Source organism: Rhinatrema bivittatum, chromosome 8, assembly GCF_901001135.1.
Source record: "Rhinatrema bivittatum chromosome 8, aRhiBiv1.1, whole genome shotgun sequence".
Lineage (NCBI taxonomy): Eukaryota > Metazoa > Chordata > Amphibia > Gymnophiona > Rhinatrematidae > Rhinatrema > Rhinatrema bivittatum.
This window is the reverse complement of record NC_042622.1, coordinates 61,282,038-61,530,080: the sequence shown is the minus strand read 5'-3', so window position 1 is coordinate 61,530,080 and position 248,043 is coordinate 61,282,038. Positions and strand designations below refer to the sequence as shown.

General features: G+C 43.8%; 1 protein-coding gene across 3 annotated transcripts; it reads left to right on the top strand.

Moving 5' to 3' along the window:
- Nucleotides 1-39,469: 39,469 nt before the first annotated feature.
- Nucleotides 39,470-211,815, top strand: SOGA1 (suppressor of glucose, autophagy associated 1). 3 transcript variants are annotated; one of them, XM_029611714.1, is made up of 15 exons: nucleotides 39,472-40,088; nucleotides 46,242-46,466; nucleotides 81,381-81,539; nucleotides 105,271-105,333; nucleotides 110,237-111,496; nucleotides 126,993-127,145; nucleotides 136,678-136,803; nucleotides 142,957-143,187; nucleotides 148,569-148,673; nucleotides 152,302-152,469; nucleotides 166,604-166,849; nucleotides 182,221-182,295; nucleotides 189,194-189,264; nucleotides 193,079-194,504; nucleotides 205,497-211,815. In XM_029611714.1, exons 1-15 carry the CDS (start codon nucleotides 39,699-39,701, stop codon nucleotides 205,641-205,643), a joined length of 4,845 nt encoding a protein of 1,614 aa, XP_029467574.1. In that variant the 5' UTR covers nucleotides 39,472-39,698; the 3' UTR covers nucleotides 205,644-211,815. The 3 variants fall into 3 exon arrangements, with proteins under 3 accessions (XP_029467576.1, XP_029467575.1, XP_029467574.1); XM_029611716.1 differs by lacking the exon at nucleotides 126,993-127,145 and having other exon boundaries at nucleotides 39,470-40,088; XM_029611715.1 differs by lacking the exon at nucleotides 182,221-182,295 and having other exon boundaries at nucleotides 39,471-40,088.
- The last annotated feature ends 36,228 nt before the right edge of the window (nucleotides 211,816-248,043 follow it).

The following is a 248,043-nucleotide window of genomic DNA, read 5'->3' as shown; positions in this document are numbered from 1 at the left end:
CCCATATATTTATTTCCAAGTTATTTTTTTCCTGTTCCTTGTAAGACATTTACTTGTCACTGTTGTTATTGTTCAAAATGTAAACCGAATTGATCAGTAATTCTGTTACTGGAAAGTCGGTATAGAAAAGATCTAAATAAATAAATAAAAATAAATAAATAAATTTCTATCCCCTTTAATCCCAAATTACAGTGATATCCACATCTAAACAAACAGGAGCAATACCAAACTTCCAAACAATTGTCCCATTAAGTCCAAACAAACAAGGCTATGGAAGAGCTGATATCTCCACTTGCCAGAGGGTCAATCAGACCGAATGTCTGCCAAGTAGTTTCCACCGGGTCCCCACTTTCAGCTGTCACCTCAGTCAATGGGCTCCTGGGGCTACGCACGACGGGACCAGCAGCGTCCGCCCCACTAAGAAGTTGTTAGTAGCAGGTCCAAAGAGTATGCATGGCTCCCAGTAAAAAGAATAGGAAGAAGGTAAAGAAGAAAAAAGGAGAAAAGAGAGAAAAAACCTCAACACGAGATCCCAAACACAGAAGAAAACTGGAAGTCAGCATTTGGAAATGGCAGTAAGATGCAAGCCGCTGCTTATATCAGGAACCAACAACTAGGTCATTACAAAAGAGCACAGGCCAAAATAAGGCCTAAAGTCCAGCGTTCCCCGCAGCAATCCCTTAGGGCTTGAGAGCATCCAAGAACGTTGTCGCTGATTCAGTTGTATCAAAGGTATGTACTCAGTCAGCGTGCCAAATCTTCAGGTGAGCTGGGAATTGTAAGGCAAACTTAATGCCCCTGTTATGTAGAGTAGAGCAAATTGCAGAAAAGCCCAGGCGCGCCGCAGACACTGACGCGGAAAAATCCTGAAAAATGTGAATTTGGTGAGAGTGATATACCAGCTCCAGTTTTGAACGCGAAGCTCTCCAAATCTCTGCCTTGTGTGCCGAGTTTAAAATTTTAGCTATAACAAGCCTCGGGCATCCCGATGCCGGGACCTTCACCCCCAGGCGATGCGCTCTCTCCACCACCAGTTTCCCTTGAAGATGAGGCAGGGCTAGTACTTTGGGAAGTCAGGCCTCTAAGATCGAGCATATTGAGCGCTCCTCCAGACTCTCGGGAAACCCCAGGAACCTTAAGTTATCCCTTCGTGCCTCATTTTCCAGTTCATCAACCTTGTCCTGCAAAGCCTTTAAAGTCGCGGTATGAGCAGCCATCTTGGTGCTGGAAACGGTTGCCGCGTCCTCGAGGTCAGAGATTCGGGCTTCAGCAGTATCTAATTGCGGGGCAATCGCAGCCAAGCTGTCCCGAACCTCCCCCAGCTGATCTGAGAGTAAGGACCACTTTTCATCTAAAGCGTCGCAGATCGCGTCTTTTATATCCGCAATCGTAGGCAGCAGCGGGGAGGGGGAGGGAGACTCACGATCAGCCATTGCCATCTTAAGATCTGGAGCCCTCAGTTTTTCTTTATCTCTTTTGTTGCTCTTGGATGTCATCGGGAGCACTGCCTGACCTCGAACGAACTGTGGACATAAGGACAAATTTATAACGGGTCCTGTGTATAAATTTAGGTCACCGTGCGATAGGATTATTCGCGGTTGGCAGGTTGGGCCTGGAGCCAGGAAGAAACACGTCCTCCCAGGCTACCATATCACATGACCTTCTCTCGCCTGCGAAGCTTTGAACTGTTTGCTTCATCAGCGTGCGTCCAAATCCCTTAGATATTATCGCTATCAGTTATATAAACATGGTAACTGTGCGAGTCGTTTTATGACTCATTTAATTCGACCTCGGGGACAGTGGACAACCATAGTGGGGATTAAAGATAAGGGTACGCATCAGACTGCCCCCCCATGCTATTGCAGTTCGGTTTTTAAGCTACTACAAGTCGCTATACGGTTCAAAACCCATGGATGTGGAGATGGCAACCTCTCTTTTTCATGGAGTTCAGTGGCCCCGTTTAACGATCGACCATGTCACCACGCTCAATCACCCTATCACTAACCAGGAAATTTATTCCGTGATCCAACAGCTGCAATTGGGTAAAGCTGCGGACTAGGACGGCCTGGGATTGGAATATTACAAAATTTTGAAGTATAGCTTTTTATCTCATTTGCGAAACTATTATACTGATGTGCTAAGCACTACTAATATCTCAGCAGCTTCCAATCAGTCTGTTATTGTGGAATTTCCTAAACCCGGGAAGGATCCTCTTGAGCTGTTATTGATATGATTCTCAGTTCAGGATCTGATGCTAGGAGTTAGCAATCTGTTATTGATCTGATGCCTGATGGGAGGAGCAATCAGATAGTAGTTAGCACTCTGTTCGAGATCTGTAGTTATATATGAGAGTTGAGGGTGGATCCTTGGACCAGTGGCAGATGACCACGCCCACGGGGGATGATTCTGAGAGGGACCACCGGTCAGGCTCAAAGTTAGGAGACAAACACACACTAGTTCTTTTATTAGACAGTATACTGAACCACCAGAGATGGCAGTAGTGAGCTGGCAAGCCAGGCTGGGCTGTAGTCCCTCAGATACTGGAACAGCGATCCCTGGAGGCTGAGCTGAAGAGAGACTGAGATATAGTGAGTAGGCAGGGTATGCAGATGGTAACTCTCACACAATGTCCCAATGAAGCCCAGGAGCTGGAAAGTATAGGTCCTCGAGGAGCGAGTACCTGGTTCCAGGGAAAGCTCAGAGAGAATGATGGTAACTCACTGATGTAGCTGATATAGTTGGTAGTGAAGACTTCCAGGCAGAGGAGTATACGAAACAAGTCTGGGATCAGGGCCTTCAAGGAGCGAGTACCGGTTCCAGACTGTCACCTAAAAAAAACAAGGAGAGAGCGAGGCCCCCGAGGAGCGGGTACCTCTGGTAAGTCCGAGGAGGCAGAGTAACTTAGGTAACGAAACCTTTGCTAACTCAATGTGTTAGCAAATTCTGAGACCTTAAATATCCATCGCGAGTGACGTCATCTTCGGGGGACACCCCCGAGGTTCGCGCCAATGCCGGTACTTCAATCAGGGCTGCACCGTGCACACGCGCCTAGGCCTCCAGGAAACATGGCGGTTGCAGCGTTGAGCCGGTCCGGGAATAAGTGGCAGGAGAACGCCGTGGCAGCCAATCTTCCCGCGGATGGAGAGGGAGGCGCCAGAAAGAAAGCCCCTCCCCCTTAAAAAACAAATTCAGAGGAGAGACAACCAATCTGGTCATTCAAACCAGAACCGGAGGGAACAATATTGGATTTTCAAATTAAAAACTGAAGCGCCCATTGGTTTGAACGACCAAATTGATTGGTTGTCTCTCCTCTGAATTTGTTTTTTAAGAGGGAGGGGCTTTCTTTTGCAGCCATGTCGGAAGTCTCGTGATGGAGTCCCTTTAAACCGGGATGCGGAACAGGGGAGAGTGGGTCCGCCATTTTTCGGAAGAGGAGTGTGGAGCGAGCAGCGTTAAGACGAGCTCTCAAAGTTTGAAAGAACAGATGATACTGTACCACAGTGTGCAGCGCTAGAGTGGCTTCCCCTGATGAAGAGTAATCGAAACCTGGCCTCGTTGGGGCAAGTGCCGCCGAAAGACTACCTTTTGAGGATCTCATACGTTAAGATAAGTGCCATCTGGGATCTTGTGCTCCAGTTTTGAATTGTTGGCGATCTGACATCCTCTGTTCGAATTTTCAGTGTTTTTCACACTTATTTTTACACAAAAACAAGATAAAACAAGAAAAACAAGATAAAAACAAGAAAAGGTTTTTTCAAAAAAATGTTTACAAAAATAAAAGCATTTTGAGTAATTAATAAAAGAATTAAAGGGTGGACGGTGGTGCTTATGATTAAACAAAAAAATTGAGCAAGGCACTAATGGTTAGTGCTCCTTGAGTTTTATGAAGCATCACTACACACCTATTAAATATTTTTAAGAAGAAGTATAGATGAAAATTAAAATAAAAAAATAACATTTATTCATTTAAGAGTTGGGGTTACACATGTAAGTGTGAATCACACAGGTGAACTGAGCATTTAAAATGGAATAAAAACAGAATTTACATTGAAAAAGATAAAAGGAAAAATTTGGGGTTTTCAACTGCGGGTTTTTGGATGGTTTGAAAGAATGGCATCTTTTTTTACAATTGGAGCGCATGGACTTTTTAAATGGCAAGCGCAAACCAGGTAAATTTTACTGTGACTGTTGGAATTTATGTTTTGATGCCTTTCCCGGGGCTATACAGGAATGGAATAAAGGGTGGGGGGAAGGGTAGAGTATGAATGCAGTGCGAGTGAGGTGTTAATGCGTGGGCCTTGCTGCCATCTGTACTAACGGGTTGCCGATGTACGGATTGGGCGGGGGGAGGGGTGCGAGAGAGGGATGTTTAAATACATTATAAATGCCAGGGAATAGCACCAACTGACTGGTGCTCTGCCTGCTGTCAGCTTGCTTTGTAGTACAAGTCCTGTTACAGTTCTTCTGTTATGAGGTTAGGAATTGTTACATGTACCTATGTGATGCTTTTCCCTGTTAATAAAAAATATTTTGAAAAAAAAAAGATTTTATCTGCATATTTAAAGAAAATACTAAAAACATTTTCATTTGTCAGTTGGATATCATTGAGACCAAATGATTATAATGTTATGCAATAGTAATAAACATAAGTCACATAAAAAATGAGTGCCGTCTGTGGCAAAATTATGATGGTCTTTATTTAATTCGAATTGGTCACCGACTGATTTTTATGCTTGAACCAGTTGAGTGATTTTTTGTACTTTGTGGATATTCTGTAATGCAACCTTCAGCTTGGGACTCCACTCGCATTTTGGCTAACTGATGCCTGCTTATCAAAGTGTTCTCTTTAGACAGCAGCATAAATTTGCCATACTTTTAGGCTGATGCAGCATGGACACGCTAAAAGCATGCATACAAACTGGGCGCATGGTTTTTTAATGCCTGCACAATCACCTCTCCTGAGCGCCCAATTAATAAGCAAACGAGTTGCCATGCTAAAATGGACACACTAGTGATAAATCGTGCATACCTAGTATGTCCAGGGCATCCGGCACTCAGGAAACATGGCTGTGCATGGGTTAAGAAAATAGACACTCAATTTACGAGTGTCCGTTATATCCTGGGCAGCTAATTTACCGGCACAATATGCACACACAATATACACAGCCCGGAGTGTATATATTGTGGGTGTATATTGTATGCTTCGAAATTTTTTTTTATGTCCGACTAAGTAGGAAGAACCACAGAAAGCAGCACCATGCAAAAAAAAAAAAATAAAAATTTCGGGGCACACAATATACATGCTCTGGGCTGTGTTTATTGTGTGTGCATATTGTGCTGGTAAATTAGCTGCTGCGGGATAAAACGGATGCTTGAAAATGGATTGTCCATTTTCCTAAGCCACATACAGCCATGACCCCTGGGCACCGGATGCCATGGACATGCTAGGGATGTACAATTTATCCCTAGCGTGTCCTTTTTAGCAGGGCAGCTCATTTGCTTATTGCATCGAGTGCCCAGGAGAGGTGATTGTGCTCGCATTAAAAAAACTGTGCACCCGGTTTGGACGCATGTTTTTAGTATGTCCATATTGCATCAGCCTGAAAGTATTGCTGCGATACTAAGTAGGAGGAGTTGCAGAAAAGCAGGGATTTTTTTTTAAGCTGAGCCCTTGACGCGCAGGAAGACTTTACGCCTGCTCTGAGGCAGTCGTAAAATTTTATGGGTTAAAAAGTGCTCCTCGGGTGCGTGGCGATTTTTTTTTTTAATTGTGGGGTAATAGCTAATAGCCTCATCTACATGGAATTTACATGTGATGAGTGCTATTAGTTACGTGCCAGTTTGGACTCACTTGGATACGCTGATCCCCTTATTACATTGGGGGTTATGGATGCAGATACAAAAATGTGCATACAAATGCTTGTTAACATGTGTGCTGGGCATACTATATTGCATCAGCCCCTTTATAGCCACTCACCTCTCTGAAGAGTCAACTAAAGCTTAATAGAAGAGACTGAAGGGCTCACAAAGCAGTGAGCACAAGTGGGAACTCCCATGCATGTACAGTAAAGTCTTTACTGAGTTCTGAAAGCTGGATCAGTCAGTGCCATTGGATGATGTCACCTTTGTATTATGGCTAATTCATCCCGCTTACACCACATCTCTGAGATCCCTATTATGTTCTTGTATAATGCAATACATTCTAAGTTTCCAATGTTACTATTCAGACTTCTTCAGAAGGATAGTCGTATTAGTCTGGTGTAGGAAAAATGGCAAGAGTCGGGTGGCCCTTATAGAGCTTCCCAGGACAGATCCTACTTCGGCTGCATGAAGTGTAGTGGAGGAGGTGGGTAAAATATATTGAATAGGGGAGAGGAGGATACAGAACAAAGAGAAGGCACTGAATTAGGCAGGACAGGATGTGGAAAGAGTGTGTTAATAGCATTATAGGCCAGTCTATTGACAGCTGAAGTAAGTGTGAAAAGATAGAATGATCTGAGAACAGTTTTTCATAGTTGTAGTGTGGTATGAAGCCATTGTCTCTGTTCAGCTAGGATGATGAGAGAGATCATGTGTATGGAATGAATTACCAGAAAAGTTAAGACTCCAACAAAATAAATGAGATTTTAAAAAAGAGCTTAAAACATGGCTCTTTCACAAAGCACAACAAAAACGCCCTATTACCCAACGTATTCCAGAGACCCTCACAACTGTAACACACACATGTTGCAAACCTGAAAACTCAGGGCATTTAATCTCCAGAGGAAGCCAAACACCAAATCAATTTCCTGGTGCTTCGTGCAATCAGTTATGCTCTCAGTACTTTTCAGGATCACCTTTCCAACCAGGTCATCCTGATTCAAACTGACAACCAGGTGGCCATGTGGTACATCAACAAGCAAGGGGGAACGGGCTCCTACCTCCTGTGTCAGGAAGCTGCACAGATATGGGCGGAAGCCCTTTCCCACTCGATGTACCTCAGGGCTACCTGCTTGCCGGGAGTGGCAATGTGTTGGCAGACAAGCTGAGTCGCACTTTTCAACCGTACGAGTGGTCCCTCAACCCCACTGTAGCAGACTCAATTTTCCAACGTTGGGGTTACTCTCACATAGACCTCTTTGCATCAATTCACAACCGCAAAGTAGGGAACTTCTGCTCTCTCACTCGCAGCCAACACCTTCAGCCAAGAGATGCTTTCTCTCTCTCGTGGGCCAGCGGTCCCACTCAAACCCAGGAGAACGGGCTCTGCATACCCTTGACTGTAAACGTACTCTAGCATTTTATCCTTCGATACTATCAAATTGGGCAAACCTGTGGGTAAGCAGACTCTCTTCTCCCGGTTAGTGGACTGTATTTCCTTTTGTTACCAACAGGCAGGCATTCTGCTTTAAGACCATGTTAAAACACTCTGTCAGGGCCATGGGAACATCAGTAGCGCACCTACGCTCGGTGCCGCTTGCTGACATCTGTAAGGCTGCTACCTGGAGCTCTCTCCACACCTTCGCAGCCCATTATTGTTTAGACAAGGCTGGCAGACAAGATTCCATCTTCGGCCAGTCTGTGCTACACAACTTATTTGCGAACTGAGGTACCAACATCCTTCCGCCAACCTGGTAGGGTTCAGGATGCCCTCTACCAAATTCCACCCCAGTTCTTGTGCCTGTTGCACGTCTTTGGGTACATTTGCTGCATTGCTCGGGCATCCTCAGCTCGGTACTCACCCATATGTGAGGGCTACCATCTTGCTTGTCTGTGAGAAAGCAGAGTTGCTTACCTGTAACAGGTGTTCTCATAGGACAGCAGGATGGTAGTCCTCACGAAACCCGCCCGCCACCCTGCGGAGTTGGGTTCGTTTACGTTTTCTTATTTTATTTTTCGCATGTATTTTTTTTACTATAAGACGAGACTGAAGGGGGACCCCTGCTGGCTGCAGGGTTGGTGCTATGCTGGGCATGCACAGTAGGTGCCAGTCAAAGTTCTAGAAACTTTGACAAAAGTGTTCCATGATTGGGCTCCATCCTGATGATGTCACGCATATGTGAGGACTAACATCCTGCTGTCCTGTGAGAACACCTGTTACAGGTAAGCAACTCTGCTTTATTCTTTTCTAAAATTATTTTATGAAGTAATACTGTTAAAATGTATTTATTATATCTTTTCTCTTTTATAACTACTTTTATTGATTTTTTAACTTTGTGTAAACCGCTATGATGGATTTTATCTTAATGACGGTATATAAAATCTGGAAAATAAATAAATTAAGAACTTGTGTGTATAAGAAAGAGAGAGAGCATGTGTGTCTGTGTGTGAGTGAGAGCTGGTTTAGGTGAGGGAGCATGTGAGTATGGGATTGAGAGCCTGTGTGTAAATGAGAGAAAGAAAGAGAGTATGTTGGTAAGCATGTGCATGAGAGTTTGTGTATGAGAGAAAAAGACAGCATGTATGTGTGTGACTGAAAGCTTGTGTGTGTAAGCATGAAAAGGATTCAAATCACTTCCTGCCATCCTTCCTGCAATTCTAACTGAGGCGGAGCGGGTACATCTACTGGCTGGAGTGGCGCAGGAGCTGCTCCTGGCAGAGATGCTACAGCTGGCAAGGAAGCCACAGGAGCTACAGCTGAGATATTACGAAAGTACCTACTACTGGAGTATCCCTAAAAGGTACTGGAGTCAAAGGAGGAGGGTCTAACTGTAATGGTATATAGCCTGGAGCTACATCTTTTGGATCTACAGTCCTAACTCGGAAGGGGCAGAATGTAGTGGAAATTGACCTAACCGGCTACAGTCATATTGTAGAGACAATTGCAATTCCGGCAAAGCTGGATACAAGCCTGAAGGGCTAGAGTCAGGGGGCATGGAATAATTCAGAGAAGCTGTATCAGGGGCATATGGTGGGGGCATCTTACTCCCTTCAGTGTCCTTATGGACAGGATCCCTCTGCCTATACTTGCAAATGTTTATCTAAAGACAGTCCTTTCTTTGTGTTCCTTATATCATTAAGCAACTTCAACAACACAGAAAGCTGTAAAGAGCCTTCTTTTGGTCAAACAAGATCAGAATGTCCTTTAGACTGTTGTCCTGACTTTTTGCACCACTTATCATGAAAATGTCTAATCTGTTTAACATTGAGGGTTTGCTTCTAAAACCAAATCTAAAGGAGTTTTCATGCTGTCCACTAGATGGCTCCCTTGCACCAAAATAGATAATCACACAAAACTTAAACACAGAGAACTGAATGAACACAAAAGAGTAATGAAATCTTCCTTGTCCCTCACTCTTTTTTTTTTTTCTGAGATAAAGAGAACTATCAGGATACAAAAGAATAGATGGAATCCCAAGATGTTAAACTCAAAAGAATTGAATTTGCATTAGTCCATCTCTGGGAACCAATTAGAATGCAAAGAGATATAGCTCAGCCAAAGGGACAGACAGTAAAAAAATAAAATAAAATAAGGGCAGATGAAGAAGCCCTAACTGATACACAATAATTGATATACAATATTTACCCACTGTATAATGCAAATATGCAATATGATCAATAAAACAATGATAAAATATAAAAAAGATATACTCCCAAGTTATTTATTTATTTATTTTATTTATTAGCTTTTATATACCGACATTCGTGGGTACATCATGCTGGTTTACAATATAACTGAAGGACAAAAATACAAAAAACCAGGGTGGGGAGGGGAGCAGCTAGGAAGAGAGAATAGGAACTACCTGATGGAAGAACAACCAAAGAACATAATACATTATACCTTTTTGAGTGTATAATTGCAAATTATACACTCAGAAAGGGCCTGTGTATATCCTTATACACTGTGGATAACCTTATACACTATATATAAATTATACACTCCAAAAAGCACTATATACAACAATATACATTATATTTAACTAGTACACACAGAAGACACTATATATGACATTATAAATTATACGTTCAGAAAGGCAACTATATATAGTCTAGCAGGGGTTGCTACTGGGAAGGAAGGGTTTAAGGACAGGGGAAAGGGGTATTAATGGTGAGGGTTTTGTATCTGATGCAGGAGGAGATGGGAAGCCAATGGAGTTCCTTAAGAATAGGGGTGATGTGGTCGGCTTTACATGTATTTGTATGGATTCTTGCCATAGCATTCTGTAATATTTGCAGGGGTCTAATAGTAGAGTAGGGGAGGCCTAGAAGTAAGGAATTGCAGTAATCCATTTTTGATAGCATTGTCGCTTGCAGGACTGTGCGGAAGTTTTGCAAGTGGAGCAGGGGTTTAAGTTTTTTGACGATGTGGAACTTGAAAAATCCTCCCTTTATGATTGTGTTAATGTAGTTTTTGAAGTTTAGTTGGTGGTCTAGAGAGACACCGAGATCTCGCATGAAGAAGGGAAGAGCATTTGAGGGGAGGGTGATGTCACAAGCAGAGGGTGGTGTCCGGTCAGGGTGATTTGAAATGATGAGGAGTTCAGTTTTGGAGGAGTTTAAAGCAAGGTGGAGGTTAGAGAGTAGGGTGTTAATGGAGGCGAGGCATGTTTCCCAAAACTTAAGAGATTTGGTGAGGGATTCTTGAATAGGGATGAGGATTTGGACATCGTCTGCATATAAGAAAAACTTAAGACCAAGGTTGGAGAGGAGAGGTGGCAGAGCGGTAACAGGTATATATTAAAGAGCGTGGAGGATAGTGAAAAGCCCTGTGGGACACCTTGGGTAAGGGGGATGTGTGAGGATTCGGAATTTGCAATCCTTACAGCATAGCCTCTATTATTGAAATAGGAGGAGAACCAGTGGATGGCTGTGCCTGAGATGCCAATCTCAGGCGGGTAAGGAGGGTTTTGTGACTGATAGTGTCGAAGGCAGATGATATATCAAGAAGGGCCAGGATAAAGGATTGTCCGTGGTCCATGCCCTTGAGGAGAGTGTCAGTCAGTGAAAGTAAGAGGCTTTCCGTGTTGCGAGACTAACAGAAGCCGAATTGAGAGGGGTGGAGAATATTATGGTCTCCAGATAGAGAGCTGTGAATTGACTATCTTTTCAATAATTTTAGATATGAAGGGAAGGTTAGAGATAGGATGGTAGTTTGAAGGGTTGGTGGGGTCAAGGGTAGGGTTTTTGAGAAGAGGCTTGACAACAGCAAGTTTGAGGGGGTCTGGGACTTTGCCATGGGAGAGGGAGCAGTTGATTATGTCGGAAAGGGGTTTTGTGATGATGGAGGGAATGGAAAGGAGTGCTTTAGTGGGGATAGTGTCAGAGGTGTGTGTAGCGGGTTTGATTTTTTAAAAATGGATTTGATTTCCTTGGCGGAGGTTAAATCGAGAATCGAGAAACTCGAAGTTGAGGTTGGGATTTTTGGGGAGCGGATTGACTAGAGAGGGGTTGGAAGGGAAGCGTAGGAGGAGGTTTGATATTTTATTTTTGAAATGGAGGGCGAGTTCTTCGCATTTACTATTGTCTTGTTCATCTGAGGCGGGGGGGGGGGGGGGTAGATTTAGTGAGTTCTGCCACATATGAGAATAAAGCATTTGCACTGAATTGGTAATTATGGATTTTTGCAGAGTAATAGTCGCGCTTAATTTGGAGGGTAGAGAGTCTGTAGGCGTGTAGTGTAGATTTGGAAATGGCTGCATGCCTAGGGGTAGGGTTTTTGCGCCAGGTTCTTTCTTTACTTCTGAGGTCGTTTTTTAGATTTTTTAAATCGGTGGTGTACCAGGGTTTTTTAGCTGACTGAGAATGGTGTATTTATTGACGATAGGGCAAATTTCATTTTTGGTTTGGTTAAATACTTACATACAGATCTGTCTTTTGCTTACCACTGGTGTGAGTATGTCTTCAAATCTCTACTCTCTTTCTCTTTCTTAATCTGTCTCCAGGTATAACTTCTCAATAGTCAGACATCCAGAACACTTTATCTGGGTGACTTCCTTCAGACAAGAAGCCAATTGAAGTCCGAGTACCAGTGTTGGGTCTGAGCATATCCAGCAGATTCAGATGCAAGACTGCGCAGTATGTGGTGGCCTCAGCCGCCGCTGGGTCCTACCACAGTCACCAAGTGTTACGTGCCAAACACACTTAAGGCGCTTCTCCACGAACACAAGGATACCACACCAAACTTTTGAAGAAACAAATCTCAATTTTTTATTGTATATCAGTAAGCAATACAGGAATCCCTGGGAGAATGGCAGCTGTTTTCTGGCAAGAAGCTCTTGAGAAGCATTAACTTCTGTCTCTCCTTGTACATCAGCTAATTCTTTTATAGATAAAACAGACAGCCTCAAGTAAGTCCCTAAATAGCATGAACATATGGAAGCATCACATACACAGTTTGTCATGCAAAAAGAAGATAAATTAGACCTATGTTACCCTGATCCTTTTCCCAAATTGGGGCCTACTTGCCTGGTATTCACATTAGTCTTCTATTAGTCCTTTGTCCTGTCATCTTCACCTGCTCAGGGAGATCGTCATGGCTTAGGCTATTTTTTTTACAGGTGCCACTGTAGTTGGAATTCTGGACTAAGAGTCTAACCTTTTCCTTCTGCTTATTGTGACCCTATGAGCATCCATTACAGGTCTTAGACAACTCCAGCTGTTGTCCAGATGTCTCTTAAAATTTTTTCCAAATCAGGCTCAATAGAGCATTTAGAGTTCACATGGCCAGAACTGCAAGCAGGCCAAGGCTGAGGAGCATTCTGGGTCAATCACAATCTCCATGTTAGTCTCAGACTCAGGCACACATATCAGGCTGTAAGAAAACATTGCTGGGATGTGGCATGTTTTCCCTTCCTCACTGAGTATGTGGCTATTTGGGGGATTGGAACTGTTGTGGATTAAATTGGAGGAGACTGGAGCTGTGTGACAGTTTTCTTTAAGTGCAGGCAGTGACAGGCTGTATAGAACAAAGCTGTAGCATGCCTATGGCCAATATAGTCATGGCCATAGGCGCTGATATCAAAAGGCACTAATGAGAGCAGTGCAGCCAGCCACCAGCGGGTTCTCAGCAAAAGAAATGCAGCGCTGCCCTGTCGAAATTGATACTGTTTCAAAACGAGATCCTCCCCAAATGTATGTATAATATACCGCACAAAACCCCTCCACCTGGTACTTATATTTTATATAGGGTATTCTCTGCCAACCTACTCAAAATATGCACTTAAATTAAATTAAATTTAATTTAATAGGAGAGCAGGGGATGGTTTCATATTAATGGGTTACCTCCTTGGTGCCATTGTTGTTCTAATCATAAATGCACCCTCCAGCCTCTGTTGTTTTTATTAAAAAATGTATTTTTCATAAAAATCTCATGAGATGGGCTGCAGAGAAACCCCTCTTTTTGTTTTTTGTTTTTTATTTTGTAAACTTCAATTTAAACTATCGAACCACCTTGAAAATAACAACATACTATATCCAGCACAACATGGATTCCGCAAACACTACAGTACAGAAACATTGCTATTAGTTCTATCAGATAATATCTTAAGAGGATTCGACACAGGAACACACTACATTCTGGTTCTATTAGATCTCTCTGCAGCATTTGACACTGTAAATCACAGAATACTAATCAATAGACTGAAAGAAATAGGACTCACTAACAAAACACTAAAATGGTTCGAGTCATACTTAAACAATAGATGTTTTCAGGTACAAATCAAAAATGCACTTTCAGACAAAGTCAAACTGCTAACTGGTGTCCCACAGGGATCAGCCCTATCTGCAACACTCTTTAACATCTGCCTCCTCCCAGTATGTCACTTACTAGCAGGACTGGGAATCATACATTACATTTATGCAGATGATATACAATTACTGTTACCCATTCCAAACACCATTGAAGAAACAATGAAACTAGCCAATATGTACCTAGAAATAATCAAACAGCTCCTAAACCAGATGGAATTGGTAATAAACATTGACAAAACTGAATTCTTACATCTTGAACGTAAAAACACTCACCACACACAACCAACATTCACAATCAAAAATATTCAAACCACCGAGTTAGCAACAAAAGTTAGGGATCTAGGAGTAATAATTGACCCTGAGCTAAACATGAAACAACACATCTCACAGAAAATAAAAGAAGGTTATGCAAAACTAATGATCCTAAGAAGACTAAAACCTCTATTAATGATTAACAATTTTCGCACAGTTCTACAAGCAATGATATTCGCTAGCACAGATTATTGTAACTCCCTGCTTTAAGACTACCTCAATCTACAATTCGAATATTGCAAAATTCCGCTGCCAGAGTTTTGACAGGCAAAAAAAAGAGTGACCATATTACAGGTACACTTGCTGAACTCCACTGACTTCCAATTGAATAAAGAATACAATATAAAGCACTTTGTATAATCCATAAACTAATCCACGATGATAAAGCCGACTGGCTTAACACGGCACTGCGCGTGCACGTACCACAAAGAAACCTGAGATCTGCAAATAAAGCTCTACTAACTGTCCCCTCTGTCAAATCAGCACATCTCACGCAAGTAAGGGAAAGAGCACTATCACTGGCTGGTCCTGTACTCTGGAATACCATGCCACTCGAAATAAGACTACAGACAAATCTGAAATTATTCAAAACTAATCTGAAAACCTGGCTTTTTAAACAAGCATTTTATAAAGATAAAGAAAAGGAGAAAAATAGTTGAGCGATAAGGATGCACCAAGCTAGAAGTTTTTAGTAACCTACATAAGCACATTAATGTTAAAATCAAACTGCCTAATTTGTTCCTAACAATCAGGTTTAACTTACACATCTAGTTTATTATTTTAAATTGTTACCGTACTATGATGGCACACAAGTAATTTGTAATCTATACCACCCATATTTCTCTTTATCGTGCCCTTCTGTAAACCGTTGTGATGGTATTTAACTTAACAACGGTATAGAAAATTTTTTAAATAAATAAATAAACAATATCAATTTATTTTTCTTCGTGTGAAACACACTTAAACTATTCATTCAGCCGTAGGAAATATAACTATTGTATTTAGCTTTGAAATGTCTTGAATAATCCCGACTTGTGCAAGTTTCAACAAATACTGTCTTCCTCAGGGTCTACTCATCCTCATTTCATCCTTTTTCAAAAAGTTATTTCCTCAATTCTCCGGTGTTCTAACAAGCCTCCGTGTTTGCACTAATCCTGATAGCGTTCTAAGTTCTCCAACTTCCTGTTTGATTTTTAAATGCACATCCTGGATACAAGTTGAACCTATCAACAGGCTTTAAATCAGAGAAAGCCAATCCAATTGGTCATTGAGCCCTGCCGGCTGTTTAGTACGGAGTTTAAAGATCCATGCCTGCTCACGATGATTAAGAACAGACTGACCCCCCTGTTTGTCCGCAATGCTATCAATCACAGTCCATTGTAATTGTTCATATGTATGATTACTCTCCATGCAATGCTGTACAATGGGAGCTGAAATTGTGGCAGTGTTTATGCGAGAACGATGTTCCGCCATCCTGGTTTTAATAGCCCTACTGGTGCGTCCAACATACACCTTCGGGCATGGGCATATGATCACATATACTACTGCTTTTGTGGTACAATCCGTTATTGATTTTCTGTGTACTTTATATCCCGTCACCAGGTCAGTCCATGTGTCTCCCTCAATTGTAGTATCACAGACTGTTCACTTGCCACATTTACTATGAAAACCCTTTTCGTTCATTTTTACATTATTTTTTTGCTGAACATGAATGACTTGGTCCCTGATGTTTCTCCCTCTTTTAGTTGTTATGAGGGGTTCTTCCTAAAAAATATTATGAAGCGCCAATGTTTTCTAATTGACGTCCTGATAGCTGTGGTGGACGTACTTTGAGGTAAAATGCATACTAGTCTGTTCTGTTCCTTAACGGGTTGATACTGTAACAGAGATTCTCTGTCACTGTATTTAGCCCTTTTTTAGGCTTTTCATACCACGCTTCTAGGGTATCCTCTCTCCAGAAACTTTTGACTAAGAATCTCCGCCTGTTTTTTAAACTCCTCTAGTGTAGCACAAATACGGCGTATCCGGAAAAACTGGGAGACTGGTAGCCCCCATTTAAACCCCACTGTGTGAAAACTTTCATAACGGAGTAAATTGTTCCTGTCCGTCAATTTTCTATTAACCGTGGTGTGGATCATATCGCCCCTAATTTCTATCAGTACATCCAAATATGCAATACTTTTTGTGCTACTGGTATAGGTGAATTTTAGATTTTCATCCTGTGCATTGATCCATGTAATAAACAAACCAAGTTGTTGCTCAGTTCCTCGCCATACAAAACATATGTCATCAATAAACCTATACCAATAGTTAATGTAGCCCCACCACTCTGATGGATATACAATATTAGCCTCAAAATTCACCACATACAAATTGGCTACCGTCGGTGCCAATGATGATCCCATTGGGATGCCATGTTCTTGATGATATATTTTATCCTTAAATGTAAAGTAATTGTTAAACAGCACCAATTCGGTTAAGATGATAAGAAAATGTTTTGGTATTCTATTGAACCCATCATGCTGTGTTATCTCCTGCCTTACAACCTCCAATGCCGATTGCTGTGGAATTTGAGTATACAAAGACTGAATGTCCATTGTCACCAAAAGTGTAGAATTATGTGTCACCTCCACTTCTTTCAAAACATTTAAAAAATGTATGGTATCCTTAAGGTAAGATGGCTTTCTTTGTACTATTTGCTGGAGATGTTTATCAACGAACACTGCTGGGGGTTCCAACACTGACTCATTGAGTGAGACAATCGGTCTAAATGGTGGATTGACTGCATCCTTATGAATCTTAGGGACCGCGTAAATTACAGGTGTTTTGGGCTCTAACTGTACCAAGAATGATTTCTCTTTGGTAGTTAAATATGGAGCTTTCTCTATTATGTCGAAATTGATAGCATGGTTGGCGCAGCCTTAGTAAGTGGAAAAGCAGCGTGGTCCTACTAGTTACACTGCTGATTTCGTCGGGGTCATGCTGCTTTTCTATTTACTAAGAGAAAACTTACCATGCTGTCAATTTTGGCTGGGTTGCGCTGCTTCGGAGGAGGAGGAGTGCCCCTGCCGGAGGAGGTCCAGTGTTAGAGCTGGCTCAGCCCCATGGCAGGAAGTCATTCCCTGGGCCACTGGGACTGAAGAAGTAGATTGCTGCTGCCTGCTACGTTAAGGAGGAAGTGAGTGAAAGAGAGCATGTGTGGGAAAAGTGAGAGAGAGAACATGTGTGTGGCAAAGTGAGAAGAGAGCATGTGTCATTTGTGTGGGAGAGTGAGAGGGAGCATGTGTGTGGGAGAGTGAGAGCATGTGTGCTGTGTGGGAGAAAGAGAGCATATATGTGGGAGAGTGAAAGCATGTGTGCATACGTATGGGAAAGTGAGGGTGCATGTGCATACGTATGGGAAAGTGAGGGTGCATGTAGAGTGTGCCTTTGTATGCTCCTCTGATGGGTCTGGATGATGTATGGGGACGCAGCTGGGAGCTTAGGTAGAGCGGGGAGATGTTGTGCGTGGCTTTATGGATAGTTGTGAGAACTTTAAAGAGGATCCTGGATTTAATGGGCAGCCAGTGGAGGTTCTTAAGAATGGGGGTGATGTGTTCTCTTTTGTTAGTGTTGGTAAGAATTCTGGCGGCGGAGTTCTGAACCATCTGGAGGGGTTTGATGGTGTTGGCTGGGAGTCCAAGTAGGAGGGAGTTGCAATAGTCAATTTTAGATAGGATGATGGATTGTAGCACCATACGGAAATCATTGAAGTGAAGTAGTGGTTTCAGCTTTCTAAGGACTTGCAGTTTGTAAAAACATTCCTTTGTAGTGGTGTTTACAAATTTTTTCAAGTTTAGCTGGTTGTCAAGAATGACACCTAGATCTCTCACATAAGGAGATTGAATTAATTTCGGGTTGGTTGATAGAGGGGTGCCAGATAGGTTGAGAAGCCCGTTGTTGTCATCTTGTGAGATGATTAGGATCTCCGTCTTGTTGTTGAGGACTAGGTTAAGGCTGGAGAGCAGGTGATTAATTGATTGAAGGCAATTGTTCCAGTGTGTCATAGTTTTGTATAAGGATTCTGTGATCGGGATGAGAATTTGTACGTCGTCCACATAGAGGTAATGATTTAGCTTTAGATTGGTGAGTAAGTGGCAGAGTGGGAGAAGGTAAATGTTGAAAAGGGTTGGTGAGAGGGAGGAACCTTGGGGGACTCCATGGTTGGAGTGGACAGGATGTGATACTTTGTTGTTTATCCTGACCTTGAAGTATCTGTTAGACAGGAAGGAATTGAACCAACTGAGAGCAGTTCTCTTGATGCCTATGTCTGCGAGACGATCTAATAGAGTTGAATGGTTTACCGTGTCAAAAGCCGCGGAGAGATCTAGGAGAACCAGGAGATAGGGTTGTTTTTTTTCCAGGTTTGTTAGGATGGTGTCCGTGAGAGATATAAGGTGGGATTCTGTGCTTAATGATTTGCGAAAGCCGAACTAAGAAGGTGTGAGTATGTTATTTTCTTCCAGGTATTCAGATAGTTGCTTGTTGACTATCTTTTCCATAAGTTTGGCAATCAGAGGCAGGTTAGCTATTGGGCGAAAGTTAGCTGGGTCTATTGGCAACAAATTTGTTTTTTTTAGTAAGGGTTTTAGAATTGCCAGCTTAAGCTGGACAGGAACTAGACCTTGGGTTAGAGAGCAATTTATGATGTCAGCAATTGGCTTTGAAATAGTATTCCTTATGGAAATGAGAAGTTTAGTCGGAATTGTGTCAAGGATGAGAGGAAGGTTTCAGTTTCTTGAGAATATTTTCTATCTCAAGAGATGATGTAGACTCGAAGGATTCAAAACTTGTGTTTTGTTGAGGTAGGGTTGAGAGAGGGGGAGGGGGCAATGGATTGGATGTCGTGAAGGGGTTGGTCAGGTTGGTGATTTTTTTCTTGAAATAGTCTGCTAATTCCATGGCTTTGTTAAGTGCTTGGTCGTCCAGAATAGTGGGAGGGGATGGTTTAGTGAGTGCTGAGACAAAGGAAAATAGTGCTTTTGAATCAAAGATGAAATGGTGGATTTTTTTTTAGAAAAAATCTTTCTTTATTTTAAGGATGGTGTTCCTCTAGGCATTGAGGAGGGATTTGTAGGCAGATAGCGTCGTGGTGGATGGGTTTTTTCTCCAACTATGTTCTTTACTTCTTAGCTCTTGTTTGAGAGACTTCAGTTCTGGGGAAAACCAAGGTTTCCTGTTGTCTGGTGAGGGTTGTAGAACTTTTGTGGTGGACAGGCAGGTTAGGTCCGCAATTTTTTAGTAATATTGATCCAGGAGGAGGTGGCTGCGCTTGCATCAGAAAGATCGAGTTGCGTTAATTCTTTGGACAGCTGACTGCTGAGGAGGTCTGTGGAGCACGGTTTCCTGAATTGGATTGTGGTTTTAGGGAAGGATTGAGGAGGGTGCTCTTTGATCTCGAGTGTCATGTTGATGATCCGGTGATCCGTCCAAGGGACTGGCGAGCAAGTGGGCGTGGTGGAGAGAGAGATGCATTCATTGATGAAAATAAGATCCAGGGTGTGGCCTGCTTTATGAGTTGGGCTGTTAATAATTTGTGTGAATCCCATGTAACTGAGCGAAGAAAGTAATGTAACGCAGTTAGGGATTGAGGGGAAGCGTCAATGTGCATGTTAAAGTCTCCCATTATTATGGCTGGTTTGTCGCGGTTGATATATTTAGCTATGAACTCAATGATGGGTGAAGGGTCCGATTCTAGGGTTCTTGGAGGGGCGTAGATTAGGCCAATTTGTAGGTTCTCGGATTTGAAGAAGGAAAGTTCGAGGTTGGTTGTTTATTTATTTAACACTTTTCTATACCGACCTTCATGGTAATAACCATATTAGATCGGTTTACATCGAACAGGGGTAAAAAACTGAGACAGAAAATAAACATATGAACAGAGGCGGCAAAAGTTACATTCAACAAGGAGGGTGAACTTGGAGGCTTAATCAGCTGGAAAGAGAGGCCTAGGATGGCAGAAAACTAGTAATATAATACAATAGGGTGAGCGGGCTGGCGCTTAATGAACTTAGAGGTGTAAGGTTCCATCGCTCATGAAGGGAATTAGATCATCTAGTGTGTATCCGGGGGATCTGAGAAGGCTTGGCGGAAAAGCCATGTCTTAAGTTTTTTTCTAAATGTTGGGAGGCATGGTTCCAGCCTGAGGTCTGAAGGGATGTTATTCCAGACAGTTGGTCCTGCTGTCGAGAAAGCTCAGTCTTTGGTCGAGGTGAGGCGTGTGGCTTTAATTGGGGGAGCTTGCAGAGTTCCTTTGTGGATTTCTCTAATCGGTCTATTAGAGGTATGGAATTTGAGGGGGATTTCGAGGTCGAGTTGAAGTTGATTGTGGATGGCTTTGTGGATTAAGGTGAGTGATTTATATAGGATTCTGAAGTTAACTGGTAACCAGTGTAGGTTTCTGAGGATCGGTGAAATGTGTTCTCCACGGTTGGTGTTAGTCAAAATTCTGGCTGCGGCATTCTGAATCATCTGTAGTGGCTTGGTGGTAGAGATGGGTAGGCCTAAGAGGAGAGCGCTGCAGTAGTCTATTTTGGTAAATATCAAGGATTGGAGAACAGTCCTGAAGTCATGGAAGAATAGGAGGGGTTTAAGTCTTTTTAGAACCTGGAGTCTGTAGAAGCAATCTTTAGTTGTGATGTTGATCATTTTCTTTAGGTTTAGGCGATTGTCAAGAATTATGCCTAGATCTCTTACCTGTGTATGAGTGAGATGGGTGTTGTGGAGGGGTTGTGGAAGGGGGTTATCCTGGTTGGAGGAGATGAGGAGGAGTTCTGTCTTTGTAGAATTAAGGACCAGGTTTAGACTGTTGAGAAGGCTAGTGATGGATTGTAGGCAGTTGTTCCAGTGAGTGAGAGCTTTTGAGATGGATTCTGTTATAGGGATCAGAATCTGCACATCATCTGCGTAGAGGTAGTGTATTAGTTTAAGATCTGTTAGCAGTTGGCAGAGGGGGGAGGAGGTAGATGTTGAAGATGGTGGGAGATAAGGAGGATCCTTGCGGTACACCAAGTGAGGAATTTGTAGAAGGTGATTCTTTATTATTAATTTTGACTTTAAAGCTTCTGTTGCTGAGGAAAGACTTGAACCAACTGTGGACTGATCCGGATATACCTATGTCTGATAGGCGATTCAGGAGGATGGAGTGGCTGACGGTGTCGAATGCCGCCGAGATGTCTAGCAGGACTAGTAGAAAGGAGTGGCCTTTGTCTAATCCCATAATAATGTGGTCTGTTAGTGAGATGAGGAGGGATTCCGTGTTGCGTGATTTGCGGAAGCCATATTGCGATGGATATAGGATGTTGTGGTCTTCTAAATAATCTGAGAGCTGGGTGTTTACCACTTTCTCCGTTAGTTTAGCTAAGAAAGGGAGATTAGAGATGGGGCGGAAATTGGCTAATTCTCTAGGGTCTAAATTGTGTTTCTTAAGGAGGGGTTTAAGGGAAGCAGTTTTACGTCTGTCTGGATAAATCCCTTGAGATAGCAGGCAGTTTATAATGTTGGTCAGTGGTCCAGAGATCGTGTTTGGGATAAGAAGCAGGAGTTTGGAAGGGATATTGTCTGCTGGGTGGCTGGAAGGTTTCAGTTTCTTAAGGAGGGATTCGATTTCCCTGGGGGAAGTTAATTCGAAGTTGTCAAGTTTGGCTCCTGCGGTGGGGTGGAAATTGATGCATGCAGCGAGTGAGGTAGTATTGGTAGGGAGTAGTGCAAGAGTATTCGAAATCTTCTGTTGGAAGAATGATGCGAGCTCGTTAGCCTTGGATAGTGCCTGTTCGTCTGGTATCGTTGGAGGGGCTGGCTTTGTGATTTGTGATACATAAGAGAAAAGAGATTTGACATCAAATTGGAGATTGTGGATTTTATTGGCATAGTATTCTCTTTTTGTCTTTAGAATGGAGGTCCTGTAATGATGTAAGGTTCCTTTGTATGCTGAGAGTGTAGATGAGTTGGGGGTTTTGCACCATCTGTTTTCTTTGTGTCGTAGGTCTTGTTTCATCCGTTTCAGTTCGGAGGTGAACCAGGGTTGATTTCCTTTTTTTGCTGGATTAATTGTTTTGGAGGCTGCGGGGCATAGTTTGTTTGCTACTGTTTCAGTGATATTATGCCAGGAGAGTACGGCTGAGTCAGGATTAGATAGATCTAAGTTTGTGAATTCCATTGAAAGCTGATCACTAAGTATATCGGAAGCGCATGGTTTCCTGAAGTGTATGGTGGAGAGGTGATGTGGTGAGTATGTCTGTTTATTTGTGGAGAAGGAGGAGTTTATCAGGAAGTGGTCTGACCAGGGGATTGGGGTACACAAGGGTTCCATTGTGCAGGAGAAGTTAGAGTTTATGAAAATAAGATCCAGAGTGTGTCCAGCTTTGTGTGTAGGGTTGTTGATGATCTGATTGAATCCCATTGCACTGAGGGAGGCGAGGAGGGCTTCGCAATTGGCGGAACGGGGTGAGGCATCGATATGGAGGTTGAAATCTCCCATGATAATGGTTGGAAGGTCTGTGTTGATGTGCTTCACTATAGATTCTATAAGAGGTGAGGGATCAGATTCTAGTACTCCTGGTGGTGCATAGACTAGCAGTAATTGAAGTTGTTTTGATTTGAATAAACCCAGTTCCAGTTTGGACTCAGACTTGATAGTGTGTGATGTAAGTCTGAGTTCTTTCTTGGTAGCTAGTAGAAGACCCCCCCTCGTTTTTTGTGTCTGTGGAATGCAAAGATGTCATATATGTGCGTGGGTAGTTGGTTGATTAGTGCGATGTCTGAGTTTTTTAGCCAGGTTTCTGTGATGGCACAGATGTCTGGGTTAGAGTCCAGGGGATAGTCGTTAAGGATGTGTCTTTTTAGTCAGAGATTGTGCATTGACTAGGGTTACCGAGAGAAGAGCGAGCCCTAGGAACTGGGTCAGAGGGGTGATCATGATTGGGATGAGAGATCTGGAAGCTCTTGATGGTGTTTCTTGAGCAGGAAGAATGTGAGTGGTAGCGGTGGTATCTGATAGGGATTTGATGGGTTAGCATTTTTTCTAGGAGTTCCGTTGGCGGGATTGGGCGTGAGGAATTGAGACTTAGATGCTGGAGAAGTGTTATATTTGATTGTTTTAAGGTTAGGCCTAGTCCTTTTTTTGCGGCTAATAGAAGCCCTCCTCCCCTTTTTTTGAGTCTGGGGATTGAGAAAAGGTCATAAAGTTGGGTGGGAAGTTGATTCGTTAGTACTGTATCAGAAGGTTTCAGCCATGTTTCTGTGATTGCACAAATATCAGGATTGATTTCAATGAGATAGCAAGTTATACCTAGTGACTCTGGATGTAATGACTCCACATCCAGAGTCACTAGGTATAACTTGCTGGTGTCACAATGGATCTCCTCCAAAAAACGGATCATTTGCTGAGAATCTTTAATGTAAGATGGTAATTCTGGCACAAACGGGGCTAAAAAATAATCAACAAATTTAGACAGTGGTTCTAACAATGAACCTCTGCTTGAGACGATGGGTTTGCCTGGTGGATTAATCAAGCTTTTATGTATTTTTGGTAACAAATAAAAAACGGGAACCACTGGATGTTTTTTGATCAAGAATTGCACCTCCTTTGTAGTGAGAAACCCATGTTTCTCTCCTTCTTGAACCAGGATTTCAATCTCTTTAGATAAAGACACCGTTGGATCACTTTGAAGGGGTTGATAAAAAATGGAATTTTGTAATTGATGTTGTACTTCTTTTGTATATTGTATCTTATCCAAAAGCACAATTTTCCCACCTTTGTCCGCAGGCTTGATGATCAATTCATAATTCTCCCGTAATTCCTGAATGGCTGTAAATTCTGCGGTGGTCAAGTTACAAAATCTTTGTTGACTTGTGAATTGTCGACGAAATTGATGCAATGCCTTTTGATGAAAAGTGAAAATAATAGGGTCTGGCGGACCCGTGGAACCCAAGTTGACGGGTTCCTGAACAAAGACATATCCATACCCTCTGGTTGGTCCATGAAAAAATGTTTGATATATAATTTGCGTACAAATTTAACTAGAGATACTTCCAAATCAAATAATTATGCCCTGGGGGTAGGGATGAAGGTTAACCCTTTATTTAACACTTGTTGTTGTGTGACTGATAACTCCACTCTAGAAAGATTTAACACTAGACCTTCCGATTCGTTTGTGAGCAGGTCTGTCTGGGATTGTATATTGTCTGGAATTTGTTGCCAGAGGATGAGGTTAGTGCAGTTAGTGTAGCTGGGTTCAAAAAAGGTTTGGATAAGTTCTTGGAGGAGAAGTCCATTAATGGCTATTAATCAATTTTACTTAGGGAATAGCCACTGCTATTAATTGCATCAGTAGCATGGGATCTTCTTAGTGTTTGGGTAATTGCCAGGTTCTTGTGGCCTGGTTTTGGCCTCTGTTGGAAACAGGATGCTGGGCTTGATGGACCCTTGGTCTGACCCAGCATGGCAATTTCTTATGTTCTTATGTCTCTTCTGTCCAGGTTTTGCCTCTGCCTCGTGTACTGTATGGTCACCGGTTTGACTGGCCTCATGAGCCTAAAAAACATTGGTCTTGTGCTCCTGTATCATATCGAGTTATGGACTGTTGTGATTCATCTCCTGAGGAATCATTATATCTCGGTCATTGTCTGTGCCTGAATGAAGTGTCATCTCCGGAAGAGTCATCACTATTTGAATCGAATGTCACTTTTCAATTGTCATTCTTGGTGGTAGTTTTTTCATCAATCATCCAAGGGTACACAAACCCCTTTGTGTAATCCCTTTCATCTCTATTAAATTTTTGTATTTTATTCTTCTTGATCTCTATCCGCAATTTTTCAACTGAATCTTTGATTGTTTCCAGTTGTCCGTTGAATTTAGTGCTTTCAATGGATCCCGCCAGCTCTTCTTTAATCTGATTGATCTCTTGTTGTAACAGATTGTCACTTTGTTGTGACAATCTGTTACAACATGCGCTCCGCAGCATGTAAAGAGAAGGAACGAATTAAAACGAACCAGAAAAAAGAGAAGGATCCAAGCACCATAAAGGAGAGAGAGATGTAAGAGACTCACAACTATAGCTGCCCCATGACCACTATAGCCTAGACTATAGCTGCCACTGCCAGAAGGGCATCCCAGAGGGAGGAAGGAAGAGGCTGCATTAGGGAGCAGAGGAGTTAGTCTTTGGTATGTTACGAGGAGAGATTGAAGAATCTAAATATGTACACCCTGGAGGAAAGGAGGAGCAGAGGTGATATGATACAGACTTTCAGATACTTGAAAGGTTTTAATGATCCAAAGGCAACAACAAACCTTTACCATAAGAAAAAAATCAGCAGAACCAGGGGTCACGATTTGAAGCTCCAGGGAGGAAGATTCAGAACCAATGTCAGGAAGTATTTCTTCACGGAGAGGGTGGTGGATGCCTGGAATGCCCTTCCGGGGGAAGTGGTGAAGACCAGAACTGTGAAGGACTTCAAAGGGGCGTGGGATAAACACTGTGGATCCATAAAGTCAAGAGGCCGCCAATGAAGAGTGGGTGACTCGCCAGAATGATGGCTACTGCCTGGAGACAATACCCTTATTCAATAAACATACACATGGTTACTGTGACTCCAACATCACTCTAAGCTTCAACAGCAAGAGGAAATGTGGAAAAAAAAAAAAAAGGATTTGCACTCACAAAGACGGGAGTAGCTGGCTTGTTACGGCGGTTACTACCCCAAACCAAATATCCAAATTACTACCTCCACCTTCCTCTATTCCTGATGCCTTTCAACTAGCTTGATCACTCCATTCTTATACTTCACTTTCAATGCATATCCAGCATAGTTCTCTGCTTCAACAGCAGGGGAAAAGAAAAACTGTTACTTCACACATCCAGCAGAGCTCTCTGCTTAAACGGCAGGGGAGAAGAAAAAAGGGTTCACACTCACAAAGCGGGGAGTAGCTGGCTTGTTACGGCGGTTACTACCCCAAACCAAATGTACCTGATACTTCACTCTCGACGCATATCCAGCATAGCTCTCTGCTTCAAAGGCATGGGAGAAAGACTGATACATCACGAATTTCCAGCATAGCTCTCTGCTTCAACGGCAGGGGAAAAGAAAAACTGATACTTCACGCATATCCAGCATAACTTCAACGGCAGGGGAGAAGAAAAAAGGATTCACACTCACAAAGCGGGGAGTAGCTGGCTTGTTACGGCGGTTACTACCCCAAACCAAATGTGCCTGATACTTCACTTTCGATGCATATCCAGCATAGCTCTCTGCTTCAACGGCAGGGGAGAAGAAAAAAACTGATACCTCACGCATATCCAGCATAGCTCCCTGCTTCAACGGCAGGGGAGAAGATAAACAACCAATAAGGGCTGTATAACATAATCTGGGTAAAAACAAATAAGCATGGGTGTAGCTTGCTTATTGCGGCGGTTACTACCCCTACTACCTCTAACTAATCAAGCTAGATATTTCACTTGGATGCAGCTCCATCACCGCTCTCTACATTAATGGCGGGGGTGGAAGGGAAATTAGAACCAAGAGCTAAGAGAAACAGATAAGTATGGGAGAAGAAATGAGGGAAGCTTGCTGGGCAGACTGGATGGGCCATTTGGTCTTCTTCTGCTGTCATTTCTATGTTTCTATGTTTCTATATGTTTTAATGATTAAGATCATCAGATCTAAACTGCATTTGTTTAATATCGCATTCCAGTTTTCCACAAATTCATCATCTTCCCTATAGAGGTGGGATTCTTTTCTTACCCTCAAACCCCTAGGGATGCGTTGACATCTGCAATATTCCAAAAGTGTATCCGCATGTAAAATGGTGCGTACCGATCTCTTCATCAATTTTTGTAACAGATCCCATTTATCATCATCAGTTTTAGGTTGCTGATTATCAAAAATCGAAGGTCTAATTAATAATCCTTGTAAGTCTGCTTCAGAGAAGCTCAGCGTTTTCAATGGTTCCGTTCCTGCCATTGCTCATAATAATGACACAGAAAACAAAGGGGAGCTTAATGTTTTTTCATTAACTTACGCATGTAGTCCAAAAAAGAAAAAGCCACAAAAAAAAATTACTCTCGCTCAACACCACTCAAAATTATATCAAGGCATGTATGTTACCGCATCAGCAAGCCTGATGACATGCTTACCCCTGGTTTGTAAAGGGAAGCCATCCGGTCTTCTAATCATCTGTAGTGTAAGTCTATTTCAATGTGTGTATTGTTTTTTTTTCAAATTCGAATTTTTTCAGTTTTCCATTTTTATATATTTTTCATATATTTTTTCAACTCTCTGTGGTCCCAATCTTTCCAACAGGAAGGTATCAGCTCGAGACCCAGCCGATGTTTCGCTATATAGCTTCTTCAGGAGCTCTTGATGTTAAACCTTTCCCACCAATTTTTTTAAAGGGAACACTACTTCAACAATAGTTCTCGCTTTCATTCTGTGTTCCTTTCTCAAAATCCTATATAAACAAAATACCTTAATCAGTTTGTATATACACAGTATCATCACATATCTGATGTTGGTGGAGCGCACGATAACCTTCTCACAGGACGACTCTCATCTCGACTAACTTGAATCCCATGGGAACAGAAACCATCTTGACGCTAGCTGTCAACTTAAAAAGAGCAGAGCAACCAATCAGCAGAGACGTCAACAATATGACATCAGCTATTCCAAAATGTCTCACAAAAAAACATTTAATTCCTGTTCTGTATTCAATCCCTTAGGATGTAATGTATCTAAGTAATATATCCATTTTTGTTCGGCTTGCATAAGCTTTCTGTTGATGTCTCCTCCCGGCCAATGCGGTAAAAATCGTTGAATGGCACAAACTTTTAAATCCTTTAATGAATGTTCATTCTCCAAACAATGTACAATGATCGGAGCGTTTAGACGTTTGGTGGCTAGGTTAGACCGATGTTCGATCATTCTAACCCTCAGCTGGCGTGTAGTTTTCCCTACATAGATCAAATTGCAGGGGCAAATAATCACATATATTACTCCTGTAGATTTGCACGTAGTATGCTGTTTTGAAACAATTGTCACCAAAGGATTCACCAAAGTCACGTGTAAAATATCACACATTACATCACATACGGAACATGATCCACAAACCTTATGTGAACCCGGCTCTTGACTTATTTGTGGAAGCGTGGAAACTGAATGGACTCCACTGAGTTTTCTTCAGACTTAAACCCCATCAAGAGCAGAAGTAAATAAGCAGGGCTAACGACACAAAATTGCTGCTTTACGCGCCCCTGATGCTCCCTAATTCTGTCCCTTTTTTCATGCGTTGGTTTGCATGTGCATATGTGTATATAATTGGGCCATTTTAAAATAGAAAAGAGAGGGAAGATATAGAATCATAGTTAATTAATAATGAAGGGTTGAGTGAAGGTTCTGTTTGAGTGGTCTTACAGAAGCTTATTTTAATAATGCAGGCATTGTACCCATCAGAGAACAATAGATTAACAATCTGAAATAACTATAAATGAATGTCATCATGAAGATGCTTCAACAAGATGGTAGGGCTTGGGGTCAGTGGGCAAAAAGCTAAGTTTATCTTACTGAGAAACTGGAGTGGAGGAGTAGCCCAATGGTAAGAGCAGTGGGCTGTGAACCAGGGAAAACAAGAATCAAATTCTGCTGCTCCTTCTGACTTTGGGTAAGTCACTTCACCATTCATTGCCTTGGGTACAAATTTAGGCCTAGATTCATCATTCCTGCGGAATGATGAGCTGCCAAAGGGGGCAGGGGTGAAAAAAGGGGCAGGGGGTGCTAGTGTGCATCCAGCCACATCACAGCGGTGCGGTTTCGCCTGCCATGGTGCAACCGTGCAGCACACTATTGCCCCCAAAGTGCCATGCTAAAAGGTGATGCTATTTCCTGTTCTACTGCCAGCGACAATGTCCAAAACATTATCACTGGCAGTGGTGCTGCCACCTGATTTCCTTAAACCCCTCCCCAACTCCTCCCCTTCCCCTAATTTTAATTTTACCGCAGCAATAATGGGCTATTGCACTTTGGAAAATGACCCTATTAGATTGTTAAGCGCTCTGGAGGATAGGGAAATATCTATAGTCCCTGAATGTAATCTGCTTTGAAATGCCTGAAAAAGCTGAATATAAGTAAAAAATAAAATAAATGAAGAATCTCCATGGATGAAACATAAGAAAACTGAGTCCAGTTCCTGTATTGATGGAACTGGGACATTCTAATGATCTTTGATAATTATTGGAAGATTGACTACTGTATTTTCTTAGAGAAGAAATCAGCAGCTACTTCACAATGAGTCTTATCTACGAATAAGACAGAGTTAGGTGAAGAGACAGTTGGATGCCTGGTTAAATAGCTTACTATAGAGAACAGAGCACAGGGATTGTTACCAGCTCCTTTTATTCGATTCATGAAGAATTCCTCCTTTGCAGTCGCTGTAGACTAAACGTCATTAAAAGGGTCTTATAAAAATCATGATCAGATTGTGTCTGAAACTTTCTCCATTTATGTTCATCTTTTACAGCTTTAGAAAACCAGGGAGCAAAGAACCCTTGTCACACTTGTCTTGGCTTCAATAGGGCAAGTTTATCTGTAACATGCTGAAGCATCTGAAAGCATGATTAAACAGCAGTATCTGCATTTTCTAAATTCATGGTTGTCACATTACCCCTTAGGTGTTCGTGTAGTGCATCAGAATCAATGTGAGAACAAATCAAAACTGTAGTATGGTTGGAGTTAATCTTATGGGATTGAGTGAATGAAAAACCAAGAGTTATGAGAAAATGGCTAACATAACACTTGCTCAATAAGTATTGTTGGTACTGAAAGAGAAAAGAGAGTAAGATTTAAAAATTTGAATCTAGGTTATAGCCGTATCTATGCATGGGCTGGTTAACTAATTGAGACCAGTCTAAAGCCATCAGTATATCTATAAACACCTCACAAGTAGAGTTTTAAAGTACGTGATGACGTGGTGATTAAAATCTCCTAGCACAATTGTAGTATTTAAATTAATCTTTAAACCTACCAAGAATTCAATAAAGGTGATGAATTATAGGATATAAACAAACAGGAGGACAGTACATTAGGCAAATGTTAAGGTTGAAAGAAGTCAGTAACAAAGCCTCATAGGGTGGCACAGTATCCACATGATGAGAAAAAGCTAACGGACGTTTTGAAAATAAGTACCCCTCCACCACGACCAGTAGCACAGGGTTGTGAAACTATGCCATATTTAGCAGGACAAAGTTGATTTAATAGGACATTGTTCGTAGCGAGTAACCAAGATTCTCATGTAATAAGTCATTAATTATAGGGCCTTTTTTAGTAGCTGATTGCACATTAATAAGAAAAATGGTTAGGCTACATAAAACTGAACTCAGAGCAAACAATTTAAATGGCAATAGATGTAAACATAGCTGTCTATACTTCAATCCTTGGCATTTCTGAAGAGAAAGAAGGTATCCATAATATCCTTGGCCAATAGTCACTGGAATTGATGCAGAAGCCATTGTAGCAAAAGGAATGAGTTCCCAGACAGGTCACAAACTCTGCTGCATAAAATGCATGAAAACATGCGCCTCTCCAGCATCCTCCTGGGCAGAAATAACATGCCCTCAATAACGTCACCACAGGGTGTTGGAAATGTGGACCCTTGAGCCGAAATGAGATTGATGCTACCACCAGGAGTGGACCCGTTGGTCCTCATCATCGGCAGGTGGTTCAGGCAGAGAAGACCCAACTGGAGCTTCACCTATACCAGCCCTTCTTCCCACAGGTTGAGCCCTTGGGTACCGGGGCCAGCAGGACTTAGGCGGGGGTCTCAAGGCATGGAACCAAGGGGGGAAGTGAAGCGGCGTCGGACAAGAAGAAGTCGAGGCAGGCGGCAGACAAGCGAAACCAGGAACAGGCCAGAGGTCAAGACAGGCAGCGACAAGCAGAAACAGTGAAACAGGCTGGAGGTCAGGGCAGGTGGAGGTCAAGCTGAGTCAGGTAGGCAGGGTCAGAACCAAAAGATCAATCCGAAGGGACGAGGAGCAGGAACACAAGAAGCAAGACAGGAACACTGGATCAGGAACAGGAAGCAAGGCAGGAACGCTGGATCAACGCAGGAATCAGGAACACAGAACTCACACTCAAGACTGAGCTTGACCTGTTGCTGAGGCAAAGTGCTAGTGGCAGGGCAGGGTATATATACCCGCCCTGCCTGACGTCATCATTGCAGGCCGCAGGGAACTTTCCTGCCCCAGACCCTTTAAATTTACAGCAGTGGCGCACGCGACTAGGGGGCCAGACACGGAGCTCGGCATGGCGGCGTGCAGGAGCGCCGCGAGAGCAGGTCGCTGTAGTGGTACTCAGTGTTGGCCGGGAGAGGTGGCGATGGAGGGGAGCTGGAGTGTGTTGCCTGCTTCCTGAGGTAAGGGAACCTGGCCGTGGTTTTACGCGGCCGGGGATCCTACCACGGGGGTGGAAGATTTATTTATTTATTTAAAATTTTATATATCGACATTCTGGCTTCAATCATGACAGTTAACAAAGTTAGCAGAGGAGTCTATAAAACACAATGAATTTCCCAATAAAAACAGAGAAATTTCTTCAACCAAAAATGTCAGAAGAGGCAGGCAGTGGCACCTCAAGTCATAACAAATTTGAAATTTGAAGAGGACGTGCCACCATCACCTGTGTCTCTTCCCGTCCCTATTTTGTCTTAGAGGAGGGGAAAGGGCAGGCAGTAGCACCAGCAGCGGGGCACCAGCTGCACCACCAGTGCCATTGAAGGTAGCCGTGCAAGTCCTGAAAGCACCAGCTGCGCAATCCTTTAGTATTGAAGAGGCAGCCATAGCAGTCTTGTCAGAAGGTGCTTCTGACTCTCCATTTACAGGATTTCCAGAAGTGGAGCTGAGAGAGCTGTTAGTTGAAGACCTTAGTTTTGGGAGATTGGTTAGCAGTATCTTAGCTTTCATTTCAAGAATGGAGGAGACAAGAGGCTGGAGTCGATTTTGGTGAGGGAGAACAGGCCTACAGTGCAGGAACAGATGAGTGATGCTCCTGTCACTGTTTTTCAGGGTCCACCTGCCTCCACCTCTACTACAGTGCCAGCATCATCCACCCCCAAAGATGCAGAGAAGGGATCACGAAAGAAATCAGTAATCTGGAGGCACTTCCAAGTTTGGTGTAAGCAACTGGGCCATTTAAGCAATTTTGGGATGAATCATCACCTGAAAAAGCAGCATTCTCTTCATTAATCAGATGGGGATGCTAGTAGCAGTAGACAGGGGACCCAGAGGACACTATTAAAATAGGGCATCCAGGGGACAATGTTAAGAAAGGGGACAAGTGCTGGAGGGCAGGCCGCTGGATCAGAGAACCAGAAATCTAAATGCAGGGTTCTTTGTCACTGATAATAATTCTAATATGGTAAAGGCAGTATCTGAGGGGGGATATCAGGCTGTACGATGCTTTGCTCACACCCTGCACTTAGCAGTGAAGGAGGCCCTGGGACTGGAGTCTATGGACCCACAGAATGTCTGCCTACAAGGTTTAATAGAAAGGTGTAGGAAAATAGCTGGGCACTTCCACCAAAGTGTGAAGATGGGGGAGCTTCTCCATGAAAAGCAGGAGGAATTAGAGATGACTCGAAGTGTCTCATTCAAGTTGTGGGTACCCACTGCAATTCTACCTACATGATGCTGCAGAGGCTACTGGAGCAGCAGACACCCCCTGCATGATCTGTCTCTGAAAATGGAGATGATTGTGCAGGCTCCCCTAGGGCATCATGATTGGTCAGTCATGAGGCAGCTTGTGAAAATCCTGAAGACCTTTAAGAATACCACAGAGGAGCTGTGTGCTAGAAGCGCCACTTTGGGAGATATCATCCCCATAGTAAACATCCTGTTAGAAAATTTGGAGGGCTTTCAAAAGGAAGAGGAAATGAGAGCTGAGGTGCTATGCTGTCTGGAGCCCTTGGAAAAGCAGATTTATTTTATTTATTTGTTTATTTTTATATACCGTCATTCAATTAGTATGTCATGAACGGTTTACAATCAATTAGAACAATAAATCATATAAGCAATTCATAAAATACAATATAGATAAAAATGTAACAGAAACATAAGAAAATTAATAAAATAAGTGCGAAATGAATACATCTAAATAACTTTAAATAAGGACCTCTGACCAGAAACCCCACATACATGATAGCTACATTATGTGATCTAGGTGTGAAAGGGAGAGTTGCACTGCAGGCCCACAATCTGACACATATGAAGAGCTATTGACAGAGAAGGTCTGTCAACTAGGGGACCAGAGGCTGAGGCAGAGGAGGGATTAGCAGAGGAAGAAACACCATTATTGGGCAGGTCAGTACAAGTCAGAGCAGCCCCCTGTGATCACCACCTAGCACTCCCTCCTCCACTATAAAATGGAAACAATCCTCACTTCTGTCCCAGGCGATCGTGAAAGCAGCTGGGAAGAAAGACACACGTCCGACACAGGCAGCTCAAATCTCAGTGACATGCTATCTCACAGAGACCATTGAGGACATGGACAAGTGCAGCATCTGGCCAGACCTAGCAAGAGTGGCTCAGTGCTATCTCTCTCACCCACCGAGTGTGCCCAGCAATAGAGTATTTTCAGTGACGTGGGACATTGTAAGCCCTCATCACTCCAGGATGACACCATACTTGATGCAGCAGTCAAAAAAGCAAACAATGTTAGGAATTATTAGGAAAGGAATGGTTAATAAAATGGAAAATGTCATAATGCCTCTGTATCGCTCCATGGTGAGACCACACCCTGAATACTGTGTACAGTTCTGGTCCCCGCATCTCAAAAAAGATATAGTTGTGATGGAGAAGGTACAGAGAAGGGCAACCAAAATGATAAAGGGAATGGAACAGCTCCATTATGAGGAAAGGCTGAAGAGGTTAGGGCTGTTCAGCTTGGAGAAGAGACGGCTGAGGGGGGTTATGATAGAGGTGTTTAAGATCATGAGAGGTCTTGAACGAGTAGATGTGAATTGGTTATTTACACTTTTGGATAATAGAAGGACCAGGGGGTATTCCATGAAGTTAGCAAGTAGCACATTTAAGACTAAGCGGAGACAATTCTTTTTCACTCAATGCACAATTAAGCTCTGGAATTTGTTGCCAGAGGATGTGGTTAGTGCAGTTAGTGTAGCTGGGTTCAAGAAAGGTTTGGATACGTTCTTGGAGGAGAAGTCCATTAACTGCTATTAATCAAGTTTACTTAGGTAATAGCCACTGCTATTAATTGCATCAGTAACATGGGATCTTCTTAGTGTTTGGGTACTTGCTAGGTTCTTATGGCCTGGTTTGGCCTCTGTTGGAAACAGGATGCTGGGTTTGATGGACCCTTGGTCTGACCCAGCATGGCAATTTCTTATGTTCTTAAATGCTAGTGTTCCTGAAAATGAATCTGCCTTTGCTTGGGTTTCCAGATTTGCTAGGTGTGTGGCAAGATGAATGAAAGGAATTTGAAGGTCTTACAGCTGCTCTGTCTGCCTGCCTGCCATGCCTCAAATACTAGCAATGGGGCCTATATTCAGCATCCAGCAACATTCAGTGACTGACTGTTCAGCCTGCTGTGTCCCCAACACCATCAATTGGGCCACACTTCCGCAAATATACTGCTGCAGCCTCCCAGGCCTGAGAAGCCATTCCGAGGGTAACAACACGCCAATGCTGAGTCCTGCCGTGTCCCCAACACAGTCAGCTGGGCCGCACTTCCACAAACGTACTGCTGCTGCCTCCCAGGTCTGAGATGCCAGAACACACCAATTCTGGTTCCTGCTGTGCCCCAGCCCTAGCAGTTGATCCACACTTCTGCAAACACACTGCTGCTGCCTCTCAGGCTTGAGATGCCAGTCTGAGGGGCAGAACACGATGAATGCTGATTCCTGCTGTGACCCGAACACCATCTGTTCAGCCACACTTCTTCACTACTGCTGCCACCAAGACCCGAGATGCTAGTTAGAGCTAGAACACCATGAATGCTGATTCCTGCTGTGTCCACAACATCGTCAGTTGGGCCACACTGCTGCTACCTCCCAGGCCTAAGATGCCAGTCTGAGGGCCACAACAGACCAATGCTGAGTCCTGCTGTCTCTCACCATTGTCAGTTGGGCTACACTTCCGCAAACACACTGTTACTGCCTTCCAGACATGAGATGCCATTCCATAGTAACATAGTAATGATGGTAGAAAAAGACTAAAATGGTCGATCTAATCTGCCCAGCAAGCTTCCCAAGGTAGTAACTGACGCTCCTTGCAGGTTACCCCCTCTGTTTCTCTTAAGGGTAGTAACTGCCGCTCTATGCTGGTTAAGCTTTTTTATTTATTCCCATCCTCTAGCCTTTTAGGGATTCACAATGTTTATCCCATGCCCCTTTGAAATCCTTCACAGTTTTAGTCTTCACCACTTCCTCCGGAAGGGCATTCCAGGCATCCACCAACCTCTCAGTGAAGAAATATTTCCTGACATTGGTTCTAAGTCGTCCTCCCTGGAGATTCAAATCGTGACCCCTAGTTCTACTAAATTGTTTCCAATAGAAAAGGTTTGTTGATGACCATGGATCGTTAAAACATTTCAAGTATCTGATGGTCTGTATAATATCACCCCTGCTCCTCCTCTCCTCCAGGGTATACATATTCAGGTTCTTTAACCTCTCCTCATAAGTCATTCAATGGAGACCACCTACCATTTTGATCGCCCTTCTCTGGACCGCCTCCATCCTGTCCCTGTCTCCTTTGAGATACGGTCTCCAGAACTGAATACAGTACTCCAGGCGAGGCCTCACCAAGGACCTGTACAAGGGGATTATCACTTCCCTTTTCTTACTAGATATTCCTCTCTATGCAGCCCAGCATTCTTCTGGCTTTGGCTATCGCTGTGTCACACTGCTTCATCGACTTCAGGTCGTTAAACACTATCACCCCAAGATCTCTCTCCTGCTCCATGCACTCTTCCAGCTTCCTTAAATTCCGTCTCATTCTCTGTACTCCTTCCGGCGTGTCCACTCTGTTGTAGATCTTAGTATAATCCGCAAATAGACAAACTTTACCTTCTGTCCCTTCTGCAATGTCTCTCACGAAGATGTTGAACAGAACCGGTCCCAACACCAATCCCTGTAGGTTCCATTTACCATCACTCATTGTCTTCTAACCATTAACCATTTTGTAATCCACGCCAACACCTTGGAGCTGACTCTCAAGCTTCTCATTTTGTTGATGGAATAGACTTAGTTTTTGGGTACTTGCCAGATTCTTATGGCCTGGATTGGCCACTGTTGGAAACAGGATGCTGGGCTTGATGGACACTTGGTCTGACCCAGCATGTCATATTCTTATGTTCGGTTTACAGAAGAGAATCTATGGGAAGAGCTAGGAAAATTGAAAGTGGACAAGGCGATGGGGCCTGATGAGATACATCCCAGGATACTGAGGGAGCTCTGAGATGTGCTGGCAGGTTGCCTAAAAGACCTGTTTAATACATCCCTGGAAATGGGAGTGGTGCCATGAGATTGGAGAAGAGTGGTGGTGGTCCCACTTCACAAGAGTGGGAGCATAGAGGAGCTGGAAAGTACAGGCCGGTTAGCCTTACTTTGGTGGTGGGAAAATTAATGGAGAAGTATTGAAGGAAAGAATAGTGAACTATCTACAATCCGGTGGGTTACTGGACCTGAGGCAGCATGGATTCACTAGGGAAGGTCCTGTCAGACAAATATAATTGATTTTTTTTTTGATTGGGTGACTAAAGAATTGGATCAGGGAAGAGCACTCAATCTGATTTACTTGGATTTTAGTAAAGCTTTTGATATGGTCCCGCATAGGAGACTCGTGAACAAAATGAGAAGCTTAGGAGTGGATACCAAGGTAGTAGTGTGGATTGCAAACTAGTTGACTGATGTAGACAGCATGTAATGGTAAATGGACCCTACTCTGAAGAGAGAGCCATGTTAAGTGGAGTGCCACAGGGATCGGTATTGGGACCGGTTCTGTTCAATATCCTTGTGAGAGACATTGCAGAAGAGATAGAAGGTAAAGTTTGTCTATTTGCAGATTATACTAAGATCTGCAACAGCATGGACATGCCTAAAGGAGTAGAGAAAATGAAAAGTGATTTAAGAAAGCTTAAAGAGTGGTTGAGGATTTGGCAGCTGGGATTTAATGCCAAGAAGTGCAGAATTGTGCATCTGGGGTGTGGTAATCCAAAAGAACTGTAAGTGATGGGGGGGGGGGGGGGGGGGGGGGTGAAAGACTAATGTGCACGGACTGGGAGAGGGAATGTGGGGTGATAGTGCCTGGCAATCTGAAGGCAGCAAAGCAATGTGACAAGAAGATAGCTAAAGCTAGAAGAATACTGGGCTGCACAGAGGAATACCCAGTAAGAAAATGGAGGTGGTGATGCTCTTGTAGAGGTCCTTGGTGAGGCATCCCCTGGAGTACTGCACTCAGTACTGGAGCTCGTATCTCAAAAAGGATAGAGACAAGATTGAGGGGGTCCAAAGAAGAGCAACCAAAACGGTATGGGGTCTGTATCAGCAGGGCTGTTGCTAGCTTTTCTGTTGCCCTGTGTGAACAATTACTGTGCCACCCCCCGCGCCCTCCTCGTCGCTGGAGGGAACGCAGTGCCAGTGCTCTCTCTTCGGCACTATGGTGGTGCCAGTGCTCTCTCTGTCTTCAGTCACCAGCTGGTTAGGCTCCGCCAGCAGCCTCTCCTGCCACCTCCACAGATGTGCCTCTCCGTGCAAATGCATGGTTTGCAGCTGTGGTCACACCGGACCTGTGTTTTGGAAGACATGAGGAGAGGCTGAATGATCCTGGAAGAGAAGAGGTGCAGGGGAAATATGATACAGAATTTCAGATACCTGAATGCACATACTTTGAACATTTTCCGTTGGAAAGGAAACAGTAGCAGTAGGGGGTCACAAAATGAAACTCCAAGGGGGATGACTCAGAACCAATATCTGGAAATATTTCTTCAAGGAAAGGGTTGTGGATGCCTGGAATGCCCTTCTGGAGGAAGTGGTAAACACAAAAACAGTCCAAGGGGCATGGGATAAACACTATGGATCCCTAAAGGCTGAAGGATGGAAATGAAGAAAAGGGTGCATGGGGGTTACCTGCACTTAACGGCAGTTGCTACACTAGGAGACTTGCTGAGCAGACTAGATGGACCGTTTGGTCTTTTCTGCTGTAAATACTATGTTACTATCCTAGCTTTCTTTCACCCCCTCAGACAGTCTATGTTTACAATTTGGATTTCAGAGAGATGGGGAAGAGGCTGCATTCACCACCACCCCTCCTTGTTTCCTGCCCCCCAGCATGCACTTCCCCCAACATTCACACCTCCCCCTTTGTGCCCTCCCCAAGAATTCACCCCTTCCTCCCTTCTCCCATTCACCTCCTCCAACATTAAATGCAAGCTGGCATGACATTAGTCTCGACTAGGCAGTCGCCTAGGGTGGTGTCAGTGGGCGGGGTGCCACAGGGTACACAAATGGCGCCATTTTCAAAATGTGAAAGGAGGAGGGGGGGGGGGATGACAATCATGGAGCACTACTAGATTTGTACAACATGGTGTATACAATGAGAGAGAGAGAGAGAAAGACAAGATAACTATATATATCTACCACTGCCAGAGGCTATATTCCACTCAGGGTGGGTTCGGTTGGGGGGGGGGGGGGCAGTGTTACATTGGTTTGCCAAGGGCGCTACAGACCCATTTAATGCCCTCTAGCAGTACCTCTCACCCCCACCCTAGAGCATTCCCTCCCTCATCTCCTTCACCATTCATCTTGTCTCACTCCATCCAGTGGTACTTTTCTTCCAAGTCATGCCAGGTTGCTCACCTGGAACCTTTTTAAACTTGTTTCCTTTTCCACATAGGGAAAAAATAGGTGTCGGCCTTTGCTGATCCCGATTCCACTCCCCTGAAGAATTCACCTCACATCCCATTCATCATTTGTCTGTTCTCCCTCTCCCTCCCTGACTTGTGCTCGAGGATGGCTGCTTCCTCTCATCCCTCAGCTTAGTTGAGGCCTGGAATCTCAGAGAGGCTACAGCTCTGTCTCCTCCAGCTCCTTCTCTTCCCACTGCTGCCTGATGACAGGGGAATAAGAGAGGAAGGGCTGAGGATGTAATGGGCATAGAAATAATTCTTCTGTTCCCTTCTCTAGCCTTCTGCTCGTGTAGTCTGCTTGGAGGGCAATGGCTGGAGCAGTAAGCAGCAGAACAATTATTTTCTGGTATTTGAGCTCTGAGGTCCCATGAACGCCTGTAGGGTCTGCTGCACGCCATCCCAGTTTCTAAGCGGGAGCTCCGTCGTGTACGTGTGGCTAGGGGATGAAAGGGGCGCTGGGTCTATGCTCTGCTAGTTGGGGGTCGCTGTTGCCTTAAAGAATGGAAGCGCCCCACGCCGCCCTCTTCTGGCTTTTGTTTCACAGCCCGATCGCGTCACTGGCAGCCAGAGCTGGAGAGACAGAGAGAGTCTGCGGCTCCTATCGGTCCCATCCGCACAGACAGCGCCGGCGGGGGGGAGAGAGACTGCGGTTCCCATCCACACAGCCAGAGCGGGGGAGTCGCCGCTGAGCCGCACCCCGGAGGCAGGGGCCGGCCGATTCCCCCCCCCCCCCGCCGGGCAGGACGACAAGCGCCTGATCTGGGTGGGGGGAGATGGAGGCGGCCGAGCCCAGCCGAAAGAAGCTCCGCGCCCCCTCCCCGGCCCGGCCCAAGGAGCTGCCGGGCTGCGCCCTGACTAAGGCGCGGCCGAGCGGCCCCCGCAGCCCGGCTAACCCCGCCGCCGCCGCCGGCCCCAGTGGCCACAAGCAGCCGCCCGGTGCCATGCGGGGCGGGAGCCGGGGGCCGGCGCCCACGGACAGCGGCTCGGAGGCGTCGGACGCTGCGTCCGATGAGAGGCAGCCGAGCAGTCACAGCAGCAGCAGCCGGAGCCCGGCCGAGGACAGCCTCCTGCCGCTCAGCACCTCGCTCGCCTTCTCCGAGCTGAGCGAGGACCTGCTGGAGCGGGAGCTGCAGGAGCTGCGCTCCGACAACGAGTATCTGAAGGTGAGGACGGCGCTGGCTGCAGATCGGGCCCCGGGTTTGGTGCTCGCTCTGAGGAGGGAGGTAGCTAACGGTCCTCCGCTTGTTACTGATGTACTGGGGTCCCTCCTTCAAAAACATTATTTGTAATTTTATTTTGTAAGAACCAAGCCCTTATCTGCTTAATTTGCTGCTGAAAATACAGGGTTTTCTTAGCAATGGTCCAGATTTGTTGTGTCTGTGTGGAAAAAAAAAAGCTGTAGTGTGTCTGGCCCAGTGTGATTTACAGAGAGAATTGAAATCTGAAGCAGATGCCCTAGATAAACCACAGCCTGTTTTTCTATTCCACTTACCACTCACATTTCTATCAAAATAATCCCAGTGTAGTAGCATAGGTTTGTCTAAACCAGTGTTTCTGAAGCAGGTCCTTGAGTACAGTCTGCTTTTCAGGATGGCCAAAATGAATATGTATGAGAGGAGAGATTTGTAGGCACTGCCTCCATTGCATGCAAATCCTATCTCCTGCATATTCGTTATGAATATCCCGAAAACCAGACGGGCTAGGCTAGGGGGTACTCCAGGACAGACTTGAGAAACACTGGCCTAAAGCCCCTGAATAGCAGTGATTTTGGTCTTTGTAATTTAGTAGCACTGTAAGTTTAAGGAAAGGAAGAATATCTGCATTAATAAATATCCGTATATATATATATATATATATATATTTATTTATATATATATATATATATATATTTATTTAATTTCTGTGCTGTCACTCTATATTCAGTCGTAACGGTTTACAAGTTTACAAAAACATAAAAACAATCATAAAATTATAAAATAAAATAAAAAGAATTAAAAGGGGGCAAAGGGTAGTAAGATTTTACTTTAAAGACTGAGACCGCATGTAAACTATCAGGTCCAGTTCTTGCTGTGCAGAATTACAGAATTGTACACAGCGAGAAAGCCTTGTGCTGTATCAACCTGTTGATCTTTTTGTAGCATTCGGGTTAAAAACAGACCTATATCCAGAGACCTTTTTTCCTCTGGGTGTGGTTGCCCTGGTAACAGCAGATGTTCTCTCTTGGAAATAGACGTTTGTTTTATAGTTGTGTTGTGTGGTCCAGGGGCAGAGGAGAGCGGGCCCTGCGGTAATGGAGGTCCCGGTAGAAGAGCTGGCTCCTATGTGAGGCCCCCCGGCGGAAAAGAAGATCAGTCAAAGAGAGAGATGACATCAGGGTCAGACTGTCAGGCAGCCACTCTGGCCACCTCTCTCTCGTCTTTTCTGGCTAAGGTCTGTAGTGTGAAGCTCAGAAGAAACCTGCTGTGCTGCCGCCCCATCTCTCACAGCTGATTGCTTTATTCTTCTGAGAAAATGTGCTTCAGTTTGAGCATCTAACACTTTGGTGTTTAAATTTAGACCTGCGATTTATTAGCCCAGGAGGAGGCTCCTAAGTTAGGTTCCTGGTTCTGAAAATGAGTGCAAGGTGCTTAACGTTTTCCCTGCCCTCGTAGATGTCTGTTTTTTAGTCACATAAATTAGGAACTCAGCCCTAATCAGTTTTCAGAGGGGCCAATTTAGGGGGTCTTAATTTCTGAGGAACCTATTTATAGTAATGCAGCAACTTGTGCTAAACACCTAATTCGGGGTGTTTAATCAGCATTAAAATGGTTATCATTCAATATTTCTTTGTATTTTGTTCATTTACAGTGCTTTTATTCCACATATTACAAAAAAGATTGTAGTGCTTTACAATAAAACATTCACCATTTACCCCCCAAAAAAATAGGCCCAATGTGAGGAAGATATTAATGAACTGCCTCACATGCATGCAAAGCAGCTCGTTAATATTAAAATGCAGTAACATGGATTGCAATACACTTGGTGATCTGTGTAAATCCTTTAAAGTTACCTCACTGTGAGGTGTGGTTAGCCTGCCAATGCTTTCAGGGCCCTCTGTCCCCCCCCCCCCACACACTATAATCCTTAATGGGGCAAGAAGCCTGAGGTTCAAACGCCCCCTCCCTGCGCTGAAAAGCTCCTTTCTGCAGATTCCCCTCTTCCTGGCACTGCCCTCTCCCCAACAAATGTATAATATTTAGCCATGCCCCTAGCAGAAATCTCACCCCGCCCACCTCATACACCAAAAATGCCCCCCCCCCCCATATTTTGAAACCTCTTCATTCCTATGGGGTAGGAGCAAGTCCCAGTTCAAAATGGTACTGATTGACCCAAAACTTCCCTTTGCTCCCTGTGGAGTGAGGGGTGGGTGCAAACCAAGAGGCTTCAAGATAGGGGCTAAACATATGTTGGTTGAGGGGCTGTGCTGGGGTTGGGGGGGGGGGGCCTTTCAGTGTGGGTGGGGAGATGGTATTAGTACTCCTTTAAGATTCATGGCAGGGACGCTGGGGACACGCGTTTCCGGGCCTGGGACCGTGCCTGATCCCAGCTTTGGCAACGTGTGTTCCTGTGCCACTGTAGGATTTATTAAACCCTGGTACGCAGATACTGTAGTTTAGTAAAAACCCAAGGGAAATTACTCATAATAAAACAACGCATTCATGTGCCATTTTAATGCAGCTCAGTAAATAAGCCCTTAAATTAGTTGTCCAAATCTTTTGAATATTGACCCCCTATGAACTTAAAGCTAAGAAAAGTCAACCTTCCCAACTAACTAAAGGATTTTGTGGAAAAATCTTTATATTAGTGCAACAGAATGTATTTAATCTAGGAAGCCTTGTTTGCTGTAGTAAATCTGTATAGGGCCAGATGTACTAAAAGCTTTTCTTATGGGAAAAATGCTTGAGACCTAGGCCCCGAAAGCCCCTTCTTGGGGAAGTTGTTACAGTGTGCTGGCTTCTGATGCAGGTAGGGAGGTGAGCTGAAGGACTAGAAGTAGCTGTTACAGATGATCAGGGCTCGAAAAATGCATTTATTTTAATTAATAATTTTTATTTTCTCATCTATTTTCTCAAATAAGCTCCAAACAGACCACAGTTTAAAAAGATTAAATAATTCACCACAATAAACAAAACACATAGGCTAACACAAGAGACCACAAAATAAAAACGCGACCCAGCAGACCTGCAAAGATTCTTCAAACATCCCAGGCCATCCGGTCCCAGTTTCTATTATATTGTCCCCTGCCTAATTATACATGTGCCATAAAGCAGCCATGTCTTCAGTCCTCACCTACATTCCATTAGATTCTTAGGTAACTTCTTGGGAGTTAAGACTAAGACTGGGGCAAGTAGATTTTGTTCAGCGGGCAAGATGGCGGTGTTTTCAGCCTCATGGGGCCTGAGAGGAAGAAGCAGAGGCATCTGGAAGGAGTGGGTAGCATCTATGGCAGCAATCAGGTCCAGAGAAGGCTACAGCAGGCGGTGGTGGAATAGAGGAGGAGAATGAGAGGGCTGGGAGAGGAAAGAGAGCAGTGCAAAATAGTGGGAGGTGGAGGAGAGGATGGGCCCCTGAGGGCAATAGGGTGGGAGTGAACAATTGCCAGGGAAGAAATGCTTACTGTGTGCTTCAGCCACCCACTCCCTCCCTCTAAGCAAATTATCAGGTGGGGAAAGGAAAGCAGTGGGAAATACATGGCAAATGCATTTTGTCCCTGACGAGCAAGTCCTGGAAGAATGTTTTTCAAATCCTGCAGCTGATCTTGCCATAGTCTGTTCCCATTTAGACCTCTGATTGATGAATCCTAAATCCTAGCTGTATCTGGGATAACTGGCCTTGAAAGATGAAGGGTACAGCAAATAAACTGGTACAAGGTCCCCGTCTGGACACCTGAGAGGGGTATTGATGCTTATCAGATGCATGGCTTTATTTAGATCAGATTGTGAAAGAGTCAAAATCTTCTTACCTCTGCACCGAAGAACCTCTCTTAAATGCTCCTCTGGCACAAGGCTGGATATGGGCTCTTGGGCCACTCTCACTTGCCATTGCAACTCTAAGTAAAAATGCCAGCAGCTGTCTGAGCTCTGCATAACCCCGCTGGCTTGCTTTCTGATAACAGGGTGCGGAGAGCCTGCGAGAGACCTCGGAGCACACAGGCTCCCTTTACAAGGCCAGACAAGAAAAGGAAATGGAAGCAAAGGGGATAATTTACCCCTGGTCTTTGTGGGCTACGGAGGGTAGATATCTGAGGAATTGTCGGTTTTGTAAAAGGAAGTATTGGGTAGAGGTATGGGCTGCTCACACATATTTAGCACGCCTCCAAAAAAAATGTGGGGTATGCAGAAGGCAAAGACATGCCAGATGCTTCATACCCCCGATCCATCCACAAAAGGTTATTCATCCAGACATGTACATCTTTTTTTTTAATTTGCTGAACTTATCCAAAAAGCCTGTCTTACTCTTGCCTAGGGCTAGAATATCTCCGTTCCCATTATAAGCAATTATGTCACTTTTATCATCTCTTATGGTCAAATCAGCAAACTGAGCTTGCTTGAACAAGCCTTGCTGCTTTACTGGATTAGTACAAGCAGTTTTCTTATGCTAAAAGTCACTTTAAGAGAGAAAGAACAGTTTTCTCTGCAGGAGATTGTAGCATTCATCTCTTTTGTTTTAATAACTATATACCGGTATTAGTGAAAACTTTTCAAAATATTTACAAATGGTGAATCTTCCTAAACATTGCTCCTTTTTGGACATAGCAAAGTCACAAGACGTAAAGTGAAGCGTAAGGAAGGTGACGCTTTTCCTTGAGATACCAGTATGAACCCTCCCTCCCACCCAAACCCCAAAAGTAACAACGAAATCAAACACAGGTTTTCATGGCATTCCTGCCTCTATTCCAGATCCCTTTAAGTTAGCAGCATCACCATTTTTCCCCATCTGAAACGAGCCCTGTCCACTCACACAGTAAGGAGAAGAATCTCTCCACCTAGCTCGTATTAAACACCGACCAGCACATAATATGTTTTCTATAAACCAAGCAGCTTGATCCCCACCTAACATCAGACAGAGTCAGCCCTGACATACAACGGCAGGCTTCAACTGGAGTGAGCTGTGCTATTTCATGGACTGCGTGACCGACCGCCTCCTGATTATATGGCAGTTAAATTAAATAAGGTATAAGAGTCCAAAATGTTTGCAGTGATAGAGCAGTGAATGGTATGCTGCATTCTTTAAATGTTTTCCCCAGTCCTCTGATAACATATGAGTGTTTAGCTTAGTATGCCAATGCTTAACCATGATCAGGATTAAAATATTATTTCTCATCAATTGGTATTTATAATTTTTCCTCTTAAGCTCCAACATGGTCAAACTTTGAAAAATGATCTTCTCTAATTGTAATGCTGGCCTGGATACCCGAGGGTGCACAGAAGAAGATATAGTCATATGCCTCGATTGTAAGCAAAAAAAAAAAAAGGAAACTTTCCATTTCAGACTTTTTTTCGGAAATGTCAATGACCAAAAGTTCCACGGAACATTTCAAGGGAGAGCGTGCTCCTGTGAGACCCAGCCCCTCAGCCAAAGATTAAAGACATCTGGTGGGTCTAAGGCTGGAGAATAGGGGGGAAGCTCCTCCTTTGGATGCACTAACAGGCCGATACAGTAAAAGTCATGGGCGAGCACACTAGCGCGTCCCTAGTGCCTCCTTTTTGACAGGAGAGGCGATTGTCAGGGAGTTTGACAGCCGACGCTCAATTTTGCCGGCGTCGGTTCTCAAACCCGCTGACAGCCACGGGTTCGGAAACTGGACGCCGGCAAAATTGAGCATCCGGTTTTCGACTCGTGAGCTGCGGGCTGATTTTAAATTTGTATTTTTTTTTATTTTTAATTATTTTTTACTTTTGGGACCTCCGACTTAATATCGCCATGATATTAAGTCAGAGGGTGTACAGAAAAGCAGGTACACTTTCCCGGTGCCGGCAGAAATTAACGCCTACCTTTGGGTAGGCACTAATTTCTGAAAGCAAAATGTGCGGCTTTTCCACTGAGAGAGAGCTCCTGGGGACTGGCCTAAAACTACCACCCACAGACCCGTGAATGAATGGCCTTTACACCTAGGAACACAAGGCTCTGCAGCCCCATGCCAGTCCTCTTAGCAAGCTGGCCTAGAGGTGAAAGGCACTGCATTCCTGTGCCAGTCTGCTGAAGGTGAAAGGTTCTATAAATCCCATCTCCTGCCTTGGTTTGCAGTTCTGAACGCTTTTGTCTCTTTCTTGCAGGATGAGATCGATGAGCTGCGATCAGAAATGCTGGAGATGAGGGATGTGTACATGGAGGAAGATTTGTACCAACTGCAGGACCTCCGGCAGCAGCTCGACCAGGTGAACAAAACTTGCCGCATCTTGCAGTACCGTCTGCGCAAAGCTGAGAGACGGAACCTGCGGGTGGCCCAGACCGGTCAGGTGGATGGAGAGCTCATCCACAGCCTAGAGCAAGATGTGAAGGTAAGAACCACACTAATTTCACTTACTAATTTATTTATACACTGGTTTTCCAAGTAAAACTGCTCAAAGTGGTGTACAAGCAAAGGGCAAGGGGAACAGGGAAGAGCATGGGCATCTTCTTTGAGACATTAGCAGCATCTTTGAATAACAATCCATGTGTGTTATGCGATACTTTAGAGATTTCCATCATACGGCAACTCGCCCTACCGATCCTGAATCCAGTCAGAATGAACCTTCTAAGTTATTTTTTTAAATTCTTATGCTTCCGCTTGGCAACTAAACAACTTTCCTGGCAGATATCCTTCTGGAAGGAAGGTCTAAAATTCTCTCTCTCTCGGTGCAGTGTATAATGTCATTTGCTGGTCATGGTCTCTTTGTTTAATATTTGTTGGTCCATTAAAAAGCATCTCAGCTTTTAAAGAAAGCAGTTTTTTTCAAAAAAGTACTCCCATTTTCTTCAGGTGATTCAAAGTTCAGCTCTCCATATTATTTCAGGTTCATCTTATAAGGATAAAACGACTACAGTATAATAAAAACATCACTGGTTACCCGTCATCTTTCATGTTTCACTTTTAAGACCCCACCAGGGGTTGGCGGCAGGGGGGGGGGGGGGGGGGGGGGGGGGACAGGGATCGAGAAGGAGCATTTGCAGGGCCATATCTCCTTATATTGTCCTAAAGCGTTTGAGATCATCTCCAGATGCTTTACTAGCTATCCCATTACTGCCACCAGCATGACTCGCCTCCACTCAGGACCATTCCTTTAGCTGTGCTGGGCTCTATCCGGTGAAACCAGTTAAGCCTCGGAGATCCCAGAAACACCGGATTCTTTAGCATATCAGAAAATGCTGAAAACGAGGTTTTTCAAGTTATCTTTAAATATGGAATGTAATTTACTCTGCTCAGTTATTAGCCATAATTGGTATTGATTTTGATTTTTCAGATTTATGTTTAGTTTTTGGATAGGACACTATCCATATGGGGCTGCTAATGTTCTTTAAGGTATTAATTTGAGATTGGATAGGCCAAAAGCATGCCCTGAAGGCAATTTATTAAAGATCTATGTAAAGTTAAATCTTTTTAGATTACTAGGTAGGTTTTTTTCTATATGGCACTATTATTAGTAGGGAGTTGTGGGGATAGGTTCTTATTTGTATGGAATCATAAACTAATTTATGTACTATTATACAACAGGTTATTTTAATTGTAGTATTTTTCTTGTGAGTCAGGTATATTTAAGTATGTCACTGTTTTTATCTTCTGTTATATTTCATTTGTTATATTGACTATATTATTTTTTACATTATTGCTCCCCACTTGGAGCTTCTATCGAGAAACAAGCAGGTTGAAAATGCAGAGGTCCATATTCAAAAGCCATTTAGACTCAATGGCAGGTATGACAAGCCGTTTGCTTGTCATACCTGCCATTGAGTAGAAGGCGAGTGAAGAGAGAGGGCAAGGCCTGCAGATTAAAATGATGAATCAGAGTTCCTTCCCGTGAAGGACAGATTTGCTGACTCAGCGGTAGTCATTGCCAAGCAGTTCTAACGTAGACACTCACCCTCCCCATGCTCTTCACTCTTTTGATGCCTCTTTTGTTACTGGCAGATATCTTTTGCCTACTGCAAGCTTTTTTGCGCTGATCTTATAATGTCTCTGTAGCTTCCAACTCCCTTCAACGCCTGACCTGCAGCAATGTGCAGTATTTATAACCAGGGTCACGTGAGCGTGACATTACATAGTGCCGATGAGATAGCATTTGTCTGAAGGGCTCTAACATAAAATTGTATTGAAAGAGAAGAGCAGGTACAGACATGCAGAATATGTATTGGCCCTGCGAATGAGCTGTGCATCCAGCGTTTGCTCAAATCTGATAGCACTTGGGCTCTAGGGAAACATTTGGTTCTTTACCCACTGATCAGCACAAACAAGTCTCAAAAGCAGCCAGACTCCCCCAGAATTCAAAAGCAAAATGAGAGGAAATTAGTTAAAAGATCAGGGCCAGTGGAGGGGTGAGCCTGAGTAGTGGGCCTAGAACTCATCTATCCAAGCAATCTCCTTACTCACAGTACTGCTGCTTTCGTTTTGCTCACAGGCTCCTGTCTTCATGCGTTTTGCTTTGCTGTGTATGCTTTTGACTGTATGCTCATAGATATAGTTAAGTTCCAGGCTAGTGCTTTCATATTGTCCTCCTATGCTTTTTGTACAGGCTAGCACTGCATACGTAAAAATGGCAGAATATCAAATGTTTAAAAAAAATAAAATAAATAAAATGGAGCAGATTAGTTATTAGAAATTGATTTCTTTTTTGGCCTGGTAGTTTCCTCTTCCTCCTCCTGAATTTCCAGCTGAATTGGAATTGGCATCCATGAGCGTTTATTAGCAACTACCTCGGCTCTTCCCCCTATTTGTATATGCAACCTCCCATCTCAGCCCAGCCACTGCAGCGACATCCAGATTGCAGGGAGCAGGTGTGGTCATTCTCCGTGTTCAAGCCACATGGTATGAGACTGTCAAATTCATGTCACCAGTTCAGTCCTCAGCCAGGAAACCCTATGGAGAGTGGGGTGGGGCTGCCAAGGGGGTCTGTGAACACACACCTGCTCACAGTCTCATACACAATATAATGTTCTTCCTGCCTCTTCTCAGGAGCACTGGCACACCTCTCCAAGGAGAAGAGAGGGGCTGAGAGGATGGGTGTTCAAGTAGAAGTTTTGATTATGGAATTTCTTTTGACTCATTCTCATAGATATTTAATCTGCCTTTGACACCGTTGATCATTGTATCTTTCTCTTTAGGATGTCCTCTCTCGGAATTGTTGGTTCTTTGATTTAATGGTTTACTTCATACTTAACATGTCGTTCTCACAAGTAAAAATTGGGTTGGAAATTTCAACGAGTCCCTCTGACCTCTGGTGTGCTCCAAGGTTCAGCATTATCAGCACCCCTTTTCAACATCTATCTGACTCCTTTATGTCGGCTGCTTACTGGCCTTGAAGTACACTAGAAATTGTGTGCAGATGACATACAATTTTTTCCACCCTCAAGGATACTTGACATCTCACCATGTTGTGCAACCATTCATGATTGGCTTTTTCAAAACAAACTTGCCTTAAATGTCCTGAAAACTGAAATTATGATCCTGTCTCGGTTCCCTCTTTCTTATGTCCCTGAACAAATTGTCTTCAAAAAATCAAAATATACCTATATCCAGAACAGTTCATAATTTCGGCATTCTCATCAGTCTGTCTCTCTCTTTGCATGCTCACAACAAGGCCCTTATACAAACTTTGTTTTTCAAGCTGCGACTCTTAAGCCATCTAAAAACAATTTCTGAATCCTCCTGATTTTAGAACTGTTCTTTAATCCCTTATTTTCTCTGGTTTGGATTATTGTAATGAACTTTTGACCGAATTGCCTGCTTATTCAATTCTTCTGTTACAGATTATCCAAAATTCTGCTGCCAGGTTATTAACAGGAACACACATACATGAACACATCACCCCAGTTTTGCAAATGTTACATTGGCTTCCATTTTCATTTTGGATACAATATAAGCTCTCAGTTACTATTCATACCCTCATTCATAATAGTCCTCCTCTGTGGATTGCAGCAACACAAAAAATTCATACTCAGTCCAGAACTTTACCCTCCTCCAGCCAGTGCCTTCTAGATACTCCCTCTCCTTGGACAGTCCATCTTGAAGAGACTAGGGAACGTGCTTTCTCCATTGCCGGCTCTTTTTTATGGAACTCCCTCCCAAAAGAGATAAAAACAATAGCAGAACCAAAGTTTTTCTAGAAAGCTCTTAAAACCCATTTATTTCCAAAGGCATTTTCCATCTGACCACTATAAAGTCACCTATATTGATAATAGTTGGGTCTATCCGTACTGTCAATGTCTGTGATTGTTTGATTTTTGTCATTGCTGATTGATTCTTATGTAATTTTTTAATATGTGTTTTCTTATACCCCGCCCTGAACATAGGAGAGGCAGGTAATAAATATTTTAAAATAAATAAATAAATGTGTGGTACAAGTCTGGTTTGACAGGATTTTTTAAGAGTTTATCCAGTATTACCTCCCTTTGATTACTGCTTCTAAGATAATGGAGGCAGTATTTGCAATAACTAATTCAGAAGAATAATTGTGTCTTGGATTTCCTGAATCACATGATATTAAACAGCTAGTAGCATCTTAGCCTCCAGTGAAGAACAGCTCCAAGCCCTAACAGCCAGCACCTTTACCTAATGATGCCATATGGAAATGACATCAAGCCTCCTCCAGGGATTTCTTCTGGTTTCTTCCTGCCTATGGCTTTCTATCAGTTTGGTTGGTGTTCTTTGCCTCTCGTTTGGAGCCTTGGGATGTTCTTGCCACTCTGATTGGCTGTTTTGCACCTCTTGTGTTTTTTTGGGTCTTCATGACACTCTTTCACTTGCTTTGATCCTTGGGGGGGTTGGGGGTTAGGCCTCTTTTGGTGCTTTGTTGCGCTTCATGGTGCCTTGAGCTCTTCATGCCACACTTGGTCCTGCTTTGCCCTTCTCATACATTCTTGGGGGCTCATGCCACTGTTGTTGGTGCTCTTTGCTCCACTTTTGCAGCCTTGGGTTAATCTGGCCACTCTTGCTAATGTTTTGATCCTTTGATGGTGTCTTGGAGAACTCCTGCTACTGCTGCTACCATTTTTCCTCACTGCAAGTCCTTGAGCTCTTCATGCCACTTTTGGTGCCAGGTTGACATAGTCTTGATGGGTTGGCATGCCTTCACCCTTTTGATGATGTCTACCCACCAATTTCATTAGAAATGTTTAGAAAACCCCAATTTGGAAGCCCAAATTAGCCTGCATTGCTTCCTTCATTAACTATAATGGTAAATGAATGAACAAACAAAACATATTTTTGCTTGAAACAAACCTGGCATATGACTGTGAGCTGTGAAATGAATGAATGAAATAAAATTAATTTTTTTGACTCTTCACACATACTAATTAATATCACTATCTTATGTGACTAAGTCAAAAAACGAGTATGCAGTATCATTTTTTTGGACTAACGTAACACCTACGAAGTTAAAATATGTATAATCGTATTAGTTGTTCTGAAAAACTTATTTTTGCATTTTCAAATGGACTAAAATGGCCGCCAACTTCATAACTTGCTCAGGAAATATTTCTGTTCGCTAGCTCACTGCAATTTAAAAACTCCTAATAAAGATTTTGATTACTTAAGCTTAAAAAAAAGTAAATATAAATGAATTATACAAGCAAGGTTCCTTTTGTATATCTGTAGATATACTGTAATGACATGTTTGGAATGTGACTGAGAGAGGGCCAGGATGGATCCTACAAACGTTGGTTGATAGGGGAGTTCCAGCTGAGCTCTGCAACGGCGAAATATTACAGCCTGGAGCTGAACCAAAAGAGAAAGAGACTGTCTGTGTAAACTGTTAGAAACGAGAAATTAATTCTGTGTGCCAGAGCAGCTGCGTTGCTTTCACTTCTCCAACTTGTAAAAGGTTATTTGTGTGCAGAGATTTCAGAGGCAGAACTTGGGTGAATGTGGAATTGTATCGCTGGCAGTCAGTCAGTGTGTGGCTCTGAGAACGGACTGGCTCCATTATTACGTCTTTCATGGATGGATTTCTTTATTTCTGGTTGCACAGAAATACTAGCAGAAAAATATTACAAAATGATGCCGTTTCGAGAGCTAACACCCCCTTCCTCATGTCTGACCAGAATGAGTGGAAGATGTTGATGTCAGTGAATCATAAAATACAAGTGTGAAGGGGAAGTGAGAAAGCAGTGGGGTGGAGGGAGGGTTTGATGTGTTAGAGTGATCAGAAGGTGACAGAGAGGCAGGACACTGATTTCCGGTAGTGAGCTAAAAACCCAAGACTCTTGAGTCCTTTTATGTGAGTTCCAAAATGTCTGTTCATTTTATCTTCAAATATCTTACATTCCTGGATTGTTCTGAATTTACCTTCTTAGTATCCCAATCATAAGATCATTGATGTGGCGGTCTTGTTCCAAAAAAATGTTTTCTTGTTCTTTGTGATAAGTACTTTTTTTTTTTTTCTTTTTCTTTACTTTCTGGCTTGTCTCACCAATGCAGCATACCTCGTTGCATTTTTTTTAAAATTAATTTTATATATAAAATGTAAACTTTGCTTATTTGGACTTTCTTGATATACTTGGCTTTGACAAGAAACTTTCCTGCCTGAGAGAAGAGGATCACCTTGCTGTTGGCTGAAAGGAATCAGTAAGTTTTTGCTTGGGAAATTTTCTTTTTTAAAAGTATTGGGGCGAAGTTAACTATTTGGGAATATTATTTAGTGTGTTTATTTAGTAAGGCAGCGAATAATCAGTAGTTAGTGTGTTTATTTTTAATAGTCTGTAAGGCAGCTAATAATCAGAAGTTATAGTGTTTGTATATTAAAAACAAAACAAAAAAAAGGTAGCCAGAAGCTAGAAATAAGCTAGGAGCAGTGGATACCTCAGTAAAAAGGTTGAAAAGTTCAGTTCAGTTACTCACCTTGGCAAGGTGTTAAGGTAGTGTGATTTGGTTTGATTAGGTACCAACATTTGTTAAATCAAGAGAGCAGTGAGTCACTCTGGCTGACTAACTGAAGTTACTGTTTGTAGGTAGAAAGCTTAAATCCAGAACCTCCAGGGTAGCATTCTCTGAAATGCCCCCTGTTCCACGTGTAGGTCCCCAGAGGCAGGCAGAGCTCCGGAATCTCAATACATGGATGAGAAGATGGAAGAGGGATTCAGTTTTGTAAGGAACTGGGGAAACATTTGGGGAAGGGGGAGTCTCTTCCGAAGGGAAGGGCTCCTCCTTAACCAGGGTGGAACCAGACTGCTGGCGGTAACCTTTAAAAAGGAGATAGAGCAGCTTTTAAACTAGAACAAAGGGGAAAGCTGACAGTTGCTCAGCAGCGCATGGTTCGGAGGGAGGTATCTTCAAAGGATACTAATGATGCATTAGAATTAGGGCATCCTGACAGTGAGGTTCCAATAATAAGAAAAGTAGTCCAAGTGCCTGTAACTAAAAACTCACCTGAGCTAAAAAGGTTCTAACTTATCCCTATCAATGAAAAAGCAGAATGAAAATATAAACAAAAAACAAACTTTGAAATGTTTGTATGCTAATGCCAGAAGTCTAAGAAGAAAGATGGGAGAATTAGAATGTATAGCAGTGAATGATGACATAGACTTAATTGGCATCTTAGAGACATGGTGGAAGGAGGATAACCAATGGGACAGTGCTATACCGGGGTACAAATTATATTGCAATGACAGAGAGGAGCACCCAGGAGGCGGTGTGGCGCTTTATGTCCGGGATGGCATAGAGTCCAACAGGATAAACATCTTGCATGAGACTAAATGCACAATCAAATCTTTATGGGTAGTGATAGGAGTATACTACCGTCCACCTGGTCAAGAAGGTGAGACGGACAGTGAAATGCTAAGAGAAATTAGGGAAGCTAACCAAATTGGTAGTGCGGTAATAATGGGAGATTTCAATTACCCCAATATTGACTGGGTAAATGTATCATCGGGACATGCTAGAGAGATAAAGTTCCTGGAAGGAATAAATGACAGTTTTATGGAGTAATTGGTTCAGGAACCGACAAGAGAGGGAGCAATTTTAAATCTAATTCTCAGTGGAGCTCAGGATTTAGTGAGAGAGGTAACTGTGGTCGGGCCGCTTGGCAATAGTGATCATAATATGATAAATTTGAATTAATGACTGGAAGGGGGACAGTAAACAAATCCACAGCTCTTGTGCTAAACTTTTAAAAGGGAAACTTTGATAAAATGAGAAAAATAGTTAGAAAAAACCTGAAAGGAGCAGCTACAAAGGTAAAAAGTGTGCAAGAGGTGTGGTCATTGTTAAAAAAAATACCACCTAGAAGCACAGTCCAGATGTATTCCACACATTAAGAAAGGTGGAAAGAAGGCAAAACGATTACCGGCATGGTTAAAAGGTGAGATGAAAGAAGCTATTTTAGCCAAAAGATCTTCATTCAAAAATTGGAAGAAGGATCCAACAGAAGAAAATAGGATAATGCATAAGCATTGGCAAGTTAAATGGAAGACATTGATAAGACAGGTTAAGAAAGAATTTGAAAAGAAGTTGGACATAGAGGCAAAAACTCAGTAAAAACTTTAAAAAATATATCCGAAGCAGAAAGCCTGTGAGGGAGTCAGTTGGACCGTTAGATGATCGAGGGGTTAAAGAGGCACTTAGAGAAGATAAGGCTATCGCGGAAAGATTAAATGATTTTCTTTGCTTCGGTGTTTACTGAAGAGGATGTTGGGGAGATACCCATACCGGAGAAGATTTTCATGAGTGATGATTCAGATGGACCGAACCAAATCACAGTGAACTAGAAGATGTGGTAGGCCTGATTGACAAACTGAAGAGTAGTAAATCACCTGGACCGGATGGTATATACCCCAGGGTTCTGAAGGAACGCACAATAAAACTCTGGAATTTGTTGCCAGAGGATGTGGTTAGTGCAGTTAGTGTAGCTGGGTTCAAAAAAGGTTTGGAGAAGTTCTTGGAGGAGAAGTCCATTAACGGCTTTAATCAAGTTTACTTAGGGAATACCCACTGCTATTAATTGCATCAGTAGCATGGGATCTTCTTAGTGTTTGGGTAATTGCCAGGTTCTTATGGCCTGGTTTGGCCTCTGTTGGAAACAGGATGCTGGGCTTGATGGACCCTTGGTCTGACCCAGCATGGAAATTTCTTATGTTCTTAAAAATGAAATGTCAGACCTATTAGTAAAAATGTGTAACCTATCATTAAAATCATCCATTGTACCTGAACATTGGAGGGTGGCTAATGTAACCCCAATATTTAAAAAGGGCTCCAGGGGCGATCTGGGAAACTACAGACCAGTTAGCCTGACGTCAGTGCCAGGAAAAATAGCGGAAAGTGTTCTAAATATCAAAATCACAGAACATATAGAAAGACATGGTTTAATGGCATAAAGTCAGCATGGCTTTACCCAAGGCAAGTCTTGCCTCACAGATCTGCTTCACTTTTTTGAAGGAGTTAATAAACATTTGATAAAGGTGAATCGGTAGATAAAGTGTATTTGGATTTTCAGAAGGTGTTTGAGAAAGTTCCTCATGAGAGGATGTCCTTCCATGGATTACAAACTGGCTAAAAAACAGGAAACAGAGAGTAGGATTAAATGGACAATTTTCTCAGTGGAAGGGAGTGGGCAGTGGAGTGCCTCAGGGATCTGTTTTGGGACCCGTACTTTTCAATATATTTATAAATGATCTGGAAAGAATTACGACAAGTGAGGTAATCAAATTTGCAGATAATACAAAATTTCCTAGCATGTAGCAGATGGATTCAGGACCAATGGGTATAGTGTGCTCCTGATAGCAGTTGGAGACGGAGTCAATCTGACATCAGCACTACATATACCCGTGCAGGAAGCTCTGCTCTTCAGTATTTCTCCGTCTCCTTAGCAGTTCGGGACTATACACATGCTTGCACAGCGTTAGAAAATCCAAACCAAAGAAGAAAATCCCAAACAAGAAATAATCTTACTTTTACAGATGAGCCCCGCTCTCCTGCGGTGATACCTAAGGGTCCCTCCCCCAGTCGAGAATTCCTGAGGTGATTTCCATGATCCCTCAGAAGTAAGCCTCGGTCCAGTAGCCGGTTCGCAGCATGGACTTAGCGCCCAGGAACAGGAGTGGCTGAGAGGCAGTGGGTGCAATACCGAGCACGGCGGTGAAGGTAATTTTTCCCTCCTCCCCCGCAGCCGGAGACTGCCCGGCACAAGACCGGGAAACGCCGAGACAAGGTAAGGCAGAAAACTTTTCTTAAAGTCTCCGGTCTCAGAGGCTCGGATAGTTGCACAGATTGCCTGCCGGCGTCTGTCCTGTTGGGTTGATCAGCCCCGTCCGGGCTAGACCCGATCCGGCACAAGGGTCCTCCCATGTGGAAACCCTCTGAGGGCGGTCGCCATCTTGCCAGTGTGGTTGTCGGCGCCATTTCCCCCCTTTGATCACCCTACTGTCTGCTTAACTGAGCAGTGCGCACAGCAGCGACCCGTGCGCATAACCTACTTGTGCGCATAGCGGCGCGCGCATCTGTGCCGTGCGCACAGCGACGGGCACGAGGTGCCGGGCGCACAAGTTAAGCCTGTGCGCACAGTGGAGCGCGCATCTCCGTAAATGCACACAGCGGCCTGCACACATATCTCGCAGCTTGCACACACAACTTCGACTCACCCGGAGCGCATATCTAAGCTGCCCAGGGGGCACATATAAACGCACAGACCAGTTTTGAACGACCCTACGTGCCCAAACCATGGCCAAGGCACAAGCCCTCTGCCCAGCTTGCCACCTAAGAGCTGCGCAACACGAAGAGGATACTTCCCTGTGCCTACAGTGCGAGGCAGCCCTGGGGGAACCAGGACAAGCCCCTCCACCCCCGCCAGTACTGGGATCCGGTTCCACTGATAGTTGCTAGTGTTTGAGGTAGTTGTGGGTGGATCCTTGGGCTGATGGCAGATGACCACGCCCCCGGGGAAAGATCCCGAGAGGGACCACCGGTCAGGCTCAGAGTATGGAGACAGACACACACTAGTTCTTTTATCACTCCTCAAGACCCACCAGAGAAGCATACAGAGGATCCCTCCAGGTACCTCATACCAAATCCACTCGTCATATAACTTTAAGAGAACAGGCCTTCTTGACAGCTGGACCAGCACTCTGGAATTCCATCCCACCGAATCTCCGACAGGAGCCTTGCCTCCCAACATTCCGAAAAAGACTTAAGACTTGGTTATTCAAACAAGCTTTTCCGGACCCCTCCTAATTGCTTCCTCATCAACTTCCACAAATCAGTCACAGCTGCTCTTTGTAAATAACTCTACAAGATGTTAATTTACTACTGTATTTCTCTATTCTCCCAGTTCGATCTCCCTTGTTATTTGTAACTGCAATTTCCTTGCACTTGTTCCGGTTTTAATGTATTTTGCACCCCTTGTTCAACTGTAAACCAGCATGATGTGATTGTATCATGAATGCCGGTATATAAAAATCTTAAATAAATAAATAAAATTAAAAAATTAAACAGTATATTGAACCACCAGAGGTGGCAGTAGTGAGCTGGAAGTGCCCAGCTGGGCTGTAGTCCCTCAGATACTGGAACAGCGATCCTGGATAACTGAGCTGTAGAGAAACTGAATATAGTGAGTAGGCAGGATATTTATTTATTTGAACATTTTTATATACCGACATCCGTTTGCACATCGTATCGGTTTACAGATAACTTGAAACTTGGACAGAGGAACTGTCAACTAGGCATAGCCTTTACAAAGAACCAGGATATACAGAGTTCAGGAACAGAACCTTGATGGTAACACTGACACAATAGTCTCTTAGAAGCAGTCCAGGAGCTGGAATGAAGTAGACCCTCGAGGAGCGAGTACCTGGTTCCAGGGAACGCTCTGAGAGAGAGATGGTAACTCACTGGTGTTGTAGGCAGCGATGACTTCCTGGCAGAAGTGGTATTCAGTAGCAAGTCAGGGAACGTAGGCCCTCGAGGAGCAAGTACTGGTTTCAGACTGCGATCTGAAAAGCAAAAGAGAGAGCGAGGCCCCCGAGGAGCGGATACTCCTGGTAAGTCCGAGGAGGCAGAGTAGCAAGGTATGCGGAGAGAGAATCCCATCCGCCGATACCTGGAGGAAAGCCCTTGCTAACTCGATTCGTTAGCAATTTCAGAGACCTTAAATATCTGGTGAAGATGACATCACTTCAGGGGGACGCCCCTGAGGTTCGCGCCACTGCTGGTACTTGAGTTGGGGCCGCGCCGTGCGCGCGCCCTTAGGCTGCTGGGAAACATGGCAGAGTGCAGCGTCTAGCTGGTCCGAGGACGCCGGAGAACGGCAAGATGACGCTGCGGCAGCCAACCTTCCAACAGGCAAAGAGGGAGTTGCCAAAGAGGTAAGGTAGACGTAGTGGAGATGTCGGGATGCGAAGTTCGCAACAATAGTAATCTGGACCTCTCTATCCCCAGCTTGGCCCCTCCTCAGATGGGGTCCTCGGGGAATGCCACTGGGTTCAAAATGGACCCAGGAACCTTTTCCTGGGTGGAATTCTTTAAAGGTCTGCAAACCTTCGTCCAGGCGCAATTGGCACCACCGGTGACACAGCCACAGCCTTCACCAGAGGACCCAAACCTACCAGGCTCCTCTCGGCCTCCCAGAGATGGGCCTCCCCCAGACAAAAGCCTAACCTTAGGGGACACGGAGACTTCTGAGGAAGATCAAGACTCCCTGGAGGAGAGGGAAATCCCTCCAGGGACGGAACCATACTGAACCATGATGCGTTTCTTCTCCAAAGACGAGCTACCAGACCTCGTGTCTCTGAGCCTGAAGGAGCTGGCCATCCCAGGCACAAGCGCCACAGTGGCGCCAAAGACAAACCCTCTTCTGGTCGGGCTCCATCAGGCTTCACGCCATTTCCCATTGCTGCAAGCTGTACAACAACTGATCGACCTGGAATGGAATGCTCCGGAGGCCAGTTTCAAAGGAGGACGGGCCCTAGAAGCCCTTTACCCACTGGAACCCTCAACTAAAGAACTCCTGGCGTTTCCCAAAGTGGACGCCATGGTCTGCGCTGTCACAAAGTGCACTACCATTCCAGTCAAAGGAGGAGCGGCACTCAAGGATGCCCAGGACAGACGTCAGGAATCCATCCTTAAACAGTCATTTGATGTAGCAGCTATGTCACTGCAGATCGCTGCCTGCTGTGCCGTGGTGACATGTGCCTGCTTGTCACTTACCAGGAACGCCTCCACGTCTATCGAAACATTAGAACCAGCGATATCCTTCCTCACGGATGCATCTTCCGACCTGGTGTGCACCTCAGCCAGGGGCATCTCATCCATTGTGGCAGCCAGAAGGCAACTCTGGCTCTGAAGCTGATCAGCCGATGCGACTTCCAAGACGAAACTCACAAGAATGCCCTTTAAAAGAGCCCTCCTGTTCGGAAGCGAACTGGAGAAGTTAGCCGACAAATGGGGCGAATCCCCAGTACCTCGGCTACCGGAGGACAAGAACAAGAGAAGCCAACACCCCTCTCCCCGAACATCAAAGGGCAGAGGATCACAGCGTTTTAGACCATACAAGAATACATATCAAGCACCTCGCCCCGCAGGCAGGGGCCAGTCCTTTCGGAACAAACACAACAAAAGGGGAGCCGGCTCAGGTCCAGGCTCCAGCTGCATCCCGCAATGAGAATCAACAGACCCATCCACAGGAAGAAGCCATAGGGGGCAGGCTTGCCCTATTCTACCAAAGATGGGTTGAGATAACGTCGGACAAGTGGGTCCTAACCATCCTTCGAGAGGGATACTATCTGGACTTCCTCAGCATCCCCCCAGACAAATTTGTGATATCCCCTTGCCACTCCCCCTCCAAGAGGATGGCAGTGGAAACCACACTGACCAAACTGCTCACCCTAAAGGCTATAACACCAGTGCCCATGCACCAAAAAATACTGGGCACTATTCCATCTATTTTATCGTCCCCAAGAAAGAGGGAACATGCTGGCCCATCCTGGATCTCAAGTCTGTCAACCACTACCTGAGGGTACCACACTTCTGCATGGAAACCCTACGCTCGGTCCTAAGGGCGGTACAGCCAGGAGAATTTCAGACCTCCCTGGATCTGTCAGAAGCCTGTCTGCACATCCTGGTTCATCATGACCCCCAGCGCTTTCTACTCTTCGCAATCATGGACCACCACTACCAGTTCCGGGAGCTACCAAAATCTTGGTGGTAGTGGCAGCGACACTGAGGAAAGAAGGAAACCTCGAACACCCGTACTTGGACGATTGGCTGATCAGAGCAAAGCCTCCAGAAGAAAGTCATCAGGTGACCTCCAGAGTGAAGAACCTACTGCAGAACCTCGGGTGGATCGCCAACACAACCAAGAGCTGCCTGCAGCCCTCACAATCACTAGAATACCTGGGAGTCCGGTTCAACACCCAACAGGACAAGGTCGTCCTTCCCCTGGCAAGGAGAAGGAAATTGATGAACCAGTTGAGCAAACTGTTGAACGGCGCTCGCCCCACGGTATGGGACTACTTCCAAGTCCTCAGACTCATGACATCAACCCTAGATGTCATACCATGGGCAAGGGCCCACATGCGACCACTACAACGTTCCCTACTGTCATGATGGAACCCGATGTCCCAGGACTACACCGTTCGCTTCCAGCTGCTGGCGGAGGTACGGATCCAGCTCCTATGGTGGCTACAAGAAGGCCATCTGAGCAAGGGAGTAAGGCTATCCTCACCAACCTGTGTCTTGCTCACCACGGATGCGAGCCTACGAGGGTGGGGAGCCCCCTGCCAGGAACTGATGGCCCAGGGCCAATGGGACAAGGAAGAGTCGGGATGGAACATCAACCGACTGGAAGCCCGGGCAGTCAGACTAGCCTGCCTACGATTCAGTCACAGACTCTGAGGAGAATCCGTCAGAGTCATGTCGGACAACACCACAACAGTGGCCTACATCAACCACCAGGGAGGAACCAGAAGCCAACAGGTGTCCCTGGAAATAGACCCTCTAATGGCATGGGCAGAAGTAAACCTGCAAGGGATCTCGGCCGCCCACATCGCGGGAAAACACAACGTCACTGCGGATTACCTCAGCAAAGAAAGTCTAGACCTGGGGGAATGGAGGCTATCAACCTCAGCCTTCCAGTTGATAATAGACCGCTGGGGAACCCCAGCCATGGATCTTCTGGCAACCGGTCCAATGCCAAGTTCCCAACTTCTTCAGCTGCAGACGAGACCCTCAATCCCAGGGGATCGACGTCCTCGTCCAAACCTGGCCACAGGAAGACCTGCTGTACGCCTTTCCTCCATGGCCACTACTGGGCGGGATCATCCGCAAGATAGAACACCACACGGAGCTAGTACTTCTAGTGGCCCTGGACTGGCCAAGAAGGCCATGGTACGCAGACATGCGAAGACTTCTGGCGGGGAACCCCCTGAATCTACCTCCACACAGGGACCTGCTCCAGCAAGGCCCGATCCTCCACGAAGACCCAACTCAATTCTCTCTTACGGTGTGGCCATTGAGAGGACTCGCCTGAAGAAGAGCGGATACTCGAGGGCAGTGATTGACACCTTGCTCCGAGCACGCATGTTTTCCACATCTTTAACTTCCATAAGAATATGGAGAATATTCGAAGCTTGGTGTGAAGACCGCGATATCCCATGATCCTAGAATTTCTGCAGGATGGCTTGAAGAAGGGGTTGTTCCTCAATTCCATCAAGGTTCAACTGGCCATGCTGGCCTGCTTCAGAGCCAAAGTGGACGGCATCAATCTATCTTCCCATCCAGATGTCTCCCACTTCCTGAGAGAGGTCAAGCAAATCTGACCACCACTAAAGTGGCCGGCACTCCTATGGAATCTTAACCTAGTACTCGACTTCCTAGCGGGAGCCTCTTTCAGACCTACACGCGGTCTGTCCCTACAGCTCCTGACCTTGAAGATTGCATTCCTAGTGGCAATATGCTTAGCCCGTCGCATCTCTGAACTTCAAGCACTATCCTGTTGGGAACCGTTCCTCAGATTCACACCGGGATCCATACAGCTACACACTGTCCCCTCCTTCCAAAGGTGGTTTCTCATTTCCATCTAAACCAAACCATCTCGCTGCCATCTCCAGATGAGCATAAGGACGCGGAAGACTCACAACTTCCTCGCCATCTTAACGTCGGCAGACACCTAGTCCGATACCTGGAAAGATTGGATTCCGTATGAAAGACGGACCACCTATTTGTACTTCACAGCAGGAAGAAACAAGGAGAAGCAGCCTTGCAGGCAACCATAGCCCGCTGGATCAAAGAAGTAATCAAGGCGGCCTATGTAGAGGCAGGCAAGCATCCACCTCTACAAGTCAAGGCCCATTGCACAAGGGCCCAGGCAGTGTCCTGGGCAGAAAACATGATGCTGTCACCTGCCGAGATCTGTCAGGCAGCGACATGGTCCTCCATTCACACCTTCTCGAGGTTCTATCGCCTGGATGTTCAGGCTCAGGAGGGCACAACATTTGCAAGGGCAGTACTAAGTGGGCCACGGGCAACCTCCCGCCTGGCTCAGGAGTAGCTTTTGTACATCCCATTTGTCCTGAGTCCATCTGCTACATGCTAGGAAATGGAGAAATTACTTACCTGATAATTTCGTTTTCCTTAGTGTAAACAGATGGACTCAGTATCCCACCCACGGCTGCCTCAAAATACGGAAACCTCGGGTGACAATCCCTGCGAGCAAGACAAGCACGGGTAAGCCAGACTTTACCCCTAGTTAAGACACCCATAGTTACCGGGTGTCGACATTTCTTGGTTGACGACACTGGCGGTCTCCAGCTACAATTCACGTCAACTAGTTCAAGTTAATCAAGTTATCCAAACATACACATATCCACTATTGCTTTTCGAGAAGAATACTGAAGAGCAGAGCTTCCTGCACGGGTATATGTAGTGCTGACATCAGATTGAAATATGATTCCATCTCCAACTGCTGTCAGGAGCACACTATACCCATTGGTCCTGAGTCCATCTGTCTACACTAAGGAAAACAAAATTATCAGGTAAGTAATTTCTCCATTGTTCAGAGTAGTTAAATCACAAGCAGATTGTGATAAATTGCGAAGAAGTCGTGAGTCTTCCGGTGTTTACTGAAGAGGATGTTCGGGAGGTACCTGTACTGGAGAAGGTTTTCATGGGCAATGATTCAGATGGACAGAATCAAATCACAGTGAACCTAGAAGATGTGGTAGACCTGATTGACAAACTGAAGAGTAGTAAATTACCTTGACCGGATGGTATACACCCCAGAGTTCTGAAAGAACTAAAAAATGAAATTTCAGACCTATTAGTAAAAATTTGTAACCTATCATTAAAATCATCCATTGTACCTGAAGACTGGAGGATAGCTAATGTAATCCCAATATTTAAAAAGGGCTCTAGGGGCGATCTGGGAAACTACAGACCAGTTAGCCTGACTTCAGTGCCAGGAAAAATAGTGGAAAGTGTTCTAAACATCAAAATCACAGAACATATAGAAAGACATGGTTTAATGGAACAAAGTCAGCATGGCTTTACCCAAGGCAAGTCTTGCCTCACAAATCTGCTTCACTTTTTTGAAGGAGTTAATAAACATGTGGATAAAGGTGAATCAGAAGATGTAGTACACTTGGATTTTCAGAAGGCGTTTGACCAGGTTCCTCATGAGAGGCTTCTAGGAAAAGTAAAAAGTCATGGGATAGGTGGTGATGTCCTTTCGTGGATTGCAAACTGGTTAAAAGACAGGAAACAGAGAGTAGGATTAAATGGACAATTTTCTCAGTGGAAGGGAGTGGGCAGTGGAGTGCCTCAGGGATCTGTATTGGGACCCTTACTTTTCAATATATTTATAAATGATCTGGAAAGAAATACGACGAGTGAGATAATCAAATTTGCAGATGATACAAAATTGTTCAGAGTAGTTAAATCACAAGCAGATTGTGATAAATTGCAGGAAGACCTTATAAGACTGGAAAATTGGGCATCGAAATGGCAGATGAAATTTAATGTGGATAAGTGCAAGGTGATGCATATAGGGAAAAATAACCCATGCTATAGTTACACAATGTTAGGTTCCATATTAGGTGCTACAACCCAAGAAAGAGATCTAGGCATCATAGTGGATAACACATTGAAATCGTTGGTTCAGTGTGCTGCGGCAGTCAAAAAAGCAAACATAATGTTGGGAATTATTAGAAAGGGAATGGTGAATAAAACGGAAAATGTCATAATGTCTATGTATCGCTCCATGGTGAGACCGCACCTTGAATACTGTGTAGAATTCTGGTCACCGCATCTCAAAAAAGATATAATTGCGATGGAGAAGGTACAGAGAAGGGCTACCAAAATGATAAGGGGAATGGAACAGCTCCCCTATGAGGAAAGACTAAAGAGGTTAGGAATTTTCAGCTTGGTGAAGAGACGGCTGAGGGGGGATATGATAGAGGTGTTTAAAATCATGAGAGGTCTAGAACGGGTAAATGTGAATCGGTTACTTACTCTTTCGGATAGTAGAAAGACTAGGGGGCACTCCATGAAGTTAGCATGTGGCACATTTAAAACTAATCGGAGAAAGTTCTTTTTCACTCATTTAAACTCTGGAATTTGTTGCCAGAGGATGTGGTTAGTGCAGTTACTGTAGCTGTATTTAAATAAGGATTGGATAAGTTCTTGGAGGAGAAGTCCATTACCTGCTATTAATTAAGTTGACTTAGAAAACAGCCACTGCTATTACTAGCAACAGTAACATGGAACAGACTTAGTTTTTGGTACTTTCCAGGTTCTTATGGCCTGGCTTGGCCACTGTTGGAAACAGGATGCTGGGCTTGATGGACCCTTGGTCTGACCCAGTTTGGAATGTTCTTATGTTCCTGTAGCTGTGCGATCCAATATTGAGCCTATGTGAAAATGTACACTCGGCTGGCCCCTCCCACCTGTGATGTGCATTCAGTGCCCCTCCCCCCGAGGTCATCGGGAGACCCTTCATGTAGCAGAGACCCCTGTGCATATTATTTGTACTTATACAGAGGGGGTTCCTGTGACCCTCGTTGAGGGTGGGGGAGATATGGTATGGCACAAAAAAAAAGAAAAAGAAAATCTCGAAGGGTGGCAAATCCACCGTGCATGCTCACTTTAGCAGCAAAGTCCTGGGGCGAGGAGATGGAGGTGATATCTGTTCAGCAATTCTCAGGTTTTCTGTAAAACCTGGTCGGTATGAAATAAGACGGTTTTTGTTTTGGATTTAATGGTAGAAGTCGGTCCAGATGTGTGCATTATCACAGAGGCTTGGCTGCCCCTCTCTTGGTTACGGTATTTACTTTCGTTTCCGGAGAGGGGGTAGGGTGGCACTTATTTTTAACTCAAATCTGCCTTTTTCTAAGCGGATGATTGGTTGTCTGATAGGATATGACTGTTTGCTGTTGCAATTAAATCACCGGTGTGGCTTAGCTTTGTTAATAGTATATTGCCCATCTATTATTGATTTGGTAAATTGGAGACACTAGTTGGCTTATTTCTTCATTATCAGTACAATTCACCATCTGCTGATTGCAGGGAAATTTAATCCACATGTAGACGAGGTTTCAGGAGTTGGTCTCTTTGTTAGATTTAGATTTACACCAAATAGTAAACTGTCCCACCCATTAGAAGAGGCATTTGTTAGATTTCATTTTTAGTACAAATAAATTTAATAAATAACTTTGGACTGAGGATGGTCCAGATTCAAGAAGTCCCTTGGTTGGATCATGATATTGTAACATTAGGCCTGTGCTTAGATGTTATTAACAGTGAGAGGGAGTTTGCAGCCCAGTGGCAAAATTGTGTCAGAGGAAAACCGATCCGGAGCACTTTAATCAGTGGATTAGCACTAATGAGAGCAGTTTGCTAAATAATCTGACAGCTGATTGGAATTTGAATCTTGTCAGGGCATTAGATGCTGTGGCTCCTTTGCAGAAGGTGGTTAAACTCAAGCACTGTGAAGGTTAGGTTGGTATTCTGAAGAACTTCCTGACTAGTGAAGGATTATAAGACAATTTCAGAGATCATAGTTAGCGAATAGAAATTTGAATAAAATGTTAGAGAGCACGGCAGTGAATAGCGATTATGCTACACATTAAAAGCTAAGAAAAATGTTTACAACAATCAGATTAAGGCTGCTAATAATAACTCGCCAACAGCTCTCACAGAAAAGCTTAGTTGTTGGAAGATTATTTGGTAAAGGCGTCTTACTAGAGGAGAGTCATTCAAAGAAGCCCGTTAAGAGAGCTATCTATGGTCCAGTTTAGCAGTCTAGGAATTGGAAACTCCCTCAGGGGATAGACAATGAGGGGAGGGAGGATATCTAAAATATAGACATATGGGCAGATGTTAGTGTATTATGATGTCATCTTTTTGACAGAACTTAAAGCCAATTTATGTACACCATATGATAGTGGTTTTATATAATGTTAAACAGTGCTTTGGGCAACATTGTTAGGCTGGCGAGGCAGCTTATAAATGAGTTAAATAAATATACTACATTATAGGAGGAGCATGTGGGTAACTACGGGATCCCGTGCTATGTACTGGCATGGTTTGCAGCATGGTATATTGCAGGGATTTGTGCCTTTTTCTTTTTTCTGTTAAAAGTTTGCTTTTTTACTAGAGATGTTTCATTCATTTTGGTAGGTTATGCAGGTAAATGCCATTTTGCATGCAAAAAATTTCGTGTGCATAAATTGTACTAGCACACACAGGGCTGAATTTTCAAAAGCATTTACGCACATAAAACACGGTTTTATGTGCATAAGTGGGCTTTTGAAAATTGCCTGGCGGTCGCACTTGTAAACTTTTGCATAGAAGCAATTCTGTGCATACTTCTATGTGCACTGGAAAGAGGTGCTCTGGGGAATGGAGTTGGGAGTGGCGATAGCATTTACGCTTATATTTTTGAAAGAATGCACATACTGTAAATCTACTCGCGCACATTTGCACCTGCTCATAAGTAGGTATGTGCATGTGCTGTGCTGCATTTGACACATTCCCACTAATTATCAAAGTGGACTTATTCATGCAAGTCTGCTTTGAAAATTTGGGATAAAGTATGGGGCTACTTTGTATACGCAAACTTTAGCCCACTATGGACTGCTGAAAATTCTTCTCCCTACGTCAGATTTTATGTGTATAAAACTTTTCTGCACATAATCTGTTGAAATGAATTGAAACAAATACATATCTCAGCTTACTAGTTTTGTATTAGTGATTAGATGGATGCTGGAAGGCCAGTACTGGAGAAGCAGGGAATGTTTCTGTCAGCGACTCATCCTCCAGCACGAGTGGCTGCAGGTCTTTTATGATTTTTCTTAATTTTTCCAGCTCTGGGTTGTATGTTACTACAAGGGGGACTTACTCTGTGATTTTCCTTTTTCTATATTGCAGTAGGTTTGCACTGGATGTATTAAATGAAGATGCAGTCTTCTGGAGATGATTTTAGGATTGCAGTCTTTTTGTTTGAAAGAGTCAGTCAGGACTTGAGGTGTTTGTCCCTGTTTTTTGGGTCAGAGAATATGCAGTGATACTGTGTATACTGCACCTTTTTGTATGTGAGAGGTGGAAGCTGGAAAAGTAAAGGTAGCTGCATCTGTCAGTCGGTTTTCTATATACAAAAGTTTGCCACTGTTGACTGAGTTGGTGGTATCCAAAAACTTAACACTTTCTGTGGAATAGTCTACTTTGAATGTGATTGAAGGATAGAGTTGTGAAATTGTTTGAGAATTTCTTCTCCCACAGTCCAAATCATAAAAATGTCATCAACATATTGCTAATGTTTGAAAGGTAGTCTTTGTGGTTGAATTGGTTTCCTGTCTTCCCCTCTCTTTCCTGCTATGTACTGCACTTGCAGTGAGATGACAGACGTGGGCTCTGAGCTGTGATGTCTCTACAAACCAGAAGGTAGTGTTGTGAGCGCGGAGGTGCGGTCACTTGCTCAGAGAGATTGTGAGCCCTTGGGCCACGGTGCAGCTCAGGGAGAGCCCCAAGACATACACCGTGGAAGGTGAGAGTGTTCAGGCATGGGCTGGAGCTGGGACAAGGCTGGACTGGGATCAAGGCGTGGAACATCAAGGAACTGAAGCAAGGCAGGCTCAAGCCTCCACTGGACCTGCATGCATTGGTGAGACCTAGCAATGCAATGCTGGTCTCAAGAGTAGCCCTACGGCCACTCGGTAGCCCTTCTGGACCCACCGCTTGAGAACGACGAGTATGTGAGGCCAGACGGAGGCTGAGGGCAGGAACAAGACGAGACATAGAACTCAGGAATTTGAAAGACTCAGATGAGGACTCAGGATACTTGGAAGACTCTGACAAGGATCCAGGATACTTGGAAGACTCGGACAAGGTTTCAGGATACTTGGAAGACTCGGACAAGGTTTCGTGGAACTTGGAAGACTCGGACAAGGATCCAGGATACTCGGAAATCTCGGACAAGGATCCAGGATACTTGGCAGACTCAGACAAGGTTTTGTGGAACTTGGAAGATTTGGACAAGGATCCAGGATACTTGGAAGACTCAGGCGAGGATTCAGGTTTCAGGCACTAGTACAGGGTGAGTACTGCACCGCAGCGCGCCCTACACAGCCGCCCATGGCTAGTCGTGGACCACACCGAAAGCGAAGCAGACTCCAAGCGAGAAAGTGAAGACTTGGAACCGGAAACATGTCGAAGATTCAGGAGAGGCCTGCACCGAGGCACGCCCTACACAGCCGCCCGTGGCTGGTCGCGGACCAGGTTCTGGCTTGAGTCTAGGGCATGGACGGAAGCAGGAATAAGGTACTCCGAAGACTGGGAACAGGATTCAAGACTCGGAACTTGGATTCAGGAACAGACCTCAGCATTAAAAACAAGGGCCTTCTGGAGACTTGCGCTGCAGACGTGAAGACAGGTCTTGTGCCATGAAGCGCCCTACACAGCCCCCCATGGGCTGGTCACGGATCACGACGGTGGCAAGCCAGGAAAGGTGGACAAGCAGGAAACCTGGAAGCAGGATGAAGAGCCGGAGATGAGGACATTAGGACCAGGATTGGAACATCAAGACATGAAACAGGCGACAAAGGAGCTCCGACGAGGAACAAGACCAGGAAGATCAGACGAAGGAGATCAGGAATATCTGGAACATCAAACGAAGAACCATCCAGACAAGCGAAGACCACGGAGGACCTTGACTGGAAAAGAGGCCACAGGCAACTGTGAATCCCGGTTTGAAATCCCTAAGGAGTGAAAGCTGAGCCCTTTTATAGAGCTGGATGAGGCGATGACTGATGATGTCATCCACTGGGGCTGCGGGCTTTTCCCGCCGCTGGCCCTTTAAATATTGTGATGAGGCGCGTACGCACCTAGAGGCCCGGGAGGTGGAGGAAGTCTGCAGCGGCACCAGGGCTGTGAAGAGACGCAGTCAGCGGCGGCTTCCTGCCGCATGGAGAGAGACCACAGTGTCAGGGCATCCAGGCCGCACAGGAGATGAAGACGATGGCAGCACTCCGCCGCGAAGAGGCGTCCAGGCAGCGGCGATCCGGGGCAGCCTAGGCTGCAAGAAGCAATCCTGCAGCATTGGGCTGGGGCAGGTGAGAGGCTGCTCGCGGGATAGGCTCCATGAGTAGGATCGTAACAGGTAGGCCTGAAGTAATGCTGCTGCCCAGATCCTCCGAAGCCTGTAGAGAAGCAGGTCTGGGGAAGAGACCTCCTTTGATCAATAACTATTTTTCTAATCCCATCTGTAGCATTCTTGAAATGTTGGAACTTAAGTATTTTGTGGTACTTTTTCTAAGCTAATGTAACATTTTCTTTGTTTTGTGTAGCATTAAGAGGATGTACAGTGCTAGATAAGAATGAATTATAGTACTGTGTAGGTATAGTGTAAACAGGAGTTCCCTTTCCCAAAGAGGTTATTATTTAAGAAATGGTTATTTACCCTTTCGACTAGGACTAGGGGCCACACCATGAAGCTAAGAGGCAGTGTATTTAAAAGAAATCTGGGAAAGTCTTTTTTCACTCAGCACACAATTAAACTGTGGAATTTGTTGCTGGAGGATGTAGTGAAAGCAGTCAGATAGCATAGCTGGGTTCAAAAAGGATTTGGACAGGTTCCTGAAGGAAAAGTCCATAAACTACTATTAGCCATGTAGACTTGGGAAAGCCAGTTTATCCCTGCTTATGAGCAGGAGGGATTTGATCTTTTCTTTGAGATCCTACCGAGTACGTTTCACTTGCATTGGCCCTGTGGGACTCAGGAAGCTGGTATGACCCAGGATGGCATTTCTTATGTTCTTATATCATGAGTCTGGATATTGCTGTTTACCAGTGTTACCTCTCTGGCAATGAATAGAGTGCAGTTTTATTTCACAGGAAGCAAACCTTTTTCAGAAGATTGAATCTGGATTGTAGAACAACAGGCCATGGTATGAAACTCCAGGGTGGTAGAGCAACAGCGGAAAATATTTATTAACGGAAAGGGAGACAGATGGAATAGCCTGTCAGTGAAGGTAGTGGAGAGAGAAACAATAAAATAATTCTACACACCCTTCTAGGCATAGCCTATAGTAAAGTGTTTTTTTTTAATCTAGTAAGGGATTGGAGTGGGGTGATGAGTAAAATCAGACCTGAGGTAGGAAAAAGAAGCTGCAGAGGTGGGGCGGAAAGGAGCAAACATTTCACAGAGGAAGCAATGTATTATGCAGCCTTTTCTGATACATGATACAGTAGGTACCTGAATTCACCAGGGTGCCTTATTTGCAGGAATGGTCCCTTCCTGTTTCTTTCATCTTGGCTTGGTAGTACTCCATGCAGGTAAAGTGCACAGTTTCTGGCACTAGCACCGAGAGATTTTCCTTCCCCCACTCTCTAATCTGCTCCTCTCTGTTTGTGTGACTAAGACACCCAGCATTTCCTTGATTTTACATATTTAAGTCTTGCAAGTAAACAGTTTTATTGAGTAGTGGAGACAGACCTGCAGTGTCATGCCCCATCGCTGTATCTGCCATTAGGGTCTTTTTATACGAATTTCCTAATTGCTTAGATTGCTTTCGGATCAGGAAAATTTTCTTAGTGCTTTTGGACTCTCAAATCCACTGTGCCATGCTGGTGTTGCTCTGAGCTACGGCGACAGAAATGCCCCAGAAATGCCTATGGGCGCCAACTTTTGTCTCCTGGATAAACTCTGAATTTCCTTGTATTATTATTATTAATAAAGCTGTACGTTTTGTAAGCCCCATTACCCTATGGCAGTGTGTCTCTGTGCCAGCCTATCTTGTATATTTAAGGTTCCTCTGGTTTCCAACAAATATTAGCATTGTTTTCAAAATAAAACAAAAACATAAGAAACGGAACCCCCCCACCCCCCCTAAAGTCTTGGCATCCCCTGTGAGTTGGATCGATCACGCATGCATGGAGAGAGGAGGAAGGATGTGGGGACTGGGTGCAGCTTACTTGCTGCGGTCAGCCCTTTGCTTTGCAGGCTGCCGCTTTGTTCCTTAGACAGGGAATGGCTCGCGCAGTGCCCTGCTGGCAGGCGTCGTTGCACGCAGTTTCATCATCCTCGCGCTGGGCTCCCGAGAGGCCCGGCTGTAGATGATGTCACCTGCCTTGGAATGCAGGCGAGGAGCCCGGAGAGCCGCCTGCGCCCCAGTTGTCCGTTAGGGAGGCGGGGCCGCCCGCCACTGTGTACTGAAATAGACGGAGGTGGTTAGACCTAAAGGGGCTTTTTGTTTGAGAGCTGAGCCGTTCTGCATTTTTTGAAAGTTGTTTTTTTTTTTTTTAAATTCTGCTGCAGATTCAGGAAACTTTTATTAGCACGACAGTTTTGCACACGTGTCACCAGAGCCGTACGCAAAATGGTAAAAATAAAAGAGGGGGGAGGGGGGGAAGACATAATAGCGATGATGGTAAAATATAATTACAGGGCAACAGAAAGGTCAGTGACAAAGGCAATTCCCAGGTTTTGGTGCTCGTCCTAAAGTTCCAGCTTCCCTGCGCTGTGGTAGGAATAGTTCCAGCACCAGCATGCTCTTACCGCTGCTGCCATGGTGCCCTTCATTTGCTCTCTATAGTTTAGTCTTACTCTTCCTGACGATCACCTCTCTTCCAGTGCATCTTTAGTCTTCTCCCCCCACCCCAGGAAGATAGAATTTCTGTTTGCTTTGATTTCTCGTGTGCACCAGTATTTCTCAACCATACACCTCTCATGACACACTTACATAAAAAAAAATAAAATACAATTGAGGCACATTGCCACCTTCCCCCTCTCCCATACACATCCCAGTGGTTAATATTATTATTATAAACAAAATGACTTTCGGTGTGAAATTTGATTTTACCTTGAGGTGCACAGTTGCTTTATCCTGGCAGGAAGTTGCGACAGTGAAATTCGGAGCTCAGACGTTCTCCGTGTTTGACTTTTATACAGAAAAATACACGGGCATATATTGGACACGAGTAACAGACACAAAGAGGGGTTCAATTAGCACAAGTGTGAAATGTGAGAAGTAGCACCACTTGTGTTTTTTAATGTAAATCAGACTTGAAAAGCTTAACTACACAAACCAGGCGAAAATGGCAACAAAATTGAGATTGCATTGTCTGAGATAATCAGATATTAATATGCAATAGTCGACCAGCATTGTCCAATGGCATGCCACCAAATTTAATTTTAAAACTGCAGTCCATTCATAATTTGGTAGTTGCTCTTGAGTAGATATTGATATTTTTTCCATTAAAGATGAATTTGAAGAATTATGGACCAGCCAAAATAGTCAATGTAAACTTTAGAGGAATAAAAATGAAATTTGTCTTCAAAATTCTTCAGATGCTTATGTGTCCTCTGTTTGGCCACTAGAGGTGTGTTAGTATGAGTCTGTATCTTAAAATGGAGGCTCTTCCAGCAGTGGAGGGTTTGCTAAGAGGTGTTATGAAGTGTTTTCTATCTGTTAATGATGGAGAACTTCAAGCATAAGAAGGTCAGAAAAAGTTCAGAGGGTATATGTACTTTGATAGAATGATTGGGTGGCCTTCCCCTAAAGAGAATGGGACAACTTTAGAGAGTATAAAACTACCTCCAGCATGAGGTACAGGGAGGAGATTGTGGGGAGATTTTGGAACTGCTGTTCCCACCAGTACCAGAGGTGGAGTTAGTCTGAAGATTTGGTCCAGTAAAGATCAGTGAAGTGTTGTGTAGTGGAGAACTGGAAGGAAGGGAGGACAACAAGGAAAGGTTGCCCTTACCTGAATTGTCAGCTCTGGGATGCTCTTTTGAAGGACAAAGAACCCTTCTTTGCATAGTGTTGCGTCGGAGGTGGACCTTTGGGCCGAGGTGGGGTTGACGCTACCCGTAGATAGGGACCTACGGATCCCCACTGTCAGCAGGTGGAGTGGGCTGAAGGTAGAGGCTGCTGGAGCTTCACCTATACCAGCCCTCGTTCCCCATTGGTTGAGCCTTTGGGTGCCGGGGCCGGCAAGACTTAGGTGGGCCTCGAGGTTGGTTTGTGAAGAAAGGTGGTTCAGCCCAGAGACAGCAGTCGATAGGTGGCGTAGTCCTACCCTGGACTGGGTTTGGTACAGGAACTCAGGCGCCAATGGAACGGAGAGTAACTGGAGGCGCTCAAGCAAAGAAAGGCCGGAGCCTTGTAAGTCCATGTCCAGGCAATAGGCTAGAGGAGGTATCACTGACAGGCTTGGATCGGGGCCGATGGCAAGCGGAGGTCGTGGCAAGCAATGTAGAATTCTGGACATGGAGAAGTCTGTAGCGTAGTCAATCAAGGCAATGGTCAGGGCACGGAGAAGGCAGGCGTGGTCAAGCATAGCAGAGGTCCGGGGCTGGAGATAGGCTGAAGAGTAGTCAAAGCAGAGTCGAAATCCAGAGAGTCAGTCCAACACATAGACAGGGCAGGAACGAGGAAGACAGGAACCGGGAACCACGGGAGTCAGGAACACGAAGTAGAGAGGATTCTCTATCAGCAATGAGAACTCGGAGTAAGAGGAGACCTGTTGCAAAGGAAACGCTATGGAGCGAGGCCTGAACTTATATACACTGAAGAGTCTGACGTCAACATCCAGGGCTATGGCCAGGTTCCTGCCGCGGGCCCTTTAAAAGGATTAGCGATGCAAGCGCGCCTAGGGAGGGGTGCGGCGCCGATGGCGGCATCTCTCCATGGGCCACGTGGAGAGGCCCGATGAGCAAGGGCATCTTGGCTGGCAACCCTGGGGACCATGGCAGAGCTGGAGGCACTAGAGGTGACCCGAGGTCGGAGCTGGCGGCCTACCGCTGCCAGTGAAGAGGAACCAGGAGCTGCAGTCCGAGTAAGAAGGTGAGAGGACCACGTCGCGGATCTGCCGCGGGCGGCACGCGTAAGACATAGTCCAGAATCTGGTCCTGGGAAGTCTGCCACTGGGAGAAAGTGGGAAAATTTGTATGTGTTCATCTGCTGAAGTGTGAGTACTGGGAAAAAGACCAAAAGAAACTGTAATTTTTACTGCGACCAAGGATCACCTGGAGGAAGAAGGACCAGAGAGCTAACCTTGGGAGTGACTTACAGTGTATGAGATCTGCCTATCTGAAGAATATGGCACTATGTTATTTGTATGTGGATTTGCTTGCTATTTCCTCTGTGGACTTTGTTGATTTGCTGAAACCTTTTTTTTTTTTTCAATTTGGAGTACCCACTTAGTCTGGACTGTGAATTCATTTTTAAGGTACCCTCTGCCTAGTTTGGCCTTGCAGGAGAACTTGCCTTCTTTCCATAGGACCCAGAGAACATTTCCCTCCACTCTGGCTGGGTGAAGCCAGCACTCCCCAGCCTGGGGATGGTGACCCTGCATGAAGAGGGGGTTACACTTTAAAATGACACTGGCCAAAACACGGCTAGTTGGACCTGCTGAATTTGGCAGGGGAAACATATTTATTGCCTATTAAAGCATTTTCACATCAGAGAGCTAGCTTAGATCTAAACTCATGCATTTTATCTCTGCCCGAGAGAAGGGCTTTGCTTCCTGCTTACATTTTCCTGTTCAGATGATTGAGCTGCCAGAAAATATGTGCAAGGCAAGCAAACTTTGTGCACCCTTCTCAGTGACAGATTTTGTCTTCTGCTGCTTCTAGGTACTGTCGGTACAGATGCCATACCAACCCTACTCCTGGACCTCTGAAACCTTCCACCCCCCCAGCAGACCTGTGACTTCCTCCTCTCCTTCTGACTCCCGTTCCCAAGTAATTAAGCTCCCAACCACTTCCTCCAGCTTGGCCTCCAATTATTTCCGTCCCTCCTGGCCCCCAGGCGACTTTGGGGGCTCTGTCTCTGGTGCTGTCCCTGCAGGGTCTGAGTCAGCCTGCAGCCATGCCTGTGCCCTGCACTGCCGTGTTCTTGCTCCTTCCAGGCTTCTGTGCTGGAGAGGCGGGGCCTGTGAATTTGGGGTCGTGGGCTGACTCAGTCCCCGCATATGCTGCCTTGTGAGAACAGCAGTGCTGGCATTGAGGGTAGATGGGGGAGGGAGGCCAGAATCGGAGAACCAGCTGGAGAGAAGGGGGTGGGAATCAAACTGGATGAGGCCTGCAAGGTGCAGGAACTTTGCTACGCTAGGCACAGGCATAAATCCAGACCTGACATTCTTTATCAGCAAACAAGTCAACGTACGCCAGCTCCTCAGTTATTAAGATTTTCAATTCCTACTTGTTCATGCCAACATAGTTTTTCCACTGGAAAGCCTGTGCAATAGCACATGCAGATGCTCTGCTTTCATCTCCACGCACAAGGAGAAAAGGTGACTTTTCACAGGCTATGCTTTTATGTTGTCAATCTTTAATGCTCCTTCTAGTAGTAAAGAGAGTTCTTCAGATAATGTTTTAGCCACAAGGGCTAGAAACAGAGGGTCGCCAGCACAGCGGGCATTTGATCTTTGATCTTGCTTACAAATCCTTTCAGCTTCCCTGTCCTTGAAGCAGCTCTGTCTCTGCAAACACTCAGGCGTTTTTTGGTTTTTTTTCCCAGTGTAGCTCTCTGTTTAAGATACTCCATTGTCACCCTGAAAATTCTTCTCTGGTTGTTTTACCTGGCAGCTGTTTGCAAAATAAAGCATTTTGTTTTTATGCAGTCTCCACCAATGAAGCTGACATTAGCCAAGAGCTGAGCATTGACTCGTCAAGCCACAATACAAATTTTCCATCTGATTGCATTTTTTTCCTGAAACGACAGTTTCACTGTCAGCAGACATGTCATCAGTGTGCAGACTTATATTGTCTGAGAGGGGCACCTTTGCACATTCTTTGACTGCATCTAAACCTTACATTACTCTCCCAATGTCCTTGCATGCTGGCAGAATTAAAGACTCCATGATTAGATGTGGCTTTTTTTTGTCTTTACAACCAGTTCAGTGACCAGGTAGCTTGCACCCTTACACTTCCTTTAATCATCTGCATCTGGTTTTCACTTTTATTCCTTTTTATATTTGTTAGTAAGAGGTGGGTACTTGGTTGCAAGATGTCATTTCTTTGACTATAAACCACAAGCAACCGAGCTATGGCCAGCATTCAAACTGGTTATATAGAAATCCAACACAAATGCTGGTATTGAGTAATACAGTCCCAACACTTCACTCAGGTGTATAAATATATAGTTTCATTTATTCAAAAATTGGCAACTCCATTGTTATAATGCATAGTCTTTCACGGTGTTTCAATGGAGTTGCCAATTTTTGAATAAATGAAACTATATATTTATACACCTGAGTGAAGTGTTGGGACTGTATTACTCAATACCAGCATTTGTGTTGGATTTCTATATTTCTTTGACTATGACATGATTTGAAAGGTTATCCTTGTACACAGGGCAAAATGAATGATAGGGCAAAATGAATGAAGGGTCACTGGTAAAACGACTACAAAAAAAATCCATAATGCAAATTACTCTCTCCCAGTGTTGACGGCTCACCATATTTACTTTCTTCTGCTCGCATTCAGCTTCGTTGCTGCAAGTGAATGTGGAAACATCAGAATCTTTCCTTTTCAAATATTTATCCATTTTCCATTCCACTATTCAGTGTCAATAAATATGAAAGATCACATTTGTAGTGAATCATATTACCTGCATTGTATGTAACTATATTTTAATTCTAAGTTTTATGTGAATGTGCAGGTATTGTGATCAGACTTTCAATTTCTGATAGGTTGACATTTGAAAAAATAGAATTCTATCTTCCTTAAAGGTTTTTGCTCATCAGGTTCTTTGTTTTAGTTTATATGAAATGTATAAACCCAGTTTTGGCTCATAGCTCCAAACGTAACTCAGATTCTCAGAAGCTGTTTTTCAGGTTTATTTCTTTATGCTATCCATTTCTTAACCACTCTTCCAAAAACATTGCTCAGAGTGATGCACAGAAACATCAAATCTGCAAACACCTTTTTAACAGTAAAATGCACAAACATTAAAATGGTAACAAAAAATACATGCTTCACCCACAGAAGAAAACAAGAGCCCAAAGATAAAAAGACTCCTACAATCCCTTATAAAATCCACTTCCTCACAGGATATTATAAAATTAAACTCTGCTTCGTACTTCATAAACCAAACTAAACAGTAACAATCGTGCCCTTCTCCATAAACTCAGCTGAACTTCATAAGTGGTGGAAGTCCATCTGCCCCGGTCTGTCCACTCCCTTATTTTGTTTGGGCTGCATCTTTGCAAAATCAGCATGGGAAGTGCTGCTGGCTAGCATTGGAAATTAGTATTGGATCAGCGAGAGCTGGGATGGACTCCAGCTTCTGTGATGAGCCCCTGCACACGACGTTACAGTAACCCAGGCTTCCAGTTACCAATGGCTGGATTACAGTGGCAAGATTTGTAGTCTCCACCAAAAGCTTTATTTGTCGTATTGATCTCAATTGTCCCAACGCAGCCTGCAAAACTGCAGTGATTTGCAGTTCCATTGTTAACTTTGGGTCCAAATGAACCCTCAAATTCGTGATGCCCTGTTTTGACTGGCAATACTAGTATCTTCAGTGCAAATTCTCAAATTATGATCTGGTTCTCGGGATTTTCCCACCCGCTGTACTCTGGTTTGGGTTCAGTTTTAATTTGTCTCTTACTCACTTTACTTTTGCAACAATACGTCGAGTAAACTCTGTCCAGAGTACTAAAATCGTTCTTTCTCCAATGCAGAGCTGAATATCATCCATGTAAAGGGAGTAGAGTATCCCAGACTTCTTAATAAAACTGCAGCGTAGCCTGATAGTTATTAAACAGGACCAGAGACAGCCCTGACCCCTGCGGCGCCCTGACTTACATGGACCCAAAACCACCCTGGGCGTTCTTTCACGCAGGAAGGAAGTGAAACATTTCCTCCTATCCGTACTTCTGTCAGTTGTTTTAGCAAAGTCTGATGGTTTGCCATGTCAGAGGCAGTGGATAAGTTCTAAAAAAAAAAAAAAAAGACTCCCATGGTAAAGCCTCGGTCCAGGTCTCAGTGGGGCTTGTCTAAAAATGTCAATCAGACCATCTCCACACTATGCCTACATCCCAAACTGGAAATGATAAATATCTAAAAAGTACGTCTCATCTAGACATTCCTGTTCTTGTTGTAGCTGCCGTTTCTAGAACGTTCCTCCGAGCATGGAAGATTGAACACTAGGTCTGATCTAACGAGGGCTTTTTCAGCCAGGGCTTTTACTAACTGGTATGGAGCCCTCCTGACCGATAAAGCATTCACCACCCGGTGGATCCATTCCCCTCACCCTCTCTCAGTGTCCCAACCAGCCACGAGGGACGTGGATCCAATTCACACGTCATCGGTTTTCCAGTATTCAGAATATGTATAGTGCCACCCCACTATTCTTGGTAGACTTTAATGATTTTTCTCTCTAAAATGATCTGCAAACCGATTGTACTGTGGTAATCGATAACCTGTAATTAAAATCTGCCATTTCACCAGAGGAATGGCGGGTAGCTAGTGTAATACCAATTTTTAAAAAGGGCTCCAGGATGATCCTGGAAACTACTGCTGGACAAAATGACGGTAATGATTGCTAATAGCATTGCTGGGTTTGATGGGCTAGAGCCAGCATACATTTAGCAGAGGGACCTTGTGTGTCACTGATGCATTGGAATTCTTTGTAACTTTAAATATGCATGCGTATCAGTCGATACAGTGTGTCTGGATTTTCAGAAATCATTGCATGAAATCCCTCGTACAAGTCTCTCGTGTGCTTACGTTTGCCTTGGAAAGGGTGAGCGTAGAAATAGCTGCTAATTCATGCACTCTTCTTTTCCATGTGGCAGCCGCAGTCACTGGAAATGGAAATATTTAATAAACTGTAGTGCTTCTCCTATTAAGTTTCTCCTTTCTGCTTTAATAACGCCCACTGTGTTTTCTTTTGCTCTACTCCCTAACTATGGCAACACATTAGAGGCTTCCCAGGAGATGCATTACAGTAGCCTTGTAAAAGAACCACATTGCCTGTTTTTAGAAGCAGTCGGGCTTGTCGCTGCTGTGAACACTGGCAGCTCTGGAGGGAAGGCTTGAAAGAGAGAGGGACATGGAGTGGAGGGGGGGAGGGAAGGAAACCGCAAAGAAATAAGGGAAGGAGTGACACAAGGAGAGGGGCCAGAAGGAGGGGAAATGGATAAGGGAATCACAAGGGAGAGAGTGTGGCAGAGGAGGGTAGGGAGAGGGGCAGAGGAGCCACAGGGCAGGGAGATGCGGATGGGAGGGTGGCAGATGACGGTCACACAAAAAGGAGGGGAGAGAAACGGAGGGCGAACCGAGAAGGAAGGGGAGAGGGACAGAGGGGGGATGAGAAAAGAGCTGGGGGAAAAGGGATAGGGGAAGCCACAGTGGAGGGAGTGGAGAGGTAGAACGAAGAGAAGGTTTTAAGAAGCAATGGGAGTGAAGAGGGACTAACAGATTGAGCACAAAGGGAAAGGGACAGAGAAGGTAGGAAGAAGGAAGACTTAGAGCCAAAGAGGACACGAAGGAGAGCTTGGGAGGGGGTAAAGAAAAGAAGAAGACAACTGTCTTTGTGGGAGGGACTGAGAGAGAGATGGCTGCATGGGAGCTCGATTCCCTGTAAGGTGCACGGCCATTCATGCTGCAGCTCACCCAGCGCAGGACCAGGCGCAGCTTACAGAGCAGTAGGAGCCTGCGCTGCTGCTGCTGCTTCTCTCCGTCTGTGCCAGCCCCGCGAGCAGGTCCAAAATTCACAGGCTGGCACAATTGGATGGGGCAGTGGCAGTGATGGCACAGGCTCCCGCTGCCCCACCAGCTCTGCTGAGTCCTGCACGGGATGAGAGAAGGGGGGTGAAAGAACTGGCGGGGAGAGGCGGAGAAGGGAGACAACACAGAGGGATTCAGAGGGTTATGAGCAGAGGGGTTAGAGTACTGGGATGGGAAAGGGGAGAGGGATGAGTGTATGGTGGGGTGAGTGGGAGATCATTGGAGAGAGAGAAAGGGGTGGAAACTGTGTAGGAGGGAGAGAGAGGGAGAGTGATCTGAGTACTAAGTGGGAAATGCATGGAGCTGGTGGTGGTGGGTGTTTTGGGAGGCTCATAATGAAAACCTGCACTAGGCCCCAATGATTGCTCTGCCACTGGGATCAGGCAGGGAGGGGCATCACCAGCAGTGGGATGGGCAGATGTGGGGAGGCAGGGGAATCATGCGGGGGCAGATGTGATAATGACAGCACAACAACAATATGGTAGGAAGGAACAGAGAGGCAAGAGGAAGATGCTGGGGATGGGGAGTGATAAGTGGTAGGCATATGGAGGGGGGGGCAGGGGGAAGAGGGACCTCCCGCAGCCACCAGCTTACAAAATGTATGTGTCCAACAGTAGGGCAGACCTGCACCCAGTCTGGAAAAAATTAGAAGGAGCATTGAATGAGAGTGAAAAACCAAAGTGGAAAGTCTGGGATGCTGCGATAAAGGAATACGATGGGGATAGAGATCTGAGAAGTAAAAAATAGAGGAGATACAAAAAAAAATGAGGTGCATGAAGTAATGGATGAAAGAAGCAGCAAAGAGATGGGGAGAAGTGACATGGAAGGTAAGAGGGGGAGCAACATGGAAAGAATATCAGGGAAAGGAATCAGGAGAAGCCAGATTCTGAAAGCAGAGGAGGGCGAAAACTAGGCAAAAGGTAATCATGTTTCTTTTTAATTTAAATATCTGGTCATGTGATTGTGGAAAGATTGGAATTACCTTATGCATTTTTCTGAACACTAACCGTAATACCCGACATCGGTAGTGTCGTTCAGTTGTAATAGTGCACCGGTGGTTGTTTGCAGGTGGCTAAAGATGTCTCTGTTCGCCTCCACAATGAGTTGGAGGTTGTGGAGAAGAAGAGGATTAAACTGGAAGAGGAGAACGAAGAGCTGCGACAGAGGCTCATCGAACTGGAGCTGGGGAAGCAGGTGATGCAGAACGAGATGGACAAATGGAAAGAGGTGAGCGGATATGCCTTTGAGCAGTGTGTCCCTTCCTTTGGGGGGGGGGGGGTTTGCTGAGGTGGAGAGGGGTGGTCCTTCCTCTGGGGAGAACAGCTGAAGAGCGGAGGGCAGCCCGATGAGGAGAAGAGCTGTCAGTAAAATTGTGTTCCCCCCCCCCAGGTGTTCATGAAACCTGGGGTTAAACACCAAAACAAGACAAGCTGTTTGGGGAAATGTCATTGCTTTCCACTGCTCCACTATGTCCAGAGCCCTTGGTTTCCAGCAGCAGATTTTTCAAGATTCTGCGGCAAGAATTAGTCTATAAAATCATGAGAGGTCTAGAACGGGTAAATGTGAATCACTCCATGAAGTTAGCAAGCAGCACATTTAAAACTACTCGGAGAAAATTCTTTTTTACTCGGCGCACAATTAAGCTCTGGAATTCATTGCCAGAGGATGTGGTTAGTGTAGCTAGGTTTAAAAAAGGTTTGGATAAATTCCTGGAGGAAAAGTCCATAAACTGTTATTAATCAAGTTGACTTGGGGAATAGCCACGGCTATTAATTGCATCAGTAGCATGGGATCTTCTTAGTTTTTGGGTAATTGCCAGGTTCTTATGGCCTGGATTGGCCTCTGTTGGAAACAGGATGCTGGGCTTGATGGACCCTTGGTCTGACCCAGTATGGCATGTTCTTATGTTCAAAACAATTTTATATTGAAAATCACTGGGCAACAAATTTTCACAAAAGTCATGTTACTGAAATGAAATTAGTCAATTCTTATAAATTTCCATGTGCTAAACACGAATGTGACTGTGAAAATGCAAAATTGGCTCTAGTATTTTTGTAATATGCAATAATATAATTACATCTTGAACTGTATGCCAATAGTAGGAGACCTATGGTTAATACCGTTTGAAAAATGAAGTCATAGACTACGTCTTAGATTTCTTTGCTTGTCTCTTGTACACCTGTTCGGGAGCATCTCTGCGGAGTGTCCAGCAGTAGTCAGCCAGCATGGTAGTGGACCATTTTCCCTGGTATCTTCTTTCCATTGTTGCGATATCCTGATGAAAACGTTCGCTGTGTTCATCACTAACCATACCACAATTGTCAGGAAAGAAATTCAGATGAGAATGCATGAAATGGATCTTTAGAGACATATTACAGCCAAATTTATGATACTGCATCAGCATGCATTCTACAAGTTCCTTGTAGTTTTCTGCCCTAACATTCCCGAGGAAGTTTGTAGACACTAGGCGAAAAGCATTCCATGTTTCTTTCGCATCACCCTGCAGCAAGTTGTCGAACCGGTCATCTTTGAAGAGCTCTCTAATCTGAGGACCCACAAAAACTCCCTCTTTAATCTTTGCCTCGCTGAGTCAAGGGAAGTTTTCATGCAGGTATCAGAAAGCTGGCGAAGTCCGGTCCATGGCTTTCACGAAGTTCTTCATCAACCCTAGTTTGATGTGAAGGGGTGGTAGCAGGATTTTGTGAGCCTCGACAAGAGCTGGATGCTGGATATTCTTCTGTCCAACTGCTAAATTTTGTCTGCGAGGCCATTCCTTCCGCAAGTAGTGCAGTTCCCTTGATCGACTATCCCATTCAGATATGAAACACATGTATTTTGTATATCCCTGCTGCATTCCCGTTAAAAGGGCAACTACCTTCAAATCACAACAGATGTGCCAGCAGCTGTACTTGTTATATTGAATGCAATTCAGTAGCTGCTGTAAGTTATGGTACGTCTTTTTCGTGTAGACAGCGTGCGCTACTGGAATAGATGGAAGATGGTTTCCATTGTGCAAAAGCACAGCCTTAAGACTCAGTTTTGATGAGTCTATAAATAGTCTCCATTCTTGTGGGTCATGAGTGATTTCTAAGGCATTCATGAGGCCCTCAATATCGGAACAGAACACCAGATTACCTTCCTTTCTGAAGAAAGGCTCCAACTGCTCGTGGCGCTTTCAATATGAAGTAATTGTGACATCTTCTTCTAGAAGATTCCATTGTTGGAGTCTTGAACCTAGCAATTCTGCCTTGTTCTTTGATAAGTCCAAATCACGAACCAGGTCATTTAGTTCTTCCTGTGTTATTCTGTGTGGGGTTGATGATGTACCACAATGAAAATCTGGATCACTGGATGCTAACTGAGCAGGAGAAGAACAGGTCGGCTCATGCTCGTCCTCATCAGCTGAATCAAGAGAGTAATCTGCTGGAGGTGCCGGAATAGGAAGTCCCTCACCATGTAGAACTGGTCTCAATGCGGATGGAATGTTCGGGTAGAATATTAGCGACTTCTTTTTCTTCGTTATTCCGACGGAAACAGGAGGAACCAAGCAGAAGTAACAGTCACTTATGTGATTCTGCGGCTCTCTCCACACCATGGGGACTGCAAACGGCATTGACGGTCTTGTGCCATTCAACCACTGTGAAAGCTGTGTTGCACATGTAGCACAGCATATATGCGGCGCCCAAGGCTTGTCTTGGTCGCCAATCTTGCATCCGAAATAAAGATGATATGCCTTCTTCACTTGAGAAGTTATACTTTTCTTCTGCTTCGCAAATGTCACTTCCCCACAAATATAACAGAAATTGTCCACGGTATTAACACAGTTTCGAGGCATTAGTATTCTGTAATTAATTTACCTAAATGGATAAAATAGAAACAGTTTTATGCAACAGTAGTTTCAGCTGTATCCCACGAAGTCTGGAATATTTCAAATGCTCACCCTTTCTGACTGGGCTTCATATAGTACACTGCTGACGTCAGCTTACTCAGCAGCAGCATGGCAGTAGAACAGCATTGCATCAGAAAATGATGTAATAAACTCTGGATGATGTGTGCATGATGGTATTATGCAATATGATGCAATATTACATCATTCCAGGCTTATTTAGGATGTTGTTACAGTCCTACTGGATAAATTTACACTACTAAACATAGAAAGTGAACTATATTAAATATCTTCAAAACGAGAGCCAATAAAAACTTTTCATGGTTATATTCGTGTTCAGCACATCAAGATACTACAGAGTAGGACCTTTTTAGGTCAGTAACACTTTCATTGTTGCCCAGTGAAACCTTTCACATTATTGAAGAATATTTAAACTACATACAAATCAGAATGTGCCAGGTACAAAAATCAGCTATTTATCAAGCAGCCATATAATTACCAACTTTTAACTGTGACATGTCACTCTTGTTTTGACTTGAAATACAATGCAGCCATCCTTTTCTTGAGAAAGTCCTTGATGCCTTTCCAAATATATGAGCTTCTGTATGTTAAAACTGCCCCCAACATCAAGAGTTTGTCACATTGTTAATTGCACAGAAAGATAAGTGCACGTATATTGGACACGTTATAACAGATAAAAAAGGGTTGAATTATTTCAGGTTTGAAACTTGTCAGCAGTAGTGCCAGTTCATTGATTTATATTCTGCCTTTCAGCCACTGCAAAGTGAATTACATACCTGGGTGGCTGTAGGTTGTCGAGGTTTCTATGAATTGACATCGGTGCCCTCTCTGCCAGCTGTTGGGCACCAGCAGTCGCAGACTTCCAAAAAGACAGCCAGGTCGTTGCAGCTGGCATGTGGCTGGCCACAAATGGAGGTGCAAGAACCTTTGTGTAAAGATGAAATTCTTCTAAATTCACTCCATCCAGGAATTATATCAAAATCATGTTTGGTTTCATTTAAGATTTCTTTGAGGGTTCAAGCAACCTGACCAGTTTCTCTGTCTACTTCAACTTCACACCTCCCCCTACCGTTCTCTTTGGGATGGGAGGGAGGGGGAGGGGAAGACAGCAGGAGAGGAGGAGGGGAAAACAGCAGGAGAGGAGGACTGCATTAGGAAGCAGAGTGCCTCTTCTCTCCTCTGATCTGTGTGCTCCAGACTCAGACTTGGCCTCACCTCATTCCCCTCCTGCTTGCCTGGAGTGGGGCCAGAGAAGGAGGAGAGAGCTGGGACTGAAGGCAGGACCCTATGGCGTTCTTCAGGTGATTGAATTAGGAAATGGAGACACTTCAGATTTGTTGATTGTGGGAAAGGTTGGAGCACACTGTTAACCGGCATTTGGACGTCGAAAATGCGCGTCCAACCCCCCCCCCCCCCGAGACTAATAGCGCCCGCAACATGCAAATGCATGTTGATGGCCCTATTAGTCATTCCCGCGCAATACAGTAAGTAAAATGTGCAGCCAAGCTGTATATTTTACTTTAAGAAATGAGCACCTACCCAAAGGTAGGCGTTAATTTCTGCTGGCGCCGGGGAAGTGCACAGAAAAGCAGTAAAAACTGCTTTTCTGTGCACCCTCCGACTTAATATCATGGCGACATTAAGTTGGAGGTCCCAAAAGTTAAAAATAGAAAAAATAAAAAAAATTTAAAAGCGGCCCACGGCTCACGGGTTGAAAACCAGATGCTCAATTTTGCTGGTGTCCGGTTTCCAAACCTGTGGCTGTCAGCGGGCTCAAGAACCGAAGCCAGCAAAATTGAGCGTTGGCTGTCAAACCCGCTGACAGCCGCCGCTCCTGTCCAAAAAGAGGCGCTAGGGACGCGCTAGTGTCCCCAGCGCCTCTTTTTACCGTGGGCCCTAATTAAAATATTTTGGTTTACTGAATCACGCACACAGGACACTGGCCTGTGCGCGGGCTGGGAGAGCGGGCACTCACCCGCTCTCCCGCAAACTTTACTGTATCGGCCTGCATATCTCATTCCTGGCCTCTTGTTTTGTCCATGATTTCATTTAGAACTTTTTTTTTTTTTTTTTTACTAATACTTATTTGAATTGAATTCTTTATCATCTTTACTCCTGTTTTCTGCCCTTGTCTGTCTGTGCTGGCTGCCCTACCCACCTCCCGCCCAGAGAACATCCCTGGGTTGCTGAGATTACGCTGCAGGGTTGCCTGTGCCTCTTGTTGGCTTGCAGGAATGTCGCAGTAGTGGCAGCCACCTTCCCCCTCATCCTTGGGCTTGAATGCACAACCTCTGCAGCGCTTCTAGACTCAACCAGCTCCAAACCCAGATTCCCTGCACCACAGCTCTACAACCTGGGCCTCTTTATTTGCATTTCTCGTTCATGACCATTATTAGGATTCTTAAAATGAAAGATATGTATTAGGACATCATAGCTTGGAAGAATAGAATAAAAGGCTCATGCAATGTTGAATATTCCTGTTGCCAGTCAGCAGAATCGGGAGCCATCACAAAGAGCCTTCTTTGTCTCCCTTACTTGACCCGTGCTGCAGCACCCCTCCCTTCATGCTGCTCTTTGGTTGGTCTCTATGTCCTTGGGGCTGTGAGTACCGTTTTAGCAGCATTCAGAGTCCTGTTTGTCCTAAAGAACAGGAACTGCCACCCAGGTCTCCTGCTTTTCATTACAAAGCAATGCAGTGTCTTCCCTGACTTCCCAGTGTCTTTCTACAATGGAACCTAGCACGGGGAGCATTTCTCAAGATGTTACTTGGACTTCTCAACTTGTTCCCTGTGACTAGCCAGGATTCCCTCTTTTACATGTGCTTATTTTATTGGTATCAATGTGCACTCTGATAGCCAGATACTGTCTTTCCCCATTCAGTAAAGCGAAGTTGCTTAGCTGTAACAGGTATTCTTGGAAGACAGCAGTTCACTAGCCATGTAAGTGGGTCTTGTTACTGTTGCCGAATGGATGATCTTCCAGAGCTTTCTGGAAAGGTCTAAAGGCCTTTATTGCTCATATGTGGGAGCTCCTGCATTTCTGTGGTTTTTACCTGATAAGAGAACAATGCCAGAGGGGAGATGGGAGGCATTGTGACTGGTGAACTGCTGTCTTCAGAGAACATCTGTTACAGGTAAGCAATTTTCTCTGAAGACAATATAAAAAATGTATTTTTATTACATGTCTCACCACCAAAAGGCTTTCAAAGCATGTTACAATCATTAAAATACCAAATCAATACAATTCAAACATATCAAGGGAAAAAAAAGTAAAAACCTAGCCCTTGACATATATGTATCTTTTATTATAGGCCTCACATTCACTACCCCTGCTTAGGGCTGGATTTTCAAAAGGTTACGTGCGCCAGGCCTGTTTTAAAAAAGCCTGCCGATGTGCGTAAAGCCCGGGACGTATGTAAGGGGCGGGGTGGGGGCAGGGGCTGGGGCAGGGCCAGAGGCCTCTGATATGGCGACCATTGCTGCTGTGTTGAAGGATTGCGTGCCGGCAGGTTGCCGGTGCGCGCAACTTGCGCCTGCCCAGAGGCAGGCGTAAAAGGTAAGACTAAAATTTGGGGGGGGGGGGGGTTTAGAGTAGGGCTGGGGGGGGAAAGATTAGGGGAAGGGGTGGAAAGGTCAGGTTAGGGGGAAGGGAAAGGGTGAAGGCAGTGCACCCCCTTGCGCGCGCTGACCCCTGATTTTATAACTTGCGCGCGCTCCTTTTAAAATCTCCCCCTTATTGTTTAACAAGCCAACCCTAGCCCATAATAAAACAAAATGCTGAGAAAAGTACTGTAAAGCAACCGTACCAACTAGCCCCCAACCCCTTACTCTAATACAAAATTGAAATCAGGTGAAGGTGTGCGAAAAGAGCCGTATCTTTAGGTCACAGCAGAAAATAACGGGGTCGGTCTGAAGACTTAAGTGATTTGGGCATAGAATTCCAAATACAAGGAACGCCTGTGTCCTGGTTGATTCCCACCTTGTGTCCCTTAGAGAAGGGGCCACCAATCATGCATTTTGGGTAGATCTAAGGGCCCAGCAGGGAAATACCTGAACAGCCCTTCTCTCAGATAGCGAGGATCTTGTCATGCAGGGCTGTAAAGATCAACCAAAGAGACTTACAAACTATTGTAAACTCAGTTGATAACCATTGCAGTTTGCTTAAAACTGGACAAGTATGATCATGTCGCCTGCTATCGGGCAGCAGTATTCTTTATTTATTACAGTTTGCATAGGATCTTTTTTTCGGAAGCTCAAAGTATAAAGCTGTTAGCATTGCCTAGCCTAGACATAATACATGCCCGAATCAATGTAGCCAGACTGTGTCCGTCCAAGAAAGTACTTAACTGGCAGATCAAACGAGAATGTAAACAAGATGAACGAGTCATTGCTGAAATGTGAGTGCTTGTTGTGGTAAGATCTGTATCCAGAATGATTTTAAGACTTTTTCTACAGATCTTCCACAGTCACAGGCACCCCATCCAAAACCAGACTAAGGTCAGCAGTTGAGGGGAAGATTTCACCACTAACACCTTGGTCCTCTTGGGTTTAACATCAGTGTATTTCAAAGCATCCAAGTCAAGCAAGTTCACCTAACCACACAAGTGGGATTTCCTAGCTAAGGGTTGTTTTCAGTAAAATATGGAAACAAACCAGATCCGAAAATGGATGGGAAACGTGTTTTTTTATTGTGAAAAAATTTTATAACATGAACACAGTCTGACATAATAAAATGGATCCTAGAGGGATAAAGTTTAGCTCTATGTCTCAAAGAATGGACAGTCCAAAGCTACTTAGAAAATAGCCACTGCTATTATTGGCATCAGTAGCGTGGGATCTTCTTAGCGTTTGGGTACTTGCCAGGTTCTCATGGCCTGGATTGGCCTCTGTTGGAAACAGGATGCTGGGCTTGATGGACCCTTGGTCTGACCCAGTATGGCAACTTCTTATGTTCTTATGATCTTACTATCCACTAAGAGGCCATATCCATAGCAATGAAGTGAATGTCTGGACTGAACTCCCATGGCATAGCCTTGCAAATCTTTTCAATGGAGATAAACCCTAGATGTGCCATGACCCTAACATTGGGGCCGATTCAGTAAAATCGCGGGAGAGCGGACGAACGCCTGCTCTCCCGGTGCGCGTGATTCAGTATGTAAATTAGGTGGTGCGGTAGAAACGGGCAAAAGTAGGTGCTAGGGACACTAGCATGTCCCTAGCGCCTCCTTTTGACCCGGAGCGGCGGCTATCAGCGGGTTTGACAGCCGAGGCTCAATTTTGCCGGCGTCGGTTCTCGAGCCCGCTGACTGCCACAGGCTCGGAAACCAGACACCAGCAAAATTGAGCGTCCGGTTTTCGGCCCGACAGTCGCCGGCCCATTTAAAAAAAAATTTTCTTTTTTTTTTTTACTTTTTTTACTCTTTGGTTTTTACTGCTTTTCTGTGCACTTTCCGGGTGCCGGCAGAAACTAGCGCCTACCATTGGGTAGGCGCTAATTTCTTAAAGTAAAATGTGCGGCTTGGCTGCACATTTTACTTACTGTATCACGTGGGCATACCTAATAGGGCCATCAACATGCATTTGCATGTTGAGGGCACTATTAGGTGCTGCAGGTTGGACGCGCGTTTTCCGCCCCTTACTGAATAAGGGATAAGGGAAAACGCACATCCAAGGGCAGGTTAATAGTGTGCTCTGTCAGCGCGCATTGTACTGTATCGGCCTGAAGGTAAGTAGGAACCTTTGTTTTCAGTTTAAACCAATTTTCACCCATAAATTCCCAGATTTTTCCAAAGGTGACAATCAGTTTAAATCGATATTCACCCTAATTTTGGGCTGATTAAAAAGCTGCTCCAGAGCTGTAGATGCATCGTTTCAAAACCCTCAATCACTGCTGGAAGCCACTGTGTGCCAAAGCGCATGCTGTGTTTGTTTCACCCTTCACTAGTGAAAGCTCTCACCCTTCAGTGCCGCCCATGCCATGTTTCAAGTCCCACCTCCTCACCCACCAAGCATTCAAAGTGCCTGCTGACGGGTACCGTGAATGCAAGCAGGCCATGTCCACCAGTAGCACTTCCTGGCAGGCTCCCTGGCAGTGCAGTGCAGTGCTGCGCAGTGCTGCAGAGCAGGAGGATGGGTGGGTGGGTGGGTGGGGGGAGGGAGTATAGAGAGAGGGGCATGTAAGGCAGGGGATGGGGAGGCAGCTGAGTGAGTGGGTGGGGGAATCTGTTGTTGTTATTTTATTGTCCTGGCTTCCATCCACCAAAATAAACTCCGATATTTACCCAGAAAAATGAAGAGTCCTTTTTTTCCAACTGATTTTCTCCTGTTTTTTGTTCTTGTCATAATAAATCCTGAATTAATTCCTGGGAAAAATAAAGAACAATAAAAACCGAAAATGAAAGTCCCTAATTATAAGCCATATGACATGCCCCTCTAAGGTTAGACCTTCCTAGGCAGAAGAAAAGAGATGCAATCTGCTGTCTAGTTAGAAATCCAAAGCCTGTTAGGGGAGACAAAAACATAACATTGAGTGGACTATCTAGGTTTTACTTCATGCTAGGTAGAAGGTGACAGCTTTCTTGCAATAATGAGAATGGACGTTTCCCCTTTGCAGAAATGTTGCCATCAAACCAGTCCCGATGGTGAGAAGTGAGGCCAATAGGTTGCTCACTCACTGCATGGATAGATCATTTTAAAGCTTCCCAGTCATCTTCCACAGATAGTATTTTGTCAGTTTGTTGCTGAGATGTGCTAAGATATTTTATTGGTGCAGTGCCGATTGAAGCCTTGGAATATTGGGTTCCACAGCTGTAAAATCCACTCCTTCCCAAGGAATCACAGGGGGCAAAGCCACGTTGGGCAGGCAGCAGCTTGTTTTGGCTCTCTTCCCCCAGGCACTGATCGGGCTCTCCTCTTCCTGCACTGATCAGGAAGAGGAGAGCAGCTCCGTGTGCTGGGCTGCATTTTCTTCATCTGCCACTGGGACCTGGACTGCTTAGAGCCGTGTGGGGCCCGGCAGGCAGAGAGAGAGGAAATGGTCTGACGCACGCCACTCTTCTGATCTGCCTGAGAGGGGGGAAGTGGGTTTGGTGGCGGTGGTGTGACATGGGGGGAGGGTGTGAAGGAGAGGGGCTTGGGAATGAGGGGATTGTGTGAAAAGGGATGGGTTATTGTCTGGCTAGAGGGTTTGGGGGTTGGGAATATTTGAAAGGGACTTTGAGATAAGGAGGTTATGTGACTGGAGGGTCTGGGGGAAAGAGGGATTGGTGGAACAGGGGATGTGGGATCAGTTGGGATGACACAGAGTGCATGAGGGAGGGGATGGGGGAGAGAGAGGCGGTGAGCATTGGAAGATGGAGATACAAAGAGGAGCCAGGGGAGGGACACCTCCCTCCCAAAATCCCAGAACTACCTCTTTCCCCCGTACTTTCCCCCTGCCCTTCCTCAAGATCCCAGAACTGCCTCCTCTCCCCCCATCTTTGGAGTCTCCTCTCTCCTTCTCCCCATCTCAATTTTCCCTTTTTTTGCCTTCCACTCCTCAAGCCTCCTCCTCTTCCTTGATCGTCCCTCTTTCCACCTCTTTATCCTGATGCTTCCTCCTCATCTCTTCATCTCCAAGCCTCCCACCCTCTCCTCTTCTCCCCCCCCTCCCCACAGCAATACCTGAGATTCCCCATCCATAAAACTCCGAAAAGAAAACATTAAAAATATTCAGACAAAAAGCTAGGTTGGAAAACAGCTTTATTTTTATTATGCAAAATTAGCATTATTTAATATGCAGAATCATTAATAAGAACATAAGATGCCATACTGGGTCAGACCAAGGGTCCATCAGACAAGTATCCTGTTTCCAACAGAGGCCAAACCAAGGCACAAGTACCTGGCAATTACCCAAACATTAAATAAATCTCAAGCTACTGTTGCTTATTAATTAATAGCAGTTTATGGATTTTTCCTCTAGGAACTTATCCAAACCCAGTTTAATATTCATGTAAGTGTGCCACATAATTGCCACAGAATTTCAGTAACTGTGCGGCAGAATTTTCTAGCTCTTACCTCAGAATCTACCCCTGAGCTGCTGCAGGAAACTCAGGGCTATGCTTATGAGCATGACAGTTTTGCTAGATGATGATCAGTCCACTAGTTGTCGGCTCCTCTCATGACACCGGTAATTTGGACCTCCCTTGTTGTTGCAATCACATAATCCAAAAGGTGCCACTGCCTTGAGCGAGGGTGTTGCATGTTGTTTTATAATTCCAAGGTTATGTCCTGCTCAGATGCTAAGCAGAAGACGATCCAGTTAGTCTGTTATACTCCCTGAGCCCGAATGGTCCTGACTGTTCTTCAAAGATAGTATCAGGAAAATTTACAAAAAAGAAAATTTTTCTTCTCCATCTTAGTACATTTTTATATTGTTTACCCCACCCGGTGCTGGCTTTGCTGGTAGTTTATTTAAAGCAGCTTTAAAGCTAACACCCCTAATATGCTACTGTTAGGGAAATGATTGTCAACCTGGGAGGGCACTGGCACATTGCATGGGGGAGTAGTGCAAGACAGCTGCCGCCAATCAGCCTGGGATTCCTGTCCGTGTACCCTGGCTGAACCCCCATCGTAGGGGAGCTTCAGAAAGGATCCGATTATAACATGGGAAGGGTAACCTTTACCATTGGCACAGTATGTGTGCCAATGGTAAAGGTTGTGTGAGTATTAGTGCTTGTTGTATGCATATATATCCATTGGAGAAGAGAGATGCATTAGAAGATATCGGGGTTCCGTTGGAACAATGAAATTTAATGAGAAGAGTTAAAGGTTTGGTGTGGGACGTTTATTTCCTGTAAAGAGTCGCCTCAATAAAGGGAATTAAGCAGTGAGGAGTAACAGCACTTACCAATGGAGAAGTGATAGATTATCAACAAATGCATTATTTTGGAGACTCAATACCAATATGGAAGAATGGTTTTAGGGTATGTCTGGTTAGAATGATTGGAATGATTATAAGTGATAATTATGTGTTTGAATGTGAGCGGTTGGGATTTTTTTTAGAGTGCTGTATTAGGTATTATCTACCTGTATAATTTAGATGTAATTTTGACATATTTTGATATATGTAGTACACGGGTATATGATATATGTTATTTTTTATATTTGTGGATTATTTGTATTAAACTTTATTGAAATCGATTTGTGAAAAAAGATGTTGTATTTATGAGTAAACCTTCTCTCTCCTCACATAAGTAACATTGACATGAATATTGAGAGGGGTGAAAGATGCCTTTGTTATATATCTTCCTTTTTATTGACATTAGTCAGATAAGAAGGGGATCACAGGGCTGCAGGGGAGGGGGTTCATTTTCTGACATTGGGGTGGGTGAGAGGGATGATCATGGGGCTTTGGATGGCACTTCTTTGTTTCCTGATTGGGAAGGACTGCCAGGTCCTGTTGTGCACGGATAGAGCCTGGTCAACTATCCCTGTGCCTAATTTTGGCCATGGTGTCAATGCTGAAAATCTCCGCTAGGCTCCCCGACTAACCCGCTTGCGCCTTTCACTCTGAAATCAGCCATATATATAGCTTTGTACCCCGCAGATAGTACCGAACTCTGTATATAGTTCTGTCCTCGATTCCTGATGTTCGACTTTCGTTATTATTTGCTGTCTCACATATGGTTAACTCGTTACTGACATTTCTTGTTACAGGCAGATGTAAATGCCCTGTTCTTATTTATTGCCATCTTGGCTGTTTCTCTCTTCTGTCCCTACCCTTACCCTGTTTTATGTACTTTCCATCTTTTTGTTGAATGTGAACCGGCATGATGTACCCACTAATGCCGGTATAGAAAAGTTCCTAAATAAATAAATAACTGTTCCTCCCTAATCTAACTCCACCTACTGGTCCCACATTTAGGTACTCTGGGAGAAAGGTGTATTTTAGCTCAGTAGAATCTAGGTGCCTAATGTGGTTGTGACATGGTTGTGGATCCTTGGTTGCTTTGTCAATGACTCCTCCCACGGGGAGGGGCCCCATGGGGAAACACAGCAATAGGCTGACTCTACAGTAAGCAACACAAGGAGGAATGGAAGCTTTTATTATACAGCAATAGAGCAATGCCCATGGAGCGAGCAACTCTCCTCAGCCACTGAGTAGTCTCCGATGACAGTGTTCAGTCCAGGCACTGCTGATATAAGTGCAGAGTAGGTCTCACCCAATGCTGGGAAGTGATTTGCGGTAGTGGTTTGCGGAGCGGGGTAGGCCAAGAACCCAATCACAGGAGGTGTAGACAGCGATGACAGATCCGGTAGTGGTCCGCGGAGCGGAGTACGCCGAGAATCTGGTCTGTGGTGAGACAAGGTAGAGAGACTGAAGAATGAGGTACTCACAAGGCTAGTAATGCTGCCGAGGATATAGCTTCTGCAGTAGTGAAGATAGAGAGGCAGACTGGGACGCCGGTGCCGTGGTCCTTGAGGAGCAGGTAACCCAGGAAGAAGTAAGGAGCAGGCAAGGCCCTCATGGAACGAGTACCTTGGCGTCCTTCAGTGAAGGGTAACCTGGAGAGGAGAGATAGAAGTGAAGCAAGGTCCCCGAGGAGCGGGTGCCTTGAGCGTCTTTGCTGAGCAAGAAACCCCAGAGGGTAGGTAGGAGCGGCGGGACCCCCGAAGAGCGGATACCCAGAGCATCCTTAGGATCAGCATAACCCCGGAGGGTTGTAAGAGTAGGTACTCTGAGCGAGCGTCTCAAAAGCGATAGAAATTAGCTGGACCAGAATCCTTGCTAACTCCTAGCAATGTTGGAGATCAGAGGCTAAGTACCCGGAGGTAGTGACGTTATGCGGTGGGGACACCCCTGAGGTTCCCGCCATGATGTATACAAAAGAGAGGGCGGCGCACTGGTGCCCTAGGAATTCTCAGCGCAAACATGGAGAACGCAATCGCCCATGATGGTCCGGTGACGCCGGAGAGGTCGGCAGCCATCTTGTGGAGGCAGCCATCTTGCCCAGAGGAGAGGAGAGAAAAAAGAGGTGAGGCAGAGAGGGCGCAGCTGTCTGCAACCAGACGCAACACCTAATTCCATTCTTTGTTGCCTAGATTCCGCTGATAATTGATTGATAAGTGGAAGGACTCTTTATTGGGAAACATGCATTGCTTTTTCCTAAGGTGTCTTCTGTCTTCTTCAAGAGAGTCCACTGTTACAACTGGAGATCCAGCTAGGACTGGGGAACCCCAACAGGGGCAGCACAGGATATCTAGGCAGGACAGAGAAAGTTATTCTGCCTGGACCAGCCATCTCCCCCACAGGTTGAGCCCTTGGGTTCTGGTGGTTGGCAGGACTTAGCTGAATACAGGCAGGTCTGGAGACACGGGCTGGAACCAAGGACCAGGCTAGGACTGGAGACAAGGCTGGACAGGTCAAGGCAAGGCCTGGGCTAGATACAGGGACAAGACAAGACCAGGCCTGGAGACATGGACTGGATTGGACTGGACATGACAAGGACAGGACAGGACAAGACTAGACTAGGACTGGGAAAGGACAGGACTAGAACAAGAAACAAGAAGGCCCAAAGAAGGCACAAGGCAGGGCTTAGCGAACCTAGGATGCCTGAAGGCCACAAGGCAGGACGGGAAGGCCCAGGAGACCAATAGGCAAAGCAGGAAGGCCTGGAAGACTGCAGAGCAGGGCAGGGAGGCCTGGAAGGCCACAAGGTAGGGTAGGGAGGCCAAGGTAGGCCACAAGGCAAGGCCGAAGGCTGAGAAGGCCACAAGGCAGGAAAGCAAGGCAAGGATGGCTAGGTCAAGGAGCCAAGGTGACTCGATGAAGAGGCAAGAAGAGAATGGACAGGCTGGGTTAAGTAGGGCTGGAGTTGCCACCTCATGGGATTAGCAAGAGGGCAGTTAATGCGATTGCAAGTGAGGCTCACTAATGACCTCTGCTGGTGAGGGGGCTGCATAGCAGGCAGGCTCATGACATCCACCAGAATGTCGCATGGCCTCAAATGGAGGAGGTTTGCCATCTGGTATGAAGCCAAAGTCTTAGATACATTTTCTTGCTCCACACAAAAATTACTTGAATACTTTACTTTTAATTAGATAATTCCTTTATAATCTGACCTGCAGCAGGACTTTGTGAGCAGGTTCAGTTATTCATCTGGGGGTAGTAGAGGGCATGGTAAATTACAGGAAAATCGCATTTTATTAACATGGTAATTGATACAGTCTCTCAAGCCCCCAGCTTTCTCTCTCTTCCTCTCCCCAGGTTTGAGCCCTACGTCCTCCCGGCTCTATGTCTTCATTACTAGCCCAGCTTAACCACCACCATTCCCATGAGGTACAGTGCAACAGCACCCCACCTTACAGTCCCTGCAGACTGACAGTTTGCCTCTTTCCCTCATTTTCTGGTTCACACAGGCTGATGCCACCTTCTGGTCTCTGTGCCAAATTCTGTGGGATAAATATAAAGTTCTTCATAGGACACAAATTCTGCACTGCACAGTTGGACAGACTTCCTCTAGGAGTAGCTGTCAGTGCTTGTGACATCACACTTCCACTTCCTGTTTCCTTTGATACCGATAGGCTAAGTGGGGGAGAGTGCAGGAAGCAGATGTGTGACTCAACAAACTGGGCAGGTCAGCATGGCTGATTGAGGCCCATGGTCTCTTTGGTTTGGTTTGGGAATTTAACAACCGAGTGAAAATGGTGTAACGATGCGGATTCCTGAAAAAAGAGCAGCCGCAAATAAGAACAATATTGAGGTGTACAGCGGTATCTATCAGTTCAGTTTAGCACTGCAATAATCCATGCCTGATAAAACCAAGGCATGAACAACTGCCTTCAAATTAGAGGAGTCTAAAAAAGGATGAATCTGATGGACCCGATGGAATTTCATAAAAGTGGGCCCTGAAATCAAAATCTGAGTCAAGATGAGTCTTAAAATGAATAAAAGTCCTATCCACAATAACTTTAACATCTTCATCAACAGCTGCACCCCTGCTTACCCACAAAGCTGCCAGTGCAGGATCCAGGATCAGAATGTTTCCTGAGGTCTCCTGCTGCCTTGTACTCTGCTTTGGACTTACATATTGGAAAGGTGGGCTGAAAATCATACAAATATAAGTATGTACAAATAAAAGATTTGACCCTATTTTTAAGCAAATGGAACAGGTTGCTTTGTTATTGGAGACCAACCTATAGGTAAGTCTGGTTACAGAAATTTTCAGATCTTCAGGAAGGTCCCGTCGTCAGACCACATTTTATTCTTTTAGTTGGGCCTGAAAACTTTGGAGGTAATAATGAGATGTGTTTACACGAGCAAATGCATGGCCTGATTTATTGGCCTCCCTCCAATGTGGGTAAAAGCATGTGCGCTGTGGGAAAGTGGGTTTGAAATCGCCGCACATACTTACTGACTGGGGCATACTCTGCACCTGCATTGTGTGCATTGGTACCCATGGACTGCAGGCTCTGAGTGGATTGTCATTGTTGCTTTCCCTGTGCTCTGCTCAGACAGGAGATATCCAACAACCTGATCAGTTTCTTCACTGCTGCAGATGCCGTTTTATGTTTTATGCTAGAAATGAGAAGTCTGCGCATTTCAGAGACGGCGATGACACATGCATTGCAAGTTCATTAGCAGTTGAAAAGCTGGAGGATAAAGCTGAAGGTCAGTGCCTTGTAAAAGTCTTCACACCCTTGTAGATTTTTCACTTTCTGCTGTCTAAAATAAACAAATTAAAATGCATTTAAGTAGGAGCTTATTCCACTGATTAATATAGTAATAATAATAATACTCAACACACTATACTTTCATCATGAAAGAACAATTACAGAAATATTCCAATGTTAAGAATTAAAACACAAGAAGTCTTGCTTGCATAACCTTCACACCCTTTCTCATAAGAAACCCAAATTAGCTCCGCTTTAAAAAAAACTTCCCATTACAAGACTCATAATAAACTGAATAGAGCCCTCGTGTCCAATCACAGCAGTTGAGCTGATTTGAATACTCATGGATGAAGACTCGAGCTGTTTCTGTTGCGTGAAATGAATTTGTAGCAAAGGTCAAAACGTGCTGAACAAGGAGCTTCTGAAAGACCTGTGGAATAACATTATCAAAAGGTACAGCTTGGGGAAACGCTAAGAGAAAATCTCTTGTGTTTGAATACACTGGGCAACAATGAAAGTGTTACTGACCTAAAAAGGTCCTACTCTGTAGTATCTTGATGTGCTGAACACGAATATGACCATGAAAAGTTTTTATTGGCTCTCGTTTTGAAGATATTTAATATAGTTCACTTTCTATGTTTAGTCATGTACATTTATCCAGTAGGACTGTAAATAAGCCTAGAATGATGTAATATTGCATCATATTGCACAATACCATCATGCACACATCATCCAGAGTTTATTGCATCATTTTCTGATGCAATGCAGTTCTACTGCCATGCTGCTGCTGAGTAAGCTGACGTCAGCAGTGTACTATATGAAGCCCAGTCAGAAAGGGTGAGCATTTGATATATTCATGCTTGCTGACTACTGCTGGACACTCCGCAGAGATGCTCCCGAACAGGTGTACAAGAGACAAGCAAAGAAATCTAAGACGTATTCTATGACTTCATTTTTCAAACGGTATTAACCGTAGGTCTCCTACTATTGGCATACAATTCAAGACGTAATTATATTATTGCATATTACAAAAAAACTAGAGCCAATTTTGCATTTTCACAGTCACATTCATGTTTAGCACATGGAAATTTATAAGAATTGACTAATTTCATTTCAGTAACATGACTTTTGTGAAAATTTGTTGCCCAGTGAGCTATTGGCATACAGTTCAAGATGTAATTATATTATTGCATATTACAAAAAAACTAGAGCCAATTTAACATTTTCACAGTCACATTCGTGTTTAGCACATGGAAATTTATAAGAATTGACTAATTTCATTTCCGTAACATGACTTTTGTGAAAATGTGTTGCCCAGTGATCTCCTTTGGAGCTCTGGCAGCACTACCCAGACACTGCCACAATCAAGCCATCCCTCCAAAGTCAGTAGCTGTGGATTAAGAAAATGTCACACTGAGACCTAAAATTACTTTTAAAGAACCACAGAGGTTTCTGGCTGAGGCCGAGGAAAATGATGACTATTCCACAATTTCAAGATTACTCCACAAATGTGGCCTGTCTGGGAGGGTGGCAGGAAGGAAGCTACTGCTGGGGAAAAGCCATATGATGTGCCACATAGCATTTGTAAAGAAACCCTCGGGGGACGCTGCGCACATGTAGCAGAAGGTTTTGTGGTCTGATGAAACCAAAGTGGAATTCTTTGGTCTCGGTGTAGCAAAAAACAAACACAGCCCATCAGCCGGCCTACGCTGTCCCTGCAGTAAAGCAGTGTGACAGTAGCATTACGATGTGAGGATGCGTTGCAGCAGCGAGGAGAGGAAGGCTTGTGAAGTCGGTGCAAAGTACAGGCAGATCCAGGAGGAAAATCTATTCTGCCGGCTGTAGATCTGAGACTGGGGAGAAGATTCACCTTTCAGCAGGACCAGCGGTCCTAAGCATTAATCAGAAGTTACAATGGAGTAGTTCCGCAGGAAGAAAGTGAATGTCCTTGAGTGGCCCCCGGTCACAGCCCAGAAAATCTGTGGCAAGACTTGAAGACTGCAGCCCCCCAGCCAACTTGAAAGGGCTTGAGCTCTTCTGCCAAGACGAATGGGCAAAAACCGCACCATCCTTCAGTGCAAAGCTGGTAGACCCTTCCCCTACATGACACATGGCTGTTATTGCTGCAAATGGAGCTTCCACCAAGTATTGAGTCAAGGGGAGCCTTATGCGATTGAGACTTTGTTTTTTATTCTTAATTAGTTTTGGAATATTTCTGTAATTGCTCTTTCACAGTAAAAGTGCAGCGTATGTAGTATAGATCAGCGAAACAAACTCCTTTTTTTAATGTATTTTGATTTGTATTTTTTAGACAGCATGTGAAAAATGTACAAGGGCATGGAGACGTCTACAAGGGTACTGTATTATGAGGAATGTGCCTTTTCAGATCTGTGTACCTTTAAGCACTATAACTGCTGCTTTCTTCTGCTCACTGAGTTATCATGAGATGGAGTCTGAGTTGCATGAAACTGACAGCAGTGGAGTTCTTTGTCCATGCCGTTCTGTGCAGGCGAGGCCTTAGGGGGTGGGAAGTGGAGTGACCATCTCTGGCATTGCTCAAAGGGGCCCCACGCTTCATTCTCATCATTCCTACCCCCCAGCCCTCACCCGCTAATGCCCTTGCCCTAGTCCAGAAACCCGAGGGTCTGCGCTGATTCTTGGTAACTCAGATATGCTGTTAACTCACTGGAATTCTCTGTGAATGCTGAATGTGATGAAGCTGTGCATTGTCAGTAGCCTGCTAAAGGAAGAGATCTGCGATAAACTCGTCACTCAGATGGTGTCTGCAGATCCAGCAGTAACCAGGGAAGGGTGAAGACCAAGCTCCAGCCTGTGGTATGAGGGAGAGTGACACACTCTGCCCGAGCTCCTGTATTCTGAGGGGAGCTGAAAAGGCAAGGCAGGTTGCAGAATCTGCAGATGACAAGCCACTCCCTGCGGGGAAGGAAACGTGAGACCAGAACTCAGGTTTCACATAGAAACCTGAAACTACATTCATCATCTCAGGCGGTAGGTGAACTGCATATGAATACAGAATTACTGGGAAGGCTGTCTGTAGCGGAATACGTATGTTAGGGATCTGCATTTGTTGAAACAAAATGGGAAAATGTTAATACTTTTTTTTTCTCTTCTGTTTCAATTCATTTTTAAAATCAAACAAAAGAAAAACTAAACTAAATTGTGTTCATTTTAATTTTATTTCATTGTAAAAAAAATAAAAATGCAGCTACTAGACCCTACCTCCCGCTGTAAAAACCCAGCGCTTTTGAAATGTACAAACCAATGCCCCCACTCCCCCACTATCTGCAGATCCATCTTACCCCATGCTTAGGGGTCACATGAAGACCAGATGGGGCAGGAGTGATCCCCAGCTGTTCCTGCCTCGCCAGGTGTCTAATTTCAAAGGCTGGTGGGTACCATTTTGTGATACAGCTGTGCAACATATGACTGCACAACAAAATGGTGCTGGTGCCATTTTAAAAAGTAAATGCATTTTTCCTTCTGTGGATCTCACACTAATGAAACCTAACCTTAGTTGCTTGCTGTAAGAAAACTGTGACTGAGAAAGTATCTTTCTATGCTTTATGGAGGCTATTTTCAAACTGACCATTTTTGGGCAAAGTTCATGTGTACATTTTACCCACAGGCTTTGCCCCAAGTTTCAAAGTGACAGTACCTGCATATTTTGGCTTTGAAGCTTGCTGTGGGTACAGAGTTTCCATGGACACTCGCATCATTTTTTTGTGGGGGTAGAATTTTATTGGAAAAGTAGCTTTGGCAGTGCAGCCCGCTCGCTTGCTTTTCCTCCCCACCCTAAGCATGCCCTCGAGAATTGCCTCCTGTCAGTGCAGCTAAGTGTCTGCATGTGGTGGAACCAGGCATGAATTTTGAGTCACGCTGGGAGACGGAAATTTTCAACAGCCGGTTTGTGTGGTTCAGTTTTACCAGCATAAACGTCTTCGTGTTTTGTTTATTGAGTTCCACTCCCAGTGAGAAGCAGTGGATGCCCGCAGTACGTATCCGAGGATCATTTTTCATCCTCCCTTGTTCATTCCTCTATCATCATTTTCTCTCCTCAGCTCGATGCTCAATCCTTCCTCTCTCTTTCTGCCCTTCTCTCCCTCCAGCCCAATCCCCAGTCATCTCTTCTTTCCTTTCCTCTCTTCCATCTCCACGCTAGTAGTGTGCACCACTTAACCACAGTGTGCCTGAGGCAGATGAGGCAGCCAGCGAGAGTCCAAGAAGACCAGACTGGATCGTCTCAGGAGCCAGCAGATGAAAGGAAGGCGGGAACAGGGAACTGTTGGCGGTCAATCAGCCTCCCTACTGCTCCTGACCTACCTGTCCATGGTAGCTTAGCAGTGGTGGCTGCTGCAAGGTTTTTGAAATGCAGAACTGAGCAGGCAGCATGGGGAAAGAGGCAGGAGCAGTAGGCAAGGCCACAGGACCAGTGTGACTTGTTTGCCTGATGCAGCCAGACAATCTCTCCAGCAGTTTGGCCGCACAGCTCAGGAGTGCAGGGGGCCACGTTTTATTTTTTGGTTTAAAACAATGTTAATGATTTTCTAATAGGGAGAAGGGACTGAACTGAAACCAAGAATACTGCAGTCCATGCACCAAAGTAGCCGTCCTTTAAATATTGCTTCCATCTTATCAATGTCGTTTTGTAGATGTGGTCTCCAGAACTGTACGCAGAAATTTGAATGGGGTCTCACCAGAGACCTGTACAGAGACTACATAGCGGATTTCAGCAGAAAAAGCCCAGTCAGCCCATCCAGTGTTCCTGTCCACACTGCTAAGGATAGATGGCAGCTGCCAGCCTCAGTATGAGCACCTGCTAGATCCCTCCCCTTATCCAGGGCAGTCTTTTTTGTCTTCCTTCTTTGTATGCCTCCATTTTGGATAGAAGAGCATACTAGATTCCCTCTTAATAATATTACTTCACTTCCCCCTCCATTGCCTCAGGTATAACTTAGGATCTGATTTAGTAAGGCTTTTCTGCCACTCTGTGTCTATGGGAAAAAGTTTTAGTAAATGAGACTCCTTAGATTGTAAATTCTCTGGAGACAGGGAAATACCCACAGTACCTGAATGTAACCCCCATTTGAAGTGCCAAAAGGCAGAATGTAAAATAAATAAATAAATGCCGCTGATGGTATTTGAGAAGAGATCTTGTTGCGCCATCGTAAATATCTGGCAAAACCCCGGAAACAAATGATCTGCTCACACTTGATGAATCCTGGTATCAGTGAATTCAAATTGCCAGCAGTGGAATCCTGTGCCACCAGGCCAGCACGCTGTACACTGCAACTTAATGTTAAGGGCCTGCTTGCAGCCAGGAGACATTTAATCATTATCCTTGCCCCACGATATGCAACAATTGTGGTCTGCACTCTAGAAATGCATGTTCCATGTGATGAAGCTGGAAGATACAAGATCATTGGTATTGATCTGCTATGCCACATTGCACATCCAAAGCACGGTGTTTATCCATGGTTCTGTGCCTCCCAACCTTGTGTAACTACTGATCGTCTCATTGCACCATTTACTCTGTCCCTTGCTGAGCAGGCTTCTTCCCAGTTCCAGGCCTTCTCTGTTCTTGTCCTTCAACTATGGAACAAACTCCCTCCCCCGACCCCCATCTAGGCATCACCCTCACTTGACTATCTTCCAGTGCAAGCTCGAAACCCATTGTTTCAGATATGCCTTCAATTAAAAGCAGTAACCTCTTCATGTTGGGTATTCCTTTCTGCTTCCTGTGTGTACCACTTTTCTTGTAAGGTGCGCTGGTTAATGGACAAGATAAATAGCAAGCATAAATAAAATAAATCCATATCTTATGAGTGACGCTGTCCTATCTATGATCACTGGATGAGGGTAAGCAGGGTGACTGAACGTCGGGCTCCCTCTACGAGGCTCAAAGTACATGCATTATGGAACAGTGTGCATGCTTCTGCCCATGTAGAGCGGAAGCGTTCCTGAGGGTATGTTTAGGAAAACATCATGCTTAGGTCTCATGTTCATTATTTTCTACGGCAAAAGCACTGGTGCAAAGCTCTGTGGGTACCTTTTTCCTAGGGCAGTTTTCAGAGGGGAAGCAGACACATATTTTCCCTTTGTGAACTGGTGCAAAGTCTGCAGGTGGAAGGTACCCGTGAGTATAAAGTAACCTTGAACTTGGATTTTGAAAATTGCAACACCCCCCCCCCCCCCCCCATATCATATAAATGGTGGGGTCCATTTAAGCTGCTTTGTGGCTCGGCTAGTTAGCCGGATAAACATATCCGGCTAACTAGCAGGGTATGTTAGCGGCGCAGTGGTATCACTGAATATACGCAGCTATCTTAAAGTTAACTGGTTCCTACCAGACATCAGTGGTCCACTCTCATGACTGAATTATACCAACTGGAATATGGATCTTTGTTCAAACGCTATCCTCCTGGAAAAAAGAGACACTTTCGAGACATTTGGAGGGCATACTATGACAATCTTCCATCATCCATCCAAAACATTTCACCGCTTAAGATAGAGTAGTAACTGAAGTCTACTTTGTTGGTCAGGCTGGACCTATAGTATCTTACCTACAAAATTCTTCAGTCTCTATTTCTACCTTTGAGGAAGGACATAGGCTTGCAAGTTCTGCTGGGAGATTACCTGAATCCAATGTACAGTAACCTAGTTGGGTTATAGTAATCTAATTAACGTCTTCTATATTATGTCCTTCCATATTATGTACCTCTTTATCACATAACATGTACTTCTTTTGCAGATCTCCTTTCTAATAGTCATACTGGCTTGATAATCTGAGAATCTCTGTATGAGGGTGGGAGGGTGGGGGGGATAGGGAATAGGGATTGGGGTTGGAGGGGGGGGTAAGGCATCAAGGGTATAATGTAAACAAGTTGAGGAGTGGTTATGTTCACATTCTTCCATGGTATGTGTTGTGCTGATTTGATATGCTTCCTCAATAAAAAATTACATTACAAAAAAAAAATAAATAAAAAGTTAACTGGTTATGTCTAACCGGCTACCTTAAGGATAGCCCTCTGGCCCAACCAGGTTATGCAACTAATTCTGCTTTACCCGGAAACGCTTCCCACCTGCCCCAGGAATGCTCCCAACTTATGCGGCTGAATTCTAACCACATAATGAGTTATGTGGTTAGAATTTAGCCATTTATGGTAATGAATATCTCTGGGTAGCCATTTAGATGGATACATTTCAATTATCTGTCTAAATATCTTTTGAATACCAACCTCATAGTGTATAATAGTAGCCTGTGCCATAGGAATGAAGATATGCGATCTATTAATAATATGCGTATCTGTGTGTGACACAGTATCTGTAGAGGTAATTTCATGTCATGTGAGGTGTAACACGATGTCGTCTTCTCCCATAGAATTCTCTGAAGAAACGCGGGACTCGTTCTTTGGGAAAGGCTGAGAAGAAGCTGGCCGCTCAGGTAAGGTCCGCGGGTTACGTTAAAGAAAGTGATTTAAGCTGCAGCGTGAGAATCTCCCTACTGTCCCCTCACTGTTCCTGGCAACAGACTCACCCCTTGGTCTGGATGCATGAGAAGCTGAGGTGGCAGAGGCGGGCCATGGTTAGAGAAAGTGTGTGTTGCAAGGCATCGGGTTTGGCAAACGAGCCCTGGGAGCAGAGTTTCTCAGGCAGCGTGCCAGTGCGTCGACTGAGTAGCCCGTTTCTACAGACAGGACAGCGCAGCAGTCTAAAACCTTTTGTGGCAAATCGCATTTATAAGCAGCTTTTAATTTCCCCTCAGAGTAATTTGTTCATACCTTGCAAAGCCTTTCAAAGTTTCTCCCTGCTTTACTATACAGTATGTGTGATCTCGTCTTGCTTTTCAAAATGAAATCTGGGATTTCCAGGAAAGACGATTTTAAAAGGTGATGGTGCCTGCTGAAGATCTCTCGCTTGTGCCCATCACTAACCTGCCCAGCTTGCTATGTCAGCTTGGTTCTCTTTCTACTTCCCCCTTTGCTCAGATTTTCCTGTGACATCGTTAGACATTTTAGGCTATGGTTGTGACTGCTAGGCAAGTTCCACCCTTCTGTGGAGGCCTGCGTGACACATGACTGAATAAAGCTGCCTGTGGGTCCGCATGGAAAGTTGGAGCTTTTTCCTCATCTGTGCTTCCCTGAGAGGAGCCTCGTTAGCAGGAGAATCACAAAGTATCTCACACTCGCTGAATCCGATTGGTTTATGTCTCATGTACACTCACATAAACATACACGGACACAGTACATGAAATCAGAACTTATTTCCACATATTTTTTAAAGCAGGAGAATGTCCCGTGGACCAGGCAGTTTAGTGGTCAGATTTATAAATGTTGGGATCAAGAAGATAAGACAGGCTTACTAAAGTCTCCTTCCCTTCTCCGCTTCTTTTTCCATGCCTCTCCTTTTCTCTCTCCCCCCTCTTTGTGCCACATCAGATCTCTCCCTTTCTGGGCTATAAATGCATCAACGGGAAATATATGGCACTAGATATCATTCTTACCATTATGCTCTCCCCTCTAGTAATTCTTTAATTACTGTCTGTGAACGTTCAGCCCTTGCCAGTGTGCTAATGGTTCCCTGAATCACACAGAATGTCAGTCAGAATGGAGAATTCCTCTTTCAGTGTTCCAACACATTGCTATAAGGTGCATCATATCTTAATTTATATGGAGGCCGGAGGCTATATATTGAGGTTGGGTTGTGTGTGCCTTATTTTATTTTACTGACCACCTTTCTAAAATGAGATTTAGGGTGACATTTCAGGGCTGATTGAAAACAGTGCGCTCAGCTCCAACCCTTTGTGAAACGAATAGTGCTCATCACATGCAAATGCACATTGATGAGGGTATTAGTTATTTTCCTCAGATCTAAAAAAAAAAAAAAAATGTGCACCTGACCTGCACATTTTTACGCTCAGAAACTGACGCCTACCCAGAGCAGGCGTTAATTTCTGAGCAGCCCAAAAAAGAGTACAGAAAAGTAGAAAATACTGCTTTTCTGTACATCCTCTGACTTAATATCGTGTGTGATATTAAGTTGGAGCAACCAAAAGGTTTAAAAAAAAAAAGAAAGTGCCGGCAGTCAGGTTAGGGAAACGGACGCTCATAAAACTGAGCGTCCGTTTTCCTAACTCACTGGCAGCCACCTGTCCTGGGTGCCTGCTGCCAAGGAGGCACTAGAGGTGCACATTTGTCTTTGGCAGCACAACCCCTCATTTAAATCTTGAATCGCGCACCCAGGAGAGGTGCCTGGGCGCGTGTTAGGAAAGCGGGGGCTCAACACCGAGCGCCCGTTTTCCGCGCTCATCTATTGCATCGGCCCCTTCAACTTTAAGTCTGTGAAACTGGAATGGTCTCTGAGGGCAGAGCTCTAATCTAAGCTGTAGGTACCTTAAATGGAATGGGGTAGGATTGCAGAGCAGAGCAGAGAGGCTGCGTTCTCCACGTTCAAGAAGGATGGCCGTCCTCACACATCCATGCAGAGTGCCATAATGGCATGCATGAGGACTACCATCCAGTCTTTCCTTTTCTGCATAGCCCTCAAGTTGCAGCTTTGGTGCCATACTTGGTTCTGTGGCAGTGCTCTGTTGGTGCCCCCTGGCCTTTGAGTCACTCACCACCATCAAGTTTGTTTTTGTTTCGCCGGAGCATGTCTAGTGGTTTTCAGCGATGCTTCCCGAGCACAAGGACCTTGTCTATCAGGGAACCCCATGATAGATGTATCCTGTGTCATGATATCCAGAGGTGTCGCAGATGTGCGACCATGACCCCGAAAGAATGCCAATCGCAACTGTAACTAATGGAAAAGTATTTCAGGGAGCAATGTGGATCGTAGGGGAAAGCCTGGTTGAAAAGCCATGCTTTAGCTTTTTCCGGGTGCAGGGTTAGTGGTACTTTGTACCAAATTTTTGGTGTGTAATAGCTGAAAGCACAGAGTCTCATGGAGGACAATCTGGCAGCAATCAGGGGGAAGAGAGGAAAGAGTCATTCTGGTGGGCCGGAGTTCCCTTGAGGACGTGAAGGGGACAGAAGCTGAGAGAGGTATTCAGGGCATGGTTTTTTCAAGCATTTGGAGACAAAGCAGAGAGTTTTAAATGTAATCCTGCTTTCTCCTGGGAGCCAGTGAAGATGATGTAGAATAGGTTTGATATGATCAATTGCTATTGCCCCTACAAAATTCTTGCAGCAGTATTTTGTAGGAGCTGGAGGCACTTCAAACTGTATTGTAAGATGGTATCGTATAAGGATTTGCAATAATCAATTTGGCTGGTAATTAACGCATGGATTACAGTAGCATTATAACTGTTATCAAGGAAATTACGTAGTCGACGGATCTGACACAGATATATGAAGGAGGACTTTAGAAATTTTGGGTTCCGTTGTGAGATTTTGGTTGAATTGAAGCCCTAGATTTTGTACCAACTCCTTAGGATATAATGTGGTACCTGCTAGTGAAGAAAGCGATTTTAGGAGACAGCCTTGGCAGTTGAGCCAAAGGAGTTCAGATTTAGATGGGTTTAGTCTTGAGTGTCTGTTTACTAAGCCTTTGGGTTAGAGTACAGTTTAATGTGCAATTGGACGCACGTTTTGGACATGCGTCCATAACCCCCCATTGCAATACGGGGATTAGCATGTCCAAAATGCACGTCCAAATTATTGCATAGCTTATAGCGCTCATCACATGTACATTCCATGTAGATGAGGATATTAGCGAATCCCCCCGATGCCAAAAATTTCCTGCATGGCCAATGTGTCCATTGCAATGTGGCAAATTTTCATGCCGGTCCAAATAAAGCAGATTTAATTAAAAAAAAAATTCTGGATGCCCAATAGACACGCACAAGATTCATGGTCCAGGCTGTGTATCTTGTGCGTGTCTATGCTGGTAGTGGGAGAAAATGGACGCTCATAGATTGAGCGGCCCTTTTCCCAACATGCTTGACAGCCACCTCTCCTGTGCATCCGATGCCGAGGAGGTACTAGGGATGCACAGGAGAGGTGGCTGTCCTAGTGCCTCCTTTTTTGCGCGAACCCTAATTTAAATATTGCATTGTATGCCCAGGAGAGGTGGCTGGGCGCGCATTAGGAAAATGGACACTCAACGCTGAGTGCCCGTTTTTTGCACACAAATATTGCATCGGCCCCTTATTGAGATTGGCAATGGATGAAGTTTGGTCAGATCCCATGTTGATGCAGAGTTGGATGCCCTCCACAAATAGGTGGCACTCAATATTGAAGGGCTGGCTGAGGTCGCGGATAGGATGCATGTAGATGCTGAAAAGGATCGGGAAGAGGACCGAGCCCTGCTCTAAGGCAGAGTGGTTTATCAGCCCATGAAACTAATTGTGTTCTGTTGGCAAGGAATTATTCATAGCACTTTAGGGCGGTGCCATCAATGCCCATGTCAGGAGTTGGTGATCAACTGTATCGAAGGCAGCTGAGAGATCAAGTAGGACAATGAGGGAGATACCACCTCGATCAGCTGGACATTTGCCCTACATTGTTACAAGGTTTTCCTTCCTTTTATCTGTCCCTTTTTTCTCTCTTAATCACTTTGTTGGACAGTACTCGGTCACCACCAGCCTGTCGGCATTGAGCCTGTTGGTACTAGCCTGGCTACTCCATAGCCTATGGTGTTGGTAGGTTGTGCTGCTTTTATCTACCCCTTCTTTTCTTTTTTTTTAAATTGTGAGTGCACAGAGCTTTTAACAGCTCTGGGCACAGACTGATATCCACTGCGCTATTAATATTTTTTCCCATGCCTTCATATAGGCAAACACAACATCAAATTTGGGTCCAACAAGAATTTTAAAAAATAGATGAAACTAACCCAGAGTAACGAAGCGCCATGGAAGCATCTCTCAAATGGTGTCAGTGGGCGAGTAGCACTCACTTTCTCAGATATCACAAAGTGTTTACATGTATAAAAATGAAAAAAATGAAACAAATCTGAAGTTGGTAGCCCGAATTCACTTCAGTGCAGTAAGAAGGTGAGATGGTGAACAATTCTCTCCCCATAGTTTCTGTCAACTCCCCATCCAGCTGTACACTTCATGTGGTTGTGTACTTGTGCGCACACGTTCCTTCCTTCCACCCTGTGAAAAAGAACCTCTTATCCCGTGATAAGAACCTCCTTTTCTATTGCACTTCTGTTATGAAATACACTTTTGTTTGTACCATATGATCTAACCAGAATTGATTTCACTTTATTACATGCAATATAGAAAATGTATAAACATTGTTAGTCAACCTGGACTGACTTGTAGGTTTAAGTATTTATATTAAGAGCCATCTTTCATGTACTTGAGCTGTTTTTGTTAACCTCTCTATCATTTTGGATTTCAGGAAGACAGTGCAGACCTGAAATGTCAGCTGCATTTTGCTAAAGAAGAATCTGCTCTCATGTGTAAAAAACTGACCAAGCTGGCAAAGGAGAATGATAGTATGAAAGAGGAGCTCCTGAAATATGGCTCTTTATATGGAGACCTGGACAGCTCCTTATCCGTTGCAGAGCTGGCCGATTCCCCCCATTCCCGAGAAGCAGAACTGAAAGTCCACCTGAAACTTGTGGAAGAGGAAGCAAATATCTTGAGCCGGAAGATTGTTGAACTGGAGGTTGAAAACCGGGGGCTGAGGGCAGAGATGGATGAGATGAAAGTACAAAGTGACAAAGATCTCATTGGCCAAGGCATTCGAATTGCCCTTCCTTCTGCCAGTTGTGGGGAGTCTGGAGATAACTTTATGGAACTGAGGAGGCATCTCCAGTTTGTTGAGGAAGAAGCAGAGCTCCTACGGCGATCGCTGATGGAACTGGAGGACCAAAATAAGCTGCTAATGAATGAGCTGAATAAATATAAGTCTGAGCATGACCTGGACATAACAATGTCTGAAGACAGCTGCTCTGTGATAAGCGAGCCTTCACAAGAAGAGCTTGCAACTGCCAAGCTCCAAATTAGCGAGCTGAGTGGGAAAGTGAAGAAGCTGCAATATGAGAACCGAGTGCTTCTCTCCAACCTCCAACGCTATGATCTGGCATCCTGCCAGACAACCCGACCCATGATGGAGACAGATGCTGAGGCTGGAGATTCCGCACAGTGCGTTCCTACCTCTTTCTGGAGAGAGATGCCAGTTGGAGGTGGAATTGACTCTAAAGATGACCAAGAGCGGTCACTGAGCAACAGGAACCAGAGGTCTCCAACTATGTGGAACTCCAGCCCAACCCAGGCACTGAAAACAAAAGACTTTGAGAATCTGCTGCGCATCAGGGACCAGACAGGACTCCTCAGCAAAGCTATTGAGATCTTACTTTCTGACATGAATAGATTTACCTCGGGTGTTAAGCTGTGTCTGGATAATGATTGCACCAACCTTATGTTGACTGAAGGAGTTGATAACAAGGAAATTACCATGGACTCCAAGCTGATCAGTGTTGTTTTTCTGAGGCTGGGAGTCTTACAGCAGGAACTGACTGCCTTTATGAGACAGGTGGACACCCTAGGGGACTGGTTGAAGGAACAAATGGAGAATCTGTCATTACTTCCAGCCTCAGGGTCCCAGGACTCCTTCAAGGACTCTTCCAGGAAAGAACATAATGCAGACTTCCAGGTATATTTAAAAAAAAAAACAAAAAACAAAACCTGTTTCTGTATCTTCCTTCACACTGATTATTATTTTATTTATTATATTTACCATGGGCTAGATTTTCAAAGAGCTGCTGAGCGGCAGAGAATCCAGTTAAGTTGAACAGGTTAACTTTGTTCAGATATTCAGCTGCAGGTAACTAGGTAAAGTTGCAACTGTGTATCTGGTTAAATCTAACTACCCCAAATTAGTATGGTTATATGTAAGGCAGCTATTTGTGTGGCTACAGTTAGGGAGACAAATAGAGGAAGTTAGAACTAAAATATCCCGCTAACTGGTTATTTTGAAAATCCTGTCTTGGGCTTGCTCCAACCCAACCCTGGCGATTTTCTATGAACGGATTTTAGTCGGACAAAGGGGAGAGTTGGAGATCTTTAACTAACATAAATTGTTTGCATATTGACCCCATGGCGAGCCCCTCAGGGTGTTATCCTACTTTAACGCAAGCAGCTCCTGACTTTCAATCTAATTCAGTGCATTTGTATCCTGCTAGAATAAGCTCTAGGTTAAAGTCGCGCTGCATGTGATAAAGCAGAAGGATCACTAGGACTCTGTTCTAGTGATCCTTCTGCACTGTAGTTGTCTTGTTTTGCCCGCTATCCTTTGCTGTAATGTTAGCATGCCCCTAAAGCAGAATTTTATATCCCACCCAGATACTGGCTGTGTTAAAATGGCTTCCTATGGCCTGCGCAGGTTTGATTTTATAGCTTAATACACCATTACGAGGTAAAAATAAACTTAAAATGATATTTACTTCTTTGGGAATTGAGGGGTAATGCGTGCCAGGAACTCGTGGATTCGTCCCTGCTGGGCCTGTCTAGAAAATTCACTACCACGGTTCCACAGTTGAGAGAGATGCATTGAGTTGGAAAGCATTTTGCTGCCTGAGGGTGTACGGCATCAGGAACTGCTCCTGCTGTGATTGATGCTCTTGGGGGAGAGCGAGATGGAATCCTCATTAATTTCATTTGAACTCAGCATTTTAGAAGAACAGTGCAATTGATTTCTCCTTCCAGTCTTTTCAACGTGTCCTTTTTCAAGAAGATCTCCTCTGTTTTTCCCATGTGAAGGTCATGCTGTTTAAAGTTGAACCAGATATATACCATAAGAATAGGGGCAAAGTAAAGCACAAGACTTTCTGTCTGCAATGTGTTGACATTTTCTAAGCTTGAAGCAGTTTGCCAGTTCTAACTGTGGCATCTTTGAAAAATTTGGGGAACATTCTGGTATAAAGATTCTTACCACTTGTGACCCAGAGGCGATTGCCAGCCATGACCCAGAGACACTCACACCTTGCGATTCAGAAATTGTCGCCGATTGTGAACTTGGATGGATGCGATTTTGTTGACACTTTCAAAGCACACCTCCTCCAGATGCTCCGCTTTTGCCTACTGTGGCTGCTGTCTCACATTTCTAAAGCGCTCCTAGACATATGCAGCACTGCACAGATGCACATAAGAGAGGGTCCCTGATCCTTACTGTCCAGTCAGACAGGCGAGTCTGTGGGAAGTGTATTTATTGTACAGAAATGGTTAGGATTTGAAAGCTGCTACAAAAAGGTGAGATTTTGGACCGGATTTAAATATGGGCAGAGATACGCCGACTCAGGAAGTTTATTCCAGGCATACAGCGCAGCAAGGTGGAAAGTGCAGCACCAGGAGTTGGCGGTGGAGAAGGGCACAGATAAGAGTGACTTGCTTAATGAACAGAGTTCACGAGGAAGGGTGTAGGGGGAGAGAAAAGAAGATAGATAACCAGGAGCTGCAGAGTGAATACATTTGTAGGCAAGTACAAGAAGCTTGAACTATATACAGAAGTGGACGGGAGCCAGTGTAGCGACTTGAGAAGAGGGATTACAAGGACATAGGGACGTTGAAAGAAAATAAGTCATGCAGCTTAATTTTGAATAGATTGCAGTTGAGAACAACAGTTCAGTGGGAGGCCCAGGATGAGCAGTTTGCAATAGTCTCAGTGAGAGGTGATAAAAGGGTGGTGAAGCATTTTGATAGTATGCTCAGAAAGGAAAGGACGGATTTTAGCGACTTTAGAGAGGAAAAAATGATATACTTTAGCAGTGTTGAATGCGTGCGGAGAAGGAGGAAATGGCATTAAAGGTGACCCCCAAGGCTACAGGCCAAGGGAATCGGAAGGATGAGAACGCCGTCCATAGAGACAGAAAAAGAGGGGAGAGAATGGAAGGCATTTTCTTTTATGTGATCTTTACCAGTGCCTTTGGGTTTTCGATAAAACATAAGAAATACTTGCTGATCCATCAAACCCTATTTCAAAAAGAGATCTCCACCAAGTGTATATCTTATACCAAACAAAACCCCTTCACCTGGCACTTATATTTATTTAGGGTATTCTCTGCTGCCTTACTCAAGGTTTATACTTCAGTTGAATTTAAATTTAAATTTAATAAAGGAGTGCAGGGGATGGTTCATATATTAATGGGCTACCCCTTCGGTGCCATTGTTGTTCTAATCATAAACACACCCTCCAGTCTCCATTCTTTTTATTCAAAATATGTTTTTCTTAAAAATCTCATGAGATGGGCTACAGAGAAACCCCTCTTTTTTTATTTTTACTTTATATTATTTAAACTTCAATTTTGTGTCCATATATTTTTCTTCGTGTGAAACACACTTTAACCATTCATTCAACCGTCGGATATATGACTAATATACTTAGCTTTGAAATGTCTCGAACAATCCCGACTTGCGCAAGTTTCGACAGACGCTGTCTTCCTCAGGGTTTAGACACCAAAAGTAGTCCAAAAAAACTTCTTTATTTGAGTGGAGACATACATGTAAGAATACATGTCTCCACTCAAATAAAGAGGTTTTTTTGGACTACTTTTTGTGTCTAATCTGTATTGTTGCCCAAACGGCATTTTTAGACAACCTACCCTCCTTTTCATCAGTTCCTCAGGGTTTATTCATCCTCATATCATCCTTTTTCATAAAGTTATTTCTTCTATGACTCTTCGGTGCTCAAACAAACCTCCGTGTTATACTGATCCTGAATTTAAATTCAATTGAAGTATAAGCCTTGAGCAAGGCAGCAGAGAATACCCTAAATAAATATAAGTACCAGGTGAAGGGGTTTTGTTTGATCCATCAAACCCAGCATCCTGTCTCTGATGGTGGCCAATGCAGATTACTTGGAAGCACCTGACAGATCCTAATAGGAAAGTCCGTTCCAGATGGAGACACCCAACTCTATCTGACTTATTAATGGACCCGTCCTCCAAAAACTTGTCTGATCCTTTTTTAAACCCTGCTACCAGCCTTGACCAACATTCTCAGGTCACAAATTCCATAGTTTAATTGTGCATTGACTGAAAAACTGCTTTCTTAAATTTGTTTTAAATTGGCTCGAGTTTGTTTTATGGAAAGTCCCCCTAGGGTAAATAACCGTTCCCTATTAACTTGTTCCTCATGATGCATAGTTGTGTAAACCTCTGTAATAAGCCCTCTCAGTTCTCTTTTATTCAAGCTGTAGAGCCCTAATTTGTTTAGCCTTTCTTCATAAGGAAGCTGTTCATCCAGGTCCTAATATGGAAGCCAGCATAGAGAGGGTAATTTTATAACATTGTGGGTAACTTATCCAAAAGTCATGCACATGTTTACCTTGAAAATTCTGCCAAAGTATGCGCACACTTACATTTGCTCTTTGCAACTGGTAATCTGTGCTTGTGAATTTACATTCATGCCTTTAAAAATCAAAAGTAAATACTAATGCCACCCCCAACTCCTCCCGTCCCCCTCAAAACCTTTTCTTTTTTTTCTGCGTGTCAAAGTATATGCGGAATCGGGATATGTGTGTGCTTTAACGTACACAGATCGTGGGCAGTTTTGTAACAAAGCCATTTACGTGCTTAAACCTGGTTTTGTTCATGTAAATGGCTTTAAAAAGGTCACCCCCATAGTTGTTTTTCCCTAGGTTCATTACTATGCACCTGTCCACTTTAAATTTCATCTGCCTCTTAGATACCCAGTTCACCAATCTTGCCAGGTCCTCCTGCAGTTCCTCACAATCCGCTTGTACTTTCATTGCTTTTCTCTGAAAATTGTGTTCACCTCGCTCTTTGCTGCCTTTTCCAGATCGTTTATGAATGTCTTCAATACTGCTGGTCCCTGTACAGATCCCTGGGGCACTCCACTATTTGTTTCTCTCCATTGGGGAAACTGACCATTTAGATCTACTCTTTCCTATCTTTTGAGCAGTTACCAATCCACAATAGGACGCTGCCTCCTAGCCCCTTGACATTTTAGTTTCCTGAGGAGCCTCTCATGTGGGATTTTCCCGAGTGCCTTTTGAAAATCTAGATGCACCGTATAATAAACCAGCTCGCCCTTATCAAAAGGCTTGTTACACTTTCACAAAGGTCTAATAGATCGGTAAGGCACGGCTTCCCTTTGCTAAAAGCCTGTCTGCTCTTTCCCATTAAGCCATGCATCCAGTAAGTTTGTTCTTAACTCTGTCATTTACCATTTTGCTGCTGATTTCAAGGTACCAAAGCGATGTGATTAGGTAGTGGCCAGAGCCAGGGAGATGCTAGGGTGCAGAAGAAGATATATCACCAGTAGAGAAAAGGATTATTATATCCAGTTCTGGAGATCATACCTCTGAAAGGATAGTTGCTAGCTTTCGGTTGCCTTAGGGGTTTTTTTTTGGGCGGGGGTGGGGTGAAATGACTGGGGCCGGGAGGGTTAGGATTGACTTAATGGGAGGAGAGGGCAGGGGATGGGTGGATGGGACCAGAGTTAAGTAATTTTTAACAATCGGGGGGGCCATTGGCCCAGTAGGCCTTCATGCTTTTCACTCTTTGTGTGTGTGTGTGTGTGTGTGTGTGTATGGTCATTTAGACTATATTCTTTGAATAGAGCCAGTTCATTTTAAATTATCTGGTAATAGGTACCTGGATAACTTTGAAACCTTACAGGTGATATTCAAGCATGGCCAGTTAGGTTTCAAAGTTATCCCGGTAGGTTTTCCCAGATAACATCATTTGGTGATGAATATCCCGGCTCATTTTTCCGGGTTTTTGAAAATTCACCTCTTAGAAAGTCCACCAAACAAATATATAGGGAGGGTAATTTCACAACAGCCTGCACAGTGGTAAAAGACAGGCAGGCTTTACTAAGGATTTTGGAAGTGAACTTACGCGCATAGGTTCGCTCTGAAAGTGCTCGAAAATTGACTGAATATGCATACAGTTAACACCCACTCCAAGCAAGGTGTAACTTGCGTGGGGTAATATAGGCGTACTCTTTCTAAAGTTGAAAAGTATGGGCGTGAGTGTCAACTTCAGCCCAACTCTGCCCCCCCAGAATGCCTCTGCTTAGTTGGCATAAATGTACATGCAAAACCGGGTTACATGCGCAACTTCACATGCTCTGATCGATTCTCAGAAGCCAATTTATGCACGTAAACCCTTTTGACAGTTACCCCCATAAAGCTATAAATATAACCAAATAGCCAATAAAATTCCAGTTATAAACAAAAATTCAAAATACTGAATAAATTAAAACTGAATCAATACAGTAGCATAACCATTACTTACAGGAGAAGAAAAGGGGAATAAAAATGAATCAAGGCTAAAAAATCAAAAGAAAACTGGCAAATGAAAGTGCAAATGTACCCTTAAAAAGTCACAGCTTTAATTGCCTTCTAAGATCCAGGTAAAGAGAGAGCCAATTCCAGTACAAGGAAGGCTCGCTCCCAGGTACCTGTCGAACGACATTCCTTCAGAGCAGGAATGCTGAGATGGACTTCTTGGGCAGACTTCAGTACCCTCCCAGGTGTATTCAGGAAAGGTGGCCCAGCCTCGTAAAGGGTCTTAAAGGTCAAAAGAAGACATTTAAAGTGAATAGAGGTAGCCAGTGGAGATCCTGAAGACCTAGGGGTAACATGATCCCTCAGACCACCCTGTCACTACCCATGCTGCTGCATTTTGGACAGCATTGCAACAATCAGCTTGTGAATCGATAGCATGCATTGTTCTTTTAAAATCAGGCAGGCCTTAAATAGGGGCTGAAAGCTATTTTCAAAGAAAGAGTTGCTGTGCCCCCAGTCTCTGTAGATTGGAGCTGCCCAGGCGCTTTCTAATCGACTCCCCTGCTGAGTCTGCTCCTGCCACAGCTCTATATAGTGAATGTTGGAGCACTGTGGAGGTGGGAACAAGAGTTACCAAACCATGGGAAAAATAACCTTTTATGAACAACTTTTCAGTTAAAATCTTTTTTTTTTTTTTTTGGGAGTGTTCAATGCTCTATTTTTGTGCCAAAAACCTGGAGGGCCATTTCAACATGACTGATGTTTTTATGAGAAAGTTTCATCCTTCTTTATTGTGCCCCTTTGCTTTAAAAAAAATAAGCCAGCATGTGAAAAGGATACTGCCTGTGCAAGTGTTCTGCATGTTCAGGATACGATCTGCTCTAATTACGAGTTTAAATCGCCTTTTATACATGTTTTACTGTAAAGGAAAAATGGAATACAAATATTGTGATATGTACTTTCTCACAGGACAAGCAGGATGGTTGTCCTCACAAATGGGTGACATCGAGGATGGAGCCCACCACGGAAAACTTCTGTCAAAGTTTAAACAGAACTTTGACTGGCCCCTACTGGGCATGCCCAGCAAGGCACTGACCCTGCAGCCAGCAGGGGTCTCCCTTCAGTCTTCTTTTTTCCGCGCAGCAGCTGCCACGCGGTGAAAGGAGCTCTCTTACCACGTTCCTGACAGGAATTCGGTTTTTTCTTTCCGAAGAAAATTTGCCCCTCAGGGGTCTCCCTTCGACAAATTTTTGTCACCTCCGCGAAAGCCGGTAAGTTTTTTGCCGATTTTCATCGACTGCCGTCGATTTTGGCCCTAGAGGCCTGTTGGCACTTACCAATCCCGCGGCTAAATTTGGCCCTAGGCCATGGCGACGGGGTTCCGTCGTTGTCCGGATTGCACCCGGACTATGTCAATCACAGATCCCCATCGGGTCTGTGTTCTATGTTTGGGAAGTGAGCATGATGTCCTGACTTGCACTAAATGTGCCCTAATGACACCTAAGGGTCGTAAAGCCAGGATGGAGAAGATGGGGCTCCTCTTCCATGCACCCACCCCAACGCCATCGATAGCATCGACGTCATCGGAACTGGCACCGTCGAAGTTGCACCACCATCGTCAACCCTCCGGTGACCGTCCTCCACCGATGACTTCTCGGCCGTCGACTCCTGTCCCCTCCCCGGATGGGCGAGGAGATCGGAAGGATAAGCATCGCCATCGACGGCACAAGTCTCGGCCCGTCGAGGATCCACAACCATCGACCTCTGAACAGGCCGAGCCACCGACGAAAAAGCCTCGGTCAGACCTGGCACCGTCCACGTCTCGTTCGCAGGCACCGAGGAAACCCTCACCCTCCCGGGGTGCGGGGGCCGTGATCCCACCGGTTACGGTGGTACTTCCGGCCCTGCCTCAGCCTCCCTCTCCCGTCGAGCCGGGTATGGTTACCCCTGGTCTCCGGGCAGAACTGGACCGGCTGGTCCAGGAGGCCATCGAGAATGCGATGCGAAGATTCCAGCCTCCACCGGCACCGCCTCCGGCACCGATTCCGGCACCGCCTCAGGCACCGACCTCAGCACCGACTCTGCCACCGAGGAGGGAACCGACCACCGAGCCTCTAGTGGAAGCGTTGGCACCGATACTAAATCGTATGGAGGCACTCATGCGAGCCCTTCCATCGGTGATTCCAGTAGCACCGACTACACCATCATCTCCGGAAGGACATTCATCGACAGGAGAAACACCGTTCCGGATTCCCCCGTCCGGTGTCGTTCCATCGGTGCCTTCACATACCTTTCCACCGATTTATCCTTCGGCTCCATCGATTCCAAGATCGGCACCGATTCCATCGGTAGCCCCGAAGCCCTCGATGCCGTTCACAGTTCCGCTTGCAGCACCGATTCCATCGATGCCTTTGGATCCTCTACCAGGTCCTTCAGGACTGCAAGCCCTACATGATCCTTATGATACCTGGGGTGATGATACATCTTCAGATACAGATTTACCATCCCCACCATCTCCTACAGAGAGTAGAAAACGATCTCCTCCTGAAGATCTCTCCTTTATAAATTTTGTAAAGGAGATGTCAGAAATTGTGCCTTTTCAGCTGCAATCTGAGACCGATGACAGGCACCAAATGATGGAGCTGCTCCAATTTCTGGATGCCCCAAAAATTATCGCTTCCATCCCCATTCACCAGGTATTTCTGGATCTTTTAAAGAAAAACTGGGAATCACCTTCATCTGTGTCGCCAGTTAATAAAAAAGCTGACTCAACATACCTCGTTCAGTCAGCACCAGGATTTCAGAAGTCTCAACTGGATCATCGCTCTGTTGTAGTTGAGTCTGCGCAAAAGAAGGCCAAGCGCCTAAAACCACACTCTTCCACTCCCCCTATCAAGGACAACAAATTCCTTGATAGTGTGGGAAGGAAAGTGTATCATGGGGCTATGTTGATATCTCGCATAGTTTCATACCAACTTTATATGACTCAATACAACAGAGCTATCCTTAAACAGATGCAGGACTACGCTGACACATTACCGGACCAATACCAGCCACAGCTTCAAGCCCTCCTTCACAAAGGATTTGAAGCTGGGAAGCACGAGATCAGAACGGCCTACGATATCTTCGATGCTTCCACGAAAGTCTCAGCTACTGCCATCTCAGCCAGACGTTGGGCTTGGTTAAAATCATCCAACCTTCGCCCAGAGGTCCAGGATCGTCTAGCCGATTTACCCTGCTTGGGGGACAATCTGTTCGGAGAACAGATTCAACAGATTGTGGCGGAATTGAAGGATCACCACGAGACGTTGAAACAACTTTCGTCTGTTCCATCTGAGGTATCCTCCAAACCACCACCTAAGAAGGACTCTAAAAAGTCATTCTTTCGGCCACGTCGTTATTACCCTCCGTCGACTAGGCCTCGTCCGGCTCGATCCTCCACCAGACCTCAGCTACGCCAACCTCGGAAACAAAGACCTGCTGTAGCCCCACCTCCCGGGCCTGCGGCAGGCCTTTGACTTCCCGACACGGAGCACATGCCATATCCCACTCCCCCACATCCCTGTGGGGGGTCGTCTGTGCCACTTTTTACAGCATTGGATACGGATTACCTCAGACCAGTGGGTGCTGGCAATTATCGCACAGGGTTACCACCTCAATTTCATAACTCTTCCGACAGACTCCCCGCCTCTTCAAGCGTGGAGTCTATCCAGCCACTTCACTCAATTACAACAGGAAGTATCCCTCCTTTTGCAATCAAATGCTATAGAACCTGTCCCTCCCTCTCAACGAGGCAAGGGATTTTACTCCAGGTACTTCCTAATTCCAAAGAAGTCAGGAGGGCTACGTCCAATTTTGGACCTTCGGGCCCTCAACAAGTACCTTCAAAAAGAAAAGTTCAAGATGGTAACCCTGGGCACGTTACTCCCTCTGCTGCAAAAAGGGGATTGGCTATGCTCCCTCGACCTCAAGGAAGCTTATACCCATATTGCGATAACACAATCCCATCGCAAATATCTGCGGTTTCTAGCAGGCCGCGACCATTATCAATACCGAGTACTGCCTTTCGGTCTGGCATCTGCTCCACGAGTCTTCACCAAATGCCTCGTAGTTGTAGCAGCATTCCTCAGGAAGGAAGGTGTCCACGTATACCCCTATCTGGACGATTGGCTAATCAGGGCCTCCACCCCTCAGATTGCCCGGTCCTCCCTACAATTGACAATCAACACACTCCTTTCCTTAGGGTTTCTTGTCAATTATGAGAAATCTTGCTTCGTCCCATCTCAAACCTTATCTTTCATTGGGGCAGACTTGGACACCTTACAGGCAAAGGCCTACCTTCCGCTTCAACGGGTCCAAACTCTCATGTCCCTAGCTCACCAGCTCCAGTCTCAAGACACGGCCACGGCTCGCCAGTTCCTCATTCTCCTAGGACACATGGCATCCTCGGTTCAAGTCACTCCCATGACCCGACTAGCCATGAGAGTAACACAATGGACTCTACGACACCAATGGATTCAAGCTTTTCAGCCTCTGTCCTCCATAGTCACAGTCACACAAGCGCTGCGCCTATCCTTAACCTGGTGGACGACTCAGGTCAACCTCCTTCAGGGCTTACCCTTTCTTCCACCGGATCCGCAAGTAATCCTAACCACCGACGCTTCTCACATCGGTTGGGGAGCCCATGTGGACAACTTTCAAACCCAAGGGTTATGGTCCAACGAGGAAGCCGAACACCAGATCAATTTCCTGGAACTTCGAGCAATCCGCTATGCGCTCCGCACTTTCAAAGATCATCTCTTTCATCAGATAATCTTAATCCAGACGGACAACCAAGTGGCCATGTGGTACATAAACAAGCAGGGAGGCACAGGCTCCTTCCTTCTGTGTCAGGAAGCTGCGCAGATCTGGGCGGAAGCCCTCTCCCACTCCATGTACCTCAGGGCCACTTACCTGCCGGGAGTAGACAATGTATTGGCAGACCGGCTGAGCCGTGTCTTCCGACCGCACGAGTGGTCACTCGATCCTCTGATAGCGACCTCTCTGTTTCACAAGTGGGGTTCTCCCCGCATAGACCTCTTTGCGTCCCCTCAGAACCACAAAGTGGACGATTACTGCTCTCTCATTCGGAGCCAGAACTCTCGGCCGAGGGATGCATTCTCCCTCAAGTGGACAACCGGTCTGCTCTACGCATTCCCCCCACTTCCTCTTGTGTCAAAGACTCTCGTGAAGCTACGCCAGGACGGAGGAACCATGATCCTGATAGCACCTTACTGGCCACGCCAAGTATGGTTTCCAATACTCCAGGATCTCTCCATCCGCAGGCACATTCCTCTGGGAAAGGACCCGCATCTGCTCACTCAAAACGACGGATGCCTCCTCCATCCCAACCTCCAAGCCTTGTCCCTGACGGCATGGATGTTGAAAGGTTAGTCCTTCAGCCTTTCAACCTTTCAGATTCCGTTTCTCGAGTCCTGATAGCTTCACGAAAGCCTTCCACAAGAAAGTCTTACTCATACAAATGGAAAAGGTACACATCATGGTGCACTTCTCAGTCCCTTGATCCCCTTTCCTGTCCAATTTCCAAATTCTTGGACTATTTATGGCATCTCTCTGAATCAGGTCTTAAAACCTCTTCCATTAGGATGCATGTCAGTGCGGTAGCCGCCTTCCATAAAGGTGTACAGGGTGTCCCTATTTCAGTACAACCCCTAGTAACACGTTTTCTTAAAGGCTTGCTCCATCTGAAGCCACCCTTACGGCCTCCGGCCCCATCCTGGGACCTTAATCTGGTTCTTGGTCGTCTAATGAAACCTCCTTTCGAACCTCTGCACTCCTGTGAGTTAAAGTATCTCACATGGAAAGTGTTATTCCTTTTGGCTATCACTTCAGCTCGCAGGGTTAGTGAATTACAGGCCCTAGTTACCTATCCGCCTTACACTAAACTCCTGCAGGACCGGGCGGTACTCCGCACTCACCCTAAATTTTAACTAAGGTAGTTTCTGAGTTTCATATCAATCAATCCATAATACTACCTATCTTTTTTCCCAGGCCCCACTCCAACTCCGGGGAACAAACTCTGCATACCCTAGACTGTAAACGAGCTCTAGCTTTTTATCTAGACCGTACAGTTGCTCACAGGAAGAGCACTCAATTATTTGTCTCTTTCCATCCTAACAAGTTAGGACAACCTGTGGGTAAGCAGGCTCTTTCCTCCTGGTTGGCGGACTCCATTGCTTTCTGCTATGAGCAAGCGGGCATTCCTTTTCAAGACCGTGTCAAAGCACACTCTGTGAGGGCCATGGCTACGTCAGTGGCACACCTTCGATCGGTGCCGCTTCCTGACATCTGCAGGGCTGCAACCTGGAGTTCTCTCCATACCTTTGCAGCCCACTATTGTTTGGACAAAGCTGGAAGACAGGACTCCATCTTCGGCCAATCTGTCTTGCGTAACCTTTTTCCAACGTGATGTACCAACACCCTTCCACCTTCCCGGTAGGGTGCGGATGCCCTTTACCAAATTCCACCCCAGTTGTAGTGCCTGTTGCACGTCGTTGGGTGCATTTGGTGCAAGTCAGGACATCCTCAGCTCGGTACTCACCCATTTGTGAGGACAACCATCCTGCTTGTCCTGTGAGAAAGCAAATGTTGCTTACCTGATGTAACAGGTGTTCTCACAGGACAGCAGGATGTTAGTCCTCACGAAACCCGCCCGCCACCCCGCGGTGTTGGGTTTGTTTTGTTTTTACTTTCTAGGCACTGCCTGTAGCTTTGAACATCAGACTGAAGGGAGACCCCTGCTGGCTGCAGGGTCAGTGCCTTGCTGGGCATGCCCAGTAGGGGCCAGTCAAAGTTCTGTTTAAACTTTGACAGAAGTTTTCCGTGGTGGGCTCCATCCTCGATGTCACCCATTTGTGAGGACTAACATCCTGCTGTCCTGTGAGAACACCTGTTACATCAGGTAAGCAACATTTGCTTTTTCAGCTAACATTTTCTGATAGTGACTTGATAGAACTTGGTAGCATAACATGCATGCAGCTGTAGATTTTAATCTTGATATACAGTTGTGTGCAAAAGTTTAGGTGTCCGTGGTCAAAATTTTGTTTCAATGAATCTCTAAGTGAACAGAAGATGACACAGCCTCTACATGTGTTTTTTCATGCTCTTGTTCTTTGTGAATTTACAAAGTTAAATATGACATTTTTCTGCAATTTTTAATGCATAATTATTTATTTGCTGATTTTAAAATATTGCATAAAAGCGGGATACATATTTAGTCACTGGATAGCAAAGTTTGCTGGATAAACATATCTGGCTAATTTTGGAGGTATATTCATTTATGCAGCCGCAATATTGAATATAGCTGGCTATTTTAAAGTTAGCTGCCTAAGTTTAGAACTGCTGTTTGGCATGACCAGACTTTGCCGGATAAGATATCCAGCTAAAATTTATCCAGATAAGTGCCCATATATTCATTTAGCCAGGAAACTAGTGACTTATCTTATTAAATGCCTGTGAATATGGACCTCACGGTGAATATGGCATGTGCAAAGTTTGAACACCCTTGCAGTTAGTACTTTGTTACACCCCTTTGGCAGAAAGAACAGCTTTCAGATATTATCCGTAGTAGCTAAGAGTCTTTCTCTTCTTGATTTTTTAACTTTTTTCTTCACTCTTCCTTGCAGAACCCTTCTAGCTCAGGCATAATCTCAGGTCTCTGTGAATGCACTCCCCACAGATTTTCAATAATAGTCAAATCTGGGGACTGTGAAGGCCATTCCAAAACCTTCATTTTTCTTTTCTGCAAGTACTTAATGATTAATTTTCAGGTATGTTTCAGATCATTGTCTTGCTGACATAACAAATGTCTTTTCTTCAATTTCTTCACAGTCTGTGGGACATTAGTTTCTAGAATATGTTGCTATTTACTTTAATCCATTTCTCCTTTCATCTGTACAATATTTCCTGTTCCACTGGCTTCCACACAACCCCAAAGCATAATAGATCCACCTGCATGCTTAACAGTTGGCAAGGTGCTTTTTTCTCCAAATATATCTTGTGTGGTTGTAGCTGAATAGTTCAGTTTTCATTTCATCAGTCCAAAGCAAATGTTTCAGGCTTTGTTTTACACATCTTAGATGATGCCTTTTGTGATGAGTTCATAGAAAATGTTTCTTTCTGATAAATGTAGATCATTGTTGTGTATGCAACACTGTTCTGTAGACAACTATGACCAATGTCAGCAGGTCATTTGCAGATCTAACCAGTTTTCAGGCAGTTCTATCAGAGATATTTCTTAAGTCTTCCAGATCTTGCCTTGACTTCAACAGTTTTATGTAACTTCCATTTTTTAACAGTTGAAATTACTAGCTGGAAGCCTTCAGAAATGTTTATTATAGCTTTCCCCTGCTTTGGAAGAGTAAATTATCTTTATTTTCAGTTCTCAGAGAACTGCTGCTTCGAGGAACTCATGGTTGTTAAAGCAGATAGAACAACAATCACAAGGTGAGAGATTAGAAGGGTCAGAGAATTTGTTCAACCATGGAATTGTTTTCACCTTTTAATTGAATGCCTAACAAGCCAATCAACTTTTTGGGCTTTATTAACAACTTTTTAAAAAAAAAGTAGTAATGATTCAACTGGAAGGATGTTCAGACATTTGCACACGCTATTTTCACTGTTTATTATTTTCAATCTGTTAAAATCAGCAAATAAATAGTAATTTTGCATTAAACATTGCAGAAAGATGTTGGGTTTAACTCTGTATCAATACTCAAAATAATAAATCCAGATAATGCCAGACACTTATATGATCAATACTAAATTATAAAAAAGTCTAGCTAGAGAATGAGAAGATTGTATGTGTTAGAACTGGGGAAACCTCATAAAGTGCCAATAATGGGCTATATGAAAATGCCTCTATGGCTACTTAATCCAACTCCAACTTAGTGGTTGTTAGAGAAAGGTTATAATCATTGGTAAACCCCAGAAATGCAAGATGCTCAATGTATAATTGTGATGGCTATCTTGACAGTCCAGTGCAACTATAGTGGTATACAAAACACTGATGTTATACCACTCAAGACTCACAGTTCTGACGCAAAGATGCTGTATTCAAAGCTTCATGCAATAAGTCTTTTGATCCCAACACTGCAATGTTTCGAGTAGATTCTCTTCATCTGGGAGTAACTTTTAAGAATGGATTGTATATATATATGTCTTAGCTGTGAAAATATACTCAAAGAATGATGGCAAATCTGCTCCTTCATTCAGATGTTGTGCTTACGCTGAAAATGTAGCGATGCTGTTTTCTAGGTCAAAGTGCTTCTTCCTCTCTCGGAATGCGCGATTGTGATCAGTTCATATCGCTGCTATGGCATCATGAAGAGGATGTATCAGCTTCTGTTCACGTAGAGATTCATTGAAACATACAATTTGACTAGGAATGCCTAAACTTTTGCATATAACTATATATATTTTTTTTAATAGAAGAGAGAAGTTTCTGAAACTTGGTTATGAAATGACAAAAGTCGAAAAGTCCCAAAAGCACACCCTGATTTGTTTCAAGTTCTATTTTCCTGCATGCCGTCCATTCCTATAGCCCTTCCCCGATCCCCAATCACTGCATGGGCACCATAACTGGTGTTTGCACATTTTTTCCCTTCTTTCTCTCTCATCTTCTCTGAAACAATCCAGCCCCTGTGTCTCCTCATTGTGTGTTTTCTTTTGTTTACCTTTCTCTCTTATGCCATGGTGACAAAGCTCTTCTTTGTCTACATTCTTTTCTTTGTCTTGTAGTTTGTTGCTGTTCGAGAGACCCATTGTTTTGTTCTTTCTGTTTTTTCTTTTCCTCCCCTTCTCTTTTGTTCTGTTCTCATTCACTTGCCCGTGCATGCAGCTGCCTGACTTTAGGGATCTTCACGAGTGGGACGTGCAAGTGAACCAAACCTCAGAACAGCACAGAAGCAACAACACCATGGACCAAAATGAGGAACTCACCCAAAGCTACAAGACACACAGACCCAATGATGACGACTCCTATGCTGCTGAAGTAAGTTAGAGCTCCACTCATGGCTCTATATGTGGCTTTCCTATAACAAGACTCCTCTGTGACCTCCCCTGAAATTAGTGATTACAGAATGAAGCGGGAGGGGGAGGCTGTAAAATACATGCCCAGAGTTGCATTGACAAATGGCTGATGACCTTCCTCATGGGAGCTGTGACATCTGCCTAGCTACCTGTACTTGTGACCCGGATTGGCCACTGTTGGAAACAGGATACTAGTTTGATGGACCTTTGGTCTGACCCAGTATGGCAAGTCTTATGCTTTTACCTACACCACTGAAACAAGTGTCAATGGTTGGCAAAACCTGATACCATGCTGGGCACTGTTCATAGAGAGGCCAAGGGTGGCATGTACATGGCGACTGAGTTCTCTTCTCACTGCTGGAGATCATCTTTCTAGAACAGGCTTGAAATATGCTGGCACTGGGCAGAGAGGGAAAAAGTCTAATTTTGAATATGCAGAAAAAGAGGGCTCTGTGAATAACACTCATCACAAAAATTCCAATTAGAACGTTGTGAGGGTAGCTTTATAATCGTGCACATAGGGATAAAGGCTGCACAGAATGTTTACATGCAGACTTTAGACCAGATTTTCAAAGCAAAGTTACACCAAAGGCTAAGTGCGCCCAACTTGGACCTATCTCTAAGCAGCACAATTACAGGAGAATTCTCCAAAGGCCTTGGCACTACCAACATATCCAATGAACCTTTCCAGGCAGTCTGCATCGCAGAGCCAAACTGAGCTGCGCTTCTCCCCATCATCACTTTTGACTGTAAATAGTTCTTCTTTTGGCTATCGCTGCCATAAGCATCAACAAACTGCTTCCCTCCAACACAAACATCTAATTCCTCGTCGGAGGCCGATGCCTCCAGCTTCTGTCTCCCAGCCAAACTCTGAAAAGGAGTGGAAACTCGAACCGCTACAACAGGGATATCGCTCTTCATAGGTGAAGCTGGAGGTAGTTGTCTTGAACATTTGGAGGACTTTGTAGCTTCAGGACTGGGAGGCAGAGGACATAAATTAAAAAGAAAAAAAAACCTTTGGACTTCTGTCTTGCTCTCAGTCAAAGCCTTCTTTTCAACAAGGAAGGGAAGAATAGCTAGTTGGTGCTGTTCTGTCGCAGAAACATAAAAACGAGACGGCAGAAAAACACCGTATGGCCCATCTGTCCAGTTAATTTAGCATTATAGTTCTCATGACTTCCTTAGAGATCCCCTGTATTTATCCCTTGTTTTCTTGAATTCAGATACTGTTTTTGTCGTCACCACTCCCACTGGGAGGCCGTTCCACACAAAGAAGGGGAAACGTTCCCTTTCCTGAGCAGGAGGTCAGGCTGACTTGTCAAATCAGCCATCGGGGGGGGGGGGGGGGGTTGCACACCTTCTTTTCTTGCTTGTTTCCAGCTTTCCTTTTTCTTTTTCTGTCTGTATGTTTTCAGGGAACCACGATCCACGTAGTCTTCAGCATATTCCCTTACATCTCTTCCTGTAAGTGTTGTGGTGATCCCGCCCTGTGTCTGAGCAGTTCTTACTCCTTCCGCTTTCTGAAGGCCATAAATGATCTGCAGCACTGCAGGCTCTGACCGGCAAGGTTTGAGAACGATTTTGGTTTGTGTATGTGTGAGGAGATGCACACTCTGCTGGCCACCAAAGAAGTCCTGTGTTAAGGTTTTGACATAAGTCGTGGGCCCCTGGTTGCAACAAGAGATGGCTCCGCCCTGTGGGGACTTGTAGCTTTAGGCTGGCTCTAGTAGTAACGGACACAGAGGAAATAGAGTCTTTATTATACAGCAACGATGAAAGTGACCCGAAGAGCGGGCAGTGATCCTTAGCCAGAAGAGGAGGGTTTCAGATGGCGTAGTTCAGTCTGTACATGGTAGCGTAGAAAACGCAGTGGTGGAATCTCACCAGGTCCTGAGAAGGTGATGGTTCCGATAGTGGTCCGCAGAGCGGGGTAGGCCGAGAACCCAGTCACAGATGGAATGCCAGAGAGGGTATATCTGGTAGTGGTCCGCGAAGCAGGGTAGGCCAAGAATGTACTCCGTGGGTGGTGAGACAGAAGCAGAGACAGACTGAAGAGCAGGAGTGCTCACTCAGAGGCTTGAGGGCTGTTATAGAAAGGAACCCCTGTGGAGCAGAGGTCTGGGACGAGACAAGGCCCCCGAGGAGTGGGTACCTTAGGCGTCCTTGCTGGAAACAGGTGAACCCCGAAGGGTAGAGAGGAGCGAGGCAAGGCCCCCGAGGAGTGGATACCTAAGTCATCCTGGAGCGAGAAGTCAGAGCAGCGAGCGTCTGAGAACAAGGTGAAATCAGCAGGAAGGGAATCCTTGCTAACTCGTAGCTGGTATAGCGAAGGAAGTTTAAATATCCGTAGCCAGTGACGTCATGCGGAGGGGACGGCCCCGAGGTTCCTGCCATGACGCATGTAAAAGGAGGGTCAGCACGTGCTCGCGTGCCCTAGGAGATCCCAGGAGGAAAATGAAGAACGCAATCGCCCATGCCAGTCAGGGGACGCCGGAGAGGTCAGCGTGTGGAAGTGGAGGCAGGCAACTTACCCACCGGAGCTGAATTAGGCAGGAGAAAGGTGAGCAATAGAGGGCGCAGCTGTCTGCGACCGACGGGCGCAACATCCTGCAGCTAGGGTACAGCCGGAGGAGTCCACTACGGATGAAGTGCCCTACTTTCCCCCAGTCAGCTCACCTCCCTCCCGTTGGAGTGCAGGAGCCCATCTCCATGTTTGCCTAAGCTCACTTCCCTCCCTCTAATCAGAGTAATGGAAGCTTAACCTTGCTGTACTTCAGCTCTCTTTCCCGCCGACTGGGCCTCACTCTGTCCCCCTTCCATTCCCGTTCTCAGTAAACCCTCTGGGGTCTCGAGAGTCCCCTTGTCCCTGACCCGCTGCCCCTTGAGAGAGCCTTAAGTGGAAAAACAAATATTTTCAAAGTTTAAGTGCCCATGCTTGGGACCCACTCCATCCCCCATGTGTCCAAAATTAACCCCTGAAGGTGAACTACCCCTCATCCCATTAAGTACCTGAAGAATCTCTATTGGGGCCTGGATTTCCCATTAGAGCGCCGGGCCTGTCGCTCCCATGTCCAAAATGGCACAGGCTGGCTGCAAAAGGCCTTTTGCCCCATCACTTGATAGGGTAAAAATACCTATATGGCCAGCTGGTGCCATTTTGGACATGGCAATGGGCCCGGAGCCCTGGGGTGCTCTGGACCCCAGTAGAGCACCAGGGATTCTTCAGGTCCTTCACAGGGAGGTGAGTGGAAGGACTGGAGGGGGGGTGACCTCCAAGGGGTACTTTTGGCTACTTGGGGTAGAGTTTTGTAGTATGAGGTGGGGCCAGAGCTTGAGCACAGGCACTTAAACTTGAAAAACGTTTGGTTTTTCATTTAGGCCACCTCCAGAGGCATCAGAGTGTATGGGATGGGGATTTTGAAAGCAGGAGGAGGGACATAGTAAGGGCCTATCAGTACCTTTAAAACAAGGTGGCTGTGGGGTTGCCATTGCGCAAAATTTGTTGGGGCATCTAAGCTACATTATTTTTTACCATGGTGTTTTACTGCCGCTCCAGGGAAAACACTGCAGATACTCAGCGTTGTCTGGCTGACTTTAAGATAGGCAGGTATATTCAGTGGCACACCCGCACCACTGAATATCCGATATAAATTAGCTGGATTCTGCGCGGCTGAATATGGACCTCAAAGAGCTTAGGAAATCGTTAATAAATGCTGTATCAAAAAGATGGGGTTTGCTCATTTTCTGGAATGACAGATGGTCCTGCAAAAGCCTCATATCTCTGGTAAGAATGTTCCAGGAAAAGGTCTCACATTTGAGAGCATCTGGTTTCTGATGTCTACATATTTAATTTCAGAAAGAGGTGGGATAGCCAACAGCATATTTTCCTTGAAAAGCGCCTGGTGTCCTGACAGGAATATATTGATTGTCTATCTTTTAGATAAGCAGGGCTTAGCCTGTACAAGGAGGGCACCTTAAAAGTAATTCTAAAAGCCACTGGAAACGAGTTAAGTTATTTGAGAGCTGGAGAAATGATCACAAAGTCTCGAGCTTTTAAGAATTTGTGCTGCAGTATTCAGAATATACTGCAGTTTCCTAAAGTTTTAGTAGTCCTGCTAAGAAGGCATTATATTATTCTGTGTGCCCCATTACAAATATGTGAGGTACTGTGGCATGATCATTCTGTAAAAGAGGAGGCAGCGAAGCTGACAGAAGTTGTCAATATGGATCTGTAATTTTCATGCCTAAAATTATATCTAAAATTTTTACTTAACATTTTATTACAACTTGTCTGGCTCCTGGAGTCACAGTTTGGGGGCCGAAGTTGAAGGGCAGTTTTCTCACCCAAAGTACATCAGTCTTCTGTGAATTTAGGACCCAATTTTATTTTCAGCCATCCAGTTGTGTATTACTAATAAGCAGGCTGAAAGTTGTGCTAATATCTGCTCCTGGGCAGTCCAGTAACTTTGCACATCAAATGCGTGCGTAAAGCATACCTTACACCCCCGTGCTGTTAATTAAATAAACCTATAGTTGTACCTACATTTTAAAAAGCAATGGAGAAAATGCAGAACCCTGCAGAACACCGCAGGTGAAAACCCTGGGCTCAGAAAACTCATCGTCCAATAAGATAGAAAGGAACAGAGTCAGCCATGCGTTGCGCCTCCAGTACAGAATGCTGACAGGTGCTCAAATGAAATAATCGTGATCCACGGCATCGAAGGCAGATGAGAGATCCTGGAAAATTACCGCTGAACCTTCCCTGCACCTAAGTTCCTCCTGAGATCATCGGTCAAGGCTACTAAAGCGCTTTTCGTCCTGTACCCTGGATTAGAAGCCAGATTGGCAAGAATGGAAAAATGTGCTTTCTTCTAGGCATTCACCTAGTTGTGTGGCTACTGCCTGCTCTGTTAGATTGCCAAAAAAAATAGCAAATTGAAAATGGGTCTAAAGTTGTTTAATACTATAAGATCCATATTTCCTTTTCTCAGGACTGGGGCTATTACTGCTTCCTTTGATTTATTAGGAAAAGTTCCTGAACGGAAGGATGAATTGTCATCATATTTTCAAAGACGAAATTCAGCCTGATCTGCATAAGAGGCCAAGCTGGACAAGGATCCAGGGAGTTTCCTAGAGGCTGAGAGCTTTTCAGCATCCTCTGAAAGGCTCAAACTCTGTCATAAGCAGGTCCGGCGTCTCTTCTGAATACTTCCCTGTGGCTCTCAAGTCATCATATCTTTAGCTCCCTAATAAATCAGTTCAGAATTTGAAGAACAATATAAAATCAAATACTGAAAAATGGATGCGTAATAACATCGGTGGTATTAGAGCATCTGCCATCTGAATGAAAACTTGAAAAAGAGCTCTAGAGCATTATCCACCTGAGAGATTTTATTTGAAAATAGGGACTTTTAGATTCCTTAATTCTAAGATTATATAACCTAATGGGCCTGATAATCAGCCGTATCTGGCTAAATTACAAGGGGTGTTCAGTGGCACGGCTATGCCGCTGAATATGAGCACACAAATCACTGCTTAGACGGATAAATTATATCCAGCTAAGTTAGATTTGCTCTATGGCTGGTCTAACTTATCCGATTAACTTAACTGGATAAGAGCAAATATGGCTACTTATCCAGTTAAGTTAACCAGATAAGTAGCACCGCACTGATCCACCCACTGCCTTCCCGCTTTTTATGTATATACCGTATATGGCAGTGCCCAAAGTTCTTTGCTCTCTGACTCCACCTGCTGGTAGGGATACATAACCCACTTCTCTGGACTGATCTGGGTATGTTCAGGAACTGGCTATAGAGCACTGAACACACTTTGATTATCATCTACATTTTTTTTTTTTTGCCTACCCTGTGTCTTAAGGGTCCTCAATTCAGGTGTATATCATGGGGCAACTTCCTTATTAGGAATAAGCAGATGGTCTTTAAGTGGGGAATTTCATCAGCTGCTTGAAAACTAATGGTATACTAGCTCCGATACAGGGAGTTTCTGATTGATCTAAAACTTTTAAAGCCTTAAAGATATTAGCTTCCTTTTTTCAAGACAATTTACAAAGCTTTCAGACTGATATTTTCATTCTGAGATCAAACAAGAAATCATAAAATGATCAGACCAGGCCACTTCATTAACATTAAGCCCTCCAATATGCCAACCAAGGAGATCCTCATCATGAATAAATGCCAGGTCTAATTTGTGACCTTTCACATGCATTACTTCCTGAATTAATTGAGAAGAACCTTTTAAAATTCTGCAGCCAGAGCTGGTTATCGACATATACATTAAGCTATCCAGGAATCAGAAGATAAGATCTGTCCAGCTGATTAATCCAGATATCTGTACGCTTGTCTGAGACGGGGCACACTATATTAAAAGAATGTTCAGTCTGAGTCCTTTGTTTCAGACCAAAGGCAATGCTGTACCTTTCACCTGAAATAGTGAAATACTGTTTGCAGCAATAGGGTTTCTGATAATGTCCACTACCCCGCCTCCTTCGAATACATGTCGCAATGTCCACATCTAAATCAGCGAGTGATCCCAGATTGTTACAGCTAATTCTAAATAGCCAAGTTTTTGTGTCTTCTAACGTGGTCCATAAACTATATATAACGCAACTTAAACTCTGTATTCCTAGAAAAACTTCCTGATTGCTATCTTAAAGCCTGCAGTTTCAACTTTATTTTATAAGTTAATCATATAATAGTTTGTTAATGCTAATGCCAAATAAAGTGGCAATTTCTCAGAAAAAGAAACAAAAAACACTTATTCATAGCTACAAGATTTAGACTCAGAAATTTAGAGAATTAAATCACAAGACAATACTGCCATTACTCTAAATGGAAACCTCCTACACGCTAACCTAAGCTTTCTTATTTAAAAAAAAATTACTTTTTAAGAAAATGCCATACTGGGTCAGACCAAGGGTCCATCAAGCCCAGCATCCTGTTTCCAACAGTGGCCAATCCAGGCCATAAGAACCTGGCAAGTACCCAAAAACTAAGTCTATTCCATGTTACCATTGCTAATGGCAGTGGCTATTCTCTGAGTGAACTTAATAGCAGGTAATGGACTTCTCCTCCAAGAACTTATCCAATCCTTTTTTAAACACCGCTATACTAACTGCACTAACCACATCCTCTGGCAACAAATTCCAGAGTTTAATTGTACATTGAGTAAAAAATAATTTTCTCTGATTAGTTTTAAATGTGCCACATGCTAACTTCATGGAGTGCCCCCTAGTCTTTCTACTATCCGAAAGAGTAAATAACCGATTCACATTTACCCATTCTAGACCTCTCATAATTTTAAACATCTCTATCATATCCCCCCTCAGCCATCTCTTCTCCAAGCTGAAAAGTCCTAACCTCTTTAGTCTTTCCTCATAGGGGAGCAGTTCCATTCCCCTTATCATTTTGGTAGCCCTTCTCTGTACCTTCTCTGTACCTTCTCCATCGCAATTACATCTTTTTTGAGATGCGGCGAACAGTGACGTAGTGAGATTGCCATGTTAGCCCACATGAATGCCTGGAAATAAAGATTATCAAATAAACAGCAATAATAGAAGGTGAGGCCTTTTTATTGGATTAACTTAATACATTTCTTGACTAGCTTTTGGGAGAACACTCCCTCCCTCAGGTTCAGACCGAAGCAGCAGAAAATGATAAAACCAGAAAGTACAGGTGAATCACAAAGTACATTACAATGGTAGAGGGAAATAGGAAGGCAGTGTAATGTATTAGAGTAATCAGAGAGTGATAGAGAGGCAGTAGATAAGAGTTAAAAACTCAAGTCTTTATGTCCTTTTATGTGAAATCTGAAATGTATGATCTTTTAAATTCAAATGTCTTCCATGCCTGGATTTCTCTGAATGCACCTTTAAGTATCCTGATCGTAAGGTCATTGATACAATGATCTGATTCTGGGAACAGTTCCCCCATGGATGTCTTACCTTGCTGTTGTCTGTGATGGGTTATCTTGCATCTGGTCTGTGAAAGTCCTTGTATTTAACTTCTGGCCTGTTTTGCCAATGTAGCATCCCTCGACTGTAGTATCTACTGTTCAACAAAGAAAATGTGACGCGGGATGCTACAGTGGCAAAATGTAACAGAATGAAATGACAATCATTGTCCTCTTGTGCGGAATCTCTTTCCCATGTGGTGGCCTCCTGTGATAAGGGCTGCTTTAGTTTGCAGTGTGGTGATTTGCAGGGATTTGCGCTGTTTTCTTCTTTCTGAGTTTGTTAGAAGCTTGCTTAATTTGACAAACCATCCACGGTGCAATCCGCTTTCAAATGGCTGACCAGCTACGAAAGGCAAAATTAAAGTACAAAATTAAATTTAATAAGTTTTTGCTTCCGATTACGTGGGTTGTGGAAGGCCAGAGCTGGAGCAGCAAGGAATATTTCTTTCAGACACTCATCCTCCAAGAGTAGTGGCTGTAGATATTTTACGATTTTTCTCACTTTTCCCAGCTCCAGCTTGTATGTTACTGCAAGGGGTTCCCACTCTTTGGTTTTCCTTTCTCTGTATTGCAGTAGGTTTGTCCTGGCCATGTTAAGTGAAGATGCAGTCTTCTTGGAGATGATGTTAGGATTGTAGCCTTTTTGAAAGCTTCATTTGGACTTTGTTCCCTGCCTTTTGGGTCAGAGCATATACGGTGACACTGAGTGGCTTTGCTGTGTATAATGGATTTTGTTGATGTGAAAAGTGGGTGCTGGAACTGTGAAGGTAGCTTCACATGTCTGTCTGTTCCCTGTATGCAGTTGTTTGTAGTTAGCCATTGGTGGCTGAGATTGTGGTATCCAAAATATTAACTCTTTGTGGCGCAGTCCATTTTGAATCTGATTGAAGGAAAGAATGCATTAAAGGACGTGTGAAATGATTTGAGAATCTCTTCTTTAGCCCAAATCATAAAAATGTCATCAATATGGCTGTCAGACTCTAGACCTTTGAAATATTACTGGTCCCCTGGAAAATTGACTAGCACCGAGGATCTAAATTTTGGCACCTAATGTCACTAGGCATGTAAATTTAGGTGCCTGAAAAATGGACGGGTGCAGTAGTGGAGAAGAAATGTTAGAGACAAGGCACTGATTTTTTTAGAACCAGGCTCTTAAATCTTAAATCTAGACAAATCATACAGGCCTGTGTTTAAAAGCATAGGTTTTAGATGCCTAAATTTAGGTTAATTTCCAGCTGAAAACTTAGGTGCCTAAATTTATGGAGCTAAATTATAGGAAGCTAATTTAGGGATGGGGATTTTTTTTTAATTGACCTATTTGCTATAGGCTATAGGTTTAATTGAAGGTTAAATGAAATTCTGTGCATAATATGTCAAATAAACATTTGTTTACATCTGATTGTGCCATGTACTGAATATATATAGTTAAGAAATGCAAGTAATTTAGGGAATAAAACATAAAACGAGTTTCAGATTTAGATATGCTAATGCAGAGGCTTTCTTTCCTCTGATTGCCTATCAAGATAAAGGAACTTCAGCTAGTATTGTCTGAAGCCAACCAGAGTATCCGAGGTCTGCAGGAACAGCTTTCGCAGGAGAGGCAGCTGAGGAGAGAGGAGGCCGAGAGCATCAATCAAAGAGTCTCCCAGGTATGTCAGAGTCACACCATGGGTGGGCATTGAGACAGCTGAAGAAAGAAGAGGTTGAGAGTCTGGCAGAGGGGGGTCTCAGGTACATGGGACGATATTGAGATGGCTGAGGTGAGAGCTGGCTAAGTGCTTCAGTCAGAGGGTCTCCCAGATATGTACTGACAGAACTGAAGTCATCAATCCGAGGATCTACCAACCATGTCTGTGACTCACTAAGGGCAAACATTAAAACAGCTTGAGAGAGAGAGGACACTGGGAGCTTAAGCCAACAATTCAGATTCAAGAAGCTTTATTAGCATGACAATTTGTACATATGTTGCTAACATAATCTAGAAAGGCAGAGAAATAAAGTAATATTACATTTTTAGACCGATGGGAAGATAAACATCTCAAGGTTCATATTCAGCTGCTTTGAGGCTCAGTTAGTAGCCATATATTCGGCAGTGCACCTGTGCCACTGAACATATCCGGCTATCTTAAAGTTAGCTGAATAAGTTTATCTGTCTAACTTTAGGACAGCTCTATGGGCCAGTCAGAGTTAACAAGATAAGACAGAGCTGGATAATATTGGAGTTAGCCAAATAACTTATCCGACTAACTCAACTCCTCCTAGTTACACCCCTGGAATGTCCCAAACCGATCCAGCTAAATTCTAGCCAGCTAACTTAATATTTGGCCAGAATTTAGCAGGATAAGTGCCCAAATCTTCATTTAGCCAGATAACTTCTGAGTTATCCATCTAAATGCTTTTGAATATGGACTTCTTGCTGTTCTAACTGCTGTTCCTCCTGTTTACCTGAAGATTATATGGTTTTTTTTTCTTGCTCATTCTGTTATGGGAAGTCATTTGTTTTATATCAGGTTTTGAAAATGTGTGTAAGGACATAGAGCGGGATTATATTATTTTTAGGAGGGCATAGGTTGTACTGGACTGAATCTTATGCTAAGCATATGTGACTTTAAGGGTAGTAGCTGGAGTGTCAGGATGGTCACTGAGTGATGGGGTAGGCACTGTGGTATGCCGCTGCGCACATTCATTAATCACCAACAAACCTCTTTCCCTTCTCACACAATTCTCCAACTTCTGCTGATTTCAAGGGAAAACCTTGCTCGGTGGTTTTTGTACGGTGGCTTAATGTAATGGTAACCGATTTGCAGTTATTCTTTTTGTTCGCCCCATCTATTATTCTTTATTATTTTTCAAAATGTCTCTTTTCTTTTTTTTTTCTTTTTCTAATTTTTACTCATAAAATCCCAACCCATGAGAAGTAACAAGGGCGGCGGCCTTGATAAGTATATAACAACAAGAATGCACAGTGGGTCGGATAAGTAGCCGGGGAGAAGGGATTTTATGAGTAAAAATTAGAAAAAGAAAAAAAAAAGAGACATTTTGAAAAATAATTAAGAATAATAGACGGGGCGAACAAAAAGGATAACTGCAAATCGGTTACCCTTACATTAAGCCACCGTACAAAAACCACCGAGCAAGGTTTTCCCTTGAAATCAGCAGAAGTTGGAGAGCTGCGCACATTCATAGCAGAAAGACTCTTACATTTTCCCTGGAGAAGGGGAATTTCCAGAGCAGTCACTCCACAAGGTGCAGTAGCAATCTCCACCATCTTCCTGTATTGTCTGTTTTCACCTTTAAATCATACCAGCATGTCCAGACAGCCAGCCCGTGAGCTGGCACAACGGCTGCTTGATGAGAGCAAAAAAACTCATAGGCCTCAATCACAAACTTGTCAGCATTGCGCCAGACTCGCTCGAAGGAGGTGAAGAGCAAGACAGCTAACTCGTAAGCAAGGCAAGATGACACTGAGGTGCTGGAAACTTCTTTCAAGAATGAATTGTGCCATGTGTTCTTCAGAGTTTGAGTCGTGACAGCATCCTTGATTCCTTGATCCATCGAATGAATACAAAAGGTACAGTTTGGTGGCAAAAGCAGCAGCTAGATGATCTGCTGAATGGATGACGCATGCATCTTCATTTTCATGCCTGGAATTTTCTCTGGAGTAAGCAGATTCTTGGATCACAGACTCCCTCTTGTTCTTGATTTCCCCGATTTCATGCTGAAGAGTCCCAGGACCCCCTTTCTGCTAGGCTCACCGCTGCGAGAAATGCCTGGGTATCTGGAGATGAGCAATGCCGCCGACCTGCCTTGACTGGAAAGGCTGCAAACAACTCATGAGCAAGACAGGAAGGAAGTGCTGGCTGATGACGTGACGTGACCCACAATGTTTGGATAATAAAAGCTTTTCCAGACAATATAGCATAGCCCTGGAAACATAATTTTTTCTGGATAAAGGATCTTTGGGTAAAAATACTGTATTTCTTCATTTGTGCAGATGAAGCATTGCATTTTTTTGTATTAATTGTAGGAAGCAATATTATTTTTTCCTTCTTTCTCATACTACATGATATCACTATTACTTCAGTAAAGAGATTACATCACATCACATCCTGGAATTTATTATTTATTTAGCATTTTTCTATACCGACTTTCCAATAACAGAATTATTGATCAATTCGGTTTACATTTCAAACAATAACAATGACAGGTAAATGTCTTACAATGAACAGGTCGAATTAACTTGGATTAAGATATATGGGGTAAATAACATAATTAAAAGGTACGGTGCCTAATGTAGGCTAGTTACACAGGTGGTAGGTATAAAGTTAGGTTATGATATTAGACTGCCAAAGATCATGTGATTTCTAGAGAAGATCTATAAAGTTCTCTAGCGTGTTACCACTGAGGGGATCATTGGCAGGGATATTCTGCATGTTGATGTTATGGGAAAGCTTGGTTGAATATTGGTTGAATATTGTGACTGTGACTCTGTGGCATTCCTAAGCCCATCTTTTGCTGCTTGTGCTGGCTGGAGATGCTTCAGAGGCAGCGTTCATAGCCCTTAGTGGGGAAGCCATCATGCAATCTCTAGGGGCCTATGAAATAAAGCGTGAGCTAAAACGTTTTTTAGCATGTGAGTCAATAAAACTTAGAGGATAACTTTAAAACAAGCACGCAGGCGCAAATATATGCAAATATATGGACTCGCGCATGCACATACATGTATTTTATATCATGCATGCAAATACGAGCGCATGATATAAAACATGGAAATCTACCCAACATATAGATACGCAGCATGTATTGTTAAATATAGCTGGATTAGTAGCGTTTTAATACTTATCTGCCCGTCTTACTTAGCCAGATAAGTAGTGGTTTTTTAAACTTAGCCGGCTGAATGGCAGCAAAGCCACCATTTATCCGGCAAAGTCAAAATTTATATACAGAAATGGCGCAAATCTGCTGTACGCGTGTATCTGTGCTCCTAATTTTCATCATTTACTCATGTATTTTCTTAGTAATTGTCGCTTTTATATGCGTAAATCCTCTAATTTTGTAATATGCGTGCAATAAGGAAATTAACAGTTTTGCCAGTTAGTCTACCAGTTTGCCCAGTCTATCCGCAGCTCATGCAGACCTTCTTGGCTCTTCTGAAGTGCCCCCATCTTACCCAGTCATTTTTGCACTTTTAAGATTTTTACGATCACTTACACTGGACAGTGAGCAGAAGTAAATATCCGCCAGTAAAAGATGGGTGCGCGTCACTTTGGCTCATGTTGGCCCCCTCCCTGGAATGCCTTCTGGCCCGCCCTGTTTTTAGATACACAAATGTATGCGCAGTCCCTGTTTTACGCGTGCATGTAACGGGTTTTAAAACAGCGCCTACTGGCACACGTGCTATTTTTTTTTACATGTGCATCATTTGAAAAGTCACCTTTTAAAGTGCTTGGTAAAGCACCATTTAATGTGGTATGCAATGGGTATTGCTGATTGTGTATTTGTCTTTGCCACATCAGCTTGGCCGCGGTAGCTGTCTGCTGAAATCCCCCATACTATCCTGCCCAAAGTGAAAGTGCTAATAAGCCCTGGAGTGGGGAGGCTTCCTCTCTTCCTGAACCCAAAGTGCTTCCCCGCACAATATCTTCCATGCCCCGAGAGGTAAATGTGATGAAATACCTCTTAGCAGTGTCATTTGGCTGTGATGCAAGCAGTAGGTCGCCAACATCCCCCTTGCACATTGATAAGAACCTGGTTCTGATGGGAGGAGCAGGAGCTTTCAGGTGGCTGCCTCTAGGGAAAGCCTCTCGGGGGGAGGGGGTTGCTGCTCTGTGCTGGGGTAGCAGTTCCTCTTTCAGGGATGGGGCTTCAGGAGGAGGCTACGCTGATTTGGAGAGTTTGGGGGAGGAAAGGGAAGTTCCCCGTGCTAAACTGACCAAAGCTGAAGGGCGAGTTAGCACAGGGGATTTCAGGCCACAGCAGGCCCAGTAAAAATGTAAGACCTTCAAGGCTGATGTTAAATTTTTGTGCTGTACTGAGCTTACGGAAAATAGTGGGAGTGGAGAGCATACTACACAATTCCAATGGGCCCAGTAAGCCTCATTTCCATGTGGCACGCCTTTATTTACATGCATCGGTGCAATAATTTTAGCAACTTAGAAGTCCATATTCATAAGCTATTTAGACAGATGACTCAAAACTTATCCATCTAAATGGCTCAATTCACATCAATCAGCCACTTATCTGGCTAAATTATAGCCAGATAACCACTTATCCAGCTAAATTTTAGCTGGATTAAAAGGAAGCGTCACTGGGGCGTTCCAGGGAAGAGTCGAGTTATCCAGCTAAAGTAGCCGAATATTGCACATAAGTTAGACGGATAACTATAGATCTGCTCAGAAGCAGGTTTAAAGTTTTCCAGCCTTGTGTGATTGCATAACTTACTGCTTATCCAGATATCTTCGAAAGACATCCAGCTAAGCACTTTTGCTCAAGAAAAAAAACAAACAAGAATTAAAGGGTCCTATGGCCTGTTTTTTTTTCTATCCCCCACTTAATATAAAAGTTGTCCTATTGGACCTTGCATCCCCCACCCCACATCTCTAAATCAGCTGTTGTGTCCACCCCTGGGACAATCCCCTTATTCATAGAGCAAGCGGTCACCGAGGCCAGGCCCCTCCTCCCTCCTCCCTCCTCCCCCTCAGCAATCTAACAACACCCGGCTGCACCCCATCCCCCCCCCCCCCCCCCCCCCCCTCAGTTCCTGAGGCTAAAAATTCCCCACCGGGAGTGGGGTCAGCACTTACTCCTGGCAAGGTCCAGCGCAGCTTCTGTCAATGCTGCCAGCGCTAGAGAGGTACTTATTTCTAATGCTGCAAGTATAAACCTGGTGTGTTTTCTGCTGCCAGCGCAGCTTTGACAGAAGCTGCACTGGACCTCGTCCGGAGTGAGTCCAGGTTTAGGTTTTTAAGTTATCCAGCTACATGTAGCCGAATAACTTCAAGCAAGTATATTCAGCAAGACGTTTATCCTGCTGAATATATGGGACAAGTTATCCGGCTAACCCTATCCAGATAACCTGTCCATGGCCTACTGAATATTGGCCTCTTAATGTTAAGGTCTGGCTGCACATAATGCTGTTTTTAGGACTGCTCACAAGCATCTTTTATCCTCAGACTTTACAAGTGAAATGTATCCCAGGAAAACTGCCCACTCACTTTTACACCTCCTAATTCACGCAGGTAGATTGTCGAAGAAAAATTCCATGCATACTTTGTAAAATTCAAAAGTAAGTATATAAGTGCAACCCCTTCCCCCCAAACCTGCCCCATGAATGCTGGGTCTCACTGCAGGTAAAGTTACATGTGTAGGGTTTACTCCGTACGTAAGTTTACCTGCACACAGGGAGGCAATCTTCTAAAAGCCCGTTCCTCCAGGTAAAGCACTGTTTTACCTACGGAAATGCTTTTATAATTCTCCTCCCTGTTTGCACATTAAACTTTATTCCGTAGGCCCCCTAGTGGCCAGAACTGGTCTGGCTTCTTATGGAGGACAGGAGCAGTGATAGCTGGCCGAGATATGGAAGGAGGATGGTAAAAAAAAAAGAAAAACAATAGATGGGTTGGGGAGGAGCAGACAAAGGTTTTGGGTGCCACAGCTCTAATAGAGGCTGGGTCTGATTAGGCTGGAAGCGCAAAAGAGCTGCAGGAAACTGCTGGGCCCCTAAATATGAAATTACTAAAATCAATAAGCTGTGTAGGAATGAGACTCCTTTGTTTAACGCTAGAGTTTCTGTTTCTCACCAGCTGAAAGAAGATCAGCAGAAGATGCTCCAGAGGAGAGAGTTTGAGCTGCAGAGCCTTAACCTACAGAGGAGGCTGGAGCAGAAGTTCTGGAGCCAGGAGAAGAACCTGTTATTACAGGAGTCCCAGCAGTTCAAGCAGAACTTCATATTGCTTTTCTTGAAGCTTAAGTGGTTCCTCAAGCACTGGAGACAAGGCAAGATTCTTCACAGCGACGGAGGAGACTTCCTGGAGGTACGCCTTCTAGTGTTGCCCCAGAGTGGAGGTATGCTGTTCAGAGCTTGGTGGCTGCAGAGGTTACTTGCAGGATTACGCCTCGACAGGGTGTGCCATGCAGCGATGCCACATGTAGAGGGATGTCGTGCAGACTTAACCAACCATAGAGAGATGGTATGCTGTGCAGAGTTTCCCCATCATAGAGGCATGCTGCACTATCATAGCCAGCCCTTGATGTACATTTCTGCATAACTCTGCACAAAACAGGGGCAGGGAAAGGTATAAAATACATAGAGCACACAGTCCAACTTTTTACCTTATAATTTTACTACAAAATTTGAAACCCTAAGACTGACGTAACTAAGGAGGGAAAGACCTCAGACCGAGTGTATGCAGATGACTATGCACATTTTCAACCTGCTGGTGTGTGCAATCATTAGTCAGAACCTCCACCTCCAACAGTTTTTAATAAAAAAAAAGATGCTTTTATTTAATCTATATTTTTATATCAATTTCACGTATATAATAAAATCCCATAATCTTGTTGTTGATTAATGTCCCAATAGAACAATGGCCAGATTACAATATTATCACTTCTTCCAAAGGTATGAGAATTTAGTAAAAATCCACTTTTCTTGAGCAATGAACCCGTGTCCAGGCTAAAACATTTGCTCTCCTTATGTTCCACTGGTGTAGGATTGTGTTGAAATTCTACTCATCTTGAACATGATGAATAGGAAATCTTCATGGAGTGTATATCAGCAATGAGAATTCTGGAGTGAATAAGCCAATGAGAAAACCAAGGTTATTGGAAAAAATTACCAGTGCCCGGTCCACGATTGTAGGGAAATTCACCATGGCCAGTTTAGAACTCTGTTGAAAGTAGCTGCTGAGGCTCAGTTTAAATTAGCCGACTTTGGCCAGAATTTCGCATCTAGGCTGCATCAGGGCTAAAAATAAAAAAATATTCATTGTGAAAAAACAGTAAGAAATTAGTCCTGCAAATTTATAAAACTTGACATGCATACTCACAAATTTTGGTAAAATCAACAATTTGAAAAATGGCGCATCCGCTTTCAGTTCAGCTTCATGAAAAGCACCCACACATGGCAGAACATAAGACTTCTTTTATAATTTTTTAAAGTGCTAAATAAATTGTCCTTATCAACTCTTTACATAGGAACAAATACCATCAGTATTAGTGCAAATGGAATTTAATCCATCGCCTCTCGCCACGCAATGGGCCTCAGGCAAATTCAGCGTTTATTCAAGCACTTGGTATATAATCATTTGGTATTGTTCCTTTATTTATTCAAACACATTTTTTAATTCTTATCCACTAAAAAATTTTTTTTAGATTATTTTCAAAATTCATTTTATCCCAAAACCCAAAAAACTCATTTATTTGTGTGTTTCTAAAATCTCATATGCTTATTATTATCCTTGCATAAATTAAATGTCCACCGTCATTTAGTTTGTTTTAATCATTGAAATCCTAGAATAAAAATCCTAGGATAAATTATACTTAGCCCCACTGTAGATGTATTGTTTCTCAAATTGTCCCATTCAGTAGCCATTTTTCAGGCTTGCTTCCCCAGAAGTAGATAATCAATCAATCACCAGAAGCTAGAAATCCTGACCTACTAATTCACTCAATACAAAAAAGGAGGATGTAATATGTTCTCTTTTATAATTTTTTAAAGTGCTAAATAAATTGTCCTTATCAACTCTTTACATAGGAACAAATACCATTGAGTGAATTAGTAGGTCAGGATTTCTAGCTTCTGGTGATTGATTGATTATCTACTTCTGGGGAAGCAAGCCTGAAAAATGGCTACTGAATGGGACAACTTTAAGTCTCTGTTCACCCAGGGTTTATTGGGGTTAAGAACATAAGAACATGCCATACTGGGTCAGACCAAGGTCCATCAAGTCCAGCATCCTGTTTCCAACAGTGGCCAATCCAGGCCACAAGAACGTGGCAAGTACCCAAAAACTAAGTCTATTCCATGTTACTGTTGCTAGTAATAGCAGTGACTATTTTCCAAGTCAACTTAATTAATAGCAGGTAATGGAGTTCTCCTTCAAGAACTTATCCAATCCTTTTTTAAACACAGCTACACCAACAGCACTAACCACATCCTCTGGCAACAAATTCCAGAGTTTAATTGTGCATTGAATGAAAAAGAACTTTCTCCGATTAGTTTTAAATGTGCCACATGCTAACTTCATAGAGTGCCCCCTAGTCTTTCTATTATCTGAAAGAATAAATAACTGATTCACATCTACCTGTTCTAGATCTCTCATGATTTTAAACACCTCTATCATATCCCCCCTCAGCCGTCTCTTTTCCAAGCTGAAAAGTCTTAACCTCTTTAGTCTTTCCTCATAGGGGAGCTGTTCCATTCCCCTTATCATTTTGGTCACCCTTCTCTGTACCTTCTCCATCGCAACTATATCTTTTTTGAGATGCGGCGACCAGAATTGTACACATTATTCAAGGTGCGGTCTCACCATGGAGTGATACAGAGGCATTATGACATTTTCCATTTTATTCACCATTCCCTTTCTAATAACTCCCAACATTCTGTTTGCTTTTTTGACTGCCGCAGCACACTGAACCGACGATTTCAATGTGTTATCCACTATGACGCCAAGATCTCTTTCTTAATATGGAACCTAACATTGTGTAACTATAGCATGGGTTATTTTTCCCTATATGCATCACCTTGCACTTATCCACATTACATTTCATCTGCCATTTCGAGGCCCAATTTTCCAGTCTTTTTCACTTTTATATACCGACATTCGTGTTGACTTCATGTCGGTTTACAAGACATAAAACAGAGTCATGGGAACATTAAACTAGACATCTTGGCTTGGGTACAAGTCAATACTGAGGGACTGCAGGTGGCACACTCGGTTATGTAGCAGTGCCTCAAAGTTTTGTTCTCTGCCTCCATCTGCTGGTAGGGATGCATAAACCCAACTTGTCTGGACTGATCCGTGCTACTTCAGGAATGAAAATTAGCAGGTAAGACCCAATTTTCCTATCACATTCAGATCTTCAATGTTTTTCTGAAAAACTAGATGTTCAGTCATAAATGTACAAAAAGAGAAAAAGAACAGCATTTGCATGTATATATACACTGTTAGCCAAAGAATGAAGACCATTCAGTCTCTGTGTTTAATCCATAAGGTTGAACAGTGTTTAAAGAAACATCCATCTTTGTTCACATTGTGTCTGTCCCTCTGCCCTTCCTTTCTATTCATGTCCCCTTCTGCCTCCCTTCCCCCCCTCCAATCCCCTCTTTCCTGCATCCTTCTAACCTCCTTCCGGGGTTGACAGTGTTTTTCAACAGCAACAAGCTCTACTGGCCCTGAAAACAAGCAACATAATTTTTATAATAGTCTCCTCCCCTCAAAATAGCAGGAAGGAGACACTCCTGAGAAGTTCTAGTGCAGGGAGTCCAACTCTGGTCCTCGAGAGCCACAAACAGGCCAGGTTTCCAGGATATCCACAATGAATATGCATGAGATAGGCTTGCATGCTCTTGAGGACCGAAGTTGGCCACCCCTGTTCTAGAGATTGCTGCAATTAGGTACTCCAAAATACTATCAAGGGAATTAAATCTACACTCCCTGTGTTCACCAAAAGAAGAGAGGAATGTAGAAAAATTCAAAGTCCTTCTCTTTACAGTTAATGAAGGTTCTCTTTATTTCTATCTTTTAAACCCACACAACTTTACGTTTCAAAGGACTCCTAAAATTAAGGCAATCTTAAACAACAATTTGAGATGTCCCTCGACATGGACACCATGTTTCGCCGAGGAGGGCTGCGTCGGGAGGGACAAAAGAGTGTTTATTCATGCAATTACACAAATTTCCGTCCCTCCCGACGCAGCCCTCCTCGGCGAAACACGGTGTCTGTGTCGGGGGACATCTCAAATTGTCGTTTAAGATTGCCTTAATTAATTGCAATAACCAGCCAGCTGTACCATCACACCGAATGCAGGCAGGAAGAAAGAAGGAAAGGATATCCTTCTTATCCCAGCTCCAAACAGTCTCCTAGAACCTTCTGTTGGATCACTATATTAAAACCCCTGGCTAAACCACTGAGACCATTCCCATGGGGGAATGCCTTAGCAAATGGTCTGTCCCACTACACTACTCTGCCAACCCCAACATGTCCTCCTGGAGGAAAAAGAAGAATCCCAGTAAGGATTCATATATGGTGTTCACGAGAGGATGCTCAAGATGAAATTATTTGCATTTATTGAATATCCTTTCTGGTGTCACAAAATATGTGAAGAATGGACGATTTACCTCAGGTGTATTTGCAGTGTGTGAACCCTCAGCATCCAGAGCTATTTGCAGATTTTAACTGAAGCTTTCCAAGACTGCAGGCACTTTCTTCACTGCTGCTTTCAATTTCTTCCTCCAGTTCTTGAATCTTATGAGAACTGCCATCGTATACCTTGGGGTCATTTTCATTCAGCACTTCAAGTGCAATAAAACCTTTTCACTAGAACAGGGCTTCCCAAAACTGTCTTAGTGATCGTACAGCCAGGCCAGTTTCAGGATATCCAAAGTGAAGATGCATGAGAGAAATTTGCATATATGAGGCTACCAATGTATACCAATTTATCTCATTTATTTTATTTATTTAGATTTTTTTATATTCTGCTTTTCTGCACTTCAAAGCGGATTACATTCAGGTACTGTAGATATTTGCATATTCCTTGCGGATATGCTGAAAACCCGATGAACTCTGGGCTCAGCAGGGCAGGTTTGAGAAGCTCTGTACGAAAGCACATACTGCTCCACTGTACACTCTGTTTTGTGTCCCTATAGTGCCAGACTGCTCTACTGCTTGGAGATAGCACTATAGGGAAATAAACTTCCATATATCTCACATATTCAGTGAAACCAGGGTGTAAGTAGCATACTTCAGTAAATTTAAGCAGTTAAAGTTAGTGTCATTTTCTGAACACGTATAGGGCATAAACTCAGTATACAAGGGATACCCATTAGATATTGGCGGGGGGAATGTTGCTATGTCACACATGAGTTATGGAAACACCGCGTGTCAGATTTGAATAGCTAGAAATAAAGCCTTCATCAGATGAGCCATTGTTTTTTATTCTGTGTATATTTCAAGGTATTAGTAACAAAGTAAATAATGACCAATTGGCTCAGTCAGGCCACCAGGTTATTTTGGTTTATGCTTTAATGATGTGTCCTAGCTGCGAACCCTAGGATATTGCTCATTACTGAATCGGTCACAATATTGAGTTTGCCTAGTAACTGCCAGGAATATGCTGTACTGCTTGGCCATTTCTGTTAGAGTCTGCCGTCAGATCCTTGAACCCACACACTCCTTTACTTATTCTTTGCAGGTGAACAGTCTGAAGGAGCTGTACCTGCTGATGGAAGAAGAGGAATTAAACCCACCACCCACTGATAACAAAACTTCAGAGGAAGAAAGCCGGTCCCCAGACATGGTGAGTGTATTGAGGAAAGTGTAGAACAACACACAGCCCAAAGGCAGGAGCCCCTGTACATCCAGCGGGGGCAGGGAAAGGGGAGTTACCCTGCATTGGTACTGTACATTGGAAGAGCGGGACGTTACAGTTCATTGTAGGAGGAGAGGGAATGTACTGTGCACCTGGGGGGAGGAATTGTCTTATATCAAGGGAGTGGAGGGGAGGAGATAGCGTATGTCAGGCATCAGTAGTTAGAATGTCCACAAACGAGCCAAAAGCCCCACCAACAATATATATGATTTTAGACAGAAAGGGAGGACAAAAAAAAAATAAGACAGAAGAAAGATTGTGGAGTTAGCAGGGGTTATGCACACAAAGGGTAATATCAGCAAGAGCACAAAACCAAAGCACTTTGTGCCGTGTAATTCCAAATAGGGGACAAGAAAGTTCATTCAGTTTAGCGCTGTTTTATTTATAAAGCTCTGACAGTTCTTTGGTTATGCACGCTTGCTGATATTAACAACAAAAAAAAATATGAGCACTTATAAAACAGCATAAAAATATGTAAATAGATATTAGGACGTGGAATATAGAGGTACCAGAACCTGACGTGGTGCTGTTATCAATCATTTACCTCACGTGTAATCCAGATTGTATCCGGTATAAAAGAACGTCCAAATTCAGGGGTGGTAAGCGGCTAGGGCCACTACCTTTCTTAAGAGGAAGATAAGTCTTGGCCGCTCAGAAGTGCAGTACTCCTTTGGCTGATGTAAAAACCGAAGCTCCCTCCAAAGTACAGTTCTCTTCTTGCTGGAGTTAAGTCCAAGATTCACGACACCTGCCTATGTTTTGGCGTCACCTGTGTGATGGGAAAATTGACGAATATAGTGCTCATCAATAAATGTGTGGTAGTCTTAGTGGTCACCTCAATCACTGCTTTGGAATTCAAACAGAAAACCACCTGTGAATAAAAAAAAAAAAAAGTCCGGGCACCTGACACAAAGCTGCTTTTAATAATCAGCTGTAAAAGCAGCGGCAGCTGCACACTCACAATACAGGTCTAGAAATCCCTTTTTATAACTTGCAGGTGCAATCCACTTGAAACCTAGCAGTCGCACTAAGAGGTAGATTTTAAAAGCCTTGTGCATGCAAAAACAGCTAGATACGCATGCAAGTGGGCCGCATGGGAGCTACACGGATTTTAAATAGCCCAGAAAAAGTAGGGGGAAAATAATGAAAGAAAATGTGATTGCATCCCTAACTGTTTGTAATAACTCCACGCGTGTACACCAGTCAAGCAGGCTGCAAGAGGCAACCAGGGACACGTGGGCACACGTGTGCGCATTCGTCAACCCCGTGCCCAGGGACGCAGTCATTTTCTAACATACGCTCATTTATGCTCGCATGTTACAAAATAGCCTGGACGTGCGTCAATTTCAAATGGACGCGCGCATGTCGCGCAAATCCTGCTTCAGTCACCCGAGTGGAGCAGTTGTACAAGGGATGCATACAGACACCATTGCAAGTTTTCCCAGTTTGTTCCCAGTTCACCAAGTCGAGGGATAGGACTTCCCTAGTTTAATAGTATCTGTTCCCCCCTTTAGCCATGACCTTTAAAACCCCGCTGAACTGTTCTGTTTGTTTGTTTGTTTGTTTTATTACTTGCATGTTATCCATAGCAGAAGTAAAGTTACGCGGCAGAGAACTCCGGCGCGTGCATAATTATGTATGCGCAAATTTCATGGTAAAACCCCAGAATGGCTATGGCCCGCCCCGGCCATGCCCATGCCCCGCCCCTTTTAGAAACTTTCTCTGTGCATGCAGCGGCATGTACATGCAAATACCCGAGGCTTATAAAACCCACTCGGTGCGCACGAGCCCGACTTGTGCTTATATCTCTTGGTTTTGGCATATGTCGGGCTTTTAAAATTCACCTTTTGGTGTTCAGTCATGACTGGCTAAAACCACCCATGCTCTCGGTATTTAAATAAAAAGGAGCTGTTTTCTTCACCCATAAAACATGCCAATAAATCACTGGACTTATTACAAGTAGAGAACGACTTTCAAAACTGCTCGCATGCACCCATTTACGTATGTATATGGGCGCTCACAAAATTGCTACTGTACTTTCTAACCTGCGTAGAAAGATATGCACAGATTATAAAATACGAGTACACATGCACGCACAAATGCTTGCATATTTAAAAATCCAGAGTCGTGCAACTTCAGACTTACCCAGATAAATGCTGATTGATCTGGCTAAGTAGTAGCACATTGCCAAATAAGTCTGAAAACTGCTACTTAGATGGACGAGTAGTGATTTTCAGACTTATCCAGCTATGTAAGTCTGTTGCAGCTTAGCCGGATAAATCGGAATATAGCTGGATAAGTGCCGCTGCTTATCCAGATAAGTTAATATTTGGCTGTCTTAAGAAGTGACAAAGGCACTACTTAGACGAATACGTTGGAAGTTAGCTGGATAAGTATGAGCAAGTGATACACCTATGCATTTGTACTTCCAATTTTAAAAGAATATGCGAGTAGATTTTACTCGCCTCAATTTGATGCTTTTACTGCCCTGTAGGTCTGCTTTTACACATGCAAATCGGAGATTTTATAACATGCGAATGGCAATGAAATAACCAGTCTTACCAATTAGTTTACCAGTTCAGCCAGTCCTTCTGCAGCTTGTGAAGACTCTCCTTGCTCTTCAGGCTGTAGTTCCCCCATTGCTCTCAGGCCCTCTACCCAGTCTTTTTTTCACTTTGATAATGTTTCCGATCTCTTACACCAGCTAATTAGGAGCAGTAAATATGCACAAGTAAATAACTTACAGGCATCACTTTGGCAGGTTGTAAAATAGCTACTTATTTGCGTAAATGTTGGCCATGGCCTCTTTTTTACACACGTTATGTTGCTTATATATGCGCACATGCATGCATACATACCTTGTCACTTTTAAAATGCGAGTTGTGTGCGATCGGCCCTTATACTTATGTATATGGGCCTTTCTACTCAAGCAGCTCTTTTAAAATTCACCAAATAGTGTTTTGATGGTTAGGGTGGCTCTTTCCACTGCTATGGATTTACATGTTTTTTTGAACCATCATTTGGGTTTTTATAGCCCATATAAATTGCTTACAGGATCACTCACCCCATATTCTGTAAGAACGCTTTAAGAGCCTCTGGTCCCAATATTTACCCTGTTAAGTTTGGATTTAACTGGCGAAGTAGTGCCTTTTTGAGTATTCAGGCATGGTCAATAGCTGCTGCTTAGCCAACCTTTATCCAACTAAAAAGTAAGCCAGCTAAGAGCAGGGCGGGGGCGTTCTAGAGCGGAGCCCCTTATCTAGCCATCTTAGCCTGATAAACTTCAATATGCAGCGTTATCTGGCTTAGTTAGCCAGATGAGTGTAAGACTATTACTCAGCTACCCTAAAGTTAGCTGTATAAATTTAGCCAACTAACTATAAGATAGCCAAGTAAATTCAGGGGAGCAGAAGCTTCACTGAATGTCTTGGTCAGATTAGCCAAATGAGTTTATCTGACTAATGTGCAGCCAGATAGTGGCTGAATATCGACCCTTGGTTTTGATGGACTATAACTGAGTACATTATGGGATCTCTCTCTTGCTGCTTTGTTGTAGAGGAGTGAGTATATGCAGATATTGGCTGACATGAAGTTGCTTCTGAAGGAGCTGTGTAAGGAGCTGCAGGAGGAGAGGAGAAGCATGAATGAGCTCCAGCAGCAGTTCGCTAAAGCAAAATCTGCCTGGGAGATGGAGAAGACTGCATTCAAGTGCCATGTTGCACAGGTGAGAGTATGGAGTTTACTGTGTCCTGACACTTGTGGCTACCTAAAGGTTCTGTAGCTGCCTACATCTGCAGTGTGATATGCTGGACCCTCATCCGCAGATGAAGAGTGTGTTGGTGAACCCGAAGCAGTTGGCTTATCTAATCGACTCATTCCAACAGCCTTGCCATAAGCAATTTCGGTACAACATGACAGGCTGGATCTCCCTGACTGGCACAAATAAATATAGGCTGAGCTAGCATCAAAGTCCAGTACAAAAGAGCCAGGGAGTTGAACACAGCATGCCTCATCAAAGTTGTTATTGGCTGTTTCAGCTCCTTCTCAGTTCAAGGATAGGCTCCAGACCAGATGCATATTACTCTCACAAGGGATCAAAGACTGATGTCTTTAAAACTATCTAATCCCAATGCTAGAGAGTTGTTTCTCTTATGATCTGAATGCACTGGTAGACCATTGGCATATGTCTGTAGAGGAAGTAATTAATCATATAGATCCCTTAAAACCTACACCTTGGTTTAACAACTCCTTCGTAACTGCAAAGCGATCACTACTCAGGGCTGCATTAGATGGCTAAAGACTAAAATACATGAAGACTTAGCATGCTGTCCATCCACTTTATCCTGGATGGACAGCATTAAAAATAGAGAAAGCAAAATAAAAACTATTACTCGCCTAGAATCTATTCTAGCAGCCCATGTGAAATTTTCAGGCTGGTACAAGTCCTAACACACCAGCCGTCAAGCAAACATAATCACCTTGGGTCAAGTTTTTTGAGTCATAGGTTTGCATGAGCTTATTTTAATGAGAATATTACCACTCTTGATCAGAAGATGTGCCCTTATGTGCCCTCTGATAGAACAACACAGATCCAAGAAGATGATCCATTATCACAATCGTTTTCACATGTGTCATCCGTGGAAATTGTACAAATTATCAGTAAGTTGAATGGGGCTTACTGTCCACTAAAACATTGCTCAGTGGCCATATAAAAGGTTATCAGGGAGGACTTAGTACCATTTATCAGCAAAATTGTTAACTTATTGCCAGAAGATTATTTATTCTCATTTTTGAAACAGGCTTCAGTCCATCCTCTATTGAAAACCTTCCATTTATCCAACAGGCATTGCTAGCTATCATCCTATTTTTTCACTTGCCTTTCTGTTTAAAATCATTGAATCGGCAGTTCCATCTCAGCTGTCCAAATTTGATGAGCACTCACTGTTAGATGTGCAACAGTTTGGATTTAAAAAATATTTTAGTACAAAGTTGTTGCTCTCAAGTATAGATAACATTCAAAGAAGCTTTGATATTGCCACCTTACATGTGATGATGTTGTTAGATGTTTAGTGGCCTTCAACACTGTTCATCACCAGGTGCTGCTGAATAGGCTTGTGGACATCAGGATAGCTGGGACAGTACTCTCATGGGTCTCTTTCTGTTTGAAAGACCATAAGCAACAGGTTTCAAGAAATACTGGTACTACATCTTGGTATACACTGCAAATAGGGGTTCTTCTGTACTCTTTAACATTTACCTAACTCCACTATGCAAACTTCTATCAAGTCTTGATTTAAACTTCAGATCGTATGCTGATGACATACAGTTTTCCTTCCCTAAATGGGCCACTACTTCCAATTTTCTTCAAATGTGTTAAACAGTTTTAAAATGATGACTATGTCATAACAGACTGGTCTTGAATAAAGATAAGACAGAACTGGCAATATTAAGTAGATTCCCATTAGATGACTCACTATCAACTTTTGAGTTTAAGGGATGAAAAATTCCCTTTGCACAGGAGATTTAAAATCTGATGATTATCTTAGACCAGCAGCTGTCAGTGCTATCACAAGTTAAGTGAGTTATGACCCCCTCCTTCAATAAATGAAGGATGCTTCGGCATTGAATTCATGACAGTTTTCATACAGTCTTGCAGATGCTCATCTTCCCATCCATGAATTTCTACAGTTCTTTATTGTTAGGCCTTATGGCAAACACTGTCCACCCACTTCAAATAGTCCAAAATGCAGCAGCTCCTCTATTGACAGGGACCTGTTTTGTGCTTCTTGCATTGCCTTTTGGAGGTCTCTTTGTGCCATGCTCATCTCTGCAAGACACGGGAAAGGGCTTTCTCTGTGGACACCCCGATAGCATGGAATGCACTTCTGTCTGCTGTTAGGGCAATATCTGATGTGCAAGTATTTTAGAAAGCTTTAAAAACAATCTTATTTAGGCATGCCTTCAGCATAGCAGAGGGAAATATGAGGTCGTCATTTTTGGCCTTTGATTTTTCTTTTATATCTTTTTATGTCTGCCTTTGATTACATCAGTCTTCTGTATGTTTCATGGTTTTTTTTTTTTTGTAAACTTTTATGTGTATTTTTACTGTTCCCCACCCCAAACTGTAGGAAAGATGCAGGTTATAAATCAGGGCTAAATAAATAAATAAAGGACTTTATTTGTTGGAGCAGATGAGCCTCGAGCAGAAGTATAAGTGCATGGCACTGAGAAACTAGAACATGGTCAAGGTATCTCAGACTTTAACATGGTTACCACTGGAGGACTTCCTGGCCTCCTGGTTTAGAGGTTGGTCCATGCCAGTCTCAAAAAGGCCTTCCCTATCTGTGTTTTGATAATTTACTTGTAAGTGGTTGCTGTGCTATGCAAAGGAACAACACTAGATGGCGCGGTGGGCCTGAATCTGAAAGTAGTCAAGAGGATTACTGGGAGAACTGTGCCAGCATTCTTGTGAATACAGCTGTTAACAATACAGGTTCCTGCTTTATTAGACCACCTCTGGTTTTTTCTATGAGTGAAGAACTAATGCCCATGACATTGTATCAGATGTGAAATTAAGCCTGAACTGGCAAAGATGCCGAAATTAGGTTGTCTAATGAACTTTCACATTGATAGACCAGAAAATTAGCATGACTAGAAACAGTGCTTTACGTGCTTCAGAAGTGCCACAAAACTGAATGCAGAATCACAGGAAGCTCAGGTTTGCTTCATCCTGGAGCTATCAAGTGCTGTTTCCCCTGGTTGACCACTTGTTGGGTCCTGTCCAGAGTTGTCTCCTGGGACAAACCAACTCTGCCTTTAACCTTATCCAAGTTTGGGGCATAGCAGCCATGGCATGCAGAGGGCTACCTTTGTAAATTGTTTTAGTTTTAAAGTAGGATTCTTTTTCAGTGAGGCTTCTTTTAGGGCTATGTTTTGTTTTCATTGTGGATGTAATTATATGTAAGCAGCTCAGAGCTTTTGTTATTTGGCAGCATAGAAATATTTTGTATTTAAGACTGTTGAAAAATAACATGTACAGACATTTGACCTACAGGACTCAGAAGCATGCCAAACAGTCACCAAAACACAGTCAACTGTTCAAAAAGATTTTCAAAATGTAGTCCCTCAAAAGAAAGCTCCCCAACCCAAATCCCGCCCCCCCCCCCCAATATTTGGAAAAAGAGCAATACAGAAGGTGTACTTTAGGGTACATTACCATGCAAACATACAAAATCAAGGATAATTAATTACCGCATTTTTAGCCCTTGGAGATAAACGTTGTAGATAGGGGTGCCAAACATTAATAAAAGTGATTTTGCTTTTCAAGGACCGTCTTTAGTTTGATTTTCCATTTGCATATATGCATGAAATTTGTTACGCCAAAGCCAAAATCTTGGAGGATCTTGCTCTCGCCACTGCAAAAGAATAATCTTTTTTGCAAGCAGACAGGCCTTCCTAATCAAAAGACATTTGTCTTGCCCATGGATCTGGAAAGAGGATGTCACATCAAAAAGAACTCCCTCAGGAGTGAAAACCACCTCTTGTCCCACCAAAGAAGACAAATACCCACAAATCTTTTCCTAAAAAGATTGAATTGCAGGACACACCTAAAAACAATGTCCTAAGGTGCCCCTGTCCAACTGACAGTGCACAGTGCAAAATCCAAATATCCCACTCTATGCAGCCAGGATGGAGACAAGTATGCTCTCCTCAAAAGTTTGTATTGCATCTCCCACAGGGTAATGTCTTCTGTCAATTCAGGGATGCGTTTTTTAGCCTGGAGGAAGTGGAAGTTGGTTAATCTTGTAACTCTGCCTTGCACTTAACATGTAACAGAGTACAAGAAACCTCAGGCAATAGCCGAACTAATGACTTGCGAATACGCAATATCCCCAAACTGCTACGTTTATCCTCTTGAAAAAAGTCCTCAAGTTGTTCTGTAAAAACATCTCAAAGATGGGCTTTCTGCGAGGAGAAAACATATTGACGTATCTGTAGATATGCAAATAAGGAATTAGGAGGTAAAGCAAAGCACGTTTTTAACTCTTGAAATGACAGCATGTCACCATGAGCATTCACCACATCTGCTAGAGAAACCACCCCCTGCAAGGCCCACTGAGGAAAAAGTCTAGATCTGCATGCCCCTTATAGGTAAATAAACTGATATCTCTGGGTTCTGACCCAACTTGGAACAAAGATATATACCCGCCTTATGTATGGCAATTAAAGAAAAATTATGGCGTATAGACAATGGCAAAAGAGCTGAGCAAGCATGAAGCACATAAAGGGGATGTAATGACCTGATCAGCTCATTCTCCATTGCCAAAGGGATAAAATGCGACGAATTAAATACCCAGTCCTTCACGTGTCTCAACAAACAGGCCATATTATACTCCTGTAAATCTGGTGTGCCCAATCCTCCCTTTTGCCACGTTCCCACCAAATTAGCTATGGAAGGAGGAAGTGACATCACCGAGCTCGATGGCTGGCTGAGTTGCGAGCTCTGCTGCTGAAAATTTTTCAAGACCTCAAAATGGGAGCTAAATTTCATTTAAAATACGCCGACACGCTCCACAACCTATAAGAAACCCCGCGGAACGATCGGGCAATGGCGGCAAAAGAAAAACTTGAGATTTATAAAGTTTTTCCTACCGATCGTCAGAGGACCAGGAGGCGGAGCAGACGCCGAGGCTGAAGACGCAGTGATGGACGCTGCATTCAACATGACCTCGGAGGAGGCCCCCACGAGGTCAGAATTCAGGGACTGGTTCTGCAGTCTCCGGAGAGATTTAAAACATTACAAAAACGAAATTCAAACTCTGCTGGGGGAATATCTTGAGGAACTAACAACGATGGAGCACAGAGTAGATGAGCTGGACAATAGATTAGATGCCCAGGAAGATTCCCACAAGCACTTTCAAGAACTTTGCTCTGATTTACAAGCTGACAATATGACCATCCATGCTAAATTAGCAGACCTGGAAAATAGGGCAAGAAGAGGGAATCTGCGCTTCCGCAGCTTCCATGAGACTGAAGCTAACAAAGATTGCGCCGATACCATATGCCGTTTCTGTGCATTTTTACTAGATACTGCACCAGAGCCCACGGTGACCCACAACTGAATATAAAATTGGACAGGGCTCTTAGGGCCTTGAGAGTGCCCAGCAATGGTCAAAACAGAGCTATCATAGTATGCTTTCATGACTACAGCTTAAAAGAACGCATTGCTGGAGCAGCCAGGAAACAAAGGAGGTGGACCTGGGAAAACCAAGAGATTTCAGTTTATGCTGACTTGTCCCAAGCCACCCTTCAAAATAGACAAGATCTCAAGGAAGTGCCTACATTCCTCAGGAAGGAAAACATAAAGTATAGATGGCTGCACCCTTTCAGTTTGACATATACCTGGGGCATAGTATCCGCATGCATTTACAACATGGCGGATGCTATAAAATATCTGAAAAATTGGGGCTTCACAGCATCGTTGGAGCAATCATCAGGAATTAAAAAGACAAACCCGAAAGCTCAACATCCAAGATGGCAAAGGGCGAATTCCAGAAATAGCAGGCTTCAACGTCACTCTGATACACAGCAATTGCACAAGGACAAGACCTGATAAACTCATGCCTGGTGGAACACCCAGGGTTTCCATTATTTACCCTACAGTCAGGTTTTATATACTTACTTCATACCACATACTGTGGGTAATGTTTCTTTTGCTGTTGGTACGGATATATTTACTCTGCAAGTTGATATATGTTTACAAGTAATAATAAATTCAGCATGTATTATCCGATAGCTCTATACTCCTATTTAGCACTATAGTGTGGACTTAGCCGGAGCCCACTTGCTCATGGCACTAGTTTCCTCCAAGTTTTGGGGATTTACTGAGCTGCCTGGAGGTCAAGGCAGTCAAGGGTTAAGGAAAAGGGGGACAAGAGATGGGATACATATTGTCCGGGAAGCCTGCACAGACTCTGACATGTCCAGGTAGCGGACGTCCAGTATATACTCTTGCACCGGTTGTCGAGTATGAAAGCAACGAGGCGAAACAGTTTGCTGAGGGTTGGGAACCTGAGCCTATGGTATGGGTACACTGTAGTTTAGTGTGTGCTTCAGTAATTCTTAACATTTGGTCGTTTAGAGATTTCCTTCTCTTTTTCCAACAGGAAGACAACCCCCTAACACAACAGTGTAGATGGCTACCTTTCGCATGATATCCTTTAATGTTAAGGGGTTGAACACATCATTTAAACAGCACTTACTCTTCGCAGATCTGGGTACCCAAAAAGCAGATATAGTTTTCCTTCAGGAAACTCATTTGAAAAGCAGATATGAGTCTCCCTTGAAAAATAGACAATACCCGCATCAGTTCTTCAGTCCATGCTCTAAATCATCCAAGTATACCCAAGTTTGCATTTTTGTCTCTCAGCAGCTGGTTTTTGAATTAGGCACTTTCATCAGAGATCCTCTTGGCAGGTTTCTTTTGTTACAAATCCAGATTGAGGGCTCAGATTATACCCTTGTCAATGTTTATGCTCCCAACCAGGATCAGGGAAAGTTTCTATTAGTCCTCTCCACCCATTGCAAGGGAAAATTAATCATCTGGGGGGGGGGGGCGGGGGAGACGGGACGACTTTAATTTGGCAAGAGTGCCACATGTGGATATGTCACGGGGTTCTGTAACTACTTCTCCCGTCCATCGCCATGTCTCATGGATACTTGGAACTTATTGGATGTTTAGCGGACACATTACCCTTCATCCAGATCATACACCTTTTACTCCATGGCTCACCAATCCCATTCCAAATTGATTTCTTTTTTGTGATAAAGCTGTATTTAACTATCGTTCGCAGCCAGATATAATCCCAGTACCGTTGTCCGACCATGCAGCCGTAACACTTGACATTACCTTTACTCTCTATGACAGAGGACTGTGATTCTGGAGACTCAATGATTCCTTACTTTCAGATGACCAATTCAATAAATTGCTTATTACACGGATTCAGGAATTTCTAGAAATGAATGATACTGGTAGTGTCTCCCCACCAGTGGTATGGGAGTCTCTTAAGGCATACCTTCAGGATTTATTAATTTCCAGAGCCGCTTATGTCAAGAAATCGAACCTTCAAGCTTCTCAAAAATTGAGACAGGAGATCGCAACACTAACACGTGAACATCAAACGAGGGGATCGCAAAAGGTACTAACTAAATTAACTAAAGTTAGGGAAGACTTATCGCGATTAGCATCCGCTAAAATGGTTCACCTCTTAAAAATAACGAAACAAGAATACTTTGAGGGTGGCAACAAAGCAGGTCGCAATCTAGCTCGTAAATTGAAGAAATTGACGTATCAAAACTCAATAGCTAAAATTAAGGATGAAAAGGACCAGATTCTGACTAATAATTCAGAGATCCGGAAAAGGTTTTTGGATTTTTATAGCAAGCTTTATGCCTCTGAGTCCCTAATACCATCCGAAACCATTAATTCTTACATAGATTCCATAAGCCTACCCACCCTCTCAACTGAGGAACAACAGGGACTGGAGGAGGAGATCTTCTCAGTGGAAATATTAAACGTGATTAAATCGTTAAAAATAGGACAGTCACCTGGCCCTGATAGCCTTACGGCTAAATTTATAAATGTTTTGCCCTGCATGTAGTCACCTACCTGCAAAAGGTATTCAGCTATCTGAGACAAGGGGGAGGATTAGCACAAAATGCTAATATAGTGGGGATCACGATTCTATTAAAACCAGGCCGTGAACCTACTGTTTGTGGCTCATACCGACCCATATCCTTATTGATTTTAGACCTTAAAATTCTGGCCAAAATATTAGCAGAAAGGATGAACAGCTATTTTTTTTATATTCCACTGTGGATTACATTCAGGTACTGTAGGTATTTCCCTATCCCCAGAGGGCTTAAATCTAACAGGTCAATCCAGTACCGAGCTGTAGGAAGAGCTGCGTTAGTGCCCGGCGCATCCGCGGTTGCCGCACGCACAGTGCAGCTCACCTACAGCTCGATCCTGTATGTAAATAGCTTGCTAATGCAAGCTGCGTCTTAGAAGCGTCCGTGAAGCGTTAGGCCCGCGCAACCCGTTTTACTGTATAGAGCGCTATAGCGCTCTATACAATAAAACGGGTTGCGCGGGCCTAACGCTTCACGGACGCGCTGGTATCTGTCATTTCAAATGTCATTTCAAATGACATTTGAAATGACAGGTTCCAGGAAGTGGATAGTTCTCTGACGCTCAGGATTGTCAGCCCTCTCTCCCCTCCTCCCGAAGCAACAAAAGCGAAAAAAGCGAAAAAATCGAAAAAAAAAAAAAAAAAAAGTTGCAAGAGAGAGAGGGGAGAGAGGACGGGCAATCCTAAGCTCGGGATGGCCAGTCCCTCTCCCCTCCTCCCGAGGCAAGGCGCGAAAAGCAGCCTTGCTCCGGGAGGAGGGGAGAGAGGATTGGCAGTGTGAAGCGACCAAGCTACTTACTTTTTTTTGCAGCCCTCCGGAGGAGACGGCCATCAGCAGAAACGGATCGCGGCTCCCCTGCCTCCCGGCGAAGATGGACGCCTGCACGGGGGAAGCGGCCCCTGTGCGTGCAATTGGCCGCTCAAGACGTGACGTCACGACGTTTGGCGTCACGGCATGTGACGTCACGTCTTGAGCGGCCAATTGCAGGCACAGGGGCCGCTTTCCCCCGTGCAGGCGTCCATCTTTGCCGGGAGGCAGGGGAGGGGAGCCGCAATCCATTTCTGCTGATGGCCGCTCAAGACGTGACGTCCATCTTCCTGAGCAGCTGGAGGCAGGAGAGGGGAGCCGTGGTCGCGTTCGCTGATGTTCGGATGGGGGGGCTGCAAAAGTAAGTCGCTTTATACTGCCAGTCCCCTCCCCCCTCAGCAAGGCTGCTTTTCGCGCCCTGCTTCGGGAGGAGGGGAGGGGGGACTAGCAATCCCGTCCTCGTCGATGTCCGGAGTGGGGGCTGCAAAAAGTAAGTCGCTTCGTACTGCTAGTCCCCTCCCCCTCCTCCCGGAGCAAGGCTGCTTTTCGCGCCTGCCTCAGGAGGAGGGGAGGGAGGACTGGCAATCCCGAAAGTAGGGTTGCCCGTCCTCTCCCCTCTCTCTCTTGCAACTTTTTTTTTCGTTTTGTTTTTTTTTTGGCTTCGGGAGGAGGGGAGAGGACTGGGGCTACCCCGGGGACTGGCACCCATGGACGCGGCCAGGGCAGGAGAGCGGGGGCTGGGGGAAAGTTTGCCGCCTACCCTTACCCCTGCCTCTAATGCAGGGGTAGGGGTAGGCGGTAAGTTAGCAGGTTAAATGCGGGGCAAAACGGCAGGGTACAATAGCGATAGTCGGGGCGCGCGTTACTGGATGGTAGGGAATAGCTAATTTGCTCGTTTGCATGCAATATACATGCCGCGTGCGGAAGGGGTTGCCCGGGGATTTTAGGACGCGGTAGGAGTAGGTTAAAGGGGGTTGTGGATCGCAGGAAGAGCTAACGCGGCCGGGAAGTGAGTAGAACGTGGGTTAGGAGCGGGGTAAATGCAGCTGCACTTTACTGGATAGACCTGTGTATTTCCGCCAAACAGAACGGGGCATTTAACTTTTCCAGCTGCACATCTGTGAGTTTCGGAAATACACATTTTTTTTAAAGAAATGCATCCATGCCACTGCATCTTCTGGCTGTCGAGCACAGAGTTGTTAAAAATAATCAAGAAAAATCCCAGAGCCCATCATGAGAGTTAACAGTTGTTTGCTTTTGGGCCCTAACCGCTGCAGTATATTTGGCCCCTAGTTTACGTTTTACCATATTGGCCAGAAGCTTCTCCGCCTTACTATTAAATTGAAAAAGTTGAAATTTATAATAAAAAATAGACTTAACTGTGTGCTGGTGTATCAAAGAGTTTAGGGCCGCCAATGATGTTAAAAAATGTGTCCTAGCCGCTGCAGAGGGTCTGCCCGCCACCCTTAATCGATCTCTATGTACTTGTCTTTCCAATTTTGGTAAACAGGCATCAAGTGCCCAACATTTATGTGCTAGATAGGCAATGATCTTCCCATGAAGTACTGCTTTGCCCATCTCCCAAAAGAGGACAGGTGTGACAGTATGCTCTTTATTATGCTCCTGAAAGTCATCGCAGCACTCTTGCAAGAACTCCTGAAAGTGTTTGTAGCAAGAAACACAGGGAAGCGCCATTGGCTCCGCCTTTGCCCACATGCCACCCAATGTAAATCCACCCATATCAAGGCGAGAACTGAAATTTCCAAAGGGCCAATCACAGCAGTGGTCACCTGAGAGAATAGAGTATGCGACAACAAGAGATAATGCGCGATTGGGAAGTGTGCACTCGGGAAATGTGAGTATAGTCACATCCAGGAAATGTGGGTATAATCCTGGATGTGAGTATAGTCACATCCAGGAGATCTAAATGCTTACAAGGGAGAGGGACCCCCTTACATTTTGAAGTCACCTCCATAGGGCTAGAATGTGACTTGTCCATCTGGGGATCACTAGCTACATTGAGATCATCCCCCAGGATCACAGGAATAGGGGAAGCCTCCCTTAACAGCCCACAAATGGAATGAAAAAACTTTGAATCATACTGAGTAGAGGCATAAACATTACATATAGTTATTGGTTTCCCTTATAGAGAACCCTTAAGGACAAGATAGTGTCCTCCATGGTCCCTAATCGTAGCCTTATGTGGAAAAGACAAAGATTTATTAACTAATATGGCAACTTCATCTTATGAGAGCCTGAAGAAGCCCAGTAAATGTCTCTTACCCACCATCTATGCAGCTTGCTATGCTCAGTCTCACTAAGATGAGTTTCTTGAATCAGAGCTATATCAGCTTGATGTTTCTTTAATGCTTTCAGTATTTTATGTCTTTTAATAGGTGAGCCCAAACTACAATAGCCTATCTTGTAACATACGTAAACCCTGTTTGTTTGGCAGAACTAAGCAACCGTGGGAACAACAAGCAGGTCTTACACTTTACACAAAAGGGACACCAGCCTAAGATGACCCCCCCCCCCCCCCTCTTGCATGGGCCCTGAAGTTTCTGGTGAATAAGTATAGGATAAGTGTCTGCACCTACGCGACACACTAACAATACCAAAAGATCACATCCCAACCCCCCCCCCCCACACACACACACACTTCTGCAGTATTACGCAGTCCACCTCCCACATTGATCCCCCCCCCTCACTAATCTCTCCCCCCTCTCCGGGGCATGCTCCCAGAAATGAACGGTCACACATGTGAAGCTAGGGACCACCACCCCCACCCTCAGCCCACCAAGACAGAAAAAGAGGGATAAACAAAGATTGTGGATAAGAGGAAGGAAATGCCCATAATGAAAAAACCCAAACATCTAATGATGCACATAAAGTCTGTAATAGAGTCCCAAGCTTTGGGCCTCGCCCATCACAGAACCTGTCAAGCTAAAAGGACTGGGCCACCCGCCACCAGCAGGGAGGGACCGAGAACCTTCTGCTCGGCTCTAATGGATGACTCTGCAGCAGGTCTGTCTAGTACCGGACACGGGAGAGGGGCAAAGCAAGCCATAAACAAAGAGCAGGAACGGCTCCCACGCAGGCAAATGTAAACTCCAGAAATCAACCAGGAGATGGGTCCAGAACAATCCAACGCTGATAACGGTACCATTGCTCTTCACAGCTCGGCAAATCGTCCACCCCTGGGCTCACGTCAGTCGCCCAATACAGTTTGCAGAAAACGTTGCTCCTCTGCAGGCGTGTTGTAAATAGTGGTAGTTCCAGCATGTATAACCTGCAATTTAGCCAGTTATAACAAGAAGAAACGAATCTTCATCTGGAATAGAGAAGTGCATATAGGGTAAAAGCTCTCTGCAGGGCTGTGTGTTTGACAGCGTAATCATAAAAGATAAGTATCTTCTGCTCCCCTATGCTGGGCTGCACACACCGACATACCACCTGCAGGATCGCAGCCTTCTGTACAAAGTCGAGAAAGTGGGCGATCATCACGCAAGGTCTGTCATGATTGTCCTGGTGGGGGCCTATGCAATGGGCCTGTTCTATCCCCAGGAGACCCAAAGAGTCAGGTAGCTGAAGTGTGCTCGGCAGCCATTTTTCCAGGAACTGTTCGCAGTTCCAAGTCGAGTAATGTTTCCAGGAGGCCCAAGAACACAGGAGCGGTTCTTCAAGTCCTGAACTTATTTTCTATAAGCTCTAACCACTCCACCGTCTTAGCTACGCCAGCATCATGGCTGTGGGCACCATCCTTCAGATCAGAGACATGCTGCTTCACCTTTGCTAACTGCTGGGCTGCCGAGTCAACCAAGCCTGATAGGTTGTCAAGTTTTGTGAGAATTTCATTGAACTTGCCATTTTTATATCGATGGCTTTTTCTATTGCCCCCGTTACCACTGCAATCAATACCTCAGTGGGAACCGGCATGACTGCCGCTTTAGTTGTTCCGTCAGCCATCTTAGTTACCGATGGTCGGGCTTTTTCTTTATCTTTTTTTCTGGAGCCGGCTCATCATAACCGCTCGACGATCCCCAGTTGGAAACTGCAGACCAGATGCGTTGCCAAGGGGTGCAAGGCAGCCCTAGATGTGGTGAAAAACGGCGGGTCGGGGGTGGTTGGCGACTAGGCCCGAAGGGTGCAGATCAAAGACGTGTCTTGCTCCCTTCGCAGCATCACGTGACCTCAGAAATACTTTAAATAAATAAAAATAGGGCTTGCCTCTGGAGTCCCTGAATATTGATGTGGCTCCTCTGTCTGAGATCCCTCAGCTCCCAGGAAAAGCAGGGTACCTGTGAGCAATGGGAGGATTTCAGGCATGAAGAGGATGACTCTGAAGGCAGGGAGATCCCATTGCTCACAGGTACCCTGCTTTTCCTGGGAGCTGAGGGATCTCAGACAGAGGAGCCACATCAATATTCAGGGACTCCAGAGGCAAGCCCACTCTCCCACATTCTCCCACTTGTAACAATCCGAGACTCTCCTCCAGGTTCAGCAATCTTGTCATTTGATACTGGCTCCAGCAACATGCTTCACTTTCACTTATGTCTGGTCTCCTGTTGCCTTCCAATAGTTCTGTTTTATGGTCCCCTTTTCTTTCCTGAATTTGGTGTTGTCATGCCTTTATTGATCACACTTCTAAAACTAATGCTCCCAAATCCAGGTGGAGAAAAAAAGAGGTGACCCTCTAAAAGAAATATGTTTTATTGTGTTCTTCATCCGTTGATGTGCTTGTTCCTGATTTGTTTTTCCCCTTATTTGAAGATAACCCTTAAGTAGGTATTCTCGTCTAAGTGGATCATTGTTCCTGTTTTCTATCAGTGAAAGTGTAATTGCTTATTTTTGTATTGTCCTTTTCTGACAGCAGCAAGCCAACAATCCTGGCACTTCTCCTGCCCCTGCACCAGGTTACTCATTTGAGAATTTTCTACTACAGCTGAGCCAGTTAATTAGTAAGCTGGCTTTAATGCTTTTATGTGCACAAAACTTGATTTTTGTGTGCATGAATCCTGTCTGAGATTCCCCCTCACCACCTGAGTTAAAATGTATGATTAGCCTGTGCTGAGTGCATGTTTTAACTGTGGTCTGTATGCACATTTTTAACTCCTAATGCATTAGCATACCATTTGCTTACTGCATCAGAAGTTAATTTTATTTTAGCACCTGTGTAAATAAACTGTGCTAAATTTTAGCACACAGTCTTAACACAGGGCTTATTATATTGGCTCCAGAAAATGACAATTACAGATAATCAATTGCTCTTTATTACTGGCATTTGATCCTCTTTGGTTAAACAGTGATACAGAGTTTATTCTTTCTGATGATCCAATCTGGTTCTGAATATATCTCAACAGCTGGAAACCTGTAAACAGGGTGCCGAAAGATCTTCCCCAGATGGAAAAGCAGCCCTGAAGAGGGAACAAGAGGAGCACCAGCATCTTCTGGCTGAGTCATACAGTGCAGTTATGGATCTGACCAAACAGCTTCAGATCAATAAGAAGAACTGGGACCAAGAGAAGATAGAACTTCTGGATAGGTTTAAGAAGGAGCAGAAACATGCAGAACAACAGATACAGGAGCTGCAGAATAAACTCAATCAGGTGAGGAAAGTGAAAACTAACTGGTGGATATATTTTTCCTTACTTATATACTGATTTGTACTTATGGACTTAATACAATTGCTGTAGAGCATATAAGTCAAATTAGAAGAATGAATACTGGCGCTGGATAGTTAGAACTAACAGAAAGAAATGAATAGTGCAGATGCTGACACCTTGTGGGCACTGTTTGTATTGCAGCTTTTTATTAATCCAGTATACTGACACCTTGTGGCCACTGTTAAATCTACTGGCTCTGCAAATAGGCTGTAAATACCTGTAAATTAACAAATGGCAGGAAATGTTCAGGACATAACATGAGTGTAAGATGTGCCATGCTAGGTCAGACAGCCTATCTCGGACAGTGGCTAATCCAGGTTACTTGGAAATACCTGCCAGAGCCCAAAGAGTAGATCTATCCCTTGTTGCTTACTCCCAGGGATAAGTAGTAGCTTTCCCCAAATCTATGTGGCTATAGACTTGTCCAAACCATTTTTAAACTGAGCTATGTTAGTTGACTACATCTTCCGGCAACAAATTCTACAGTTTAATTATCCGTTGAATGAAAAAATGCTTTCTTAAATTTGTCTTAAAACTGCTAACATTTAGTTTTGATGGAGTGCCCCTATTCTGAGTACGATTTGAAAAAGTAAATAACTGTTCCCTATTAACTTGTTCCACCCCACTCATGCTCTTATAAATCTCTATCTTATCCCCCTTCTCAGTCCTCTCCTGTCCAAAGTAAAGATCCCTAATCTGTTTAGCTTTTCTTTCAGGACGATTCAGTAAATTGCGCGGGAGAACCGGTGCTCCGAGGCGAGCGCCAGCTCTCCCAACGTGCGCCCAGACCACTCTCCTGGGCGCGCGATTCGCTATGCAAATGAGGGCCCGCGCTAATAAGGAGGCGCTAGGGACACTAGCGCGTCCCTAGCGCCTCCTTATTGGCAGAAGCGGCGCTGTCAGCGGGTTTGATAGCCGACACTTAATTTTACCGGCGTCGGTTGTCGAACCTGTTGACAGCCACGGGTTCGGAAAACAGACGCCGGCAAAATTGTGTCCATTTTCCAACCCGCGGGCCACGGGCAGATTTTTTTTTTTTTTTTTTTTTTAAAGATTTTAAATTTTTTTTATTTTTGGGGCCTCCGACTTAATATTGCTATGATATTAAGTCGGCTTGGCTGCACATTTTACTTTCTGTATCTCGCGGGACTAACTAATAGGTTCATCAACATGCATTTTCATGTTGCGGGTGCTATTAGTTTGGGGGGGGTTGGTTGCGTGTTTTCCACGCGCTATTACCCCTTACTGTATAAGGGGTAAAATAGCGCATCAAAAACGCGTGGCCAAACGGGGGCTAACGGTGCTCTCATTGGCCTGAAAGTAAAGAAGCTGTGCATCCTCTTTATTGTTTTTGTTGCCCTTCTCTGTACTTTTTGTAGTTTAGCTGTATTCTTTTGGGTCTGTACAGAGGCATTATACTCTCTGTTTTATTTACTATTCCTTTCCAAATTGTAACTAACATTCTCTTTGTTTTATTGTGCGCTGCTGTATTCTGAACTGAGGATTTTAATATATTATTCACAGTGACTTCAAGGCCCTTCTCCTCTGTTTTGACTCCTATTGTGGCGCTTGCATTGTGTATGTTAAAATTGTGAACAGGGTTTCTGTCTTGGGTTTTGGCTTCCTACAGTACAGCATAGAGAAGAAGGAAAATGATTTGGATAAGTTCCCTCCCTTTGGTCCTTTGCAGTCCCTTTTAACCCTTTGAGGTTCTTAAGCCTTCTGGCAGGGATAAGAACATAAGAACATAAGAAATTGCCATGCTGGGTCAGACCAAGGGTCCATCAAGCCCAGCATCCTGTTTCCAACAGAGGCCAAAAACCAGGCCACAAGAACCTGGCAAGTACCCAAACACTAAGAAGAACCCATGCTACTGATGCAATTAATAGCAGTGGCTGTTCCCTAAGTATAATTGATTAATAGCCATTAATCCACATTCAGTATAAAGAATGGCTCCTTCACCAAATCCACTCTTAATGTCTTCTCCCAGATCCTCATTTTTAGGGTTCTTGGTTCACCCTGGAAAGGACAAGCCTCCCCATATCTCCTGTTTATCTATTTATAACCATCTCAGCTCCGTCCATTCCTGCCCCGTCTGGCACAACCCTGGAGCTAGTCCTTCATCCAGTCAGGTTTCACTCTGCAAGGATTCCAGAGGAGACATAATCAGGGAGAGCTGCACGCTTTCTAAGGACCATGGTCCCCTGCCTGAGCCCACTGGGACCCCAAGAGATTGGCTCCTTGGCTTGGCAGTGGATGTAGAGATACTGGGGAGAATTTGTAAAAGGTTTAACTGAATAACTTCAAGATTTAGCCAGTTAAAACTGGCCTCCTCCGGCCCAGCTAAATTTAAACAACTAAATGAATGAGGTGCATTAATTTAGTAAGTTAAAAAGCAGGGGAGGTTTATTATTTCAGCCCTAACTAGCTAAGCTTAGGTGGATAAAATTAGGGGGCTGAATTGCAGGCTTAAATCAAATCAGTCAAATTTTGACTGGCTAGATTTAGGAAAAAATTTCAAGCCAAATGTTAGCCAATTAGGTTTGTCTAATTTTTACCTATAGAAAACCAGTTAATTTTTAATTTTAACCGATTATCTTTGCCATTCAGCAGCTTTTTTTAAAACTGACCTCACTTCCTTTCACTGATGCTGTGGATCTTGCAGTGGGATGGTATTTGTAATTCTTCTTAATGCTGAGGCTGTCTTCAGGTCTATGTTCTAGCAATAGGTCCATGGACAAGCAGGGCAAGAATCAGCTAAAAGAATGGGTGATGTCATCTGATGGCGCTGAGACGGAAAAGCTCTCTTGGAGCTCAGGAAGTGTTGCGTTCGTGCCTGTTCTCGCCCTCGCTCCACCCTCTCTACCTTAGTGGCGATTCCCTTCGGGTCTGACGGACAGATGCTGCCACGGCTTCTCCTCGCTGTTCTTCCTGGAATCCCCGGGCTGGCCTGACGCTGCGGATCCGCCATGTTCCTGATGACGTAAGGGCGCGTGTGCGCTCCAGAGTTTGTACCGGCAAGGGCGCGAACCTCGTGATGATGTAGTGACGTCATCCGCTTCCAACTTAAAAGGTCTTTGCTTGCAACTACGAATCAAGTTAGCAAGGGAAATTCTTTCTCCACTGCTTTCCCTCCACAAACTTACCAAGGGGTACCCGCTCCTCGGGGCCTCGCTCTCTCTTCTTGATTTCAGATTGCTAAGATGGGATCCGGTACTTGCTCCTCGAGGGCCTACGTCCCTGAATGCTCAGAAGTCTCCTTACTACCTGGAAGCGATCGCAGACGTGAACACTGTGAGTTCTATTACAGATAGGAACCGGTACTCGCTCCACGAGGGCCTATATTCCTAATCTCCAAAGACTCCCTTCTGTCTAAAACGTTATTGCAGGTAGGAGATAGTGAGTCATTATTATAGATTGCAGATAGGAACCGGTACTCACTCCACGAGGGCCCATGTTCCTAAAACTCTTCTCAACTCTCTTCTATCTCAGAAGCTATCACATACCTATATCTGGTACACTACTATTTCAGATTACAGATAGGAACCGGTACTCGCTCCAAGAGGGCCCATGTTCCTAAAACCCTTCACAGACTCTCTTCTATCCCAGAAGCCATCTCATTCACAGATATTGTGAGTTCTCATTCCAGACTGCATATAGGAACCAGTACACGCCTACGGCTCCTGTTCCTGAATATACTAAAGACTCTCTGTTGCATAGAAGCCATTACAGATATCTACAATTGTGAGTGTATCATCTACTACTTGTTATGTATCCAGTATACTGTGTCTACTCACTACCTATAGTCTCTCTCTACAGCTCAGCAATCCAGAGACCTCACTTCCAGTATCTGAGGGAGTTCAGCCCTGCCGGGCACATCAGCTCACTTCTACCACCTCTGGTGGTTCTACTTCCTGTCTAATAAAAGAACTATCTGTGTTTGTCTCCATACTCCAGCCTAGCCGGTGGTCCCTCTCAGGCCATCCTCCTGGGGGAGCTGTCATCTGCCATCGGCCCAGGGATTCACCAATTTACATTAAGTGTTCATTCCTTACACTACTAGAGCAGTATTATACAGACTGCTACTCTGTGGGAGGCCAACCCACCACAGATCATTAACTCCGCCTACGGAGTATTACAATTGTTAAGCTCCTCTCCTTTGGCGGAGTGATCCATAACTGGTTGCCAACTCTCAAGCAGACTTATAACAGATTGCCAACTCCTCCCCTTGGCAAGGTGATTTATTACAGATCACTAACTCCTAGCAGCAGATTGATAACAGATGGTTAACTCCTCCCTCTCCTGGAGGAGATCGATAACAGATTGCTAGCTCCACCCCTCTGGGGAGCAGATTTACAACAGATTGCTAATTCCTCCCTCTCCTGGAGGAGATTTATAACAGAAAGACTGAGAAGGTCTAACTTAAGAATGTATGGAGCTTTCTGTGCAGCCATTACCATGCAGATCTCCTCTTTGGTTTTTTTTTTTTTCCGCTAGTACAAAAGGATGCTTTTGGCTCTCTCTTCAAGCTGTCTGTTTATTTTCTTTCTTTTTTATTCACAAGTCTCCTGAAAAGTTAATTTAAAAAAAATAGTTACATTATTTCTTGTCAAAATTGAATTGATTTAGTATTACTCCTCTGCAAAATGGCAGATGACAAGCTGGGGTTCAAGAGATATCAACATTGCTCATTCAAGGTGATTCTGTCAGATCAGCATGGCTGGTGTCTCGGGCTTTCCCATGATGTCCCTAATTGCATTCCTGTACTCACATGTTCCTGAGGGCCAGAAGGTCAAGAACCTACATCTTGAAAGAGTTTGAGTTCTCCCCAGGCTTCTACCTCAGAAGTTAAGGTAAAGTATTCTTTAGCGCAGAGGCCATTCTCTAAATCAATAAAGGCTCAGACCTCTCATGATTAGCGCCATAACTCTAATAAGTCTTGGTGCAAATGCCATTCATCCTCATAAGAACATAAGAAATTGCCATGCTGGGTCAGACCAAGGGTCCATCAAGCCCAGCATCCTGTTTCCAACAGAGGCCAAACCAGGCCACAAGAACCTGGCAATTATCCAAACACTAAGAAGATCCCATGCTACTGATGCAATTAATAGCAGTGGCTATTCCCTATGTAAACTTGATTAATAGCCATTAATGGACTTCTCCTCCAAGAACGTATCCAAACCTTTTTTTGAACCTAGTTACACTAATTGCACTAACCACATCCTCTGGCAACAAATTCCAGAGCTTTATTGTGCGTTGAGTGAAAAAGAATTTTCTCCGATTAGTCTTAAATGTGCTACTTGCTAACTTCATGGAATGCCCCCTAGTCCTCCAAGGATAGTGACAGTAATTCAAGTGCCTTGGCGTCAAAACATGTGCATTCCACACTGATAGGCATTCTCTTGGTGCAGAGGCTGTTCCCTTTGATGAAATCTCTCCGTGGCACAGAAAATGTGTTAGCGCTAACTGCAAGCAAACCATGGCACTGCCTTCTGAACAAATGACTTCTCAGCGTGGAGACTCTAGTTTCAGCACAGAAAAATCAAAACAGGACCAGAGTTACCCAATCCTGAATTTGGTTCCTGAATCATTTTTTTCACCATGCTTTCTGCAGCTGACCACCATCCCATGGGAAGAATGATGTAGTTAGAATTTATGAAAAAAATATAATGTTATTGATATGCCACCTCTTCTATCACTGGAGCAGATGGCCCCCATTTTGGAATCAATAACATCTTAAGACAGAAAATTAGTCTCCTATCCCTCCTTATGAAACTAGACAAGACCTAGCACAACCTAAGTTCCAAGATTCACCTCATCTAGGGAGAGGGCAATATTAGAGAAAACCCCTATAGTGCTGTGATTCACAGGAGGAATCTGAATCTTCTTATGTTTCTCCAGAGCATTATTTCATTCAGATGATGAAGACTACTTATCTTCCATTGGATATTTCTCCACAGCCTTCTCTTGAGTGTGTTTCCTGATGACACATGTCCTGCTTTTGTCCAAAAGATAGCCAAGGAAATTCCTTTCCTCTTGCTCCAAGAGGCAGAAACTAGAGAAGATACATTTGTCTTGCTAAAATGTATTGCCCCTCCAAAAAAATGTTGTAGCTGTTCCAATACATAGATTACAACAAGAACTTCAGACAAGAATATGGCAGACATCTTTGACAATGCTACCAGTGTTGAAAAAACTGGATATCAAGAGTAAAAATAATCTCCAAGTCATCATAAAGTCTAGCTACTCCACCAATCAGCACTGGTAGAATCAACTTTAAAAAAAGGCAAAGAAAAAAGATCGAAAACTCATTCCGTTACTCTTCCAGGCAAGGATCCTGCCTTGTTGGGTACCACATCAGAAAAGGTTTGTGTCAGCTGTGTTAAGTCCCTGAATATACCTGATGTAGTATTCTTGCCTACAAAAACTTCAAGATATGACTCAACAACTTCCTTTTGAGTTTAAGCAACATTTAATGCCAACTCTACATGAGACTGAAGAATGTAGTAAGCACCTCATCAGATCAACCTATGACGCATATAAAATTTCTTCTAGGACATCAGCAATAGCTATTGGAGCTAGAAGATTAACTTGGCTCTGAGGGTTCTGTGAAAATGAACCTGAGAAACATGCTGATGTTCCATATACAGGAGATCATCTCTTGAGAAAAGGTAAATAAACAGAAGTCTTTACTAAAGATTACTGTACCCGAGGAAAGGAGGATAGCCAATGGAAAGCCAATTTTTAAAACTGGCTCCAGGGAGATCCAGGAAAACTACAGACCAATGAACCTGCCATTGGTTAAGAATAGAATTACTGGGCATATGGATGGACATAGCTTAATGAGGAAGAGTCAACATGGTTTTAGCAAAGATAAACAGACCTTAACAATCAATTAGAAATTTTTGAAGGTGTAAATAAACATGTGGATAAGGACAAACTAGTCTATATAGAGTATCTAGAGTTTCAGGAGGCATGTGATAAGGTCCCTCATGAGAAGGTTCTTAGGACATTAAAATGGAATGGAATGGGAGATAGTGTCCTACTGTGGTAATTTGTTAACAGATAGGAAGAGAATAGCAGAACGTTTCATGACTGGAAAACTGGGCATCTAAATGGCATATGAAATTTAATGTGGATATGGTGACTCAGGAGCATCCTCGGGTTGGGAAACAGCCAGGAGTATAAAAAGGAGGCCAAACTCTGGCTGGTTCCACACAAACAAACAGTTTATTTACAGTCAAAACATAAATACAGAAAAAAGGCCACTTACCTCAGCAGTCTCTTGGGTTTCCAAAACAATCAAATATACATTGTTCTGGCATAGGCTGGCTTCCTGCTTTCTCCCTAGGGCCCCTTCCACCCTTCTAAGCCCTGCCTTCTTGTCCTAGGCTGCAGAAATCCTCCCTGGGCCCAGAATCCCTTCCTGGATTGGGTTTTAACAAGTACTGGGCCAAATAGCTGTGGCTGGTCCTTTAAGGTGTTCTGAGGGAGTTTGTTTATACTCCCTCACATACCCTCCCCTTAGCTCAGCTTTACTAGGCTAGTCATCTGCCTGTACTAGGCATACCTCTCTAGACAGGAAATATGCTTTGGTGTTTTCCCTTCCTGCCCTATGTCAGATCTTATAGTTGAAGGGTTGCAGGGCAAGGAACCACCTCACCATTCTCACATTGGACTCCTTGTTTCTATTTATCCATATGAACGGTTGATGATCCATCACAAACGTGAACTGTCCTAGCAGGTTGTACCAAAAGTCCTCTAAGGCCCACTTGACTGCCAAGGCCGCCTCCTCGATTGTTGAGTAATGTCTTTCCCTTGGTATCAGTTTCTGGCTGATGTATGCCACGGGGTGTTCTTGGCCATCTTCTCTTGAACTAAGACTGCTCCTAGACCTACCTCTGAGGCATCAGTTTTGCTCCATGAAGGGTTTGGTGAAGTCCAGACCTATCAGGACTGGTTTGGAGCATAACACTTCTTTCAGAGCCTGGAAGGCCTTCTCCACTTTGCTGACCATTGGATCTTTTCTTTAACAAGAGCCTTTTCTGAATAATTGGGTATAAACCTCCTGTAATACTCCATAAGGCCTAAGAAAGCTCTCACTTTTACTTTTGTTTGCGGGACTGGCACCTGGGTAATTGCCTCAATTTTCCTGGTCTGTGGGTGGACCTTCCCCTTCCCAAGAGTGTACTCAAGATATTGGAGTTCTTGTCCTCCCAGCAAACACTTTTTAGTATTGGCTGTCAGTCCTGCCTTCCTCAGATTTAGGATGGCCTGGAGTTGGCGTAGATGTATCTTCCAAACCGGGCTGTAAACCAAGATGTCATCCAAATAGGCAGCTGCGAAATCTGGATGTGGGCGCAGGAGGCTGTCAAATGCTGAAACATTGCAGGGGCACTATGGAGTCCAAAAGGGAATTGGAAGAGTCCTCCTAGCATAGAGAATGCAGTCTTCTCCTTCACCACTGGTATGAGAGGAACCTGCCAATACCCTTTTGTAAGTTTCAGGGTTGAAATGAACTGGGCTGACCCAAGACACTTAATCAACTTGTCCAGTCAAAGCGTCTGGTACACATCAAGTTTTGAGACCTCATTGACCTTTTTAAAGTCAATGCAAATCTGATGCTTCCATCTGGCTTCGGCACCAGCACTATGGGTGAGGACCAGTCCAAGCCAGAGTATCTTTTTCACTTCGGTCTCCTTGGGAATCTGATAGGTTGTTTCTGCATGACAGCTCCAGGAGACGTTATGATGTCATGCTGCACCTGGTAGGATCGAGAAGATCTCTGTGTTTCACTTCCCTAGCTGATTTAAGTTTGCTGTCTGTATGATGGAAAGATGCTCTCCGAATGAATCTGGGATTGGTCCATTTCAGGTCCGACCTCTGGATTGAACTCTTATTCTTACAACACTGCATACCGTTGCCTCCCATTTTTTCACGATGTTTACATGGTAGATCTGAGTTTTCTTCTGTTTATCCAGCTTGGCTATTTAATAATCCATCGGCCCAGTTTTCTCTAAGACTTCATAAGAGCCTTGCCAGAGGGCTAACAACTTGCTTTCCGAAGAGAAGATCAAGGACTTGGTCCCCTGGTTGGAATAATGTTTGAACTATGGAGCGATTATATTCTCGGGCTTGGGTTTAGATGGGCAGCCTTCCCATCCTTCTTCAGTTGTTCTTGCATCCAGATAATGTAGTCAGCTAGGTTCTGCCCCAGGGTCAGCTCCTCTTCCCAAGTCTCGTGAGCTCTGTCCAAGATTTCCCTCAGTTTCCTCCCATACAATAACTGAAAAGGTGAAAACCACATCAAGCTGTGGGATACTTCATGGACTGCAAACAGCATGTAGGATAGTAAGGAGTCTCAAATCTTGCCATCTCCCACTGCAAACTTTCTCAACATTTGTTTGAGCATCATAATGAAATCTACAAAGACAACAATTCCTCTCTGAACAACATGATCTCAATACACAAATCACCACGTACTTCAAGATCTTCTGACAAACTACTTCTAATCATTCCACCCCTGTCATCTGCGAAACTATCAGCCACTAGAGATAGAGCCTTCTCGATAGCAGGACCGATAATATGGAACTCTATCCCAGGACACCTAAGCTCTATCAGAGACCCCAAAACCTTCAAAAAAGAACTAAAAACATGGTTGTTTAGACAATCATTCACAGACTGATATAACAAATCTTAGTTTATCCCACTTCTTGATTTCTGTAACAAGCCTTTTCTATTTATTTAAGTTATATATTGCCTACTGATAACTTGTTCTACTCTGCCTCTTGCCGAGATGATATATTTATTATCATCTGTATTTATCCTCAACCTATAACTCGTTCTCTGTATGAAGTTTTATATCTCGTTCTCTGTATGAAGTTGTTTCACTGTAAACCGGGGTGAAGGCACTCAGCTATACTTCGGTATATAAAAGAATATAAATAAATAAATAAATAAATAAATAAATATTGAAGTCATCAACAAAGCCGTCCATCTACGGATGATACACCAAGGTACCTGGAGTCTTTACCTTGAGCAGGGTGCAGAGCCTTTTCATTCCCTTGCTTTGAATAGGGTTCCTTCATCAGTTAAGATTTCCTTGGGCAGCCCAAGTCAGGAAAAACCTCTATTAAGGTGGACGCCACTGCCTTCTTCTTTATGTTCTGTAAAGATACTGCTTCTGGATATTGGGTGGCATAGTCAAGAATAACTAAGATGTATTTATTTCCCTGGCCTGATCTCTCCAAAGGCCCCACTAGGTCCATACCCACCCTTTCAAACGGGGTCTCTACGCGTTGGTATAAGGGTCGCCGGCTGCACCCCGCCAGGCTTAGTTAATTGGCACATTGCGTATGACTGGCAAAATAACTTTTCCTGTCAGTGTATGCCAGGCCTAAAGAACTGCGCTAATATTCTCTTTCTGTTTTTCCTCACCCAGGTGGCCCCCTAAAAAGTGGCTATGTGCTAATTGCAGGACCTACTGGCAATAGCGATTGGGAACTAGGAGTTGTTCTATCAATTCTCCCTCCAGATTTCCTTTTGTTACCTGGTATAGTAGGTCTCTTTTTATTATAAAATAAGGGGGAGTGGGATCCTTACCTTCTGCCCCAGAAACTAGCTTCCCATCAACCCTCTGGATATGCTCCCGTGCTGACTTAAAAGTCTCATCTTCCCTTTGAGCCCGACTGAAATTGCCTAGGTCACACCCATTTTCCCACTCAAAGAGTTTAGGTATGCTATTCTGGGTAGGTAGCTGCCCTTCCTCTGACTCTGATCCCTCCTCCTTAGTGGTCCTTGAATTATTTATTTATTTTATTTTATTTATTTAAAACATTTTTAGCCTGCCCTTCCTCCATTCAGGGTGGGTTACAGCATAACATTCACAATATTAAAAACAAAACATCGAGATCTCCCATACAATCCATATGAAATCGACACATAATGAAAAAAAATTAAACATAAAAATTAATCACTAAAAGCAAGTTTAAATAAAAAGGTTTTTAATGCCTTTTTGAAAAACCTTGGATCTTTTAGGCTTCTCAGTTCATTTGGGAGAAAATTCCAGAAAATTGGACCTGCTATTGGCAATGCTCTTTCCCTTGTTTCATCAAGGCGTACCAATTTAGGGGAGGGAATGTCCATGAGATTCTGATTAGCTGAGTGAAGTGGTCTCACCGGGGAATGGATTTTCATGATGGCATTTTTCCATGGGGATTTTATATTATCAATGAGGGAGTGGGCAATTGAAGCAAGTTTATATTGAATAAGGAATGTTATTGGTAACCAGTGAAGTTGCTGTAATACTGGGGTAATGTGCTCGTGAATTGGAGTGCCAGTCAATAAACAGGCGACAAAGTTTTGAATGATCTGTAATAGACAAATAGTATACTTTGGTAAGCCAATGTAGAGAGAGTTACAGTAATCTATACTGGAAAATAAGAGTGCCTGTAGGACAGTACAGAAATCAGCAGAATCAAGGAATGGTTTAAGGTGATGTAGTAGTTTTAATTTATGATATGATATCTGTGTTAGATTATTGATTTGGGCATTTATGCTTAGTGATTGGTCGATTTGGATACCGAGATTTCATAAGGTAGTATAACTGTATTTTTACTGTAGGTGTTGCTTCTGGGATTTAGGAATTTTAGAGACTTTACAATACAGGTCAGGATCTTCTAAAGAGAAGAGGTCTGGAAATGCCAGTTCTTCATTGCTGCATGTGGGTGAACCGGATGTGAGATGGTTCCAAAGGATTTTGAAGTTTGGACAGTCCCATCCTATCACTACTGGATATGGAAGCCAAGGAAAATCTCCCAGTTCTTTCCTATCTTGGCCAACCAGGTTCTTCAGTTGTGCATGGCTTGTTGGATACGGTCATTGGTCCCTGTGAATGCATGCCAGGATCACAGTTCTATCATAATCAATCTGGACCCACTTCACTAATTCTCTTTGAATGAGTATTTTTACCCTTCTAGAGTCAACTAATGCCTGGGTTGGAATGCCATCTAGCTCAACAGCAATCATAAACTTAGTCTCCCTGACTGGGGACATCCATGAAATTACAAAAGTGTGGGATCATGGCAATAACGTCCATTGGCTCATCTTCCCTGCAGGGGCAGTCTTGTGAAAAATGGCCCCTCTTTCTGCAGCTGAAACATGGTGATCTTGTTGGGGTTTGCAGTTGAAGCGAAAAATATGGCCAGTCCAGCTTCCCTGCTGTTGGGGCCTCCTGCCCTTAGGGCTGCAGCATGCTCTTCCTGGATTGGGTGGTCTCCCCTCAGACAGTGGCGATTCAAGCATGGACTGAGCCTGGTAATAGGCTTCCGCCACTTCCAAAGCAATTTATTACTCAAGGTTCAGGTGGCAGCACACCCATTGCTGCATAGGGTGTACTAGACCATCTAGGAAAAATTGTTCCAGCAAAACCGCTTTGGCTATCTCCAGCCCGGTCTTCCCTTCCAGCCACAACTACTTCCATGCCTCATCCTTAAGTCTGTGGAAAAGATTTTGAGGGTTTTCCTCTGATTGAAGAACTCCTCGCCGAATTCTCTGTCTGTAGGCTTCTGGGGAGAGTCCCGCCCTCTGTTTAGACTTTGGCATATGCCCTTCCTACTGGGTTGGCGGTTTGAAAGGTAACTTGGCTAGGTAGTCCATCTATCTTCTGGCCATCCTGCCAGTCGAGCTGTCCATTCAAAGTTCTTCAGGAAACAATCAGGGTCTTCTCCCAGGGCCATGTTAAGTACTGCAGGCATCAAGGGAGGTGGCCTAGTTACAGCAGTCTGCACGGCCTGTGCCACCTGAGTTAGTTTTGTTGCATAACTTGCTCTTGCACTGCCTGCTGCTGGTCAGTTTGGTTTTGCATGGCAGTCTGCAGTTGTTGCTGCCCTGCAGTGAGGAGCTATAGTACCTGCTCCATCTTCTTCGCTTCTCACACTGTGCAAGTTGTGAAGCTGGGTGGCCATCTGGGGGAAGGAGAGAGGACAAGAAAACAAAAAAACATTTCTGGCCTGTCTGGCTCTTACTATTTACTTCTCTAGCTGCTGCAGGCAGGGCTAGCCCCCTTGGCTTGCTCTACCGGCATCCTGCGCTTTCCTCCAACCAGGCCCCAAAAGAAAAAAATCTATATGTATGTTATTTATTTATTTATTTATTTTTCTTCTTTCTGTGCCTCCCACTTAGACCAGGGGATTCCACTTCTACCACCATATGTGGTCGCTTGGGAGCAGCTATAGGTTGGGAAACAGCCAGGAGTATGAAAAGGAGACTAAACTCCAGCTGTTCCACACAAACAAGTTTATTTACAGGCAAAACAGAAATACAGCAGAAAGGCTGCTTACCTCAGCAGTCTCTTGGTTAACAAAATAGTCAATTATACATTATTCTGGCATAGGCTTGCTTTCTGCCTTCTCCCTTCTGGGCCCTGCCTTCTCCCTTCTGGGCCCTGCCTTCTTATGCTAGGCTGTAGGAATCCTCTCTAGGCCCAGAATCTCTTGCTGGCTTGGGTCATAAGGAGGACCGGGCCAGATAGCTGTGGCGGGTCCTTTAATGTGTCCTGAGGGAGTTTCTTATATACTCTCTCACAGTGGACAAGTGCAAAGTGATGCACATAGGGAAAAATAGCTATGTGTACACAATGATAGGTTCCATATTAGGAGTTTACCATTCAGCAGAAAGACTTTGGATTGAAATCCTCAGCTCCATGTGCAGTGGTGACCAGAGCAGCAACAGAATATTAGGCATTATTGAAAAAAGAGTGGATGAGTAGCCTAGTGGTTAGAGCATTGGGCTACAAACCAGGGTTCAAATCCCACTTTACCCTCCATTGCCTCAGGTACAAAATTAGATTGTAAACCCTGTGGGATAGGGAAATACCTTTAGTCCCTTAAGTGCCGAAAAGTGGAATATAAAAATCTAAATAAAAAAGAAAGAATAGAAAACAAAACTGTATTTATCCATGGAATGACCACACCTTGTGTGTTGTTTGCAGTCCTGGTTGCTGCATCTCAAAAAAGATATAGCGGAACTAGAAAAAATTCAGAAAAGGGATGGAATGGCTTCCTTATGAAGAAAGACTAAAAGGTAACCGAGAAGGGATGTGATAGAAGTTTACAAAATTATAAGTGGTGTGGAACAAGCTGTTAGGAGAGCAGTTATTTGTAATTGTATGACTACTAGGAGACCTCCATGAAACTAACAAGTAGAAGATTTAAAACTAATTTAAGAAATTATTTTTTTAATCAATGCACAATTAAGCTTTGAAATAGAAGGTGGTCAAGGCTTGTCCATTAACAGTTCTTAAGCAGATATTCTTGGGTGCTTCCATCTCTTACTTCTGGGAGTAACAGGGAATGGACTTTCCTATTAGGATCTGCTGGATACTTCCAGGTGACTGGGACTGGCCCCTGTCAAAGACATGATGCTGATATTCTTATATTAGTTCATACTGTTCTCAAGCTGTTGTATGACAGCAGGATTACAGCTCTTGACAAGCACACACAGGAAATGTGTACTCTATTGAATGTTTCTCTATTGAATTTGATGTTGATCTGGAAGCCTGTCTTCATGTTGCACATCTACAGCTCAAGAGTTTTCCAATGAGATATGACTCATTAAAACTGGATAACAAATGTAGGCGGAGGATGCTGGAAGGAAAGACAAAGCAAGGATTACTAGAATGATACCAGTTACCATAGTTGATTATGATGAAAAAAGACCAGAAGTCCAGCAAGTTCGGCCGCCTTCAGTATTTGGGGAAAGGTGCATTTTCAAAAATAAAAAGGTGCATTTTCAAAAATAAAAAGGCACAGCAACTTCCTTCACCTTCAAAACTGGTGCAAAACCCGTGGGTAAAAAGAACATTCAATCTTTGTCCCAATGTAGAAAAGATAGAAAGGTCAGCCAGATCTCTGGTCCCGTAAGGTAGTTCTGGGGATGGTCTTGTTTCTAGGTCTCTGCTCTACAGCAAAAGGCATTAGTGACCCTTGTTCATCAGGCTGACAGGGCTACTGCGACGAGAGGGTCGAACGATGACTTCCTGAGGTGAGCTAGATAAAAAGGAGAAAGGGGACAGGCTCTCCATGACAGCTCCCAGATGAGAGCTGGATGCAGAGAGACTGCTTGGGAATACAGGCTCTTTGGGAAGAGCTGGATGGGAGATTAAAGGGTACAGGCAGTCTGTAATGACTAATGAGAGCTGGAGGAGGAGAATGGGAGTATGTAATTCCTTATAAGATGAGAGAATTAAAATCAAAAAAGTGGGGGGGCTTGCAAAGTACTAAGGTTGACTTTGTTTTGTTTCTGAAATGCATTAGCTGCAGAAGGAAGCAGACACCTGGGGGGTTCTGAAACATTCTGAACAGGGAAAGAACAGCAGCTGCAGGAATGAGGTAAGAGTGGCTTCAGTTAATGTTACCGTAGTATGGGAGAGGCAAGAATGAGGCCACAGACATAGGTGACTAGCGGTTTATGAGTGGAAATTGCCTTCCTTCAGCATAGCTAAAAGGACCCGCAGTGTGCCATGGCCTGCGTACCTTGAGGTGCATTTACAAGAGGGCTCCCAGGGGTGTGCTGAAGTCAGGGGAGGCAAATAATGTGTGTAGATTGTGCTTTCCATTCTGCGTGCATTACATTCCTTGAAAAAAGTGCCCACACATAAAGCAGGCACAAATGTCTGCGAGCCTGTACATTGACTTAGAAAAGTGGTGCCAAGTCCGCTGGTAAAAAGTCCAATGCGACAGTCGTAAATTTTCCCCAGTAATTTGTAAGTGTGCTTACATAGATGCATAAAATGTGAGAGCAGATGAGACCCATAAGGTCCATCTAGTCTGCCCAAATCCTCTCCTGTTACAGTGTCTTTAATGCTGGCTGATCTTGGCCTTTCCTTACAGTTAAGGATCATCTCTGAATTTTCCCAGGCTCTTAAAATTCTGTTACGGTTCTTGGTTTTGACTGTAATGTTTCTCCGGATTCTACCCCTTTGAGCCTCTTGTTCTAGAGATATCTTTCCATTGAAAAACGTTTGCTTCTTTGTGAATTATTGCAAATCAGTCTGGTTTTCAGGATATCCTAATAAATATGCTTGAGGTAGCTTTGCATGAACATTGCCTCAATTTATGCAAATCTGTATCATGCATATTCATTAGGGATATCCTGAAAACCAGACTGGTGTGCAGCCCTTGAGGACAAGGGTTTGACAACCCAGATTTATACCTTTCAGGCATTTGAAAATCTCTGTCATATCCTCTTTCCTTTTTTAGGGTATATATATGTAGGTTTTTAAGTCTCATCTCATAAGGTTTTTGGTGCAGACACTGCATCATGTTTACAGCCCTTCTCTGGACTATTTCTGTTCTGTCTATTGGACACAGTACTTAGAATGAGATCTCATCAATGTCCTGCACAGGGTCATCATCACCTCTTTATATTTTTTCTACTGGTTATACCTCTCCCTATGCATCCCTCTGGATCTAACCACATCTTGTCACACTGTTTTGCAAACTTGAGATCCTTGGCCATAAAGACACATCATCTCTTCGTCCTTTCAGACCACTGATCAGGGTAGGATTTGACATGCAATTTTGGCTGCTTAACCTATTTTGTTCTGCTGTTCTGCCTGGAACCTTAAATCTCCACTCAGACGGCATGGAGCTTGTCCAAGGCTGCATGTTGTTTGCTGCCAAGTCAGCATGTTCTCCCTTAGTCACTTATTTGAATAGGAAGGTCTTTTCATACTCATTAGGGGTGTAACGTGCAAAACTTCCCTCCTTTTATTCTTACCTATCCAGGTTTCATCAGGGAGCCATTGTACAAAACGTTTCTCTCTCTTCCTTTTCATCAGATAACAGTTGTGCACAGCCTCTCTCCTTGCTGTTCCTTTTTTGGGATCCCTCTCCCTCTCAATAGGCAGTATCCTTTGGAGCCTCTGACATGAGACTTTGTCATCCAGTTCTCCTGAGAGCACCATTATGTGGAGTCTCTAGACTATCTGTTTTCTCTGAGACATTGATCAAGTGTCATCTGCAGTTTTTTTTTCTTGGCCACTATTTCTGTAAAAGCATTACTTACTACTTATAGATTATAAGGCAATTTTCAAAGACATTTAAATGGGTAAATAGTGATTGGCTGTCTGAAATTTGCTCTCAGCAAACATTTAGGCATCCCTGGGCAAAATGTATGTTTCAATGAATCTGTAAGTGAACCGAAGCTGACATAACCTCTACATGGTACAAAGTTAAACATGAACAAAAAAAGAGGAAGCCAAAGGAGGTGGAATTCTTATGCGGTCAGCAGAAAATAAATTTTACATTATGAAATTGAAGAAAAGGTGTCAGCAAGCCTGACGATGTGTCCCAGCAACTCAGGCAAGGGCCACCCGGACAGTTCGAATATCCACCTTAATGTAATGTCCATATATTTTTTAAGTATTTTTTTTTTTGCAAATAAAAATCCAAACAGTCTGCATTAATGATCACCAAACCCAACACGGCCAGTGTTTCTGAATAACCAGCTTCTGCAGGGGTGTATTTTAAAATTTTTAAGATTGTTGTCGGACCAACAGTTACATTTCATAATGTAAAATGTATTTTCTGCTGACTGCATAAGAATTCTGCCTCTTTTAGGGTTCCCCTTATTTTATCTGTACTATCTGTTTGGGGTTACCGCTGGCTTTCTATTTGTTTTTACAAAGTTAAACACAAAGCTTTCTGCAATTTTTTTAAATGCAAAATTACTATTTATTTGCTGATTTTAACATATTTATTGAAAATAATAAAATAGTGAATATGGCATGTACAGAAGATTGGACCCCCTTCCAGCTGAGTCATACTTATTTTAAAAGTGTGTTAATAAAACTTAGAAAGCTGTTTTGGGCAGGACCTAATTGTACCTGAATTCTTTTAGAGCTATAGTTTACCTTGAACATTATTTGAAACGAGGAGCTGAAAATCCAAATCCTTATTAGCAGTACCAAATCCTTATTAGCAGTGGGAAAACAGAACAAGCTTGATTACACAAACTACACATCAACAGAATACTTTGTTAGTCACACTCATGAAGAACACAAAAAACCCTTCTTCAAATACAAAATAATATTTCTATTTATATGATGTGGTCATTTCAGACAAAAACTGAACTTTTGTTCACTCCAGCCTCACCTCTGCAGGACAGGAGGGGGGAGGGGTTGGATTAGGAAGCAGAGTAAGAGGAAGTTGCTCCACTCTGTTCACTCTGGCTTTACCCTCTCTCATCCTGCTCCCTGCACACTATTTGGGAGGGGAGTGGAGGGGCTGGGGCAGGAAGCAAAGGGCTCTTCTCCGCTGCCTGAAATTTGGGGCACTGGCCAGTGGAGTTTTAGGGCAGAACCTTGTGTATTCATACATAGCGAAGCTCCCTACCCCCCCCCCCCCCCGCCCAAATTGTTAGGCTAGAGGTGATTTCCTAGTTCTCCTACTATAGGAACCAGCCCTAAAGTGACCATGTATGCTTTGTATCTGTGGCAAAATTAGTCCAAAGCCACGGGTAAAAGGTACATGTGGTCTTTGTTTCAGTACAGACAGTTTGAAAATTGCCTCCTTAATGACACAAATAAAAGGATTTCAGATATATGAAGGATGTTTATTTTGCATTATTCTGTAGTAAGCAAACAAGATAGAATGTCTGATTTATCTACTTGATTGAATGTCACGTTAATAATGGATGGCATAACAGCTGATTAATAACAGGAAAGAATGAAAGATGTTAAAATGTTTATTATCTAATGTACTACTGAAAAATATCATAAGCCTAAGAGAGCCTCCGAAATAATCGACAAAACCATCAAGGAACTAAGGTGACTTTCAGGCAGTCTCTGGTATAATAAGATGTGATCTTAGCCGTTAAAATAACCACCAAAGATTTAAATCATTTACTAGTATGATACTTTGCACAATTAATATAATACATTTTTTATATTTTATAATGCAAATAAAATCATTAAACGGCCACTTAATGTTCTCTTTAAATATCCCAAGGCCAATGGAGAGATAACATGTCATGATAGCAATGGGGATTTTTTTGGAGTCTTGGATCTATAAGAAAACTGATCTGATGGCTTTGGTTTTCAGCTTATCTGAGATACATTTTCTTCTTGCGTGCCAAATTTGGTGAATTTCCAACACTTGTTTGGAGAGTTATTGTGCCTACAAATAGACATTGATCCCTTTTATATAATTCTTTTCATCATTTCGAAAAATATTCAAGTACAGGTTTGCAGCCCTTGCCTTAAGCCTTCATCTTTGGTCAGCCATGATCAGTACTACTGTGGACTCTGTGCTCATAGCAGTTTCAGGAGTTGTTTGTAGGAAAGTCTGAATCTAACAGCATTTACATTTATAAAAATGTTTTTAATCACTTGACACAAAGTGGCCCAAGCAATGAACAGTGAAAATATCCAGATTCACATTTGACAAATGTACGGACATTAATTAAAACAAATGCTGTGAAATAGAGTTCCTGATACTTATTTAGCCTTATGATAAAGATAATCATAAAGGAGTCCTACAACTATTGGATATTTCTAATGCCTGAATAGTACTTGGAGAACATTTGTAAGTTAAAGAGTGTGTGATTACAAGTAAGTCTGCCTATATAAGGTCTTTAACAGCCCTCTGAACTTCTTCAGGCAATCACTCAACCATAGGCCTATTGAAAAGGAGTTTCATAAAACTGGGGCACATTCTCTGGTTACACAGAGCCGAGCAGATTTCACTGAGGGGACATCAAGGAAGCCTCTCTGTGAAGATCTTAACTGTCGATAATGGCTGATATAGTTTAAGAATGGTGTTAGACCATGAGCAAGAATCGGAAATCAGTGAAGTCTCATCAATATGGGAGTGATGTGATCATGGCATTTAATTATAGTGATGAGGCATGCTGCAGAATTAAGCAGAAGCTGTAAGACCTGTAAAGAAACATCTGATAGACCTAGAGAGAGACCATTACAATAGTCAATAAGTGGACAAATGGATGCCTGTACAATAGTGTGAAAATCAGATTCAAGGAGCATTTTCTTTAGACCAGAGACTATGCATAGTTTAAAAACCCCAAGTCTAATGACAATTTTAATGTGTAATCGAAATGACAAATTACTATCTAGCATAACCCCTAGACTTTTGACACATTTTTGGATAGGGACTACATGGTTATCAATGAGTACAAGAAAACAGAGTAGGCACCCTGACATGAAAGAAGTTCAGTTTTTGCCATGTTGAGAGAATTTATTATGGTGCAGCCATGTTTTAACTGTCGACATACAGTGTTCAAGAGAGTTTTACCAAGTAGTATGTAGATGAATTACAAACTGGATGTCATCCACGTAGATTTTATAACAGTCACTCAGACTGGCAAGGATTTTACAAATGAGAAGGAGATAAATGTTAAATAATACTGAAGAAAGAGAAGAGCCCTGTGGGACTCCAGTTTTAATAAATGAGGATGATGATAAATTCATTCTTAATCTGCTGAGAGCGATTTTGAAGAAAGGAAGTAAACCAGTTTAAGACAACGCTGGTCATACCAAACACTGGCAGTGGGTGGAAGAGAATGGAATAATTGACAGTATCAAACGCTGAAGAGATGTCAAGGCAGACAAGTATGTATTGATGGCCACTGTCAATACCTGTTCTTAAGGTGTCAGTAGGTGTAAGCGATGAAAGCTCAGTACTCATGGCACGCCTGAATCCAAAGTGATGAGGATCGAGAAGCTCATGTTTCTCTATGTGATCAGTCAAGTTCTTGCAAAACAGCAGACTCAAGAACTTTGAAAAGAAAAGGCAGAAATGAAATGGCTCTATCATTATTCAGATCTGTGCTTTCAAGATTGGCTTTTTTCAATAAAGGGCATACTATTGCTTTCTTAAGGCAGTCGAGAAAAGAACTCTCATCCAAGGACAGGTTAATAATGCTGGCAAAGATAGGGGAAAGCAGATCCCTAACTACTTTGAAAAGAGCAACTAGATGGGCACATGTCATTATTCATATTAGTGATGATCTGACCGACTTCACAACTTGAAAGGTTGGAAAAAGAGCTCCAAGATGGAATCATGTTGATGGAGGGTTCAGTGTGGCACATGGGAATGTTAGAAAAGCTTAGACTCAGCTTTTCTATTTTTATATTAAAGTGCATGAGAAAGGATTCAGCAGATGGTACATCAAGTGCACTACAATTAATGATGGACGAACTAGTTACATTTTTTGATAGAGAAAATAACGCCTTGGGATTATAGCCAATATCTCGAATCTGTTTGGCATAAAAATCCTTTTTAGCCTCCAAGATTTGTGATTGATATGGAGTCAATTGTGAGTACGATGGAGTCCGATGCTTTTGTTTCTGTCATAATAGATGATAAAAACAAAAGATTAACTAGCCTATCCAATCTGCCACGTTATTTCTGCCTACATTTCCAAGGATTATATCCCAGCTGCCAGCCATCAAACGTGACTGCCTATATGATATCACTTCTTATCCAAAACAGTTTTTGTCATCTTCCTTCTTTGTATTCCACACTCCTGGATAGATGAGTGTGCACTCGTGCAGGGTCCCCTACTAGTTTCACAGCCATCACCTCTTCTCACACATGTCTATCATTGAGGCCTTGCAATAATCCAAACAGCCATCAACACAGCATGGCCATTGCAAGCATCCAGCTTCTTAGGTTCCCATGGCCTTTCCAGATAGTATCCCACCACTACCAACCTGTTGTAGCTACTCAATTGATATAAGGAATATAACCCAGTTATGTGTGCATCTGTATTTTTACTAGGACTTCTGCGACACAGACTCAGCTTCTGGTTAGCTCTATCATTGCATCTGGTTCAAGGGTGGCATTAGGCACAGGTGTGAAGGGAGCCATGCTTTGCTCTTTTGCTCAATGTGTTGCTGTGACTTGAAGCCTAATTTGAGGCAGGAGGAGGAGATCCGTGGGGTAAAACCCTTTGATGGCTCAGTTGTCTGCATCCGAGAAGGGCTGACCATACTTACCAGCGTAGTACCGAAAAGGTGTGCGTGAGATTGGGGCATCTCAACTATGAGTACGTTGGGGAAAAGAGTGGAACTGGGGAAGGCAGAGAGAGTTCAGAAATTACTAAAACCTAGAGCGATGTGTTCTGACAGATAATCTGTGGCTCGCTACTGTTGCCATAGTGTTGACAGTTTCCCTGTATTGTTGACAATTTCTTTTGTTCCCCTCAGATCGAGCTTCTGTATCTGTAGCAAGTGTAATTCCAAAGCTCTTTTCTCTTCTCTTGCAGACTATTAACGACAAGATCCAGGACAAGGATGAGAACTGTGAGATCGATGAGAAAGGGACTGGTTTGAAAAGGTGAGTCACATTTCTGCCCAGATTGCCCGGATTCCTGCAGCAGTTTTTTCAAGATTCTGCAGCAAGAATTATCAAATTCAGTGGCAGATTTTTCAAAATTCTGTGGTAATTATCTAGCAAACTTGCATAATTTTCCTAAGATGCACACCTTTGACTATGCAAAAATGTCAATTTTTTAATGAAAACCATTCATATTTGTTTTAAACAGTATTTAAACTATATACAAATACAAAATGTACCAAATACAGAAATCAACTATTTACCAAGTTAAGATATATAAGTGACAAACTTTTAACTGTGAAATGTCACTTTTGTTTTGAATTGAAATACAGTACAACCATCCTTTTTATATTTTTTGAGAAAGTCCTTGTTATATGAGTTTCTGTGTGCTAAAAATGCCCTCAACATTAGCAGTTTGTCATGCTGCTAATTACAGAGAAAAACATGTGCACATATATTGGATTCATGGCAACTGATAGAGAAAGGGGTTGAATGAATACAAGTTTGAAATTTGTTAGCAGTAGCCATCAAGGCTTCTATGAATTGAAATTAATGTTCTCTCTCTGCTAGTTGTGAGACACCTTGCAGTTGCAGACTTCCAAAACCACATCCAGGTCTTTGTAGTTGGCCACATGTATGCAGGTGAAATAAAATGAAAATGCAATTCTTCTAAAGAGACATCACTCCATCCAGGAATTCTATCAAAAACATCTTTGGTTTGATAAGGATTTAAGAGATCTTTGAAGGATCAAACATTCTGTCTGCTTTCTCTGTGTATGCCGTCTTCACCTCACCCCCCCCCCCCCCCCCCCAACACACACACACATACACAGACTCACACTTTTTCTCTCTCTCTCTCTCCCCTTCACTTCAGGATAAGAGAAAGGGGGATGGGGAAGCAACAGAAGGAGAGGGTTCCCTGCAGGCTGTTTATAAGCAGGTCGATACAGTAACGTGCGGTTGAAGATTTCCCGTCTGTAACGTGCTGGGAGCGCACAATACAGACGAGTAAGGCGATCCAGCGATACAGTCTCCAGTTTCACGCGTCCTTAGCGCTTCGTAAAATAGACACATAACCCTTTCCGCACGCAGCATGTAAATGAACGAATTAGCTGTATAATGAAGGAATTAGCTATTCTCCTCCGATACTGTAACGGGTGCTGATATTATCTCCTTAGTAACCCGCTGTTTTGCCGCGGCCTTAACGTGTTAGTTTACCGCCTCCCCCTAGTAGGAGTTAGGACTGTGAGTCTAGTAACAAATCCATCGACACCGCTTAAGATACTCAAAAACAATAAAACACAATAAAAAAAAAAGCGATACAGAGATGATCGAGAAAATGTAATGCTGTGGGACACATAAAACCTGTCAGAAAAAAAAATAAAAATTTTTAAATACCTGTCGGAGGGCCGCGTGGGTCCAGGCGGCCGGCGGGCGGGCGGCGGCGGGAGCCGGGTGGGCGCGTGTTAAATCTAGGCCGGGTCGCACAGGCGCACATTCATCCACTGTTCCAGGCGGCGGCGGCGGGGGCGGGTGGACGCGCGTTAGTTTCAGACGGCCGGCGGGCGGCGGCGGGAGCCGGGTGGTCGCGTGTTAAATCTAGGCTGGGTCCGCACAGGCGCGCATTCATCCACTGCCGGTGGGGGCTGCCTCCGGAAACCCCCACCGGCAGTGAATGAATGCGCGCCTGTGCGACCCCTGCGATTCGGTGCTCAAGGCGTGACGTCACGACGCCCGACGTCATGGCATGTGACTGCCTTGAGCACCGAATCGCAGGGGTCGCACAGGCGCGCATTCATTCACTGCCGATGGGGGTTTCCGGAGGCAGCTCCCACCGGCAGTGGATGAATGCGCGCCTGTGCGGACCCGGCCTAGATTTAACACGCGACCACCCGGCTCCCGCCGCCGCCCGCCGGCCGTCTGAAACTAACGCGCGTCCACCCGCCGCTGCCGCCTGGAACAGTGGATGAATGCGCGCCTGTGCGACCCGGCCTAGATTTAACACGCGACCACCCGGCTCCCGCCGCCGCCCACCGGCCGTCTGAAACTAACGAGCGTCCACCCGCCCCCGCCGCCGCCTGGAACAGGCGCCCACCCGCCCGCGGCCTAGATTTAACACGCGACCACCCGCCCCCCGGATCCCGCCCGCCGACCGCCTGGACCCACGCGGCCCTCCGACAGGTATTTAAAAATTTTGTTTTTTACACTTCCTGGTGCCTGTCATTTCAAATGTCATTTGAAATGACAGGTACCAGTGCACCCAGGTTACTGTATAGGCGCTGTATTAAGCGCCTATACAGTAAAATGGGTTGCGCGGGCATAACCCTTCCCTAACGCTTCACAGCCTCGGCATGCATTTGCATGCAATTAGAAGAGAGTATCAGGCGCTAGGTCTAGAGGACTGTGCGTGCAGGGAGGAAGGGTGCGCCTGACACTGCCGCACTGTTTCTACCGCGGCCTTACAGTATCGAGCCGAAGGTGAGGGGATGGAGCAGAAGCAGAGAGAGAGAGAGCTGAGACTGAAGGCAGGAAGGTTCCCTGCTGCTTTCTTCAAAAGATTGAATTAAGAGGGATAAAAGTTTTCAAGAATGTTGATTCTATGGCAGATTGTCAAATAGGCGGGGCGGCAAACTAATTATATGGTTTCTCCCGTGACTACGCAATCAGGGGAGGCTGGGGCCCTGTTTATACTATAGCCTTTATTTCCTTAAAATGTGTTTAAACACTCAAAAATGCCAGAAAGGAAGTATCAGACATCAGTATCTTCTTTTTATTGTCAAAATTGTTTATTTTTGTTCTGTCCTCCAAATACATGAAGCCATGTGGAATAATTTAACACTGAAAAAATATAAACTGAACTGAGCCCCTGAGTTCCAGGATTGTTACACCAGAGCACAGAAGTGCAGTTATCAGAGCCATTTTTCTGGGTAAACTGGCCTGGCTGGAAATTGCCCTCTTTTTTTCCCCTCCTGAAAGTGCAAGTGGGCTTCCACAGCACACAGACTTTTAGCCCAGATAAAAAGAGGTTGAGCTTGAGGAGAGGGTTAAACAGCATGCGTACATCTGATTTTCCAATATACGCCCAGCCACACACACAGCGGATGCGATATATGTGGGCACTTTCAGAATGACTGCAAACAGCATGACCTATAGAAAGTGTACTTTTACCCACATCGAAAGGAGGCATTCCTGGGGATGTAGTTGGGTCGAGAGAGGAAAAGTATGGGCATAGATTGCATTTTCAGCACTGCATATGCACTTTTCCTACAAATTTAACCTGCTCAAAAATCTGATGCAAATATCCAACAATGAATATGTATACAACACATCTGCACGTATTAGAAATAATTTGCAAATTTGTGTCATGCATATTCCGTTTTGATCTTCTGAAAACCCGGTTGGCTGTGGGATCCTCGGGACAGGTTTGGAAAGCCCTCCAGTACTCTTGTCACTCTGGGGAACCTGGTTTCGATCCTTGGATGAGGGACTTTTAGTTGATAAGTGTTGGGTCCCTTGACAAAAGAACTCATGTGGCATTCAAGCTGAGATTCCTGAACAGTTGCATCTGAATTTTGCTCCTCTCTGCAGGTTGTACTGCTCCCATATTAGAGTTCTGTCCAGTACTGTGCTGAACCAGAACAAAAAGGTTTCGAATACATTAGCAAACAAGTTAGAGAACCACAACTTAATTGTGGCCTTTAGCAAAAGTGGTAACCTGAAAAGCATTGCTTGATGCTCCCACCATATTCAGGTGATTACATTGCAGGATTCATTTTAACTTAACCTAATTTGTTTGTATTTTTTTTCTCAATAGAGCAAAATCAATTTCTTCCATGTCAGAGTTTGAAAGCCTGCTTGACTGTTCTCCTTATCTTTCTGGCAAGACTAGCCCCATTCTCAATGAAAACAAAGGTAAAAAGGTCTCTTCCACCTCACAGCTCCTGCCAGGTGATTTATCAGATGTCACCAACCATAAATCTTGTGCTTATACAAATAGCGACAAATCGCTTACAGAACACCTTGCCAAGGAGAAGCTGGGCATCTCTTCCTGGGACTACAGCCTGGCAAGCAACCTTTCTAATCATGAGCCTGCTCAAATACAAAGAAGCCACACTGCACCAGATAAAACCGGCATTCGAGTTTATTATAGCCCTCCAGTTGTACGCAGGCTGGATGCACCATTAGTCCAAAACAAAGAAGGAAAAATCATGATTGAACCAGGCTTTCTGTTCACCATGGCCAAGCCCAAAGAGTTTGAAAAATTAGAAAGTTCTTCAGAGAGCACATGCAGCAGATGGCTCTGCAACTTTTCTAAGCAGCACCAAGACCTGCTGGAAAGCAGAAACGTAGAGAAGTCAATGACTTCTATACCCAGATTTTCCTCCTCTCTCAGTGACTTTGAAATTTCAGGCAATATGAGTGATGACATGAAAGAGATTACCAACTGTGTTAGGCAAGCTATCCGTTCCAGCTCATTGGAGAGGAAAGTAAAGAGTACTGCCTGCCAGACTGTTGGACTCTCAAGTGTTGGTACTCAGACCATTCAGATGGTGAGTGTTGGACTTCAAACTGACACTTCAAAGGGTGGCATTCACAGTAAGAGCTGGTCCCCAAGAAATTCTTTGATATCCACACGTAGCAAACAGATCTCCTCCAGCTTAGATAAAGTCCATTCCAGAATCGAAAGACCCTGCTGTTCTCCCAAGTATGGGTCTCCAAAACTGCAAAGGAGGTCTTCATCCAAGCTGGATGGTTCAAAAGATCGCAGCTTGTGGAACCTTCATCAGAGTAAGCAGAGTGGGTCTGCCTGGGCTAGATCCACCACTACCCGAGACAGTCCAGTTCTCAGTAACATAAATGATGGATTATCTAGTTTGTTCAACATTGTGGAGCACTCTGGAAGCACAGAGTCAATTTGGAAACCAGGACCTCTAGAGACTAAGGATAAAGCAGATGTAGCTAAATATGGCATAGTTCAAGAGTTCTTCAGGAATGTGTGTGGCCGGTCTCAAAATCCCACCTCAGCCACTGAGAAAAAAGACCCAACGGGAGAGAACAGCAGCAAGAAGCAAGATCATGTGCCTCCCTCTGTGTGTCAGCTGCCAGATAACGTTTCAAAAACAATCAGCAAGAAAGTCCGGCGGCAAAGCCTTGGTGATGAAAAGCCATCTACTCCAAGCCAAGGCAGTAAAGATGGAAACCCCAGGGATCCAGACATAATTTCATTCCCTACAAATGAGGTAATTGCATAAGTTTTTCTAGCTGACCCACATGTATTAGATGATAGCATGTTATGTGTTGATTTCAATGCAATACACTGATTTAGTAAAACGGCTCTCGAACATTAGGATGAGTGAGTTAATAAAGGGAAGAAAATGAGCAAGAATGTTAAGGTAATAGATTCTTAGGCTGAAACTTATTTATTATCATTTTATATCTTGCCTATTTAACCAAGGCTTCAGGCAGTATATACAATAAAACATAACACACTTTAAACAAATAAATGACATAACTCCATCCCATCTTCTGGCATCACCTACTCACAACAAAAAAAATCAATAAATAACAATGTATCACAAAATAAAATTCCACAACATGATTCAAAACAGTCAAACACCACCACTATGTAACCTCTTAAAACCAGCCACCAAAAACAGAAAATCCCTGACATCCTCCTCCTCCTCTGGTCAAGAGAAGAGAAGCTACATATAAAGGGTAAATTTCAAACAATCCACATATCAGTAAAGTCTTACACGTATAAGTTCACTTTGAAAATATTTGGGTAATTGGCCAAGTATGCATACACATTGACTTATAAAATTACACCCCCTCTTTGGCAGGCTTAACTTACCAACAAACTTCCCAGGAGACCAGCAACAGACAGAGTAGCTGCGGATGCTTTTTCTGTTCCATGGAATCAAGGACTTTAATCGTTTCCGCAAATTCCGCTTATATTGAAAACTATTCAAAAGCTAAGGAAAGGGAGGGGGGAGATTTTGATAGCTCTATTTTGGCTTTGCCAAATTTGGTTTCTATGGCTTCAATGCCTATCAGTTCAACAACCAATAATATTGCGGGGATGCCCATCCCTCGTCATATAATGCAATTGGAATCTTCTACATCCCAGCCTTCAGTGTTTGGTTCTGATGGCATAGATTTTGAAATTCAACTAGTATCATCTGTGCAGCTGCCTTCTGAAGTAAAGAAGTTTCTCCTAACTTCTACAAAATACTCTACAACTTTAAATAGAAAATCTTTTCTATCTGGTGTGCACATTTTGGTCAGGACCCCTTTAACTGTACTGTCCCTTTATTACTCTAGTATCTGCTAAATCTATCTGACTCCAGATTGAAAACTAAATCTGTCAGAATTAGTGGCATACCATGACAATTGTGATGGTGCTGCTATTGCTCATCAACTTGCAGTCAGCAAATTCATGAAAGGCCTCGCACATCTGAAAACCTCCAATAAAGGATCCCCCTGTTTCTTGGGATCTAAATATAGTTTTTGGTCACATCATGAAGCCCCCATTCAAACTGTTGGCAACAGCAGATCTCAAATTCCTGTCTTGGAAAGTTTTTTTATTTTTAATAGCTGCTTTTTCTACCTAAAGAGTAAGCAAATTTCAAATCTTGATTCAGTTTTAATTCAATGTATCTTTTCGCTGTAAATTTATACATGTTAAAGTTGCTACTTTGGTTGGTAATGTACTCGTTGTTAAATGTAAACCGGAGTGAAGGCCATCACCAATACTTCAGTATATAAAAGCCTATAAATAAATAAATAAATAAATAAATAAATAAATAAATCAGACCGCACACCCATAAGGGCAAGCAGGATCTTCAAACATTGGACTGCAGAAGAGCTTTCCTCTTCTATTTGGAAAGAACAAAATAACACAGGAAATCCTCACAGCTGTTTGCTTTTTTTAATCTAGTTCAGCAGGGCTTTTCAGTCACAAAGATGACTCTTCCAACTTTGATCTAAGCAGTTGGATGGCCAGACTAGATAGACCATATGCAGCCCAATATTCAAAGATATACGGTTATCTTGGATAACTTAAAAGGGAAATTCTGCTGCATGGCTATGCTACTGAACGTAAGTAGCACATCCCGATCCGCCCATCCCCCCGCCCCCCCCAATTGATTATCCGGTTACCTACTTAGCTAGATGTGACTTATCAGGTTAAGTGGCTGCCTCTGATCATAAACGGATATTCAGCGGCCTCCACATAGCCGGATAAGTCCTATTTATCTGGCTAAGTAACATTTCAATATTGGCCTCAACGTCTTTTTCTGCCATCATGTTTCTGTTTCTGAGTGTACATCTTATTGCTACAGTTAGTCAGGACAGCATCTTCAAATAAGGTGAAAGCCCATCAGAGTAGATATACAGTAGCTTCCGTAGCACATCTCTCTGCTTCCATAGAGGAAGGCTGCCACTTAATCTTCCAGCTATATTTTCACTGCTCATTACTGCTGTTACAGATGAGCAGCTTAGCTTTCCCTGAGGGCACCGGCAGGCTAACATGCCTGCTGATGTTCTCGAGGCCTCCCACCTTGAGACTTAAAGGGGCAGCGAGCCTCCCTGCCCTCCTCTTCCCAGCACTAACCTTCCCTCCCTAAGAAAAGAACCCATCTCTTGCCCTAACATAAGCCCTCCAGCCCCCAACCCCCCATAAAGTGGTGCTGGCTGACCTAGAGCTCTCCTTTACCCAGCTGGTGCCATTTTGAATTTCATTGCTCCTGCTCTATAGACTAAAGCTACCCTTGGATAAGAGGGACCAGAGAGGCCTCTTTTGTGGAAAGTCAGATGGGGTGACAGGGTTTGTGCCTGGAAACAGGGCTAACAGAATATTCTTTATTGAGGGGGAGGGCTATTAGGGGACCTATGCCAGGGCAGAGGGGGATCTTTTGTTTGATGCAAGGGGGTGGGAATTTGGTGGGAATTTGGTGTGGGGGAAACATAAATGTGAATTTTCAAAGCTGCGAGTAAAAATAAATAGCGCTTATGCAAATAAAATGGCATATGTGCAAGTAAATGCTACTTTAGCAACCTCAACATAAAAGCGTAAATCAGGTGCCATGAGCAAATCTTTGCGGGTAAGAAAGGTGTGGGTCACGGCGTTCCAGGAAGAGGCCGATATTTACGCAAGTAAGTTACTGTTTTATAGCACCTTACTTGCTCAATATCTGGCGTAAGTGATCGATAACATCTTAAAAGTGAAAATATGATAGGGTGAGGGGTCTAGATGAAAAGGGGAGACTTAAGCTGAAGAGCCAGGAGGGTCTTCACAAGCTGCAGATGGGCTGGTAAAATTGGTTATTTCATTGCCTGTTAAGCGCTAAATGAGCTTAAAGGTGCTGCCTCATAAACACAGTTATCATACCAAATTTAGTAGAAACAAATTTAAGTTTATTATTGAATATCAATAAGCAATGCAGGTACCTCTGGCAGCAACAGAGTCGCAGTTCTCTCTGTAGAGAAGCACTACTCTGTATCTCACTGTATGTCACTGTATGTGAGTGCTGGATTTTTATAGATAAAACATACAATAACCCCTAATAGGGATCCATGAGAGTACCACGTATTAAGTTTCTTGTGTCAAAACAAGATAAATTAAACCTAAGTTATCCTGAGCCCCCTCCCAAATTGAGGCCCACTTGCCTGATGTTCACATCAATCTTCTGTTAGTCCTTTGTCCTGTCAGATTTTCACTCTCAGGGAGGTTTCCATGACTCTGGTTATGCTGGTACCACTTTAGCTGGAACATTAGCCTGTAAGATTCTAACCTTTTCCTTCTGCTTTTTTGTGACCCTATGATCTTTCATCATAAGTTTTTGACATCTCCAGCTGCAGTCCAGATGTCTCCTGTAGTTTCTCCAAAGCAGGGTCAATAGGGCATTTAAGGTTCCCATGGTCAGAACTGCAAACAGGCCAAGGCAGCAGAGGATTCTGGGTGAGCCATAGTCTCCATGTTGGTTTCAAACTCAGGCACACATATCATTTCTCTCTTGTGCCACTTTCAAATGGCAAGAGTGGCACACCAAAGCACCAGAGAGGGTGACAGGTCAGTGAGGATAGTCCATGGCAAGTAGGCCTAGTAGTGTAGTCTAGCAACTAATCTTTGGTTTATATTGGATGTATAGAGTATTGCATGTGTCCCTCTAGATCTGTAATAATTTACGTGATACTCACATAGATATAAGCATTCCTTAGTTAGCAAATGGCAGCATTAAGGCTGAGTTACAATAAAAGTCAGTCAGTTCTGTCATTGAACTGCAAGCATGATGCATTATCATGACATTAGTCTTAAACTTTAGTTTACATTACATGAGCATAGAAGGACAGTATGAAAAAACTAAACAACTTGCAGAAGGAAGAAATTGTTCTTAAAGGATATAGGGAGAATATAAGAGGCAGTCTGTTATAGTGGACAAAGAAGAAAAAAAAAACAGAATAGCATTATAGGAAAAATGTTTGAAATCACATATAGTATTTTCTAAGTCAAGAAACCACATAATAGTGTTAGAACCAGCATAAGGATAAAAAGAACAATGAGAAGTTATTATGAAAAAAGGTATAGAAAATATAGTTGCACATCATGGGTGAGTCTCTGCAAGGAGGACAGTCTCATAATGAGCACCAGGGATAGAAGTAGAAAGGTGTTGAAAAACATAAGACATGTTCTGGTCATAGGCAGCAATTTGAATATAGGTAAACACAAGTGTCACATTACCAGAAAACATCTGTGAGAGGTTGTAAACAAACTCTAGGTAAATAACCTAATAGGTAGTGTTACAGAAAAAAATGTTCAAAAAGGTATACAGGGAACTCATAGTAGAAGGGGAATAACCAAATTCAGTATATTGGGTAAGGTTAGGAGCAGGGAGAATAGAATATGGAAGACCAGCAATGTGAGTACCATAAATGCAGGCTGCAGAAGAAATAAGGGAAAATACTTGTGCAGATGCACCAGCAGTAGGGCAAGCAAGAGAATGCTAGAAATAGGAAGCATTCAGTAGTTGCAATTAGCTGCATTCCTAATAGCAAACAGAACAGCAAGTATTTCACATATGCTGGTGTGGCAGTATTAAACATTCCTCTTGAACCTTGAATCACCACTGAAACAGCAAAGTTCACAACAGGGAAGGGAAGATCCAGAGAAAAGGACAGGTGAGCAAAGAATCAGGAACTCAAGGGAACATGTGATCCATACCAAGACATATCACACCATAAAATGGCAAGCTGTGGAACAGGGTGATTGGTTAGTGTGATCAAACCAGCTTTCATAGACAAAGGTAAAGGAGGACGTATCAAACAATCATTTAGCTGACTCAGCAAGTGAATGCATATACGTATTAGAAGTTATAGAACTGGAAAATGCTACAAAACACTTGGAATGTAGGGACTAATAAAAACTGCATTAATTCAGACTGTGTCATTAACTTGAAAATCTAAATAGTGGCATCTACAAATAGGTACATAACTAGATATTAACTAGGTATATCATAAAAATATTTTTGTTATGACAATCAGTTATCACATGTCAAATAAAGGTACATTGCCTCATAGAACAAAAGAAACCAGATTCTAGGTAAGGCCACCCCCATAGAACAAGAAAAACATAAAGAAAAGATCAGGTATAAAGTGTGAGCACTTCAGTCCATATAATGAAGGGTGCAAGATGACTTCTGTGGCAAAGGATGGGATGATTTTTTAAATCAATGACACATGGCATATACAGTTCTCTCAGTATGGTGTATTATTTACATCGGAGCATAGCCTCTTAACTCATTATTAAGTTAGATGTATATGTTACAGATTAAAGCCTAATATAAGAGCAAAACAAATTCAAATTAATCAATGAGAAAATTCCATCATGTTAATAACTCCCTGCATCTAATAATCCCTACATATACTAATCTGCATAATGTTCCCACTTTATTATAAGGCAGCATGCAATAGTCCAAACCACAAACAACTTAGGTGCTCAGACATTACATAAAAACATATATTTCTCTGAACTGACTACATTCATTCATTCATTCATTCTTCATTTGTAATGACACACAGATAACACATAAAGACAGACAACAATTGACAAACATTTGAACTAAAAATTAGACCAAAATGTGTTTGGAAAGTGTTTATTTGGATCGATCCAAGATAAAATAAAAGTCAGAATTAGAATAGATCTATTTAAAAATGAAAAGAAATCAAACTGGGAAAAAATTTAATCTTCAAGTGTTACACTCACATGGCAGAGAAGGCTGTCAACCTGGAAAATATAAAACCTGGCATATGACAAAATTAATGTAATGATTAAAATGAAATTACAGTTTCCTTGAAACTAAACATTCTGATATGCCTCAATTCAGCAAATAGCAGTCATGAAGCTACTTTCTTGTTTCTATAGTTATACCTCTAGGAGGCACCACCATAAGTTGTGGCGTGATAGCTGCTTTCCATCTGCAAATATAAAACCCCTATTCCATTTTCTAAGGTGATAATGTATAAGAGAGAAAATATAATCTAAATCAGCATATATGGTTAAATTATGTTGCAAATTACTGCTATAAACATAACAGACCCATCAGTAAACCATGGCATGGAGTCCTGTATTCCTAAATTTTGAATTGGAATCTCATTGGATAAAGGCAAAACTGGGATATAACTGTTATCATTAGGATATGACAATTTTTAGTTAAATACTTTAGCATTGATTATATGTATATAAGTTCTTTCTTTTTTTTCTCTGACATCTGTTTAATTAAATAACTCATATCCTTAATCTATTTTCTTCTCTTACACATTACCATACCATAATTCAATCCATCCACTAATGTACCCTAAACATCAAACAATTTACAGCGTCAAGCCAACAAAAACTGTTACAAAAAGAGAGCTCCTTCCATTTATTTTAAAATGCAACTTTCCTATTCACGTTTTTTTTTCTGCTGCAAAGAGGAGTGAATTCCCGAGGGTGGGGCTACTCCTACTGCTCCAGTCAAACAATGATCTACATATTTTACTTTATACTTCAATCAATAGTTTACACACCCATATCTAGCAGAGCAAATATCTTGTTAACCTGTAGAAATAAAATCTCACGTACAGAGAAAAATTTGATTCATCTTTTAACTCTAATCACATGGGAAGACAAAGATGGCTACCGGATACCTTTTCATTTCTAACTGAAGTAGGAAACTACTGTGAATATTTTACCTAACTTAAAAAGAAAGAAATCCCATTCTGTTCTAACCACATAATTTTTTATTTTATTAAGCAAAGAAAGCAGAAAAGTAAAAAGGAAACTTCTCACCTCTATCGGATCTCTGAATAACCATTACAAACATCTTCTTTGTTCAAAAAGCAAGGCACTCAGAAACTAACTGTACGTTTCAACTCATTCTGCCATACAGGTTCCTTCCCTAAATAAACAGTATCTATAGTATTGTATTACATCTAATAGGGATAAAATATCAAAATTTATAAACATATATCTAACAAGCATTCCAGTCTGATTCAGGACCAAAACATGCATTATATGCATAGAAAAGTGACAAGACAGCTTCAGAGCCGTTCACCTTCCTTATCTATCTCACATACCAGTATTTATTAATATAAGAACATGCCATACTGAGTCAGACCAGACCATCAAGCCCAGCATCCTGTTTCCAACAGTGGCCAATCCAGGCCATAAGAAACCTGGCAAGTACCTAAAAACTAAGGGGTAGATTTTAAAACCCCTGCGCGTGCCGGTGCGTCTATTTTGCTTAGGCTGCCGGCACGCGCAAAGCCCCGGGATGCGCATAAGTCCTGGGGCTTCGTAAAAGGAGCGGGAGGGGGTGTGTCTGGGGCGTGTGCGGAGGGGCAGGGGGCGGTCCGGGGCGGGTTCGGGGGCGTGGCAACGGTTCGGGGCAGGCCGGGAGGGCGGTCCCGAGTCCCCCGGCACAAGCAGACGTAACTTGCCCAACAAAGGTAGGGAGGGGGATTTAGGTAGGGCTGGGGGGTCGGGTAGATAGGGGAAGGGAGGGCTGCTCCGATTTCGGAGCGGCCTTAGAGGGAATGGAGGCAGGAGGCAGGCTGTGCGGCTCAGCGCGCGCAGGCTGCCGATTTTGCACAGTCCTGCGCGCACCGACCCTGGATTTTATAAGATACGCGTGGCTACGCGTGTATCTTATAAAATCTGGTGTACTTTTGTTCGCGTGCGCGTATGTTTTGAAGATCTACTTCAAAGTCTATTCCATGTTACCATTGCTAGGAATAGCAGCGGCTATTTTCTAAGTCAACTCAATTAATAGCAGGTAATGGACTTCTCCTCCAAGAACTTATCCAATCCTTTTTTAAACACAGCTATACTAACTGCACTAACCACATTCTCTGGCAACAAATTCCAGAGTTTAATTGTGCGTTGAGTGAAAAAGAACTTTCTCCGTTTAGTTTTAAAGGTGCCACATGCTAACTTCATGGAGTGCCCCCTAGTCTTTCTATTATCTGAAAGAGTAAATAACAGATTCACTTTACCCATTCTAGAACTCTCATGATTTTAAACACCTCTATCATATCCCTCAACCGTCTCTTCTCGAAGCTGAAAAGTCCTAACCTCTTTATTCATCCATCATTTAAAGAAACCATACTTTATTAGTTTCTGTCCAAACTCAATGCTAGCCATCAAGAGAAAGCCGACAAAACCAAACTTTTGTAAACAATCTACTAAATTAAATCCACTTTCTGTAGAAATCAACTCATTTCTCCACAACTTTAATTCCTCATCAGTCTGTTTACAACTATCAAACAGAAGAAGCAATTCATTTAAACCAGTTCTCCCCACTGTTTCTACTTGCGCATAAGAATAACTTTTGAAATTTACATAATTCTCGCTTCCTCTTATCTTCCAACACAGTTAATTCCCCAGCTCCCAGTGTCCTTTCAAATGCTAAAACTTCCATGGAATTTGTAAATTAAGATTGCTGTAATTTACACCGTGGCAGCAATCGCACAGAGCCCTGCAAGCACGGAGAGGATTTAAACGAAAGGACTAACTGTTCCTGTCCTAAACCTCTTTATGTGTTCCAGTACAAATGTATTAACAAATATATAGGTAAACTAACCAGAATCACTCCTAATAAGCTTTCATTAAGTATACTAGAAAGAATCTAAACATCCCCACAGCACAATCAAAATAAATGTACTTTTATCTACAATTGGCCAAAGAAAATCTCTTACTTGCAAACAAAATTATACTTACATACAGATCTGTCTTTCGCGTTGCAAGCAGTCTCTCTCTTTTGTCTATCTCCGGGTATTACTTTTCAATAGACAGCCAAAAATCTTCTGTCTGTGTGTCTGTCGGTCAGTCTCCGGGTATCACGTCTGAATAAACATCCAGACATCTTTATCTGGGAAACTTCCTTCGGACGAGGAGCCAATTGATGTCCGAGTACCAGTGTTGAATCTGAACCTGTCCACCAGATTCAGAAGCAAGACTGCCCAATTCACAGTGGCCTCAGCCTATCTGGGGTGCCAAAATGTTAAGCGCTAAATCAGCTGCCCCATAAACACAAAGGGCCAGATTTTATAACATGCGCGCAGGTATAGATTTGTTCGTGCAACCCGGCGCAAACAAATCTATGCCCGATTTTATAACATGCGCGCGCAGGGGGAGGCAGGGGTAGGTTTTCGGGGGTTCTAAAAAGCGCTACATAGATGGACAAGTAGCGCTTTTCAGATTTATCCGGCTAAGTGCCGCTACTTAGCCCGAAAAATCAGAACTTATCTAGATAAGTGCCAGATAAGTCCAAACTTGCGCAGTTCGCGGTATTTACATTTACGTGCATGTAAGCAGGCATATGTACTCGTATTTTAGAACTTGCACATATCATTTGCACTCAGGTTATAAATACTATAGCAGCTTTGCACGCAGCTACATACATGTGTATATGGGCACACATGAGCAGTTTTGAAAGTTATCCTCTTAACTTGCAATTAGCTGCCCTTTTGAAGATTACATCCCCAGACCACAATCACACTTACTTTTCCCAGTATGAACACAGGATTTACTAAACTGCAATGTTCATGTACCAAAGTTTAATAAATCCAGTGAGAACTAATTTATGCTAAAAGGAATGTCAATGTGCTATTTTAACATGGCTTAATAATAAGACTCTAAGCCTATTAAATTCAGTTGGTCATATGAGGTCCATTTTTAACCAGTTAGGTATAATCTGAAGTTATCTGAAAATTGACCCCATAGCTTCTATTTAATTCCAGCTCCCATCCCATTACAAGGGACCCTATTTTATCATGAGCATGTCAAATCCCACCAAAAATCAGGCAAAGGGAAATGCTACCACCTGCTCACCGTAGTCCTCCAGCTGGCTGGAGATGAGTGGTCTTCATACCTGCCTCAGTCTTCTTCGCCGGTTGGGGTTCAGTCTAGCGGTTTGATTCCTGCAGTTTGCTATAGTCTTGGGACATTTGCCAGCATCACTGTTTGAATTGCTAGACTGAACTCATCCGGCAAAGGAGGCTGAAGCAGGTATGAAGGCTGTTCTCCTGGATTGTGGTAGAGCAGTCCAGTGATGGGAGAGTTTTGAAGGAGGACAGAGAGGATCATGGATCGGGGAGGAGAAGAGGGAGAGGGAGAATTGGGAATCGGGGAATGGCAGAGAATTAGGAGAGGAGGAGGACTAGGGATGAGGGAGAAGAAGTATCATGGATGAGAAGAAAAGGAAGAGGGGGATAGGGAGAGGAAGGATCACAAAGAGGGAGAACAGGGAGAAGAGAGGAGGAGAATATTGTAGAGGGAGGAGGAGATAGAAGATTGGGGAGGAAGGAGAGAGGGGGATTATGGGAGAATCCACACACCTGCAGGAACAGCAGATAGATGGCTCTCCCCCACACTTGCCCTCCACTTTGAAAGATGGAATGCAAAAAATGCCCCCCCAAAGTGAAATTGCCATTAGAGAAGCAGAGTAAAATCAGTCCCTTCCTGTTACTTACCTGTATTCTTAGCAGGAGTGGAATCCAGGTATGCATCATTATACTCAAAGAAAACCTGCAGCAATTTATCCTAATAGGCAATGGAAATCTTACAATATTTCCTAGACAACTGTGTGTTTAGCTGGTCATAGCAGTATGGGTACGATGTCAGGCACGATCAGCAGAACTACTTCCACTAGGCGGTGTCGCTGACAGTGTTACTAATCCCGTCTTACCGTTTGCAGGATGCAGCCTGTGACTGCAGCTCCCCATCTCTCGCTTCCTGTTTCGCACGGCCTTCTCATTTACCAGGGCCTCATTCCCCTTCAAAATGCAAGGTGAAGAATGTGGAAGGAGCACAACCGGAAGAGAAAGCGGAAGACTTCGAGTGAGCAAGATCTGGGCCGGGGAGGTAAGCACGCACTTCAGAAAGCAGTGCATCTCCCTTCCCAGCCACGGGGTGAGGAGCCCGCAAGGATATCGCCTGCACGGTTTTCCTGGATGTACCCGCGCTTGATGAGTCATCACTGACGGACATGCTGTGCTAGACGTGCGAGTGAACATATTGTTTTATAAACTGAGATTTCCTTTGTCAGGTGAGAGAGAGAAAACTTTGGCAAGTAGAGATGAAACTGTTGATGTTAGACGGCTCCCTTCAAAGCAGATCATAAAATCCACTACAGAGGACCAAGCACTTCAGCACAGGAAATGTTTTCTGTCACTGTCTTGTAAAGATAATGTAATCCGCAAATATTTAATTATGTATCTATTCTGAGACTTGGGGTGAGCTCTCTCTACCTTGTTTTGCAAGCGCTGAGAGAGGGGACTGTTCCTCTATCTGCAGTTCCTGGGGCGCATTGGAGCTGTAACTCATTCTTCAAACTCAGGGGTGGGGGTGAAGGGCTGTAAATCTTTGTGTAGCTGGGCGAAGAGAACTTTAACTCATTCTTGAGACATTGGGGGATGGGAATGTACCTCGTTCTAAGTGTGAACGATGACTTGTATAAGATATATTTGTTGTATACATGTTTGTATGTTTATAAGCTTCTAACTCGCCCCTGTTCTTTGGTGCTTCCTTCTGTCCCGAGGTTGCAAGACCCATTCTCCTAGGGTGAAGTATTTTGGCTTTAAAGTGATAAAAAAAAAAAACACTTCAAATGCTCACTTTGACATTAAATTGAAGTCTAATCAGTGTAAATAATAGCACAGTCTTCACTCGAGGAACTGAAAAGAAACCCATCTATGTTCCATTATCAAAAACTTGCAATAATTTTTAATGAAAGTTTTGTGGTAGGGAAAAAATAAAACAAAAATCTGCCATTTAAGCCAAGGATGTTCAGGACGATGACTGGGTTTCTTGGGTGGGGGTGATGTCTTCATTTTTATTCCTGTTTTCTATGTTTATATTGTTATACCGTAAACCCTGCCCATGCATGGGAAGGCAGAAATTAAGATTGCTGGCTGTGATTCTGTGACAACTCCGTTATGTGCTACAGGAGGGGCTTGGTGGAAGGGGAATGGGAAGCAGTGACCTGCTGGGGATGTTTCCACTGCAGGGTGAGCCCTCTCTTGTGGTTTTTTATTCCATGGGTGCCTTGTATTGGAAGACAGTTCTCTCCCCTGATCAGTGGGGTATCATAAAAGCTCATTGTGCAAACAGAATATCTTCATAACATTCCCAGGCTTTTCTTCCAGACAGAGGATATCTTGAGTGAGCATGTACCACTGTTGACTGAGACAGATAACAAAGCCAAGTCACAACTGTACAATTTTATTCTAAGATCAACAGCATTCTTGGTTCAGGTCCCAGATATTAGACCTCTTACCTTCCCATCTCCGGCTACTGAGCACAGATTGTGACCCAACCATTGGGACCTATTTCCCTTTACTGTACCTACAAGTATAGAGTTTTTCATGATTAGCATTATGTAAGTTTAAGCAGTGATATATGTGCAGACGATGTTATATAGAAAGGTGATATGTGTTTTTAAATGTTTTTGCTGGACTTAATACAAAAGAGCACAGAGTATCTGAGGATGTCGCAAGAAGAAATTACTTTGGTAAAATGGTAATATTGTACCATTCATGATATTTGGACAACTTTGATCATTGCTGCCTCTATTTGGTGTAGCATTTGATTTTGAGATAGCAATACTAGTCTGAGTTCCTAAGCTTTAAATTGGGTTGGGCTCTTGGATTGGTTGCCTTCTCCATCTTTGTGGTCTGGATTGTTTGAACCTTCTTGGGGGAACTGTATCCTTAGCTGAGAGAATGGGCTACAGATGTACAGTGCCTTTTTTCACCTGCCCTGGGATAGAAGCAATTAGAAGGTTTTTTTCAAGGACCCTATGGTGGCTTTCCTCTTTTTTTTTTTTACATCTGTGTAAGCATGTAAGATATATAAAGCAAAGTCAGTAGGCTATAGGACTTTTTCTCTAAAAGTAAGCAGGAGCAATGGTCCAGAGAGGTCCACGTTGTACTTTAGACACATTTGGATAAAAATGGTCACGCACTACACATCAACATTTCTTCATTGGTTAAAAAAGGATCATCTCACAGTGTACACACAGTAATCACCTATTGTAACCAGTTGCCTCTGCTTACTCTATCTCTGGGAATCATACTCATTTGCCAATCAGCATCTTCCCTAACCCTTAAGACCACCCTCTGTATTAATCCCAAGCATTTAACATTTGTCCTGGTAGGTTATTGAACGTATCTGTTACCTTTCATAGAAAATAAATATTTCTTCACCTTTCCTCTGAGCCTCCCTCCCTCCTGCTTGATATCATGACCCCTTCTACCTGGGCTTCTTATTTTATGGAGAATGCTATCTTCTCATATTTTATATGATCTTATCAGATAGTTGAATGTTTTTATCATATAAAAGAGTCTTCCATTCACCCTGCAAGTGGTGTAGGAAGTGAGTAAGCAGCCAGGTTGGAAATGTAGCAAAATAAACAAAAATCATAATTTTAGTCATGGAATGGAGAGGCATGGTCAAAATATTGTAGCGCTATCTTTTTTTTCTAACAAAACTGCCTTTATTTTCCATAGAAAATGATGATAGGTAAGTACTGCAAGATCCATCTAGTCTGCCCATTCTTGATACAGTACCACAGAGCCTACCCTTTCTCAGGTTTTACATTCACATCTTTGTATCTAAGGATTTTCTGTGCTCACCCTTGCATTTTTTACATTCTGTTTTGGGTTTGACCACCTCCATTAGGAGACTGCCCCATGTATCTTCCACCCTTTTGTGAAGAAATATTTCTGAATGTTACTTCTCAATCTGCCTTCTTTGAGCTGCATATTGTGACCCCTTGTTCTAGAATGGCCAAATGTGTTTGTGCATTATTTATTTAGGCCTTTAAGCCTCTTGTTTAGAGGGCTTATGTTGAAGACACTGTAGCATTTTAGTAGCCCTTTCTGGACTCTAACCTGTCAGTATCCTGAAGATACTGCCTCATGAACTGGGTGCAGTGCTCCAGGAGAAGTCTCACCAGTGAACTGTTCAGAGGCACTACGTGCCCTCTTCTTTATAGTGGTAATGCATCTCCTTATGTGTCCTATCATTCTTTTGGCTCTTGCACTGTTTTGCTACCTTGAGGTCATCAGACATGATCTACCTGAGATATTTTCCTGTTTGATGTACATGCATATTTCACCCCCATTGTGTATTCCTCTTTCGGAGTTCTGCACTTGAAATGCATGATGTCACACTTTTTGGCATTAAATATTAGTTGCCAAATGCTTGACCATGCTTTGCCTAATTTTTTTCTAGTCCATGAGGAGTGTCCACTCTGTTGTAGATCTTTGTATCACCTGCACCACTGCTTTCTGTTGCCCAGTGCCTCATCCAGTTTATACTACCCTAGGGTCCAACTGTAGACAACTCATTTATGAGCCTCCTTTGGGGGAACAGTCAAAATCTTTCCTGAAATTGAAGCATACCACCTATGGTGCTCATCCCTGATCTAATTCTTTGATCATCCAGTCAAAAAAATCAATGAGATTTGCTTGACATCTTCTTTTGGTAAGTCCACATTGCCTTGGATCCCGCATGTTCCACTATCCACCCCATTAATCTGCCCACCACAGGGTTCCGACTGGCTGGCCTGTAATTACCGGCCTCCTCCCTGTTTCTGCCTTGATGAAGTGGGATTTCAGCCAGATCAGCCTATCACATTCAGCTTTTTCCAGCACAGATTTTTTTTGTATATGAGATATACATGCAGACCATACTACTTTCATTTGTGTCCCAGGATATTTTATATTGATTAGTTAATACTGTCAAAAAATAAAATAATTTTCCAGTCTTTGGTGTGTTCTGACTTTATTTTCTGCTCTGCTTCTCTTTTATTTCTTTGTCCTCCCTTCCATTCCTATGTCTGTCTCTGCTTTTTGTCTTCTGTTTCTGATGTCATGTCTGGCCTCTTTTTTTTTTTCAGCTGTTTCTTCTCTCTCTGTTTTCCTTCAATGAATTCTACATTCCTTCTGTGCCCCCTCTCTTGCCTGCCTCCCTCTCCTTTTCAACTCTGTCCTGCAGTCACTTCTCTCTTCCTCCTGCATCCTCCCTTATTTCTGCATACTTCCACCTCTTCACACTTCACCCCGTATGACCTACTCACCACCCTTCCTTCCTTCTGTTGTCTGTTATCCTGTTTCCCTCTTCTTGATGTCTGCTTTCTCCCCTCCTTCTGTCTTCTCTTCCCTGTTCCAGATATCTCTCCTGTTTCCTTCCTTATCCCCTCCAATAAGCATGAATGAGAGATAAAAATCTCAGGTCTCCACAAGGATGGGGAGGTGCATGATCCTCCATCTGCTAAGCATTAATAAATGTTCTTCCTTAAGGAGGAACAAGCCCTCACTGAGGCTTCAGATCTTCCCAGGACAGTGAGGCCTGGGTCCCTCCCACCACCACCACCACTAAATCCTTCCTGTGAGAGAGCAGATGATCCCTCGCCCCCATCAGAACTCATGAAGGATCTCTGCCCCCATGGCATTGACTGCATCCTTCCTAGGGGTGGGGAAAGGAGTTACCTGCTTGTTTACCTGAAAAATCATGGACTCAGCAGATCATAAGCTTCTCTTTGGGGACAATTCCCCAAACTCATGGACATCTGGTAAACTTAGATGGAAAACCAGAAGAGCAGAAGGAATGTGCTGAGCCAAAAGGTCCCTCCAGTGGTGAAAGGGAGAGAGAGAGAGAGAGGTATTTATATACACACACACACACATCATTAAATGGTACATTATCTATGTTAGGACCTCTAGATCAGTGCAGATCGTTGCATCTTAGGTGTGACTGGAAAATGTCGGCATGTTTGTGAATATCCATACACCTTTTCTGAAATGCTCACACCAGTTTAATCTTCCTGAACCTTGTCATGCCTTCACACAAACCAGATGTGAAACCTTTTGATAATACCACTATTGAATGGTCTGCAGTGTTGTACCATTGTGCAGATACCGAAGTTGCCCTTGAATATTCTCCTGGCCATAGCATCTACTCTCTATTTCATGCTGAAAAGTGAGTATTTATATTACTAATAAAGTGAAAAAAAACATTAGATGAAAATAATTCATAAGCACATGCTGCATTCTACTGAAACAAGCTCAATGGTCTTAGAGGGTCCCTTAAGCTGGAAGATGTACAGATTAGCCAGTAATAGCATTACCTTCAACAAGGCACAAAAATCCTTTATTCAATATGATGAATAATGACTGAAACATGAGTGCACTTCAATGCCTAAACATGGCTTTCTCTGTGTATTCAACGGGAGTACAAAACCTAGGGATGGCAATTTTTAAAATGATTTACCTGGGTAAAATGGCTTCTCTGAACGTTGCCCCTCTCAGCCTGGCTAAACGTGTGCACAGGTTTCCATGGGAGCTTTCTTTTAGTCAGGCAAAGGTGGGGGAGAACATGGTAGGGAAATAAAGCATGAGGCTTTGCACACATCCACACGAGGGGTAACATTAGTGGCTACTCTTTACCCACAGCCCTTGTAGCCAGTTTACAAAGGTTATCTGTCTGGGTAATTTCCCTTAGTCCATGAGTAAAAAAATACCCATGAACTTTGCTACACCAAACTGTCCCCTGGACATTGACTGAATGGGTACAGGTCAGGGCAGCCTGCTCTCGATTTGCATATGATTGTTATGCAGCCTCTCTCCCACCACCATCTTAACAAATTCAAAGAAGTTTAAGTAATGTTGCATGTAAATATTTAAGTAGGTGAACTAATAATTTCAGAATCTAATTAGTAAGAGAAACATTCTCTTCCCTTCGCAGTGACGATATTACTGTTCAGGCAAGAACAGAGGGGGTATATTTTGCCTTTATGGACATGTTGCTATGACAGATAACTGGGCCCTACATATAAGGTAACCTCTACAAGTGAAACAAATTACCACAACTGATATTGATGGCCTTGATGATAACTTGTTCTTCACATAGCATCCTGATTTGACAAGTTCCAATACTGGAGCCTATTTTAGAACAATAAAAAAAAAAAAAAAGCCCTCTAATGAAGGGGATTAAGCCTGCGGCTTACCTAATCATAGAGGATTGTGGGAGAGGAGGGACTGATGTGATGTGCTATAATTTTAATTTCCTAGCGGGTAGCAGATGGACTCAGGACCAATCAGTATAGTGTAATCCTGATAGCAGTTGGAGACGGATCAGATTTCAATCTGACGTCAGCCCCTAGTACATATACCCCTGCAGGAAGTGCAGCTCTTCAGTATTTTCCGTCTCCATAGCAGTTAGGGACGATCTGCACGCTCTCACAGCGTTAGAACAAATTCAACGAAGAAAACCCAAATTTGGAAGAAAACCTACCACTGAAGACGAGCCCTGCTCTCCTGAGGTGATACCCTCGGGTCCCTCCCCTAGTTGAGAATTCCTGAGGTGATTTCCGTGGTACCTCGGAGGTGAGCCTCAGTCCAGCGGCCGAATCGCGGCGAGGACCTAGCCCCCGATTTTGAGCGCGGCTGAGAGGCAGCGGGTGCACCCTCGAGCGCGGCGGTGAAGATATTTGCCCTCTCCCCCTGCAGCTGGAGACTGCCTGGAACAAAACCGGGAAGCGCCGAAGACAAGGTAAGGTAGAAATCTTCAGCATAGACTCCGGTCTCCGAGGTTCGAGGAGTCGCACAGATCGCCGGCCGAGACCAGTGCCGCCGGGTTGATCCGCCCTAGCAGGGCCAGGCCCCGGTTAGTTCCAAGGGTCCTCCCACGTGGAGACCCTCCGAGGTGGTCGCCATATTGCCCGCGTGGTCGCCGTCACCATATTGGACCTATTCGCCGCTCTGTTCACCATCTCGATCCGGGCGCACAAGGCCAGCTAGGCGCACAAAATACATGTGCGCATAAAGTTACACGCACAAGGGCCATGTGCGCATAAAGTTACACGCATAAGGGCCGTGTGCATAAGATATACGCGCATTGCGCGTCTATCGGGCTGAGCACATACCAGCGACTTGGGCGCACACCTACGCGCACAACCCACACTCACATCTTAGACGCACCTGAGCGCATAAGGATTTACGTGCCTATAGCCATGGCACCACCGGAAACGGAGCTCAAGGCTCAAGGCCTCTGCCCAGCATGCCATATCAGAGCCACACCAAGCAAAGAGGCCAACGCCCTGTGCGCTCAGTACGAGGAGGCCCTGGGAGATCCAGTCCAGGGCCAGTCCCACCCAGGGCCGAGTACTAGCTCCTCAGTGAGTACCCCGGACCTAGCAAATTCCAGCGGGACACCCCCTCAAACGGGGACCTCCAGGGACTCAACGCCCTTTAGCTTGGACCCAGCGTCTCTCATGGAGGGAATTCTTCAAAGGGCTACACACCTTCGTCCACATGCAGATGGAGCCTCCAGCTAAACAGCCACAGCCTCCACCAGAAGACCTTTATCCCTCAGGCCACGCTAGGCCTAGACAAATGTTCCCACCGCCCAGAAGCCCCACCTATGGGGACACGGACCACTCTGAAGAGGAAGCAGAGCCCCTAGAAGAGGGGGAACTCCCCCGAGGGACAGAGCCTCACCGAACCATGAGATGCTTCTTCACCAAGGACGAGCTCCCAGACCTGGTCACCCACAGCCTGAAGGAGCTTGCTATCCCGGGCGCAAGTGCTTCGGGGGAGCCTAAGGCGAATCCCCTGCTAGAGGGACTCCACCAGACCTCTCGTCATTTCCCTCTCTTACAAGCCGTCCAGCAGCTAATTGACCTGGAATGGAGTGCTCCAGAGTCCACATTCAAAGGGGGACGAGCTATGGCAGCCATGTACCCCCTGGACCCAGCGGCCAAAGACCTTCTGACATGCCCAAAAGTGGATGCCATGGTCTGCGCGGTCTCGAAGCGCACTAGGGAGAAGAATTAGCCTAGTGGTTAGAGCAGTGGACTATGAACCAGGAGACCAGGGTTCGAGTCCTGTTATCACTCCTTGTGACCTTGGGCAAGTCACTTTACCCTCCATTGCCTCAGGTACAAAAACTTAGATTGTAAGCCCTCTGGGGATAGAGAAATACCTACAGTACCTGAATGTAAACCGGTGTGATATCTCGATTGAGATCGAATGTCGGTATATAAAAATAATAAATAAATAAATAAAAAATACATACTATCCCAGTGGAGGGAGGAGCAGTGCTCAAAGATGCTCATGACCGGAGTCTGGAATCCATCCTTAAACAGTCCTTTGACGTCGCACTGTGTCTCTACAAATAGCGGCCTGCTGCACCGTAGTGACACGTGCCTGCCTATCTCAGACCAAGAGCAACACCCCTGGAGAGGCCATGGAACCAGCAGTATCATTCCTTGCGGACACTGCCTCCGATCTGGTGTGCACAGCAGCCAGAGGAGTGTCATCAGCTGTGGCTGCCAGGAGACAACTCTGGCTCCGAAGCTGGTCGGCCGACGCATCTTCCAAAACACGTCTCACAAGGATGCCCTTCAAAGGATCCCTTCTGTTCGGCAGGGAACTAGGGAAACTGGCCAACAAATGGGGTGAGTCCCCATTGCCGCACCTACACAGTGCCTGGCTGTGCACTAATGTGTGTGGCGTGTACACAGAAGCTGCTTGCCTGTAAGCACAAAAGAGGCACACTTCCTGGGCACTTGACTGCACAGACCCACTCAATAATAAGGTTCAGTCTGTTTAAAATGCCCACTGTCCACTATCAAGGTGCCTGGCTGTGCACTAATGTGTGTGGCGTGCAAACAGAAGCTGCTTGCCTGTAAGCACAAAAGAGGCACACTCCCTGGGCACTTGACTGCACAGACCCAGCCTGTTAAACTGCCCAGTGAAGCCCAGTGCACTGAGAGACTAAGTAATTGGAATTAAAATAAATCTGTTTAAAAAAGCAGGAATTTTTGTCACTCCAGAAAAATGGATGAAATTGAAAATAATATATCTCTCCAAGCCAGCCCAACACCCTAAATCAGTGATGGCTAACCTATGACACGCGTGTCAGAGGTGACACGCCGAGCCATTTTTGCTGAATCGGGACTATCAAATTTTTTTTTTTTTTTTTATCGGCTGTGCCGAGCCTTTTTTTTATTGGCTGCGCCCTGGGAGATCCAACCCTTTAAATTAGTTTTTTAGTATCCCTCCACCCCCCTCCCCCCCCCAATGCCCCCGGGCGCAGGGAGGCGCATGCGGTGCAGCGACAGGCAGATAGGCAGGGCCGTGGTGAGGCTCACGTCACCACAGCCCAAAGAAAAAGATCGCGTTTAAACGCGCTGATGCTCCTCCTCCTTCCTGTGCGGCCCCGGAAGTAAACGTTGCCGGAGCCACGTGGGCAGGAAGGAGGAGAAGCATCAGTGCGTGCAGAAGAGGAGCATCGCTTGCACTTACGGGCCGCCGCGAATCCCAAGTCGCAACGGCCCGAGAAGAGGAAGAGGCCTGGTAGCAGGGCCGCTGCAGAGCCCATCCTGCGGCAACCCGCGAAGAGGAGGCCGAGAGGTGAGAGAGAGGCTGAGGGTCTGTAGAGGGTGTGTGTGTGTGCGTGCGCGTGTATGAGATGAGTTGAGAGATTGTGTGTGAGGACCTGAATGTTTGCAGAGACTGTATGTGCTTGAGCAAGACAGCATGTGGAAGTGAGAGAGAGCCTGTGTGTGTGAGTCAGACAGCATGTGCCAGTGAGAGACTGTGTGTATGAATGATTGTATGAGAGAGAGCATGTGACAGTGAGAGCCTGTGTGTGAGAGAGAGAAATGCATGTGAGAATGAGAACCTGACTGTGTGTTTGAGGGAAGAAGATGGAGAGAAAAGAAACAGAAAAAAAGACAATATAAAAGGAATTGGCAAAAAAAAAAAAATAAGAAAGGGAAGGTGGGGGAAAAAAAAAGATCAGACAGCAAAGGTAAAAAAAAAAAAATTCTTTTTAGTGATTGGCACATGTAATCTTTGGGAATGTGCAAGAATAGCAACATCCCCAATAGTCATGTGGCAGTAGAGGAATGAGAGAGGTTCCGAGGTTGCTGGCAAAAGAGAGGGGGGTCTGCCTTTAGTGTGTGCATGTGAATGAATGGGACTCTGCCTGGGGGTGTATGTGTGTGAATGCATGGGTGCCTGCCTGGGGGTCTGTGTGTGTGAGAATGAATTGGTGCCTGCCTGGAGGATGGAGCGGGAGTGGTGTGAAAATGAATGGGAGCCTGCCTGGGTGTGTGTGTGTTTGTGTGTATGTGAGGGAGCCAATGAGTGTGAGAGCATGAGTGTGTATGAGAAAATCCAGGGGAGTAAGAGTTTGTGTGTGGGTGGGTGGGGGGGGGGGGGGAGAGAGTGTTTTAATTGAAGATTTAGCCGATGAAATTCAGCAACAAAAAAGTCACTAAGCAGGTAAGGTAAATAATTATTTGTTTTTGCTTTATTAATAAATACGGTACATATATTAAAATTATAACTTTGTTATTAATTAGAGCTACAAATATCACAATTATGGATTTTTCTAGAAGTGACACACCACCCAAGTTATGCTAGTTTTTTTTAATGAATTTTGACACACTGAGCTCAAAAGGTTGGCCATCACTGCCCTAAATGGTGGTCAGTGCTAGCTGACCTAGCACAGTTTCTCTTCTCAGTCAGAGATGACCAAAATAAACAGCTTGAAAGAAACAGGACTAGTAGTAGCTATAGCTGACCCTGGCACTGCAGCAAAACAAAGAATAATTTTCTTTCCTTTACTAGTAGCCTAGCCTATCTCTCTTAGTTCAGCCTCCTCCCTCTTCCACCCAGCCCACCTCCCCACAGCATCGCTGGAAATAAGTGCATGGCTCCTCGTGCTGATGTTGATATACTGCTGGCTCATCAGTAAAATCGACAGAGAGCACTGAATGACAGCGCTATTGGCTGCATTCAGTGCAGCTCAGAAAATGTCAGCGCGGATACGCTGCATTCCGGTATCCATGCTGACCTGTCCGACCCTTTCCTGTGAATCACTGTGACTCACAGGAAAGGGTCAGCAGGTTGACATGGTTACCGTAGGGGCACTGCCATTTTGTGCAAATCATAGGTAGCAAGTAGCTAATGGGGGCGAAGAAAAGCGCGCACTGCTGGGCGCGCCGAATTAAAGAGAAAATACGTTAAATACGTGGGGAGTCGCGATGCGTTTCGCCTCCCCATGTATTTAACGGATAGGACAAAATACGTTGCGGATCGCCAATACGTCGAAAACGGATGCACACCCCTAGTGTCTTCATCATGTACCTTGAATGCATCCGTGTCGCTGCTTCTGGATTGCTGCTGCTGCTACCCCTGCTGCTGCTGCTTCCACTTCTGTTGCTGCTGATACTACTCAGTTCTTCCACTGCTGTCCTCCCCCTGACCCTGGATTCCTTTGCATGATGTATGTCAGCTACTCCAGCTGCTTCCACGGCTTTTGATCTTGCTGATATTGGTTATACTGTTCAGCAACTCAGTTGTCTTCTTTGCTGGATTGGTGCACCTGGTCTTTTATGTCATCCCTGCCTAATACAGCTACATAGAAATGTTAAATAGTAGTAGTGGCAGTAAGGCTGCTAGCAGATTACGATCACTTGGCATTCTCTGCTGTGGTCTTCGTCTTCAGATCTGCTGCACTGATTGGGCACTCTATGTAGTGAATCATCCCTTGACTAACATTCCCTGCACTGATACATTTGTTTTTAAACAGCTGCTAATCACAGTAGATGGCCTGCATTGATCCTAGATGCTGATTCTAATGAACTATATTAACTGAATATCCTGGGCTGTTTCCTTTTCAACATCAACTATTTTAAAAAAAAAGTATCCAAAAATAATTTCTTTACATATGAAACCATTTGTACATAAGTGTTCGATTCACATACTGGGTGTGTCTTCAACTCTGCACTATATTTAAATCTTTTCTTGACAGTAAATGTTAATTGGCTTTAAAACAGTGTGTGCTTATTTTACTTGGAATTCTGGGATCTGTTAATTTAGGTCTAGTTTTATGGCATTCTGAGTCCTGGGTTGCTGGTTCCTGAACTCATGGGGTGCTGGCTATTGGGTCCTGAGATCACAGACAGTGGGGTTTTGGGTCCAGGGTTCCTGAGCTCTCGTGGGTGCTAAGTATTGGGTCCTCAGATGGTGAACACTGTGGTATTGGGTCCTGGACTCCTATGCTTCAGGATGTTGGTTTCCAAATTTTGAAAGAGAAACTGCATGTAATTTACTTTTTAAAATTCATGCACTAGGGGAGGGAACTTTGAGAGGGAAAGAGGTTTTTAGTTAATTTTCATTCTTTAGCTCTCCCCCAACGTTCCACTCCTCAGATTGTCAAAGAACTTTTCAAAGGTAAGTGCTTATTTACTGTGTTTGATATATTATAATGCTGCTCTAAAAAATATGCACAAATGAGAAAAACCATATATGTGTACTGAAGGTGATGAATTTTTCTTTCAAATAGTCAAACTGAGAAAATAAATGAATGAAACACATGAGGATTTTCCTCTACTAACTGCTTAGTTACCATGTTAACGTTTTGGTTATGTTGTTCTAAAAATAAATAAATAAATAAATAAGCACATATGAAAGAAACTATTTCATTGTTCAGAATGCGATAAAATTGTCTGACCAAAAAGCAATAGAGAAAACATGAGAAGATAACCATAGGCAGGAATCAAAAAGAAAAAGCCAAAAGCTAAATATAAGCAGACAGATTTCACTCCTTGACACTCCTAGGCCATTGAAGACTGGTGACAATGGGGCATACCATGGTGTAAGATCCTGGGAATGGAGATCTTCTGTGAGGGCTTGTTGATCCCAGGATGCTGGGTCTTACCTGGGCATCTGTGTCCCATGTTCGAGGCTCAAGGGACAGATGTTGAATCTGAACTTCCCATAGACTTTGGGTCAGGGTCTAATAGTCATGGGTCGGGGGGGGGGGGCTGGGACAGAGGCTGCCTTAGGATAAATGGTCTGCAGTTCACAAGGGATGCATGATCCAAGCATCAATATTTTTGTAAACGTGTTGGTTGTTTAATGAGAAAAAAGTAGAATTTTTTCAAAAGCTTATGCAAACCAAATAACAATGAAATAGTTCATGAAAAAAAAATTTCAACAGTAAAAGACTCATAGCAACAGCAGAACATGAGAACAAAAGTCCTCTATAGCCCAGAGTCTTTTGTATGGTGATAGTCTCCAACAGGTGCAACCTGCAAAGGAAAAACAAAGGCTCAGTAAGCGAGATTATTTACAGTTAGTTTTCTGTTGTGCTTTAGATACAGTGGGTATCAGTTGACAGATTGTTTCCTGTAAGATTTTACAGGAACCTTTCTGTGGACTGCCATCCCACTAAGCATTGTGTCAACAGCGACAATGGGGGAAGGGGAAGGGACATGGAGGATTTGCCTCCAGATCTGCATTCTGTTCTTCTGGGACACTACTTCAACAGTACATTGTGCAGCACTATGTAGCACACCACCACATTGTCTGCCAACTTTTCTGGGGAATACTGCAATCAATACATCCCTGTGCAATCCAAACAAAAGAACTGAATATTGTTTTTGATCACAGATTGTGTATTGCTGTGTGTGCCTCGTAACCTTTTGCAATTTCTGAATATGGTGCAAGTACTAGGGTCAGAAGCCATGGTTTGCAGCCATAATCTGCATCTTCTATGAAAAATAAAAGAGCAGTGAATGCCTGCACTTACTGGGCTGGGTTCTGTTTTGAAGGGTTGCTGGGCTCCCGGGTGCTGATGAGTGGATCCAGGGATGCTGAGTGTCTGGGTCCCAATATGATGGGTCCAGGGGACAATGGGGAGCTGGTGGGCTTCCAGGTTCTGAGAGGCTGGTTTCCACCATGAAACACCTCAGAACACGGTTGCCATCCAGTGCTGTACTTGCCCTGCATAAAACTGCTTGCTAACATTGACTGTGACAGGATGTAGGAGTCATGGTAACGTCATCTGATGCATTTTGCACCCACATTCAAGATCTTCATATTGGTGTCATGCACATCCTGAATGTTCAGGGAATGAAAAGGTTTTCAGTTCTGGCAGGTAATTTATCTTCTGCTACCTTGCAGAAAAAATTGTGTTAAATGCCATTATGGTTTACTACACAAGTTTTAGCAGTTCTTTTTTACAGGGGAAGTAATAGCTAATTTCTCTGTTACGCCTTATTAACATTTTCATTTACATAGACATACACTATTTTAACACAGTGGCCGACATTGAAGCTTAGATTACTTTTTCCCATGCTAAAGCCTTTAGTTACATCTGCAGTAATTTTAGCATAGGGCAAGGCTTCCCAAATCTGTCCTGGGCCCCCCCAAAGCCAGCGGGATTTTCAGAAGGCTAATTTTAGCTGAGATAACTGGCAAACCCACCGGTGCAGTTAGTCTGCCACCAATACTGAGACAGCATCATTGTCAGTCCCTGGACTCTTCACCTGCTGTTCTGCTGTACTCTAATGTTATATAAAGATCTTCATATTTAAATATCATAAACTTTTTTTGTTGGGGGGGGCAGGGCAGTGGGTGCAAAATGAACTGCATTATTACTGGACAGGTCCTGTCAGCAGTTGTGGAGCAACGACCTTGCCCAGATATTAATCGCACCACCTCTACCATGGTTATCATCAGGCCATGGTTACCATCCACATATCCTTGCTAAAGTATCCCCATCATACACACATGCACGCACGCATGCACACACACACACACATACATACCCCCGCACTAGGACTGCTTCCAATTTTCCAGTATCTGGACTACTGGTTTTAGTTTAGTTGTTACTAACTCGGTGAAATTAAAGTATCTTAATGGTTTCTGATGGGTGTCGGATGATCTGCCAGACTATTGAGCAGAGATAATAAGTAAGGGAAAGGGGTGAGAATCCCTGGCTGACGCAGCCACATTGAAATGGATTAATGCGCCTGTCTCAGCCAGGCTAAATGTGCACACACAGGCTTCGTAGCCGTTTATGTCAGGGAGCAAAAGTACGGTAATGCAAAACTATGCATTCTTTGTCCCCGCCCCCTAAAAGCAGCCATGTACTTTTGCACACCTTGCAGCTACATGGGCTAAGTGAAGATGGCCCCCAGTAAGCCATAGTCCTTCTCCCTGGATTTCTCAGTCCTTTCTTTTCTTTTTAACTTTTCCATGGAAAACTCTGGCTTGCCCAGTAGCAGAATTAACCCAGCTTATGCGACCTGGGGTTTTACATCCTGATTATTTCTACCTATTTTTCATCATAAGCTTTTTTTTTTTTTTTTTTTTTTTTAAATAAACCCAGAATAAAATTCCCAAGGATGAGATACAAATTGGAAACAAAGGCCTTGAATACCCCTCATGTCACGTTAGGAGAGGAATAAATGTTCTCTGGCCAGGGGAGGCCAATCTCAGAGTCTGCCTTTGGCCTTCTAGTTGCATTTCTTACAGTGGAAACATCTTTGATAAATTGAGAGGAAATAAAGCTTTGCAACTTATTCAAACCACAGGCCTCAAGCATCATTGCCATCTAGATTAAAATGGATTAATGCACCTGTCTCGAAGCATCACTTGGTCTGTTTCTCTGCTCTAGCAGAGCTTTCCTTGACCTTTTCAATTTCATGGCATGTTTTTGCGTTTGCTCAATTCTCATAGTATACCAAACCAAATTTTGCAATGTCACTGTATTTTCACTGTTGTGTTCCTCTCTCTTCTCCCCCACACCTACAGTTGCCTCCTGCTGCCATGTCATGAGGAACAGGCTAATCCAGTCCTGGCTTTACCCTGTTGCATTTAGTTTTGATTCTCCCAGATAAATCAATGAGGCAATCAGAACTACAAGTCCCTGCATGCAACAGGATAAATCCAGCACTGGATTAGACTATTCTTTATGACATGGAGCTAGGAGGCAACCCTTCCCCCTCCTGTCAGTCCTTTCTCTTCATGTTCTCTCTGTGATTTTATCTCAACCCTCAAAGTCTTCTCTCATCCCACATCCCAACCTGAGCATGATCCTCTTTTACCTACCCCTCCATCCCTGCCACTCATTTCCTCCTGTCCCCATCACCTCCACACACCCCTCCCCTTAGCAGAAGGGGATTGGCTCCTCCCCTTATCAGAAGGGGAGTGGCTCCTCTTACCTGTGTCTGCTAGCAGACTTCACTTTGAGGTTTCAATGCATGGTGCTGACCAGTGACCAGTCCAGTGAAACTATGGGGTGAAGCTGGGAAAGGACAAGGCAGATGCTGCACAAAGCGCCACTCTCCACCTGCTAACATAAGAATTGCAGTGCAGAGTAAACCAAGGGTCCATTAAACCCAGTCCCCTCTTTCCAACAGTGGCCAAACTAGGTTACAAGTGCCTAGCAGAATCCCAAAAGGTCAATAAATTCCATGCTGCTAATGCCCAGGGATAAATAATGGCTATCATCAAGTCTACCTGATTAATAACAGTTTATGGACTTTTCCTCCAGAAACGTGTCCAAACCTTCTTTAGAGCCAACTACACTATGGGGTAGATTTTCAAACATACATGCGCGATTCCCAGCGCATGCACATGGATGTGCTGATTTTATAACATGCGCTCGTCAGCACGCGCATGTTATAAAATCTGTGGGCCGCGCGCTGATATAATTCATAACTCTGGTTCATAATTTCGGCTCATTCAGCCATTCCCAGAATCCTCAGAGGGCTGATTCACACTGACACTGTTGAAATATAGTGAATTTCTCAGACTCAAGAATGTGGAAGATCTGGTAAACTTGTAGCTCTGCAAAGCCTATAATTAAAGGCCAGGAAGGCATCAATGACAATATTTGCACCACAATACAGGGAAGCTTGGTTCGCATGAAGCCAGGATGCAAGCTTTTGTCTTGCAGATGTCTATCTCAGCGACAGGAGCCAGGTGAAAAGATTCTTCTTTTAAAGTTACAGTTTTAATTAAAGTCCTGGCGTCAGCAAACGGAATTCAGGCCTATTTCCTATTCAGAACACAGACTGGCTATCTGTTTACACAACAAAGCGGATCAAGAGAAGATCAGAAGAAACAAAGGCCATCAAAGCCATGTTGATAAAGGAACTTTTATGGTGGGAGGATGGACAGGTGAAGAATTCTCAGTTGGGGGGAGTGATCCTCACAAGCATTTCCTATACATGATAGGTTGTCATGACTACAGCATGATGTGTCTCTGTAGATGAGTCTTGGGGCAGTCACGTGATTCTAGAAACTTCGGCGGTGCTGTATGTTTGACTATAAAGGTGGGGGCAGGTCTTGTATTCGGAGAGATGCTGATTATTTTGAAAGACGAAAGGGCACCCTTTATATAGCATCTCCCAGGAACACTTTAAAGAAAAGCCAAATAAAATGTATTTTATACCTTTTACTGAGTCTAAGTGTTCTTGCGTGCCTGGCCCTGAGTCCAGAAATTATGGACATTTTGGCGCCCGAATAGGGACTTGAATAGCTGTTGTTATTATAATTATTCTTTGCTGTAGTGTACGTTTGGTGGACAAAAGTACACTAGGTTCTTGGACGTTTAATTTGGCTTTTCGTCCAAAGAATGAGTTTCCCAGGTGGGCTGGAGGTTATCCCGGAGAATATTTGAGTTCAGAGAAGATGTTTAATGAAATTTTTACGCTGCAGGATCCATTTTGTGAGTATGTAACGAGAAAAAAAAAAAAAGAAAAATCATCTGTAAGTATCACTGTTTTTATTTTATTTGTTGTACAGGGTATATAGATTGTGTGTTACATCGGGATTAGAATACTTTTTGCAAAATGTTCCTTCATAGATATGTTAGGGAGACAGGTACAGGAGCTGCTGATTTGATTAAAATCTAAATTAAGTTCTGCTATTTTCAGATTGAACAGTTGAAAAACCAGAGGGGTAGCCAGCACTAGTCAGTCTGTGGTCTTTTGTCCTCAGACCGCATGGCTTCTGGCTCTGCAGAGGTTTCAAGTTACAGCTGCAAAGTGAGCAGTGGTGCTTGTGTAGAACTGTTTGAAGTTAAATTGGGTAAGTTTAAAAGTTATAATTAGTATGATAAGAGTTTTTAGTTAGTGGATTTTTACCAAAGTTTGGTTGTTTGTTTTTGTACAGGAAGGTGCTAACGGCTTTAATCTTTTAAAACAGGCTACATGTGGTTAATTTCTTTCTTTTCCTCCTTTGATTAGCTTTAACAAGGAAGCCTATTTTTTGTCTGTGTGAATCTATTTATATAAGTTAAGATTTTGTGTAAAATGTTTCTTTGTCAGAAAAGTTTAGTGATTGTAGTTAAACCTAAATCTGGACATTTGTGAAATGCTGGCAGTATTGTAAATAGGGACATTTTGCCTTAATTGTTGCAGTTCATTAAACAGAGAACGGAATCTTTCGGTGCTATGCTGTTTTTCTGCAGCCCTTGCTGGCTTCAAGGACGTGTGTTTACAGTAAACATAGAAACATAGAAGCAGCCCATCTAGTTTGCCCAGCTAGTTTGTTTCTCTTAGCTCTTTGGTTCTATTTCTCACCATGAATGTAGGGCTGCTCATATTTGCATCTAAGTTTTTAGACTTGTGTTATTAATGAGAGTTTATTGGGAAGAGATTTTAGCCCAATGTGAGGTGTGTTTCATTGTTGAGAGATTCCAGATTTTTTATTTGGTAAAAACAAATAAAGCATGAACCTGTGTTTATTTAAAGCTATGCATAATCAGCTTTGATTTATCATTGGAAAGGGATGTATTGTCTTTTTCTTTGGTCAGGTGCATCGGCAGAGGGATAGAAAGGAAAAACAATATATATATATATACCAAAAGAGAGCGACTCCATTTTAATGAATTGATCTGTTTAGTGTGAAAACTGAAATTTGGGTTGTTTGAACGTAGTCAGGAAGTGAATTTGATGCTATTCGCAGGGACAGAGTAATGTTAAAGAGGGAAGAGATTTATTTTTATGCTGATGCAGGTAGGTAAAGTGCTTGGTCAGGAGGTTAATTGTGCGTCACAGTGTCAGAATGAATATGCAGAAGGCTGTGTGGTGGGACATTTAGAAGGTTTTGGTCGAAGTAGAGAAAAAAAATGTGAGTCAGTTGCATTTAAACTTCTTATCATGGGTTTGCTTTTAAACAATTGTGTGAAGATATGATTTATTTTAAATTAAACACAGGTCAGAAACAAACCGAAGGCACTAATATGCATGAACGTTATGCGGCAGTAAGGATGATAGATATTTCTCAGTTTTGATTATACCTCATTAGATGCTAACATTTAGAAGTAAGGGAATGAATTAGGTGGTTTATTTTGATGGGAGTTCAGGTATTGAACGTTTGTATTGTGGACGGTTTAGACGATATGTAAAGGAGAAAGATTGTGAGACGGTGAACAGCAGAGAGTTAAGCAGCAATGTCTATTATCTATTTAGGTGCCAGCAAGAAACACTTTTGGTTAATGCATATTAGTATGTGCCCTCCTTTTATTTTGCAGATTTCCAGACTCCTAGCTGATATGTCTGTGCTTTTGGAAATGATCCGTATTTTTATTTAGGGTATTTACAGGATTTGGTAGTATGAACTCTATGGAGCATATGCATATAGGATGGAAATAAAATGAATTCTAATTAAGTGCAAAGTTGTCTGTTTTAAGTTTTTCTTTTAGAAAGCGAATTAGGAGTTTATAGCATAGAAGGAAAAAAAAAAGGGGTTTTAGATTTGTAAAAGGAAGTAGCTCTTATCACAGGGGACAGCGCCTCCTAGAGGTGGACCATCATAGAAAGGAAAGTAGTTTTATGACTGCTTTTTGCTGAATTAAGGTATAACAGCAGTTTGACTTTTAAGGAACCTGTAAAGTTATTTTTTAAATGTAATTTTAATCATTATATTAACTGTCATATACTAGCTTTCTTTCCAGGGTACCAAAGCACAAAGCACATCTGTCTCTGTTCCATGGGAGATGAAGATTACAGTTTTTTCCAGTTTGATTCCTTTTCATTTTTAATAGATGTATTCTATTTTTAATCCTGAGTTTTTGTTTTTCTTTTATGGATCGATCCACTTCTTTTATATTTTTAAAGTACTTTTTAATTTTTTGAGCTCAAAAGTTTGTCATGTTGTCTGTTCTATGTTACATGTGTAAAATGAGGAATGAATGAATGCATGCATTATGTAGTCAGTGCTGTGACATATATGTTTTAATGTAACGTCTGAATATTTATGTTTGTGGTCCGGACCATTGCATGATGTTTTGAAATAATGTGGGGATTATTTTGCAAATTAAATATAGGGAGTACGTGATATAATAGTATTTTCTTACTACTTAATCGGATTTTGTTGTACTTTTATTTAGGTTTGAATCCATACACATGCATCTAATCTAATGAGCTAAGAGATTCTGCCCTGCCATCAGCACTGAATCCTACTAAGAACTATATATGCACTGATTGCAGAAATTATCATTGGCCACAGAAGTTCTTACATACTATATGGACTGCAATGCTTACAATTTATGCCTGATCGTTGCTTTTCTCTTTGTTCTGTGGGAGTGACTTTATGCAGAATCTAGGTTCTTTCATTCTCTGCCAGAACTTAGGTGTTCAAGTTAATGATATCATCTGAAGTGATGTTGTTTTTATTAGTTTGTATGTTCCAAGTTAAGTAGTATTTTCCAGTCTTAGAATTTATAATATTTATATGCTGAATCAACTAAATGCATATGTACTAGGTTTTTCTTTATCTTTATCTTTATCTTTATCTATGGAAGCTGCTTTGATTACATAGAGGGTGATGTGTTTCAGTGTGATTCAAAGATGATAATTTAGGGTTCAAGAGGGAGATCTATATATGTTTCTCTTCCACACCAGCATAAGTTATAAGCTATTCCTATTCTTTTGTTTTGCAGCTTACACTTATCGTAATCACTTTGCTGATCTTTAATATCTCAATATTCTATTTTTTATTCTAATTTCTTCTCTGAATCCTTTTTGAATATCTTTTTCCTATGACACTATCTATTAGGTTTTACCTAATGACTGTTTCACTCTCTTTCATAAAGATTTCTTACTAGTGTAGCCTGTGATGCTTATTATGAGATTGTTCTCCTTGAAACAAATACATACCTTACATATGAGGAGCTTTGTCATGGGGATCTGCAACATTCTATTACTATCTCTTTTGGTATATTAATTGCTCATTGTTCTTTTCTTCTTATCTTGGCCCTTTTACTATACACCCTATCTGTGACTTAAACTATTCCGTTTATAAGCTAGTTTGTTTCCATTTAAGATTCCAAAGGGGAAGATATTTTTCTTAGTTCTGTTTTTTATTTGTATTACATTCCTTCCTTTCCCTGTGCAAGGACTCACACTGAAGGTTTATCACTTTTGCAAAGTACATTATTTTGTTTTAGATCACACAATATGCTAAAGACTTTCTCACAGTGTCAGCTTTCACTTATTTTTATGATTATCCCCAATTACACTTAGACTTACCATCATATAAGATGGGTATGAGCCCCACTTCCCTAGACATACCTGAAGACGAAGCAGTATTACTAGCCCTCATCTACCTTAATAACTAATACCCCTTGACTGAAATTGGTTTAGAAACCTTGCCATCCACAGCTGTATCATCTCTTGGACAGGTGACTGCCACAATTGAATTAGGACTGTCCACACAGTGATTGTTTTCACTGCTACAGGTTGTTGTCATAATACTGGATAGCACTATAAATACCCTACAGAATTAGTAGGATGTTTTGGAATTTTGCTATGCCTTTGCATATCATGCATATGCCTCTGCATTTGATCTTCCATCACTACAGCATATGACTAGAATATGTCTTATGCTTTGCAACATCTTTATAATTCATCCCACATCATGTATGCATAACACAGTATGAGTTCTTCTGCTGATTCTTGTTTCTTCTATTCTATTGGTTTCCTTTACTTTTCTGGTAAGGTGCATTGATTATATCCCTGCTTGCCATTTTAATGAATATTATCCTGGGTAGTTGTTCATAATAACAGTACTCCTTGAAAAGATTTGCCTAGTATACCTAGTATTATATGAGAAACATAGTACTTTCATACTGGTCTCTCTGTGTACTTATCTTTATATGTTATACCACTATTATGTAATTACTTGACTCTGAAAGATAACATATGTGATCATGCTATTATGAAGTAGGTCCTTTTTATAATGCAGGTATCTGTATAGCTCCATTATAGAGCTAATAGCTACCTAGTGAAAATTAGTTATGATGTTATTGTTTGATTAACTAGTGAATGCTTGTGGGAGTATCATTCATATTAATTAGGACTCTAGAGGGACACACACCTATGCACTACACCTGATAAATACCAAGGTTAGTGGTTTGGACACACTTTTAAGTTCCTTTGTCATGGCTCATCATCGAAGACTGGTTGGTGTGACACCTTTTCCATTGACGGTGTCACAAGAGGGAAAATGATATAATTCATAACTCTGGTTCATAATTTCGGCTCATTCAGCCATTCCCAGAATCCTCAGAGGGCTGATTCACACTGACACTGTTGAAATATAGTGAATTTCTCAGACTCAAGAATGTGGAAGATCTGGGAAACTTGTAGCTCTGCAAAGCCTATAATTAAAGGCCAGGAAGGCATCAATGACAATATTTGCACCACAATACAGGGAAGCTTGGTTCGCATGAAGCCAGGATGCAAGCTTTTGTCTTGCAGATGTCTATCTCAGCGACAGGAGCCAGGTGAAAAGATTCTTCTTTTAAAGTTACAGTTTTAATTAAAGTCCTGGCGTCAGCAAACGAAATTCAGGCCTATTTCCTATTCAGAACACAGACTGGCTATCTGTTTACACAACAAAGCGGATCAAGAGAAGATCAGAAGAAACAAAGGCCATCAAAGCCATGTTGATAAAGGAACTTTTATGGTGGGAGGATGGACAGGTGAAGAATTCTCAGTTGGGGGGAGTGATCCTCACAAGCATTTCCTATACATGATAGGTTGTCATGACTACAGCATGATGTGTCTTTGTAGATGAGTCTTGGGGCAGTCACGTGATTCTAGAAACTTCAGCGGTGCTGTATGTTTGACTATAAAGGTGGGGGCAGGTCTTGTATTCGGAGAGATGCTGATTATTTTGAAAGACGAAAGGGCACCCTTTATATAGCATCTCCCAGGAACACTTTAAAGAAAAGCCAAATAAAATGTATTTTATACCTTTTACTGAGTCTAAGTGTTCTTGCGTGCCTGGCCCTGAGTCCAGAAATTATGGACAGCGCACATGTGCGGGCGACGCATGCAGGGATGGGGATTTTAATAGATTACGCATGGCGATGAAATCAGGCCTTCCCCCATTCCCTCCCCCCTACCTAAACCCCTTCCCTCTTCCCCTCTCCTCTCCACCCCTTAACCCGTCCCAAAAACTTACAATTTTTTTGTTTCATTACTTACCACTCCCCTGGAGCAGAAGTAGTTTGCACGCGCTGGCCAACTGCCGGTGCGTTCTTCCCCAGGATTGCGGCTAATGTCCCAGCCGGCCACTGCCCCACCCCGCCTCTCTCCACCCAGACCACGTCCCCTTTCTAGGGCCTGGCAATTGTGCGCATAAGTGAAGATATTTGCACGTGTGGATGATTCAAAATTCGGCCGTAATTGTCTTTACCACATCTTCTAGAAATTAATTCTAGAGCTTAATTGTGAGTTGATAAATATTATTTTCTCTGATATGATATGAATATGTTACTTAGAAACTTCTTGGAGTATCCAAAAATAATTTCTTTACATATGAAACCATTTGTACTCAACTGTTTGATTCACATACTGGGCACTATATTTAAATCTTTTTTTGACACTAAATATTAGTTGGCTTTAAAAAAGTGTGCTCTTATTTTACTTAGGTCTAGATTTATGGCATTCTGGATCCTGGGTTGTTAGTTCCTGAGCTCATGTGGTGCTGGGTATTGGGTCCTAAGATCATAGAAACAGGGGTGTTGGGTCAGGGGGTTCAGGTCTTTGTATTTTTTGAAAGAGTAAACAGCTGATTCACATTTACCCATTCCACTTTAGTCATGATTTTATAGACCTTGATCTTATCCCTTCTCAGCCATCTTGTCTCCAAGCTAAAGAACCTTAACCATTCTCTATATCATTTTGGTCATCCTTCTCTGTAACTTTTCTAATTCTATATCTATTTTGAGATGTAGTGACCAGAACTGCACACAATACTCAAGGTGCGGTTGCACCATGCAACAACAAGAGACATTTTGAAATTCTCTGTTTTATTCTTCATTCCTTTCCTAATAATTCCTAACTTTGTTTGCTTTTTTGACCAACCAAGGATTTCAATATATTATCCACGATGATCCTCTTCCTTGGTGATGACTTCTAATGTGGAATCTAACACTATGTAACTACCATTAGGAATATTTTTCCCTATGTGCATCAGTTTGTATTTGTCCACATTAAATTTCATCTGTCATTTAGATGCCCAGGCTTCCAGTCTCACCAGGTCCTGCAATTTCGCATACTTTGCTTGTGATTTAAAAACTTGGAATAATTTTGTTTTGTCTGTAAATTTGATCGCCTCACTCATCATTCTTTTTTCCAGGTCATTTAGAAATATATTAAATAGAATCAGTTCCAGCACAGATCCCTGAGGCACTCCACTATTTACCTTCCTCCATTGAGAAAACTGACCATGTAGTCCGACACGCTATTTCCTATCTTTTAACCAGCTCACAATCTACAATAGGACATAGTCTCTTATCCCATGACTAATTTTCTCAGGAGTCTCTCATGAGGGACTTTGCCAAACACCTTCTGAAAATCCAGATACATTATATCCATTGGCTCACCATTATTCACATATTTATTAACCTTTTCAGAAAATGTAGCAGATTGGTGAGAAAATACCTACATTACTGAATGTAATTTGCTTTGAAGTGCCTGCAAGGTGGAATATAAATCAAATAAATTAGACTTCCCATGAGTAAATCCATGTTGCCTGAGTACCATTAAATCATGTCTGTCTGTATGTTCAGTAATTTAGTTATTTAGAATAGTTTCTACTATTTTTCCTGGCACTGATGTCAGGCTCAAAGGTCTAAAATGTCTTTTCAAAATTACCCACCCCAGGGACTGTGTTACAGAACATAGGCTAAGAAGTACTGCTCCATTGCTTCCTCTTGGGTCTTTTTGTTTGGTTTACCATTTGTGGGTTTCTCCCAATATATTTTATCTTATAAAGGATCAATGCATCTTACATTTGTAGGTGCTTTATAATATAGAATTTAAAAAAATGTTGCAGCAAAAGGTCCAACAGCACTTTTCTGAATGTGCTGATGGTATAAAAGAAATTTGAGCAGCTAATCATGACCTCGGACTGACTGACCACCCGCTGTTGTTTTCTAATCCAGATAATGGTCACTTCCCCTGTTTCTAAATCTTCCTCCCACTGTACTAATGCTTTGTATGTGCCCCAGTGATATCTGCTTGGGGTTCTAATGCAGCTCAGCACAGCAGTGGCCTAATTTTATTGAGAGCTTTCCAAACCTTTAAGCATCAGTATTTCCTCAGGAAATAAGCAAATCAGAGCAAATAAGTGTAATCTTACTTATCTTGCTTGTTTTACACCATTTGAATTATGTAACATTTTTTACTGTACCTGTAAGTAGACAGCTTAATAATTAACTTAAAAAAGCTTTTTTAAATACCAGATTTGTATGAAATCCTCTTTCTGTTTTTTGCTTGAAGATGTACCAGATAGTTTTGCTTAATGGGGGAGGTGAAGAGATCCTGATGTTTACATAGAACATAGAAGTGATGGCAGAAAAAGACCAATCAGCCCATCCAGTCTGCCCAGCAAGCTCCCACACATATTTTCCCATACTTAGCTGTTTCACCAACCACCAAGTTCAGGGCCCTTGTTGGTAACTGTTTGATTCAAATTTCCTGCCACCCCCTGCCATTGATGCAGAGAGTAATGTTGGAGTTGCATCAAAGGTGAGCATAAGGCTTAATGGTTAAGGGTACATTAAGCCACATTAAGCAAGTTACCCCGATGCTTGTTTACCCAGACTGGACAGATCAATGGCTTGTTGGATGTTGTCTGAATGTAAATCCTCTTTTCCACATTTCTCCCTGCCATTGAAGCAGAGAGCAATGCTGTATATGCATTCAAAGTGATGTATCAGGCTTAATTGGTTTAGGGTAGTAACTGCTGCAAAAAGCAAGCTACCCCCACGCTTATTTGTTTACCTAGACTGTGTAGTTCAGTCCTTGTTGGTTGTCTGAATGTAAATCCTCTTTTCCACATTTCCCCTTGCCGTTGAAGCAGAGAGCAATGTTGGAGTTGCATTAACCTTGTGAAGGCTTATTGAGTAAGGGTAGTAATTACTAGGTAGTAGCCTCCATTCCAGCAAACTACCCCCATGGCTCTTCTCTTCATTCCCATCCTCTATTCTTTATGGATCCACAGTGTTTATCCCATGCCCCTTTGAAATCCTTCACAGTTTTAGTCTTCACCACTTCCTCTGGAAGGGCATTCCAGGCATCCACCACCCTCTCCGTGAAGAAATACTTCCTGACATTGGTTCTGAGTCTTCCTCCCTGGAGTTTCAAATCGTGATCCCTAGTTCTACTGATTTTTTTCCAATGGAAAAGGTTTGTTGTTGACCATGGATCATTAAAACCTTTCAAGTATCTGAAAGCCTGTATCATATCACCCCTGCTCCTCCTCTCCTCCAGGGTATACATATTTAGGTTCTTCAATCTCTCCTCATAAGTCATTTTATGAAGACCATCCACCTTTTTGGTCGCTCTTCTCTGGACCACCTCCATCCTGTCTCTGTCCCTTTGGAGATAAGGTCTCCAGAACTGAACACAGTACTCCAGGTGAGGATTCACCAAGGCCCTGTACAAGGGGATCATCACTTCCTTTCTCTTACTAGATATTCCTCTCTCTATGCAGCCCAGCATTCTTCTGGCTTTAGCTATCGCCTTGTCACATTGTTTTTCCGACTTCAGATCGTTAGACACTATCACCCCAAGGTCTCTCTCCTGCTCCATGCACATCAGCCTTTCGCCCACCATCAAATACAGTTCTTTCAGATTTCCACATTTCATATGCATGACTCTGCACTTCTTGGCATTGAATCTCAGCTGCCATATCTTTGACCACTCTTCCAGCTTCCTTAAATCCCATCTCATTCTCTCCATTCATAAGAACATAAGAACATAAGAAAATGCCATACTGGGTCAGACCAAGGGTCCATCAAGCCCAGCATCCTGTTTCCAACAGTGGCCAATCCAGGCCATAAGAACCTGGCAAGTACCCAAAAACTAAGTCTATTCCATGTTACCATTGTAATGGCAGTGGCTATTCTCTAAGTGAACTTCCTTCCGGCATGTTCACTCTGTTGCAGATCTTAGCATCATCCACAAAAAGTCAAGCCTTACCTTCTATCCTGTCCGCAATGTCGCTCACAAAGATATTGAACAGGTCCAGTCCCAACACCGATCCTTGCGGCACTCCGCTTAACACCGCTTTCTCTTCAGAGTAAGTTCTATTTACCATCACACATTTGGATGTCTGTTAACCAGTTTGCAATCCAGGCCACCACCTCGGCACTCACTCCTAAGCTTCTCATTTTATTCACAAGCCTCCTGTGCGGGACCATATCAAACGCTTTGCTGAAATCCAAGTAGATGAGATCGAGCGCTCTTCCTCGATCCAATTCCCTAGTCACCCAATCAAAAAAGTCAATCAGATGTGTCTGACAGGACCTTCCCCTGGTGAATCCATGCTGCCTCTGGTTCAACAATTTTTCTGACTGTAGATAGTTCACTATTCTTTCTTTCATCAGCGACTCCATTACTTTTCCCACCACCGAGATGAGGCTGACCGGCCTGTAGTTTCCAGCCTCCTCTCTGCTCCCACTCTTGTGAAGCGGGACCACCACCACTCTTCTCCAATCACTCAGCACCACTCCTGTTTCTAGGGATCTATTGAACAGGTCACACAGCGGACCCGCCAGCACATCTCTGAGCTCCCTCAGTATCCTGGGATGAACCTCATCAGGCCCCATGGCTTTGTCCACTTTCAGTTTTCCTAGCTCTTCCCATACATTCTTTTCTGTAAACGGAGTTACATCTACTCTACTCCCCTCCAGTTTTTTGTTAACTAGCGATGGTCCTTCTCCATGGTCCTCTTTAGTGAACACCGAACTGAAGTATTTGTTTAATATTTCTGCCATTTTTTCGTCTCTCTCCACACATTGATCCTTTTCACCTTTCAATTTCACTATACTACTTTGGACTTTTCTCCTTTCACTGATGTATCTGAAAAATGTTTTGTCACCTCGCTTTACCTCTTTGGCAATCCTTTCTTCCGCTTGACTTTTTGCTGTCTTGATTACTTTCTTTGTCTCTCTCAGTTCCATCAGATATTCTTCCTTGTGATCCTCCCTTTGAGTTCCTTTATATTTCTTAAATGCTGTTCTTTTAGCTTTTATTTTATCAGCCACCTCCTTTGAAAACCAGATAGGTTTCATTTTTCTCTTGCTTTTCTTTACTTTTCTAACAAATAGATTAGTTGCCTTGGTAATTGCTCCTTTTAGTTTGGTCTATTGTTGTTCCACATCTCTCTTGTTCTCCCAGCCTTCTAGTTCTTCCTCCAGGTACTTCCCCATTTCATCGAAGTCCGTGTTTTTGAACTGCAAAACTCGGGTCTTCGTGCTTCTTCTCCGTATCCTATTTTATGATATGAAACCATACTGTATGATGATCACTGGTGCTGAGGTGGGCACCCACCTGGACATTAGAGACATTATCTCCATTAGTGAGCACTAAGTCGAGTATAGCTCCCTCCCTTGTGGGTTCCATTACCATTTGTTTGAACAGAGCCCCTTGCAGGGCATCCACTATCTCTCTACTACTGTTAGATTCTGCAGAAGGGATTCTCCAGCCTACATCCGGCAGATTAAAATCTCCAACAATCACCACTTCTCCCTTCTTTCCTTTCTTTTGGATGTCTTCAACCAGATCTCAGTCAAGTTCTTCCATCTGATTTGGAGGCCTGTAAACCACACCCATAAAAATGGATGCCCCATCATCTTTTTTTAGGTCGGCCCATGGTGCTTCTTCTTTGCCCCAACTTCCTTGCAGCTCAGATGCTTGGATATTGTTTCTGACATAAAGAGTTACTCCTCCCCCTTTTCTGTCCTCTGTGTCCTTTGTTGCACTTGCATTTGAGAATTATTGTACATACATGTATTATGTTTTTAGCATTTTCATTAGCTACAGGTGTTGATCTTTAGATGTTTTGAATGTGATGTCTCATTTTTTTTAATTGACAGTAATATTCATAACTCTCTGTATTAATATGTAAATATTAACTTGAGCTATGTAGTTCTAAGCAATGTCCGCAGTCTGGCAAACAGGAGCCCTGCTTGGAGGGTTCCTGCCCAGATGTGTTGTGATTTTTTTGTGTGTGTGTGTTTCATCCAAACTCTCCAAGCAGAATCATTTATTTGCATTGTGTAAAATAAGTCAGCAGAAAAGGAAGGAATGCTTTCCCTCTTTTTGAAGACATTATCCGTTTGTACAGTGTATGCTTTTTACCTTTGAAACATCAAAGCTTTTCCGCTCTGCATTTAAAAAAGAAATCTCAAATATTGTTAGTGCTCACGAAAACTGTCAATCTGAAATTCATTTTCTTGAAATTAAAGTCTGCCGTGGTTGTGTTGCTTTAGTCCTGTGTTGCCTTGGTCTTGTGCAAACAGCTCTCAGTCATTCTACCTGTGTTTTCAAGTTTGGTTTATCAGTTTATTGTCGACTTTTTTTTTTTTTGCGCTGTTGAAACTCATCACAAACCTCATGTTTTCATCAGAGCTCTGCTCCCATTAGTGCCATGTTCAGTAATCAAGGCTTCACAAGGAAAGCATATTATGAACTCATTGCCGCATCATAGGCAGCAACAGCACACGATTTTCTCATGTACTGCCCCGTCACTCTTGAGTTCGTGCCTGTTTTCCCCCTTGCTCCACCCTCTCTTCCTTAGTGGCGACTCCCTTCGGCTCTGACGGACAGATGCTGCCGCAGCTTCTTCTCGCTGCTTCTCCCTGGAATCCCCGGGCTGGCCTGACGCTGCGGATCCACCATGTTCCTGATGACGTAAGGGTGCGCGCTCCAGGGTTTGTACCGGCAAGAGCACTATCCCTAGCCGGTCCAATATTATGGAACACACTACCACTTGAAATAAGACTAATGAAAGATCTAAAACTCTTTAAAAAAAGTTTAAAAACATGGCTCTTCAAAAAAGCTTTTCACAATGAGAGTGGGGAGTAAGGAATACTAGCGGACAAGAAAGAAAACTCCGGCAGACTGTTAAAAGTCAACAAATAGCAGTTATCCCTCCTATATTATTTTTTCTCATACCTAAAGATTAATTTAAGAGTACAGTATTCTCATATGGATATCCTATTATTCATATAAATGGAATTTCCAATCCACAATCCAAATAGCGTATATTATTTGATTCATGTAACCGAAATTTTATTGGCACCTACTAGCTAATTTATAATCCTAACCAGACTTATTTATGTGCCTATCTGTAAACCGTTGTGCTGGTATACTACTAAACGACGGTATAGAAAAGTTTTTAAATAAATAAATAGTGACGTCATCCGTTTCCACTTTAAAAGGTCTTTGCTTGCAACTATGAATCGAGTTAGCAAGGGGAATTCTTTCTCCACTGCTCTGCCTCCACAACCTCACCTAGGGGTACCCGCTCCTCGGGGGCCCCGCTCTCTCTTCTTGATTTCAGATTGCTAAGATGGGATCCGGTACTCGCTCCTCGAGGGCCTACATCCCTGAATGCTCAGAAGACTCCTCACTGCCTGGAAGCGATCGCAGACGTGAACACAGTGAGTTCTATTACAGATAGGAACTGGTACTCGCTCCACGAGGGCCTATGTTCCTAATCTCCGAAGACTCCCTTCTGTCTAAGACGTTATCGCAGGTACGGAGATCGTGAGTCATTATTGCAGATTGCAGATAGGAACCGGTACTCGCTCCACGAGGGCCCATGTTCCTAAATCCCTTCTCAACTCTCTTCTATATCTGAAGCTATCATATACCTATATCTTGTGAATTACTATTTGCAGATAGGAACCAGTACTCGCTCCACGAGGGCCTATGTTCCTAAAACCCTCCAAAGACTCTCTTCTATTCCAGAAGCCATCTCATACACAGATATTGTGAGTTCTCATTCCAGACTGCATATAGGAACCAGTACTCGCCTTCGGCTCCTGTTCCTGAATATACTGAAGACTCTCTGTTGCATAGAAGCCATTACAGATATCTACAACTATGAGTGTATCATCTACCTCTGGTTATGTATCCAGCATACCCTGTCTACTCACTACCTATAGTCTCTCTCTACAGCTCAGCAACCCAGAGATCTCAATTCCAGTATCTGAAGGACTTCAGCTCTGCCGGGCACATCAGCTCACTACTGCCACCTCTGGTGGTTCTACTTCCTGTCTAATAAAGAACTATCTGTGTTTGTCTCCATACTCCAGCCTAGCCGGTGGTCCCTCTCAGGATATTCTCCTGGGGGCGCTGTCATCTGCCATCGGCCCAGGGATTCACCAATTTACCTTAAGGGTTCATTCCTTACACTATTAGAGTGGTATTATACAACTGCCACTCTGTGAGAGGCCAACCCATCACAGATCATTAACTCTGCCTACGGAATATTACAATTGTTAGCTCTTCCCCTTGGCAGAGGATCCATAACAGATTGCTAACTCCCTGGCGGACTTATAATAGATTGCCAACTCCTCCCCTTGGCGGGATGATTGACTACAGATTTTAACTCCGCCTCCTGGGGAACAGTTTCTACAGATTGCTACTCCTCGCAACAAGAGATTGATAACAGATTGCTAACTCCTCCCTCTCCAGGAGGAGATCCATAACAGTTTGCTAACTCCTCCCTCTACAGGAGGAGCTCAATAACAGATTGCTAACTCCGAGCAGTAGATTTATAACAGTCACAAAATAGTGTAACTCTGTTGAGCCTTTTGTTCGGAGTCTGGCTGTACCAAGTATGTTAAGCAGAGATTAATTGAATATTTCTGACTGGAGGTCTCCTTGTGGATGATATGGGGTTGTACAAATCTGGAGCAAAATCAGGCAGATTGTCAATTGTCAAGAGTATGCTGAGAAAGCTTGCTTATTTAACTCTTGCTGATCTCTTGGGGATATTGGATGACAGTATATAAGAACTGCAGAGGCAGGCTGAAGACACAGAGGCATAGATGAAACACCAGAAATGGCCTGCGGAGATGCAGATGAAACTCCAAGAAGAAAGCAACCTCCAATGATCCAAAAGTAACAGTAATAGGCATACAGTAAGGAAAAAATTGATAGAAAAACATATTTCTGTAAAAGAATGTGGTGGTAGTTTTTAACAGTCAATCTCATGCTCCCATACTTTTCCAATCTGGATGGCAGCAGATCTGACAAGGAGCACATGCAAGCTGATTTTCCTGGATTGTACAGATGGGTGAATTCACCGTCTGACATGAAGTGGGATCTGCTAATGATAAATTGCAAGTGAACCTCAAGGCTTTATTACCTCTAGTCCTAACACAGCTGCAGCTACTATTTTAGTAGGGGGAACCCAGGAGAAGTCTTCAACTGACCTGGATCTGTGGTGGGCTACCCAAGCCAAGGGGCAGTATTTAAAGAAAGGTAAGCTTAGAGTGCTTCTCCAGTAGGTGGGCTCCTTTAAGGATCTAGAGAAATAACCTCTACACAAGAGTCCCTCAGTTTACCAGGGAGTTCACTTTCAGCAGGCAGGGAGCTGGCTGCAGCCCTTCCTGTGCTTCTGGCACACAGCAGAGGACAGCTCTTCCCCTCCCATCCCCTCAGCTATGTGTTTGGCCTAGCTTGGCTTCACAGTGGGTTGAACCGGGGATGGAAAGGGTGAGGGACAGACTATCCTTTTTTGTAAAGTGGGCAGTCCAACCTATCAACAGGCTATTGGCTCAAGGGCAGTAACGATGTAATCAAGACTTGACTGGGGGCATATTCAGTAAGCCGGCAAGTGGACAAGTTACCTGGCTAAAGTTAGCCTATCTCGTGACGGGTATTCAGTGAGATAAACATCCTGCTGAGCATACACACCTGAAGTTATCTTGCTACCTGAAGCGGGATAACTTTAAAAATCTAACTGGCTATGTCCGAATATAACTGGTTAGGTTTTAAAGTTATCAGGCCTGGTGTGGCCAGAAAACTTTCTAATTAACTGGATATCTTTAAAGATTCTGGCTAAAGTAGCACAGCTAAAAAACAAATAAATATATAAATAAAATGGAGAGGAGGCCAGCGACCTAACCCCCCCCCCCCCCGCCCCTCCCCAATATCATAAATGGCCCTGCGGGGCTGTGCACTCCCCCCCCCCCCCCCCATCCTTTCTAAATGTAAAAAAAAAATGTTGGCTCCTCACCCACCCACCCCCTTCTCTGCTACTTTTTAAAAATCAAATTCAGGCTATATATCCGCCAGCCTCCACCCCTATCTCAGGGGATGTTTCTCCTCCTCTGGACCCACTCTTGCACTGCTCAGTACTAGAAGCATAAACTGCTTCCGACGGACTGAAACTCTAAAAGTGGCTTAATAAGGGGCACTTACTTTTCAGTTTAAAAATACGGAAACTATAAGAAGTGAAACAGGTGAAAGAGAAACCGAGCGGGGAAAGCTAGTCAATGTTTTTAGAAAGCTCAGCAATCCTACCGCTGTCACTGTTCAAAAATCATGCTGGAACAATATCTTAACTGAGGGGAGAAACTTCAGAGGCAGGGACTAAATCTTAAAACACCAGTGCTCGTATGGGCAGGGATTTGCTACTGCTGAATATTTCTTTAAAGTAAGTTATAATTCTCTTATAGGTTCACAGAAAATATTACTAATTGAGAATGTACAATAGAACCAGCTTACTGATTTCTAGAATTTGAGGTGGTGTGGAGCTTTTATGAAGCTGTTTATCAATCTGTCTTTATCGTGTGCTTGTAGCTCTGAAAATGGAATTAGTCATAGGAAAATTATAGAAAAGCTTGTACGAGCTACAAAACTGCCCTTATCTGGATAACTTTAAATATTGGGCCTTATTTTACTATTTATTATTCTTATCATCATATCGTTATCAATTAGTTGAAATCTCAGTAGGTTCAAGGCAAGCACATTGTGATGTTATCTGTAGGGGAGATCTTAAGACTCCGGTTGCGTAGCAGCTTGAGCCAATCCAGATTTTACTATGCGTTTTAGTAGCCGTGCCTGTGCAGGCAAGAATCTCTGCTCTCTTTTTTAGAGTCACACTGTTGAACTGTGATTTAGTGATTTGTAATTTCTTTGTTACTGCCTCTTTGGTTAATGCCTATAGAATGCTCCGTTAGCCTGTGCCCAACTAAACTCAAAATAAAACCTGAAATGGCTCAAACGGCTATGCATTTAGAGTCCTGGCCGAGCAGCTCAATGTACGGCCCTGAAGCCAAGCTTTTCCCTACTGCTCAGGGAGGAGCCCCATGGGTTCCAGGAAGGCCCATCAGCTCCCAGAGGTGCCTCCTTGTCTGGTGACGTTATTGGCAGGTCTGTTACAAGTGAGCGCTTCATGCAACCGGTCTGCAGATGGCTGCACTTTCCCTGTATTTCTTCATACTCACTGGCGACACTTTTGGTTTTCCACAAATTCTGCAGGCTGGAGCAGCCCATCTCGAACTGAGCTTCTCTTAGGGGGGGGGGGCAATTTTCAAAATCCCGCTTTGCACATTAACTTTCAAAGGTAAAGTACACACGTATTTTCCCTCGAAAATTGCCATGGATGGAAAGTACCCACGGAATTCGGCACCAGCTTTCTGGGGGCCGATGCAATGCTGTGCGCTAGCCGCCGGGCACGGCTTTAACACGCAGTCGGATGCACGTCATTAACCCCCAATCCAGCACGGGGATTAGCGTGTCCAGAACGTGCATCCAAATCACCGCGTAGCTAACAGCGCTCATCACATGTAAATTCACGTGGATGAGGCTATTAGCTGATCCCTGCAATCCAATACATTTTCCGCGTGGCCATTGCGCCCTTGCAATGCTGCAAATTTTACGCCAGCCTGGGGCGTAAAGGTACGCCACACTCAAGGGCGCCTTGAATAAAAACGAAAAATCCTGCTTTCTGAGATTCCTCCTAATAGTATCCTCGCGATACTAAGCAGGAGGAACCAAATAAAGCAGTATCTATTTAAAAAAAAACCCCAAGAGTTTTAGAAAAAAGAATTCTGGAGGCCCAATACACTCACAAGATACATGGACCAGGCCGTGTCTCTTGTGTGTGTGTGTGTGTGTGTGTGTGTGTATGCCGGTTGTGGGAGAAAGCGGACGCTCGTAGATTGAGCGTCCGTTTTCCCAACCCACTTGACAGCCTGCTTGACAGCCACCTCTCCTGTGCACCCGATGCCAAGGAGGCGCTAGGCATGCACATTTTTTCCCTAGCGCCTCCTTTTTAGCGCGACTCCTCATTTAAATATTGAACTGCGCACCCAGGAGAGGTGGCTGGGTGCGCGTTAGGAAAACGGGCGCTCGACACTGAACGCACATTTTCTGCGCACAGTTATTGCACCGGCCCCCTTTGTGCAGGTAAAATTTCTCTGGAAGATAGCGGACGCAGATTTGAAGATGCCTCCTATGTGCATTTATTTTCTGAACCCGCCCAAAACGCGCCCCTGGAAATGCCTCTCCCTGAATGTGGATAAAAGTCTGCACATAGTGAAACAGCAGTCCTATTGTTAGCTGGGATGTGGGGAGTGGGGTAATTTTTTAAAACTGGCATTCTACTTGGGTAAAGAGATTTTCACCTGCATAAATGTCTTTGAAAATTGTCCTTTTAAAATTCATTACTGCCTGCTCGCCCTGCAGCAGGCCCTAGCTTGACTCAATGAATAGAGGAGGCAGCTGAATACTTTCTCCATCTGATTCATTTTACAACGTCTGAAATGGCATTATACTCTGGGAGCAAAGCTTGTGGGTGGATTAAAGTGGCATTCTTCATTACATCAATGTTCAGAAGTTAATTATGTATCACACCACTGCAGCATACGATTATTGCTGAAATCCCTTTCTGCGTAGCTCTCTTTTAATACACGACACCTTACAAGGGCTTCACTGCAGAAATCAGGAAACACCACAAATGAACAGTGCTAAAGAATGATTTATCTCAGTAGCTAAGCCACCAAATACATTTAGCAGGCTAACAAGGGCCAGGAAATCTCACTAGTAATGGGAGTTATTTAGATCATCCTGCGATGATAGAATCGAACTAGCAGCTGGGTCTGTCTGTAATGATCAAAACGTCCTAGCGGAAATGCAGGTGCTTATGTAGCCGGGTCTCTATGACAGGCTGTACAGGGCATCCAGGATGCTGGACATTTGGACAATTGCTACATTAGAACTACCACCTATTTAGATTATTACAGAGCCTTGCAGTTAGGTGTGGGAAAGCAGGGTACAGAAGGGAACTAACTGGGGACCTTATATGCTTTCCTACCCACGATATTGGTGTACAAAGAAGGAAGACAAAAAAGACTGTCCTGGATAATGAAAAATCTTGCAGGTGGTCACACTCTGTGACTGGTAGTAGTGTGGCAAGAATTACTGGGTAGATTGGATGGGCCAGAAGATCTTTTTCTACCATCATATACTAGAAACATAGAACATGACAGCACATAAACGACCATATGGCCCATCCAGTCTGCCCATCCAGATCTCCCCCCTCTCCTTCAGAGATCCTCTGTGCTTTTCTCAAGCTTTTTTGAATTTTGACTCTGCCCTCACCACCATCTCCACTGGGAGAATGTTCCATGCATCCACCACCCTTTCTGTAAAGGCCGATCTGGGATGGAGTGCTGTTATCCAGAAAGTTAGCCAGATAACACCGATTTTGAGTTATCCAGCTAACATAATTGGATAACTTTAGGACAGAGTAGTCCTAATGTTAGCTGGATAAACTTATCCAGTTAACGGGTAGATGTGAATCGGTTATTTACTCTTTCGGATAATAGAAAGACTAGTGGGCACTCCATGAAGTTAGCATGGGGCACATTTAAAACTAATTGGAGAAAGTTCTTTTTTACTCAACGCACAATTAAACTCTGGAATTTGTTGCCAGAGGAGGTGGTTAGTGCAGTTAGTATAGCTGTGTTTAAAAAAGGATTGGATAAGTTCTTGGAGGAGAAGTCCATTACCTGCTATTAATTAAGTTGACTTAGATAATAACCACCGCTATTACTAGCAACGGTAACATGGAATAGACTTAGGGGCAGATTTTCAGAGCCCTGCTCGCCTAAATCCGCCCAAAACCGGGCGGATTTAGGCGAGCAGGGCCCTGCGCGCCGGTAGGCCTATTTTACATAGGCCTACCGGCGCGCGCAGAGCCCCGGGACTCGCGTAAGTCCCGGGGTTTTCGGAGGGGGCGTGTCGGGGGGGCGGGCCCGAACCGCGCGGCGTTTTTGGGGCGTGTCGGGAGCGTTCCAGGGGCGGGCCCCGGGGCGTGGCTACGGCCTGGGGCGGCCCGGGGGCGTGGCCGCGCCCTCCGGACCCGCCCCCAGGTCGCATCCCGGCGCGCAGGAGGCCCGCTGACGCGCGGGGATTTACGCCTCCCTCCGGGAGGCGTAAATCCCCCGACAAAGGTAAGGGGGGGGCTTAGACAGGGCCGGGTGGGTGGGTTAGGTAGGGGAAGGGAGGGGAAGGTGAGGGGAGGGCAAAAGGAAGTTCCCTCCGAGGCCGCTCCGATTTCGGAGCGGCCTCGGAGGGAACGGGGGTAGGCTGCGCGGCTTGGCGCGCGCCGGCTATACAAAATCGATAGCCTTGCGCGCGCCGATCCAGGTTTTTAGCAGATACGCGTGGCTCCGCGCGTATCTACTAAAATCCAGCGTACTTTTGTTTGCGCCTGGAGCGCAAACAAAAGTAGGCCTATTCGCGGAGTATGAAAATCCGCCCCTTAGTTTTTGGGTACTTGCCAGGTTCTTATGGCCTGGATTGGCCACTGTTGGAAACAGGATGCTGGGCTTGATGGACCCTTGGTGTGACCCAGTATGGCATGTTCTTATGTTCGTAACTACGTTTATCCAGCTAGCTTTGCCAGCTAGTGGCTGAATGTGGTCCTCTAGATCTACTCCCATATGCTTTATGAAAAAGACAGTGCTTTTTGTCTTGAAAACAAAAGATGCTGGTACTCACATGCAGGGTCCTCCTTGGGGTGAGAGGGGAAGGGGCAACCATCCAGGGCCTGCCCCCTGCGACAGTCCACAAGGATTATGAAATGACAGCATTGCAAATATTACACTTGACCCTAGAACACCAATACACTGCCTATTGGGAAAACAGAACAAGCCAGACTGCTATTGATCACTAGACAGAAACCACATGCGAGCAGAATACCTTACCTTGATCACACAGACAGAACACAGACAGACTTACAGAGTAAGTGATCTCAAATTATAAATAGAAAATGCAGGCAAATCTGAACTGGAAGCCCCCAAGAAGGCAGACTCACAGGAGAGTGAAAGGAAGAGAAAAAGACATTGAAGAAACAGACTTCGTCTGTCAGACAGGCACTGGGAGGGCCCTGGGTGGAGGAGAGTACCTGCCCCAAAGAGCTGGCCTGTTTGAAGGAGAGGTAGAAAGAGGCTGTGATTTATTTGGGGGGGTGGGGGGGGGGGGATTACGCTGTGGAATTTTGTTACAATATTGGTACATTTTCCTATCTGTGCTGATTTTTGGACTTCTTTTTTGCCACCAGTTTATTCAAGAAAAGTCTTTATTTTGCACACCAGAGCTGAAGGGAAGAGTGATTTTTGGGGTAACTAATTGACTGGTGTGAGGAAGAGCCCCCGAGAGACAAAACCCTAAGGGAACTGAACATTTATCTTCCGCCAGTGCAGGAACCCCGGGATGGTCAGAACCAGAAGTCCATTCAATTTTTGGGTGTTTATTAATTTCAAATGTTTTTATTGCAATGAATTTTCAACATTGAACAACTGCCTTCTAAGAAAAACACTGGGTCTATGTACTAACTCCTGTGCTAAAAATGTTATTGTGCATGTGTTAACTAAAAATTAGAGGTAAGTATTCAAAGGCTTTGTTCGGGTAACTGGTCAAGTTACACAGACAAAAGGCAAGATTAAATATTTCCTGGCTAAGTTTTGTCCGGGTAACTCATTACTTGGACAAAATTTAGCCAGTGAAAAAGAGGTAGCACAGGGCTAAAGGTTAACTAGGGAGCGCTGATATTCTGTGCTCCCAGCTAAAGTTAACCAGGTAAGTCTGTTCAGACAGAGAAATCTTATCCCATTCCTCCCATTTGAAAAACTCCTCTAGTCTCAGCCTGAAATAATTGTTCTTGCCTAAAGCTAATAAATAAGGTCACAATTGCAAGAATGCAAAGAACATTTTCTGCGCCATAGGAAACAGCTGTCATAGATCATGAAAAGCTTGAGTTTTACCATCGTCCTGCATCACAGAGGGCCTAAGGCGCCCCAGTCCTTCAACACCTCGCAATGCATATGCAGGGGGAAACCCAGATTACCATGCACTAGGGATGTGAATCGTTTTAGGACGATTAAAATTATCGTCCGATAATTTTAATATCGTCTTAAACCATTATGGAACACAATACAATAGAGATTCTAACGATTTATCGTTATAAATCGTTAGAATCGTGAGCCGGCACACTAAAACCCGCTAAAACCCACCCCGACCCTTTAAATTAAATCCCCCACCCTCCCGAACCCCCCCCAAATAACTTAAACATTTCCTTGCCAAATCCTACCTCCTTCAATCCCCCACCCTCCCGAACCCCCCCCCCAAAATGACTTAAATTACCTGGGGGTCCGGAACGGCAGCGGTCCGGAACGGGCTCCTGCTACTGAATCTTGTTGTCTTCGGCCGGCGCCATTTTCCAAAATGGCGCCGAAAAATGGCGGCGGCCATAGACCAACTGGATTCGACGGCAGGAGGTCCTTCCGGACCCCCGCTGGACTTTTGGCAAGTCTTGTGGGGGTCAGGAGGCCCCCCCCCAAGCTGGCCAAAAGTTCCTGGAGGTCCAGCGGGGGTCAGGGAGCGATTTCCCGCCGCGAATCGTTTTCCGTACGGAAAATGGCGCCGGCAGGAGATCGACTGCAGGAGGTCGTTCAGCGAGGGTTCCGGCGCCTCGCTGAACGACCTCCTGCAGTCGATCTCCTGCCGGCGCCATTTTCCGTACGGAAAACGATTTCGCGGCGGGAAATCGCTCCCTGACCCCCGCTGGACCTCCAGGAACTTTTGGCCAGCTTGGGGGGGGCCTCCTGACCCCCACAAGACTTGCCAAAAGTCCAGCGGGGGTCCGGAAGGACCTCCTGCCGTCGAATCCTGTTGGTCTATGGCCGCCGCCATTTTTCGGCGCCATTTTGGAAAATGGCGCCGGCCGAAGACAACAAGATTCAGTAGCAGGAGCCCGTTCCGGACCGCTGCCGTTCCAGGACCGCCGCTGGACCACCAGGTAATTTAAGTCATTTGGGGGGGGTTCGGGAGGGTGGGGGATTTAATTTAAAGGGTCGGGGGTGGGTTTTAGCGGGTTTTAACGATTTTAACGATATATCACGATATTTTACCCCCCCAAACGGCAACAATACGATTCCCTCCCCCTCCCAGCCGAAATCGATCGTTAAGACGATCGAGGACACTGATTCACATCTCCTACCATGCACAGGATAAAAAGCAGAACTTTCACAGCTATGATGCAGCTTCACACAGAGAAATCTCCACCCCGGACACGTCGAGCTCATTAAAATATGGGAATGCAGAGGTACTGGTAAGGCTGACACCTCAGTATGCAAAATACAATGCAACTGAGGTGGATGAACAGTACTTTCTTTCAGCAGGGTGTAATGCTCAGTGTCAAACAGCCAGTCTCTGACATGCTGCAGGAAACACGCATCATTATTGCCTTCCAAAAATGGTAGCCCAAATCCCCCACAAGTCCAACCTCCCATTTAGTGACTCAGGGCAATTCTCAGCTTCCCTCTCCGCCATACAAAACGAGAAAGGAGACCTGAAGGGTTCCACAAGTCTCTCCCGAGAAGGCAGAAAGGAAGCAATTGCACAATATAAAGCCATTTAGGCAGCAAAACCATTTTAAAAAAGATTCACCCTACCAAGAAAAGAGAAAGAAAGAGAACGCCATTGTTGCAATTTAGGTTTTGTTTGACTCAAGAGAGGGGGTATGCGCAGGTTATGTAGCAGAGGCAGATCAGGCGTTAATATAAATGTATGCTTCCCGCATTATTCCCTAAGTAGCACTGGAAGCGCCAGCATCGCATAGCTCAATGCAGGTACTGGGCGGAGGGTCTATTTATGGAGGGAGAAAATGATGTATTGAATTCTTAGCGGGGAGGGAAACGGGAGGCCTGGGAACCCGGGCCTAGTGGAGATATTCATTTTGGAGTAAAAAAGCATGTCTTGAGGTTGGGGAAGGGATGGGGGCAGGGGGTTTCTTTGCCCGTGGGGCTTTTGTGACATGTGGGCGGGGGGGAGGATGGACACCGGGCAGAGAGATCCGCGACTTGTTGTTTTTTTTTTTAAGGTGCTCTCTCTGAAGATCTGGATAAGCAGCTGGTTATCCAGCCACACAAGGCCAGATATACCCGATATTTGGCTAAGTTGGCCAGATAACTCAACCCCTCCCCGGAATGCACTCTGAACGTTCCTTTTTTTTTTTTTAATCCAGATAAATAAGTGGATGAATATGACAAATTTGCCACTTAGACGGATAATGTTTGAGTTATCCGTCTAAATGACTTTCGATCATGGACCTCCATATTTCTCCTGTTTTACTTTACCTACGCAGCTGCCAATCTTAAGGCTCAGTTCACAGCATTACATTTAAAGCTGTGCATTGTCTAGGACCCCAGTATGGTCTGAAAAGTAATCAAAATAATTCTGCAAAAGGAGAGCAAAAAATTGTGTTTGTGTGTTAGTCCATTTGGATAAGTAGAATTAAGGGCCAGCAAACAAGTTGTGATAACTTTATTTTGGACTGACTTAATATATCTGTGCCTAGCCTCCCAGAGCTATCCTCTTCATCAGGAAAGTGAAGAAACGGCATATCTAGGTCTTAGGATGCCTGCATGTGCCTTTACAGCTCAGTAAAGGGAAAGGAAGGGGATGATGATAGCAGAGGTAATGAGACAGTAAAGCTTTGCAATTCAAAGGACACATATCTGGTAATGGGTGAGAAAGACAAAATCCTTATTCAGTCCTTTTGTGTTTGCCTCAAAGGGTTTGATCTTCCTAATTT

Bases quoted from the DNA above. Each gene is read 5' to 3' on its own strand.
- SOGA1 (XM_029611714.1), top strand. From the start codon at position 39,699: ATGGAGGCGGCCGAGCCCAGCCGAAAGAAGCTCCGCGCCCCCTCCCCG. The intron at 46,467-81,380 runs GTAAGAACCACA...GGTTGTTTGCAG, and splicing joins GCCTAGAGCAAGATGTGAAG to GTGGCTAAAGATGTCTCTGT. The intron at 136,804-142,956 runs GTATGTCAGAGT...GTTTCTCACCAG, and splicing joins TCAATCAAAGAGTCTCCCAG to CTGAAAGAAGATCAGCAGAA.